The 276,943-nt window shown below is 37.7% G+C and overlaps 6 protein-coding genes across 13 annotated transcripts; all 6 read left to right on the top strand.

The window, feature by feature from the left end:
- Positions 1–1,312: 1,312 nt before the first annotated feature.
- Positions 1,313–34,257, top strand: STAM (signal transducing adaptor molecule). The gene is made up of 14 exons (XM_058805302.1): positions 1,313–1,435; positions 11,733–11,817; positions 18,306–18,381; positions 18,467–18,562; positions 19,092–19,238; positions 19,510–19,600; positions 20,618–20,810; positions 21,135–21,229; positions 22,483–22,571; positions 24,181–24,268; positions 26,792–26,846; positions 27,187–27,340; positions 27,854–28,029; positions 29,201–34,257. The coding sequence occupies exons 1-14, from the start codon at positions 1,396–1,398 to the stop codon at positions 29,448–29,450; spliced, it is 1,635 nt and encodes a 544-aa protein (XP_058661285.1). The 5' UTR covers positions 1,313–1,395; the 3' UTR covers positions 29,451–34,257.
- A 20,741-nt stretch (positions 34,258–54,998) lies between these two features.
- On the top strand, positions 54,999–97,564 carry LOC131567483 (macrophage mannose receptor 1-like). Its single transcript, XM_058819130.1, has 26 exons — positions 54,999–55,217; positions 56,711–56,884; positions 60,675–60,836; positions 63,877–63,990; positions 66,368–66,514; positions 70,920–71,102; positions 74,142–74,299; positions 77,291–77,404; positions 78,726–78,841; positions 80,170–80,318; positions 81,707–81,906; positions 82,491–82,615; positions 83,727–83,814; positions 84,736–84,880; positions 86,066–86,107; positions 86,225–86,388; positions 87,296–87,363; positions 88,328–88,428; positions 88,936–89,078; positions 89,788–89,902; positions 91,813–91,982; positions 94,003–94,105; positions 95,013–95,242; positions 96,032–96,197; positions 96,564–96,716; positions 97,462–97,564. The coding sequence occupies exons 1-26, from the start codon at positions 55,136–55,138 to the stop codon at positions 97,464–97,466; spliced, it is 3,417 nt and encodes a 1,138-aa protein (XP_058675113.1). The 5' UTR covers positions 54,999–55,135; the 3' UTR covers positions 97,467–97,564.
- Positions 97,565–107,783: 10,219 nt separating this feature from the next.
- Positions 107,784–139,438, top strand: LOC131567413 (macrophage mannose receptor 1-like). The gene is made up of 30 exons (XM_058819021.1): positions 107,784–107,915; positions 109,666–110,064; positions 111,295–111,468; positions 112,754–112,918; positions 113,246–113,362; positions 113,600–113,743; positions 115,116–115,298; positions 115,493–115,647; positions 116,437–116,550; positions 117,239–117,354; positions 118,181–118,329; positions 118,755–118,957; positions 119,329–119,450; positions 120,206–120,293; positions 121,000–121,144; positions 121,601–121,636; positions 121,725–121,894; positions 122,751–122,818; positions 124,433–124,533; positions 125,786–125,928; positions 126,861–126,975; positions 128,242–128,390; positions 129,891–129,993; positions 130,797–131,029; positions 132,463–132,628; positions 133,605–133,757; positions 134,002–134,118; positions 134,831–134,998; positions 136,919–136,960; positions 137,360–139,438. Exons 1-30 carry the CDS (start codon positions 107,855–107,857, stop codon positions 137,599–137,601), a joined length of 4,341 nt encoding a protein of 1,446 aa, XP_058675004.1. The 5' UTR covers positions 107,784–107,854; the 3' UTR covers positions 137,602–139,438.
- Positions 139,439–150,783: 11,345 nt separating this feature from the next.
- LOC131567452 (macrophage mannose receptor 1-like) lies at positions 150,784–183,550 on the top strand. 2 transcript variants are annotated; one of them, XM_058819079.1, is made up of 29 exons: positions 150,784–150,950; positions 152,731–153,132; positions 154,261–154,434; positions 155,906–156,064; positions 157,001–157,114; positions 157,584–157,718; positions 159,433–159,590; positions 160,249–160,362; positions 160,692–160,807; positions 161,109–161,257; positions 164,109–164,308; positions 165,930–166,057; positions 166,672–166,759; positions 167,745–167,889; positions 168,975–169,010; positions 169,129–169,304; positions 169,823–169,890; positions 171,856–171,956; positions 172,915–173,051; positions 174,090–174,204; positions 174,708–174,904; positions 176,107–176,197; positions 177,531–177,763; positions 178,581–178,746; positions 179,824–179,976; positions 180,413–180,529; positions 180,746–180,907; positions 182,060–182,092; positions 182,727–183,550. In XM_058819079.1, exons 1-29 carry the CDS (start codon positions 150,893–150,895, stop codon positions 182,894–182,896), a joined length of 4,095 nt encoding a protein of 1,364 aa, XP_058675062.1. In that variant the 5' UTR covers positions 150,784–150,892; the 3' UTR covers positions 182,897–183,550. The 2 variants fall into 2 exon arrangements, with proteins under 2 accessions (XP_058675062.1, XP_058675071.1); XM_058819088.1 differs by lacking the exon at positions 182,060–182,092.
- Positions 183,551–185,813: 2,263 nt separating this feature from the next.
- On the top strand, positions 185,814–218,880 carry LOC131567466 (macrophage mannose receptor 1-like). Of its 3 annotated transcripts, XM_058819109.1 has the most exons (30): positions 185,814–185,971; positions 187,163–187,336; positions 188,488–188,649; positions 189,582–189,695; positions 190,799–190,945; positions 192,098–192,280; positions 193,152–193,306; positions 194,474–194,587; positions 195,464–195,579; positions 196,503–196,651; positions 197,531–197,730; positions 199,000–199,127; positions 199,588–199,675; positions 200,180–200,324; positions 202,597–202,632; positions 202,726–202,889; positions 203,335–203,402; positions 204,185–204,285; positions 204,601–204,740; positions 205,901–206,015; positions 206,668–206,849; positions 207,491–207,593; positions 208,826–209,055; positions 211,015–211,180; positions 212,542–212,688; positions 213,761–213,877; positions 214,701–214,868; positions 216,696–216,725; positions 217,132–217,268; positions 217,722–218,880. In XM_058819109.1, the coding sequence occupies exons 1-30, from the start codon at positions 185,911–185,913 to the stop codon at positions 217,734–217,736; spliced, it is 3,855 nt and encodes a 1,284-aa protein (XP_058675092.1). In that variant the 5' UTR covers positions 185,814–185,910; the 3' UTR covers positions 217,737–218,880. The 3 variants fall into 3 exon arrangements, with proteins under 3 accessions (XP_058675092.1, XP_058675084.1, XP_058675100.1); XM_058819101.1 differs by having other exon boundaries at positions 217,132–218,880; XM_058819117.1 differs by lacking the exon at positions 194,474–194,587 and having other exon boundaries at positions 217,132–218,880.
- A 931-nt stretch (positions 218,881–219,811) lies between these two features.
- On the top strand, positions 219,812–251,855 carry LOC131567423 (macrophage mannose receptor 1-like). Of its 5 annotated transcripts, XM_058819066.1 has the most exons (31): positions 219,850–219,915; positions 222,175–222,289; positions 222,393–222,570; positions 223,743–223,916; positions 224,901–225,059; positions 225,877–225,990; positions 227,129–227,275; positions 228,225–228,407; positions 228,958–229,115; positions 229,529–229,639; positions 230,727–230,842; positions 231,298–231,446; positions 232,308–232,507; positions 232,813–232,940; positions 233,558–233,645; positions 234,242–234,383; positions 236,497–236,535; positions 236,632–236,795; positions 237,847–237,914; positions 238,325–238,425; positions 239,161–239,303; positions 240,418–240,523; positions 241,300–241,496; positions 243,094–243,196; positions 243,855–244,087; positions 245,230–245,395; positions 246,746–246,898; positions 248,344–248,460; positions 248,721–248,888; positions 249,971–250,006; positions 250,389–251,855. In XM_058819066.1, exons 3-31 carry the CDS (start codon positions 222,540–222,542, stop codon positions 250,586–250,588), a joined length of 3,894 nt encoding a protein of 1,297 aa, XP_058675049.1. In that variant the 5' UTR covers positions 219,850–219,915; positions 222,175–222,289; positions 222,393–222,539; the 3' UTR covers positions 250,589–251,855. The 5 variants fall into 5 exon arrangements, with proteins under 5 accessions (XP_058675032.1, XP_058675024.1, XP_058675015.1 ...); XM_058819049.1 differs by having other exon boundaries at positions 219,812–219,915; positions 222,175–222,570; positions 228,234–228,407; XM_058819041.1 differs by having other exon boundaries at positions 219,812–219,915; positions 222,175–222,570; positions 228,228–228,407.
- Positions 251,856–276,943: the final 25,088 nt, after the last annotated feature.

Raw genomic sequence — 276,943 nt, 5'->3', positions numbered from 1 at the left:
ATGAGAAAGGAGGGGATAAAACAGGCTCAAAGAGCATCTGCCATATGTCTTTTGTGAACATAATGGAGGATGATGAATGGGGAGGAGGTAAAGCACCCTCTGAGGATATCTAGTCATTGAATTGAGGTAGAATCCAAAGAAAACATGCAATTCCTTACAAGCAGCCAGTTCTACACAGTAGATCAGTGCTGACCTGCATTAGCTGCTGAAAACAGTTTCTGTGGATAGGTAAAGAAACAGAACTAGAGGTCTGGGAAAAAAACCCAGTAAAATAACAAAGTACCCAGTGACTGTAAATCCTTGCGGGAAGAGGCTTGGTGTGCAGTTTTCATTTGATGTGTCAGAAGTCTGCCTAATGCACGCAATCACATTCATTATTGAGCATGGTTAGTGCTATTGATTGATTCTAGTGTTTCTGCCCTCCAAACAGCTTTTTCATTTCTTGTTTGCACGCCTGTGATATGCCCCTATTACTCTGTGTCTGACTCTTTCCCCAAGTGTATACATGAGCCTAGTTTTACTTAATTTGCAGTCTAACTAGTTCAGAGTAATCGAACAGTACTAAAAGGCCTTAAGGTTAATGACTTGGAGTTTTATGTGACAGCAAGAATAGGCAGAACGTGTCTTATCCTATGAGTCATTTTGTTAACGTGCGACACACCCCACTGAAGCCAGCAACAGAGGCTTACAAAAATGGAGCACCAAGATAGGCAAGCAGAGGCCACGGGATATTCCAGGCCCTGTGACCAGCTGATAGCAGCTGCTCTCCATGGGATGTGACCGCAGAGAACGGGTCAGGCTCCCGAGCGATGCTCTGAGAGATGCTGGCATAACCACCAGCCTGCCCTTCGCCGTCAGGCTAACCATGTCACAAACAACACGGCATTACCAATGAAAAGATTCAGTCAGACCAACGTATAGAGAAGCTCCAAAAATCCTCCATAGAAAGCAGATGTGGCTGGATACAAAACCAGCCTCCCGAGCAGGGGGGAGGACAGAGCTACATATAACTAAACAATATAAACCTTCGCCTAGGGCAGCCGTGCCGGACTGGGGTGGTAAGCGGGCCGGGCCCGGGTGTCGCTGCCGGGCCCGGGTGTCACTGCTGGGCCCGGGTGTCGCTGCCGGGCCCGGGTGTCACTACCGGGCCCGTGTGTGGCTGCCAGGCCCGGTGTCACTACTGGGCCCGGGCGTCGCTGCCGGGCCCCGCGGGAGGCGGCGGGCCCAGCCCCGGTTCCCGGCGTGCTGCGCGGGAGGCGGCGCCCGGCCCTGGGAGGAGGTGGCGGCGGTGCTGCCCGGGGCGGGAGGAGGAGCCGCCGCCACCACCACCGAGGGCTGCTCTCTCTCTCTCGCCGCCGCCGCGCCGCCGGAGGGGCGGCCGCCCCCCGCCCCGCCATGCCGCTTTTCGCCACCAACCCCTTCGACCAGGATGTGGGTGAGTGGCTCCCGCGGCCCGGCCTCCCCCGAGGTAACCCCGCGGGCGGCCGGCCGGCCCTCCGAGCCGCTCTGGCTCCATCCCCCGCGGGCGGCCGGCCCGCTGTCCCGGCCCTGCGCTGGGCTCGCTGGCGCCCGGCCGGGCAGCGGGAGCAGCGGCGGCGGGCGCGGTGCGGCGGGAGCGGCCGGGCCGGGCCGGGCTGGGGCCGCGTCCCGGCGGGGGCCGGCCGGGGACGGCGCCGGGGCCCTGTGGCCTTGCGGGCCGCGGGGCTGAGCGCGGGGATGCTCCTGGGGGACGGGCCGGCCTGCTCAGCACGAGAAACGCTGCAGCACAGCAAAACAAGTAGTGCGAAAGGTCCGCGCTGGAGTGTTTTTGAAAGAGTGAACAGTAAAAAGCACCGTCTGCAGTTGCTCCACAGACAGGCATGAGAAAATCATTAAAGCGTTTTGTATTTAGTTCTCTAAAGGGGATTCCTGTGGGAGCTTTCTCTTTTCCTTTAAAGTAAAGCTTGACGTGCTGAGCTCAGGTGTTTTCCCCACCTTGCTTGTTCCAAGGCCAGACTAGATGGAGAGGAAATATCTTGCTTTTACTTGACAAAAATTGTACTTAATGCTCATGTGTCGAAACTGAAGATAAAATAACATATAGATAGTTAATAATTAGTTTTGTGTGTTTTATTTGAGATTGTGTAATATGGTTTGGTTTTGGCCTGCTGCTGACATCTCTTTTGCTTTGAGCCATAAAGGCTTTGTCTAGGGAATCTCGTAATATAAAGGGACCTTTTCTCCTGCGTGGATAAGTACACCCCTTGGTTATTGTCCTACAGAAGTGCAACATTGTATAAGTCTCTTGAAACTCATTTCTTTGATAGTGTTAAACTGGCTTTAACTTTCAACTACAGATACATTGTTTCTAAATGTTTATCAGACTTCTGACGTTTAGGCTCCGATTCAATTCTTCCAGCTCTTCAAAGAAATACCAAGTCAAAACCGTTTGAAAAGTGTGTAACCTTTCAGGAGAAAAGATTAGTGCCCAAACAAAGTACTGAGACATAAAGTCTACATGTATGTTATCAGCAATTCTTAGTTTATTGCATCAAAAATAAGCATAGCTTGGTCTTCTAATTTTGAACTTTTAAGCTGAAGACTGTGCTCCAATTAACGATTTTGTTGGTAGCAAACTTGACTGGCTTATTTTGGAAAGCAGTAAATAATTCTTCTTAGTTGTTCTGCTATCTTCTAGTGTAATTTGGCAGCTGAAAGTGAGGAAGAGATTGTACTGCTTGCCAGTTTTCCATGGACTATTAGAGAATTGTTTGAACTAATAAGATTAAAAAGTGATAGGCTCACGTTCTGGTGGGTGTTCACTTTTTTTCCTCCTATTGCCTCTGGCTGGCAGGGGAGCTCAGACTGCTTGAAGGGGTCTCTGGAGCTCAGCTCACTGGATGTGCTCCTCAGCACTGCCAGTCTCAAGGCAGGGCAGTAGCACCCATCAGTCGCTTCAGTGGCTCACTTGCTCTTTTCCAGGTGCAGAAGATGCCAATCCCCTACCTACTGTGCTTGCCTAATATGATCAACAGTGAAGAATTTTCAAAATTCACTGTTATTCTGTAAACTGTATTAGGAGATAGAAATAACCACTCAGTACCAAATCCTTCTAGGAAAAGCAGAGAATGGGCAATGAGCTGATTTTCATGGGTAGACAGCCTCTTTCTTTTGGCCCCTTTCATGGTGTCCTGAGGGAGACTGAAGGAGCAGCAGGTTGTCCAGTTGGTGACAGCCTACTTTCAGGAGCCTGCTGCCTTTATCCATCACTTAACTGGATTTGTGCCAGGGAGATGGGAATGATGAAGTCTCCCGGAAAGTGTCCCTGGGCTCTTCTTTTCTGGGGTCCTTTGGGAATTTGCTATTATCTGGATGAATTTTTTGGCAGGCTTCATAAGACAGCATCAGCTGTAGAGTAAGCTATCATGTTCTCAGGAAACTTCCAAAAGTTGTCAAGACATAGTGCTATTTTTAATTTGTTTCCTGTGAGTGAAAGTTGAGTGCTCTGCTTTTGTTCTTAACCAGCAAGAAAGTTGTCTTTTTAAATCAGATTCCTGAAGCAGAAAGGCAGTCAGCAGCTAGTCTTAATTTCATATGAATTTGGACATTGGTGTAGTTGATAGTATTGCAATAGCTGTGCATTCTTGTGTACTGAACAGCTGATCAGCACTGTGGAGTAGTTGGAAATTATCTTGGAATGATTTAGGATAATGGATTGCAGGGAACATATCTGGAACTAAATTGTTTTCCATCATTTTGATGAGCATAAGTGTGTCATACATTCAGGACAAATTTTTCAGTTTGTCTGGCCAGCTAGCAACATTTGGCTAATCCTGTTAGTATGCTGCTGCAGTGGAACCTGGTCATCCATAATAGTTTACCATTTGTGCCAACTGGTTTTTTTTTTGGTGTAGCTGGCTAAAGAATGTTGTTTAAGATTGCTATTAAATTAATAATACTAAAGAATACCCAGAAATTTGAGAAGGTTAACCATTGTCATCTTCAAGAGTTCAAATCTCTGGATGAAGCCCAAATACTTTTCATTTTCTGAAGTTTCTTTTTTACCATATTTAAGAATATTTCAGCAGGAAAGGATGCTAATCAGTGGTGACACTCAAGTTTTCACACTTAAGTTGGGGAACCTTTGATGATGTGCCCAAGTAAGAAATGTAATAATGGAATTTAAAAAAAAGAAAAAGAAACGCCAAGAACTGGGCCTGTTGAGAGTATAATTAAGAAACTCTAATCTTCCATTTAAGGAGTTAGAATTGAAAGTGTTCTTATTAGGTTTGTGGGTTTTCTGTTTCTGCTGTATTTTTCAATCTTAATAATAAAATTATTCCCAGTGAGATGTTCCTGAGAAAGGCAGATTCATCTGTAAGTTTGACTCAGGTAAAATAATGGTGACATTTGCTTTAAGAACCAAAAGACTGTCTACTAATCTGTCATGACAGGCTTATTAGTAATCTAGTGGTGCTTAGGCTAGGTTTGATGAAGAACTTACTGCTAAAACAGGTCTCAAGTGTCATTTAGATATTATCTCAAGAATAAAATCTGTAACTCAGGTTCTGGTATAAGGTGTCATAGAAATCACACATGATATTTAGGAGAAGCTGTTAAAAAACATGGTGGATTAGGTTGTTTTTCTTTTTTCCTTACACACAGTAAAGGATGAAGGTATTTGCGCTTGCTCTGGATGTTACTCTGGATGGTTTGAAGCAGCACAGGATTGAGAAGAAATTCAGGCTTGTTATTTACAGTAATAGGAAATTAGGCAGGTGGTTTAGTAAGATAGTAGAACTTGATGTGACTTGTAATCATTTTCCCCATGTTTTATTAACTCTAGCAGTTGTTGATAATTTTATACTATCGACTCTTCAAATATTTAATAATATGCTTGAATTACATATGATCACCTATAGTTTCATGCTTTTAGAATGTAAGAAATGGTTTGACCATGATTCCCATGGTGCAATTTCTTGAAATAAAATCCTCTTGCTATTTAAGCTCATTGTTTTTTAGATTTATGCCCTTGCTTAGTCAACATTTTCAAAGCATCCAATTACATGTCTCTCTGAGCTGAATGTTTTTGTTGGGCCAGGTTTGCCAAAAAAGGGGAAATTGTCATAGATGAGTTTCTTGACCCCAGATCATTATGGAGACTGCAGACTGTGAGTTAACATCTGGCTGCAAAGAAAGATGACTTCCAGAGATTGGTTCAGCTTGTCATGAGACTGACACTTTTTTCCTGAGTTGCCCTACTGTTTTTCTCAGCTTTGTTTTACAAAGGACATTAACTGTGGGCTAACAGAGAGACCGAGTAGAAAATGTGTGGAAAATGAGCTATATCCCCCCCCCTTTTCTAGTAATTTATAAATATTTATGAAAACCAGGAATTTCTTACTTAAAGATACCTTTGGTGATAGGTCCTCAGTGAAAAATGGCAATGCTGACAGGGTAAGACTTAAGTAATTACCCCTTCAGTGCATCAGCCAACAAAAAAAAATCTTTTCCAGTGTCAATTAGCAGGTTGTCAGTTCAGGTGGGCATAGGATGTTCCATAGTGAAAGATTGTACTTTTCTGGTAATTCTCTTTCTTTCCTCCCAGGAAAGAACTGTCACTTAAGTGGTTCTCCTTTCAGCTATGACAGTGTGTATTATAATACCAAAATTTAAAAGAATCAAAGTAGGTCTTCAACATGTAAAATCTGTTCCTCTAACTGATAAAAATAACACTGCATACCTGATGTGGAAAATTAAGTGTCTTGCTGATCTTCCTTCTGAAATGCTTCTTGTTCTGTGCCTTGGCTTGTGGGCTTCTGCAAGTATATCCTGGCACCTTTTCTTCACATGACATGCCTGTGATACACCTTGTTTACAGACTATTCATCCCTCTGATGTATCTGTAATGTGCTCACCTTCCTGTTGTGTTGTAATATTTGTGGGTGAAAGGCAGTGTGAGTTCTGTGGATTTGTTAGGGTTTGTGTGAGAGATCTAAACATCTAAATTATTTTTGCTCAGCTAGTCTTAAAATTTCAGCCTTTTTCAACCAGGTTGGGAGTCCTTTTGTCAACATTCTGCTCAGTTCATTGAGCTGAGGGATGTTCGTTTTTGCTGGGCCACTGTAAGCACGGTGAGATCCTGCACAGTTTTCTGAAGGAATGGGCTGAGGTGGCGTCAGTCACTGCTGCTGGCTTTGCCTTGGATCAGCTGCAGGGCTTTCACCTCCTACAACTGACCCCAGAAGGACTTGGGAGCACTGCACATGTACAGTGAAACTGCAGAAGTTGGTTAATAGCTTTATCAAAGTTAATGGTACATGGAATTCATGTTTCTCTCTATGGTGTCATTGCCTGTTAGGAGTATTTTCAATCTTGGCCAAATGAAATCTGGTTGGACATATTCTTCTTGTGCAATTCTGAGCACGTTAGTGAAATGCAAAGTGGTTAATATTCAAGTGGTGGCTTTTGTAGAATGGCCCAACAAATCTATTTGTTCTTTTTATTTGACTGACAAAAAGAACAAAACTTAAGTGCATTTAACTTCAGGGATGTGGAGCCAAAGTTCTCAGCAAGTGCCTGCAAAAAGAGAAATTTGCAGTTACTTTTAGTCTTTAAGGGCTATTTAAACTATATTGCTTTGAAATTTTAGTGTTTGCAATTTCATAAGGGAGGGGAAATTCTTTATTTAGCCATGTGAAGAAAAGAAAACTTTGAGCAGAAGAGGAGAGAAGGCTTAGGGGAGTGTTGAATTTTTCATTAAATCTGTGTTATTTATTATGATATAAGAGATTTTTGAGGATTTTTTTATCATGCTAGAAAGTGGTTGTAATGTGTTTGTGAGTTGAAGACTTTCTTTAGCTATTCTTTTGAAGACTTTCTGTAGCCATTTGTCTCTTTGTAATTGAACTTACAACTTCAGTATTTCATTTTGATGATGTCCAACTGTGAAAATGATGCTAGATTCATGAATAGAATAATAGCAAATAATAAGTAGGATGGTTGAAAACCTTATATTGGTAGAATTTTCTGGCAGTTTTTACTGCTACTTGTTTTAACTTCTTCAAATAATGTACATTTTAAGTGTTGGGTTTGAAGGTATTTTGATCTAGCTTTGTTATTTCTTGAAATTCTAGTAGTTTTAACATCTTTGAAATGTCATTGCAGAAAAATAGCTCAGTTCTTAGACTGGAGTTTTTCTTTCAAAATAAAGTTCAGTAAAAACTGAAGCTTGGGAAGCTCAAGCCTGCCAAGAACTCCCTCTGAAAATGATGTTAGCAATGGACTGTCACTAAGTTTTCTGCCCTTAGAAATGCATCATGTGGTTCACTGCAGTATCCAAACAGTCATGAGTGTATTTACTCTTGCAAATTTCTGTTAAGGCAGTAAAATGCTATTGTTAAGATGCAGAACTAAGGCAGTGACTAGCACATATTTCCATGGCAAATCTGCAGCAATATTTATATTCCTTTAACCAGCACCTAAAGCATCAATCACTAAATCTGGCAATAGATTTTTTTCAACGTGCACTACCTTTCTTCTGGCTAATAGTATTTGTAAATCTGATGATAAATTTCTTTTAGGACAGGCATGTATTTTAATATGTAATATTTATTTTTATTTCTGAGTAAAGGTTTTTTTTTTTCTTCTGTCCTAAAATAATCAACTGCAATTGTGTTTTGAATGTAATAGAGAACTTCAAATAGAATCAGAATGCAAATAATTTTTGCTTTGCCTATAATTTATAAATAATGCATAAAACTAGAGGAGCAAACAGAATTTTATCAATGCTCCAAGCATTCAGGTTTGTGTAAATGAGAGGCAATTGGGGCCTCAACACACTTAATGAACCTTAGGACACAAGGAGAGGCAGGGTGATTTAGGTATCCCAAAAGAGCCATGCAATAGCCTGTGTACTTTCAACCAATGCATAAGAAATTAAACTCGTATATTTAGATCTTTTTGGCCTGGCTTCTCATTCAATAGGTCTAACTTTGTCTTCTGGATTTTAGGTACAGTATTTCAGGGAGAGTCTATGGCATTTGTAATGAGGAATGATGTTTTCCTTAGAAGCCAGGTGCTATTCAGTGCCATGAAAAAAAGATACAATATATGTTTGGAAGAATTATTTCAGCATGTAGGTGCTTTATTTAAAGGACATTATATGCTACAAATTATTGAGAAGCTAAAGATACAAACACAGCTGAGATTTCCATCAAATCAGGTGCGTTTTTGCTTCAGAATGTTTTATTTGTTCTGTGTGTGATTTATGACAATGTTTGTGTGGTTGGAGCACCAATTCTGACTCAGGAGTTACGAAGCTGCAAATTGTTGGTCACTGAAAGGTGTGTTGGCAGGAAAGTACAATTAATGCTTACCTTGTTCTCTTTTTCCTAGGTGTCTGGTGTAGGTATAATATCTATTTTAGAGACTGAATGTTGGGCAAGTTGGAACTGGTTTGGCCCAGTATGGCTCGTGTTCAGAATGCAGAAGTGTAAGGAGAGAGTCCCAGTGATTCCAAGGTCTGCGCCTTGCAAAGTGGCCAAAAAGTTATAGGAGTTTTTTGTCTCTTTTGTGTTTGTTTTAGGAACTAAACAAATTGTTGAAATAATTTAGAAAGATATTCTTATATTGTGCCTGATCATTGTTGTTTTTGCCAAAGAACCAATAGATCCAATTATTGTTTTCATCTGAAATTCTGGCTCTTATGAATATGTGTGTGTGTCTTATGGAATTACTGGTAAGAGAAGAATATTAAATAACTCCTGAAAAAATAAAAGTGAGCAGTAAAGACAAGTAATGAAAAAAAAAAAAAAACAACAAGGAGAAAACAGTTTAAAAAATTTAAAACTATTATTTTACTAACTACTATTAATAGTAATTAGGATTAATAATAACTATTAGTTACTACAAATTATCCTGATGCATTATATGATTATACAGTCTTGCACTGCTTAAAGTTACTATTGTAGGCCTTGCTTGTGCTCTGAAAACAATGCCTTGAATTTGAGTGGTGCAGCCTCATGGAAGAGAGCTGTGATGTAGTCCTTTTCCCTTTGTGTTTGGCATAGCATTAGTAAGAGGCCTTTTTTGTGGACAGTCAGCTCAGACAGTGTGCTGCTAACATTCTCAGTATGTTCTTAACTTTTAACTTCCCTTGTTTGAGACAGAATTTAAATAGAACTCTAGAGGCAATTTTTTTCTCTTGTCTTACCATTAATTTTATTTTCTGATTGATTTATTGGATGCTTGTTACTACAGAGGACTGAAAGTATACAGTGACACTTGGTTTCAGGCTGAAATTTACTAAGAAACTATCTAGTGTTTGTTGGTGGAGGAAATATCCTAGGGGAAGGCATTACAAGCAAATGACACTTTTTATATAGGACTAACTTTGACTGCCAAGAAAGAACATGGTCATAGCAAAAACCTTGTAATTGTACTCATGGATAGATTTGCAAAATATTCTCACTGAGAATTAAAATAAAGGCTATAATCGGTGTGGTTAATGTGGATCAGGGATTTCATCAATCACTATCTTATTTGGAGTTTTAGCCAAAGTATTTAAATTAGCATAAAACACAGTTTGCTGTTATATTAAAGCATTGAACATGTATTAGTTTACTCCTTGGTTTGTAGAAGACATAACTGATTGCTGTGTCATTTCTCTTTGCTGACATGGTGAGGAAAGAAGAATCGATTGTTGTCAAAAATACAGAAATACGTCTGTTATGTAAAACAACGTAAAAGACCAAGGTTCCAGTTCCATTGGATTGCTCATGTCTCTGCTAAAGGATGTGCCAACTGAAGTGCAGCGTTAGGCAAGAGTGACCAGTGTGGGTTGTGAGCTCCTTGTGCGGGCTCGGAGCCTGGCGGGAGCTGAGGGCTTTGGACAGAACTGTGCAGGCACTCTTTGACTGGAGCTGGTCCAACTCCAGTAGAGCAGGCAATGAACAGAAGCAGTGGAGTCCTGGAAGTAAACTGCCTCCATGTGGTCTGCTTTGTGTGTCTCTGGACTGTGCTTATCAGCTGCTTTCAGTCTGAGGAACACAGTGTAGGAAACTCTGGCTCTGTGTTTCAAAAAAGCAGTTCTGGTGCTGCAGAGTTGAGGCTGTCTTTGGAGCAGAACAGCTGCTGTGTGCATAGACTGCAATTTCAGAAGGCTGCATTGGTCTGTGATGCTTCATGCCAGGCATTGAGTTCAAGTGTCTTACCTGAAAATCACAAATCTCTATGACTGTTAGTCATAAGCATGAATTGGAACAAGAACAGACTGAAAGGAAAATGAAGTGATTGGTTGATCAGCTGGTATATCTTAGTGCTAGATGTTAGCATGATGTCTACCCATCATTTTTGATATTTCTGTTGCTTATGAATGCTTTTTCTAATGAAACAAGTTTTCTGATAGGGTTTACAGAGAAGAGGTAAAGTCCCTCTACTTTATCTGAGAGAACATTCAGAATAGTAATTAACTTCCATTTAGGATTTCCCTATACTGTTTTGCTCTTTACTTGCATCAGGCCATAGAGCTGATGTGTTATCATTTCAGTTGAATATATGTCAGTGTTGAATTTTTCCTCAGAAATACTTTGGGAGCACATAACTGTAGAGCAGGACATAGAAACATTCATAAGAAAAGTCATCAACTTCAATATGAATAATCATTGTAATTTTTGGAGATTAGGTGTTTTCTTTGTCTTGCAATTTTGCCAGTGCTAATGTAGATAATGAATCTTTCCTGCCAGAGAAGTTTTTTATAGGAAATCTTTGGTTCTTTTCATAAAACTATGTTGCCCAAGACATTCCCTGAAGGATGGTATTTACTGCTGAGGCTTGTGTTTTGAAGATGAAGCTGTAAATATTAGATGAAGAGCAGTGATGGGAAACAAAGTTTCTGTATTATTCTATGCCCATTCTCCTACTTTTTGGTTAGTAATTAAAAATGCAGGTGCATTCATTTATTCTCTCCAGTCCTGAGCTGATGTATCAGTGTTTAGATAATCTTCTATTGAGCTGCAGTGTAAGGCTCAGTTATCCTTACTGTAACTAAGCTTTTGTGGGGGACAAATAGGGAGGGAGTCTATTTTTTTCTTCTGACATTGAATCTATTTCTTCTCTACATCCTCTCTCTATTTCTTTAGTGTTTACCAGAGACCCTTGTCCTATAAAAAAAATTTGGAAGGAAGAGTCACAGTGGCTTCTTTGAAATTAACTTTGGTTTAGCAGTCTTTGTAGCTGAAAAGAAACAGTGAAATATATCATCCAAAGCAGAAGTAAGAATGGGAATATAGAAGTTTAGTGATTATGATGACTTTTTAAATCCTTCTTGTTGAGATGTAATACAAGGAAATGCAAGACACAGCACTTTGGTGTCTGAGAAGGTGATAAATTCAGTTGTATCTGACTCTGTAAAGAGTGAACCAATGCTTTGGATATTCATATCTAATAAACTTTATAGTTCAAATGGAAAAAAAAATCTGTTGATAGCTATACTGCTTGTGTCATGTTTTGTGTGCATTTTTATGATGTGGTAAAACAACCCCAAAATATATTTGCTTATTAATTAAAATTAATGGTCACAAGTGAACATTAGAAAATCAAAAAGTATTAAATATGACACTGCTAATATATGAGTTTTAGTAAGTATAGGGATTTTTTCATGCATTTAGAAATATACAAAGAGGTAATATATCAACATCTTTGTTAACAATTAAATATTTTTTTAAATTTGTATTTTGATTTTTATTTATCAGAGAAAGCAACCAGTGAGATGAACACTGCAGAGGACTGGGGCCTCATCTTAGACATCTGTGATAAAGTTGGACAGTCACGCACAGGGTAAGTAACTTCAGGAATTTCCTCCCCAAATGTTTTTAATTCTGTTACTTCAGTCTCATACCCAGGTGAGAGAAGTGAATTTTTTGTTATCTTTTACAAATTTCTACAAAAGCTGAATTTAGCTTAAATTGATTACAAGTAAAAGGAAAATGTATGGGGTTTCTGCTGAAATATTTTGCAATCCTTACCTTGGAGATACTGGCTGATGCGTTAAAATTAGGACTTGTGTACAGCAGCTTTTCACCAGTGTAGCAGATAAAATAAATTGATATGTTTTAGCAGTGTCACTGTAAACCCAGGAAGCTTCATGAGGCATTTTTCTTACGGAATCATAATCTAAGTTGGAAGTGACCTCCAGAGGACATCTAGTCCAACCCCCCCAGCTTCAAACAGGTCTAATTAGATCAGGTTGCTCAGGACTGTGTCGAGTCTTGAATGCTTCCAAGGTCAAAGGTTCTGCAACTTCTCTGGGCAACATGTTTCAGTATTTAACTAGTTCTACTTACTAAGTAAGGAAATAAAAAATTCTGCAATCTGTTTGCAATTTTTTCTGTTCTGACTTGTCTGTTGCATCTTGTCCTGTGACTGTGCAGCTCTAAGAATCTGGCTGCATCTTCTGTGTATACTCTGATTAATTGCTTGTTGAAAGCAGTAAGCCCCACTTTTTGGCTTCTCTTCTCAAAGCTGAAAGCACCTCTCTCATCTTTTCCTTGTATGTGACTGTCCCTGACTGTCCTGGCAGCTATCTATTGGACTTAGGGCAGTGTGTAAATACCCTTCTTGCTCTGGGGAGCACCAAAGTGGACAAAATGCTCCAGATGCAATCTTACAAGTGCAGAATGGAGGGAAAGGGTCACCTTCCTGACCTTATTGGTTGTGCTGACCTGTAGTTCAAGCCAGGATGTGGTTGGTTGTCTTAGCTGCCAGGCTGCACTGCTGACACCTCTCACCCAATAGGACCTGCAGATAATTTCCTGCTTTTCATGTGGTCAGCTCCTGGCTTCATTAAAATGCAATAGCTTATCCTTGTTCTTACTGAACTTCCAGTGTGCCCATTTCTCCAGCCTGTCCAGGTTCCTCTGAGCATTAGCCATGGCGTCAGCGTACTGATATGTTCCCCTTCAGCTTGCTCTGGTCAGTAAGTTACAGAGAGCACTGTTGATCCCAGCAGAAATCCCTGAAGGATACTGCCTGCTAGCTGGAATTTGCACTACAGGTGACAGCTCTTTGAGCTTAGGAGACCAGTTTTCCACTCACCTTTACCCAGCCCGTATTTCACTTGCTATGTGATAAGGACACTACAAAGACTTCAGCTGCATGTCAAATATTTGCTGCAATCAAGGTATAAAGCATCTGCTGCCCTCCATTGTTCTCACCATCAGACCACCAGTGTCTTTGTCACAGAAAACAACAAGACTTTGTGTTTCTTCTCCTTGTTTTCAGAAGCTATTCTCTGTCAGCAGGGCTTTGGAAAACGTACATTTTAGAGATGTGATACTAAATTAAACACATCTTAATATGGGCTGCTAAAGTCATGTTTGATTATTTACTGAGCTCTATCATAGAATTTATGCATGAACTTACTTTTTGGACAAGAAAAGATAAAGTATGAAGTATAAAAGTATAATAACTAGCAACTAAAAATACAGTTTAAAGACATAATTTCAGAGTATTTATAGTGCTTTCAGTCAGTGTAGTATTAGGACTTGGAAATGTTTTAAATACACCTTTTTGAAGCATTTCTTGTAAAAATTTAGGAATGGAACAATCTAAAGAAGAAAGTTTTGCCACTGATGCTGTGGAAGGCTTCTCTGAGAATGACTTGGATTGCCTTGTAGAACTGCTAGAAACAGTATGAGATGCCAGACAGCAAAGTCCCACCTGGGACTTTTGTTCCTAAGGACAGGTTTGCAAATAATCTTATTCCTTGGGATAAGAGATGGTCTCTGGAGGAGTACACAAAAATAGCACAGCATATTGAGGTTTCTGTGCTGTTGTGTATAACTGTAGTGAAGATAGCAGCTGGCAAGTTGTTAATAATGTTTCGTATTAGTCTTTATATGTAAAACTGCTTTTCTATTCCTTGAGCAGGTTGATGCCAAGCTTGTAACAGTAACTATATTATTGAATGTTTCAGTATTCTATTTACTCACTGAAAGCCTTTCCACAGATGAAATTTAGTCTCACAGCAACATAGCCTGAACAGTGCTGAAATGTATGTAGCTGCAACAGACAGCAGTACACATAAAGCTAGAGATCTTCAGGTAATTTGCAGATAAATTTCTGTTAGGATTTCTGAAGTTTGTTTGTGTTTTGGTCTTTTTGTTTTGTGTATTTGTATTTTAATCTTTTTCCTAATAAAATTGTTTTATAAAAGAAAAGTGGGACTTAAACCTTTGTAGTATTTATCCTGCTTGTAATAGGCTGCCAACTGACTTGTTGCTTAAATTCAGATTCTGTTAAAACTTGCTGAGAGTGGGTTTTCTTTGTTTTTATGGATTATGTTGTGCAGTAGCAAGGTAAAGCAAGACAATGTTTCCCATTAAGAAGCTTAAATGAGATATGCTTAGCTGTTTGAAATTCTCCTGCAGTTTAGGGTCCTCTGACAAGGATGCAAGTCTTCTTAACTGGGATTGGCTTCAATTTTTTAACCAATTCTGCTCCAGTACAAGCTGTTTGTTACTGTTCTTGGAAGAAGTTTAGATTACAAAAATCTCTCCTTTGTGGATTTTGTTTGTACTAGTCTACAAGCTCCCTTGCATCCTACAGCATTCTAGATGTGGATTGCCTTACACCTGAAGCCACAGGAGCCTAGAAAAACACTTATTCATTAAGTAGCACTTCTGGTATAGCACATTGTCTGCAAACTTGTTGGTATCCAGATTAATTGTTGGAAACCTGTTATGCTACAAAGGTATTGCATTTTCTCATAAGATAAATTAGTTACAGTTCCATAGCATAATTGCTACTGTTATTTTTTATGTTGTAATACTCTCGGTACCGAGAATTGCAAATTGCTGAAAATGTTGTCTTGCTTCCTTTAATCCAAACAACTAAAATAGATTTTTAGCAAGTTAGAATTCCATTGAATCCCTCTCTTTGTGAATTTTAAAATCAGAGATGCTATTAGAATTTTTATAGAAAACACAGGAAAGACAGAAAATATGTCAATATTTTAAACAATATGAGTTGTTTACAATAGCCTATATGAAATACTACTCCAGGTAGTACAGAATTAACATTTTCTGCATGCTTCACATATCAGGTTCTTAGATAATCTAAAATTTGTCTAATATTGAGACAACACTTTTTTTTAATCTCTGAATTTCCATTAGGAGCTCATACAGCTCAGCAGTTGCACATCACATTGTTTGCATCCTGTTTTTTGCCAATATTAGCTCAATGAGCAAGTTGCCTTTTCAGCATAGAAACATGATTAAAACAAAGATTTTACTGTTAGAGACAATCCTTTCTGCCTCCTGGTTTTCTACAGCATTCTTTAAAACTTGTTTATTTTAAATTTTTTTAAAATTTTAATCACATGGAGTGATTGTTGAGGCTGTACTTTGCAGGGCCCTTTGGGGGTCCCTTCCAACTCAGGATGTTTTATGATTATATATTTGACTGGCATTTTAAATCTGACTACAGGAAAGGTATAGATTTTTGCATAGTGTTGCTTTTCTAAAATGAAAATGTTTACAAAACTGAATCTATAGTTTTTTCATCTTAGAATAAAATAACATAAAAAAATTTGGATGGTTCTTTAAACAGAATAAAAGGAAAAATTAATGGACAGGAATTGTATATTTTAGCAAAGATGCCCCCCCTTATTCAGTAAATTTCAGTGCTAGCCAGTTCCTTATTCCAATCAGGTTTGCATTTGGCTTTGAGACACTTGTACTGTTTATTTCATTAGACATATCAGTCTACAGTGAAACTTTCACAACTTCAGTTTTTTTCAAGAAAGGTTACTTTTAAAAAAAAAGAAAAGATGGCTGAAAAAAAGTAGTCAGTGGCTGTGAGGCTGCAGCAAGTGTTGAGAAAATAGAAAAGTTCATTGCAGTGCTCTCTGTTGGGGGTGGGTATTGGTAAATTGTCATTGAGGAATGGTTTGTCCATATTGCTGCTTGCCTAACTTTATCTTGATTCCTTAAGGATTAATCACTGCCTCAGCAACTCAGTGTTCTGGTTAGCTGTTTCTTCTTTGGTTGTTTTTGTGCTTGTTCATGCAAGAGAGAGCAGCAAACTTGCTTACTTGGTAGTTTTCCAATGTGTCTTCCATTTTCCCCCCTCACATTACACAATCTCAGTAGCATTTGCATTGTAATTGCAATGTATGTCTCACAGGCTGACCAGGAAGCTTAATGACCAGCCTGTTTCTAAAGGAGCTAGGAGGAAAGCTGAGTCCCACAGAGTTACCTTAGACTGTAAATGAACAATAAATTCCTGAACATGTCTGAAATGTTTTGTGCAGAGTAGTATTTTATATTGCAAATGCTGCTAATTGTGTCCTCGTTAAATAAAATATAATCAGATTTTTTTTCTACTTTCTAAAACTAAACCTGAAATTCATTATTTTCTATATGAATTGGTTTATGATACCATATGATGCCACATATGATACATAACTTCTATTATATCTTGCCATATTTTCACCCTACTTATTTGTTATTACTACTTATGGTGGTGCCTCTGAAATTATCATCATTGGAGTGGAGCTCTGGCCAAATATTTGTATAGTACAATTTGGAGAGATGCCTAATAAGTAGACAGAATTCTACACTCATAGAATGCATGCTTCCCTCTGGTTTCTGCATAGTGCTTCTCATAATTTATGCACTAAATTGTATGATGAATTAATTAGAAGTAAAAATAAGAATTGCAGGCCTGTCTAGAATAGGTCTTCTTACTCTGTGTGACTAAAGATTGGTACACCTGGGTTATTTTCCTATCTACATGTAATCAAAATTTTTCTTATTTTAAACATTTGAGTATTTAAAAACATTTAACACTCAAGCATTGATAATTTCTTTTAAATATATAAACAAATAGATTGTACTTGAGACATGTGGATTATCAATTGTCTTTGAGGCTTTCTTATTACTTTTAATAAGACTTTGGATTCCTTTGTAAAAAACATCATAGGCTAATGATACTGTTCCTGAACTGCTAAGCTCTTGATCTTGCACCCTGCCTTTAAAAATACTGGCTTCACAATGGCCAAGCACCTTTTTTGAGCTAGCAATCATATCAAATTGTTAATCCTACTCATAAACTAATGGTTACAGAAAGCAGTTATTTCTAACAATTTTAGCTTGTATTCTTTCTCAACTAAAGTGAACGTATGAGAAGTCTTGGAAAATTAATAGATAAAAGGTAGTACTTGCCTTAAAGCCTTCATCTGTAATAATTGGTATATGAAGGTATACACTGAATGATATGTACTTGTGCTGTGTGATAGCACTTTCTATAATTAGTGCCACTAAATATGAGGTGGACATTTCTGTAAAATGTAGACACTGCCAAATATAGTATAGACAGGCAGTGGTGTAACTTATACCTGAGTTTCATGTTAGTTTTTGGATATCAGTTCAACAGAAAAATACTTTTGCTTCCAAAGACAACCATGCTATAAATGTGTAAACTCCATAAGTGTGTAAAATCTCTTAGTGTAAATTTACCTTCTCTTTTCCTCCTTCTCTACTTACCCTCTTCCAGGGTTATCTTTCCAGGGCTATTTAACACATAATGATTGTATGCCCTTGAAAAATTCCTACCTCAGCCTGGCTCAGCTTTCCACTACTTTATAGATGGAACAAAGTATCAGAAAGTCAAATACATTTTAATATGCTAAACTTTCTGAAGTCTTCTTTCAAATTCTTTGTTGAAGTTGCTTTTCATGTTATTTCTATCTACCACAACATAAGATTTGAATTCTGTATTTAATTTCTTTGAAACTTTGATGTAGATGGTCTAAGAGGTTTTTTTTGAGAAGTTATTTGTTCATTACATAGCTTCTTTATAAATGTTTTTCTGTAGATTAAAAGAGACTCTGAGGAATGTGGTGGTAATTCAAAATAAAAGGGTGTTGGTAAACCGGTATGTAAGGAAATGTTCTTACATACGTATGTGAAATATAGAGGAGTAGGTGCATGGACTGCAGAGAATTCCAGTTCTCTAATTGTAAGGGATTTTATGCATTTCTGGAGTATTTACAGTAATTCGCTCTAAGTATAAGAAGTAATAGAAATTACTGAGAGGTTTAGATAATTAAGAGAGATACAAATCCTACAGATAGAAACGGCTAGAACAGTTTATGCTGTTTAATTTATTTTTAAATGTTCTTGTTTTAAATTATAAGCTACTAAATAATTTACTCACGGTGTTCAGGAGCTCTTGCTATCTGTTAACATTGTCAGCATGGTCACGTGTGCAGAAGGAAATGTTCATTCCATTCCATATTTTTAAAGCTGGATTGTGTTTTTCAGACCTAAGGACTGCCTCCGCTCTGTAATGAAGAGAGTGAACCATAAAGATCCGCACGTCGCTATGCAAGCATTAACAGTAGGTTCTTCTTAATGTAGTTAATTTTCTTCCTGAAAAGTTATATTGCAAAAAAATATCTAAGTTTTAATCTTTCTTTCATTAGCTTCTAGGAGCATGTGTATCAAACTGTGGCAAAATCTTTCATTTAGAAGTCTGTTCAAGAGATTTTGCCAGTGAAGTAAGCAATGTGTTGAATAAGGTAATGTATTGCATTGACTTTTATGTTTCACCTGTAAGGGAAATTAAATAGAGAATTGGGGCAATCTGAAAGTGGAATGGAATCTACTTTTAGAGGACTGGAAACAGGGGGGAGGGGAAGGAGAGAAGATTGTTGTAAAGACTGTGGCTCTCAGAACTTCCTGAATGCCACTTCATACTAGTTAACATAGGTATTCTGTCTGGGGGAGTTGTGGTGTGTGAATTTGTAAATAAGCTACTATATTTTCACTTTAAATAACATCAGTAAAACATTAAACACCAATATGATGAAATGGAGATAAAACAGAAGGTTCTATGTAATCCTATTTTACTTTATTTTGGGCCTGGCACATACTGTACTGGCACAAACACAATGCTGATGTATTATTCTCCCTTTCTAATAAAGACTGAGTGCTAAACTTGACTGCAAAGTAAGGTATCTATATGTTTTATATTGACAGTAACATGCAATTACTTGAAATTTAGATCAGATTCTTACATCATTTAACTAGTTTCTACTGTCCATGCAGGGTCATCCAAAAGTTTGTGAAAAGCTGAAAGCCCTTATGGTGGAATGGACTGATGAATTCAAGAATGACCCACAGCTTAGTTTAATATCTGCTATGATTAAAAATCTTAAGGAGCAAGGAGTTACTTTCCCAGCTATTGGTTCACAGGTATATTAGATTTTTGTGGTTGTTGTCAAAGTGTTTCACAAATTCTTTTTATCCTTAACTCTGTATTTTACAGTTTGTAGTCTTGAATTCTAGAATGTTTGGCAAATAAAATGAAAGCTACCTTGTCTTAATAAAGCTTTTCTTTGAGGAGTGAAATGCTCTAAATTATTTTAGATTTTTATGTAGCAGATGAATACAAAGCAAAATGGTGAACTTAATGCACTGTCAGTTTTTTCTTGGATTAATTTTTACATCTTTTACTTTTGGCTAGGCTGCTGAACAGGCAAAAGCAAGTCCAGCTCTAGTTGCCAAAGATCCTGGTACTGTAGCCACCAAAAAGGAAGAGGAGGATTTAGCTAAAGGTGAGTACATTTATTTGCTGACATGATGCATATTGATTTATTTGTTATTTAAATGAATTTGTTATTTATTTGTTATTTAAATGAACAGTAGTCAATCTGTATGCGTTACTAATGGTTTCCTCAGTAGTCAACCCACCAAAAGTCTACTTTTAAAGAGATCTGTGTCTCAAAAGTCTATCTGCATGAGTTTCATAATGTTTGTGTCCACACTGCCCCTTCTTAAATATGATCAATTTTTTCCTGCAAACTTGAACTGAGTTTAATGTGAGTGAAACTTTTCTGCTCAGTCAAGTTCAATTGAAAATGACCCAGAAATGTGAAATAATTCAAGGAATGATAGGGAAGAATATAAAGGAAGGGGCAAATTTTTGCTTGTTTAAGCAAAAGTCATGTTGTTAATTATGAGTTAAGGAGGGACTTTACAGTGAAGGTCACCAAGCACTAGCACAATTTCCCAAGGATGTGATGGTGCCTTTATTCTTGGAGATATTAAAAAGTTGTCGTTGGCAGTCAGCTGTAGTGACCCTGCACGAACAGGGGATTGGACCAGATGACTTCCATAGGTGCCTTCCAACCTCAGCCAATCTGTGTAAGTCTGATTCTGTGAATCCAGGCTACGGGCTTCTGTCTAACAGAGAACCAGTGTGCACTGGAACAGATGTATCTTTTTAATGTTTCAGGCAATCTGGAAAAGTTCAACATGGTGTAAGATGTAAAATAAGAATGTAAATATTTTACATCGGTTCAAGGTTGTAACAATAATATCATACTTTGTGGAGTTATTGTATTTGTTCTCAAATGCTATTTATTCATCCTGTCCATTTTGGAAGCCTCAGTAAATCCACAGGCAGAATTCTGCTCTCTTTGTTATTTACCATTAATTCTAAGAGAAAGACACAAAGTCATTAAAATGCAACAGGAATAGAATTAGACTAAAAGTTTTCACAGAATTAAATTTTCATATCCATCAACCCATTTCTATAGGGAATTTTCATTTGAGTAACTCTTCTTTTGTAGCTATTGAGCTGTCACTAAAAGAACAAAGGCAACAGCAGACAGCACTTTCCAGTTTGTATCCAAGCACCTCAAGCCTTTTAACAAACCACAAACATGAGGGCCGAAAGGTTCGTGCAATCTACGATTTTGAGGCTGCTGAAGATAATGAATTAACTTTTAAAGCTGGAGAACTTATAACTATACTTGATGACAGGTAAGTAATATAGAAAGCCTACTAGAATTATGTTAAACTGTAAAAATTAATTAGAAGTAATTATATCTTATATGTAGAAGCATACCTTGAAATACAATGAATGGAAATTATTTTTGTATTAATACTTTATTTTGTTATCTTCTCAATTTTTTACAAATAAATGTATTTGCATAAAATTTCCTGTGTAAAGATTTCTGCATATATGCAAGTTATATTCATGTGCTAGTAATATAAAAACCTTTACTGTGCAATTCCTAGGAAAGTTCCATATGAATATGGGATTTCTGATGTATGATGGCTTTACTTTTTTTTTTTGATCTTTAGTGATCCAAATTGGTGGAAAGGAGAAACTCATCAGGGTATAGGATTGTTTCCATCTAATTTTGTAACAGCTGATCTTTCTGCTGAGCCTGAAATGAGTAAGTAACATTACATTTTATATATATATATATATATATATATATATATATATATATATATATATATATATATATATATATATATGATATATGATATATATGTTTAAGTCTGCCATGGCTTATGGGTGATTTCCTTCCCCTTATGGCAGAGTTCAGTTGCAAGTGAATGTGGTCATTGAAGTAAAACTGAGGAGCCCTTGCTATGCTATCACAAACAACAGTCAGACCAAGGCTGCCCAAACTGTCTCCTGCTGAAAAATGCTGCTGTCTGCTGCTGCTTTGTCAGCAGCTTCTTTGAGACTCATGAAATCACTCCATTGACACCTAAACAAATGTGAGCAACAGCACCTTTTTTTCCAAATGGCCTTTTTGTGCAGTTGCAATGGTGCATATCTAATTGAGATGTACCTGAAGGCCCCATGGCAGATAGGACTTGGAGACAGATTACCAGTGTTCAAATAGTTCAAGAAACCTACCTACTGTAGGTATGTACCTGTGCATAGTGGACAGAGGGATTTTCTCCATGCAGCTTATTTATATCCATCCAATCTACTTTAAATATTTAATAAAAATAATAAATATGAGATAAGACTTCAAGATTATAGAATTGGTTTCTGTAAATCTCATGGGTTTACAAGATTAATCTTCTGTGCTCGCAATTTGAGGGTGCTAGAAGGATGAGCAAGTCAGCAGAATTACATGCTGTACCAGTCATTTGTGCTATGCTAAGACTATCTAATAAGAGTAATATTTAGCTTTTTTGCTAAATATAGAGCTTTTTTGTGCTAGTCTCCACTACAGAGGAGTGAGATGCTTTGCATATAGGATTTGGTGAAGAAGGAGTAGAGAATCTTGAGACCTTTCAGTTGTGGACTTGGCTTTGGAGAAAAGAAGGCTCAGTTTGTCATAGATGATTTTATCAGTTTAATCTTAAACTTGACTTGGTAGCCCTGTTGTTTCCAGTCAATCTTTGAGTCTTTTATCCTGATGACCTTTTAATATGTTATGTATAGGGAGACTATGATAAAGCCATTTACTTGCTAAAACACATTTCTGCTGAGCTTGTGTGAACTGATCTATTTTTTTAAATAATGTGATTTACAGATAAGAAAATTATTTAGGTCTGTGGCTTTCAAATGTCAATAGTAGACATTTCAAATGCAAGGAACCTATAACCTATACTAGTTGTATAATATTTATGTCATTGTTTATTTTTTCTTTTGTAAAATTAAGTCTGGCTGTTTATCTTACAGTGAAAGCGGAGAAGAAAACAGTGCAGTTCAGTGATGAAGTTCAAGTAGAGACAATAGAACCTGAGCCAGAACCAGTTTATATTGATGAAGTAAGCATGGCAAAAATCCTGATTGGTATAAAATGCGCTGCTGGGACATTTAAATATGTGATGTTTAACCCTTTCATCTCATACTTCAAAAATATGATAAAAAGAGCATGGAAAGAGAGTTTTCATTAAAGTAATAAATAAAATCTTCAGTATTCCCTTTTGTTTAAGAGTCTTGAAATTTTTAGGAATTTCTGAAAATGAATTTGGAACTGCATTCCATTTAAGGCCCTACTTGAGGGTTGTACATCTGTTTACCTCCAAGCTAGAATCTTAGTGCTGAGTAGTACATCTACTTTCAAATTTTGTTTAAAATACTTCAGGATATCATAGAGATACTCATCTTGACTGCTCATTTAGATTTATTTCCAGTGTAACCACCACTGTCTACCCTCAGACTGAAAGATCTCTTTCTGTCCCTGAAAAGTCTAAAATTCTGTTCCTGTCCCTGAAAAGTCTAAAATTCTGTTCAGATTTAGTAAGATAGTTACAATCTCACCACAGTGATCCTGTAGGGTTTCTAGGAACATTCAGTCCAGGAAATTTCCCCCTCCCCCTTTTTTTTTTTACATCAACCTGGGTTCTGTCATTGTTTTTTTGAAATGAGAAATCAGTTACTGCCTTCCTGAAGTCCTGTTGAAATCCCACCTCAAAAACTCTTCTTCCCAGGAGATACTAGTTTGTAACCTGCTGAAATAGATTATCTGAGGCCTGCCTTGAGCTTTCAGCCTTCCAGCTTTGTTTTTCTATGAGTCCATTGTTGATTTTTCAGTGTCTTCTTTTGTTTTTGAATTGGCCACAGTATAATTTTTAAGGAAGTAGTTAATTTGACTTTTCCCAAACTTTCTATGGTTTAAGGAGGACAAAGCATGGTTTTCCTTTATACAACCTATATAACACAATGTGAAAAAGGCTATTTATTTGATAGTGCTCAGCTAATAAATGATTTAAAAAATTTACATGTTATGTTTTTGGTACTTTAACCAATATAGTTCAGTCCAAGACATATTTTTCAAAGACTTTATGCCTGTTTGTTTTCTAACCTTTGATGTTTTTATTACAAAATGGTTGCACTTAAACTCTTTACTTAAGCTTAACTTATTCTGAAGTAAATCCTGAGATGCCTCCAAGGATCATCTTAAAACAACACTTCGTTACATTGACATGGTAATGACATGGCTCATATACTGAATAGACCTCATGCACTTAAAATTTCTTTTCAGTGAATTTAAAGTACTTTCTCAATGTATTCTGTCAAAACATTCCCACCAATCCCACTAGGTGGTGGTATTGCATATGTAATATCTAGGCTGGAAAAATAGGAACTGCTCAGAAGATAATATATGTTTAAAAGGACTTCTAGGAATAAAGGAGTATTCTGCACATTCCACTTGTTACCACCATTTTTTCTCATTTAGCATTTTCTTATTCAAGCAACTTCATTCCTGTAAAGTAGCATGTATAATTTGCAATTTCTTAAAGTTAGTCTAGTTGATTCTGACGTGCCAAGAGATCAAAATGGCTGTTGTGAACAGCTGCTTTAATTTACTATCCGGAAAGTGCTAATTCCCTTGCTGCCACATTTGCCCTGATAATACAATTTGTGTTGCAGGATAAAATGGACCAACTCTTGCAGATGTTACAAAGTGCTGATCCATCTGATGACCAGCCAGACCTCCCAGAACTGCTTCATCTTGAGGGTAACAAAAAAGAATGAATTTTTTCATTGTTGTTTTCATCACTGGTAATTTTCTGTATCAATGCAGATTGAAACTAAGCTGAAACTACTTCAGTTTCGTGTGCATGTGAGAAGCATGCCTAAGAAAAGTGCCTGAGCCATAATTATCTTCTCACTTCTTGTTTCCCACATCCACGAGACCAAAGTCAAAAATATTAACTTAAAACAAATCTACTTTTCTCTACTGTTTCCTAAATTATTTTCCCTTTTCGAGACACATAAATACTTGGTCATATTCATTCATAATTTTTTCCTTCACAGGGTAGCACACCATGAGTGGCAAAAGTTGTGTCAGGAAGATTCCATGAGAGGAAGCAGAAATACTAGAGAGATTTAGAATAGACTCGTGGGTGTCCCACATGCTTTTCACTTGCATGTGTATTTCTGGAGGAGTTGCATATTAACAAATAACTCATAGAGTGCTACAAATTTTCCTACTCTTTGAGTCATTGTTTAGACTAACTCTTCACAGAGACATTATAGATCATTTTACCTAGGCTGATACATGCACCAAAAATTTTAAAATAGAATTTGGAAAAGGAAGAAAAGAAACTTCCCAATTACGAGACAGAACATAGGCTTAAAGTGACAATTCAGATGACACCAGACTTTGTCATGAAAATGGCAGTTTCTACATCTATCTAGAAGTTAGATAGATTAATTAGGTTTGTAAGCTTTTAGGTATCTCCCATCTTTCCACACTCATCTGGTTCATCATGTCTGTAAATGAATGCTGTTTCAGAAACTCACATCAGCAACATGTCTACACATATTCTAGTTCCACTGAAACTAAAGAGAGGTAAAAAGAAACATGACTGGTTTTATTCTTTCAAGTCCCAAACATAGCTATAGAGGCTGTTGTCTAAGAAGCAGATTGCCTGTATCTGATCCAGGACAGAGGCAGAGAAATTAAAGGTATGCTTGTCAACCTGCCTACAGATATGGCTTACCTTAGGAGTTGCTTCAAAATGCATTGTGAGATCATTAAAGCAATGCTGAATTTTATATTGAACCATGGGACTGCTCCTGGAATCTGAAGGCAGTAGTGTGGTCAGATGATTACTCCCCAGCAACCTGCAGCAGCACGTCAGACTTAGGGCTACATATAGTTCTACAATGCTAATTCAAGATTACTTGCTCTACACTTAAGTAGGCTTTGGTGAACTACTGGTTTTGGCATAGGTTCTGAAAATTTTGCTGTAGATGTGTTTTGAGTTCTTGGTTTCTACCAGTGGTGGCAGATGCTGATTAAAGACATTTGTGACTGGACATGTGGATGGCAGAGGAAAATGAAGTGGTTTTCTATCAAATGTTGATCAGCATCTGCCACCACTGGTAGGAACCAAGGACTCAAAACATATCTATAGCAAAAATTTGACAGAAAAATCACTTGATTTTCTTCTGCCATCCACATGTCCAGTCACAATTGTCTTTGAACTGGAGAGCTCATTCTAATGTGTTCAGGAGCCCAGAGTTTGTAGTTGGCAGCAGAGCAGTCATCATGTTAACAGACATCTAAGCAATCCTTGTGATGCCTTTTGTCACACTTTGTGCTATACATAAAAGCAGACAGAACTTTGACAGCTTTTATATCTTTGCCCGACATTTCTGCCAATGTATTTCTGATCCCAGGTTCAAAGAAGCCGATGGGTACCTTGCATACAACTCCTCTTTCACCTGGAGTTGCCTTCAAGGAACTCAGTAATGATGTCCTTGCACTTGTCATGGCTCAGATGTTTTCAGGACCTTCTGCATGTCTAATATCGTAAATTATCCTTTCAGCTTCTGTGTCTGTTTATTTGACATTTGACAAACTCTGCCTTTCTGCTAATTAGCCATGGTTTGCTTGGCAGGTAGATGAGCCCCATGTCCTTGTGCTGAAAGGAGGCATGGGGTGTGCATTTTTGTTTATTTTAATGCTTTTTAATTCTGATTCTGGTAAGATTTTGTGTTGTTTTTTGCACATCACTGGTTTGAAAGAGCCCCTTCCCCCAGTTAGAATTCTAGTGTGTCTAATGTGCTATTAGTGTCTTTAGATGTGCAGATAATTGAATCATTGCAACCAGTTTTCTCCTTCATTGTTTACATAGTCTTCTTGTAGCAAAATTAGATGAGCACACGATCTAGGTTCCAGTGCCAAATCTTCTTCCTTTAAAAAGACATTTCAATTCATGTGGACCTTTTATGCAAAATAGTTTCAGTTTTATACTTCCTGGATGTTAAATGTGTTTTGTTTAATTTTATTTTTATTTTAAAAATATAATTTTAAAATTGTACCAGTACTGAAAAATTTAGCTGGGTATCATTCTTGAATTGTTCATGATGCTACCTCTGTTATTAAAATTTTTTTGACATACAGATTGTAGTAATGAACTAAAACAAAATTGGACTTGCATCTATTTCTATTTAATTTTTTATTGCTTTCTGACTTTGCAGTATGGAAACATTTATTACTCTGATATATTTTAATGTGTTTCTATTCTAGCAATGTGCCACCAGATGGGACCTCTCATAGATGAAAAATTGGAGGATATAGACAGGTAAAAAGAAATGTCATGTGCTTTGATCGAAATTAAAATTTATTCTTAGAAACCAGAATTATTACTTGATAATATTGTAATCTCTATGAATACTGGCAAAGAAAATATGTGTATTTATTAGTAGTTTCTCTGAGAAGAGGTCTGAAGATTTTTTTCCCATAGTCACATAACAATTTATAGTGTTATACCATTTGACTTTCTGTCACTTGTCAAGCACCAGTTCACGATAAAAAAAGTTACTTAACACACCTAATGAAATTACTCTATGTTGTCTGTCCTATAATAAAGTTATCTAAATTGTAAAATGAACTGTATTATAACTGTAATATATATTTTCTAGGAAACATTCTGAACTGTCAGAACTCAATGTAAAAGCAATGGAGGCTCTTTCTTTGTATAACAAATTGATGAATGAGGACCCAATGTATTCCATGTATGCAAAACTACAAAACCAGCAGTATTACATGCAGTCATCTGGTGTTTCTGGCTCTCAGGTATGGATGTAGCCTTTGATAGCCATTGACCTTATCAAGTTCACACCGACTGAGCAGTGTTTTCTCTTAGTGTTTTTGCACAGTATGTAAAAAAATAAAAAGTGTTTGTTTTCAGCTACAAGCTTTGGATGCTCTTCTTTTGTGGGTTCTAATGCATTCAGTGCTTTTTTCTGTTCAACTCACTTTGATGAAGGAAAAAGCCCATCCTGGGCTTTAAGTTGCATAAAATTAAAAAATAAAACTGCCAGGGCTTTGCATAGTGGGTCAAAGAAAAGAAGCAACCAAAGGAGTACAATTTCTCCCTATCTACTCATAGATAATTCAACATGAAAATGATGCTATGAAACAATCACCATTTTTAACTGCAGTAATTTAAATGCTAAATGCTCTTCAGTGATATTTAAAAAAAAAAAAGGAAACGAAAAGATTTGAGAAGTCTAAGTTCTAAAGTCAGATATTGAATAGCAAATTTTCGTTATTTTATTTCTAATACTGCTTTATTTAACTTCCTAGGTTTATCCAGGGCAAACTCAAGGTAATGCGTATTTGGTGGCAGGGAGTGCACAGATGGGCCCCATTCAAGGTTACAATCTTCCTCCAGAGCAGCTCCCTTCTCTCAGCCAAGGCACAGTTACTCCATCTGCCAGCTCAGTAATTGCTGGTCAGCCTGCACAGACGTCTTACACAAAGTAATTTAAAATATTTTTCTATTCGAGTTTAAATAAATTTAAACAGAGACTGTTTTTTAAATTACAGGAATATAAACACAACTGAATGATACTTTAGTGCAATCATATCCAGAGTGCTTTTTATTGGTGTCATGTATTTGGTAAAAATTCCTTTTTTACCTTATTCCTTAAGTTTTTTTTTTACCTTTATTCCTTAAGGTTTTATTGTTTTTTTTTTTTTTAATTTATATAGTTTTAAATTTTCTGTATACAAAATATGTAATTTATATAGCTCTATGCTTTTTTATATAAAACAGAGAAAATTATACAGACATTAATTAGTCAAATTAGTAGTAACTTTTAGTACAGTTTTAATGATGAAGATTATATGCTGCTCTGGCTGGCTTTGCATAATTTCTGGGTGAAAATTCTACTGCTCATTTGTCAAATATCTTACTACAGAAGAATGGGGAGAATTCTGCTCATATTGGGAAAGAAGTGAATGGGCAATGAATACTGACTAAAGCTTATACAGCTTGCCCAAATAAGGAAACTAAAAGAGACATTTTACATTGGCTGGATGGTGAAAGATGCAAAGTTTTGGTTCAGTTACCTATATTGTGGAAAGATTTGTGGGTTTTTGCTAATTGGTTTTTGTTAGTTTGGGTTTTCTGGTTTTGTTTACTCTCTATGGAGAGTAATTTTATTCTAAAAAGTTGGGAGACACATCAATATGAGTTATTAAAGTATTTGTTAGTCTTTGTCCCCAGAGGTACTTATTTGGGATAGCAAAGCATACAATGATAAAGTGAGTTTCTGCATATTCATCTGACTTGTTTTGCTATTTAAAACAATTTGTTGGGTTTTGGTTTTTTCATGAACAGAATGGAAGATAGATGGTATTCCATTTGCACCTTGAAATAAATCAGAAGTACAGACATGGTCTAATTTTAAATCCATAGGGAGTGTCTACTGTATGTTTAAATCTGAGGAGTGTGTTTGAGTTTTAATGGGAATACTCATTGGCTACAGTTTTAAATATGCAACGTGTCCAGAGTTAGAAGATTTTTGTGTGTATAAATAAAACAACTGAAGAAGCAATAAAGTTTTGCTGTTCTGTTGGTAAATGGTTTGTTAATTCTACTTTAAATATGTTTTCTCTCATTTTTGTTGTTGTTTGTTTTTTTTTCAGTGCAATGGTTGGTTCTGTTGCTGGGAGTACCTTCTCTAACCAGCCTTCAGTGTATAGTCCACCACCTGGTACTGTTGATGTTGCTGCTTATCAGAATGCTGGAACTAATATGTCCCAGGTGCCAAACTATAACTTAGCATCTACATCTCTGCCACAGACAGCAGGCAGTCAGCAAGCACCTCCACAACAACCACAGCCTCCACCACCTCAACAAGCACAGCACAGTTACTCACAGAAGGCTCTGCTATAGAATCCAGGACTTGTGATTCCTAATCTTCTTTAACCTCTGCTAAAGGCGGTTGGCGATTCTATGAGTTCCTTCATTTAATCTCTTAAACTTTGTTTATCCTCAGCTTAATAAGAATCTCTCTTGGTGAACAAGTTCAATTTGCACTGACTTTTTAGGATTTTTTTTTAATTTTGCGGAAGAACTGATATATTTAGGAAATTTAATTCCTTTTAAAATGCCTAAAATTGGTACAAGATTATTTATGTATGGTTAAATTGGCTAGTTTGTGAAAACTCAACCATTGCAAACTGTTGTGGCATATATGTTATGTACATATAGTGTGTGATTGCAGTAGTGCCCATTTCATATAACTATGGTGGTCATGTGAATATATTTAACACAATGTTTAAAAATAATTTGCTTTACTATTTTATTTTAATCATGAACTGACAACCATATTTCATAGTTTTGTCTAGTTTTAAGACAGATGCAATGTCTTTTTCCAGTGCAGGAAAAACAGTAATTCTGCATATCATGGTTACAATTACAAGCTAAAGTCTATATATGAATTTGTAAACTTATCTAAGTTTCACTATTTCTTAAATTGAACACAAGTGTATCATGACTATTAGATAGCTTATCTACCAAAGTAAACTTGTTAACTAGTAAATAATTTGGGGGGATAACAGCAAATTATGATTCTGCTTCGGACAAAATTACTAACTTAAAACTGCTATTCAGAGGCTGCTAAACGTGTCATGGGACCATGAAACAGAACAGCATTTTATCATGAGAAGCATGTAATTTATTTTTGAGTTGTTTTTTAAAATGAGAACCAGAACTGTATTCTATGTGTGTTGGTAGAGATTACACCAAAGAAAGACAGAGGAATTGATTTGAAAGAGAAACAATGGAGTTTTAAACTGGAACACACAACGTGAATTACACTATTTTATTCAAGTCTTCTTAATTAGAACACGGAGAATTATGGACATGTAAATCACTTTGCTGAACAAACCTTCAGGGCTTCATTATATCTCTTGTGGCCTTGCTTAACAATTTGTTCTGTTTACTGTTCTAACACAAACACTTCTGCCTTAAATGTCTGTTTCAATTGCCAGTTGTACCATTTGAGTTTATTAACCCTTCTATAATTTGAATAGTTCATGAGGCATCTCATCTAAATCCACTTTTAGGTTACTTTAAATTCTCTTCTGCAGCAACATGCATTAGCCTGTTTTAAATCCATGTGTTCCTCAGTAATTTAGCCACATGGCTTTGCAAAGCATGGTATTTTCTTTCTGTAGATGAGGTGCTGCAAAAGAAATGTGGTAATGGAAGGCAGCATTTCAGGTGTGCTTGAGCACAGTTTCTTGTACAAAGACTGTTGTTACTTTGTGTTTGTATTCCATCTTGTAATGCATCCTTTTTCATCTTTTCCAGCAGCTCTAATTTCCACTAATTTCAATGCCAGATCTGGTTTTAGTCCTGTGTGTATGTCAGAAGTTGTTTGTTATGTGTACTATATTTTAGTGTGATGCTTCTGGAATTAAATGTTGCAATTGTACATTGTACTATAAAATGAGCTCTGTTATCCCATTTACTCCTGCATCTATTCACAGTTACCTAACATGCCTTTGTTTCACTATTTTAATTGACGTCAGTGTTTTGCCAGATACTTTCTGATGACTGCTTTGCATAACTTCTAATTGGGGTGGTTACAAAACATGCCCATGGTTGATCTATTCCAGTTGGAGATGTTCTAGCCAGCTGCTTGATCTAATGCTAGAATTTTCACATATTTGTTTTCTCTAAAATTTTTAACCATCCTTGCAAACTGTCATTAATTATTTCAGTACTTGGTGTCATCACAAAAGGCTGTGAAATTTGAAAGGAAATACTAAAGAAAAAAGTAATAATCTGACGTACTGTGTCATGGATGACTTTTTATGGATTGAAGAAGTGATGTATTTAGAAAGAACTTGTAGTATAATTTAGATAGTGTTCTCTGTGTGCATTAGGTATCTTGTTCCAAAATCAGATAGTCAATGTATAGAAATGTATAATTTATACACAAAAGTGAAAATAATGTTTTTATTCCATTGTTCTTAGTCCCTGATTCAAGGAGAAGCTTGAAGCATCAAGATAGTCTTTTTGATATTAACAGTTGTATTCTTAGGTTTTCATATGTTGTGTCACATGTTCCCTAGTAAGGGTATGTGGAACTTCCATACAGAAAAGACCCAGAAAAAATACATTTTGTTTATAATTTGTCATTGTTTTTAAAACTTTTGAAGTTTTTCCTTGATTTACAAAAATGCTGGATCCTGGTTTCTCATTTGAACATTGAACCATTATGTGCATCACAGTTTTTCTGCTCTCCAATTTGCTTATTTTGGTCATTCATCCACTTTTATGAAAATTAAAATCACCTTTCATGCTCATAATGACAAAAAAATCCACTTGCTAAAATTCAGTGCCCCTTTAAATTCAATATAATGAAAGTTGTGAAAAAAAGATAGATATTTTCTATTTTCCTTCATACTTTAATAAAAGTCACTGCTGTAAGGTATCTCCTGTAGCAGGCTGGGAATTTTAGTTGACTTTGAATCAGAGTTCATTGTCTATAACTGGTGGAGGAGGTCACTAAAATTTTAGGTTCTGAGTCTTAGTGTTTCTGTTGCTACGTACATTTTCCATTTCACATGCAATTTTTGGATTAAATTGAATTTGGAGCTGTATTACTTCATGTTGATTTTTTAAATCAGAAAATGTCTTTCTGCTTGGTTGTGCCCTGTATGCTTGATACTCTGAAGTGATGCCTTCTACTTTGCTAGATGCTGTCACTGCATGAATTCCTGCAGTCATCCTCTCATATTCTCTCTTACAGCTCAGAAATGAACTTCAGCTCACCTCCTCTCTGCTGGTTTGTTATCATGAGCCTGGAGATGCCATTACTGGTGCTTCTCTGCCATGATTTATTCTCAGATTCCTTGTTCATGCATTGTTTTGACCAAGTTCACTTCTGTTCTACCTTATTATGGTGTTGAACACTGAAATGTTAGTGAGCCGGGAAAGCACACGTACAGCTACTGTGTGGAAAAGCTTTTTAACAATTAAATAAAGTGTCAGAATGTAAACTGTTTGAAAGTAAGGAATCGTTGGAAATGTTATTCATGTTCCAATAGAGGACCTGATTTTTGAATGTCTTGTTTCTTTACATGTAAATTGTCAGTTTAAGGCTAAAATGTCTTCCAGATAGTTTGTATAACCCTTTTTACTTAACCCTTTCATTAAGGAATACAAAAATGCTAATTAACTTCAGAAGGGGCATTTCAGTGTCTTGGTTGGCATGAATTGGAGCAAACTCTGGAAACTGCCTTCTGTGCATTTCACTTCTATGAGCAAAATTTTTTAGCCATGTGTATCATCTCAATTTATGTGGGCACAACAAAGGTGTCAAGATTTACTGTAAAACCTCCCAAGAAAAATACTGGGGTACTATGTTAAAATTTTCTGTATTGACATCATGGCAGTGTGTTCCAGAGTGTGCAGTCACAATATATTTGCCCAGCTCTGTTTAGTAACTGGTGCTGTGTAGATGTGTCTGTAATGCCATTTGCCAAAGCACATAGTAGTAAAAAAGGAGCAAAATGTAAGAATTCCTGCATGTTTCAACAGGTGTGGAGCAGCATACTGCCCTCATGTCACAGTATTTATGTCAAAATACTGTTCATGAATTTTGAGGCAGGGAGAACTAAATAAATCTGCGCTTCAGAAAATTCTGTCAGATTGCAAATGGTTACATGAATGAGATGGATTTGCTTTTAGTGGCATATACATATTTTGCTGATCAACTCTAGGCTGCTACTATAGTTCTCTGATTTCCTCTAGATGGCAGGAGCATCAGATTTACACTGGAGAACTGCTTAATACCTCATTCTCCAATTTTTTTAGTATTTTCTCTAATATCACTTTATTTTTCACTCATATTTCAAAGATATCTGTGCAGTCTTTATATACAAAGGTCTTGTCTTATTCCTTCTCTGCTGGGGTTCACAGAATGAAAAAGGCGTCTCTAGTTAGAGCAGCTACACTGGCACTTTGAATTACACAACTGCACCTTCCTTTGGAGAACATGTATGTATCTGTTTTGAAGAACAAGGAAGCATAATTTTTCTAGTTAAGAACTGGAAGAGTTATTTTTAAAGATAAAGGTAGAATAAAAGTTACAAAAACCTTCATTGCCAACAGCAGGCAGAATCATTTTTTACTCTGTTATTCAACCTTAGTAAAGCTGATCAACTCCACACTACAGCTGCTCCTTTCTCATTCTCAGCTGCAGTGAAGAATATTGACTTTCATACATACACTGTCCAACACCATAGGAAAACATGGAGAAAGCCTTGACATTTGAACTTTTGCTTCAGTATGTAAAAAACACTACGTACATTTTTGAAGCCTTGTTTCTTAAATTAGGATGGTTGTGTTTAAAAACATTCCATTTGCTACTATGTAAATTGCAGATCTGAAATTCCCTTTTCATGCTGCTTCCTTGGCAGAAAGGTGGTAGCAGTTTTTGTTCTATCCTGCATGTTCTTCTGGAATCCAAATATTTTTTGTCTATGTCATGAAAAATAAAAACCTGCTGCAGTCTGCTTTGGTTTTAATAAAGTGTACACAGTAGCAAAGTGCATTTTGTTTGGCTTTGTTTGTTTTGATGCTCCCTTTGATGTTGGCATATGTATATATTTAGATATACTGCACTGTTGTACAAGAATTGTTTTAGTAAATAACACTATTTGTAAAAACTGTTAATTGTTTTTTGGTATGAATGCAAAATATTAAAGTTGGAGTATTTAGTTCATTATGTTGCAAAGTCAATTTATAAATTTTATAGAAGAATATTCTGGCAAGGACTTCTTTTGCTGGAAAGACTTAGAGATACAATAAGCAAGGTCTGGTAGAAGTACTTACATTTTCAGTTTTTAGATGGGTTGGAGGTGGGGGTTTTGTTTGTTCTGGTCAGGGAGGATTTGTAGGTTTTTTGTTCTTGTTTAATGCTTACACATAAATTACATTATCTTTTTAAACACGTTCTCTCATTGATTTCCTTCAGCTAACTCAGATAATGCAATGTATATCTTATTTCAAGTATGCTGCATGTCCTCTGTCTGTTGGTAAATACAGCATCAGTGTTTTAAAAGGATTTTAAAGAACAAATGGAAACAATTGTGTCTGTACTATGATGTATATATTTGGTTACAGATGAATAAGTTGATTCTATGGTAGCTTGACAGTTCATTCCATTTCTGTGACAGCAACACAAAGTAGTGTAGAACCTGGTGTTTTGATCAATGTGCAATGTCTTGAAGATCAGGCTAAAATCTGGTTAATGAATCTTAAAGTGCTGTTAGAATTGAAGCTTAATAGAATTGACAGCTGTATGCTGTGTTCTTACAACAGTGATAAGCATAAATCTCTTGCTTAAATTGATGTAGACACCATGCATGGGACTTTGGGAGCAGTGAGCAGCAGTATCAGTTTGCCTGTTAGGGCCACTTCCTAAAGATGTGAGCCAAACCCCTTAGAAGAAGAGGTTATGTGGATTGTGGGTTAGTTCAGCAGGATAATTTGTGTCTTTCAAGAGAATGTCTATTCAGTTGACAGAATTAAAAGTTCTGTAGATTGTGTAGAAATGAAATTTGTTCTGTTTTGGATCAGGGAGAGGCAATTAATGTTGAGTATGCTTTACTGCCTATCTCTTTTAGATAAGCATATCTGTTGAGATGCCTATGATAAAAATAAATTTTGAGAGTTTGTTTCATAGTATTTAAAGTTTATTGTAAAATCTGTTGCCATGAACCTGGGCAAGAGATAATATAAGCATGAACTCTGTATTTAAGAAGCTAGAACCAACTCTTAAACTTTTGAAGAACTGGTTCATCTATAATCTCTTCAGAGCACTCACTTCATATCATATTTATGAAGCTGGAGACTTTAATGAATTGTCTTATTACTCTAACTAGTTTTTGAAATCTTATTCTACTGTGTTGCAGGATAAAGATTTTTCTCTCTCACAATATTTTTAAATTTAAATTTCCAGATTATTTTGAGTCAAGTCTGTTTTTGTTGATACTGATTGTGATCTATGTTTTAAGTGAGAAATGAGAATTAAGCCATTATGAGGGAACCTTTGGGAGAACTTCCACTGATTAAGGCTGATTTGTGCTTTTTAAAATTCACATCAACCCTGGGAGTGTACATGGGCAAAACATACTAATGCAGATAATCACATAGGGCTAAAAAAGACAAATGCATTTTTAGCATACAATCTTCTGATAGAATATATATGGAATGTGGTGATTTTGTCACCTAATATTTTGCTTTGACTTTGCTTAACTCTGTTCAGCATAGGTTTGAGTCCTTCTGCATGCAGCTTTGATTGCTAACAAACAGTGCAGCTTGGTGCCTACGCCCATGTTCCCATGCTGGTGACATCCCCTGCCTCAGCAGCTGTGCTTTGGAGCCCTGTAGAGGAGGAGAACCCAGCAGCAAGGTGGAGGGTGCTTGGCAGAGCCTGTTGTCATTGGGACACTGCTCAGTACCCCAACCTGGCTGGTCAGTGTCTCTGTCTATCACTTTCTGGCTACAGGAAGCATTCATATCAAGGAATGGAAGCCTTCAATATACACATACCTGGATCACTCACAGTTTTGAAGCTTGATTTACTAAGGACACTGCTACTGAAATCACACTGGAATCTATTTCTGGGCCGTTGTCATGGCTCACCTCTGTTGACTCAGGTATTTGCGGATTATGCAGATGTGTTTTATTTTGCAGTCTGTGTGTCAGACTGTCCCAAATTACTGTGGTTTTTAAAGGAGTGTGAACATTTAGTTCCCTTGGTTTTAATGGCTTTTAGACTTGTGAAAATTTCCCTAAATTAGTTTTTTCTTTGCCTTGTGAAACACTGTCATAGCTGATGCTGAAGAGTGGTTAGGCAAATCCTTCAGCAAAAATCATATGGCCTGAGGATTTATAGGTAATGCAATGATTTTCATAAAAAAAGGGAAGTCTCCAGAGAACAGCAGAGAAGTCATGGTTCTCTGAACCTGAATTTGAACACCGGATCAGGAGCAAGCATTTCACTGAAATGTGCTATTTAAACTTACAGGTAAGTTGGTTGGGTTCTTTTTCAGAGAAATCATGGGTAGTGTCTAAAAAACTTGTTAGGGGTGTGTTTGTTCAGAGAAGTCCCTTTCCTTCTGGTGGGGTGAGGCAAAACAATTAGTGAAGAATTTTTTGTTTTGTCCACAATCTAACATTTTAGCCAATTTCTTGCAGCTTCTCTGGAGTCGTGATTTATATTATCTGATGGTCTGGCTAACGACACTCCACTATATCCACTGGGATATTGCATTAGGAATTTTTAAACCTCTTCCTGCTCACTTAAGTATAAAGTATGTGATTTTAATTTAGTAGTTTATTTTAGTAAGCTTGTTCTCTCAAAACAGACATGCTTTCTACTCTTGAGCACTTCTTATCTTCAGGATAATCAAGGCCTTCTGCAAATGTTAGCTGTTCCTTCCAAGGTTTCAGAGTCCCACTGATCACTTCAGGGGGCAGCTGTGTCCTAATTGCTCAGACCAGTTCCTGATTGCCTCCTCCAAAAACTAGACTCCTTGGATTTGTCCATCCATGGGGCTCTATTTGACACCAGATTTATTCCAAAGCTTTCTTTATTCAAGACAGACAGTAGGTAGCATGAAACAATTTTGTGTATCTGTGAACAATAGAGTTGAGCAGCATTCAGTGGACTCCTGTAGTGCAGTAGCAATGCAGAAAGTCCAAATCCCAGCTCTCCTCTATATATATATTCAATCAGTTTCATGTAGTCTATGTATTTCCTAATGGTTATCACCTTTCATATGCTTTCCATACTTGATCCTTACAGCAAGCATGCCCAGAAATACTAATGGTTAATCATAAATGTAATTAATTTCATATATACACATACATACAATCTCTCTGGATATTTCTAGTCTGCAGATTGTCCTTCCACATAATGCAGAAGTCTTAGGGAGCCCTTTACCTTGTTTTCCGAAAGGCAGACAGTCCTGATCTTTAACCTCTGAAGTAGTGTCCCTCATCACTGGTTCAGTCACACAATTGCTGGAACTGGGCTTTGTATTTTTCATGTTTCTGCAATATCCCTTTGACCTATGGGGTATTCTTTTCACAGCACCTTGCCATTAACTTGGGATCATTGCTTTCTTACTTTATTTTCTCTTCATCAGTGATGCAGTTTCATCAAGGGAATTGGCCAGATTTCAACCCAGGAAAGAAGCACCTCTGTTCTTGGGAATCAAAGTTTGGTTCCAAGTTGTTTAATGGTGCATGCTGACAGTTCCATCCTACTTGCTAATTTTATTCATTGCAGGATTCAGAAACAAAAATACTGTGGTATGTGTGGCAAGTTCATCATAAAATTTTATGAGTACTTTGCCATACACTGTGTGTTCCTTTCAAGATTCACAAAATCATAGAATGGTCTGGGTGGAAAGGGACCTTAAGGATTATCTAGTTCCAAACATCCTGTCATGGACAGAGACATCTTCCACTTTCTCAGAACCATGTTCAGCCTGGCCTTGAACACTTTCAGGGATGGGGCATTCTCAACTTCCATGGACGTGTTCTTAACTGTTGTTAAGAACTGTTATTGCATTGCAATTCAGTTTCACATGTAGGCAGCAGTCACGTAAAACCAGTGTTGATCTCCTACATGTTCAATTTCATTTTTATAATGTTCTATGCTGCATTAAGGAATATGATCTCCTGGCTCATCACTGCCAGACCAGTTTTTATCAGCAACACTACTGCATGTTCCATAACAGTAAATCCTGTAGGCTTAAAAATTTTTCCTATCAACAAAGCCAGAAAAAAGTCTCCCTTTCATGATTCCTTCTTAAACTCTGGGGTCCTTCAGGACAGCTATAGCATTTACATATTCACAGAATATTTAAGCCTGCCTTGTACTCAGAGTTTACTAGAATATCAAAAATTGTCTCTATTTTCTTTTTCCCACTGGTGTTACAAAGTCCTTTGGAAAACAAAGGACTCAGCCCCTGAGGTACAATCATCTTGGGTTAATTTCTATTAAAATAATAATCTGTTTTGCATAAGATCAGTATCTGCAGCACAAGACTGAAGAGATTGTATTTCATTTGAGAAAGTTGGTAAGAAAGGATCTTTGTCTTCTTTGGTAGGAGAATGCTGTATTCAGTATTGATACAGATGTCACCTTTTGGCATATGCTTTGCATGGACAGTAATGTTCCCCTCACTGATTTTTCAATCTTTCAGTGACTGTGACTCACAGTGCAAAACTGTAAGGGCTGTTGTGCTGTTAAGTGGATCTTGACTACAGATTCAATCTCTCATAATTACCCAGAAATACTTTGTCTGAATTTCTCAGCTGAACTCGATTTGACAGGCTATCCATAGCTTGTTACAGGTTTTTTAAGTCTTTTCTTTTCTTTGTAAATATTTGTTTGTCTTGCAGAAAGGAACAGAAGAGGCAGCTGTTGAAGGTAACTCTAGCAAAACATGGAATGTAGTAGTCAATATTTTTGGGTAATGTTCTACTTTGGAATGACAAGCAAGAGACCATCATGAAATGGTTTTAGTTCCTATTCTTACAGATTTGCTGCAAATGTGGCTTCACTTTGAGCATGACAAGTGGGGCAGGGTATCTAGGAACTAAGAAAGGTGGAAAAGTTGAAAAGAAGCAAGAGAGAACTTGAGGTGAATAATGCAATTAGGAGAGACAAAGAACGATAATGACTTTGTGTAAATAAATGAGTCTTTAGCAATAAAGCTTGGTTTGTAGGAGGACACATGCTTTGTACAGAGAGGATTCATCCACAGAAACCCTCAATTTCTGTAAAACAAGCAGTATTCAAAGTCTTTAGTATTTAAAGTGTCAAAAGTAAATCAGGCCTCTGAGGGAAATCAAAGTTCTGATTGGTATGTTTTATAATTTCAAGAGATTTACAGAAGTTTTCTATGTTGAGTGCATTAGTTAAACATCTCACCCAGAAGAATTATTAAAACAAACAAAATTTAAGGATGTTTAGGACAAGCTGTTTTGGACCATGTTTTGACTCCAATGGCATGCAATATCTCGAGCACTTAATGTTCACCTTCAGTTGTTTATATTTGCACTGAGTAGCTTGTAGAGAGAATCAGATTTTATGATTTATGAAGCTCTTCAGCTTTCTTCCCTCCCTATACCTATGTTTTCTGTTTGCTACTTGGGTCTCAGCTTTAAAAGTGTAAAGGAAGCTCAGGATGTATATGTGGAGCATGGTTTACTATATCCTGCTTTGCTGCCTGTGTGACATTTGCTGATTTGGTTTCCTGTGAAAACTGATGGATCAGCTCACTTCTGGTCATAGATAACAGGCAGGAAGAGCTGCCAGCACTCCTAAGAAGAATAGTCCATTAAAATCCTGCATGCAGAACAGAGCTGAAGTGAGTATTTTTACTTTAGCAACAAAAAGCAAATGTCATGTTTGATACTGCAGAAGGAAGCCGTTCTCAGAAAATACAGATATTTTGTGTTGTTCATGATTTCAAACCCATTACTCTACAGAAAGCTTAGATAAGGTGGCAGTGTCAGAATGAAACACCGAGAGGATGAAGCTGTTGTCTCGTGGCTGTCTGGGCTGCTTGGCAGGCTGCCACAGTGGGGCTGCCTGAGCAGCTGCACACTGCACTGGGGCAACAACAAATGGCACAGTTGCTGCAGTGCCTTCAGAAACAGATTCTGAGATTCTCTGGTACTGGACTGAATGCTGTAGATATTTAATTTCTGGTGGAGGTAAACTAGCTTATGCAGTTTACCTCCACCAGAGGTTTAAATGCAGATGGCATAGTTGGCTACTAGTCAGTGAAAATTTGGTTTGTTTTATTTAGGAGCTCTCACAGTGCCTGAAATAACAGAATTAATTTGAAATATTTAAAAGTTTCTTAAATGAAATAGTGGAGATGGAAAACTGTAGAAAAGGTATTGACAAAATAAGTCTCAAAAGTGGCAAATGTCCTATCAAGAAACTATTCTTAACCTACCAGAGTAATGATTTTAATTTGATTTTTTTCTTATTTAACTGCCATTTAATCAGTCTTGCAATTTCACATTCAGGATTAAACTATCATCTAGGTTTCATATTTTCAAGGTTATTATACCTAACTCCCAGTGAAATGAGGCATCAAAATAAATTTGCCACAACTGTTGCTGATCTCTTGCTATTAGCCAAGGCACCAGGAAAGGCAGACACCAAATCCAAACTGTCTGTTTGGGATTCTTTCTATGGAAATACCAACAGAAATTGGAGTCTAGCCCACCCATGGACAGCCTGTATCTGTATGAAAACAAGAGATCATGCTCTCCTGGTCACAGAACTGCTGCTATTTGGTCAAGGAGGAGGTACAGGACTATTTTGTAGGAGAGATGGGGAGATTGTATGAGGCTCCTCACCCCTCTAGTGCTGTCAATATCCCCCATGTGTGAGGGCTGGTCTCCACTGCTGGTGCAAAAGAGAATATAATAATCACAGAAAATACTGTGAAAGTATTGTATCCTGAATAGTTTTATTGGACAGGACATTTTCCAAGTAGGATCCAGGTGCTGCTGCCTTCTGTTTTGGTCTTTGATGTGGTTTTCAGACCCACCTGGCTCCCTGCTCTTCTGAAGGAAGCTTTCATGATTGTATCCATGATTGTATTCATGATTTAATCACTCCATCTCCAAGTAAGTTTTATATGATGGAACCATCTCACCCAGGAGTCACCATCATCCTGCAAGTATTTACAGACCTTCACAGGACACTACACCAGCATGCCTTAAACTGGAGAGATGAGGTATGTGGTGACTGCCATGTACCATGAACATGCAGGAAAATGGAATCTGAGTCCCTTACTCAGGTGCTTCTGGCCTGAGGCATTTCAGTACTGGCTCATCCAGCACTTTTCAGGTGGCAGGTTTTTCAGGGTGGTGTAGTGCTTACATGTATGTAACATATTTTATTAACTGTAACATTTTTTCTTAACTTTGGAGCTTAAAACAAATTCAAGGAAAGACTGGTGAATTTCACAGAAATTGTTATCTACAGACTTAGTCTCACCCCTTCTATGTTACCAAAACTTCATAAGAGAAAGAGAGCAACTTTAAATTCTGTTTTCTCTTTATCTAGTCCTACTAAGCCTTGTGCAGGAGACACTACATCAAGAAGAAGTGCTAAACTCTTGATCTCTTGGAGCCACACTGCCCTGAAGTTCAGTTACAGAGGAGTAGATGGAGGAAAAAGTGACAAGGTTCATTATTGCAACTCCAGCAGGCTCCTGAGATCCAGGGTAGGATTAAGCCCCCAAATATGCTTTACACCATCCCAGCTTGGTGTTTCAGCATGTGCCTTCTCCCAGCAGCAGCACAGCTCCTCCTCAGCTCCAGCAGCTCTCCTCCCTCCACCAGAGCAGGTGGTGCCAGCCTCCCTCCCTCCAGCCCTGTCTCACAGGTCACCCTCCTTCACACACAGCTCTTTAGGCTGCAATCCACAGGTTTTTACATGGCCTTTATTTCACTGAAAGTGGGCGGGGGAGAACAGTTTTGAGATTCTCATCCACTTTTTGGCTCATAAATTTCATTATATTGAGTACTCAATATACATTTCACCCCAGAAGCTTCTCTAGTAAGGGGAAGGAGGTAGTAACTGTGTCACTTGAAGGATGAGTTAAGCATGGGATTGTGAGGCTGGGTGCCTGGACTGGGCTTTATGCTCAGCTGTGGGTGCTCATGGGGCTGGTGCTGTTCCTGGGTGATGCTGCAGTGACAGGACTCGTGCTCAGGTGTGAAATGTCTGTGGGAGGCAGCCCTGGCTCTGCACTCACCTGATGCAGATGCTGAGCTCTAGAGATCACCCTGCTTGTGAAGCCAGCATGACAATCAATCTCCAGAGAAATCTGATGAGCTGCATCTGAGTGCCTAAACAATATTGGACTAAACAAAGTGACATTATTTGGTGACTAAACAATGTCAAATAAAAAGCATGATTGTCAATCTTAGCCATAGAAGAGACAAACCCAGCACATTTATGAGCAAAGCAGAAGGTGAGCTGTAGTGGGACAGGGGCGACCTCATGATATTGGGGCTGGCCTAAGGGGAAATCACTGAGGCATGGAAATTCTATTCTCTTCTGCAGGAGATATTGCCAAAATAAAAACCCTAAACCCTGTTGTTGAAATTACAATGAAATATAAACATGATCTCTGAAATAAAATTTAATTTCCCCTCCTACTATGCTGAATCTTCAATAATGTGTACTCAGTGACTGTTTAGTTTATGTAATAATTCATAATATTTCAATCTTTGCTAACTTTCTGAGAAAAAAATTAATTCTGCAAAAAATTATAAAATGCAGACATTGTAAAGAATTCTTGAATCAGACATCTTTGAACATTAAATCATATACAAAACTGCAGTTCTCAGTGCCTTTACTGAAATTAGGTGAATTTCCATTAAAAAATGTGATATTCTGACTATGGGTATCATGGGTAACATTTCATAAGTTTAGGACTAGCAGCAATGTGTAAAATGATCTGACTGACATTAGGGATGGTATAATCTGTTTTTAAAATACATGCTTTTTAAAATTCATATTATTGTTTAATTTCATAGTTCTTTGGAAATTGCACTGAAACCTGTTTCCTTTCTTTTAAGTCAGGTGTGTGGTATTATGAGTATTCAGGCTGGCATGGACTTACTGGCATACTGATCATGGTTGTAGACTATTATTTATAGTATGGGATATTAAACCATTGCTCAACAACAGCTCAACAGAAGATTTGCCAAAAGAATGATTCAAATATCTCCTGGTATTCTCTTAATACTTACAGGGATGCCTGAGTATTCCTATTCTAGTGAGACAGGATCAAATCTGTAGTTAAGGAGTGTGGCTTATAGTTTCATCCAAAATTTGATAATTTGAAGTTGAAAAGCCCAAGCAAACAAAGCCCTAAGAAACTCTCCTCTCTGCAAAGAAAGCCCAGACTCTCCACCTGATGATCCTTAATCCCCTCCCTCTCAGATGTTTCATGTTAAATGCTTTCTCCTACTGCTTTATTTCTCTAATGAAGGTTCTTGAAGGACCTCTGTGCTCATGTCATGGCTCTATTTTAAGTTGATAATGACAGTGGGTATGAAGACAGTTGTTTCTGAATTAAACTGAATTTTCTTTGGCATATTTTCTTTGTGATATGGCAAATAGAAAATACAAATCAGCTCTGGATATTTTCCTATCATCTGATACTTTTTCCTATCATGTATCATCTTTTACCATTCATTTCTAAAATATCTATTCCTCTTCATGCTTTAGAAAACACTGTTTCATACATTTACTGCAACACTTCTCCTTTTAAGTCATCTTTTAACCATGGTAAATAACTGGAAATGAACATACAACTCAAGGCAGTAACTGTTACAAGTAGGTTATGGCATTATTTTAATTTCAAGTGTGTCCTGCTCTACTCCCACTGAGTTCCAAATTTTAGATATTAGAAATATTTTTTCCCTGGAAGAGTGGTTAGACATTGGTATAATTGGCCAAGGATGTGATGGACCCTTCCACTGTTTCTGGAAGAATTCAAGAGATGTCTGGATTTGGAGATTTGGTTTAGGAGAGATTGTAGTGGTGTTACTTTGATGGCTGGACTTGATTATCTTTAAGATCTCTTCCAAACTTGATTTGGAATGATTCTCTGTGATTATTATGCCTTGGAGAAATCTTATAGACCACTGGTGCACTCACAAAGTTATGACCAGGATTAAAGATATGTTTTCATTTTGTTTAGAGAAGTAGTCTTATCAGAAGGCTTATTGTACCTGGATAAAAAAGACGTGGCAGTCCAGTATTTGTTTCTTGTGTAGGTAACAGAGTCATGGGTCCCACTATTCTAACATGTAGAACACTGTAATTAAAGAAAAATTCCCAAAGTGATAGTTAAGAGTGACTTATTACTACAGAATTAGAAAGAAAGTGGAATAGGCTGTGAAAGTGAACAAATGTTTCTACAGTAGAATTCCCTTTCTGCCTTCTGGCTGTAGGGGATTTGTAGTATGGATTTCATGTAATTAAAAAAAGGAAGACATGTAGGGTTTCACAATAAAGGCTTGAGGTGTTGTCTTGAGGAAAAAAAAATTAAAAAGTCATTCTGATTTAATATTTATTCTTTTGTACTACTCAGCACAATGATGTATTATTCCTGTTCAGGAATACAGGCTCAGGCTCAAGTTAGGTAAGACCATGCATAAAAGTTTGACATCTAAATTGGTCCTCTATTTATTGCTCCTTCTTTGCTCCATCCACTGATAGCAAAGGAAGGTTAGGGTGACTGTACTCAGTTTTAGGACATGTAAAAGCTGAATATGTATGTGTATTTTCTTTTTTTTTCTTTTGTTTTTTCTTTTGGTGGGATTTGAAGTGATTATAGATGAATTTGATTTCTTGGCAGTGTATTACTGCATTATTTTTCCTTTTTTTTTTTTTTTTTTTTCTCACCAGTGGTCACAATTTGTTGTTAAGATAATGGTATTGTAAAACCAGTGCTGGACTGGATCCTACTTGTTTTGTTCATTGTTCCCATTAGCTGTGTTGTGGGCTTGCAGAAGTCAACAAGATGAGCTTAAGCCTTGCAAAACAAGAAATTAGATGTAAAAGTTCTCAAAGTGTTAATAACTCTTCCTTCTACTAGCTGCTGTATGGAGGAAATGTGTCTGATTCAGCTTTAGCTACAATTGAAATAAACTGTGGTGTCTGTTGATCCACACCCAGCATTCACAGGTTTGTGTCCTGGCTCTGTTAGCTTATACACAACACTCTAAGAGCTAAACAATTTTGCCTCAGCTTGGTAGATACATTTAGTTTGACTGTCATTAAAAATTCTTTGAGAACATTTAAGACTTCTGTCCATTTTCTGTGATTTTCCTCTTAGGTTTTAACTCCTTTTGATCCTTAAAGATTCTGTTTTAAATGAAAAACAAAATCTCTCTCTCCTAAATACTAATTAGAATGTGCAGAATAGTAAAGTTTTTGAAACCATGTTAATAAATAATGTTTCAATCTGTGTCTGTTGTAGTTTTACCCCAGCTGGCAGCTCAACCCCCCACAGCTGCTCACTCCCTCTCCTGCAGCAGGATGGGGGAGAGAACAGAAGGGTGAAAGTGAGAAAACTCGTAGGCTGAGATAAAGATATTTTAATAGGGAAAGCAAAAGACTACATGAACAAAACAACAAAAAAAGGAATTTTTTTCCACTACATTCCAGGGGCAGACAGGTGTCCAGCTACTTCCCAAGGAAATCCGGGTCTGGGATGGCAGACACAACTCTAAATGTCCCCCCTTGTGGCAGGTTTGATGTTGGTTAGTCACTAATGCACTTCTTGTTGTGACAGGATTAGGAGAAAGGTAAAGCAGGCTCAAAACTTTAAAAGGATATAAAGAAAATGTTATTAAAAGTAACTAAAAGAAAGGAAAATAATAAAAACAAACCCCTCAGAATATTTTTCCCCCTACAACCTTTTCTTTCCTATTGACAATGTAAAGAAACGAAACCTAAAATTTCCAGTCAGTTTACCACTTCTAAAATAGTCTTTTTTCAGCTCACTTAGGGAGAGAAGTTCCTCCTGTTAAGGTTATGGACACTTCTCCACAAGAGGAAAGAAAACAATTCTCTTGTAACTCTCTATTTTGTCACGAATAACAGCCACCCAAGGAACCCTATTATTGTAAAATCCTTCCCATTTCCACAAGCTTTCCCACAACTTATCAATAAACTATGTCAACTTATAAAGTATTATTTTAAAGATAACTCATTTAAAAGTAAAAATTATCATTATCTATTTCTTTTTAGAAAGAAATATTCATCCCTAAAACCAAAAGTCTTCTTCTTCTCCTAAAAACAGAAAACTACTCTTCTCTCTTTCTCTATTCAAACTTCTCATAAAATCACAATTTGAACACTTTAATCTCCCCATATCATACATTATAAGAAAAAAGTCTTTTCTCCAGAACTTACAAAAAAATTTCAACCCCAAAATCTAGATATCTCCTCATTCCCTCCCATCTAAGACTTAACTTCTTCCTCACTAACCTCAATACCTTCATATTATTCCTTTACATACTTACATCTTATTCCTTTCACTCAAAAAAAAATTAAAACACTAAAAATATTAACATCACACCTAAAGCCTACCTAACCCACCAATAATTTTAACAAAAAGCTATAACTAGACTATATCAAAATCAACCTCATAATTCATCTTTAGTTTTCTACACAAACTACAAAAGTCTCTAATCTCAACCACACTAAAAAAAGGACCTGATGACAAAGGGCACTTCACAACCACAACCTGACCCTACTCTGACCAAGACTCCACAACCTCCCCATCTTCTTACCCAACAACTACTAAGACCCAACCCACAACAAAACAAAACCAATAAAAGGAACTGATGAACAACCTGAAATGAAAAAAAGGAACCCAACCCACAACAAAACCATCCAACCCAACATAACCAAAGCAAAAAAGTCAAAACCGAAACCTACCACATCCTCACCAACCAAAAAAAAAAAAAAAGAAAATCCCCGAAGTTTTTAATCTTTAACATGTATATTTCACAAAAACATATCCAACTTCTCAATAATTCAACAAACTATCAATTACACAAAAAATTTTGCATCACTTCTCTAAATTTCCTCCCATTCCAAACTATAACACCCCTTCTTCCTCCCCAGCTTTTATGGCTGAGCATGACATCCTAGAGTGTGGAATATCTCTTTGGTCCACTGGGATCAACTGTCCTGGCTGTATCCTCTCCCACCTTCTGCCCACCTAAGCCTGCTCACTGATGGGGTGGCATGAGAAGCAGAAAATGCCTTCAGGCTGTGCAAAACTGTTCAGTAACAACTAAAACATCCCTGTGTTATCAGCCCTGTTTTGGTCATAAACCCAAAACATATCACCATCTGAGCTGCTGCAAAGAAAATTAACTCCATCCCAGCCAAAACCAGTATAGTATCTAATTTTAATTATCTTCTTACAATAGTAAAATCTTCTAGAAAGCTCTCTCTCCCAAATCATTCAGTAGGGTGAGAATGTTGTTTAAATACTCTAAGATGACTAATGAAATACAAAAATGGTTTTAGCTTTCCATTGCAGGTAACCCACTGCAGCACCCATGCAAATATTAGTAATGTGTAGGTAACTATTGAATACTATCTAAGAAATACAGGTTCCCACAGGAAACATCAAAAAACATCTTGGATGCAAATATAAAAGCATGCATAGTAATCCACTTGATTTCCTTCCACACATACAATTATTCCACACATATTATCTTTCAAATCTGGATATGATTTCATTTAGCACTGAACTTTTCATTTTCCAGTCTGCTATAAAAGTCAAGGGCCACTGTGGCTTCAGGATTTCAATGTATTTTGCCAGGAAGAATGACCTGGAGCTGGAAGTGGATGTGCCACAAGAAGAAAGGGTCTGACCTACCTCTGAGGAATTCAAGCCTTTCTGTTCTGCGTGAATGTCAGCTGGCTTCCTACCCACAGCAAAGATGAGAACATATGTCTATCTAGGACATGTACCCTGCCATTAGTTATTTACCAGATTGAGCTTTTGGTAACTTTTTGCCTTCAAATCACTACAGCCTGAGACTTTGCTGAGTACTTTTGTCTCAGAAGAGAGAAAATCTTTCCCTTTGACTACCTTAGATCAGGATGATGATCAGAATACATGATTCAGGATGAAAGAGGGAGCCAGATCCAGATATAGTCACTGATGTGTGTGCTGCAGATGAGGCACAGAGGCCACGTGGATAAGCTCATCAAGACCTGTACTGCCCTAAACAGGGGCTATGTGTAGCACATGTATGCACACACATAGACATGTAGGTGTGTATCACACATGTCTGTGTCAAAATGGTTTTGAACTGGTAATATCTCCAGTATAGATATCCAGTGAGTGTAAGGGACAATGAGAAAAAGGCAGTTTTAAGATCAGGAAGGGAGGCTGCAATGCTTCACTTGGAAGTAGTTCTTCTGAAGTCTCATTTTGGTTGGGAGACACCTTGGGAGATCATCTAGAATGACCTCCTCTCTAAAGAAGGGCTGACTCAGATCAGGTTGCTCAGTATCTTGTCCAGCTCAGTTTTGAGAAGCTCCAAGAATAACCTAAAACAGTTTCTTCTGTCACTTAGAGGAATAGCTCATTCCTCACAAAGCCACTGACATCCAAAGAGGTATCACTTCTCATTTAATTACTTCCCCTTTTCTGCCTATTTGTGCAACACATTTATTCATTTAAGTTACATGCAGCCTTTGTTGCACGTAATCATCATACAATCAGTCTTACATAACCATGCAAAGACTTTGGTGGAAGTTTTATTTTTTTACATTGGGACTGAACTTCACGCAGCATCTCTCTTCTCTGTTTATCTTGAGCCAAAAGAATACCACAAATACCCAAACTTTCAGTGACTGTCTTAGAAATAGCAGTGTTCTGTTAGGGGAGCAGCACTTTTCTGAATCTTCTGACTTGTTCCTTTTAACACTAGATGTTTTCCTGGGCTTTTGGGTTTTGCAAGTAATTAGGGAAAATAAATATCTCCCATACACTACAGCAAGAGATAAAGTTTCCCACATGACAATTCATCAACACAACAATACAGAACATTGCTGATTATGGCTGAAATATTTCCCACCTCCTGTCTCTGGGCCAGGCTGTTCCTGACCTTTTTGTGGTTCTACAGATGTTGAGAGGAATTATGAAGCACTTCCTCTTTACTCCCCTGATGTAGCCCCCAAGAGGACCCAGCACAGCTGAAGTGCCTGGCTGGAATCCTTTCCAATGTTAGCAGGAGTTTCACTGACTTCAAATGAGCTTGTTTTTCATCTCCATTGTTTCCTCTTCTCTTATAACAGTGTCAAAGTACGTTTTTACTTTGCTCTGCCTTTTTCCATACTAATCTCATATTGGTGTTTCCCTGGATGTGCTGTACTTTCCCACCCAGAACTTCCATCAAGGAGGATTTGGATGATTTTTAAATACTTATCAGAGTGTCCAAGTGCATGACAATACAGGGGTACAGCCTGCTGCACAACAGGCTTTATACACATTGTAGGTTTGATACCTTACAGGATCATAGAATCATAGAATTTTTAAGGTTGGAAAAGACCTCTAAGATCATTGAGTCCAACCATTAATCCAGCTCTTCCTAAGCCTACCAATAAATCATGTCTCTAAAGCACCACATCTCCACATTTTTAAACACTTCCAGGGATGGTTATTCCACCATTTCCCTGGGCAGCCTGTTGCAGTGCTTGACCAATCTTTCAGCAAATAAATTTTTCCTGATACCCAGTCTAAACCTCCCCTGGTGCAATTTCAGGCCATTTCCTCTTGTCCTGTCACTTGTCACCTGGGAGAGAGACCAATCCCCACTTCACTAAGCCTTTTTTTCAGGGAGCTGTAGATGGAAGGTGCTCCCTGAGCCTCATGTATGCCCCATCAAAATACCCAGTAAATCCCATGTGTTACAAAAGCCTCTCTATGCAAAACAACGTAGGAATGCTGTTTTCAGTCCATTTGGGACTGTACATTGATGGTGATCTCAAAGAAATAGCATGCTGCTCTGTATCCAGCACAGCAAGAAATCACCAAGGCTGACTGTGCCCTAAAGGCACCTTTTCAGGAAGATAATTTAATTCCAGGCAGGTGCTTGGCTTGTGAAACTCAGCTAGCAGGCAAGGTTTTGCCTTTCCCGCACTGATTCACGAGCAGGATTTGAGTTCTGTTAACAGCAGATAGTGCCATCACTGTCGGTAGAACAAACAAACAAACAAACAAACAAATCGGGTGAAGTTTATTTATTGGGCTTCAGAGAATGTCTCTTAGGGTCCTTAAAGCCCCCGGTCCCCTCCTCGGCAGCCGCGCCCGCTCCCGCTGGCGCCCGGGGGAGGAGTGCTGGGCACGGGGGCGCAGCGCAGATCCCGGCGTCCCAAAGTAGGTCTCTGCTCCTTCTGCAGCCCTCTCTGAGCAGCAGCCCGGCATTTCGAGCAGGGGTTTTCCTTGAGACTTGACTTTCTTCCCCTTATCGTTCTCCTTTCCTCCTCCCAACGAGCGGGACTGGCCAATTTTCTTGGAAGACAAACCACTGACCCAGATGCAACGCTGTCAGAGTCGCAAAGGGGATAAAAGAACAAAAACAAACGCCGCACACAACGGCAACAACAATAAAAGCAGCGCCCCTCGCAGCTATCACCGCTTTATCACCTGCACATGCCTGGAAGAAGGCTCTTTCCTCCGCTAAGGGAAAAAAATCAGCTTAGGAAAGCAAAGTTTGAACAGCGAATTCCTGTTATTTCAAACCGCCCCATGTGACAGGATATTTCCTTATCATTTGGAGCCCAGAGTTTTCCCGATCCACCGGGACGCGCTGCGCTCCCAGCCCGGGGCTCGGCCATGGCTCCGTCCCCGCTCCTGCTGCTGCTGCTGCTCGGCCTGCTGCCCCGGGCTGCTCCGCGGCTGGGTAAGTGCCCCGGGCTGTGCCGAAAAACGAGGGGTCACACGGAGCCGAACCCGCTCTGGGGCTGCGGGGGGCGTGCGGAGGAGCCGCGGGTGCAGGTGAAGCCCACGAACATTTAAAGCCTCTCTGCGGCTGATGGAGGGATGGAGGCGGACCCCCCTCGGGACCCCTTCCTCGCCCGCACCCAGAGGTGCCCGGCGGGCAGAGCTGCCTGGCAGGGCGGCCTTTTGGGTGCCCGTGGCGCTGGGGACGCCGAACAGGGCTGTCACTGGCGCTGCCTCGGTTTCCCCACCGCTCCGATGAGTCCCTGATTGATTTGACACCATCCCCAGCTTTCCCTCGCAGCCCTGCTCACCACAGAGGTTTGTGGAACTGCCCGGTACTGGGGCTCTGCCTGTCCTCCAGCCCTCTTGGACGGGCCCTGCCTTTCACAGGTAGCTTTCAAGGGGGAAATGTTAGGGTAGCTGAGGTACTGGGATGGATAAAGGTGTGACAACAGGGGGAAGTTGTGTTGCTTGGTGATACCTGAAGTTTGTGCCCAGTTACTCTGAGATTTGCCATGATTTCCAGCTCACAGCTACGTTTCAGTGAAAGTTTTGCACTTGCACTTTCTGGAAACCTTTTAGCATCCTTTGCTCTCTGGGTTGAGATTTAGCAATGCAAATCTTTGTAACACTGCCTTGTAACCTTTCTTTGTGTAACTAGCAGCAATCAGTTTTGGCCATCTGGCAGACAAGAAGAGCCTGTGTAGGGGAAACAGTCACCCTACCTGCATCTGCCTCCTTGCTCTTTCCTCTTTTGCTTCTGTTTCTGGGTCTGTTCTTCTGATGCTCTCCATTAGAGTTTAACAGTGGTAGCACTTCACTGGCTGCTCAAATTACTTCCTTATTTATGCTCATATAATCTGTGATGGTTTGGAAATGCTGCAGAGTGTGAAGTCAGTTTGGCATTCTGGAATCTCTACCATGAAAATGATACTGTCCAGTGAGATTCTGCAGTACTTGGCACAATTCTTAAATACAACTTGGGGCCAGAGATAGATGGGCAAATAGTCACAGTGGGTGATTAAAGAAAAATGAAAGTCTGTGAGAAAAATTCTTTGGGACCTACTTGGGACATTTGAGTTAAAAGATACTAGATCTCCTTGAATGGCTGCTTGTGCACTGGTAGTGGTGAAGTTGTTTCCTAAGCCTGGCAGGTTCTTATGCATTTTAAAGACCTTCCTTCCAGGGGTAAGTTTCAAAATACGACTTACTGTTAGAAATAGGTTTAATTCAAAGTACTAACATTGTGATACTCATGAGCACACTGTGGTGGACCCTAAACTCTTCCACCCACAGTTCATCTGTGGTGAAGAACAGCACCTGTTACAGAGCTCTGTAACAAATGTTGCTGCAGAGCAGTGAAACACAGCTAATGGTGCTATGTGTGATTCTGCTCAGCCCATTTCCCAGATACAGCTCATCATGTTGGCAAGAGTTGTGTCAAGTGTTTACAGAGAGGACTTGGCAGGGCAGAGGAAGTGCTGCACAAATACCTGGCCTGTTTCTTCTAGACAATCTAATTACTCACACAGATACTGTTATATGGGAATCCCCTTTGGTGAGCAGGATGGCAGAATAAACAGAAATAAAGCTGCAAACTTGAGCAATACAACACTAAGTTACGAGTCTGCTCAATGGCCATGGATTAGAGAGGAGCAACATTGGGGGAAAGGAAATCCTGCAATTACAGCCTCAGCCACAGTTGCTCCAGCATCCTGCTCCCTCTTGTTCTGTTCTCCTGTTTTGGTGTCAGCTCATTTTCATTGCCTCCTTGGCTGAGCTGGCCTTTTAGCTGCTTGCATATGCACTGCTGCCTGCATTGGGAATATGCCCTTGTGTAAGCAGTGAGTTGGGTTTACACACTTCTAATGCTTTGTAAAGGCACCATTGGAATAGTAGAGAGCCTCAGTTTTGTGCCCCTCTCCATCCCCACTGGCCGGACTGCTTTGTTCAGCTTTTAAACTTCATTTTTGAAGCCAAAACTCTGTACCTTCTCATGCTTGGATGCAATAATCGAGGATTTTGACTTAGGGATACTTTTTTCATGTGAAACAGCACCTTCTCTTTAACACCACAAGAACCAGAAAATAAGGGCTGTTATTTTAGGCTACAGATACAATTTTAGCAGTTTGAAAAATCAGGTAGTGTTTTCTATACATGTGAAATTGTTTGACATCTCTTTTATCCAGAAACTTTGAACAAGATTTCAGGAAAAGGAGAGTTGCAAGCACTGCATATATCAGTTTACAATAACATTGTGCTAAATGCTAGTAGAAAAGCAGAATAAAAAGAAGTTGTCACCAGGAGTGATAATTATACATTTCCTTGTATTGTCTGTGAGTAAAACAGTTTGGCAAAAGACAACAATTTCTGCCTCCAGTGCTCATCAGTTTTACATTATTTCCCAGTGAGTTGGAAGCCAAAGGACAAGAGAAGGAAGCTGAACTATAGATGAAATACGTCTAGGTCAGCTCTTTCTCTGAGAGAGAGGTTATTTGTTCCCAGATTGTTCTTCTGCAGAATGATCATTTCCACATTAGAGCCTCAACAGAAAAGGGAAGACTCTCTGTGGTTAACCTGTTTTCTCCTTAACTATTTCTCCATTATAGAATTTATTTAGTTTGGCAATCATACACTAAAATAAATAGCATTTAAATCAGCTTCCATCCCCAGAGTCACATAAATTAATATTTCTCCTTCCTATCTCATAGCCAGTTAAAATATAGCTTTAAAATGTTGTGCATCCTGTTACCTTATATGAAAGAGCATGATAAAGTTACTGTGCCAAAAGGTATCTCAGGTGGATCAGAGAGGAGAAATTTTCAGTCTTTCAGCAAGACTGGCTCAGAAATGTTACACTCATAGCACATCCACATGCAAAAGATGCTAAAACCTTTCAAGTGGTTACAATTTTGAAACCAACCTTGAATACGTGAAAATGCATGCTGTGAAGCACTGTTTACTGAGAGGGAGAAATACCCTGGGAAGCTATGAAGAGCTTTGCATATTTTCATAAGTCATCAAGAGGCATAACTGGTGATGGCAAATCTATTGCTGTTGGTATTTCAGTCATAATGGAGAGATGCAAGAAAGAAGTCACTGATGACTGAATTAAAAAATAAATATGTTCTACAAGAAGCTTGACTATAAAGCTTAAAAACATGTCCTTCTCCTCAGTTAATACCTTAAAGATTTTAGCAGGGCTTTTGGGAGCAGAGCTCCCCGCTGTGAGGAAACAGAGCCTGAAGAACTCGGTGGCTGTTGTCGTCTCCCTAAGCCTGGGAGCCAGTGCTGCTGGAGAGCTCAGTGTCAGGATCTGCTCTCTACAGTGTCCATGTATCCTCATTTCAGTAATTCCCTGGGTGCAGCTTGGATTAACACCGTGAGTGTGTTTTCTCTCTTCAGTTTAACCCATGCTTTAAACCTGCAGGAGACACTTGGTCTACACCTCTGCTGCCTTGTGCTTTTGTGTGTAGATGCTTTCACTGACACAAACCAGTTGAAATGTCCTCACATCTGAGCTAGTTGCACCATACAGCCACTTCAACAGGTGTAAGTGTAGTCCACACCTTCTTTTGCTGAACAGATAATGAGATTTGCACATCAAGAGAGGTGTCCAGATTCATATTTCATTTAGATAGCAGATAAGGATATCTCAAACCAAATCATTGCAGTGTTTGTTTTTTTTTCACAGATACTAGCATCTTCTTAATATATAATGAAGATCACAAGCGCTGTGTACTGGCTCAAAGTTCTAATTCAGTGACTACTGCTCCTTGTGTTCAAGAAAATGAGGCACAAAAATTCAGGTGGGTCTCAGATCACCAGCTCATGAGCATAGCATTCAAATTGTGCTTGGGAGTGCCTTCGAAGAAAGACTGGGTTCCCATCACCCTGTACCCTTGTGACAAGGCTAGTGAACTTCAGCGATGGGAATGCAGAAATGAGACTCTCTTTGCAATCCAAGGGGAAGATTTGTTTTTCAACTATGGAAACAAACAGGAAAGGAATATTATGCTGTACAAGGGATCTGGTTTGTGGAGTAGGTGGAAGGTCTACGGAACCACAGACGATCTGTGTTCTCGAGGCTATGAAGGTAAAGTTCTGTAAATTAATTTCTGTATTTCAAACTCGTTTTTATGTGTAGATAATTAAAACATTTTATATGTGGAGAGGAATTTTCTTAATCTTATTAATGATCAGTGAGTGTGAATTCAGGTGAAATAAGCAATACTTGAGTGGGTGTGCCTTTCATTTTTTGAGTACTTCAGTTTGGTTTTTGTCAAATTAGCCAAAGTGCTGATAGATGATTAACCATGCATGGTAGTGATTCATTTGGAGAGAACAAAAAATTCTATGGTTATTCAAAACATGTATAACTATTACACAGCAGTTGATGATAACTTTTACTATTTACTATATGTGTACAGAAAGACATAGTGTGAGTGTTTAGTCTGTTGGTTATATTTTTTCTTTAGGATGTAAATATTAACTGACAGTAAGATATTATTTCACTCTTGATATGTTAATTTCCAGTATTGCAGATGTTTTCCTAGGTGTTTGAAGGGAGTCTCAGAGTTGATGCTAAAATGTTAGACAAAGAAATGAGATATTTTAAATTGTTAAATTTGAATAAGATATTTTAAATAGTTAAATTTTAAAAAGTTACGTATAATGCCTCTCTATATATATGTTCATCTCCATATATATATTCATGATAAGTATCTGGAAATATATTTGACTTCCCATTTAGTATTTTATGATAAGCAGAAATGGTCACAGAGGGAGGTATGGGTGCAGTTTCTGTGGTTTACACTTTGACTGATTACAGTACTAGTCCTTGGCCAGAAGCCAGAGCCGAAGAACCCTAGCAAAGCAAATTATGTGAAAGAAGGCAGGGAGGAGATGTAATGATATCCTGCTATTCCTTCCTCCTCTGTTTTCTAGCAGCTCTGTGAGACAGTGACCCTGGTATGTCACCTGTCCAAAAATCCTTGTCAGGTCCAGTTCCCCTGTATGTCCTTCCATCAATGAATGTACATGACAAGTGCACACACAGAAAGCTGCTTTAGTTACTCTCATAAGTTGCATTGAGTCAGGTTTCTGATAAAAGAAAAAGTATTTTTACATGCAAATATAAAATTTATTTGGGCATAATATATTGGAGTCACTCCATGGCATGGACCTTTCAAGTTTACATGGACATGCTCTTTCATGTCCAAAATGATCAGTAGTTGCCTGGGTTATTGACAGAACATTCAACAGTCTTTTGCACTTTAAAAAATGGCATAAGTGTGTGTGTTTTGTACTTTTGATTGTTATGCATGGGAAATTTAGCATAGGAATGTACTTGTCTTAGCTCAGTTGTGGTCTGTTGTCTCCCTTAGCAACAAAAATTTATCTCACTATGAACATGGGTATCAGCTTTGGCCTGGAGTAAAATGAGCAATGTTTCAGTTCTAGTACAGTTGTATACTGAGCTAGCAAGCTTTCCTTGCTACAATATTTTAATAGGATCATAAAGACTAACTCCTATATATCTCATGCTTATTAATTTTTATGCATTTTTGAATTGTTGTGTCTCCTTAGATACCTACACTGTGAAAGGAAATGACAATGGAGCCCCTTGTGTGTTTCCTTTTAAGTTTGGTGGTAAATGGTATGCTGACTGCACAAATGCTGGCAGATCAGATGGCTGGTTCTGGTGTGGAACCACCTCGGACTATGATGTTGACAGGAAGTATGGATTTTGCCCAATGAAATGTAAGATTTTACATTCACGGTTCTGCTGTGCTCTTACTCAGCTGCCTGGAAATATGCCCATAATAACATGCGCCTTATGGTTTGAAATGTCTCTGTTTAGCCTGCTTTCCTTTTAACATCAACATAAATATCCAAATATAGAACCCAGCATAAAAAACATTGCCCAATTATTTTTGGGTGAAAGTATTTTAATCGTATTCTGGAATCTCTATGTACACAATTTACTTAAATAGAAAGTAAATTAGATGCTTACAGTAGCATAAGTAGTATATATAAAAGGTCAAAAAGTAGAAATCTATGAAGTGGAACTGAAAGCAAGAATACAATTTAATTGAAAATTAAAATTATTTTCGAGAATGAGTTGCCTTTTAGACATGGAGGAACTTCCTTGAACTCTTTAGTACATCCCAGTGTTTCCCAAATCTGTGTACTGTATTTTATTTCTGTCTTTTAACTCAATTAGAAGTATTTGTATTCTAATTTCCCTGGTTTGCATATACTTGGTGTTTAAAATGCAGTATTATCAAAGTGCAGAACTTTATTTAGAAATGTTGATCTTACTTTAAGTAAATGGGAGTAATTTATGCCTGCATGCATTTGAATTCTTTTAAATTTTAATGAATTTTCTCTGGACCTCTGTAAAATATGTACTAAACATTTTGTCTGCAAGCTGCTTCTTCTGTCATGCTGAGAAGGGTAGCACTTTCCCCTCCTTTCTTCTTTATTATTGTGTTTTGCTGTAAAGCTCCAGCTGACTGCAAGCAGAGATAAGGAGAAAAATATGCCTTTCCTTTGATGTGAAGAAAACTGTTTGGGTTGATCTTAACTGATTTGATGACAAAATACTGGTGTCCTTTCCTGATTTCCATGAATGTTGCATTCAGTATTTCAGAAAATAAAAACTGCACCTTTTTTTTCTTCAATGTCAATATCATTTTCAGGACAATAAAAACATGCTGGGAATATCAATCCCATTAATAAAGCACATGCAAATCTGACTTAAGAATACTCCCTGCTTAGTATTATTTGAGTACAACAAATAGGAGGCATCATTAAAATTTTGTTTAATTCTTTGGCATAATTCAAGGAAATCCATTCAGATGGCAGTGATTGTTTTTGGATAAAGCTGCTTTATGCTGACTGCCTGCATGTTTCCTTCCTGATTCTTCAGTACTAGCTATGAAATATTCAGGTTTGGGTCATATATTTTCATGAGAGACAGGCCATAGTAGCAGAAGTTTTAGTCATCCCTATGAAAGAGAAATGAATGAGATATGAGAGTGTGATAAGGTTATAAACTTCAGCAACACCTTTAAAAATAGGATGTTTAAGTTTGTGTGTGTTAAAGTTTATTTACTAAGAATAAAGTGTTGTTTCCTAAACTGTCTTCCTAAATGGACCAAGGGTGCCAACATGAAAATATGTGATGCAAACTCTTGCAGCTGCTCTTACTGGGACCAGGACCTTCAGGGAAATGTCTGCGGCTGACCCAGTCACTTCTCACTGTGACCAAAACCACCTCAGGTGTTCCCCAAAATGAAGAGGGCATGAGGCCGTGTCTGTGACAATTATAATCAATAGAGGTGGAGAAATTTTATCAGTGGAGGTGCCATAATTGTGATCGTGACCCTTTATTTGGTGATTTAGAAAGAGATGCTGGGACAGTAACAGCAGAAGTTTAACCCCAGCTAAAGGAACGGAGCAGGAATAGAGCAAACAATTTTTAGTAGGCTAGGAAATTCTGCTTCTTTATAGGTTACACCATCTCTTTTTGAACTGTATGCTGTTCTTGAAAGCAGGTGTTGGGAAGAAAAGTTGCACAGTGTAAGCCCATCAGGAGAGTGACTCAACGTGTACCTATAGCTCTATTCCAGTGGGAAAAGGTCCATTGAGGCCTCTCTTGATGGATGAAGGATTCAGAAACTCTTCTGAAAGGTTTTTTATGCATTAAGCAATGCATAAAAATGCAAGAGACTAGGACAGGAACAAAACCTGCAGAAAAGAAATTCATGCTGAATTGATCTGTTTAGGGATAGAGTTCAGATTTTTATTAATTTTCTACTTATGTACTGAGGACAGATGTGATTTAACATTAATTTAGCTTTTTTTACATTTTAGGCACTAAAATATATTATTCCAGGAAAATGTTTTATCTTGTTTCTCTGGGGGAACTAAGCTTTAAACAATAGCCTACAAATTTCCAAAATCCTGCTCTGCAATCCTGCATTTGAACTCTCAAAACTCAGGCATCTTAAAAGCAAATATTCCAAGACTTAGAAATGAGTTTGATTTTTATGAAAGGCCAAAAATCTATAAGACAGCACCATATGGAAGTCAGCTATAAATTATGAGACAGGGGAACTGAGGTGGAAGGTTGGATAAATGCCCAAGACTTGTTTACCTCTTCTCTGTAATAATTACACAAGATTTATAAACCCCTTACTCTCAAGTCAGAGCCAGTTTTCTTTACTGAATTATAGATTTTACTATTTTTACAATATTAATTTCATCCCAGGCTTGTGCACAGGGATTTATGGTCTTTTAGAACACAGTGTAGCAAAGAAGTTTTGATTCTGACAGTTATAAAATATTTTGGACAGAAGTTGATTTGTGGATAATGATAATCACATGAAAGTTACCATTTTTAATGAAATGCCATTATTACAGTAGGTTATATTTTATTTCTTTTAAAAATAAAGATAATGTGAAAAGAATCACTTTATATTACCTATAGACAATCAGATTTAATACAGGAAAAAGTGGAACTGGTTAAGTGACCTCCTGGTATTTAACATGTATCATGCTTTGTTTTGAGTTTTGTTTATTGTCCCATTTCCCTCTACTTGCAGACTGAAGTATTCTGAGCACTCTGAATTTAGATAAGACCTCTTTCTCTCAGTTCTTCAGATTGCAACTTGAGAAGCTGATAAAGGCTTCAGGAATTCAGGTTTTTTTCCTTGTTGGCAGACATGCACTGATCTCTGCTGTGTTCTGCTTGAGTCATGCAACTTTATTCCCTTTATGTGATATTTAGCTCAGTGCTGGGACTCACGTAGGTTCCAATTTTGGCAGATCGAGATCACACTGTTTTCTGTTGCTTGTTTGTGGAGGAACAATTGAGATGAGGCGGGAGAGACCGCAGCAGTGTAAAGAGTGTGGTACCTTCTGGGGCAGCTTCTCCTGTTGGGTGCTTTTGGGTGATGCTCTCACTGGCACTGCCTGAAAGTGCCAATTCAGGTATTCAAGGAGCTCATTCAGGCTGTGTGGCAGAGGAGAAAGTCATGCCATGTCAGACACATGCTTAAGGAATCAGGAATTGCAGGGGAATGTGAGATGGATACTGATGATGTCAGCTTTGCATTCAGCACTTGGGTCTGATTACCACAATCACAGTAAGAAAAATCTATAGCCACTTTACATAGTGACCCAAATTGGTAAAAAAATTGGGGTTTATCTCGGAAAAAAGGTCAGCTTGATATACACCTTAGCTAGCACCAGCCTGAAAGTTTTTAGTCTTTTCCCCCACATTCACAAATCAACTCTTTTAGCATGTTTTTATCCACCTAAACAGCAGATTCTTTTCTACCAGAGAAAACATTGACCTTGTTTCATACCCTATCTACTGTCCTGGATCCACTATGACATTAGAGAACCTCAGGATTTCTTTCAAACCATTTGTCTATAGCAGTGTTTGGGCATTTTTCGTCTTTTGCTATGCAATTTTTTTTGGGTATATTTTATCTGGCTCTGCCTTTATGATGAGTTACAGCATTTTTGTTTCTCCCTGTAGTTACTAGTAATGATTTGTGGAACACAGACCCTTTAACAAATGTCCAGTACCAGATAAACTCTGAGACAGCTCTGAAGTGGCATCAGGCAAGAAAAAGCTGTCAGCAGCAGAAGGCAGAGTTATTGAGCATCACAGAGTTACATGAACAAACATACCTGACAGGTAGGTTAATATTATCCATTTTTTCCTTAAAAAAGTGTATTACTGCAACAGTGACACTAATATGGCATGTTCCATCTTGAAGATTATATTTGTTCAATTCTGGTAATTAGTAAATTGAAATAATTATATTGAGTGATTCATCTGGAAATATAGGAGAGATAATATTTACTTTACCATTATTAAATATTGCCATAAAATAATAGTGGCATAAAAAATTACAACAATTAAATAATGTCAGCTACAAAGAACGAATGTTGGAATGTAGAAAAATGCAAAGCAGTTCGTAAACTGAAGATGTAGATACCAAGATTGCATGCTTCTTTCTTTCTTCTTGTAGTGTATATTAGTCAGCAGTTTTGCCTATTTCACTAAAGCTATTGCATCTTCAGTATATCCTAATATATGAAAAGAAAAAGAAATAATAAACAAAAGGACTCATAAATATTCTCTTTTAATTTTAATCTTCACACTTCTCCTATGAGAAAAATCTTAAATTCTAAATTTTAAATTATACTTGAATATATTTACATTCTACATTGAGAAAATCCTCTTTATTACCTTCTCAGCCTGTGTACAAACATGAAATAGTTCACTGATTCATCTAGTAAATAGATTAGAAAATATTTTGAATATGGTACATCAGTTGAAATATAAAATATTTTATACCATAACCTATATGTTGTGCTCTCTAAATTTCTAGAATAAGAGGATTAGAGAATGGTTTGGGTAGAAAGGTGAACATCTAAAGATCATCTAGTCCAACCTCTCTGCCGTGGTATGGGACATCATGGATTCCACTAGGTTGCTCAAAGTCCCATGTAACCTGACCCTGAACACTTTCAATGATGAGGATTACAATTTCTCAGGGCAACCTGTTCCATCAACTTTATAAAAATGCCTTCATTATATCCAATCTAAATCTGCCCTCTTTAACTTTTAAACTATTACCCCTTGTCCTGCCACTACAAGCCCGGGTAAAAAGTCTTCCTCCAAATTTATAGAAGTCCTTTGCATTTATTGAAAAGCCATGATAAGGTCTCTGCAGAACCTTCTCCTCTGCAGGCTGAACAACTCCAGCTCTCTCAGCCTTTCTTCACAGGAGGGGTGTTTCAGCCCTCTGATGAATTTTCCTGCCTCCTCTGGACTGGCTCCATGCCTTTCTTGTACTGGGGACCCCACAGCTGAGCACAGCACTCCGAGTGGATCCCCAGAGAAGGGTGAGGGTCAGAATCCCTTCCCTGCCCTGCTGCCCACGCTGCTTTGGAGGCAGCCCAGGACACGTTTGGCTTTCTGGGCTGTGAGTGCACATGGCCTGGTCATGTCCAGCTTTTCATCCATGAAGTCCTTCTCTGCCATGCTGCTCTCAGTCCATTCATCCCCTAGTCCATACTGATATTGTGAATTTCCATGACCCAGGGACAAGACCTGGTGCTTGGTCTTGTTGAACTTCAATGGGCCCACTCCTCCGGCCTGTCAGAGGCCTCTGGCTGCCATTGCTTCCCTCCATGAGCCAAAGACACCTCTCAGCTGGCTGTCATCTGCCAACTTGCTGAGGGTACACCTAGTCCCACTGCTATGTGAGTGACGTAGATATTGATAATATTGGTCCCAATACAGACCTCAGAGGGACTCCACTTGTTACTGGTTTCCATTTGGATTCTAAGCCATTGGCTGTAGCTCTTTAGATGCAGACATGCAGCCAATTCATTATCCATCTAATAGTCCTTCAATCAAATCCATATTTCTCCAGTTTAGAGGATGAGAAATGCATTTTTAATGCTATGAACAATTTGTTCTGTCTAAACTTCCATTTTCAATTTAAAGATTTGGTCAAAACATGGATTGTTTTTTAAATGACTGAGAAAATTACTGTTGAAATTAGTGTTCAAGGGAGCAAACTGGTGCTGGCATAGTTAGTTATTAGTTGATGTGTTTTAATTGCAAACTGATAGATATGGCTGCTAAATTTATGTGAAGATCAGTTTTTCATTATACAGATACCCTGGCAGTACTAGGATTTCCTGTCATGCTCAGTTCTCAGTTCTCCCAACCACAAATTGTTTGTCCAGGAGAAGTAATAGAGCATGTTAATGTGTTGATGCAAAACCAGGTCTGAGATTCCAATTCTTTCCAGTCAACTACCTCTCCTTTTAAGTTTGCCATGCTTCAAGTGCTGCCCATCGCTGTGGTGTCAAAGGCAGCTACAAATTGCAACATCTTGGAAAGATGCCATCAGTAGAAGCAGAAACAAATGATACACATTGCACAATGATTTTCTGTGAACTATGCAGAAACACACTTAAATTTAAAAAATCAGCAGGCATCCAGCTGCTCTTCGCAGCCTTATACTGAGGGCAGAGATAGACAATTGATTAGTACTGATTATGAATAATGTTCAGCAGGGCCATACATAAGCATGATATTTCTAAGTGCTTTTCAGAGCTAGAGGAATAAATTTGAACTGATTCTTTTCAAAACCTTAACATTGGCTAACTGACTTAACATTGTCAAAAGAACTGAAATTGATCAGTCTGAAAAACACACAAGATACGCTGTTAAAAAGATGGTGCTGGCAATGATTGCATTTTAATGTATTTTGATAAATGACAACAGGTTTTTAGACTGTGAAACTCAAACTTGTTGATTTTATGGAAGAGAAAATACACACTGGGAAACTTTATTTTCGTTTTAGAAAACTGATTTTTGGTTTTGTGACCTTTCCTGCAAGTTTATTCATTTAATATTTTATAGTTCCAAAAAACACGAGTTTCATGTTTTTTATCAATGGTAGCAGAGTAATTTTGTTTTCTGTTGTAATAAAATTCTCCCAATCTAAATATGTCAAAACTCAAAAACTAAACCGATGTAGGATGACCTGTTTATCAGGTTTTGCATAACCACCTTAACTTGAATGTTAAAAATTGTTAAAACTTGTACTAGGAAAAAAGAGAAGGCTTAACAAGAGTTCAGCTCTCGAGTTTTGATGAGTGTTTTCTCTTGCTGTGGACTTCCAGTGTCTCTCTGTGTCTCTGTTACCCAGGTCTGACTCGCACACTGAGTTCAGCTCTCTGGTTTGGCCTCAACAGTTTGAATTTCAACAGTGGATGGCAATGGGTTGGTGGTGCTCCTTTCCGGTACTTAAACTGGGTTCCAGGTAAGTTTAAATGCTTTGCTACCCAGTTCAAAAGGCAAAAACTTGGTCATTGTGTAGCAAATATCTTTTCTAGCACTCTATTCTCCTGCAATTATTGGACTTGTTTTGATGCTGAAAGATTCTGGTTGTGATTATAAACACTATGAGTAATGGCCCTTATTCTAGGGATATGGCCCAGGCTTAATTTATTATTCATAAGGGAAATGGTAGGCTAAAAATCCATAGGAAAGTTTTAAGTCATTTGTTGACACTTCATTTGCTTATTTTCCTGATTTATTTTATTTTTGAATGCAGAAGAAACCAAGTGCTGTAGAAACCTTAATTTGTGAAATTAGGATGATCAATGGTGAGGCGGTTATGTTTGTTTACTCCTTTTCTTCAAATTCCTTTCCAGTTTGTTTTTGTTCAATTTTTTTTTTTTATTTGCTTCAAGAATAGCTTTTCATTTTCATTTAGGATTAACCTACTCTCAACAGTAACACATATCAAGCTGAACATTTGAGGCTAGACTATTTTCACAGAAGCCCAGCTACTCCACAGCTGTAGCTGCAGTGTTGAGCTCTGGTGCCATCATCAGAAAGTTTCTGTGCCATCTGTGCACGTGGTGAAGGGCTGCATCTCTGGTTGACTATTCAGAGTGCCTATGTAATAGCGTTTTTTTGCAGGACCCTTGCCTTGTTCCTTTGCACCGGCTATTCAGGGATCTTTTGGAGACTAATTTAAAGTAGGTGTCTGAAGTTCTGCAGTGTAAATGCTCTTTATCTTCACTGAGCATGTAATCATCAGTAACTAAAAGTGCATGCTCAAGTATACCACCCTGGGCCTTCCTTGGGTAGATAAGGCCAAAAGCACATTTTAGGTGGACAAACTTCTTGAGCAGGCAAGCTCTGAAGAGTGAATTGAACTACTTTACAAATAGCTCTCCAGTGGAGTGAGCACACAGGCAAAGAGATGAACTGCAAGTGGCTGTGGAGGTATTTACAGGTCTGTCATCTGAGTGCACTGATGAGAATCCGCATGTAAGGAGGACGGGGGAAACAGAGTTGTGAGATGGAGCCAAAGCAGCAAGAGGGGCTGTTCATGGTTGTTAAAACTGCAGACAACTCTCAGTTGTACTGTAAAGAATGAAATAGTTAAAATGGGGTTTGATGTAACAGAAATGGACTCCATTTATCCTTAACTCCTTACAGTCCCTAATTTCATTCAAAGGTAATACTCTACTCTTATGTCCATATAACATATCTTATATTTGTGCTATCTCCTTCATGACTTTATGTTGGCTCTGCCTCCCTGTCTCATCCCCATTACACTGAATACTTAAGAACTTTTTCTTAAGTATTTTCACTAACACATTTTAAGGGAATTTGTGGAAACTTCAGATTTTTCTATCGCACTAGCCCTAAAGTAATAGACAAAAAATTGAACTGTTATCAGTGTTTAAACAAAACTAATTTTGCTTAGACATTTTGAGGATCTAGCTGCTGATAGCTGTACTTCTTTATGCAATAAAACATTTTAAAATTGTATTTTTGAAGTAAGCATATTTATTTCTCCTATGGGAAGAAGATAGAACATGACTGTGAATATAAGACTATATTTAATCTAAAGTAATGAAGTCATAATGAAATAAGAAAATTTCAGTGAAAGATCTTGGACTTTAAAAGTATTGTTTGGTTGTGTTTATTCTGTGTAGCACCAATGCTTGTTATGCAGAATAGCGGCGTATGGTCAGAAATTAAAGAAAAAACAAGCTAAGTTTAATAACAATATGTCAGATCTTGAAAAGTTCACCTGGTTCATTGCTGAAATTTATTTTGTTCTACAGCTTCTACTTTTCTTCTAGGTGTTTTTGTTAGTATCAATGCTAACCAACTATACCAAAAATATATCAATATCCTGATATTGTCATGTTGTTTAGACAAATGAAGTTCACATCAGCAAAATAATTGCTTATTATTTTTCTTATACTGAGTACAGAATTCGGCTAACTTATGGAACAGTTTTTTTTTACCTGAAGACAGTCCTCTGGAGCTTAGACATTCTCTATCTAGAAAAGGAAAAAAATCCCGAAGAAAATAAACATATACACTGTAACACCTTCTACCAGGACTTTGAACATTTAAAAGGCTGTTAAATTATGAATTTGCAACTTGTGGCTGCTGTGGACAAATTTTCTCTTAAGGGAATGAACTTCCCCCTTCAGGCTAAAGGACTGCCATGTACCACAATGGTCTGTGTGTTAATGCGTTTTATGGTTGAAGTATGGACCAGAAGGGAATGTGAGAGTTGGGAGGATAACCATGTTGTGCTTATACTCTGTTGTTGATGGGAATTGTGGGGGTAGTTTTTTGTTTTGTTTGTTTGTTTTGTTTTTAAGGTCATCCTTCTCCAGAACCTGGGAAAATCTGTGGTGCATTGAATCCTGGCAAGGGTGCTAAGTGGGAGAACTGGGAATGTGATAAGAAACTTGGCTATATTTGTAAACGAGGAAATGCCACTCTAGAATCTTTCATTATTCCTAGAGGTAGGTTTGGTAATAAACCCTCAACAAATTCTTTGTGACCAATGTTTTCTACCTGCAACTGGAATAGATGTTATTGCATGTAGTAAAATCGAGCAAAGGACTCTGTAGACTGTGGTTTGACCAAGATTACCTCTAAAAGTAAACAGTGTGTACTTCCTTTTTGTTCTGGTCTCCCTGTTTCCTGTGTAATAATCTTCAATCGTCTTGAGAACTCCACAATTTTGCAATCTTGAACTCTTTTCCAAAACCAAGCAGAACTGATTCTGATGATAATAAAAAATGAATTCAATGTTTTTAAAATAATGTAATTGTCTGAAAACTCATGTACACAATGAAAATAATCCACTTCTTCCTGGAATTTTCACTACTTATGGGTTGGTGCAAGTCAGTAGTGGAGTAGAAGACTGTTTTTAAATTCTTTCGAATTAGATATTTTTAATGTATCTACATGTCTTATAAATATAGAGAACTTTATATAGAAATATAAAAATATTCATTTGTATACATATAAAAGCATATACAATTCTTTAAGAAATTATTTAAAATATGTATTTATATACACTTTTTCAGAAGAAATGTAACGCTGAAACTTACCTCACGTACTTAAGAAAGACAGAAGAGTGATAGGACTTATTTTGACCTCTTTCCTCATTTTCTCTCTGTGTACTATAAATATCTTTAACTTACTCCTTTGTTTCATCACTCCTTCTTTCTGTTCTTTCCAAGTTCCTTTCTTTTTCCAGGTCATATCTCTATCTCTTAAATCCACTGATATTATTTTGTATAGGTTTTGGAAGCAGAAGGCTGAACTGGAATTACATTTCCAGTTCATTTATTAATATGCATCACTACTTGCAAAAAAGATGGTTTGGAAAATCAGTGTTTGATATTTGGCTTAAAGAACAGTTAATGTTTTTTAATATTTTTTTTGCTTTTGCCAATATGGAATCAGTCCTGTTAAAAACACTTAGGACAGAGAATTCTGCCTCATTATTTTTTGCTTTGTTGCAAAGAGAAAAAACCACAAGAATTAGTTGGTGTCTCACTAATTAGATATTGAAATACATATTAATTCATTAATTCAATTGATGATTTGGTATTGAAATCAAGTACATTCATTACTTTAGCAGAGAAAGACTTCAATGCATGTTAAAATTGTTTCCTAATTTAAGATGTAAAGTTTCGTTAGTATTTGTATACAGGTGATACCCAAATAGTTTCATTTATAGAGGTTGTTTTAGGTTGTTTAACTGGCTACTGCACACCTTTTCAGGTTTCATACACCAGTTCTGAAACACTGATGCCTGTAAATATAATACCAGTTTAAGACTGGCTGCTATTTTATTTATATTTATATTCAGGGGTTTTGTTTTGGAGGGAGATGTGTGTCTAATGGTCATTACTCTCTTTTGCATTCAGCTTTTGTTCCTAACCCCCACCTCCACCCTTCAGTTTACCAGCAATTTGAAGGAGGAGAAAAATGTTTTCAATTAAACATAAATTGCTGAGTAAACATTATGACAGATAAACCAGAGATCAGCAATAGTTCAATTAATACAATATTTTCCAAAATGTCCCATGGGGGGAAGTAATAAAAGGAGTAAGTATGGAATCATGCAAGGTGCCCTCAGCTTCTAAAGGTGTAAAGGAAAACTCATGGCAGATTATGTTTTCCTGAGTTAAGAAATAAATTAATTGCAAATTTATACATGCACTTAGTTGTTCACTTGACATTAAACACAAAGAAAAGCCTTTGAAATTTTAACCCTGGAAGTTATAATTGTCATCTCTAACAAGGCAGTATGGGGGACAGAGGAACGTTTACAACAGAATTTAATCATGCTTGTGTTTAAAACAAAGTCGGGAAAAATCTTTACAGAATATTTGTTTTCATTACAGATGGATTTTCATAAAGCAAACACCTGCAGGATTGTTTTGGTTTTGTTTTTTTGCTTCTTGTAACAAAATATTTTTTCCAGCAGGGGGCCACATCATGTTGTGCATCAAAGTGTCTTCAGGCCGCAGAGCGTTTGTTCTGTAACCCAGCAAAGTATATTAATAGAAATGTATTTATTTCAAATTCAAAATGCTGAAAGGAAAGGCTGTCTATTTATCAATCACTCCACAAAGTGACTGCCAACATAGATTTCGTCCCAAGCCAACAAATTGTGGTGATCCTAAAGCACTGTTCACAAATGTTTCTTTAAATATTTCGTTAGAAGAAATAAATGCTCCTACTGTTATTGCTGAGATGCTGTGCATCTGTCTTATCAGACCACATAGGATGGGTTTAAGAGAAAAATTTGAATTTCAGAATCATGAGACTGACTTTAGCTAGTGCTTTCAGCCTTTTAGACACACAAATCAAGCACTGTGAGAGTTCTCAGAGTTCAGAAAGTCAAGCTTACAAGAAAGTCAGCTTCACAAGAGTATTTGCTCTATATTTGAGGAATAACTATTGTACAGTTGCAGGCCAATACATTTATCAGCTTGATATTTGGAATAATATTGTTTGAATGTTAATGTAATATTATCTTTTACCTTTTATTCATGATCATTTGCATTGCTTCTTTTGTTTAAGTGAAATGATGTCCAGGGAGCAGTACTTGTTTCCATTAGGATGAAAAAGTGAACTGGATGGCTTTGAGTTGTCTAGTAGTCTCTTTAAAAGTAGAATGGGGAAGTACAGAGTTAATTTTTGCTGAGTAGCTGAAATGAAGAACTGAAGAGTTTCTTGTACTAAGAAATCCCCAGCAATGTAATTCAATAAGACTTACACCACAGAAACTGGACCATGAATATTTTTTTTCTTTTTTGTGGCCTGCAACAAGTTCCCTCTTGTTACTGGATCTACAAACAAAAGTTTTGCTGTTCTGCCATAGCTGCTTTAGTGTTTAGTGGGTGATATTGTCGCAGTCTGCATCCAACTGAAAAAGAGATGCTCATGGACTCACTGAGACATAAATACCTTTGTGACTCTCTCTGGCTATGTCTGACCTGCTGATTTCTGTTCTATGCAGTGTTTGTGGTTTGCAGGAGGGTATGTTGAGTGTTCTCTGATTTATGGCAAAGCAAAGTTCAATGCATATGCTCACAGCTGAGACCTGATATAAAATGGATTAGGCGGCTGTCTGAAGCATCAGACAAATTTCTACAACAGCATTTGTCACCTCTGTGCTCGCTCATTTCTCCCAACATCACCACCTACATTCAATTTGTTTTCCTGGGGTTCCCCCACCCTCTATTTCACCCTTTCCTCTCCTTTGGCAGACTTGAGAACTTTCTGACCAAGCATTTCCCCTTGTCCTGGGGAAAAAAGTAGTTTTACTCGAACTTTGTGAGAACATGCTGGCACATTTTAGTTGCAGGTCTGAAAGAGCAGGTACTGTTTATAACAGAAATGTGTGCTTGTGTGTTATGACACTAAGTATCTATTAATCATCAGTATCATCCAGCTGAAACAGGATATGTGCCTGCAACAAGGGCTTGATGGGTCATGAATTTGGGTGCCTATTTAAACATTTCTACAGGATACATCACACTGTTAAACAAACACATTGCTCCTTCTTCTGATATATATCAAGTTTTTTTGCCAGCAGAATTTCTGAAAACCTGCTGTCCTTGTTCTACTCTATATATTGGTGTTTGCTAAACCCATCTGCTGATTATAAATAAAGAGCTGCAAGAATAATAATTTGTTTCTACAACAGCAATACTCTGTTTGTTACATGTTCAGGTGGCACTCCTTCTGAGTTTGAATTGTTTGCTGAGCAGTAATGTGTTTGTTGGCAATACCCTGGTGCTCTTCTACTGAGCTTCTGAAAGCAAGTTTTAAGCATAAATTGTTTACTTTGACAGCGTAATTTTCTCAGATAAGCTTCTGAAAAGGATTCTTAAATGCAGTAGTCTTATTTGGATTCTCTTAGGATTATGTATAATCAGTTATTTCTTTCAGTAGTCTAGCAGATGGGCTCATCCATAAAGTGCCTAAGATTTTTGAAAAATAATTACTCTCAATATGTATTGTAATGTCAGGTTCTTAACAGATGAGCATGGGGGTTAAAGAGAAGTGCTGACATCAGTGTAGAAAAAATATAAAGCACCGTTCTGCAGACCTTACATTTTAGTATGCATATATGCATTCATAGAAAAGACAAAACTGTCTTTAATTGTCTTTTCTCAAATTGCAAGCACTTGTTTGCAACTGTAGTATTCTTTAAGTGTGTAAGTTTCAACTTTCAAATATTCATGCAGATTTTTAACACTGTATATATTTTTCAAGTCTGCAGTTCTTTGTGAAGAAAATATATAATGAATTTTTTTTGTTAAATATTTTCTGATCTGATGTTTAGTCTTTAGTTGAGAACATAATTCTGAAACTCTTCACGGCAATTTTTCTTTTCAGAGACTAATGTGCCTATTAGGTGTCCTCACCAATGGATGTCATATGCTGGTCACTGTTACATAATTCATAGGGACCCCAAAATATGGAAAGATGCCTTAACATCTTGCAGGAAAGAGGATGGAGATCTGGCAAGCATCCATAATGTTGAAGAATACAGCTTTGTTATTTCTCAGCTTGGGTACCGTGAGTACTTTTTCACAATAACATGTATCTATATATACTGAGTAAAGAAGGTGTTTTGAATATGTGTTAATTGTTAATAAAATGAGGAGACTGTTTAAAAATACTAATTGTCCTGATCACAGGGTGCAGAAGGAGTTAAATTTTATATTTAAAAAATCAGAGGATAGGATATACACAGAATAGGATATAATAATATCCTATAATTGTCCTGACTACAGAGTACAAAAGGACTTCAGTTTTAATCTAAAAAATCAGAGAAAACAAGAACACAGAATAGGAGCACAAAACCAAACAAGATTTACTACTACAAAAAAGCTGTGGTCAGTGATGCAAATTGCATTATCTTCAAACTGCTGTTTCTTAGGGTCTGCTTCTCCTTCCTTTCTCCTTCTATATAGGTTAAAGCAATTTAAAACTTTTTCATAAGATAAAAGGATTTTACAATCAATGTTCAAAAATAAATGGGGGGGAAGTGAGGCCTGCTGGTCCAAGACAGTTTGGGAAGATCTGTGTCCTTATTAACACTGCCACTCCTTAATCTTTCAAGTCATGCTGGTTGTGTTTCTCCTGAAACACAAGTCCATCTGTCCCAGTACATGGATTCAGATCCATATCTGAATACAAATCAAATGTGTCCCATATCAAATACGGTATTTATGTGCTTGGTTTGTGAGCACATATTTGAGCTGTTGCAAGGCAAGTCAGTCTGCAGGTGCAAGATGTGTTCATTAGGAGAATGCAGCCATGCTGACTCTGAGGCAATTTCATGGTTGCTATTGCTTTGCATGAACCTGCTCTTGCACAAAGGAACACTTTACTGCTTTTGGATACAAGAAGCAGGTTCACACCTACATGTGCTTCTTGGCAGTGTCTGATCCTACGTGTGCTTTCAGTGCCAGGTAAAGATGAGTTAGTTTATCCTTCATTCAAAGTGTAGCCATCTGCTTTGAGCTGCAGCATAGCAACAGTCCTGGAGTGGAAATCCCAAAGCAGCTGATATGATTTACTTTTGTATCTTAGCTACCCTTATGACAACTTGTGCTTATCTTCACATTCCTGAAAGAGTGACTTGGTCTCTCATGAAACTTTTACTCTTTTAAAAGATATTCTTAGGAAAGGTGGGACCTCTTGATGAGATATCAGGGCATTTGATAGAAGTTAGATTCTAAAGAAAACTAGTTGTATTTTCACGTTACATATACAAAGTAGGTTATTTCATAGTTTGATACCTCCTCCAAAGACCTTTCCTGAACTGACTGCTATTCTGTTTCTGTAAAACTGAGTGTTTTTGAAAGGCAAATAATCATGAAGGAAACCAGGCTTCTCACAAATGACACACTAGCAGCAACAGACTATTTTGAAAGTGTTCTTTTCAGAGGAGTAAAATTGTAACAACTAGAGAAGCCTTTTACGACAATTTATGACTGTGTCAGATTACCCTTGTTCACCACTGAGAGAACACCATGTATTGCAATGCCTAGAAAAATCTTGTCTGCATCAGAGCACTGCTGTACAGAAAGAACAAAAGTCTATCTTTGTGCCAAACAATTCACAGTCCCATGATAAAACAAAGGAAGAAGGGGTACAGTGAGGTGAATATTGTCATGGTAGCTGAGCTTTTGTTGGCATCACCCACAAAGGAGAACTTTAGAGAGGAACATGAAGAATAAAGAAGTGCATTCTGGATGTTTACACGGAAGTCCAGCATGTGACATGGCACAAGTGTGGCCCAGAGCATGACTGAGAATGGGAAGCAGCTTTACAAACTGCTGGAAAAAAACCTCTCTTGGTATTTAGTCATACAGCTGTAGAGATGATTGCAAAAAAGAAGTGAGGAAAAAGATGTTATGTAGGAAGAGACTCCGTAGATTTACATGGCTTATTTAGATGGCTTTGATGTAGTTATTTTGTTGAAGAATGTTGTGTATTGCTCATATTACATGGTGTGAGCCCACCACTGTAGGAGCCCTGAGCATGGACAATGCCTCTGCTGTGCTAAATGCTCAGTGAACACAGACAGAAAGATTTTAAGAGGTAACTGAACAAAAATAAATTAAAGATCATGGATGGCAGTGAGCAAGGAGGGAATGAGAGCATGATGGGCAGTAGAATTGGATCAGCTTTCAATGTGTTAGCAGAAGCATTTCCACAAGGATACTGAACCATAATTTTGGGAGATTCCTGAACACAAAATTTGGTCTGCAAGAAAGGGTAAAGGAGTGTGTCTGAAAATGGAGCCTGAGAATTTGAAGTCTTAGGGGTGGAGAGATGGTAAGAAATTATGGATGGGCTATGAGGTCTGATCACACTTAGGTGTAATAATTAAAGGAGGGAAGGAGAAAGGGAAGAGAACTGACTCTCTCTGTCATTCAAGTGACTGGCTGGGAGGGTGATATTTGCAGTATCTCAGTGGGCCAGAATGGGAAACCTCTCAGAAATAGATAGTGTGAAGTAAATTCCTTGGCCAATCCTGCAGTTTCCTTCAAGCCAAAAGCCAACAGCTGACTCCTTTAACTTTAAAGTGAAAAAAAATCCAACAACCACATTAATTCCACTTTACTCTGAAATTAAATAAAATATAGGAACACATATAATGGAAAAACTTGCAAGTACTCTGGTTTTCAGCTCTAAAAGTCATCACTGGGTGTTTTAGCATTAGAAAATAGGACATTTCTTTCTTCACTATACTAAAAGTAGGAGGAAAAGGGGAGCTAATATCTTATTTAGGTGTTTATTCATATCTTGTTAAAATAGTTTTGAATCAGAAAAAAACATGAACCTTGTTGTGTTGCAAAATAATTCAGAAAAGGAGTATTTTGGTTGTTTTCTGTGCAATTGAACACCCTTATTTTATTGCCACTTTGGTGACTGGCCTGTCCTGATGACTGGAGTGGGTATATGAAAATCAGTCTGACCTCTATGAGTCTGAGAACCCTAATTTCCTGGCTGCCTTTTCAACTTCCTGAGAATAATTTTTTTTCTTTTCCACAAAGAAGAGATTTCACATTATGTGACAGGATTGTTAATTGTATGTTTCAGAGCCATCTGATGAGCTGTGGATCGGGTTGAATGACCTCAAGGTTCAGATGTATTTTGAATGGAGTGATGGAACACCTGTCACCTACACTAGGTGGCTTCATGGAGAACCCACCCACGCAAACAACAGGCAAGAGGACTGTGTTGTTATGAAGGGAAAGGTAAAGTCACATAGCTATTGAATAAATTGTCTTAAGATTTCCTTTATATTTTGAGTTTTTTCTATGCAAGAGTAAATAAAAACAATTTTAAAAATGGGGATATTATTGCTTGAAGAAGCCGATTTTGGAGTCAGAAATTAATTTTTTGAGAAAGGGTCTCTGTTTGAGTTTTCCAGAAAATTTCACAGTCGTCCCTGAGAAGCAGAAAAGTAGTGGCAACTGCCCCTCAAGATCCATAGTTGTGAATTTCAGTTTGTGAATGTGGACTTTTTTTTAAAAGAATCTTATAAGTACACCAGGAAGCAGACAAACATGTAAATGTGTTTCTTCAGGAAGCTAAAAAGACACTTTGGATATGTTTGGCTTTTTTTATGTTTTGACTGAATATGGGATTCACCTTAAAAAATTGCACTAGCAAATTTTTATTGTTGCTAGAGAGAAGTAATCTCTTCAGAGGAAAATAAAAATCTTAATTTTATTTTTCTAGGCAAAGTTATAAATCTTGGATCTAGGTGGTTTAATTGCTATGCTGTAGCTACACTGCCCATGAAGAGCTGTGAGAAAAGTAGTAAAGTACTTAGCAGTGGCATTAGTGAAAGCCTTTCCTGAAGTGACTCTATACCTACAATTTAAAGGCTGCTTTGAAAGGGCTGTCTGCTGGAATCTAGCAATGATCAGTGACCTAGGAGTATTACAGGAACAGAGATAATTCTGGGCATAAAAGTCAGTCTGTGTTGATGCTGTATTTTTCCTTTTTATGAGTTAAAAATATTAAACTTACCACTTCCTTTAGAGTTTGCCTATTTTATTAGGAGGGAAAAAAGCATGTACACATACCAAAGGTATTTTCTTATTTTGCAAAATTAACAATGCATAACTATAAGTTGACCTTCTCTGTTTGCTGATATTTACCTACCTAAGTATATTTATGTTTCCATTGCTGATGTTTTTTGGGTTGATCAGTCCTTGGTGGAAGCCATGTGAATCTATGACTTATTTTTATGGAGCAAAGCCTTGCCCTGTCTGTAACATCACCTTTTTCAAGGAGGTGTTTGGGTTTAGTTAATGAGAAAGTAAGAGAACGGAGATATAGTCACAAAAGGCAGCTCATAAGACATGGTAAGAAGTAGCTAGAAATTACTGCATGAATTTCCCACTGAAAACATAGTTATGGAAAGGCAGCAAGCGATCTTGCTGCAACTAGACACCTGTCACAGCATAGGTTGCAGCATATGTCACAGTTGAGATGGCCACGACACACAGACTATCACATACAACATCAGAAGCTTCAACCCACAGGGTAACATCACACCTTATCAGAAGGCTTCAAGCATCTGCCCGTACAGAGTAACATCAGACCACATCAGAAGGCCTCAAGCATCTGCTCTTCTTGTTCTTTAGCCCTTTTATACCCTCATGTTCATGCAGTGCACCTGGGTGCCCTCTGTTCCCTTTGGTGGTTGGCAGTGCCCCTGGGCACTCCCTGTGCCACTGCTGTCAGTGCTGCTCACAGCTGTGCCCACTGGGGATGGGGCTCAGTGCCCTGGGCACTGCCTGTGCCACTGCTGTCAGTGCTGCTCACAGCTGTGCCCACTGGGGATGGGGCTCAGTGCCCTGGGCACTCCCTGTGCCATTGCTGTCAGTGCTGCTCACAGCTGTGCCCACTGGGGATGGGGCTCAGTGCCCTGGGCACTGCCTGTGCCATTGCTGTCAGTGCTGCTCACAGCTGTGCCCACTGGGGATGGGGCTCAGTGCCCTGGGCACTGCCTGTGCCACTGCTGTCAGTGCTGCTCACAGCTGTGCCCACTGGGGATGGGGCTCAGTGCCCTGGGCACTCCCTGTGCCATTGCTGTCAGTGCTGCTCACAGCTGTGCCCCTGGGGATGGGGCTCCACTGCAGCCCCACTCCCAGTTCCCACAAACTCTGTGCCTACAGAGACCCACAGCTTCAGGGCAGGTTCTCCTGTGTTGAGGAAGTCTGAAGGTTTTGCAAAGCTAATTTCTGCCAGACTAGGAAGGTCAGGGATTTAGGTGATTATTTTGAAGGGTCTGCCTACCTTATTAGAAAGACATGGTAGGGAATGATGTGACAGCCACCAATGGACTTTCCTTGCAGTAAGCACAGGACAGACACAAGCACCAGGTGACATCCAAGGCTTTCTTGTTGTAAGCAGAAGTGTTGAGCTTTGGGAAAGTTTTTGCTGGAAGCAGGGTTTTTGAGTGTCTTGAGAACTTGGAATATTGTGGCACAAGTGTCTGTGTATTAACATGATGATTATTTTACATTTTTGGTGGAGAGGGGGGTTTGAAAGAATAAAACAAATTAAAAAACAAAAAAAAGAAATTGCCACCAACTGCTATGAAATTACAGTTGTAAAGGTGTAGTCTTAAGGTACAGGTGAATGTTGCACAAGTTTCCCTTTGTCTCCTAATATCTTAGTTCATCTGTTCAGCCAAAATGTACATAAAATATTTTGGGAACATGGTGTCATGTTCCTTACTTTCAGTACAACTCCCATTGAATGTCATTGTTTCTTCTGAGACCCCGCAGTATGAGGAATAAAAATATTAATTCTAACTTTGACAAAGAACTTTTCGCATCTTCAAAGTTTTGTGTAAGTATTAACTAAGGAATGCAGTCTTCTGGTGTTGTTTTTTTGCTGTTAGAGCTGAATTTCTCTAGGGATAGCTGATATCTCCCTTTCCTCCAACATAACTATTAAATCAGCAGTCTTTATAAAGATGGTATATTGCAGTCACTCTCAAGGGATTGCTTTTCAGAAGGGCAGATAATCAAAGAAAGTCTAAGTCAATGGTAAATCATCTCCAAAAGAACTGAGATAGGAATAAGATGTTGCAATTAAGTATTGAACTTAGGTGAAGGATTTTCTCCATTGAAAGCTAGCAAAAAATAATTAAATACTTAGAAGCATAAACCAGCTTTTTTTGAAGATTAAAGCCCAGTTGACTGAGGTTCTGTTTGTATGTTCAGGACGGATTTTGGGCAGACCATTCTTGTGAAAAGAAAATTGGCTACATCTGTAAAAGGAAACCTATGTCAGATGCTCCTACAGAAGAGGAAACTACTGACATGGGCTGCCAGAGAGTAAGTGAAGAAAAGCTGTCTGATCTGAATAGGCTGCTAAGAATGATAAAAAAGAGAAACTGTCACCTAGGTGGCAGAAAACCCATGAAAAATATGTTCTGTTTCATCATAATCAGAAGAGCTTGCCTTCTCATTTCTATGGCAGAATGACTAAATATGACTAAATCTAATATATGACTGTCATTTTGCTCTTAATACTCACTTCCTTTTTGCAGAACTTAAACCAAATCTCAAACCTGTTATCCCTGCAGTAGACCATTTATCCTTGATTGGCATTCAAGCTTCTCTAAAGAGTTTGCCTGTGCCATCAGCTGCATTTCAGCTCTGGCTACATTTTTCTACATAATTGTCCATAGCAGGAAGCGTATCCCTGTCCCAATACTGTTCTCAGGGCTTTGCTGTGGACTCTGGCAGTTCTCTCTACTTTGAATAACTTATTACCACTAAATAAAATTAATCTATTGTGGTTCTTCTGAATTGTCAGCAGATCTATTTTTTACTTGCTTGCTTTCTAATGACATAACACCCAGTAATTACAAAAAAACTACTGAAATTTATTATGTCATAGGAAATCTTATTGAGTATTTGTTTTCCTTGAAGAAATTGCCTTTTCTTCCAAGTCTGCTTTACACAACTTCAGAAAAAGTCTTTGATGATTATTCCCAGTATTTTTAAAGAGTACCTGGAATCCTTACAAGTGTTGGAGGAAATAAAGAGTTCCTCATACTTATGGATGTTACCATTGCCTACAGAACGAAGTGGATGCTTGTAGAGAGAAAAATTGAAAAAAATCTCTCAAAATTGTGAAATTAAAAACCATCAGAAGAATTTTTTTGTGAACTGTGGTTGATCACATCATCCTTCTCTGAGAGCATGTTCCTCAGTAAATGATATTTGAATGACAAAACTTTGGGAGTGAGTTTTAATGTTAGCTAAGAATTAACAAACTTGTTTGAGGTGTCATTCCCTTTCTGAAAATTCAAGCTGAAGTTCGCTTTTCAAGACTGTCCTTGTGATTTCATAATGCCTATGTGCTGGTTATAATCCTGTTCTGAGCACAAAAGGTGCACAGCAAAGCCTCTCATCCCTTTGTGAGTGGAATTCATTGATTGAAAATTAATTAGATATGAAAAATTGTTTTATAAAGCAAAATTCTAAGAAACTCTGATCCTGTCTGCTTCCACTCTGACTTTTTCAGTTACATTGTTCCTTTGACTAGTGGTTAGGTAATGGTGGTATAAATCAGTTCTCTGTTTTGTTGGTTCCCTTTCCCTTTCCTTTTCCCTTTCCCTTTGTGATCACTTCATATTTATTTTGACAGGGCTGGAAAAGACATGGTTTTTATTGTTACTTCATTGGAAACACATTTTTAACATTTCCTCAAGCAAATCAAACCTGTGGAAGGTATCAAGCTTTTTTAGCAACAGTTGAAGACAGGTATGTAAGTGTCTAATTGTCTGAGGGGGTCACATGAGGATTCAACTTCTAGCATCACCTGCATATCAGAATAAATATTGATTGGACAAACATCTACTTCAGAGGACAGCTATCTGTCAATACAGAACTTCTCACAGTTTTTACCTGTAAATTCAAATCCAAGAATCTGGTTTACAATGAAAGCAGGTCATGGCTGTGAAATCAGTATGATATAGATGGTTTTGTCAAACAAAAAGTAGAATTTTATCTTCTACTTCTTAATCGTGGTGGCTTACTTGAGTAAGGAGTACAGAATCAAATTTTGAGTATTAAATGAAGAGATATGGCTCTGAATTCGTTACAAAAGGTAGTACAAATGAGCAAGAGGATATAATTTTCAGCTATCTGGACTTTTAATTGAGGTACTTCCTAAAAATTAAGTGAGAAACCAAATGATGTAAAGCGCTTGGTACCTGAAAATCTGTCGCAATGCAGCCAAGGTTCAGTGAGTGCAGAATTTCTGGAGAAGTGGTGCACATTAGTTTATGTGAAATATAGGAAAAATAACAAGTTTAAGAAACAAAATATTTTTATTGCAGATGACTTGTTGCTTTACACAATCTCTTATTTGTTTCTATATAATCAAAATGGGTATATTCTACTGTGAAAGCCCCAGCTGTCACAAATGGTAGCTCTATAAACACAGCACTGCAGCTGCCATAAAAATGTTTTAACATTAATGTGGCCTTCTGACTACACCTTGTTAGGAGGAGACTTTTTTTATTTGCTCTGATTGCTTAAGAGCTGTTTGTTTAACCACCATAGTGAACGATGACAGGCTTTACCTCTACATAGGTTTCTTTGCTAAATATAACTTGTCTTGCCCAATCACTGGATCTAATTTACAGTGTTCCTTAGTTTTATGATTTAGTATCATACTACTTTAGCCTCTACTTTTTGTAACTTCAGTAATGTTGAGATTCCTTTTTCAGTTTTGGATTTGTCTGAAACAAGAAGTAATAAAATACAAGAGTACTAGAAACTCACTGAATAAATGGTATAAAACATAAGGCATGTCAGGTTTCTTCTTTACCATCAATTTCCTGTCAGTCCAAGATTAGGCCGTCTTATTCACTGAGAGATCTGTGAAAAAGCAAAATACTCTGATATCAAAGCTCATAAAATATCTATTATTTAATGGTTTTGTTATATTCTTTGCTAAAGAAAATCCTTTCAAGCTTTGCTTTCCAGAAGGTGCAGCTCCAATTCTGAGATAATAACAAACCTTTTGCAACTTTTAAAAAAGAAATTTAACAGTATTAATTTATTGATGGATTTCTTTTTAACAGATATGAACAAGCCTATCTGACCAGCCTGGTTGGGCTGAAAACAGAAAGATACTTTTGGATTGGACTTTCAGATGTAGAAGAAAAGGGAACGTTCAAGTGGTCTAATGGCGAATCTGTCTTATTTACACACTGGAATTCTGAAATGCCTGGTAGGTATGACTCTGTGCTCTTTAATTGGTCCAAGGCCCAAAATAAGTCAATCACTGCTTGAAGATTTTTCCTTAACTGTCTCTTGATGACATAATGGCCAATGGCTTTCAAATGCATCAGGCTGCTCTCCCCAAGAACCCAGCATGGCTGGAAAGTTCCTTCCTTGCGCTGAAATGAGTTTTTAGTATAAGTTTGGGAAGAAACTTTTCATTGAGATCAAGTTCCTGATTTACAGCTGTTCTGGGAAGTCTGTGCGTGTATGGCTCTGGAGGAGCAATCTCTGCAGGCCCAGTGACCCTCCTTGCAAGTCCTGCCTGTTCGGCCATATCTCATTTCACACTTGTTCACTGCACGTTCTGAGTGTGTGGGATATCAGCATACATCAAGCATCTCTGAGCCCTAGAGAAAATGGGATTGTAAGGCCAAAGAGGGCCAAAATATAACAATGGGAGGTCATTTAATCTGACACGATCACATCAGAAAGGGAATGGTTATTGGTTCAGTGTTCTGGAATGTTGCATATGCCTTTCAGGAAGTCCTCTGATTCTGTTTAATTTCAGTACCTAATCTAATTGCTGATTTGAATGTGTCAGATGAAGTGGCAAGGCTATGTAGGCTTATATATACCTAGTTAGTTCTTGAAAATTTTAAGTCAAAATAGAAAAAAATTGAGAAACTAGCTCTAACCACATTCAGTTTTAGGGAAGAATTTCTTGGATCTAAGGTTATGATCTAGCTAGAGTCAGCCACTGCAGGTGATTTGGTGTTAAGCATAATTCAGTATTTCAGCATGGATGAACTACAGATTTTTTTGCCTTTTTTTTGTCTTCATGAATTAAAATCATACAATCACAGAATGGTATCTAGTCCCCACCTACTGCCATAGACACCTTTCACTAGACCAGGTTGCTCAAATTCAAGTCCAATCTGAACTTGATATCTTTCATGAATGGGGCATACAACTTCTCCAGGGAACCTGTTGCACTTGCTCACTACTTTCATAATAAAAATAATTCATTCCTTATGCCCAATCTGAATCTACCTTCTTTAATTTTAGAATTATTGTCTCTTCTTCTGTCACTATAAAATCTGGTAAAAAGTCTTTCTTCACCTTATAAGCACTCTTTAGGTATTGAATAGTCAAGGTAATGTTTCCCTGGAGTCTTCTGTTCTCCAGGCTGAACAGCCCCACCCCTAAGCCTCTCTTTGTAGGAGAGATGTTCCAGCCTTCTGATCACTTTTGTGGTCCTCCCGGGGACCTGCTCTAAGATTAGAAATATTTTTGACTCTGTAAAATGACTTTATTTTTACCAGGATAGAATATGAAATTTTCTAACTTCTTATAACACCCTAAATGGCACTTTCGTGCATTCCTGTTTACAATCAGGAAGAAAGCCAGGCTGTGTTGCCATGAGGACTGGAATAGCAGGTGGATTATGGGATGTAATAAAATGTGAAGAAAAGGCAAAGTTCATATGCAAAGTGTGGGCAGAAGGAGTGACACTTCCACCTGTTCCCACAACAACTCCTATTCCCCGGTGCCCAGAAGGCTGGGACTCAAGCAATCGTATTAGCTTCTGTTTCAAAGTAAGTATGTTGGCTATTTCTGCATTAAGGTAGTTTCTGTTTGCTTCACCTACATGTGATTAGCTCAGTTTGCCAGAGTATAGTGCTAATAATGCCAAGGTTCCAGGTTTGATCCCATTATGGGCCAATCACTTGGGAGCTGGACTTGATAATCCCTGTGGGTCTCATACAACTCAGAATATTCTGCGATCCCAATAAAAATTGGCATATGTGTGTCCTATTGTTTCATACTCTTTTTTCCAGATTATATGTAGAAGTCTTCTTCCTTTCTACTGAAATGTTCATGGTTTTTTTTATTCTGTTAAAGACTAATCTACAGGTTTTGACCTTCTGTTCTTAAATTCCAGTTCTGGTAAGTTTGTGGTCTGGTGTTTTCTTGCAGTAGACACTCTTATCAGCAATGCAGTGTGCTAACTTGACTTAAAAAGCTCATTCCAAGCCTGTGTTTCACAGAGAGCACTCGTACTCAAAGTTTCTGTAACCCCCCACAGAAGATAATTGTAAATCAACTGCTTTTGATTTGATTCCTTGATCTTGAGCTCTATGTGGTCTGTTTTTTTCTGATGTGACAATGGTCTCTGCAGCCTTTTTCCAGAGCAGAGCACAAGAAGACGTGGCTGGAATCGCAGACGTTTTGCCGCTCCATCGGGGGGGACCTGGCCTCCATTAACGGCAAGGAGGAGCAGTTTGTGATCTGGCGCTCCATCGCGTGAGTGTCCATGGGGACAGCGCCTCACTCGCCCCTGCCACCCCTGGCGCTTCCTGAAACAGTTCTCCTTAGCTGTTGTGGGGTTTGCTTCTGTGTGAGCCAGTCTGCAGTCCCTGTCCGTGTCAAACGCACAGCAAAAGCGTAGGGCTGATAAACAGTTGTATGACTAGCAGCAATAACCTCAAAAGGTAGTGCTGAAATGGCATTGGCCAGATGTCTAGTTAAGGCAGCTCTTATCATCTGAAGTAAAGCTATTTACTGTGGAGTTGTTGATATTATAAAACCACTACAGATGCCAGTTATTTTCATGTAAGTAAACGAATATCCAGTTTAATAATTCTGGATAATATCTTGATTTTTGGTCACTTTTATGAACTCATAAAAAAGCAGAGGCAACTTCAGTTTAATTTTTTTTTTTTTTTTTTTACATAAGGAAGGGTAAATAAGGTTAGTAAGTCCCTGAACTGCAAAAAAACAGGTGTGAGATTTCTAAATAAGATGAAAAGCTAACACTTGCAATACGACCAGAGCAAATCAGGCTCAAGGATCTTGTACATCTCTGGCTAACCAAGAAGCAAGACTGAAGTATCAAGGCCCTGCATAATGCTAGGACGATACTAAAATACCAGTTGTGTATTTACAGTAAGGAAGAAGTCGTAGATGCATCTTTGCCACAAATTAACTGAATATGTTCAGATTAATCAATAAAGTGTGTCTGCTTGCAGGCAAGGATTAGTTTAAGTTGATAGTTTTAAAATGTGATTCAACTGCAGAAAGTAACTCTCTGTTTGAAAGCTGTAAGTGCCTTTACAGAGAAAATGAGGAGTTGAGAAACGGAGCAACAGTAGCCAGTGAACCATTACACAAAGGCATTAAGCCACTTTATTTACAGGAGTTGTATCTGGTAATTTTCTTGATCTGTATTTTAGTCTGACTTAATGCTTAATGATAACAGCTAGAAGCAGCTGCATTTTAATTTATTTCCACCTTGGTTTTTATTTTTTTTTTAACAGCATTATGTTATCCTTAGAGAACTCTTAACTGTAGTAAATGGTAGATTGTTAAAAATATTGTGATGCCCTTACTAGTATTGGTACTTTTTTTTTTTTAGAAACAATGGCTATTACCACCAGAATTTCTGGATAGGTTTATATTACTTGAATCCTGATGATGGCTTTGCTTGGAGTGATGGATCTCCAGTGAGTAATTTAAATTTCCACAGCTGTTATTTTGCATTCCCTGTGCTTCTTATTTATGTGTAGTGTATGTGTTTCTGTGTATTTTTTTATGCTTTATCATAACCCTCTGTATTGTGCACTCTTTAAGAAAGCTAATGAATAGCAATTTGATGGCTTGATATTTTTGGCTAAAACATACTGATTTTTGATAAGAAGATACATTCATTTCCTTGAATCAACAAGGAAACTAAATACATGCAGACTAAAAGGATATTCTTATGAATGCATGGATTTTTTGTGTAAAATAGTCTTTCTTTAGTTGTTATTTTCTTTGCTCATTATCTGCAATGGCTTACATGCTATGGAGATGAAGACACTTTTTTAATGCCAGTTTGACTTACTGCACTTTAAACTAAGGTATAAAACTGTAGAAATGAAAGTGATTTTGGAGATGTAGGTGTACTTGATACAAGGTTGGTCAAGATATATTGATGGGGATTGTCAGTACAGAAACCTGGAACTGGATTTTATATAGGAAAATTAGAATAGAAGTAATACTTCTTTTGAGGCAAATGCCAACATTTTTATTGCATCCTAATAGCATCCTATTCTACTCATATTGTATTTTTAACTAGTTTAATATCAAGACGTAGCATGCCCCAACATTGTTATTAAATGTATTTTAAAGAATTTAGGTCCCATTAAAAATGTTTATATTCTTCCAAGTATGTACGAAAACAACTGTTACCTAAACTGCAATCCATTTGCCGTCTGAAAAGTTTGAAGTGTCAGCATTTGCACAGGAGGATCCTTGTTTCATCCTCAGTTTTTAACCTGACAATAGGAACAATTTGTAGGTCTGTGCTTTGATGCTGTCTCCTCCCTCTCTCCCTTACTTTATTTCCATATAACAGAATCTTCACAAAACTTCTTCTGTCATAGGTGAGGTATGAAAACTGGGGCTTTGGAGAACCAAATAATTATCAAGGAGTTGAACTTTGTACAGAGATCAGTGGTGAATCCAGCATGCTTTGGAATGACAGGCACTGTGATTATATGTATGGATGGATTTGTCAAATAAGAAAAGGTATTGCTCACTCCTGCGTATTAGTGTAATAAGATGTTCTTGGTTGACTTTTTCTTGTAAAAAACAAAAATTTTCAAAACCTCTTTATAATAATAGTTCCCTCCTCCACTTGCTTTAGGTGCTGTTTTGTTTGATAAGAGTGTGTAGTTTGAGGATGGAGCCTGGTTTCAAGATCCTTTATTTCTATATTCACATGTTGATTACTTGCTAAATTCTCATGAAATATGTGTTTGGATGCTTTTTATTTACTGAAGATATCAAGACAATATATATAATTTAGGGAGCACTTGAGTTTCACTAGCAGTGCATGTATTTGCATTTGAGCTTTTTAGAAATTGCAGCACATTTAAGTGATTTACTACATTCTTATAATGGGACAGAGAGCAGCAAAATAAAGATGTTACATTATATTATTGACAATAAATATCAGCTCTGCCTTTTATTGGTAAGATAATTTCTTAGGCATAGATTTTCTTAATAAACGTCATTACTACTGAGATTTTAGTAAAAAACTAATTGGTAAGCCTAAACAGACAGAGGTTTTCTGTATAATAAATTCATTTCCTGGGACACTAACGATGACGTCCAAGATCCCATCTCCATGATGCCATAGCAAAAAAAAAAGGGAATTTTTCCAGTGAGATTTTATCTGGGGAGATTTGTAAGATTAAGGTAGAAGTTACTCTCAACCAGAGAAAGGTGGAAAGAACCTCACCCTGTAGTAGTTAGGGCACTCCATCAGATGATAACTCAGCCTGCATTCCTGCTGCCTCTGGTTTAAGTCAGAATTCAAGTATTTGTGGCCAGGGGAAGAGAGAGAGATGGACATCCGGAACAATTGTCTCAATAGAGTTAATGCTTTGGGACATAGGGTTTACTGCTTTCAAAGAGTAAAAAATTACTTGATTCAAGTAAAGTTCAAGGTACTTATAATACTTTGCATGTAAGGAATATCCTCAGGGAACAAGACTACATATTTAAAATTGAATATTATATAAAAAATGAGAGGTTTAGATTATTTAGTTCCTTTTGCATTTTGTTTATTGTTAAATAAACAAAATTTATGTTAAATCCATTGCTAACTGCGAATATCAATATCAGTATTAAGACATGCCTGTCAGACACAGTAAATTGCTTCTCTTCAGACAGAAGGTATACAATCATAATAAATATTTTTTGTCACAGGGGCAAGTGTGAAGCCTGAACCAACAGAATCTCCTACACTGGGTAAGTGTTACTGCTATTGCTCTTTGTGTGTGTTTGCGTTCTAAAGCACTAAAATTTTACTAAGGAGGACTCTTGCATCTCAGGAGCAGAATAGTTAGCTTGGCAATTCTCTTACAGAATTCAAGACCACTGAGGATGGATGGATCATACATGAAGACAAACAGTACTATTTCAGCACAGAGACTGTCCCTATGGAGGAGGGTCGTGAGTTCTGCAAGAAGAACTTTGGAGACCTTTCTGTCATCGAGAGTGAAAGTGAAAGGAAGTTCCTCTGGCGATATGTAAGAAAAATCATTAATACTATGGAATAAAGCATCCAAAACAAGTGAGCATGGGCACAGATCCCTTTCACCATGGTGTTCTCCCTACAAGTTTTGATAGCGAAGTTGCGGTTACACTAAGCCAGATTGGTATGAAAAATAAACTAATGGTAACTTTTAAGGGATCTGTGGCTTCATTTTAGCAAAAAGTATTACACTGATGAGTTATGATTGTGTAGGATATCTTAAGTACTGTGGATCAAAGTATCAGCTGACTTACATGCAACACTCAGAACATTGGATTTAGATCTTACCTGTTTAGCTAAGCTATAGTCTACCTAGTGTCTTTTTGGTCCTCAAGTTTGCTCCTTTTCCTCCTTCTTCTGAGAATATAATTATGGAGAGAGAAGAAACTGGAACATAGATTATGCCATGAGAAAGAGCTTTGAAATCCTATTTCCTATATAATTGTTTGTTTTTTATGCTGGCTGAGGTCAACTTATTTTTAATCAGCAATGTGCTTAAAAGTTATATTTGAACTGCATAGAACATTTCCTGAGCTGGCTGAAGAGTGACAGTGAGAGGACACAAGGACATGTATCAATTTATATCCAAAATGTAGGAAGGGGCTTGTCTTTGCAAGAAATTAGTCAGATAATGTCTGCTGCAGAGACTGTGCGATAGGTGCTGATTTCAGTGGCTTCCAAGTAAAATGTGAGAAGTGTTGATACAGTGACCACACCTTTTGGCCAATGGTGAAGTTTGACTGTGGGCTGTCAGCTGGGAGCTGCTTTAACTTAAATGTTGTGGCTAGAGAATATATCCAGTTCATATCCTCTGTCAGTTAGAGGTATTTTACTCATCAGTAGCATAATAGGTTTATATGACAATAGAGGGCATTTGTACAATTTTAATTTTTGCATTCTAGATGTTGAAAAATGGCAAAGAGGATGCATATTTCATTGGTTTACAACTGAGTATTGACCAGCGTACGAGGTAGGACATACCCAGTTTTGAGTCATAATTTAAAAATTATTGTATTCTCAAGTGGTTTAATTACATCTCAATTTAGCTCTAGATATCCAGAAGAAATGCTGCATGTTTCCTAAATAGAATGTGCTCAAAGCTGGACAAAAAATTACACAGCAGCTAATGTATTTTGAATTTTTATTCAGGAAATCTACTTTCCTTTATTATGCGATTTACACTGAAAATATACGTAGATGTTCTAGCTGTAAATATATAAGACTTTTTGTGGGTAAAAATGCTCTTTTACCCCATCCTTAACTGTTGAGAATGGTTCCTAATAAAGGAACAAATGTAACCTATTTTCTTTTTCTAGAACAATGATAGCTGTTGCACTGTGAGGTCAGGCAGGTTTTCTTCAAGCCTCTCTGAATGCCAGCATGCACCACCATATTGATTTTGACATGTGATGTTTATTTAGGCCTGGATTCAGTTCAGTCTGTGTTTGAGGTGCCTGGATAGATGGCTAGTAGTTCTCAGTTCTCCTTATAGTCCACAATAACAATGAGGGACCTCCAGAGGACAATTAGGAAGTTAGGTGAGCCTCTGAAAATGAGGTGTTTCTGCCTTGTGGTTTCATAGGGATCCTAAGATGAATATACTTTTAAGTACCTTGTGCATGGGTCTGAAGGATGAATGTGGGCACATCTGTCACTTGCAGACCACTAGAAAGATGTATCCTAATAATTTTCCTGGTTATAATTTTGTTTTTCATTGCCTAATCTACATGGATGTTCATCTTTTCCAATGTTTGTATTTTATGTTGTATGTCTTTGAGCAGAGTAAGTTTAATGCAACTAGTAAAGAGGCAAAAAAAACTCTGTACATTTTACTATGAGCACCTATATTAAGCATATTAAAAAGTTACTTTTTTAACACGGAAGAAGTTCTATTTTATGTTAAAGAAGCATTTTGTTGGATTGTTTTTCTTAAGCTGGATGGATGGCACTCCAGTGAATTATTTGGCATGGGCACCACATGAACCTAACTTTGCAAATAATGATGAAAACTGTGTTGTTATGTATAAGAATTTAGGTGAGTTTTGTATGTTTTTTCAGGAATTTCATTATTTGTGTGTTTGCGTCACAACTTTTTTCTTCTTTGAAGCATCCTTTCTTCCTGTTTTTTTTTTTTGTTCCTCTTTTACAAAAAGTTATTTAAGTAGACCATAGTATTACTTACAGGACTTAATAATTTCATACTCTTGTGCTTACCTGAAGCCTAACAAGGGGAAGCTCTGATAGAGGTCTGTGGCCAGAGGTCTATGGTTGTGATTGCTGGTTTATATTTTTTATTAAAATTGACCTAATGTGTCACTGCGAAATTTCTAGTACCTGGTTCAACAAAGCTTTTAACTTTATGTAATTGCAGCTAAAAAGTGACATATTTTTCCTAGACACTGATATTGAATGATAATAAACTGAGAGACAGCTTTGATCTTATTTTCACCTAAAAGCACTGTATGTGAGAATGAGTGAAACAGATTTCATTAACCAACTTGAGATGTGGTGTCATACAGTTCTCCATTTATCTTACACCCAGGGTTTTGGAATGATATAAACTGTGGCTATCCAAATCCCTACATATGTGAGAGGCACAACAGTTCCATTAATTCAACTGTTCCTCCAACAACAATTCCAAGTCCAAGAGGATGTCGTCCAACCTGGCTTTCTTTTCGTAACAAGGTACCATAACAAACACAGTCTATGCTGGATGTTTGGCAAAGCATTAAATAGAAAACAAAGGAATGTTTTAATAAGAATCATACTGTTTCTTATTAAAACAGACTGTTGTTATTTTTATGCGGAGAGCTATGACACATGCACGCTTTTCTTTGTTTGCCTATCCATTTTTTTTGGAAGAAGAGTTTTTTTCTGGTGCTTCTAATGAAGCAAGTTCAGTTGCAGTTGATGAAACATAATTCTCTAGTCAGCTCTTCAAGTGTTTTGATGCACATTTAGTCAGAATTCCTGAAGGACTGATGCCTTGATCTTGGTGTTTTTTAACCAAACTGTAATCCTTTTTACTGACTACATTTTGTCTTCCTTAGCTTTACTAACATGATATGTGTTGTAGAATAAAATTAATAATCAGGCAGACTAAGATCAGTCATGCATAACTTAGCAGTGTTAGCTGTCTATTGCAAAGTCAGGATTTGCTTAATTTCTAGGGATTTCAGATCAGATCTAGTTGCTGAGGAAAATGCTTTAGTGAGACTTCTAATTTTATATTGAACTAGGACCAACACAAAAGCTCATTGAAAGTTGAAGGTATTTTTTCAGATAAATGCATTATTTTACTGCCTTTTTTCATCCTGCTCTGTTTAAAACAGTGATTATCAATTGAGGGATTTTGGAGTGAAGATAATATATAGAGAATTTGTTCATATTTTAGTGTTACAAAATATTTGGATCTACAGAAGAGGAGCGTGTTACTTGGCATGCTGCACGAACAGCTTGCATGAATTTAGGAGGAAACCTGGCCTCGATCCCTAATGAACAAGTGCAAGGTACTGTGCACAGTTTTGTAGCAGCTAGATGAGACGACATTTAATCCTTACAGGCTGGCTGGGGTTTTGTCTGAATATGAACAGATTTGAATAATAATTGCATATTTGATTTTTTTGTTCCAAAACATATAATTTTTAGAAATCTATAATGAAATCTTCACTTGAATCTACCAAATTTTAGTGTTGGCTCAGAGAGATATATATGTGTGTACTGTCCTGGCTGCCAAAGTAGTGTTTTTTTCTGCTTGCGTATGATGCCAGCTGGACCCTGCAATTTCCAACCAAACAATGTGTTTTCACTAGGTGGCATTAACTTGCTGCACGGCTTTCCTTTTAAATCAAGTAGAACACCTTTGGGATGAGAACCTGTCTGTGGGCATCTTGAAACAGGCTGAGTTCTCACACCCATACCCAGAGCTCTCCCCACAGAAGTGCCTCTCTTTTCTCTGGAGGAAATTGTTGCAATGAACCAAGAGCTGCATCCGTGCCTCAGGGAGATGAGAGGGGGAAAGCTACCCCATGCTTGAATAAACAAGGCGCACGCCCTAGCTAAATACAGGGGAAGACCTTGATAGATGTTAGACTGACTTTGATAGATAGACCCTTTTTTAGGCATACTGTTCTATCCTACATGTGAATGTGATGAAAAAAAATGCTGCAAAATATACTGTCTGTGAACTCAAGAGAGCACATTGAAAGCTTAACCATTTTAAAAGAATGCATTGAAATATGAGCAATTAAATAGTTTTAATTTAAACTGCTGATAAGAACTTAGCACTAATTATGTTTTCTACGTGTGAAGAGCTGAAGAATCAAAATTTCCTTTTTCAAACAGTTATATTCTTATTTTACATAATTTCTGCAGTGGTTAATTCATGCACAGGGTTTGAATTCTAGGTAAAAGATAAATGAGGTATGCATTAGCAAAAAACTATTCTCATTGCAGGAAGTGCAGGCATAAAGGCCTGAGTTCCTGTTACAGTTTTTGGCAGAACAGTAATGCTAATATTTGGCAAAAAATCTGCAGGTTTGATTCCTGGAGGAATAAACTGCATACATTTAAAAATGCTGAAGGAAGGTGAATGATTAATAGAGCAGGCAGAAATTATTCTCTTCTTTTTCAGAGGAAAAAACATTCATAACCATGACTGCAGTGGTTGGCAAAAGCTGTGGTATATTAATTTTATCACCACATTCAATGCATCATGGATTAGCAGATTGAATATAATTCATAATGTTCATGATGGATGGATATCAGCTGACCTAGCCTGCTCTGTTTGTGAGTTTGCCACTTTAGCTAAGACACATCAGCACCCACCTGGACTGTGCAAAGCAGTGATAATTGATTTGCTTGTGTTCAATAGTTCTGTTAAGTCTCATTTGGAGCATGTTTCTTGTGCATTTTGCCCCCTGCCAAGGCAGTGCAGGCTGTTGCCCAGCTGTCCAGGGAGGGAAGGAACACTTTGGTGGCTCTGGAGCAGCACGGCTTATGCAGATACGCAAATGGCAGGAGCTCGGTGGTGCTGTCGTGTCACTGGGGGGCAACATCTCTTGTGGGATTATCAAAAATTGTGTGTGATCCCCACAGCTGTTAATGTCTTGAACTAGGATTCAAAAGTGTCTTGGGACATTACAAAAACAATTTCAGTCATGTTTTTGGGGTTCATTCCAGTACCAGCTTATATGCTTAGGTGAAGTATTTTGCCCAAAGCCACAGTTATACATCTACTTACCCATTCATCAGCTCAGCATTCATCTCCTTTTCATCTCACCTGCTTGTGTTATCAGCACTGGAGTGCTCTGTATTTCAGAAAAAGTATTTAATATCACCAATCTCAGTGAGGCCAAATGTTACAACTGTTCTATATTGAAATTATTCCTCTTTTTCTTTGCATTTTGTTTTATTCTAGCTTTCCTTACCTTCCATTTAAAAGATTTTGCCACTGAGACATGGATTGGATTAAATGATATAAATCATGAAATGAGGTTCCTCTGGACAGATGGAACAGGGGTTTACTTTACAAACTGGGCCAAAGGCTTCCCGTCGGGCCATATGAGTTTATATGCGTACAGCGGCCAGGTAAACAGCAATCACAAATTGTTCACTGAAATTTGATTTTATAGAATCATTTAGGCTGGAAAAGGCTTCTAAGATTATTCAGTTCAGCCATTAATATAGCACTGCCAAGGCCACCATACTAAACCATGACCCCAAGTGCGGCATCTACATATCTTTTAAATACCTCGAGGGATGGTGACTTAAACACTTTTCCCTGGGCAGCCTTTTCCAATGCCTGAAAACTCTTTTGGTGATGAAACTCCTCCTCATATCCAATCCTGTTGTGTCAACTTTGGGCCATTTCCTCTTGTCCTGTCACTTGTTATCCAAGGGAAAAGAGATCAGTACCCACCTTGCCTAGGATTGAATTCATGCATTTGTGGGGATTTTAGGTATGTCACTTCTTGACTTACTACTTTCATATTTGTATACATATTGGATGTAAATGCAGGTAGAGTGAAGCTTTTGAGCCCCTGTGCAGTTGCTGTATCAGCTGGTGAAAGGATCCATGGAGTGCTCATACACAGACTTGTTTCAGTTTCCAGTTCGTGAGGACTTCACAGCTTTTGTGTACAGCCTGTGTTCTCTCATGGGCTGTGTAAAGAGAGCAGGGGTTCTCCTGCCCTGTGGCATTTCCCCAAAAGCACAACAGTGGGAACATCCTCCCAGTCCTCTGGTGACAGCTGTGCCTGAACTTGGCAGGATTCCCAGCTGGCATGTAGTTCACAAGGGGCATTCACAAACATTCCCCTGACACAGGTGTCTTACAGCAAAGAGGCAAGTTCTGCTGGTCAGTTACAGAAAGAACACAAGTCTATAAAAAGACAGACATTCAATTTTTACAAGGGAAAACCCCCCAAACCACCAGAAAATAACTTTCTCTATTTCTCTGTCAAACAAACTGATCTGATAGGTCACAGAGTTCCTTTCTCTCTGATCATGTGTATGTACTCCAGAACTACAGCCCTTTATAGTGTTAACTCTATTTCTCCTGAATTATGTTTTTAGTATAGAAATTTGATTTTTATGTATAATATCCTTTTCTGTGTCTTTGAAAGGAGCACCTGTGAGTTTCTTATCTCTAAAGGAGGAAAAAAATTAGGTAGAATTTGGAGTACTAAAGGAAAATATTTCAAAAATGCTACTTCTGAAAAAAAATATAGGTTTGTCTCTTTTTTATGTGAAGTAATCGGATTTTATTAAGTCTTATGTGACAACTTTTAAAGTCCCTTTTTCATAAATTTTATATTTGTTTTTAATTCTACTTGATCCTACCAAAAATTATTATCATAGTTAGTAAAAATTAGTATGAAATTGTTCAATTGGAAATATTTAAATCCAAATGGTTTTCACCCAAAAAAATGAAGTAATTATCTGAACATCTTCTCAGATGGAACAGAAAAAACCCTAAACAAGTAAACAGTAAAATAAATATAGGTGTTTCATTGCACAGAGCCACTTGTAACCCTGCAGGCTTTTGCAGTAATCACTGTTTATTTAATATGTGCTAATCTAATTTCTAGCTATTGTGTCCATGTCAGAGAAGTTGAAATGTCACAGCAAGGCTGGAACTGACAGAACAGTGTCAGTCTGCCTTTGGGCAGGAGCTGTTCTAACTTTGCTGTGTGTACTATTACAGCCTGAAACAATAAATTGTTGCATTGCACTTTAAGGGTTCTGTTTTATTTCTGGGGCAAAGTTATCCAGTCTTTTCTGCAATGATTGATCTGATTTCTCTTTAAATTGCCTGTGACTCCTCTCCATGCTGTATGCCTAGGGATTGAGAATACTAAAATTGCTCTGGTCCTCTTACTCACCCCAGTGTTGTGCAATAGAAAGTACCAAAGAAATTTGTGAAGTGTAAGAGGAATAGAACTTCCACATCACTTGTGTAACTTAAAGCTTGTGCTCTTAAATGTTACAAAGATATGAGACTAAAATGACAACATTACTTGTGTCCAAAGATGCAAATGGGAGTCAAAAGTTTCATATTTGCTTATTCTAGCTATTTTTAATTGGTGTTGTATATCTTTGCCTCGAGGCTGATTGTGTTGCCATGAAAAACAAATCTGTTAAGGAAGCAGGGAAGTGGGCTGATCAGAGTTGTGATAACAGCAGAGGATATATATGCCAAATTAATGCAGGTAAATCTCTTTTTAGTTAAAACCAAACCATTTTCTTCTTCTTCTTTTTTTTTTTTTTTTTTTTTTTTTTTTTTTTTTCCCACCAGGAAATTGCTTAAATATGTGGATTTAAACATGATTTTGCTTCCAATAAAGATAAATGCATGAATTGTTCTTGAGGCAGGAAGAAAAGGGTCAAATAGTCACATGTGTCAAAAGTCCAGTTAGTCACTGGTCTCATCTGACCCTTCCCAGCAAATGCTGTGTTGCTATTTTCCTGAGCTGGAATTTGTATCTGCATCTTTGTGTCTAGTATGACCCTTGATATGACATTTGTTCCATACTATTTAAATTTTCTGAGTACAATGGCTTTCAAAACATGTTATGGAAAATGCTGGTTTGTACATGTAGCATAAACTGTCTGGAGTGAGACTGTAACCTGTCTGCACTGAACTTGAGCAAAATTGCCTCCAAAAGAGAGATTAAAAATATTTAAATCCATCTTCTGTTTAAATATCTGCATAATTTTAAGGACTGGTCTGTTGTGACCATTTTATTTCTAGGAAAAAAATCTTTGGAAACCAAACAGCTTCTGCAAACCATTTCATTTTATGAAAAAAGATTTTATGAAAAAATTCACGACCTAATCTTAAGTAATTTCAGTAATACTATTCTTGATGATTACACAAAATGTTCCTTTACTCTTTATCAGAAGTTGCTTTAAGCAGCTCTTTTCCTTTCTACAGCTTTGTAATTGAATTTTACTACTATTGCTGGCTTAAAACATAGTGCATCTTACCCATGCTGATAATAAACCAGGGAATATGAAATAAGGAAGACTTTTGTTTTGTTCTGTATGCAACCACAGTGAAATCATACCCCCCTTTTGAACAAGTATATGGGTCTTTTCTCATCCTTTATTTTACAGATGCTGAATTTCTGCCTTCTACAACTTCATCCCCATTCAACATTATCCGTTATGGGAATAGTAGCTACTGGTTCATCCACACCAAAATGACATGGGGAGATGCACGGAAAAACTGCAAACAAAATCAGTTTGACCTTTCCAGTGTCTTAGACCCCTACAGTCATTCCTTCCTGTGGCTGAATATATTAAAGTATGGGGTGCCTGTGTGGATTGGCCTTAACAGTAATGTGGTAAGAACATTAAACTGATTGAATATGATGCTGCTTTTCTCGTGGACATGTCAGGAACTGAAAAGTCTTATAATTTCTCTTTATTTTAGCTTATTTGCTTGCATCTTGGACCTAAATACTTTGTGCTGTCAGAGGAATCTATCCTCTGTTAATCTGATTAAATTGTATATATTGCATGTGCTTTTCACACTTTTTCTATGATATTCCACTCTGTGCACTTCCAAATAAGGCATTTTAGTCTAGCATCTTGGAATATCTCTTTATATATTTCAGGTATAAGTGTGATAGAAACTCCTAATATTTTAGAATTAACAGAAGAAAACATCTATTTTAATAACAATACCTAATTTTGAGATGTATAAGAAAGTGCTATTACTGTAAATATTTTAACATTTTTGAGGATATTTAGCAAAATAATTAATTAGTTTACTTAGTTTAATTGTATTTGTCTCCCCTTTCTCAGTTGTTTGGTATTTTAATACTTTCTGCAATTTAAATAAGATATCTTTTTCTTCTTGGCACAGACACTTGTCCCACACACTCCATTTGGCTGAGCAAATGAAAAAAAACCCCAAATATATTAACTTAGCACACCACTTCCCAAAAATCAAAAGATGCCTCTAGCATTAATTACCTCTAACATTGTCACAACAAAAATTTCAAAGTGTCAACCATTTGTATTTGTTAGTGGTTTCTAAGAAAAGCCTCAATCCTTTTAGGACAAAGTACTATGTAGACGGAGTAGATTGATAGAGTTTAATCATTCCAGCTGATGGTTTTTTTCCTTAGACCAACGGACATTATGAATGGATTGATAACTGGAGAATGAAGTACACGAAATGGGCTGAAGGGGAGCCAAAGCTAAAACTAGGCTGTGTCTATCTTGACATTACTGGAGTCTGGAAGACAGGATTCTGCAATGAAAGTTACTTCTCGGTTTGCAAAAAATCTGATGGTAAGAGCTTGAAATCTGACCATTGCAATTTAACAAACATCTCATTAGAGATCTTGGGGTTTGTTTCCAGAGCTAAATAGATTAAATCATTAGAATTTACTTAGGTTGAATTGGGCCACTTTAAAGTTAGGGCAAACACATAGTAAGAAAGAGCTAGTGTGACTGTGAATAGCTATCACTTTATATCAAGTGTTAGTTATTGCTTTATTTCAAGAGTGTTAGACAAATTTTGTAAAGCTAAGACTTACACTACTCTGCTATTTATTCTCCTATTGAATAAACTTGCAGTGTCAAAACCTGCAAAAATCAGAAGGCATTGAAGTAAGGAAGTAGTAACATGGTATTTTTTAAACTATTTTTAATCAGTTCAAGCTCCCACTGAGCCCCCTCAGCTTCCAGGAAAGTGTCCTGAGTCAGAAGGACACAGATCTTGGATCCCTTTCCGAGCCCATTGCTACTACATTGAATCTTCATCTTCTAGAAACTGGGCCCAGGCATCTTTAGAATGCCTTCGACTAGGTGAGTATCCTACTTTTCCTAAAGCAAGTATCAAAAGTATCAAGTAACAAAACCTACTTGTTTTCCTCGCTGTAGAAAGCTGAACATGTGAGATGTGTTTTTGTGAGTTCAAGGATGATCCAAGTGTTGGACAAGACAGTTGCATCCAAATATTACCTTAATTGGAGAGATAATGGAAAACCTATGGCCCGCACTGCCTTGTGCATGTGGGACCAGGCTTGAGAGGAGCTGTGTGGCCTGGAGTGAGGATCATGAAAATAGAAACCTTGTGCTTTGACCCTGATAGGAGATAAACAGCTTCATTCACAGCAGTCGCTAAAGCTTAATGGAATTTTTATCTTTTGAATTCTTGATCTAATTTCTCCCTTGATTATTGCAGTTTTATACCACTGGAGTGAAAACTGTTTAGTTTGGATAATATATGAGTAAACTAGCACTGTTGTGCAGCTTCATTCTCTCAACTTCCTTCTTTGGGAAACAGATGAATATTGATTATGATGGACTTCATATGTCTGCAGCATTGTTGTTTATGGAATTGGTGGCAATGTGACATAGGTGTCTGGTCTCCCATCAGATTATGCAGAGATCTCGCTCACTCTAACACCAGCAGAATTTATTATAGCTGTATCTTCACTGGAAGTATATATTGTCATGTGCTCAATAAGAATCTACCAGTGAAATCCATGGCAAATGTAGATGCCTGGTACTGGGTGAGAAGATTCCCTCTCTCTTTTCTGATACTCAGGTTGAAGCATTTTGTTGAAGCAGTTTGTTGACAGGGCAATGAGAACGTTTTCCCCTGTGAAACATCTCTAAGAGACTTTTCTCTCCCTGTGTCTTCCAGGTGCCTCTTTGGTCTCAGTTGAAGACTCAGCTGAAGCCAACTTTCTGACCTATAACCTTGAACCACTTGAAGGCAAAACATCAACGTTTTGGACAGGAATGTACAGAAATGTGGATGGTACTTTCTCTACTTTTAATGTCTTTTTTTAGTGAATAATTACTGCAAGCTTTTTGACATGAGTGTTGAAAATTTCACATAATAATTCTGTAATAAGGAAGATAAAGCCAGACAGAATAGGAAGGAGGCTGCTTTAATTAAATCCTATATTTGATGATTACTGCTTTCACATTAATGCAATTAAAATTCAATTAGATAGATATTTCTATTCTTATGATAGACTTTAATGTACAGTACTGTTCAGGTAAAAAATACCAGTATAACTCTCAGTGGCAGGGTTGCAAAATAGTTCAGGTGACTTCAGGTGGGATTTTCTTGAGTTTTGGAAGATTATTTTTGCAATTGTCTACCCAAGCACTTGAATGACAAACTTCTTAGGGATAAGACAACTTTTCAATTACATTGCTTGAATCTTAACCAGGAATAGTGAAAATTATTGATAAAGGAAGAATTCGAGGGTAGTCATTTATATGCATGACACATAGAGGAAAGCTGAGGTTTACTCATGCGGTCAGTTGACACAAAAAGGGTTTCTTGAAGTGCCTCTAGAGCAGTGTAGAGCAGCACACTTCACACAGTGATCATAAACACAACAATTCTTCAGCTCTTCATTATTGCTCTAGGTAGTGATTATAGCAATTTCAGCATAACTGCATAACTAAATTTCATACCTTTATTTGTGTATCCAGGATGTATTCAGTTGCCATGTCCTTACAGAAAGGGTGTCAAGAATTTTTAAGAAAAAACAAAAAAAAAAAAAGGCAAAACATATAGAATCTTACAAAAATCAAAATACAATTTTCATGCTGAGTCTAAGAATTTGCTTGAGTACAACTGACAGTCACAAGGAGTACATTTATTCTAAATAAATAGCACTATTAAAAGAAAGAAAGAAAAACGGAACCGGAAGGAAGAAGCAGAAAGTCCCAAGCATAGCTGAGCAAGAGTGATCACAAGATTTTGGAAGGAGATCTATAAAAAGGAAGATTGTCTGTGTAAAGCTTGTGGAAAGGAGTAGAAACTGGAAAACAAATGAAATAAAATTGGACCTAGAGAGACTTCAGTGTGGGATTTGAAAAAAGTAACACAAAACCTTCCTACAAATTACTGAAGTAAAGAGTATTCTGGTGAAGTTATATTTTAACTTCACTTATTCCTATAAATGGAATAAATAATTGACACTGGACCATTGCTGTCACTTGTGGGAGATTATTCTTGGAACTATCTTGTCTTTGCACCACCATAAGCCAGATTTGTCTGCCATTTTCCAAATACTGATATTACATCATTTACATAAAAACTCAGGGACAACATGTGTCAAAAGTAAATAGCTTAGTGGTCCGTCTCCAAAAGTGGTGACAAGTAAATTTCTCAGAAAGGCAATAAATATGGAGCATGTGAAAGTATGGAAATTAAGATGATCTTTTTTTTTCCCCCTATTCAATGTTTTTTTCAATTAGGGCTATGGTTGTGGCTAGACGGCAGTGCAGTGAATTTTGTCAACTGGAATGTAGGAGAACCTTCTTCTCAGCAAAATGAGCACTGTGTTGAAATGTATGCAGACTCTGGGTATTGGAATAATTTCTATTGCTCTTCCTACAAAGGATATATTTGTAAAAAGCCAAAAAGTAAGTGCTGCATTTATGAATTTGTTTTATATATGGAATATGCTCTCTGTAAGCTTGTGGCTGTTACACACAATGCATTTCATCTGGATGTTCTGAGTTTTTGTAAATGACAAAGGATGCACATTTCCATGACAACAAAAATATAGAATGACTCTTCAGAAAGTAGTTCTGCACAGTAGTCAAGTCCCTTAAGAATTGTTTTTAGAAGACAGTGTTCATATCTCAGCTGTACCTGGTGTATGCACTTGACGAGTTTGTGCGTTTTCTATCAACAGTTGTTGAGAAATCACAATGTGAGGATCATGCCTTGTGTACAAAAATCTGTCTCAAAAATATGCAAACATACTCCTCAGGGTATCCCCTCTGCTCTGCCCATTGTCTATTTCCCTCTGCAAGTCTTATGTGCACGTGTTTTCTGAGTATGATGTAGTGTTTCTATTAATTGAGTATTTGTGAAGTGTGACTTATTTAACAGCTTGGGATCTTTTGTCTCTGTGTCCTCCTGCTGTGAAAAGATGAATGAATGAAAAGCAAAGCAAAAACATAGTTTGAATGTGCTAAACTGAAGGCATCCTGAAATAACTGAATGTGCAAATTTGATAGTAGGGACATCTAGTATATGTGTATTCCTAAAAGTCATCATCATAATTTCTTTCAGCATACATTGCAATACCAAAATCTCTTACTTATGCTTCCTAAGAAGGTTGAAATGTGTAGCTGCAATACACTGACTTCCTCTAAAATACTGGAAATGGGAGAAATTCTGCTGTCCTTTCTGTAAATTTGTTCTCATGCAAAATTATTCTTACTTACTCAAATGCTTGTAACGATGACTGTGTCTTTTACAGGAAGCACTGCAACGTCTCAGTAAATCCACCCTTTCAGAATCCATTTCTCAATCATTTTGTATTGTCATTGACAAAAATTCATAGACATGGGTACCAAGTGTTAAAATAAATCCCCACTGCTCCTTTTTGACCATTCAGTTCAATTATTTGTGCTACTACTGGCATTCACCTGTTTTGATGCTGACCAAAGAGCTGAAAGCTCTCAAATGAAAGCATGTTACTTGTTTCTACAATTAGCTTTAGTCCAGTCTAGTCTACTAATCTGGAATGCCACAGATTCAACCTAATTCCAGTGTCAATGCAAGGATTATATATTCACTCACTCTAAAACAGGACACAATCTAGTCCTACATTGTTATAGAAATGCAGCTTTTCTTGGCATAGTTTTTCAGAACTGTGACAATGCTCCATGTGCAGAATTTAAACAGTTATAGCTACAGAAAAATAAATGGAGCATTAGAAGCATGATTTTACCAAATTGCACTGGGTATTGCCAGCTGTGTTTGTTGTTTTCTGAAGAGACTGAAAGAAAAACATGATGGAAGTTTTCCATCATGTAGATGATGAAATAGATGTTGTTTTCTGTTTCATTTCATGTAGAATAGATGTTGCTTTCTGTTTCATATGTTGAGCTAATTTTTATCACAGTAATTTGAGAGTTCTGTAGCAGGTCTATTCCACAAAGCATCTAACTATTTCTTAAGTGAGGAGATGCTCAGTCTGGAGAAGACAAGACTCTAGGGAGACCTTAGAGCACCTAAAGGGGGCTCACGAGACAGCTGGAGAGGGACTTTTTATAAGGGCGACTTCTTATAAGGGCTAGTGACCATCCAAGGATAGAAATTCACAACCTCCCTGGGCAGCCTGTGCCAGTGCTCAGTCACCCTCACAGTGAAAAAGTGTTTCCTGATATTTAGAGGGAGCATCTTTGTGTTGCACAGTGGTGGTGCCCACACCCTCTCTTCTGTCACTGGGCAGCACTATGGAAAAGATATAAGTGGGGACAGGAAAAATAATTTAAATTCCTGAGCTCACCTTTTTCAGAATGAAACATGATGCATTGATTTAAGATTTAATAATTAACTGATTTGATATCCACCTGGCAAAATAAATATCTTCATCTTAAATGATGGCTTATTTACCCAGCAAGCTAGATTTCATGACCTGATGTTAAAATTTAAATGAGCTATAAACCTTTTAGTTCAGATGTGATACCTGCTAGGGCACTGTGAATTTCATGAGTGACTTCAAATGTCTATAGAGGTAAGCCATCAATGTCTATTGGAAAACCTAATTTATTACATTTTCTATGTTTATATAAGAGGTACTGGAAGAATTTTTATTTACATTGAGGATTATGTTTGACCATGTCTATCCTCAAGATACTGTATAGATTTTCTTTTGGTTTCATTCTGATGTCTGGATCAGTCTTCATGGGGCTTTTTGATATTCTTTTTTTGCTAGTTTTTCTAAATAGCTATCTATGAGACCAGAATACACTACAGCACTGTGTTATGTCTTAGGTGTATATAATTTTGAATGAAATAAATCCAAATGTTTTCAGTATTTAGTGGTTTGTATTACCATATATTTATCTGAGCATGATTTTCAGTATGCTCCAAGATATAAAAATAAATAATGTAGAAATAAATACTAATACAAAAATATAATTATTTTTTTAATATTTTCAAGTTCCAGCAACTGAAATGCCACCGGCATCTGAAATGCCACCAGCTGAACTACCTACAATGGGTAAGAATATTGTCTTTCAAGTAGAAAAAACTAGTCCCACATAAGATCATAAACCAAAAATATTTTGTATTATGTCTCTTAAATTTTCTGTTATATGGAAGTACTGTACCTGTTTCCTAGGATGACACTGTTTTCTAGTAATACACAATATAGTCTATTTGGGTGCATCTCCAAATGCAGATTTAACAAAATAATAGTTTGTGATATGGCATGCAATATTAGTGATTTAAAAGCAAGTTATTTTATGTTGCTGCCTCTTCTTCTCATTACATCAAAACAAATTAACCCCTTTTTCTCAGAAGATCATGCATTCTAAAGAACTTGCTTCCAGTAATCAGATAAAGACTTCTGTAGCATTCTCTTGATTTCTTCCTATTTATTTTCAGCAATGACAAAAGATGAGAAGGCTTCTACCCTAAACCACAGCAAAACAGGAGTTATAGTTATTGTTGGTATCATCATCCTAGTTGGAAGTGGCCTTGCAGGATATCTCTTCTACAAAAGAAGAAAGAATTGTTTGCCGGCAAATGACAGCTTTGAGAATAATTTGTATTTTAATGGTGATGCAGTTCCTGGAACTAGTGACACAAAGGATCTTGTGACCAACATAGAGCAGAATGAACATGCAACACTGTAATGTAACAAAAGGAAATGTAATGTAATATGTAATATAAAATGTAATGTAATAAAATGTGCCTTGTTTTATTAAAATTATGCAATTAGAATGAAGCCAAAGGTATTTTCTCATTTGCAATTACTGTACTAGTCTGTTTCTGTGTGTGAGTAATGTCATATACTGCATTAATTTTATTTTGTAGCCATTATATAAAGTGAAAGATTTCAGATCTCAGGATTTGGTGATCACACTGGTGAATGAGGTTCTTAAGAAAAGTGTGGTTCTTAAATGGAACAGTAGAAATGGATAAAATAAAGAAAGCAAAATCGAAGAGCACCTTGAATAACACACACAAGATTTGAGGTTTCTTCATCAGATTTGTTTCAAACCATGCTATTGAACTCAAAGCTATTCATTAAGCATCTTCTAATTTTACCATCTTTCAAGTATTCCCATGGATTTAAGTACAGGCATAGTCACTAGAGAATAAGACTGTATTTGGGCACATTTCCCCTTTGAACCACATGGGCAGAAAGACCTTTGTGATATTTCAGTTCCACAAGTTTGTATAACACAGAAAACCAAGATTGTAGTACTTGCAGTTCATATATTCCAGGATTTTATCAGGTGAAATCTGGGGGCAGACATCTGAAGTGGAAAATTGTGGTTGATAGTAGCTGCCAGTTTTGGCTGGCCACAAGTGGGTTTGTGGGTGAGGGGTGATGAAGGTCATGGCAAAACTTCCTTCTTACCAGGCAGCAGTTCCTGGGGAGAGGGAGGAAGATTGCCTGTGCATGTTCTGGAGGTTTCTAGGAGCAGAAGGTTTCTGCAGAGCTGTTACGGTGATCACATGTTGGTACTGCTCTCTACAGCTTCTCAATAAGCAGTGTAGCTTTGTGGGAAGTGTGCTGCAAGTAAAGAACAATTTAGCTTTACCAATATAATAGTTACTACTGATTTTATTTGCTTTCTAAAATGGTTAAATCGGCGATTATTTATGGACATCTTCTATTCCCCAAGGAGTTTATATTCCTAATTTTTGTAGATCCTGTAAAATGTAAATCATGCATGATTCCTCACTTGCTTACAAAGATTTGCAAGAATTGATTTCATGGTTTCAGATTTTGCTCTGTGAAATAAAAATAACTATGTTTGATTTTTAAAATAGGTTTTTATTTTATAGCCTCATCTAAATAAGACACTGTAACATGATAAAGTGAAAAAGTAGATGTTACCACAGGGGTAACATCATAATTCCAGAAGAAGTTGTTAACAAGTATTATATTAACCATATTTTCCTGAATCTGTCCCAGGATTAAATATGCTTAAAGACAAAACAAAAACGTGAGTTGAGGGATTTAGTAAAAGTCTTAAATTGCATACATATGTAGGTAAGATGGAAAAATTTGTCCAGGAACTCCTTTTCTCTGGCTCTGCTCTCTTTCTCCCAGCTGTTTCCTTGCACTGTTCCTACTGCTGTTTCCATTTTTAATATACAATTGTTTAAGCATGTTTTTTCAAGGATCAGCACCTCTAATGGTTTTTTATGCCATCTGATGTGGCTCCTGACTGATTAATGATACTAAGGGCCATGTTGTTTCAGTTATAGGGAGGAGTGGTGCCAGGCAGAAATTTATGTGAAACAGACAGTGAAAGACCAAGGGAGCCTGACTCAAATCCCAGCCTCACTGTGCTGGCTGTTGAGCAAACAGCAAACAGGTGCAGTCCAACCTAAAAGAAGCTTAGTCCTCTTCTGGGCCCTGCACAGTCTTAAAATGGTGTGTGTACACTGAGTCATTCTTCCAGATAACCTTTATTGCCATGCACATGTGCAAAGGTATGGTTGCAAAGAAGACAAAAATAGAGGGGATACCTCATTTCTGGTTCTTTGCCATACTTATAAAGTACATCACTGAAAGGTGTCAAGGAGGGAATCTAGCCATTGGAGCCTGAATAATTCTGAGCTCATTCATTCATTCATTTTTCCTGAAATCCAGCGTCATCTCTGAGTTGAGGAGAATTAAAAATGCCATGCACGTTAATAGCTGGCGGTAGATGTAGGTGCTTCTGTGTCAGTTCTGCTCTCCTGTCCAAACAGGTATAGAAAAATAGAGAATGTTCCAAATAAGAAGCCCTACTTTGAAGGTGGAGCTACTTAGCCTGCTTATTTTATAAAGAGTATAAGTTAAAAAGACGTAAGATTTTCAGAAGAGGAGGAAATTTAAACTGCATGGCTTACAGTATTTCCTATTTAAAGACAATGGAATTGAAGCAAATTTCCCATTAAAGAGATTGATACAGAAACAGTAGCATTTACAGCACAGGAAATCCTTACAGTTCCATGTCATAAGCAGAAAGTGAGCACTGATGCTTTATACACAAACTATAACAGAAAGTTTTGAATAGAAGATAGAGAAACAAACAAACTTGAACATTTTAAACAGTATCTAATTAATATAAGATCAAATGAAAAGCTTTTACTTAGGAACATTGATAAGTAAAATATGCTTCTCTGTTTGACTGGAAAAAAGAAATGTGTCTTACTGGAAATGAATCATGTTCATATGGACACACCCTAATTTTATATTTTACATATTCTGATCCTTCACCAAATCTTTCAAGCAATTTCTACTACTGACTGCTATTCATATTGGGGCTGGTCAGGTGCCTTAGAATCAAATTGTTGCTCTTGTGATCTCTTACCTTGTCTCCCAAGTAGATGACACTACGTAGGGGAGGTCTCAGGCTGTATTTTGCATACACACACAGACACACGCACACACACACACACACACACACACACACATATATATATATATTCACAGAGGAATTGGGTTCTTGTTTTTCTGAAACATACTTGCTGTAAAAACAAGGAAAATAATTCCTTGAAAAACAAGATGATGAATAGTATGAACAAGGGAATATGAACAGAAAAGCAAATAAATGTTTTGACAGATCCCTAAGAGTTTATATCTATAACCCTCTGATGCTGCCAAGATTTCTTACATTTTATCAGGTGGTTTAGGAAAATGAAAGGAAAAAAAGTTATTCATTATGTAACATGAGAACAGAAAAATAGAAAGGTTGTTCCCTTTTTCTTTTAGGCTAGAATGTTCCTACTGAGGTTTAGAGTGATTTTTTTGAAAAAAATAAATGTGTATAACTGGGAAACTGTGATTGTCCTATGTGTGGGGATTCTGGACTGAAATCTTATATCAACTTATCACAGGCTAAATGATCACAAAATTACTTTCATATTTTAATATAAGTGGATTTTTAAAAAATGAATGTAGTGAAGCATCCAGTTGAATCCAGTTGGCCTCACTCATCCATTTCTGTGAGCACCTGAGGAATGACTTGATGGCAATATTCAATAGTGTATAAGGTTTTGTCTCTTCACATTGCTGTGTTTCTTGGTACACTTGTGTTTAATTCTCATTTCCCCTTTTCTCTGAAAAAGTTTGGACTTTAGAAGAAAGGTGGTGAATCCGCACAGTGTGAGTGTAACTTCCTGCCTGGGAGCAGAGGCTGCCAGAGGAACAATGCTGACTCGACACAAACCCCAGCAGCTTTTGTTCCTCGCCACTTTTAAAGCGTCAGGCTGTGCCTTGCCAAATGGCAGATCCTGGAGCACATCTTCCCAGCCCTCTGGTTTGCTTTCCCACTTTGTGGGCTGTGATGCAATCTGCTCAAACACACAAACACTGAGGTAAAGCTGACTTCAGTATGTTTTACACTTGTTCAGCCTCTCTCAACAGATTAGCAGTACCAGTCCCTCACCAACCTCTGATCCTTGTTCAGAACAGAACCAGCTTCCTTTTTCCTGTTGTAATTATCCTTGTTACACCCTGGTAGATTTGGATATTCTGAGATGTTTTATACAGCAGAACCACAAGACATATTTGTCTTGCTCCTGAACAAGGAAGGAAGGAAAATTGGAAAATTGAGGTTGCATGTTCAAACACTCTGCTTGACTGCAGCCATCCTTACGTATGCATCATAACTTAAGGAGTAGTTGGATTCTGCTGCTTTGTGGAGCTGCCGTCATTTCTTCCTCTTTGCTCAGGTGTCTGTATCCTTTTCAGGCACCCTTCTTCGCATGGCTTTGTTCTAACTGCGTCTGCTGGCCTCGAGGTCCCACCATTCTCCTCACTGTTGTGGCTTTGTTGTACTCCAATTCCCTGCATACATTATCAGACCCAGTTGTTCATCTACATCTGAGTCAGAGTAACAGCAGCAAAGTCCCACAACTCCATGTGGGTGTCCAGGGTTTTCACTACCTGCAACAGAAGCAATTTTGCTGCAGATGCAATATTGGGGAAGGAATGCCATACCAGCCTCTCCTGGAGGTATGGGAAATGAAATTTTTCAAAGTCCATGTGCAAAAACTGATGCAAAACTTCCACCAAAGTCCCTTTTCTTGTCCCTGTGCTCTAAGATTTTTGAGCTCTTTAGACTATCATGGAGAAAGCTTTATCAAACATCAGAATTTGGTCAGAATGCCTGTAGGGGGTATACTTTATGGGGTGCAAACTTTCACAAACTAGTGGCACTAAAAATGAGGCCAGATTCCTCATCAGTTTAGGTTTCCTCACTAGCAATAACTGAAAATCCAGTATTTCCCAGTTACAGGTTCTTTTCTTCCTAGAACTGTGTATTTTCTTTCCCAATTTTTTTCAGCTGTTGCTGTCAGTTGGGTAGTAATTCCTGCATATAGTCAAGAATGGAGCAAAAGAAAGAATAGGTGTCCTGAAGAACACAGATCTCACTTTCTATAGCTTTTTTTTTTTTTTTTTTTTCTGTGGAATTTCAGGCATGGAAAATTCTGTTTCTCTCTGACTCCAAGGTCATAGTTACTTCATTTGCATGGTGTCCCAGCAGATTTTTCACAATACTGCAGTGCACTCTGGTTTTTTTTTCATCATATATTCATACAGACAAATCTTTCTGTTCTTTTTTACTTCTTTTATTTATTTCTGCAAATGAGACAGTAATCTCACCTTTTGTTAAAAATAATTATTCTGAGATATAAGGTACGTCTTAAAAAATCCACACTAAAATCTTACCTGTTAGATCTTATACTTCCATGGCAGACATATACATTAGAAAAACTAGCTTAGGAAGCAAAGTTTGCTCAATTATGTATTATTTCAAAATTACTCATGTGACATGAGACAGTTCCTTATTTGAAGCTCAGAACTTCCCTCTATCTGTTGGGTCTTAAAAAGGGTTTGTTAATCCACTTCAGTGCAGTGGGGTTTTCTTGCAAGGCACTGATTTGGTCTTTTAGCATCAATACGAGGTGAAGGGAAGAAAGGAGGAAAATATTTGCCATGTCTCTCTACTTGTCCCTGATTTTTCTTCTCTCCATTAGTACATCTCTTCAAATGTCTGGTAAGTCTTTGTCCTCTGCTTAGTGTGGAGGTTTTCAAGTTCTTTAGCATGCATTCAATTATCTCCCTTAGTGGGCAGTGAATTTAGATCTAGTCACAGCATATGATTTAAAAATGTTATGTTCAGCTTGAAGTTTAGTAATATCTGCATAGGCATTCTCTTTCCTTAACCCAGGTTTCAATGAGGTGTATGAGTGAAAGGAATATGCCAACAGATGTGGCCATAACTTCGGCAGTGCTGATTCTTGAGACAGCAGACAAAATCTGATTTCACTTTACTCCATCGGAGGCTAGAAGGGTTCAGTACAGAGCAGTGAACTCAGCATGCACAGAACTACTGGCTGATGTGTGCTTTGAGTTTTTTGGCAGCTCATATGGACCATAGCATACTGATCAGTGCATATTGAAAACTCGTTTCCAAGCTGGGAGCTTTAGGAAGGACCTCAAAATCTCCCATCCATTAGATCTTGCACCCTCCTACTGCTGAGATGAAAAAGAAATGACACTGTGTCTTTTCCATGGCAAGTTCCCAGCTAGAGAACTCTGGAAGTCGAGTGCTATTGCTTGAATGGCAGCAGGGACCACCCAATGCACCAATGATCTAATCCACCACAGGCAATTTCTTTGGGGCTTTTGGGTGAGACCAAGCCAGCTCTAACCCATCCTCTGCTAACCTGCCCAAGCACCACTGCAGCCAGAGAGCTCTGTCAGGGAAAATATTACCTGGCTTGCTCTGGTCCATAGCCTTTCAGAGCAACAATACCAAGGCTGTTCAACCATTCCCTGTCAGCTTTGGGGTGGGGGGGTTATGAAGGCACAGTTAAATACTCTGGCCTTGGCAAGAACCCTTGGGTAAAAGTCGATGGCACCGCCGAGTGAGTTGGGTGATGTTGCCTGTCACCTAGAAGGGAGAAAAGGGATGCAAGCTGAGATGCAAAAAGAGTGAAGATTTTCAGGAGGCTTTTTGTTGAAGCTGATCTTAAGAAACAAAACCCTGATGTTCAGTGTCTCACATTTCTATTTACAAATGTAGTTATTAATAGCACTTAGGATACTGGCGTAGTTTAGCTGTTCTTAGAACTGATGATGCTGCAAGTTGTGGCTTCCCTCCTGAGAAACTTATAAATAAAACTTTGGGAAGAAATGAATTTTTGCACAGCTGCTAAAAATTTCCAAGATAATTAACCAAAAATGAAAAATACACCATTTTCTTGGTGAGCTGACAACTACAGTGTTTTTCTGGGCCAAATATATTTTTTTTTAAATTTTGAGTATGTAAATGATTTTTAATAGCTCTAAAGCAAAAAAGTACTCTTATTTGCAGAATTTAGGCCCATTTAAATATGATTTTGTGTAACTTTGAAGAAATTATAAAATGTAGTGAAGGTCATTTTTGACATACATTTTGAGACCACTGTGGTTTCAGGAGGGCTATGAAGAAGAGCAATTTCTCTTGAAAGAGCTCTATTTTCAGTTCTTGTGTTTTTTCATTTTAAGAATATTTTCATAATTGTCCTTCATACCAATGATTAACTTCCCTTGATTTTTCTCTCTATGAGCTACATATGCTATTTCGGGTTTTTTGTTTGGTTGGTTGGTTTGGTTGTTTTTTTTTTTTTGGTTTTTTTTTTGGTTTTGGTGTTTGGATCGTTTTGGTTTTTTTGGGTAGCAGACTGTCATATAGCAACTAATAGCCTTTATCTCCTAAGAAACGTCTCCTCAAATGTTTGCATTACGATTTTATTTTATAGGTAGGGAAATATTTTCAATCTATAATGAAGATAACAAGCTGTGTGCCCAAGCTCAGAACTCCAGCTCAGTCATCACCACCACTTGTGATGAGCATGATGAGTTTCAGAAGTTCAGGTGGGTCTCCCCCACGCAGCTGCTGAGCATGGCGCTCAAGCTGTGCCTGGGAGTGCTCGCCAAGGACGACGAGGCTGCCATCACCTTGGAATCCTGCAACAGGACAAACCAGCTCCAGTGGTGGGAGTGCAGAAATGAGACACTTGCAACCCATGGCAAGGATTTATTTCTCAACTATGGCAAGGGGAAGGGGAAGAAAATGAGGCTGTCCAAAGTATCCAGCAAAGGGAGCAGGTGGAAAATCCATGGAAGTGCAGACAGCGTGTGCTCTCAGCGCTATGAGGGTGAGTACTGAAATTCCATCTCTATTTCTTGGTAACTTGACTGCCCCTTCCTACAAAGCCTGGACAGGCAGCAACCATTTTCTTAGGGTGACATCAGCAGAGGAGCTATTTATAAATAGGATGTAGAAATGAAAGGTGAATATATCTGTATGATTTTCAACAAATATAGCTGTATACATTTCTGCATAACTTAAAAAATGCAATTCTTTCAAATGATAGAATAAAATTACAAAGGCCCATGATGCAAACATAAAGAAGAATAGCAATTCTGTTTGTACAACAATAGCAAAAGGAAACCTATGACTGTTTTAAAATATATCTGAGCAACTTGTAGAAGATATGATTGTGTTATATGTAGTTTTTGTTGTTGCTTTTATTTGGTTTGACCACCCATAATCTGTAAGTGAATTTCTAGTTTAGATGGATGGAATTCACTATTAACATTATCTACCTAGTGTTTCCCAGGCCTAGTAAAAAAAACAAAACTAGAAGAAACAAAAGGAAAAATGCTGCATAATGGTTTAGGATGCAATGTTTTATTACGCTGAAAAAAGACCCCTAGAGAGTAAGATCTTTTCCTACAATTTTATGGCTCTTGGGCTATGTATTGGGGGCATTCAGGATCAAGTAATCAATGTCCTTTTTGTTGTGACACTGGTATGCTGGGAATTTAAATAACAATAGAATAAATTCTTGTTGTACACTACAGCTGTTGCACTGGAATGACATTCTTCATAATTTTGTACGGACAGCAGCAAATTAGAGTGGAGAATGATGGGTCACTTCCTAGCAAAGTCCTTGCAAATTTAAGATACAGCTTCCTCTCATGAGGACTAACAAAATTGTTGTGATATCTCCTTTCCAAGTTTTTTCAACAATGAAGAGGAAAAAAAAAAAGAATAAATATATATATATTATCTAAGGACAGAAGTATGTATGTCATGGGAAAAGCTGAGTCACAGGGACCTCTGACACAATAGTCCAGAAAGCAATGGCATGACAAAGTTATACAGAAATTAGTTTGAGGCCCAATTAAGTGTTTGAGAGTCTAAGTTCTGAATATTTTGCCATAGCCATACTTGACTGGCACAACCTTTAGAGGCTCAGGGTAACAAAGCACTGGTGTGTTGAGCCCTGCATGACTCAGTTTGTCCATGGAAAACTGGCTATGAGTGTCACTGTGGTGAACATCTGATGCCAGCTGACTGTGAGTACTGCTTTTCTCCATAGACATCTATACCCTGGGAGGAAATGCCTTTGGTGCACCCTGTGTGTTCCCTTTTAAGCACCAGGGGAAGTGGTATGCCGAATGCATCCCTCAGAGGGACGACGCAGACTCTCTCTGGTGTGCAACTTCTGCAGATTTTGATAAAGACCAGTTGTTTGGAAACTGCCCACTTAAAGGTAATTTATTTATGAAAATCTCCAGAAAGCTGTTAAGCAAAAGTGTCACGCACTGTCATGGTCAAGATGCTCTTGGATGTGGAAGAAGCGTTGGACAGTGAGCTGAATTCTGGCTTGCCCAGTTCCCTGGTGAGCTGTGCCACAAGGACATGAGGCATCTGCTCTGCACTCCCACTGTCCTACAGTGTCCCCCAAAACTGGTGCTTACAGGGAGTGCTCTCAGGGTGGTGACTGGGACTGATGGATAAAGGAAGAGGAAAACCCTAGGACTGGGTTTCAAGGCAAAAGGAAGTGCGGTGGAATGAGGAAGGTGAGATTTATCAGGAGTCTGTGGTGTATTATAGGATGGAGGAGAGACAGGAGGGCTTTAGTGAAGGGAAGGGTGCAGGACACGCTGAAGGCAGTGATCTTCTCCTGCCTTCAGCGCTTCCATACACAAATTCCCTGCCCCTTCTTCCTCACTTCACATGTAATTGAGTGGAAATGGCAATTTTTGTTATATTGAGTGGTCTGGAAGAGCATAAGAGGGATCTGAAGGTAAGAAATGGGTGTGGAGACCAAAACTTCTGTATGGTGAAGAGAGAAATTCTTGTAGAGGTAGATGTCGACAGAAGGAGACCAGGACATCAATTAGATCATCACAGGCCTAATTTTATTGATCAATACAGCAGGTTAAATACAGTTCATAATGAGCTTCATACATATTGCAAAAGTTGAGCTCAGGATTGGTTAATTACATATCAGCAACTACGCCTACTTCTGCATTCTTATGGTTATACTTTTGATACTTTCTACATATTCCCAGGAAGAATCTCTCTTCTCTATCCTCATGTTGCGGCAAGGGCATTCTGTCCTTGCCTGTCATTGGTCACCGACTGCTGACTTCTCCTTTCAGCTTACTGACTGCTGACTTCCCGCTCTCAGCTTGACCAGCGGCATTATGTCAGCATGGCCTTTCTCAGCTAACCAACTATTAATAATACTCTCCACAGGTAGAATTTATCAGTGAGTGGGTTAATGTGGACTGAAATGTGAAAGAAGTAGATGAGTAGATAAATAACAAGGAACAGGGTCAATGTAGAAAACTTAGGTTTGTAAGGATAAATAATTCCTTATGTGATTGAAATATTTTTAACACTGAATGGACAAAATATATATATGTGAGGCAAAAGCTACTTAAAAAGTATCAACTCACAGTTATATAGTTTTAGTCTTCATCAAAGATTTATTTTCTGGGTTAGTAAACATGATTATCTTGTCAAGTTGTTGGTACCTTTTTTTATAGACACCACCCACAATAACTTTTGGAAAACAAATCCTGTGACAGAAACACGCTATCAGATAAACTCAGAGTCACTTTTGACATGGCACCAAGCAAGAAAAAGCTGCCAGCAGCAGGATGCAGAATTATTGAGCATCACAGACCTTCGTGAAGAAATGTATTTATTAGGTAAGGTAAAAATACCCTATAATAATAATAATAATAATAATAATAATAATAATAATAATAATAATAATAGTAAATGCACTGCTTAAAATGTAAGTCAGATCCAAGGCTTTAACATGGATACTTATATTTATCCCATAAAATATGTCCCAGTGACATTCTTATAAGAGTTGTCTTTCTCACAAAACCCTGTATTAAAATAATGGAAATAATCTAACTTGCACTAAAAAAAAATATTACTCATGCTTTAAAATATTATTTCCAGTTTTACTGAATAACTTTAAAAAACAGAGTCATTTAAAAACCTGACTATTTGTTTTGGCCATTTAGGACTCACTAGTGACCTGGGCATCAATGCAAAGCTCTGGATTGGTCTCTATGGTGCACTTGACAGTGGCTGGAAGTGGACTGGTGGAAGTCCTTTCAGATACCTCAACTGGGCCCCAGGTAAGTGCACTTTTCTTAAATGATGATCAACATCTGGGCCAAAATTTCCTCCCCTTCTCTCTCCTCCTCTCCCCTCCTCATCACAGTGATGCTCCCTTGTCACACCTCTTGGGATTTTTCACTCTAAAGAATAATACCCCTGTGGCTTTACAGCTGCAAAGGTCTTGCACATTCCCTCCTGTGAAGAGGTGAAAAGTTTCACTGTTAACAGAGGGATTCTGTTGCTTTTTTGAAAAGGAAATCCCTCTGTGGAATCTGGAAAAATATGTGGGACCTTCCAAGGTAGGAATGGCAAATGGGAAAACCAGCTGTGTGATCGGAAACTGGGATATATCTGCCAAAAGAGAAACACCTCCTTGGATTCTTTCACCATTGCCTCAGGTACACTGTCAAAAGCTAAGGCTGCTTTTACAGTCAGTGAGAAATATTGGGAGGATGTCACACATGAAAAGGCAACATATTATCAAAACAAAAGGCTTACACTTGTTATCTGGGTCAAATATTGAGATGATTTTTTAATTTTCTGGCTCATTTTAAAGATGAGCCAGAAAATTAAAATCTGGCTCATGTTGTTCTAAATGTTGTTCATCATCTGGAAAAGAGCCCAGGTACTGAAAAGGGCAATTAGGAGTTTAGCCATGTTTTCCAGACCATGAAATATTGATAAATATCCTCTGCTCTGATATATACTCTAAACCTATGTCCTGCTAAAAGATGTGAGCCAGAGTTCATGTTCCCCTGCTCTCTGCGACACTTTTTTGTTCTATTCTGAAAGGAAAAAATCAGACTATGCATCAGGAACCTTTCCCCTGCTGAGCTCTCTTTTTACTTGAGGCAGACTAGGTCTTAGCTATGTGAAGAAATGGGTGTGCAGTTGCTTAACTGGGAATTCCCAGTGTGTAAGTGACTTCACAGTACCTCCCTCCCCTTATATATATGAGTATCTGAGATTATGCAGCTCATATCCTATTCTTTCTGGCTGTATCCAGGCAGATCACTTGGAAAGGTTTCTGACCCTGCTAACCATCAAACCATGTCTGGATGTTGCTCAGGGGAATGCAATTTGCCCAGGTCCAAACCATGTCCAGGGAGCATCAGACAAAGCAGGACCACCCACCAATTCTGGGCACACATCCCCCACACATCCTCCCCTCTTCAGTTTGCTCTGTAGGTGCAGAGCATGGGAACTTTCCAAGCAATGGAAGATGGGCTGGCCATACTGAATTCATGCCAGGAAATCAGTGTTGAACAAAGTGTGTGGCATTTCTGTGCAGCTGGAATGCCTGCTATAACATTTCTGGTATAATGTGGCTGTGTCTGGACTCTCTGATATATGGTTTGGGCTGTGTAGGAGCTCCAACCAGCTCCTGAGCACCTGCTATGTCTATAAAAAAATTATAAAAAGCTACAAAATTCACCAAGATATAGTCCCTGAGTAGAAAAAGAGGCTCTTTTATATAGAACTTGGCTCTATTCAGAGCCTCACTGAGAGGGATTTCATGTGGAGTTGTGCCCTGTACATTTGCATGCCAAATTACTCAGTATTTACTTAATCCTGTAAAACAGTTTTTTGGGAGCTCCAAGCACAAATAGGAGGGAAAAATTTGTTTGTTAATCTTTGTACCCTCAGACCTTGGCTTCTCTTTCAGTATGTGCTCCAATATTTCAAATTCATATTGGCACAGGTAATTTTATTTTTGATGTGAATAAAACACTGAATATAATGTCTCATTAATAACATAATTGTTTTTAGGTGATTCAAAGCATTTTAAATGCCCCAGGGAATGGGTGGCCTATGCAGGTCATTGTTACAGAATTTATAGAACACCAAAAATATGGAAAGAAGCCCAGTCTTCCTGTAGAAAAGAGGATGGAGAGCTGGCAAGCATTCATAATATTGAAGAGTACAGTTTTACAGTGTCACAGCTCGGGTACAGTGAGTATTCCTGAAGATCACTTTCTTTTTTTTTTTTTTTAAATTTCGGATTATGCTGTTGCTATTATTCATTTAATCATTATAATCATGGCCTTATTTTTTTTTTCTTAAGTTCTTCAGTCAAAAGTGGGCGTGAGATGTAATTATTCCATTATAAGATATATCCATACCTACAATTAATTTTGTGTTCCCAGAGTCAGATGATGAACTCTGGATTGGTCTAAATGACTTCAGGATTCAAATGTACTTTGAATGGAGTGATGGCACACCTGTGACTTACACCAAATGGCACCACGGAGAGCCAACCCACACCTGGAATAAGGCAGACTGCGTCCTTATGAAGGGACAGGTAAAAATCCCTTCCCCAGTCTCATACTTTCTTCTGGCCTTCTTCTGGCCTAAAATGAAAACATTCATGATTAAAAAAAAAAATAAAATCTTAAACTGGTTTAATTTAGGATATCTTACTGTGGAGGGATATTCAAGCAAGACCAGGTCTAGGAAGCTGTGTGATGCACCAGAAGCAGTGCAATGCCTGGAGACTTTGTCTTCTCTGATGCAATTCCCATCTGAAATTGGTTGAAATCGCTCATCCTCCACATGCAACGTGACTGATCATAAACAAATAGATCCTTGGAGCATGGACTTTCTCATTTTTTCTCTACAACTACTCAAATATATGATTTTAGAGTTACTTTGGAGGCACAAACCCAGATTTTATTTTGTTTTCTACTCATTATAAAAAGAAAAGGGTAATGTTGTGGAGAAAGACTTCATAAGGCATTTTTTCATATTTTCGGTTTGGTTTATCAAGCACTTACTTGCCATAGTCATCTATTATGGTTATATGACCATAATAGATGCTATGCTGGTGAGAATAGAGAGGAACCTAATGTTTCTTTCCTGCTTTCATTAGTCCCTGAATCTTTAATGGATACATTCTCACATCTCTAGGGAAATGTGGCCCTTACTATATGTATTTGGGAGTTTTGGAGAAAAAAACAAGGCAAGGAAGAGAGCTGAAGCCGTGTCAATCATAGGAAGACAGAAGAGTTCTTTCTGAGGATGGATATTCTTGTTGGACCTGAATTGTCTCAAGCTTTCACTTCTCTTTGTGGTTTCTTCTTACAATACTTAGGATGGATCCTGGGCTGACAGTGCTTGTGATGTGAAATTTGGCTACATCTGTAAAAGGAAACCCTTGGCTGAAGAACCAGGGGAAGCTGAAGTTACTTACCCAGGCTGCCCAAAAGTAAGTGTAAAAGGTGATTGTTTATTATTTTCACTCCCATGATAATAACTACGACAGAAGTAAATTATTTTGACTGTTCTTGGTGGAGCCTAGAAAGCTGTTAATTTCATAGGCATTGATACTTCTTAGACCAATAGGGAAACTTTTGCTTTTTAAAATAAAATGTAGATTGACTTATTTTTTGTATTTCCTTATGAGTGTATTTAAACTCAGCTCTCTCCTCCTGCAGAACTGATCACTGCCCCCATAAAAGCCACTCTCTGCAGAGCAATCTTTTCAGGGTGTAACACACATGTCAAGGGCTGCATGCCTCCTCAGTTCCATCAGTCTGCCAAAGGAATCAGGAATATTTGAGCTGACTGTTTTGCAGGCTGTAAGCTCTTGTGACAGCTACTAATGCAATGGGGAGGCAGAGCAAGCTTTACACAGGGAGCTGCAAAGTGGCTGTGGCTGCCAGCCCCAAGGCATAACCATGGCTCACTGTTTGCAAAGACCCTTGGTGTGTGCTGTATCCAGGGACAAGACATGGAGTTATTGTCCCAAAGGCTATGTTTGATTATCCTCTTGGTTCCTTTCATGGCCTTTGGGATTAGTTATGACTCGGGTGTGGTACTAGTGTGGCTTTTGGAAGTGCTCAAAGCCGTGGAATCTGACAGCCTCTCTGCACATCTCTGTTCTACAATGACAGGGCTGGATGAAGCATGGCTTTTACTGCTACTCCTTGGTGCAGCTGCCAACAACATTTTCAGGTGCAAAAAAAGTTTGTGAAGAAAACAAAGGTTACCTAGCTACTGTAAGAGACAGGTATGGAAACATAATTCTTGTCCTGTAACATGTGTAACCAGGATGGAAGAATTAAATAGAAATTTCTTCTTACGTAGAAGGTATTCATAATGTCTGTTTAGTGTAACACCTCTCTTTTCCAGGAAAATTTAAGGTAGAGCTGATCAAGTATTACATAATACATCAGGGTCTTTAGGGTCATCAATACAAACATTCAGGCTATTGCTACTACACTTACACTGTTGTTGCCTATGGGAATTAAAAAATTGAGTCACCTGCACAACAACCCCAGACTGACAGGTTGTTTTCAAACTTTTTGAATTAAAATAGACAGATAAACATGGAACTATTTATTTCTCTTGGGTTCAAGCTTTTCAGCCTTTTATTTATTTCTTTGCAACAGCCAGATCTGGAAGAATTTTAGAATAAAAATAGATTTTTTCTCCCCACAGTAACAAGATTTAAAGATCTAGAACTTATCATACAGCTCAGTAAAATACTGTAGCTCTTATTTGTACAGAATGAGAAATATATGCATTACCTTAAGTATTATTTGTCTTGTGTTCATTGCACAGTATAAAAGGTAAATAGAATCATCTTAAATTCTAGATATAGTTTACATTGGAAAATATAAGGGAAAAATTATTTTGTATGATAATTAGAACTATAAAATGAAGACAATTACCCTTGCTTCATTTCGTATATATTGATAAGTCACCTTAAATTTACCAGATTTGCTACCATGTACTGTTTGAACATCCAACGTCCAACAACATCCCCTCTGCTGTTTTCAATGAATAAATTCTAATAAAATGTGATACAACAGTTTGGTGCTTACTCTTTGCAGATATGAACAAGCTTTTCTGACCTCCATAATTGGATTCAAACCAGAAAAATACTTCTGGATTGGTCTTTCAGATGTGGAAGAACAGGGGACATTCAAGTGGGATAATGGAGATCCCGTCAGCTTCACTCACTGGAATGTGGGAATGCCTGGTAAGTGCCATAGGGGCCATTGAGGTCCTGCTCTGGGGAATGACAAGGTGAGGGTTTGAAAGCTAAAAAGTGGTTTAGAAACTCTCTGTCATAAAGCAGCAGAAAGGGTAATGCTGCTTTCTATTTATGCTAAAGAGACAGATCAGGGATTGTGGTAACTCTTGCTAGAAGATCACTTGGGACTGCATGTCTGTTGGTATCATTAGGTTTTTTGTTGTTTGATGGGTATTTTTAAGTAACTCCTAGCATAACATAAAATAAAGTTACATTACAAAAATCTTTTAATGATTAATAGGAAGGAATATGAGCTTTTGTGAGCTACTGGTATCCAAACACAGCGGGAACAGGTTACTCTTAAATAAGCAGCAGATATTTTGAGAAGATGTAGTAATCAATAAGATTTAACAACTTTATGTCTCATGAAGGAGAGGGGACAGGCTGCGTGGCCATGGCAACAGGACGTTCAGCTGGATTATGGGATATTTTGAACTGTGAAGAGACAAACACATTTCTCTGCAAGCAGCTGGTGGAGGGAATCACTCCACCTCCTCCTCCTCCAACAACATCCCCTCTCCTGTTTTGCCCAGAGGGATGGCAGTCTGTTTCTAAGAGCAGCTTCTGCTTCAAAGTAGGTATTCCATTTCTGAATGCAAGTGTTTGCCATTTCAATAAGAATATATTTTGTTCATGCATGGAAGGTAGATTTTACCCTGCCTATTTGACAGTCTGTGGTAACATGTCTCCAGCCATCCCCAAGAGGTATGGCTGGGAAATGTTGGAAAACGTTGTATGGGTATGAAGTTTGAAATCACAGGAACTCTGCGATGACAGGAAAAGCAATAATCAAATTTGATAGACAACCATAGGTCGAATGGTTGAACAATTAAATAGTCAGTAATAGAATGAGACCAGAAAATCAGAAGCAAGACAGAAGACCATATTTGTGTTTTTAAATATCTGTAATATCCAATACAGTATTTAATTGCCCGCTTTCTATAGATTTTTCACGGAGGAAGGGAAAAAATGCAAACGTGGTTTGAAGCAAGAGATTTTTGCAGAACTATTGGAGGAGATCTTGCATGCATCCACAGTGAAGAAGAACAAAACCTGATAGCTAGACTGTAAGTATCTGCAAAGTCCATCATTTAAGTAGAAGAAGAAAAAAAATTTAAAAATGCCGCTCTTAAAGACATGAAGGATTTCTGATGATCAGTTTCTGCTTTACAAAGATGGTGTAAATGGTGGCAGGAAAAAAATGGGTAAAAAGAGGTGAGTGAAAAAGTTTTCTTGACACACCTCTGGGAAGCTGGTGCTATGCACTAAAGTTGCTTAAAAACATAGACAAAATTGAAAGAAGAATCATCAAAATTGATTTTAACTGAAGTTAATTCAAAGAGATAAAACAGATTATCTTATCTCATTTGTAGCTGATCAGTAGATAAAATACTCTTGATTAAAAGAATGTTTTGTGCTGGTTTCCTACCTTAAGTAAGGGGGGAAATTGGAAGACTAAGAAAAGCCTGACCTATTGATATGCTTGTATACATGTTTAAATCAAATCCATGAGTGCAGGCAGGTCTGAATTTGAATGCCTAAGCTACTTAGTGGAACCAAGACCTTTAAATATATTTTCTTTTATCTCAGTTTTTGTGCACTCATGGCTTTTGTGATCTTTCCCATAAAGTTCTGTGTTTCACTGCTTCCTGGCACATGTAGTGCCAGGCTGTTTTTCCCCCCATGACAATTGAATTATTACTTTATATGATTGTCTCAAATTATCCTTAGAGTATCATGTTTGCTGACAATAATATAAAGCTGTACATTACCCTTCTCTGTTTCATGGTGTGTCTGATTCTCTCTATTTGTAATCATTCAGAGACAGAGGTTATATTCACTATTCTTACTGGATGGGTTTAAGTGCCTTGGACTCTGACAGTGGATTTACATGGAGTGATGGCTCACCAGTGAGTAAATAATTTGTTATTCTAGCTTTTTGACTCTTTCTTTTTTGTCTCTCTTGGTAGAAAGCTCTCATAATTCCTATATAAAATACAGGTAACCTTAAGTCTTTAGCACCTGATTCCTTTGTAGGAATTAGTGTAAAATCTTCTAATAGTTCATAGTTGTAGATAAAAGTACAGCATTTACGGTAATGAAAGGTGATGGAGTCTAGCTCCTGTTTCAAGCAAGTCTGATTGGTCTAATCTCTATATTCCCATTCATCATTTGCTGTAATAAATAATTTTGTACATCTACACCAGCTCAGCTTTGCTGCCCTCTTTGGCTGAAGTGAATCAAGATCTGCCAGGCTCAAGGCCATGGCAGCACCAATGGATTGTCTTGGGTTGGAACCAATGGATTGTCTTGGGTTGGAACATCTGAGCAGGACAAACAACCCAGAAATCAGAGCACAGGTTCCTTTTTAGAGCTTGACAGGAGAACATCAACTCTCCTGGTAACAAATGGGACAAGAACTTATGATTTACTAACATGGCTTATAAACACATAGATTAATGATTGTTCTATTCAAGTGTCATGCACTTCTCCTTAAAAGGTCTGGCATTACAAAATAAGATGAACCATGATATCAAATGAAGTACATTCTTCTTTAACAGAATGATTGTATCCTCTTAAAAAGAAAATACTAACAAAGCTTTGTTTTCCCTACAGGTAAATTTTGAAAAATGGTCACATGGAGAACCAAACAATTATGATGGGAATGAAAAATGTGGTGTGTTTACTGGCTATCTCAATATGAACTGGAACGATTTATTTTGTGAACACATGCTGGACTTTGCTTGCCAAATTAAAAAAGGTAAGATAACTTAGTCTCTTTAGCAACTTTTAGAGGTAGATGAGAACATCCTTCCCAGGTCAGATCACACTGTCTACATGTGTTAGAGACAGCTGTGCCATCAATCACAATAAAACAGTTTATATATAAAATTTCAGTATAGGCAGTTGAAAAGTATTGATTAATCCATGAAATATACTGGCAGGTTTGGAAGGTATATAGAGTATGTTGGGGAAGAGAAACACAACAGCCTAAAGTTGGGCAGTTTCTGTAAGCTTAACTTATGATGAGCTCTAACATGTTGTTTGCTGAATGTAGCCCTTTTTTTTCAGATATTCTGAGAAATTCTGTGACAAAAATAAGCATATACTGAGTAATCCTTAGGATTATTTGTAATTAAAATGCTGATTACTGAATAAATATAATTGAGAGAGAGCTGAGAAACATAATATACTAAAATATTGATTTATATTGCAGGAACCTCACCGAAACCAGAGCCTAATTCCACATTCAGTAAGTCTTGTGCATCCAATGAAAACAATTTAATTAACATGTAATGAAGTTAATTTCTATTACAGGTAATTTATGTTTTCATTTGCAGATTATGAATATGCTGTCGGTGAAGATGACTGGATAATGTACAAACACAAGGAATACTACTTCAGCAAAGAAGCAAAGTCTATGGAAAGAGCCAGAGACTTTTGCAAGAAGAATGGTGGTGACCTTGTTGTTATTGAGAGTGAAACTGAAAAAAATTTTCTTTGGAAATATGTAAGAAACATGTTTGTTTGAAAAATGCACCATTTTCGGGGAACTGAGGCACATTTTTTTCATCTGGTTTGGGAAATATTAGAAAGTTGTCCCCATCATAAAAAAAAAAAATCAGTCCACCTTTCATCCTTTCATTGGCTTGTCTACTTAAAAGCTTTATTATAATAGGTATTTTAATAACTTGCTATACATAGACAAATTCTCAGGGTGCAACTTTCAAAGACTTTGCTCTGTTTAACTGAAAGCTGCAATTACTAATTATGTTTTTTTTTTTTTAACTCATTCTTTTCACAGAATTCAATAACAGCTCTTTGTCAAAGTAGATCTCATATTGGCAGCAAAAGGTTTGAGTTAGGATATTGTCTTATAGCAAAGGAATGGCCTGGTGATGATATACTGCTTTGGAATAAAATAAAATCAAATTTTATTACATTTTTTCCTCCACATAACTAAGTACAAACCCCCATGATTAACTGGGAGCCTTTCAGCAAATTCTCACAATGTTTCCTAAAATTCTCAAAAATATTGCTATAAGCCTGCTTAAGAGGTCATTCTTGCCTTCTTAACGTAGCCTTTTCTCTCCATTTCTTTTTAAGAGAATTTGCACCTTTTTTTCTGGTTGTTGGTTTGTTTTTTTTTTTTCTGTTAGGTTTTTTTTTAAATTTCCCCTAGTTATATACTGAAAATTAGCGGAAAATTTTGCATTTTGCAGTTTGGGCACATAATTCCAGCAAATCCCTGCACATTACATACTATGCAATTGAGCAACAGAAACTACAGCATTTTTGGAACTTTTTAAAAATTTCATTTGAAATTTGTTTTATTACAGCTAAATAAATTTGTTTGTTTGTTTTAGATTTTCTATAAAGACTGGGGGAACAACTTCTACATTGGCTTAAGTGTGAGCCTTGACAGAACATTCCGGTAAGTAAAAACAAATTAATTTTGTCAGACTCATAATATATTCACATTTAACAAGGTTGGCTCTAGGAGACAATTGAAATCCAATGACTAACACAACCTGTAGACAGGTTTATGTCCTCACATAAGGTTTTCAAATGGGATTCTGCTCCTCAGCAAAGCACTTCATGCAGCATATTTCCACTATCAATTTTTACCTCTTTTTGTTCTTTACCCTGCTTTCATGTTCTGAGGCCAAGTTGTTGTATCACGGTAAGTGAGGCGTCATCCTCTTTTATTTGGTTGGAGGTCTTCAGCATATTTCAGACAGTACTTGTAGGCATTACTTTACATTGAAATGATCAAAGAAAAAAAACCCTAGAAACCTGCAGTGAGAAGCACCAAAGTAGTTTTTAGAGGTGAAATATCAATCCTGGAGAGCTCTTGTTTGGTTTTTCAGATGGTTTTACTCTCAGAGTTCAGGGCAGGACAGCTTCAGGTGACATGGAGTCGCTACTCCTCTACAAACGCTTTTGGAAACAAAGTGCGCTGGAATTATCTTAAACGTCCCCTGGAGCCTTGGATGTGTTGCAGACATGTCTCCTGTGGCATTCTTCTCTTCCACTGCAACTTTTTCTAGTGCATTATTCTGGGATTCAAAGCTTGGTCAGATGAGTCTCAGCCTCTTCATTTTAGTCTTTCTTCTGTTGTCACAGGTTGTCTTTGTTGGCAAACCACAGAGACTCTTTAGTCTCAGCTCCTGGAGATTCTGCTTTCTACATCACATTCACTGCTCAGATGATGGTTGTTTTCCCAGTCCTCCCTTGTTCCCTCACTAGTTTCATTCTCTTCCCGGTCGGATGAAGGTGCCACTGTTTGCTGTGTATTCTTTCTCCTGGTTTTTCTAATTTGACTCAGGAGGTTTGCAAGCAGCTAGGCATCCAGGTGGACTCCTAATCTGTAATTTACTTCCAAAAGCATGCAAGTACTTACTCAGTCTCCAAAATTGGAAAAACATTGAATTGTCCAGGAGGTGTTACTGCCTGAAGATTGTCAGTCTTGTCTGATTCATCATTTGACTTCCAGCACACTGATGCCTTTTCACTTTTTTCTTGGCCGCTTTTTGAAAATAAACTTGTGAATCATCAAACTAAGAATCAATTGATGCATAATTGGAAAAAAGAGCAAATAGGTAAATAACATTAAAGATTTCCTATGCTTAACAAAATGCTTCCAGGGGACTCCCAGTATATGGTTCAAGACCCTTTCTTACCCTACAAGAATTTATATTATTGCTTTTCACCCAGGAAAATAAGCTCAAGTGTCTGTTTCTGTGCTCCAGAGAAATCCAGGTCAAGTCCTTGACTTGTGCATTTCCAGCACTCTATCAGTGTTTAGAGACCAAGACAAGTTGGGACCACCAGTGAAGATGATTTGTTCAGACCTGGTCTGAGTCAACACTGTAGGCAGTTGATATGAAAATATTGGAAGGTCTTGGTTTCCTTTTAACAGAGAAAAACATGTGTTTTTAAGCTATGATACACAAAACTTACAATACAAAACTCAAATGTATCCTTTGCAAAGAAATATTGACTAATTCAACTTAGAATTATAATTCCCTCAAATTACTTCTTTCAGGTGGATGGATGGAACATCAGTGAACTATGTTGCCTGGGCTCCAAATGAACCCAACTTTGCAAATAATGATGAAAACTGTGTGGTCATGTATACCCATACAGGTGGGTGCTGTAACAACATTCAATCTGCAGAATGTGCCTTAGGCCTGGGAGGGCTGTGTGGGCAGGGCTGGGTGGGTTATCATACTGAGCAGGCTGATGTTTCATAATGTTCAAAAAGCAAAGGAAAATGAATTGTAGTCTCTTCATTATATAGATACTTTAAAAAAAATGGAACTCTATGTAGTTAACACCTGCAATTTTGTAAGAAAATTTCTAAGTGAATAAATCAGGTAAGTATAAGACAATTGGCAGATAGAGTCAGTATTTTTTCTCCTCTTACCTCTGTCCATTTTATGCCCACCTCCCCAGGATATTAACTATCTGCTTTCATTTGTGCAGTTCCTAAAAAATGAGGGTTTGGCCATGGCTTGGATTATTATTTTTAAGCAATGTTATACAAGATTTTAATTAAAAGAAAATTTAATATTCTTTAATATCTATTAATACAGAGAACTGGAAGCAATTGTGTTTATACTAGCCAAGAACTTAGTCCTTTTTTTTGGATCAGTAAATCTCTTCTACTTTTAAACATTTCTGGTCTCAAAATCTATAGCTGAGGTGATTTTCCAAGGTTCTCTTAGAGGTGAATGGAAGGATATGGACACTTTTGGGGAGTAAATATTATGTCCTGTTTTGGAAACCTTCTTTCAGATATGATGAGTCATATCCTTAACTTTTCTGAATTAAAATGGCAATATCTCCATTAAACATTAGGGGTGGAAAATTCTGCTGTAGGTAGTTACTTGTAAACGTCTGCAGCCAATGAAACATATCTAATTTTCTTATTCATTCCTGATCTGTAAAATGGGGATGATGATGTTAATGTTATCATCTTAAACCTCACTCCAATAGGCAGAAAATATACCAGAAAACTCTAGGAGTGTGAGAAGCTCAGGTAGGAAAGTACCCTGGACTGAGTGCCTTATATATAGACAGAGCGATTCCAGAGACTTTACAGATCTCAAAGGATTTAAGCATTTGACCTAAAACTCCCCTCTGTTAATGCAATGGTTTTGAAATATTGAAATATCTCTGTTTCTAGACAAATTATTTATATTCTAAATTTTGCTGGAAACGTGAATATTTTGAAGAAACAGACATACAACAAGTTATTGTTCCTAGGGGAGAGAAACACAAATGCTGCAACCAGTTTTGCTTCCTACAATAGATTTTCTTTAGGAAAGGACACTTTTAATTTCAGTCTTGTTTGCATTTTTTGTTTTGTTTTGTTCTAATTCTAATTTTCTTTCAGGTACATGGAATGATATCAACTGTGGCAGTGTTGAGTTATTCATCTGTGAAAGGCTTAACAACACTGTTCGTCCAACTGTTGCTCCCACCTCACCACCACCAAAGGGTGGGTGTACGGAAGACTGGCTCCTCTTTGATAACAAGGTGCAGTATGAAATGCCAATATATGGTATTCTTAACAGAGCAGAATGAAAAAAATCTTTGAATCAATTTTTCAATTTTAGCAGGGTTTTTAGTTATCACAAATTTGGTTGAGCAAAAATATTTCAGCTTGATAGAGATCCTTTGTTTGAGATCACTGGCTGTTGTCTTCCTTTCCCTTCTCTCTCCCAGTCCTGAGGAAAGGTCACAAATGCAGTGTCTTCCATTTCATGCTGCTATCTCAAGCTAAAATCTCTCTCTGGTCCTCTTCTCCTGGAAGAGGGGCTTCATGGTCTTTTTCCCTGGACTCTTCACTAAGTATTTATACACCACTTCTGCCCACCTTCCATTTTCCACAATTTTCCACAAACTAACTGCTTGACTTTTCAGTTGCATGCTTTAGGTAGCACATTTGGGTTGCACGACTCTGACAAAGCAGTCTAATGACTTAAACCTCATAAGATCATATTACAAGAAATGATAAATTCATGGTTTTCTTTACAATGTCAGAATAATTTTCTTTCTGTGATTTTCGTGTGAGAACCAAATCCTGTTTAACAAATAGGACAACAGAAGATGAGATACTTTGCTTCAATAACACATCTTATCCTTTTTCTTTTCTGAAGTCTTCTTCAACATTCTTCTCATGGTCACATGCCAGAATTATGCTCAGAAGGTTTAATGCAATTTCTGCTGAGATCTGACATATCCCTTCTTTTAGATATATGCCAAAATATTGGGTTTTATACTCATTTTCTAGTACAGGTCTTCTCTGTCATTTAAACCTAAAGACACGCTAGAAAGTACTGCTAAATCAGCTAACCTCCCCTTTTACATAAAATATCCAGTTTATTTTGTTTGCTACAAACAGAGATGTTTTCATCAGAAATTAAAACAGCATCTAGATTCAGATTTGGCACACTTCTCTTTTTCAGTGTTTTAAAGTCTTTGGCTTTAATGAAAATGAGACATTGACATGGCATGCTGCACGAAACAACTGCATTGATCTTGGAGGAAATCTGGCTACTATATCAAAAAAGGAAGAGCAAGGTATAATGTACCAATGTTTTGACAATGATGACACTTCATTAATTTCTGATAAAAAGATTTAAAAATATGTTAGAGCTTCTGCCATATATGCAGTTATTTATTCCATATCAACACAAATTTATGCTGAATGAGAAATTGCACCTTTGGAAAAATGCTTGCACAGGTTTTAGTGTCTTGATTAAATCCTAAAGTCATAGTTTGGAGGTTAATATAGGACATACTCCTGAAATATTATTTTTTTTTAATTAGAGTCTTGTCATGTAATTAAATGTCCCCCCCTTTTTTTTAAAGAAACTAGCTGATCCTTGAGGTGACATCCATCTCTGGCGGAACGTCACCTCATAGATTCCACCTCTGGTAGAATCTATGGTTCTATGATTCTATGCCCAAATGGCACAGAAAAGGAGTAATATCCAAACCCAAATCACTGGGCACGTAGCTGCTGAGCAGATGCTGTGGGTGCCAGTGGAGGACACATCCTCAGGCAGCAGAGGGCTCCAGTGCTGGAGTCCCAGCCTCCCACTGTTCCCCTTTTCTGCTGCACCTCAGCACCTGCTGCTCTTGCTGCTCAGCATGTTGCAAATGTTTTAAGAGGCCTCATGTTTGCTTGGGAGATGTGCTGCCTCAGGTCCTGAGGGATGCACGTGGATCTCCTACCTCACTCCATCAGTGCTAGTGTTTTAAATGTCTTTTTTTGTAGCAGAGGGAGGAGATTATTTCAGTGGAAAGACAGTCTTGGTAGGAATTAAGGAGAGCAGCATCTGGTATTCCACAAATTCATACATACTTGGTAAATACATACTTGGTTACTAAGTAAGGTTTATTTTGTGTTATACCTGTTTAGAAATTAAGTTATTACATTCAGGATAAAAAAGAATTAACCAAAGAAGGAGAGGGAGTGCACACTCAGTGGACTCAATTTCTATGTGCCAAGGCTTAGTATACTCATGTTAATTTCTGTAATATATTAGAACATTTTCCATGCTTCCTCAGATGAGGAACAACATAGAAGAGTGTACAAATAAATTCCTGTTTCATTAAAAATTTGCCGATCCTTGAATTTGTATACACTTTTTTCCAATTTTAACTTCATATGATTGATGTTAAATATCCATTAATATATAAATTTTATTTTTGTCATGAGATTGACACCTTATAATTAAGAAAAAACTCATCATCCTGGTTTCAGGCACTCCAAAGTGTGTAGCACTGGGGAAGAGTGCATCCAGTTTCCTTCCTTATACCATTTTTCTTTTTTCCCTTCAGCTTTCCTTATGTCCCTCTTAAAAAATGCTGCAACTGATGCTTGGATTGGGCTGAACGACATAAATCAGGAGCACACATACTTGTGGACAGATGGAAGCCCAGTAGACTATACAAACTGGGCCAAAGGTTCCCGAAGTTATTATAGCATGGTAAGCATCAATTTCTGTTTGTCACTTAAACATTACAGCTTTGGTAGATGAGCAAAATGTATACAGCTACAACTGTATATCTGTCTTTTCCTTTATGAAGATTTTTACTTGTCTCATTGCTTTTTAAAAGCAGAGTATCAGTGTAGAAGATGTATATACACACTTTTTTTCAGCTTCTGTATTTGTCCTGGCTCTGTATGAGCCCAGACAGAGGTTTGGAAGAATTGTGCAAAACTCAGACATGTGAGCAATTTCCCTCATTTACCATGATTCATCGGGATATTCAAATTAACTGTATAATTTTGGGATGCAGTTAGTGTTATTTAGATTTGATGAAAATACTCAGATAATTACATGCATTGACATTTCTTGGCACTGGGTCTGTCAAGATAAATGCATTGAATGAAATACTCAAAAGAGGGAGTCTGGGTTTTCCTTTCTAATTTTTATCTTCCCCTAATCTTCATTTTGAAAAAATCCTTTCTCTATGCATTGAAACTTCTGGCATCTCTATACCTTTTGTGTGTAATTATAAGACAAAACATAGTGTTACTCAGTAATTGTGAAATAGCCAAGGTAAAATACTGCCCAATACTATTGTTTCTATACCCCTGTGCTAGCTCTACCAAGTTTCTTTCTTTTCATTAAGAATATTGCTTCACTTTCAGTTAAAATGGAAAAAGGTTCTTGAGGTCCAGCTATCACCAGGCTAGAGCTGGGTTTTGGAGTCTCCAGGGCTTCCCCATCTCACACATGCCTGTGCTTCCTGCAGAAGGCTGTGACCATTCCCCTCCAGAAATCACTGGACAGACAACTTCTGCCTCTTGCAGACAAGACCTGGGCTTGTGCCAGAAGGGGGTTTGGAGGTAGCACAAGCTTAAACTGAGGCAAGGGGGGGACAGCTACTGCCTCCTCCTGCAGGAGGCCAAGCCAAATCTTCTCATGCTGTGGGAGGAGAGGAGGAGGGTAAAGGGTCTGAAGTGCAGCAGAAAGGGTGTGGGAGTTTCTTCAACAAAAGGAGAAACTGCCTCTACATTACTGCACTGTGATGACCACTTTGCTTCCTAGTCCTGAACTGGGGCAGAAGGAGGAATTCAGCCCTCCAGGTAAGCTTCAGTGATGAGGAGTAATTCCCCACAACTTCCAGGAAAGCAGCAGCAGACCTGTGGGCCAGCCCCAGCACACACATGGAACCCACGCAGGCACACACATTCAGGGCCACGCACAGAGCCATGTACATCCAGGAGGCCCAGACACATCCTCCTGCCTCTGTGCTCTGCTTTGCAACTCCCTCCATCATCCAAGGGCAGACTTGCCTGGGGCTGAGTTGCATAGGCTTATTGCCATACAATGTGTCTGACCATTGGTTTATGAGTTTTATGAACTTCATATTATTCCTCTGTATGTGCTTGTATGTGATGCATGAGTCTGTGTATCCAGAAACAGGAATGCTTCCTACCTACCCACATTTTTTTCTTGTTAATCTCACTTGTCTTGGAGGATGATTGTGTCTTTTTGATGAAGAACCCTATTGAACAGGCAGGGAAATGGAAGGATGAAGGGTGTAAAGCAAGCAAAAGTTACATCTGCCAAAAAAGTTCTGGTAAGTTTTCTTTCACACTTTCTAATAGACCTGATTTATTGTGGTAATTTCAAACTGATGCTAAAAGTGACTTTCCTGTAATTCTGCCCTAACCTAATTGAAATTAATGACAGTATCACATGCATTATGGGCCGTTTTAACAAGATGATCACACATTTTATTTCTTTGGAGAAAATCTCTTAATTTTTTTCTATTTCAAAAACTAGACCAGCAAATAACAACATCAACAACAACAACAAAATAGAACTATGTATCATCATGTAGTTTACTACTTTTAGCAATCAAAGGTGGCTGAGTGAATTGTCTTTACATCTTCAAAACTGGAATTTTTAATGGTATACTAAAAACACTGCAAGTTCTTTATTTTTTTAAAACTGCCCTGCTTGATTTCCTTTACATTCTTTCTCAGACAATTTCAGCAGCAGCAGTCACATCCCTCTGCTTGCTCATGCTGTGTTTATCATACCCTGTTCCTTGTAAGAAATACAACAAATGCCAATATATAATGGAAAAATTGAAGGAATTGTTCCCTTTAATGCCCTGCATGTGGTACAATATGATTTAGGTAGGTCTGTGCTTAAAAGGTGTATTTCTGGGCATGATGATAGTGGTAAAAAGTGATTCTGACAAGTATTAGAAAACTTTGTCACAGTTCATGAACATGTGGCTTTCATCACTGCAGGGATTTTTGGATATATTTTAATTTGTTATTGCAGTTTCACTTAATTCCAGTATACTAGATCTTCTCTCAGGGTTATGAGTCTGAGCCAATACAGATTTTTGGGTTCTTTTGCTTGTTACAGACCCCAAACTGCCGCACTCGCAACCCACAGATCCAGCGTTTGGCTTTAACAATTATGGTGATGACCGCTACGAAGTCATCAACTACAAAATGAGCTGGGAAAAAGCAGAGAAGAACTGCAGGGACCAGTCTGCAGAACTGGCCAGTATCCTGGATCCTTATGCTGAATCTTTCCTGTGGTTACAAATACTAAAGCATGGGGAGCCTGTATGGATTGGCCTTAACAGCAACATAGTGAGTCCAACCCAATTGCTTGTGACAGTCATAGCATTGCCTTAGATGAACTATTGGTCAGATCCATGGATGTGTGACAGGAATCAAAATCTTGCAGAGGTTCCTGACTTCCCTCCACTTGAGGGGTGTTACACATCTAGATGTTTGTCCATTGTGTAAACAAGAACTGCCACAGCCCACACTTCAAAGACCTGAGTGGCTTCAGTGATAAAAGCAGCAATGAAGCTCTCACTTCCTCTTCCATGGTCTACCACATGTTCCTGTGGTGGAGCAGTGCTTTCTGAAGGTACACTGTGGAGCACACCAAAGGAAAAAATGGGATAAAAATAGTTCTTTCTTTGTGAGTTCAAGTTTTTGTTTCAATTCACAGCCCAGCAGTACAAGAGTTCATGCTGGGCAATAGTGGAAAGAGCAGGGCTCTGGCAATGAGGACTCCTTAGGCTGGCTTTTGGAGCTGCAGCTTGTGCCTTGTGTAAAACTGCCAACAAACTCAGCTAAGAGTGGAAAGATCTGAAATGGAAAGCATCAACAGAGGCATGTAAAAAAAGAACACAGATAAATAAAGTGTAGCTAGATATTTTTGGAATTGAAGCTGAGCAGAAATCATGTGGAGAGAGGTAGAGCAAGAGCATGGTGGGACACAGGTCTGAGATAGGGCACAGGTGCTGCACCTTAGTGAGAGCACTGGGGAACTGGGATTAGTCAGGAATCTGGAATGAAACGTGGCCAAGGGTCTCAAAGCAGACAGGTAAGGAAATGGCACAAAGAACACGATGGTAGGAAGGATCTAGGATGCACAGGATGGGGTAGCAGAAGCCATGGGTGTGACTAATGTCAGTTATCCTCCTCAAACACTGGTGAAATCCACTGACAAAATACATGCTTAGCTCATTTCTGGTAGCTGGCCCATGCAAGACCCACAAACTGACCACAAGCCCTGTTAATATGGGTGGCAGAGTTCTGTGGTTCAGCCCCAAGGAAAGCCTCATTAGTTTTCTCTCTTCAGTGAAACCTCAGATTTTCCTCTTTGCTTTCTAAATACCTAGAGAAGCCTGTGTTAGAGGAATAGTTTCTCTGCAATCTGTATTTGATCTGTATGTATATGTGGACTCATTTGAAGAAATCTTCATCTATATATTCACATTTATTACCTCAAGACCCTTTGCCCACTTAGGGCATGAGACAAATGGTGAGAATTGAATAATGTAGGCTGCATGCTAAACATCTGTAGGACCACAGATGTGGCTCACCTACCACCTGCTGTGGAGAGTGGGAGTATGGAACAGTTTCTTATATATTCATTACATAATCTTGTGCAAGAAACCACGATTCTCATTTTTTTCCCAACTTTTGCATGCATTCAAGTGCAATCTTAATGTTCTTCCAATCTAATTCTTGTATGTGACATAATCATAATTTTGATTTGCTTTTAGACTGGTGGCCAATATGTATGGTCAGATAGAAGGAGGAGCAGGTATCTTAACTGGGGCAGTGGAGAACCAAATAAAAACAAGGCCTGTGTCTATTTAGATGTGGATGGTTTTTGGAAGACAGCATCTTGCAATGAAACATTTCCATCCCTCTGTAAGCAATCCAGTGGTAAGTTCTGAATTGGACAAATGTGTTTTGGGAGGTTGGAATTTGAGTTAATGTCTTTATTTGGATTTAGATTCTCCACATATGCAAAGGTTGTAATAAACAGTGTATGCCTTGTGATAAACTCTTACTTTTTTAAGGAGTAGATCCAGTCTGATCCAGTCTGTCTTGTGTGATTTCCAGACACATCATTTCACAGACCAGCCAACAAATGCACATCATAAAAACAGCTGCAATATTTCATGCCACATGCCATAGTGCATCCATGGTTTGTCAAGAACTACAGAATCAATCAACTTTAGCCTAACTATAAATATATTAACGATATACTTTCACATTTTAAAGTATCTTTTGAAATATTGTGAGTTAAGAAACTTCTGCCAGCGTAGGATCCAAATGAATTAGTTTGTTGTTTCTGCCCAAATACATCAGTGCTCAAATATTGCATGTAATTTTCAAACATGTTACAAATTATATATGAAAATAATAATTTCTGCATCATAATTCACAACAAATTTTATTCTAATTTAAGCTCTGTTTTGGCTTTAATCAGGTGATGCAATAGGCTATAAATTCTGCTTTTATGTTGATTAGGCTGTATGATGCACAAGGGCATGAATAGACAACTTCTCTGACTTTTCTAGAAACTGGCTAGACACAAGCCACAGAGTTGTGTTGAGATCCCTTATGTATGCTGACTCATTCCTCATTCTGTTTCACAAATTTTAGGTAAAAATTGGAGTGTTGAAGACAATTGCAATTATGTTAGCCTCCTTTAGCAGACTGGAGAACCAGCTCCAACCAGGATAGTTTATTACTAGTTTGTCAAGCTTAATTCAGTATTTTATAATGAGTTGAATCTATGGGATATTCCTTTTCCTGGAATAAATGTCATATTTGTAGGGCTGATGTGTGGTCCAGGAGTAAATATTTCCCTTAGGTTTTAAAACTCCACTGAACCTGTGTTTCTTCCTAACAGAGTTAATCCCTAGCGAGCCACCTCAGCTTCCTGGGAAGTGCCCTGAACCGAAGCGTGGTAGATCCTGGATTCCCTTCCGTGGGCACTGTTACTATGTTCACACCACTTCTGAGGAAAGTTGGCCTGATGCTTCCATGATGTGTATTCAGATGGGTACGTGCTCTTTTTTAATAAGGATATTTTACAGTTTGTATGTTTGTTTTTTTAATCCAGAACCAAATTATAATACTTAATGTGTGCATCAATTATAAGCTGCAACTAGTTTAAATTTATTATCAAGCATTTTTACTATATGGCAATGCTGATCATGAAGCATGTAATGATTTTTTACTGAGATAATTAATTTATAATGAAAAATCTCACTGAAATTGTATGTAATCTTTAATTGAATTTTTAGGTGCCTCTCTGGTTTCCATAGAAGATTCGGCTGAAATGAATTTTCTCTTACTTTACTTGTCTCCAATTGCAAGTGACTTCAGAAAGTTTTGGATAGGATTGTTCAAAAATATTGATGGTAATTATTTCACAATGCATACTGAGATGAAAATACTGAGTAAACAGAGGGAATACTGAGCACTACTAACACACTGGGAGGGAGGTGCAGCTGCAGGAGAGGGACAGAGGAAGTGGCACTGAGGCAGCTGGATATACCAGGATGTGCTGCCACAAAAACCTGTGCAGAGGCAGGGAAGATAGCTATTATTCCTAATTGATGAGAGACGCATGACAGTCAGCAGATGAGATGATTAAAGAGAGAGCTAATTCAATTTGCAAAGATAATTAATTAATCCTGCTCTAATAAAGTAGTTATTTGCAGATCTTGAATATGCACATAAAGAAACTCTCCTGAGCATTCTGTATGCTGGCACTGCTGATACTGGCTTTACAGGTGCTCTGCTTTCCTTAAGGTTCCCAGGCACAGTCTGGGGTGCAGGCTCCAGCTAAAGGTCCCTGGGAAGCTGGACAGGTCGTCCATACATCAGTGACAGCTGTGAACACTAATGAAGTAAATTTTGTGAGCATTTGCATTTGGTACACTCCCACCTGAAAAGTGCTGGGTGTTAAAAGAGTGAGAAATAAGTGCTTTAGAGTGAGAAATAGGTGCTCTGTGATACCAATTTAATAAATTAAAAAATCCCAAATCTGATCTGATCTGTCATTGTGAGCAGTAGACTAGGAGTTATTCTCCACTTCATTCACTCACTAGGTACTACATTTGATTTTAGGAGAATGGATATGGATGGACAGAAGTGCAGTAGAATATGTCAACTGGGAGAAAGGAGAGCCTACAGTACTTTTTGATGAACACTGTGTTGACATGGATGTCTTAAGTGGAACCTGGAGGACCTATTACTGCTCTGTTGACCAGAATTTTATTTGCAAAATCCCCAAAAGTAAGTTTTGAATTTCTGTGCTTTGAGTTATTTACAAAGAAGTGGTTGATGCACATCAGGCCGTCAGTGTTTAGGCAGTGAGTACACTTCATGCATTGATGCTGATGCATGTGCATCTAAATGAAAGACAAGAGTAGTTTCTGTTTAAAATGGTGAGAAATAATGTTGGAGAATAATCTGAGTCACTGTTCCCTCCCCTCAGTTTAAAAGCATTGACTTCTGGGCATTTACTGGGCCCTGGGGTAGGGAAGGACAAGTAATCTGCTGAGAATGCAGAGAAGATTCATGGATATTATGGTTAGAGTGCAAGGAGCAGTAGATGATGAGTAGATGATTAAACTAGAGAGTGCTGAGAAGAAAAGCAGATACTCTCCTGATGGGTAAGCTGAGGGGAAGCAGTGCAAAGTCACTGAGCTCCTGCAGAGAGAAGGTGGGTGCTGCTGGTGGGGACAGTGCTACCATGGGGAATTGTGCTGGGATCTGCTGGATGAGCAAGAAGAAAGCATCAGAGGGTGGGCAGTGGGGCCCAATTCCTTTCTCTGCTGACAGGGGCACAGTGAGACATGTCAGGACAATCAAACAGCGTGGTATGCTTCATTGTAATGGGTACTTGTGGCCCTGTGGTGTTTTAGATGACAGCTGATAAGGCATCTGGGTGTCACAGGCTGGGGCGAGTACTTCCCCAGCAGTACTGCATAAAATGTGGAGGATGTAAATCTGCACACATGCAGCTGTCGTGGTCAATGTTTGCACACAACAGCTGGGAGACAGTGTGGAATAGGTCACATTTGCTACTGGCAAGCAGATCCACCACACAAATGTAATTCTGCCTATGGATCTTCACATGTTGGTGGGTTGGCAATGGAGTCATCCATGAACTTCTTAGGGCCCAGCCAGTCAGATCAACAGGCAATTAACTGAATCATACCCTCCAAGCAATGGAGGGAGGAAAAGGAATCTGCCTAAAAATACAGCTAAAGTGCTGAGTACAACTGTGCTTTTCATTTTTGCTAATGTTAAAACTGGAATTCTTTAGTGTGAAGTGTTAAGCCTTACACTGTGGAAAAGTAAAAACTTTGAACACAATCTACCTTACATAAAAAGTGGTCAAAGCAATGAATGACGACAGTTAGTATTGAGGTTTTCTTCTCTTACAAATATTTTTAGTGAGTATATTTCATGGATTCAGCATCATTTGTCAAAACACATTTTCATATATTTTTTCATGTGCACATACTTTGTTCAGCTCTGGGGCCCCCAGCACAAGAAAAACTCAACTAGATTATTTTTAAACCATTTGAAATAACCTACTTTTAAAATAGCCTACTCAGCTTGGTACAGTGAAGGACTTTGAAGATGATCTGAGGGTTGGAGCATCTCCCATATGATCAGAGGCTGGGGGAGCGGGGGTTGTTTAGTCTGGAGTGGAGAAGAGTCCAGGAAAACTCTTTATAGGTACATAAATTATAGCACTTTCCAGTTCCTAATGGGGGCCCACAAGAGAGCTGGAGAGGGACTTTTTCAAGAGCGTGTAGTGACAAGACAAGGGACTTTAAAATAAAAATGAGTATGTTCACATTGCATATTAGGAGGAAATTCTTTAATCTGAAGGTGATGAGCAACTGGGACAGGTTGTCCAGAGAAGTTCTGGATACCCAGCCCTGGAAAGGTTGGGTAGGGGTTGGTGAGAAACTTGGTGTCTGGAAGGTGTCCCTGTCCAGGGCAGGGGCTTGGAACTCAATGATCTTTAAAGCTCTTTCCAACCCAAACCATTCTATGATTCTGTGATTATTTAAAAGAAAAAATTTTAAAATTTTAACTTTGTGTTATGAACAAAAAGCAAAAATTATGTATGCCGAATTTATTTCATTGAACTCTTGCTTTCAAACTGTATAATATACATATTTCTTAATTTTGAAGTTGCTGAAGTTGAGCCAACCCATGATTCATCTGGCAATAATGGTAAGTTTCTTTCTTTTGACCCAAATAAACAGAAATTTCAATAGGTTTATAGGCATTCATTATTTATAAATGGAATTTCCTCCAGAAATTTTCATTTAAATACCCATTTAACTGTTATGATTATTTTATTTTAAATCTGTTTAAAATCAGAGCACTTCTCTCAAACTGGATGTCTTCTTTGTTTCCTGACAAGTTGTATATGTAGTACAACATAACGTTCCTTAGAAGAGATTGAGCCAAATTTTGCATTATTTAGATGGAACATGCATCAATTTTAACTGCTATTATGATTGTTCAGGACTTTTGTTTTAACTCAGTTTCTTACTTAGAGAGATATTTATTGTATGCAACAGCACTCTCTGGGCATCTGTAGCAATTGTTGTGTTTTGTCTTCTACAGCATCCAGAAACGAAGCTCCTGCTGCTTCATCATCCAGTGGTTTAGGTGGGATGATTTTTGTACTGGTCTTCCTTCTGCTGGCTGGCACTGGCCTCACATTGTATTGTTTCTATAAAAGAAGACGTGATCGACAAATGTTTGCAGCTGGGTTTGACAATGCCATATACCGTGGTGACATTGGAACTCATGAATCAAATTGTCTTGTGACCAATATTGAAGAAAATGAGCAGGCAACAATTTAATAGGTGGGGTAATCTTGGGCTTGATTTTGAAAAGAATTAAAGTGTTGGCATACATAAGAATCCTTAAGGAAAAGGAAAGCAATTTTCTCCTGTGTAAATTCTATTTAATTTTGCATGGGGTGCTTCTTGCTTTCTCTACTAGCAGGAACAAGCAAACTTGCCAGCCAGACACAGAGATCTGCTCACAAACTTTAGTACCTGGGAGGGTTGCTGAGCTTTCACACAGACCTGGAGCTCTGTTGTGTCAGCCAACACCCAGGCAGCTCCAGCCACCACGCACATCCAGCATCATCTGTAGGCACAAGAACTGTGTTCATATATTCAGTTGTGCGAATATAGTCCTTAGCATGTTCCAAAAAGTTTATCCAGACCTGTAGGTACCCTGAAAGTGTCCTGTTGATGTCCAGCACAGACTGGCAGAATTGCACAGGTAGGACAGGATGTCCAAGCTCACCCCTAGCAGATCCCTGTTTGAAGCAAGACCAGGTCCTAGCCTCAGCCAGGCAACTGCTCCAGAGCTGTGGGTCCATGTCTTCTCTTTGCTACTGAGGCACCACAGAAACTCTTTGTGTTGCCCATAATATCAGAATTAACACAATTTCCTCCTCTGTTTATGACTGATGAAAGCACAGTGTAAATTGTATTTCTTCTGCTGTAGTTCTGTAACATATGCATTGAAAAACAACTGTGATGAGAGGTGGGAATGTATTGTGAATATAGTTGTTTATCATAAACAGTCAAGTAGTTTAAACAGTCAAGTAGGGATCCCAAAGGATGCTGCAAAAGGGCAGGAAGGAAAGAGAAATTATACTTAATTCACACCTGAACATTGGCATAAAAAGTATTCTTGATATCTCCAATGCCAATGTAGATTTCATAAATTTTCAGGCCATTTTGTCAACGCCTAATGAAACTTACCTTTAGAAAGTATTTTCTAATTTCTAACCAAATTCACCCTGTGCAAGTCTGTTTTAAACCTTTGAGTCTCATTCTAGACTTCCATCATGATGGAGCTTATGGCATTGCATCTTATACTGGTCTACTGGTATAATTCTCAGGCTTCATAAACCTTAAAATAGGCTTGCATACAGGTGTTTTTAATTTTCCCCTTCCGAGCATCTTTCATGCCAAATGCAAACAACCAAATGGCTCAAAGCTCTTAGTGCAGTGGATGGCCTTATTTAATTTGATAGTTTTTGATATTTTAATCTTTTTACAGGTTTTAATTGTGTTTAAGTTAAAATATTTTGTGTGTGTATGAAAAATATGTAAATAAGTTTTTATTCTGCGTTGGTTCACTAAATGGGAATTAAAAGGCTGATTCTAAGTAAAAGTGTGTGTCTCTTCTTAAACAGAAAAATTTATTGTGACAGTGTTCACAGGGGTTCTTGGATGAGGGGAGAGACGAGAATGTTGACTCCATGTTCAGAAGGCTTGATTTATTATTTTATGATATATATATTACATTATAACTATGCTAAAAAGAAGTAGCAGGAAAGGTTTCCTCTTATGGCTAGCTAAGAATAGAAAAGAAAAGAATGATAACAAAAGGCAGCTCTCTCAGTCTCTGTCCAAGACAGCTCAGTCCTTGATTCGCCATTAATTATAAACATCCAAGATGGGCCAATCACAGGTGGACCTGTTGCATTCCACAGCAGCAGATAATCATTGTTTACATTTTGCTGCTGAAAATTCTCAGCTTCAGCAGGAAAAATCCTAAGCAAGGATTTTCACAAAAATATGTCTGCAACAATTTATCATAACAGAAAAAAAGAGAAAGGAGGGATGGAGCTCTTAAATTTTTATGCACAAATGAGCATCCACTTTTCCTAGTCTACCATGGTCTTAAATGTTCCTTACCAATCTGTGAAACTGTCTCATTGCTTCTTTATCTGTAACATTTGAAGGTTTTACTTGTCTAATAAAAGTGTTGTAATTTAAGCTGGTCTGCACTAGTAGTTTCTGAGACGGATTTTATATGTTGATAGCCCTTTCATATCTCCTCTCAATATTTGCTGATAGCAACTCTGGCTCTTCCTTCTGCATTTCACTGACTGCATCTTCCAGGTCTCTCATCCCTTCTGCTGTTCCCTTCTGGACTCCATGCTGTGGTATGTAGGTCCTTCTGATAGTGCCCTGCACCAGTAGATAAGATATTTCAGCTGAGATCCTTGCAGCACTGAGCAGATTAAAAAGATTTAATCTATCCTAGTAACACCTTTGATTAAGGAGCCTTTTGTCTGGCTTGTCTGAATTGGTTCCACAGGATGCATAATTTTGGATAAAGTGGCTACCAGAAAACAATAGGCCAAACCCAGGAAATATGCCTAATGAGAATTTAATTAGTGAAAGTTTCCAAGGACTCATAAGCCTTAGCAGTCCTGTTGCATTTGTGAGAATTGAACCCAGAGTTCACCAGGTCTGTACAGAGTTTCTAGTGCCCATGAGCATCAGCAGAGAGAGGATTCTGTATACTGGATATACAGAATTATATAGAGGATTCTGACCATACTGGAGACAGAAGTGGCTGGTGCCTGGTGTTGAAAAGTAAGACTCTCTAAGGAAGTTTGCAGACATCTCCTGAGAATTATCTGGAGTGCCAGTATGGCTTTTTGAAACTGAGTGTATAGCTGGGATTAGTTTCAGAATATTGGTCCAACCAATATTGATCATTGCCTGTGAACTCTGTGAGTGAATAAGTGAATTTGCTATGTGAATATTTACCTGCTTGTTATTAGAGGAGCTTATTCTATTCATAATAACAGCTTGTTAGAGAAAAACCCAAACAAACAGAACAACTTGTTTTAAGAAACCCAGTTTATGATCTGCATTTCTTCCCTATCAGTGAAGCAGGAATTTACAAGTTTAGTTTTCCATACATCCTAATTTGATGGATTTTCTTCTCAAATTTCATGGTTACTTGTAGATTTTTTTATTACAAATTATTCTCCTGCAGCTAGATTCCTGAAAGAAAGCTGTCAAGAATGCTCATCAGGCAAGACAGGTCCAGTACAGTTTACAGACTACTTGTATGGAGGTGGGAAAGAGGTACTCATCAAATGCTTGGACACAGAATTTAGTGGTAAAAGCAATCTTTCCACCAGGCCAAGGAACCTTTGCTGTTACACTGCTGTAAACAGAAATGTGGGAAACACAATTTGTCAACTTGTCCTCCTTCCACATGGATTCTGGATTTGGTCTTACATGCAACAAAATATCATTTGCAAAATGCCTCTCCAAAGATGTTGGCACCGACTTTCTCAGTTGCTTGCCCTTGTTTTCTCTACATGAGGATGGTACTTTAGAGAGAATGTCCTGCCTTTTTTCACCTATTTTCATTATTTCCCTAGCCTATAACATGGATGAAAAAGTAATTGTTTCTCTACTTGAACTTACTATAATGTAAGAAGTAGTAACTGCCTCTAAGGAAGGAAAAAGCTGTGGAAAAATTCACCATTGTAACTTTCTCTAAGGTCAGACAGTGATAGAGCCATGGTAGACACATATACAAGGAAGAATGGAGCATCCTTCTCCTCCAAAAAAATACCAGTTTACAGAGAAAATTTGCTAATATCAGTTTCAGTGCCTATTAGATTCAGGCCCCTGGCTAAACATGAGTCTAAAAAGAAACTGTTGAACTACAAGTCTTTACTTTTGTAATTTATTTTCTGAAACTAGGGGACTGAAAAAGGAAGTGAAGAGTAATTTGGAGCAAAAGGTAAGGAAGTTCTACAAATACAAAGAGAATAGATAGATAGATGTGAAATGAGCTAGTGCCTTCAGGCCAGATTCCAGTGGGCAAGAGGCAGATTTTCCGGGGTCAATGGGAAAGGTGCAAAGTGCTCCATAAGCAGAACGTTGTCCCGGTGTCACTGCATCCGGACAGAGGAAGAGTTAGTGTTCATTTTGTCCCTTCACAGCTGCGTCCTTATCTAACATATCCAGCTTTCTGGGCACAAGTTTTTGCTGTGCACAACTATTCACTATCTGTTGTATAATCTTTTGAAGGAGTTGGTTAGTGTTTTAAGGATGTGGTTAGAGGTTCTGATTCCTCTGAGGAAATATTTGCTCTCATATCTGGAGAAAGCACACAGTGCAACCATTATGCTGGCTTTTAACCCAGACTATAGATCTAGACATCTAGATGAAATCCATCTCACCTACTCTAAGAAATGACTGACATAATTTTATGTTGATAGTTGATAATCAGGACTATATGTGGAGGACTTGCAGTTGTTTTGTTGCCCACCAGAAGAGGCAAATTATGACAAAGAGGCTCTAGACATATGAGGGAATAATATCAGGAACTGGAGGAAAAAAAATTGTGCAGTGCGAAACATTGACTGAGGCTGGTAAGAGGATGGCAAACAAAAATACAATGCAAAGTGTCCAAACGAAGGAGATTGAAGGGAAAGGTTGAACTAGAAATGAAGGAGTTTGAATTGAGCCAGAAGTGCTGACCATTCCTAGGAGAGACAGGCGAGGCTGAGCATGGCAAAGCAGAGATCTGGGAAATGCAGATCCTGCAGGGAAAAGTGCAGGAGGATGAGACTTCTGGTTGTGGGGAAGGAATAGAGGGTTGAACATACTTTGCATATGAGAATTAAGAAAAAAAGCTGATGTACCTAAAGTGAACTATTGCCTCAGGAACACTGTTCAGACCAGGAAAGAGAGTGTGTGTGTGAGCATGGGGAAAGGCTGGAGAGTGTAAGATCTTTGTATTTTTGTTCCTATTTGCCTGGCTATTCTTGTGTTCTTTGGAAAGGCCACAGCTGGGTATCAGAGCCAGGGCATTTCTGGCTCCTGATGTCTTTCACAGGGCAGACCCATCTAGAAAAATGAGGTGATGGTTTCTTTCTTGAGAGTGGTGAGTGTGCAAAGGATGTGGCTGATGCTTCAGAGCATCAGGCTAGAGTGCAGAGGTCGGGAGGGAACCTGGGGTTTTCCTAAGAGGAACAGAAAGTGGACCTGTGGGGAAGCCTCCGGGGCAGTGGAAAGGAAGAGGTTTTTGTTAGAGTGCTACAGAGGAACTGTGTGGGTTGTTTTGCAACCCAAGAAGCCACTGAGAGAAAGCTTACAGCAAGCACTTTCTCTGCAAAGTTACTGTGAAAAGTGGAGACGTTTGTTTTTAAACATCTTGTTAGAGAACAAACACCCCCTGCTGCTCGTTGCCTCTGCCACAAGTTCAGTTTGGAGAAAAGGTGCTAATATTTCAACCTGCTGGATCTGTCCCCCTTGGCGTTCACGCTCAGTGGGTGCTGAGAAACGAGAACAAAAGTCAAAAGAAAAGGTATATTAGCCTGTAATTAGTGATGGGAGTGAGGGGGGTGAATAATCTGTCAAATGGGATAGTAAAAATGAGGCTCGATTACACATCTCCCATCTGCCCAAGGATTTCTCCTCCACTCCACATGTTTTAGAGAGACAATGTTTTATTTTTTTAAATCCTAGGCAGTGGGAATAGTACAGAACAGAACTTTTCTCCTAATAATAGTGCTTTTCATTTCAGAGCTACCACACAGAGATGGTCATGCTTGTCAGGCTGCTTTTGAAAGTAAGCTTCTGTCCAAGGCACCGCTTGCTTTGTACATGGACTTAATCATACATTTAAAAGTGTACAAAATTTAGGGTCTATTCAGAGTTAAATCCATTTCCAACAAAATTTTAACAGGAAGTGGGAAATTAGAAATGTGCAACCTCCTTATATTGCAAAGATAACAAAAGCCTGGAAGAGACCATTTATCTTCTTGACTGTTTATTTGCCAAAGCAGGTTCATTTACTTCATATAACAGTGAAACTGTTATTCTTAGTTGGATTAAAAATGAAAAGGAATTGATTATGCCACAAAGAAATGCCTACATTATAATTACTGTACTGAATATATGAAATTCAATGATATAGAACCTAGCATAGTGACACAAATTGGGAAGGTCTTTTAAACAAATGAGGAAGCAAGATAAAAAGGAAGGAAATCCTAAAATTTTGTTTGAAAGCCATTTGCATTCACTTAAAGAATCACAAGAGAAAACCACAACCTATGAATTTTCTTCCTTTAATAATTTTCCATTGCTTCTTTTGTGCTTTTATAATTTGATCAAAACTGCATTGGCTACTATAACAATTTCAATTACAGAAGTTGAGTACTTTTTTATAACTCCAACTTTTCATAACTTGCTTTTCCCTCAATTATTCACATGGTGTTTGATAGTTCAGACAACTAAAATGCCATTCAGAGTGAATTTCATAAATGTTTTCTGCCTCTTCTCACATTTAGTGTGTTCAACATAACATGACATTCTACTCTTGTTCTCATGCCAACACACCTTCACTTATAATTTTTCAACTGATGACTTGTAAAAGGAACATATCTGAAGAACAATACACTTCTCTAAATGGCCTAGAGGTAGACTATTATGATTTAGTCCAGAGGAATAAAATGTGGATTCACTCCTTTCCATGAAGAGCAATGGTAGCTCTGTATGTGTATTTTTCACTACTACTTTCATTAAAAGAAATTTTCTCTGATTAGTCTTTCCTTACTTTGGAATCTTCAATTTTGCATTTAGTTTCTCAAGTCAGTTACTGTATATTCTTTATGAAGTTCACTCTGTATTTTAGTTTTTGTATGTTTCCTGCTGCCACTCTGTGCCCCACTATTTGGACTCTATCAGGAAGTGTGCATGCCCAGAAACTGCAGGACTGGACGTCTTCTAAACAGCAGTGAAAATAGTCTTCATATGTTTCCATATGTAATAATGCCTGAAATGAAAAGCCACATTCATGCTGGTGTGACTATTAAGTACAATTACTGATAAAGAATAAAAATGAAAGAAATTTGGAAAAGCCATCCTATTTTGTGAATTAGTCTGTAGACTACATGACCTAAAGGTCCTCTATCATTGGTAATGCTTTAGGAAAAGTCCTGAAATTGCTGGAATAGGGATGGAGATGGCAGTGAAAGAAAGGAATTCCTTACTCTATTTTTTATCATATTATCATGATTTTTACTGTGTTCAGGGGAAGCTGTCTGTCTGCTCTTCATTAGTGAGTGAGTGATTTTGCTGTAGCTCTGAAATGCCCATGGGATCAGCCATGGACATTCCAGCGTCTCCAGAGGCACAGCAGGTGCAAGGACAGCACACGAGGATCTCTGGCCACTTTCTTGCCCTTTGATTATGCCACAAAGAAGTGGCTACATTATAATACTGGTCAGCCTGGGCACAAGGCTTTGGCTGCAGACAGGAGTGAGGTGATCCCAGGCTAGTTTGGGTCAATGTCTCTGGCATGTGGACCCCAAGCAGCTTCCCTGACATTCTGCTGCACTTTAGAGATGCAGCATCTTTCATTTACCACTGAGTGGAGTCCTTAACAAGACTACAGATGTGCAAGTCTGGATTCCCCTGTTGCTGTGTGACATTTTGCTCAGAGCAGCTTGGCAGTGAAGCTGTGCCTGGCATCACAGCCAGATTGCTCAGGGCATGGGTGCGTGCTATGCTTGTCATCAGGGTACACAAATAGAGGGTTATCTTTTCCAACACTGTCAAATAGTTTCTTTCAAGTATTAAATCCAGATTTTTGTTTTGTTTGTTTAACAACTGAGAGAAATGCTTATAAAACAATATTAGTATCAAAATTTGTGTTTCTTTACTCAATATAGTTCACTGACCTTTCTTTGGACAATGTCTTATGTCAGATACTCACCCTGAGTCTCTGTCTGTGTTTACTACATTAACCCACTTGGAAAGCTGTGTTGATGCTCCCATATATTCAAACCCCATTGTCAAGTAGATGAGTGCTTCCAGTAGGTTGTAAAAGTTGCATCCCATATCAAGGTCCAAACCAGATGGAAGCTTTCAAGAAATTGGGGTCCAAATTCTTTAAGAAATTAATTTTATTGCAAGTGTGAAATTAAACCACAACAATACAACAATCCAAAGAACACAATTGTGAAAAGAAAGTAAGGAAATAGGATCTAAAAGCAGCTATTTTCCTCATCCTCATATTTCTGAGTGGTTGTAGGTACCTGTTTGTCATTCTGCAGTCACTTATATTGTCTCCTAGTATCAGATTATCTTCCAAGACTTCTATCTGCCTCTCAGTACTTTGCTTCCTGTCAGTACCTTAACCCCTGCAATTGCCTGTTTTCCTCTATCTCTTCATGAAGAGATTGATGTGCAGGGTCCCTCAATGAGTGCCCACTACCTACTGGTCTCTGTAAAAGCAAATTGCCATGGAGGAGCACACATGGATCCAGTCTCTTCCTTCATATCACTCCTGTTTGTATGAATAGACAGAGGAAGCAGAGGAAAGCACAGAAGATGCTTCACCTGGTGTGGGCAGAAAAGTTGGTGATGATGGGAGCATCCTTTCTCAGAGATACTCAAAATGTGAAGTTCAGCAAGGCAATTGAAAAAATGACAATTATAATTCCTAAAAAACAGCATTGGGCCAATCTGTTGTTGTGCTGCAACTATCAAGTTCTTACCTTGTACTTTACTTTATATTTCTATAAAAACAAACATTATATAAATCTTCAGTATACGGACACACACCTACTGGAATGTGTTACTTCCATGTCACATTAACTGTATTGTAAAACAATGTGTCATGTCATATCATTAAGCTTCAAAATACCTTATTTTCAGTTTAGAAGGGATTTTAAAGATGCTTGGATAAATGTGCTCTCTATGGTTCTGAATGCCACTGAAAGTGTGAATGCCATTTTTTTTTTTCAAATGCTAAAGCACACAATACAAGGCATGATGTAATTTAAAGCTTAAAGGTCTTCAAATTTTGTATATCATGTGAATAGAAACCTATAATCATATACATACTAGAAATAGGGAATTGAAAAGGTCCTGCCCAAAAGCAGTGTCAGCTAAAACTGACCAGCTGCTGAAACATCCAGCACCTCTTTTAAAATTTCCAACAGCAACCATGATTTCACCTCTTTCTGGGGCAGCCTTGTCCCAGGAATTATTAGTACTTCTGTACTGATAATGTTGGAGTGTTTTGCTGTGTTGCTGGCTCCTCAGCACAGCTGGGCTAGAGTGGCCCAAATAATCTCTTGGCTGCTCCAGAGCAGGCTGGCATCAGCTGTGTTCAACCTGCTTCATGGGAATGGTCCCTGGGATGCTGGACATGCCAAAGTGCACCTAGAAACCCCTTTGGGGAAGTGTTCACTGTCATGGGTGATGGACACATGCCTGCACTCATTTACAGAATAGACAGCCCTGCAATTGCCTTTTCCTGAGTCCTATTTAATTTAAATTAATTAAGGGTGCCTAGTTACCAGGTGGGTTTAAACCATGAAACAAAGCTTAAATAATTTATTAAATACACTTTCCCATTATTTGAGCTGTTAACATGTAGAATGGCACCAAATCTTTCCATAAAACCCTTGTCAGTACACCTGCCAACTCAACATAAGCTACTAATTGCTGTTCTTTTTTAGGACTATGATTCCTTATTATCTAGTCATCATCTCATGATTAGCAAATAGTACTTCTTTTTCTATTACTTTTTCAGGAATTCAAGTTAGTCTGCCTATGTTATAATTCTTTGGTGTTTTGATTCATTTAAACCTTGCCTAGATTCCCCCAGTGTCTACTGAGAATTGCCAATTTCTCTAAGTATTACAGCTTGTCTCTAAGAGTTAAAAATAATCAAATTCAAAAACCAAAAAATGGGGTTGCCTTGCAGTCCAAACATCACATCATGTTTTCATCTTTAATCTATCCTGTTGTTTTACACAGAGTTGGGCACAATTTGTGAAAACTAAACAATGCTTCTGGTATAGGAAATGGTCTTGCAAATATTTCCTTATCTTCCCTTGTTTACAGGCCTCCTAATGAAGTGTCTGACAAAACGCTATGGAAATGAAGAGCAGGTTTTAAACATTGCATGCTATGTTTTGGTAGGAAGCATTAAGCTCATGAGTGCAGCAACACTGCCTCATGTGAAATGAGGAGAAAAATGTATTCTGCACTGAAGCTTTCCAGAACAGGCTTAAGTGTGATAGACTGTGATGCTGCCAAGTAAAAGTGTGAGATTATTGAAAATGTGGGCAAGAGCTCCAACTCATTTTAAATGCACATTGGCTTCATAATATGGAAAATCAGCTAAATTAAGGGTACATGCAGTGATCTGAACAGCATCCAAAAAAACCCTACTTTGATGGATGATGTGCCTACTTTGACAAATATTCAGAGAAAATTGGTGACTGAAAAAATCCTGGCATTGGCTGCAAATAATGTGGCCTTGGATAGTCCTTTAGTTGGAAGCTGGCTCTGACTTGAGTTTGAAGCTTTGACTAAGGTTCACCAGCTTTCTAGATTCAGATCATTCCAGCAGTTTTTAATGCAGTGTACCGTGACATCAAGTCTTGTATCTGAAGGACTGAAAATATTTTTCTAGATGCCATATAGGCTTCACAGCACGATAATTTTGTGCAGATGCAAAAACTAGAGGACTTATGTGGAAGGGAAGAGCACCTGATAGGTGGCACAAGGACAGAGCTGGGAACAGATGAATTTTTTTTTTCCCACGTGCTCAAAATCAGGGAACTTTGGGTAGTGCTCTGGTCTGATAAAGTATATTTTAAGGTGGTTACACATGATGGCTTTAAGGTGCTAGCAGGGGCTGCAGTTTACTGATTGTCCTGTTCACAATAGTCAAGGTGTTGTGGAGTACCAGCAATGGGTAAAGGAAGCTGAATCTTATTCCTCCAAGATTCCTGAATGTGGTGCTGGGTTAAACTCAGGTAAGATAATTCCCCACCCCTTTTTTGTGTCCATACAGCAAGGAGTAGGTGAGAGAAGAGAGAGAGAAGAGTAAGGAGTGGCTGCTCTCACTGGATGCCCATGGCTGGTGGCTGGGCTAGCACATGCCTGGCCTCAGTGCCCTGCTGCACGAGTAGCTTGCATTGTCAGCACTAACAAAGCAAACAAAACTTGTCCTGAAAATGGGATCTGAACTGTAAATCCCATCCATGACCATCACCTTGCAGCTCTTTACCACTCAGTTGATTGTCTTCCTAAATGTGGACTAATTTAGGGGAAGGATAGGTGCCTTTCTCTCCAAAACAGGCAATTCTGCACAAATGGTGTGGCCAACATAGTGGGCCCAGGGTAAGGAAGGTGATAGTTTCAGCATTAGACAGTCCTGAGAAGTAGGTAAACTGAACTGATGACTGAGCCATAGGCAAATCTATTGAAGTGAACGGAGACGACCATCTGATTGATGCATTGAACTCCAATTTATTGATCTATCAGCCACTTTATATAACAGTGTTAATTAACTTCATGCATATTGCAAAATCCAAGCTCACGATAGGTTAACAGAGAAAGCTCTAACCACTCCTTTTGTTTTACAGTACCTATGATTGTTTACTAAAAACAGAACTAGCATTCCCACTGTGATATGAAAGGTTCCCAAAACTTCCACATCTGTTCCCAGGGAGCTATCTTTTCCCAGAGAGCCCAGGGACAGACTGTCTGAGAACCTTATTGTTATAAAGTGATGCTTGAGAGGGCCTAATTGTTTATAGAATCAAGCCTGGGAAATGCTTTACAACTACCTTTTACTTTTCCCTCTGCTGTATGCCTTTATGGCCTCTTTCTTTAAGCCATGCTAGAACCAAACTCTCCACACAAATCACTGTTTGCTCCTACAGAGCAGGAAGGAAGTGACATTCAAATGACAAAAGGAAGTAAAAAAGAAGAAAATGCACTGCAGTGATATGACAGTGCTCAGACTATGCCTGGAAGAGCTGTGAGAGATTTAGATGCCCTTTATAACAAGGAAATCTGGAAACTACTTCAGATTAAAGCCAGCCTTTACAGCTATTTACAGAAGTCCTTTAGATATTTTATTTGAACTAGTGTGTACAACCTACCAGGGTAAAAAAAAAAACAAACCCTAGAAAACCACAAAACCTAAACCCTACATATCTTTTAATAGTTCTGCAGTTAAGAGATTCCTTTGGTAACAGTCCATGTGAATGTCTGCTCCCTCTCTGCTATCTCCTTCTGTGCTGTTAATTATGAAATTTCCTTCCTCTTTCAGAAAAGAGGCTTGATACAATTGTATTTGGAAGGTTTGTGAGGAGGGGAAGAAGTCCAGTGTCTTCTTTTCCAGTGGTTGCAAAGAAACTTCAGTCACTCCCCCCAGCAGAGACTGACAGAGAGGTCAGGCCATGAATCTGTATTGGGCATTAGACATTTTTCAGATATGGAATTTTTCACACACCCTTGTTACCCATCTTTAAAATAATGTTCTGAACCTTACCAATCTACAAGCAGTGGGGTAAGAAAATGTTTTAAATGCACTTTCCTGCCAACATTCCTCCTTCAGCATGTTTTTCTAAGATATTCAAGTCAAATTTGGTATTTAAATTTGGTAGAGAATTCTAGAAAAATAAAAGGATTTAAAAATCTAGGAAAAAATGTCACAGAGTCATAGAATACCTTCAGTTGGAAAGAACTCATATGGATCATCAAGGACAATTCCATGTTCATCACAGGACACCCTAACACTAAACTATATGAATAAAAGTACTGCCCAGATGCTCCTTGAAGTGCTTGCCAATGGAAAAATGGTATAGACTTTTTTTTTTTTAATAAGAAAGGAAACAGTGATAAAGCAAAGGAAGAAAACAAAGACTAATTATAGAGATAATATAAAGAACAGGCATTTTCCTGTTATTTTTATAACTACATACTGCTAACCAGGAAATGTTACTCGACTAATTATTTGTTCTTCTGCTATCTATTATTTAAACAATGGTCCAAAAATGCATGCTGATTATTTCCAATGATTGCTGAGCTCAGTTAACAAGAAGTGGTTAAAGGGTGGTACAAAAGGTTGATGGGTGTATCTGCAAACCAGCATTCAGATGTAAGGTTTAAAAGCTAAGGCTGAATTTCTGTCTTTAGTATTTAGTTGTTGATTTGACCCCAGGAGTTCCACACGTCTCCTCAGCAGAGACAGTGGGAATGCAGTGACATAAAAACTTTGGACCACCTGCTTTCCCAAAGAAGAATGGTTTGCCCCCAGTGAGATGCCATTCTTTCTTGAGGGTAAAATTTGTGCCACGTAGTCTTGTCTTTTAGAAATGTGGCATGTGACAGAATGTTTCCTTATTTAGCTCTGGGAGTTTTTACCCAACCGTCCAGCCTGCAAAACCAAGGAGGACCAGCCACTGTCCTCTCCTCAGCAGGACTTTACCACCTGCAACTCTCCGCATCCAGGTTTTGCTGAAGGGAAGGGAAGGAAACAGCATTTCCAATTATGTTCTCTGGGCTCTTGCTTGTTCTCTCTCTTGTTGACATTTCTTTGCAGCTGCCGGGTAAGTGCCTCCTGCTTGCTTCCTGTGGAGGTTGTCGTGAAAGTGCTTCCACTCCTCTGGCTTTTCTGGGTGGTTGTGGCTCTGTGGTACTGCCAATATGTACATTGTTAGTGCGGGGATGGGGAGCCTCTTAATGGCAGGCAACAGGCAGGGGAACAAGCTCACGGGAAAAAAAGTAATGGTTAGAGAAGGAACCAGACACTCAATCCTTAATGGTTTTATTAATATATAGTGGCACTATAATTTCAATAACCCCAGAAGATCAGACCAAAGAAAATACATGTTTAAATGCTGTTTTAAAAAAAATGATTTAATTCTTTACTACTGTTTTTTGAGCTGTTGGTGTCTGGGTAATGTTTTGCAAAATCAGGCAGGGAAAATCTTCAGGAATGGTGAAATGCAGAAATATTGGTAGGCTATTAAGATATTCACAGATGATGGCTGTAAAGGGGGTTTTATTCATTATTTTGAACAGACTCATTGAATTTACTGGCATTGATAAAGTGGATGGAAAATTTTTTTTTAAATAAAATCAGATTAAGTTTAGGAAAACTCTTGTGGAATTGCTAGCCCCTTAGTTGCACTTCTCTTGCAGGTATTCTGCAAATCTGAATGTTTAAGGTTAAATCCTTTCAGCTTTCTAACTCCTGAGGATTGGCATAGATTGTCTCAGAGTATATGGTATTTTTTTAATCACCACAGTCCCCCTGCAGGCCAGAAGAATTATTTTCAGTGTCCTGGCTATTATCAATTACATTGATTTCAATTTTTTTGCAAGCTTTTTAAAGAAATGTCTTTACTTCTTAAATAGATTTTTAATAAATATGACACCCACTGCTCAAGACATGTATCATTGGTTATGAATCCCACAAGTTTTGGCAGGAAATACAACCAGATGGGTCACAAAGTACAAGACAAGGCAGCAGAGCAAATTCACAGGCACGGTTCACAACTGCTGCTGATAAACTCATTGCAGGACTGAAATTAGCTCCCCTGCTTCTACCTTACCTTGCAGCCCAGCACTTCAGGCTTGTTCAGATAAACTGCCTGGAGAGCTGGGGACCCAATTTCTGGTGCAGGTGCACCTTCTAACTTCCACCAGCCTTTAGACCCTGGCAAGTGCCAGATGCTGCTACTCCCCAGTCTTTGCTACTTTCTCAGACTGACTGGCCTCCCAAAGTCATTCCTAGTTTTATAGTCCATGGCTCAAGTAGGGGATGGCAGATCCTGTAGTCAGCAAGGCTGAGGAGTCCAGAGTGACCCCTGAGAAGCCCAGACGCGTTCACTCACATTTATATGATGAAAAGGAAAGGTGGATTTGGGGGAGGGGAGGCAAATGGCTCAGCAAAGATTTGCTGTGTGCCCACCAGGAGACCTGTAAGATCTGGAAGGGTGAGAAAAGCTCATAAAGGTCAGAAGTCCACCAGGCCATGAATCTGAGGACAGGTTGGATGGAACAAGGCAATGGTAATGGCAGTGTGGCTGAGGGAATTCACTGATGTAAAACCATCCAGCAAGCTGTGCTCAGCTGCTGCTGCTGCCCCCCACTGATCCACAGCATGGTGCTGTACAACCATCACATACATTTTCTATTGTCTATTTTATTTTTAATCAGTAGAATTGATGTTGCTCTGGACCCTGTCGAAAAATAGAATGTTTTTATCTGACATGAACGCAATGACTTCTTGTTCATGTGAATGGGAAGCAGAATAATATCACATATCCACTATACATATATATTCTATAATAACTATTTGCTATATGTTCTTTTGTTTTACAGACATTAAAACATTTTTAGTGTATAATAAAGTCAACAGGCTCTGTCTTGAGGCATCTATCGCACAGTCAGTTAGAACTGCCACTTGCAATCAAGACAACAAATCACAAAAATTCAGGTGGATCACAGATCATCAGCTTATGAGTGTGAAACTTAAACTGTGCCTGGGGGTGCCATTGAAGAAGGATCAGACCATGGTCACTCTGTATCCCTGTAATCCAAAAAGTGAGCTCCAGTGGTGGGAATGCAGAAATGAAAGCATCCTTGCAATCCAAGGAGAGGATTTATTTTTCAGTCCTGGCAATGAAGAGCATGATAACGTTTTGTTAAAGAAGGAACTAAGTGCAAAGAATAAATGGAATATCTATGGGGCCATGGATATTTTATGTTCCCAAGGATATGAAGGTACAAAAAATTTGATTCTTTCCTCCTTTGCATTAATTACTTTGTGAGTGTTAGAATAGTTAAGATCTTTGGCTCTGACTATTCTGACTCCTTCACTGACCACCAGAATTTTAGAAAATCCATGCATTGAGGTACTTAACTTTGAATTTAATGTAATATTTATGTCCAAGCATGTATTATATACACACACTTTTTTAGTCTATGCATTATAGTACATTGGTATTTCGAGTACTGTATTACATGTACCTTCTATATATTCTATAAACACATATTATTAGTGAATGTGTATATACATACTTACTCTCATACTATGTATAACATTCTATACTATGTATAAGTATTCTCTAAATTCGCTATTGCTCACCATAATGTGTCACTAAATTATTAACAGAGCACAGAAACACTGATAAGTTTCTTATACAGTCACAGGGATATGAAATTTACATCCCCATGAATGAAGGACAATATGTGTGTGCTGAGTAAGGTCTGAAAGTTCTGATTTAAGCAGAGGAAGCATGAGCAGATGAGGATGCTCATGGAGTAATTACAGTCACTAGTGCAATTACCTTTTCTGATTTGCTGAAGTCTGATTGTACTGAATGGCTTTCCCACATCTAGAATGAATTCTCTAAAAGGCCCTCACAGCTTATTTGAGTACTGAACTCTTAGCTTTGCATGTGGCAAGCTGCTTCACTGTATGAGGTACTTAGAATAGTCACTGGAATAAAAACACAGACAGATAGTCTAATATATGTTTACTTTTTTCCCAGGAATCAAGACTTATAAATATTAGCTCCTGCTCTTGCACATGTTATATAAAACCTAACATTGTTTGAAATAGAAATTATCTTAGGGTAGAGCTGTGGATCCTTATTAAGATTGTAAAAGAGTCTTGGTCAGAAATTTAATTATAGACCTCATCTATGATACATTATTTTATATCAGAATAGCATTGTTCTAAAACATATGTCAGCAGCTGAAGTCTGAAAAAGTGCTGGGTTTTTTATGATTATGGGACAGGAACCATGGAAAGCACATTGAGATGCAATTCTGCCCCAGACCTTACTTTTTCCCTAGTTTATGTACATTGGTTACTTTTCATACTCATGTTATATTTTGTCTCCCCAGAGACCTTCACGCTGCTGGGCAACGCTTTTGGGGCGCCGTGTGTTTTCCCTTTCGTGTACCGTCAGCAGTGGTGGGCGGCGTGCACGGCCGCGGGCCGCGCTGACGGCCGGCTCTGGTGCGCCACCACCGCCAACTATGACACGGACCAGCGATACGGCCTCTGCCCCTCCACAGGTGAGGCACTGCTCCTCCCTGGAGCCCTCAGTGGGCCTTTGGCAAACCTGCACGGGCAGAATATGATTATCTTTATAATAACAACTCAAAACTCACAAGGATGTGGTTTAGTATATGATGCGTTGCCGCGGGCTGCAGCTCATGTGAAGAAATGACGTGTTGCACAAAGATGGGAAGAGAGTGATTGAAGAGTAAATCAGCATTCAGTTCCCACTTGCTGTGGGGGTGTTGCTGAGCAGCACAATAATTCTGAGCTCCTTACTGCTTCCCAGCCAGGATGTGTGCTGTCACTGTTGTACAGCCCTTCTCTGAGGATTCCTGTTTGTGATGGATGTGGGCACAAAAATGAGCACTGTAGAAAGATTGATGTTGAAGTTAATGTTTCAATTTGCATGACTCTCATGTGAACGTATTTTTTTGCTAAAGTAGAATGTGTCCTTTTAACCATGCTTTTAAGCCCTGCTCATATTGTCCCTTTCCACCCCCTTGATAGCTGCCTGGCATTTCTCTGCAATTTCAATCACTTTCTTTGATTTCTGTGGTCACTTGCCCCTCTATCTCCCTTTATGGCCTGGAGAGCTTTGCATTCATGACATTGAAATCTCCACCTGACGCATCTCATCTTTCCTCTATATTTCTCCCCATGGCTCCTGTTCAGTATCATCATTTTTTATCAGAATGCCCCTTTACTCCATTTGATTTAAAGTGGACTTTCAGTGTGGCACACATCCCTAGTCAGCTGTGCTTTCCAGGTTCCTGCAAAGACACCTCACACACTGAGCCCTGAAAGTGTGACATAGGGTCATTGAATAATTTCAGAGTTTTTGAAAGGTACTCCCAGCTAGTTCTTTTTCTAAAATTCATCTTCATACTGAGTTTTGGGAACCATCAACTACCTGATAAAATTTTGTGTTGTGCTTGATTAAGAATGTTAATATCTTCAACAAATCAAAGATGCAAAGGTAATCAGAGGAGGGGCACAGTGCTGCTCAGCACCTTTGCTGTGTGACAGCCACATCCAGAGGCTCTTTGAATGGGAATGGGAGTTATCTATGAAATTTTTTGATGCTAAATTCAGGTCTATAGCTAGTACTTACAGCTCTCAGTGGGAGCTGCTGTCCAGAGAGGGAAGGAAAAGTTGCACAAATATTTCAAAATGTTCTCCTGGGACTTCTCCCACACAATGTATTGACACTCCATGCAATGTATTTTCCTGTGCAATCACTTTCCTTGTGGTAAATCCTGACTTGTCTCTCTTCATGGAACAGGAGGCAGCTACCTTTACCTGTCAGCTTACTGGCCTTAATTTTGTCCTTCTCCATCTGCTCATAACATTTTCAGTGGTCTTGAAAGGGCAGCCCAGGTAAAATTTAAGGAGATGAATGAGAACCTGCTACACAGAACAAGAACCTGCAACTCAGTTTTCTTTTTGCAAGTTACTATACCTCTGCTGTTATTATTCTTTCTACAGATCAAGACAGCACGTGGACTACAGATCTATCAACAAATGTTCACTACCAAATAAATTTTGACTCAGCTCTCACATGGCACCAAGCCAGGAAGAGCTGTCAGCAGCAAAACGCAGAATTACTGAGTATCACAGACATTCATGAACAAACATACCTTAAAGGTAAGGCAGTAAAGCAAACCCTGGGTTACATTCAGGATCTGTCCAGGCCATCAGAATAGCTAAGGATTATTTAAAATTATTTTGGCCATTGCCTTTGGACCTAAATATGTGTGGCCAAGAAAACAAAATATTTTAGAATTTGCAAGTTCATATCAAAATTGCTGCCAAATTTACATAGAATTCAAAGTATTCCAGCATCCCGCAAGTGTAACAGTTTAACATCATATTTACAAATCTTACAAATTTTATTTATATATATATATATATATATATATGTATGTATATATATATATATATATATATATATTAATGGAGGAAAAAATCCTGAAAAGTAAATTAAAGACTTAGTTTTGATCAAAAGGAAACTTCAAAAAAAAAAAAAAAAAGAAAGAAAAAAAGGTTAATCTTTATACTAAAAGAAGGACTTGCTTTGTTTCAAATGCCGTTTTGACAGCTCTTTTTTCATTCGCTTGGCAAACTGAAAAATATCAGTTATTTACAGATATCAAATTGCAGTCTTATGTATCCACATCTAGAGGAAGAAATTATATGGAAGAAATATTTATTGTTGGTTTTAAGGATTAATTTACCTTCTAACAAATTTTTGTTATTGTTTATATTTATACTCTACCAATAATTCTACTTCAATGTACAGAATTTAGCCGATTCTGCAGAAACAATTTTGTTTTGGATATACTCTGTGGATATAATCTGTTCATTTTGCATTAGTTGAAAGAACAAAGCTGAGAGTTTCTGTTTGTTTGCTTTCTTACAGTATTCAAACTTTGGCATCTTTCAATATAGTAGGTTCTATAGTATGGACAGATATTTACAATTCACTATTTAGGAATACAACTCTTCCTAGAGATGTTGTTAGTGACCATTGCTAGTACAAAAGGGATTTAAAAAATAATTCCTCTTATTTTTGTAACTTAGAATTAACAGAAGGTACAGATTCTGCACTGTGGATTGGACTCAACAGACTGGACTTGAGTAGTGGATGGGAGTGGATTGGAGGCAGCCCTTTCCAGTACTTAAACTGGGCTCCAGGTAGATGTGACTTTGTTTGATTTTGTATTTCCAAAGAGAAAAGATACATACTTCAAATACTGCTGTAAACTTTATTAGCAGATATTTATGCTATAAGTATTTTAGCTATTATTGCTTTAGCTTTAGAAAAATCTCTTTTTCTATAGCAATATAAGACAGAAACCTTCAACGTATTGCAAAAATATTTTAGCTGTGAAAGCAACACTGCCTGTCCCAAAATTATTCAGTCTTCCATTTCTTGACTAACAACTAAAGTATGAGTTTAGAGGTTTGTGTCCTCCTACCTAACCTACACACATTTCATACAGACATTTCCACTACTGGAAACACACCTTAGCTCTTACCAAAGCTGGGAAAGACATGACCTCCATCATTTCATGCAGGAGTGGTCTTTCAGGTGCATTTTAGACCTTAGAGCTCTGTTTTTCATTCAGAAAAATTCATTTTTTTCTCTGTACTTTTCCCAAAGGAAGTCCATCTCCAGAATCTGGAAAGCTCTGTGCAGTTTTGAATCCTGAAACAAAAGCTAAATGGCAAAATTGGGAATGTGATCAGAAACTTGGTTATATTTGTAAGAAAAGGAATTTTACTTTGGTTCCTTCAGGTATGTTGATACATATTGATAATTAAAGTAGAAGCTGTTTTCTGAATCACTAAACATATTGACAAAGATGAACAGAAGAATTTTATTAGAAATAGAACTATTTCTTGTTTTTCTGGTTTGCTTTTTACAACGATTACAACCTTTCTAGTCTGATCTCCAGTTCCACAACACACACACTGAAACAGACAAAAGCAAAGAATTTCCAACGAGCCATTCCTGTCTGTGTTTCAGGGGCCAGGTCTCCCCTTTATGTCCACAGACTACTGACCATCAAAAGGGAGAACAACTCAAAAATTATTTTTCAGAAGTGGGACATTAGTAAATATAAGCCCAAGAAAAAAAGATGCATAACTTAGTGCAGTTCTAAGTCATTCTCCATGACCTGTGGTCAGCCAGCATCCAGATAAGCAAGTTCCGAGTTCACTGCAGAAGTGGTGGAAGATCGAGACAGTGGAAGATCAACACATTGAAGTGAGAAAAGATATTTTAAGTGTATGAAGATTTCCCTGTTGGTGTGACACTATATATTTATCTAGCTATAAATTTATCTTGATGGCTTTTACTCTATCAATTTACTCAATCCTTTAAAAATTCATAAACCTTCTATGTTAGCTGCAGATAATGTCTGATTTCTTCTATCTGACAAATAAGCACTAGGTGATACAGAAATTAATAAAATTAAAGAATTACAAAAATATTTGATTAATACATTACAAAATTAATATATTTGTTGCAGACATTTGACTAAACTTAGAATTTGTATTAAAAAGCTTTCCTTCTCCAAGCTAAAAATTGCCTGGTTTAGAGAATCACATTTGTATCTACTGTATTTTGTGTTTATCATCTCCTAATGATGAGAATTTCAAAAGAAAATTCTTAGTTTAAGACTTTCGCACAGATGAGGTGGAAATATTTTCAGAGTCATGTCCCTTGCACAGCAACTGGAGCTGTAAAGCCTTGGTACATGTTCCTAGGTGACCCTGGGCCTGTCACCTGCCCAGCTGGATGGGTGCCCTATGTGGATCACTGCTATAAGATCTTCAGGGACAGCAAAGGATGGGAAGGAGCTTTGGCCTCTTGTCAGAAGGAAGGGAGTCACTTGGCCAGCATCCAAAGCCCTGAGGAGCACAGCTTTATGGTGTCTCAGCTTGGGTACAGTGAGTGTTTCCAGGGGGTCTCTTGCCTTTGCCTGCATAGAAAACAACTCAGCTGAATTGGTAGTTCCTGCTGAATTCTGCATGTTGTCAAAACTATTGTTTTATTTATTGCCAAACTAATTGATGTAGGTCTGGGGGCGGGGCTTAGGGGCTTTCTATTTTTTTTTCATTTTGCTGAAAGAAGCTTAAAACATTCATGCTCCAAGCTACATAAAATCAGTATTCTAAAATTTGACCAGTGCAATGGAACTGAAAAATAACTATTCAGACTTCTATCCTACCATCGTGGCATATCAGCATTAGGCTGATAATTCACACCCACTGTTATTGGGAGGAAGAGCAAAATTTTTTCACTCAGTGCAAGAATTTCCTTACAGCCTAATTTTCCAAAGCATACAGTCCTAATTTTTTATATCAATATGAAATTAATAATTTATAAAATTATCATAGAACATGATTCATAAATTTGTGAAAGGACCTATGTCCAAAGCCTAATGGTTGTTACTGGGAAAAGGACGGAGTGCCAAAAGAGTTCTTATCTCTGTTTCCATCTTCAGAGCCAACAGACAAGCTGTGGACTGGGCTGAATGACCGTAAGGTTCAAATGTATTTTGAGTGGAGTGATGGTACCCCAGTGACATACACAAAATGGCACCTGGGAGAGCCATCCACTACAAACAACAGGCCAGAAGACTGTGTCCTGATCAAGGGCCAGGTGATATTTCTCAGTACATAATGTGCTTCCATACTGAAAAGAAATACTTAATAAAAGAATAACATGCTCTGCTATTTCAGCAAAGGGATAAGGCCAGAAGAGATGCAGGGATTGAATTGAATGAGATTGAGAATGAGATTGAATGTGGCCTTTAAAAACACCAAAAGCATTACTGCATCACTAGTGAAATTTTCTCTTTAAGTACTTCTGACAGTCACAAATGAAATTATTATTATTAGGGCTACAAACCAGGTCTCTGAAGGTATTTTGAGAACATTACCTCCTTTTCCTCTGGTGGTAATGATGGTATATGGGGATCTCTGATTCTTGTTGGCTTCTCTTTGCTTGCTTCTTTGCCTGCATAACTGCTTGTGCAGGACCCAGCACAACAGATCAGGGAGCAGCTCCATGCACCCTCCTCCCTTCTTATCCCTGCCAGCTGAGGCTATACTGCTATAGACCAGTCCACTATTTCGCAGATTTGGTGAGCAGATTTGGTTTTGATATCATGTAGGAAAATTAGATAAGGAAAAATATTCAATTTAAAAATAAAGGAGAAAGACAAAAAATAATTTTCATTATTAAGAAAGACATTATTTTTCTCCTTTAGATTATTCATCTTTATCTTCTTTTTATTTCAAACTTTTTCCTGACACAGAATGGCTATTGGGCAGACCATGTATGTGAGAAGAAGGCTGGTTACATTTGTAAAAGAAAAGCTACATCACAAACAGCTGGAGAAAAAGAAAGTAGCCTTGCAGGTTGCAAAAAAGTATGTGAGAATGAAACATCAATTTCTCAGATGAAATAGGTACATTGAGAATCCAGTAGAATTATTTTAATTATTTGTATTATTTACATGGGAGGGTTTTTTGTTTTATTTTATTATTAATTTTCTCCCTCTCTCTCAGTTACTCTAAATTTTAAAAAACCATTTACAGAAATCACTTAGGAGGAATCTGTCATTTCACTGCAAAAAGTTTCTCATTCATAATATTCATGATCATTGTGCTTCATTAACTTTTAAATGTCATATTTCACTTAATACATGATACCCCAATTATTTAAAATTTGTATGAAAATCCTAATATCATGTTACAGGGCTGGAGAAGATATGGGACCTACTGCTATTTTATTGGACATGTTCCAGCAACATTTTCAGAAGCAAACACCACTTGTGAAGGAGAAGAAGGTTACTTAGCCACAGTTGAAAGTAGGTATGACAATGACTTTTTCTTTGCTTTTAAATAACTAAAGATTGTATCTTATGAAATATTCCTAGAAAAACTAACACAACACCATGCAGCAAAATGTTTAATTAACAGATGAGGTCTCCAGTTGAATTACAAAAAAAGTCTTGTTTTTTTTGTTGTTCATATGGGATCTGAATCCTATGTGGGGTCTTCTCCCCCAGCCTGAGGCACGGAATAAAAGAAAAAATTCCATCATCACATTAGACTGACAGGATTTGGGTAAATGCCTTTGTTTTCACTTGCATCTTGATGATGTTTTTTACAGATATGAACAAGCCTATCTGACTAGCCTTGTTGGGCTGAGGCCCGAGAAATATTTCTGGCTTGGCCTCTCTGATGTGCAGGATCAAGGCACTTTCAGCTGGGCCAATGGTGAAGCTGTCTCCTTCACACACTGGGATGCAGGGATGCCTGGTGGGTGCTGTGACCAGGGATGGTGGGTGCTCTCTGACAATGTGGCCCCTATTTAGGTTGTGTTGACATATAGTCCTCTGAATTTTATGTTTTAAACTTTTGGTATATTTTATAAGTACTTGCACTTTTCATATCCCATATTCTAATTTCAAAGGCAAAATTTCAAACTGCACTTTTATATTAGGACATCTGATATGTTTACCCATAAGATTAACTTTTGGCCCATCTTCACAGGGAGATAGAAGGAGTTACAAATGAGTCTGAAGACTATTCCACACTTGTCCCTCTAGTGAAAAAGTTAGCCTGGGAGAAGTGGTTGAAACAGAGCAACTGGAATATGGATTTTAAGTTAGAATTACAAACTCAAAGTATCAAAAATCACTGTGCCATTATTATTTTTATGTGTGATACTAAGAAAACTGCATTAATGTGTTCATACTGTGCAGAAGCACAGAAAACAAGATTTTATTAAGCCATGAGGAAATCTGCTTTTTGTGGGATATACTATGTTCCTCTCAGTGATTGTCTGAAGATTTTCTTGAAAACTTTCAGTGAGGTTATAAATATAATATAAAACCAGTAAAAAATATGAAAGACAAAGACTAGCAAAACCTTAGCAAATACCATAAGAGGAAATCCTGCCAGGGAGTCTATGCTGTCAGAAAATGATCAGAGCATGAGGAGAGCACTCAGAGGTCATGTTAAGGAATCCTCCCTCTCTGGCCATCCAAGGGCCACTCTGGAGTCACACTCACACCACCTGAGCTGGACCAAGGTCCTCCCCAGATACACCCCCACACTCACACAGCCAGACAAGGTTTCCTCAACAGCTTGAACCCGGGTTTCCCCAGATTTTTTGGTTGCTAAAATAATTCAATCACGGTGCTATAATAAAATAACAGCTTGAGCTGAGTGCTTCCAAGGAAGGACCATGAACAGAGGAAACCCTGGGCTGTTTTACAGTCTAAATGCAGCAATGTCTGGGGTCCTTGGCCCCTGCTGAGACCTTGGGTGTCCAGTCACCTGGCTGGACCTCTGATACCTGTGTCCTTTGCTATGCAAAGGGTCAGCACCAGTTCACAGCCCTTTGCCTTGGGTCCCACCAGCCAGAGCTCAATCTCAAGCTGGCACTGCAGATTGCAAACCAAAGTACCCATGGCAAATGCATTCCTCAACAATCAGGCTGGAATAGTAAAGAATAATCTGCTTCCTTTCATCTGTGTTCACTGAGAAGAAAATGGACTTTCTGTGCTGGAAAGTTTCTTTGTGAGGGTATCTTTGAAGAGTCTATTTCAAGCTGAAATATCAAGAAAATAGATTATGGAGGAAATTGATGGCATGAAGTCAGGACTAAGCATGGCTGCAGAAGTATTCAGGAACTGTTAAGATTACATGAAATAAACCCTTCTCTTTAATGTGTAAAGAGAAATTTAGCTTTAGCTTTCCTGCTAAAGCTGCCTTGACATCTAAACTTTGCTAGAAGACAAATTTGGAGCCAACATTTAAAATGGTTACAGAGAGATATGGAGAAATACAGATGAATAAGTCATTAGTAAATTAGCTGGATCTGAAATGAAGAACAAACAGTGGGAAAGATACATAAAATCACTTCTGGAAAGGGAGGTCATGCTTATAGATCTCTCAGAGCTCCACACAGTATGTGAAAGCATATGAATGAGGGAAATCTAGTTAGTGTGGTCTATCTCAATTGCCAAAAGCCTTTCAGCTAATCTAATGTAACACAGAAAAGCTCTTAAATGAATAAAAATATTGATAAAAAGTCACTGACTGGAAGGTGAATTTTTTTAATGAGAGCTATTTTTTAACTAGGGAAGCGTGTTCACCAACAGAACCCCATAATGACCTGTGCCAAAGCCCATGCTGTTCAATATATTTGCAGACTGTATGGAAAATGTGCAATAGTGAAGTGACAAGATTTGCTGATGAGAGTAAATTATTTCTGATAGTAAAGATGTGCCTATGAGAAAACTCAGGATGGTATCAGAAGAGTAAGTGACTGAGCATGATCAGTAAAACAGTAGGTGAATTTGATGCAGGCAAAGGATGCTCTTAGGAACAAACACAAGTATTAAATTGCCATAAAATGATGGATCTATAGCTGAATTTCATTTCAGCTCATGGCACCATGGTAAACAGGTCCATTAAGACATCAGGTCTGTACCCAACAGAAATTAAAAAAACAAACAAACAAACAAAAATCCCTAAATAAAATGTTAAAAATAGGAAATTAAGAAAAAACACAAATATGCCATTGAATAAGCCCATTTTGTGCGTTTAACTGCATCTTGTGTAATGTAGGCAGCTCTGTCTCCCTTTGAGAGAACAATCTAAAATTACAGCAAACATCATGGGACAAGTTTCGCCCTGAAGCTGCCTGGGTTTGCGTCCCTGCCCTCTGTATGCACCAGTGGGGCTGCTGCCATCTATGTGAAAACCACTCATGACCAAGGTAATGTTATCTCGTGTAAAACAGGCTTAACATAAAGAGAAATGAGATTCTCACTTGAAAACACAAGATTTCACTGTAAAAACTCTCACTCTACTTTCTACCCAAAGAATTAATTATGCAGGATATTCAAAATGCAAAGAAAAAAAGAATTGTAGAATTGTATATTGATCATTACCTCCTCAAACAGAAAATGCTTCTCTGCCTGTATGAAAACCACCTAAAACCTAAAATACAAGTTTTCTTTTCAAATGTTATTGCATGACAAAAAGTGAATGGTTGCTGCTGAAAGATTTTGACAGAATTAAATAATTCACACTTTAGAAAATATCCAGCTTTTTTTTTTTTTTTTTTTTTTTTTGTGGTCTTTTTCTTCCCCTAAAGGAAATAATCCAGGATGTGTAGCCATGAAAACAGGGACTGCAGCTGGATTATGGGATGTTCTTGACTGTGAGACAAAGCAAAAATATATTTGCAAACAATGGGCAAAGGGTGCAACAGTTCCACCTGTTCCAACTACTGCTCTGGTCCCCACGTGCCCTGAAGGCTGGGTATCAAACAACTATAGAAGTTCCTGTTTTAAAGTAAGTGCCTGGAGAGTTAAAGAATCAGCTTGGGCGGGGAAAAAATAAACAAGGAAAAAAAAGGAACTGACATCTTAATTTTGCAATATCTGAGATTGGAATAGAGCAAAAAACAAAACCCCCAAAATTCTTCTAAGTAAAATATCCATGACAGGGGAGAAACTAAGGAAGAAAGATAAGGTTGAAGGGAGGGAACGGAAGGGAAGGGAGGGGAGGAGGGCACAGGAAAGAAAATGAGGAAGTTTGTACTTCAGAGGTTGAAGGAACTGGAGCAGGAAATGGAAGAAGAGGAACATAAATATCAAGGCCCCAGAAAGACAAAAAGAAAAGAAAAAGAAAAAGAAAAAGAAAAAGAAAAAGAAAAAGAAAAAGAAAAAGAAAAAGAAAAAGAAAAAGAAAAAGAAAAAGAAAAAGAAAAAGAAAAAAAGAGAAAAATAGGAAACAACTCTGTATTAAAATTATTAAAAGGAAAAAAGAAAAAGAAAAAGAAAAAGAAAAAGAAAAAGAAAAAGAAAAAGAAAAAGAAAAAGAAAAAGAAAAAGAAAAAGAAAAAGAAAAAGAAAAAGAAAAAGAAAAAAAGAGAAAAATAGGAAACAACTCTGTATTAAAATTATTAAAAGGAAAATGTCAAAATTCCATATTAAACAGCAGAGGCGGCAAAGCTGGTTTGTCAGGGCTGCTCTTTATGTCTGTTGTGCAAAGATGTGTGTGCCTGAGACATGGGGCAGTTCAGGGAACAAACAGTGAAGTGTAGCATCCAGCAGCACAATGCCTAAGCTGGAGCTTGCTAAAATCAGCACATTACCCACCAAAAAATGGATAAAAAGTCACGTGAAAGGTTAATTAAACCAGTGTTTATGAAGGACATTTACTGGAGAGTTTCTCATGCAAATCTACAGAAAACTTGTGAAATACAGTCAGCTGTATCTGAGCAGGTATAAAAAGGGAGTTTGAACAAGAAATGAGTGTAATGTGCAAACAGTGATTTGGGATCATGCAAAGCTGAAATGTGCTAAGTATAAGGTGTTAATATTTTTATTGCTTTATTGAATTAATGAGTCCTTCTCCTTTTTTTTTTTTTTTTTTATTTCTTTGAAATTCATCTGGAATGCTACTTTTTTAAGCTCCTCTATCCCCAAATCATAATTTTAACTCTGGTCAAAATCTGTGCTTATTGTCTCTTAAATAAGTTAGACATCATTCTGCAAATGTAAAATGAGAGTTATAAATTACCATGAGGTCATTATTTTACTTGAATCTTCAGACTCCTCTCAGACCATTTTGCCTCAAACACAGCAACACTTCTTTCCCTTCATATGGAAGCTGGCTTAGGCTTTTCTTCAGTTAAAACAAATTAAAGGGAGTTGGGGAGCAGTATTGCCTTTTCTCCTCTAGCAATTCCTTTTTTTTTACCACTGTGCTGAGTAGGTAGTAGTACTTTACAGCTGTAGTAGAATTTTTTCAGCTGTAGTGTAAAAATTCTAGAAACCAGTGGGAAATGTTATTTCTCTTATGGACTTTTACTCAACTCATATGAAATCTCATTTATGTTTAAACAAGACTATAATTATTTTATTATTGTAACATGTATATAATATGTTTTAAATTAATTTCTCCATAGTGTTTTTGCCGATCACATACTAGAAAGAAATCATGGTTTGAAGCGCGAGACTTTTGCAGACAAATAGGAGGGGATCTAGTCACCATTAACACTAAGGAGGAGATGCCATTCCTAATTCAAGCAATGAGGTTGGTATTTGATGTGTGTTTATCTTACCAGATTCAAAAACTTTTCATATGAACTATTATGAATGATCCTAGATGAGTTCTAAAATGTATGGATTCCTCAAAAGCCAAAAGACCTGTGATATTTTGAAATTTATCTATTCAGTACTATTTTAGCCTTTTTGTGGAAAAAAAAGGAGTGATTTGTGTCCAGAAAAATGTTTAAAAATCTCCACCAGTATCAAGATTACTAGATTTCATTTAGAAACATGAAATTAGTGGTGTTTCCACAAGGATAGAAAATATGATCAATGTATCTACTTGAAGTAGGTATTTATCAACCTTTCAGTGCTCAGTACTGAAATGACTTTTTGAATCTGTGAAGGTTTTCCCTGAGTGAATAGTACATTGGGACAATACATGATCAATATTACTAATAAGTATGACAACTAAGCTATTGACACTGAACCAGAGAAATGCTACACATTTCTATGAAGAACACGTGTATGCACTTCACCGAAATAGGGAAATTTTCAGCTTCATTGCTTTTACAATGTGCTCTAGGAATTTCAACTATGTATTTCTGGGGTTTTTTGTGCTGATGTTTACTCACTGCTCTGTTCTGTACTTTCTTTTAGGGCTGCTCGCTGTCTGTTTGAAATAGTTTGGCTTGGTATATTTTCCTTGAATCCAGATGAAGGATTTGCCTGGAGTGATGGCTCTCCAGTGAGTATCTTAATTTTTCATCATATTTGTTTGCTTAAGATACTTTGGGATTTGTATATGTACTTTTTGGCTTTTTGCTGTTATCCTCATTAAAGAAACCACCAATCTTAAAACATTTACATAGCTGCTAATCTGTATTGTTATGACTAATATCGCAGCTAAACATTTGAATATATGGAAATTATCTGCATCTCAGCAGATTCTGTAGGTTTTCTGTGTAACACTCCAATTTATTTTCTCTTCCAAGAAGAGAATATTTACGCCTAAGGTCAAAACATAAAAACATAAATATCTAAAAAGTTAATGAAACAGCGAGCATGTTGCCCAGTATACTCCTGAATCCCCCAGTAAGTGATGGCACAAGGTCTTTTAGAACTGGAGCTCATGTCTGCAATTTTAATTTATGTATTTCTGGGAATTTATCCAGTCATCTCTTGAGCCTATGCAAATATCAACAACTGTGAAAAAAATTCCTGCAGGATTCTACTCTTTATTACCCTCCATTTACTACTAGTCCCTATTCTTTGGTTTTCTTTAACACAAGCAAGGACCTTTTGTCCTATCCTGTTTCTTTCCACAAAAGTTTAAGAAAGGGATGTTATCAAAAGTTCTTGGCAATAATAGGTGGGTTGTATCACATATGTCTCCCTTACCACTTGGATGTCAGTTTCTTCAGAGGTATATCCCTGAGATTTGTAGGACATGACTTCCCTCCCTAACGGCACAGTCCCGTCCTCATTAGCCACAGGGAAGGGAAAAAGTAATGCTGAATTGATGCATGACATGGTCACCGCCACCAGAGAGATGCTGGACAATGTAATTTTGAACCAGGCCAGAAGTGGAGTGAAACACTCTCCCTACATTTCCAGCTCTTTTTAGCTAAAACCAGGATCTTTGAGACAAAAGCAATTCATTTCCATTTTCCAGTTGAAAGTACAGCTACCAAAAGAGATGAAGAGAGTAACAAAGTTGATTTCTTCTACAGGTTAGGTACACAAATTGGGATGGTAGTCCAAGGAACCGAGGACGACTCCAGTTTTGTGGCTTATACAATGATGGGGGAAATTCTCTACCATGGTCTCTTTCAGTCTGTCAAGTACAACATAACTGGGTTTGCCAAATAAAACAAGGTAGATTTCTTATTTTTTGGCAAGAAGATTAAAACACTTTAATTATTAGTTTCTTTCTAAGTTAAGTTACTGGAGAAAGAGGCAAAATTTTGAAGAACTTCTTTTTCCAAACAGAGGTCAAGAGCATTAATTAACATATTATGGGCTTTTTCAATTATGAAAAATTTTCATAATTGAAAAAAATTTCTCATATTATGAGATTTTTCAATTATGACTGATAAGAATGAATTGAATGTTTCTTTACATAAAATAGGGTGTGTAAATAATCCATATGTTTGCAAGATTACAGATTTTTTTGATATTAAGTATCTTTTGCTTTTATTTTTGTAATGTTGGCGTTAAGGAGTTGTAAGGGCTAGCATTGTATTCCTTACAATACTGGTTTTTATATTAACACTAAAGCTAAAATCAAGTATGATATCTTTGTCAGATTTCATGGTACTTCAGGTTCTCCTGTAGAATTATTCAGGATTCAACTGGTTTTGGAAAAGCAATGGTTCATAGCAGTGCTATTTCTTTTTTTATCCCAACCAGAAATAACTCACAGTTATTTTATATATTTATATCATCTATATCTATACCTAGATATATATATGCACGTTCATAAAGTCGTATTTCCTTTTGCTTATAAATATTACTCAGAGAGTTTTCTTGATAGAGCTAAAATAAATCTAGTGGAGATTTTCTCCCTCTTGATGAAAATACCCCCAGGTGAATTATAGAATATCTACTTATGGATCAGTAAAGGAGCTGTATGCCACAGTTTAAAGTGTTTCAGATAAGTCTGCTGTGACTTACAGTCTTGGAAGAACAATTTTCCCTTGCCTTGCTTTGTGCAGGAATGTGATTCAGCCAAAGCCGTGGCTTTGCTGAAGCGAAGCACTGCTTATGATACAAAGTTAAAGTAAATGACCTTGCATTTTGAGCAAGGTGAAGCTGAACTGTGGGGCTAAGCCTGCTTACTAGTCAATGGCGATGGGGTGAAGAATTCTGCTTTGTTCCTCCCTCTTCTTGCAGTCAGCCATAAGCTACATCACAACACACTCTAAAGAGATGTATCATGCCTTCTATTTCTTCTTTTGCAGGAGTGTTATTAAAACCTGAACCAATTGACACATATGGTAGGTATTTGTATCTATTTTTTTAATTATAAATATTTTTTTCCTAAAATTGTTATTCTAGAAAAAGCTTTTACGTTCAACATATATAAAATTTAAGAGTACCTTATTTATCTTCCAGAATATAAAACCACTGCAGATGGATGGGTCATATATGAAGATAAGCTCTACTATATCAGCAAAGAACAGGTCTCCATGGAAAGAGCCCAAGAGTTTTGCAGGAAGAATTCTGCAGACCTAGCTGTTGTTAATAGTAACAGTGAGAGAAGGTTCCTGAAGAGAGCACTAAAAGAAAATGTAAGAATCATTATAAACAGACTGCCTAAAGTAAAAACACTTTTGATAAACTGCTTGTAGAACTATCTCAGAAGCAGAGGCATCAGCAGTTTTGTTAATGAAATATTCCCAAAAACACCCTTTGATCCCGTGGGATTTGGCCTCCCCTGCTCCACCCCAGCTGTGCTGATGCAGTTGACAGGAAGAGTGATGTGGGAAGGTACCAACTGTCTTGAAAAGCAGCTGGCCTTCGAGGGAGAATAAAAAAGGAGTACCAGTTTCTGACTCAAAATCTGCTGCTTTTCTACTCCATCCTAAGGGTCTTCAGAGCTGCAGGTCTTGGCTCTGATGTCCCCAATGAAAACGTGACTTCTGTGCCTGAGCATATGAGCACATTGCAGCAGTTAATTGCAAGCAGGTTCTTTACTATTGTGGACTTCAGTGGCTGCTTTGTGGACCTAATCAATGGTGTATCAATTTCTGCCTGTTTTGCTTCAAAGATTTCTTTTTTAAATTGAAGTAGTGTCTTTCTGATTTAGGAGAGGTATGGGGGAGAGCGAATAGGATACTTCATTGGTCTGAGAGTGAGCCTTGATAAAAAGTTCAGGTAAGTTAAGATCATTGGTGCAGCTTCTAACATGTAGAAACAAATGGAATATTTTATGAAGCTGGAGGGACTCAATATGTTCTCTTGAAAGTCTGAAGGCTGCTCCAGATACCGTGTACAAAGCAAAATGGAATAGTCCTAGAATATTCTAAAGTGCAATAGTTTCCCCAAAAAGAACATATTTTTTTCCTTGAGGAAGCACTTAGCCAAAGAAAATCTTGGCAGCTCTGCTCTCCATACACACTTTCTCAAGTTTCTTTCAGAGATTTGTCCCATAAATTGGAGTGATATTTTGCTATACTGAATTTCATACCTATGAACATGCACACATACACTTAAAACATGCCCTATATCGTAGGGTTTGGCATTCTTGTGCTTTTTATCTATATATCAGAGGGGTTCTCCAGAGTTAGGAAGACACAGGCCATGACTACAAAAGGCAATCTCTGCAAACTCCTATTCCAGGAGAAAAGTCAGCAGAAATTTACAGTACAGAAACAGTAACAAGTATTCTGAAAATACCAATGCACAAATCAACTCAAAACTAAGCTAAGAGATAGCAAAGAGCATGATACACTGCTTACCTTCCAACCTGCTAGTTAGGATGTACCTCGGAGGTGAAAAAAGTCCTTCTGAGGTTGATCTGGAAAAGGTTAGAGGAGATTTGACTTTAACCTTCCTATTTTAATGCCACTGTTGGATGTATGTAAGTCACTTACCTTGAGAAAGGCAGAAGAGGAGTGGGGAGAGAACTTGATAGTGACTGAGTTGGTAAATGGCTTTAAACTCCTGATTTAGGAGTCAAATTAGGGACATAGAGAATTCCATGGATCCAGTGATAATCTCCTTTATTTAGAACAATTGTATCAGCAGCAGCAAGACATAGATGATGCAGCTGAAATTTTTCCCACTTGAGGCTTATTGATCTAAATTCTGAAATTGTCACAGACATTTCTCCACAGAAATCCTTTTTTTCACATTTCTGTGTCTTCGGGAGCCAGAGGCCCCCGAAGAGAAGGTAAACAATTATTATCAGCTGCTGTGGAATGCAATAGGATTCACCTTGATTGGCTCATTTTCTATGTTTATAATTAAGAGCCAATCACCAGTTCAAGCCAGGGGACTGAGTCCTTGGCCACAACTTTGTTGTGGGTTCTTTTCTATCTCTTCCTAGCTTAGCTAGCTGCTCTGCAAACCTCTCTCTATATTCTTTTAGTATAATTATAATGTATTATATCATATCTTAATAAATTCAGCCTTCTGATCAAGAAACAAGATTCACCGTCTCTCTCTCACCAACTGCAACCCACACAGGTCGCGGTAATATGAAATACTGATTAAAATGTGGTGAAAAACTCCTCTTCCTCCAACAGAAATATATTAAAGTAAAAAGCAGGTAAACATTGAGGAAAAAGTTGCAACTTGGGTGCTTTAGAAAGGACAGTTTTAAAGTTGACAGAATGTCCTTTAGTTTACAGAAAATAGAACACTCTCCCCTACTCCCCCACAGAGCAGAGTAAATCCAGAGAAAAGTATTTTCATTCTTGTTTTCACCTATGAAAACAGAAAAAATGCTCAGACTGAAAAGCATAGTGTTACCTAGGAATAAAATAGTTAGTACAATAACTATTAAGATAAAAATAACTATTAAGATAAAATTTTAATATCCTTCCCTGTAGTATGTATTATGAATAACTGATTTTGATTTCTCCTATTAAATGTTGTCAAAACAATTGTAGCCATAACAGAAAATATGTTTTCTAATTTGCAACCAGAAATATTTTACAGAAATGTCTTCAAATTAGAATAATCAAGCAAAGAAAGGGCAATCTCTAATAGCCCCTCCCATTGTAGTCAGTTTCCATAAATCCTCATAGACATTCTTACTCATGAGGTGTTCATTAAGACTACTATATCACAAATGAATATATTAATTAATAACTACTTGTCTATCTTTTCTTTAAGCTGGGTGGATGGAACTCCAGTAACCTATGTGGCCTGGGCCCCTAATGAACCCAACTTTGCAAATAATGAGGAAAATTGTGTGGTTATGCTGTCAGAGCATGGTAAGTGACAATACAAAACTATTAGATTTTATTTGTCTCTGCTGGGATTATAACTAGTGCTGTCAAACATCTGCTGTCAACTGTCACCAATCTTTAGTAGCTGTTTTCTGCAATTTCTTCCCAGTGATAAACCAGCACAATGCAGTGACTTCCAGTCATGAGACCACCAGCCATGGAAGAGTCTATGCCCCTAGAATGAGGAGATTTCAGTACCACGAGTCATTTAAAGCAGAGATTTCCTTCTGGGTTTTTTCCTTTTTACAGGGCTTTTCACTACTTCTTTCAGTAAAAATTTGAATAGTCTATCTACTATGAACTTAAGAAAATATTTACAGCAGCTACAGGAAATTGAAATTGAATGTACAAGTCAATGAGGAAAGAAATATATCTAATATCCTAAGATATGTTTACAAGTACACCAGAATGGAAATTTCTTGCAAATCCTAGAGCTCCAATTCCTCTTGGGTCTATTTCTGTAACTTTAATGAGGCTAGTGGGAATTTAGTACGTATGTATTGATCTCTAAACTTATGTTTTACAAATAATCAATGCAGTATGTTTGAACATCTATTGCGCCATTAGATTGATCTGGTATTTCTTCTCTCATCAATTTCTGAACCTTATTTTTTTTTAATATGCTTACTGGTGTATTTCCCCCGTTGCCTGCAATGTGATGATGCCAGAGCTCACAAAACCCCCCATGAACAGGTATAGACACTGTGGAGAGGGCCCTGAGCAAGGAGCAGATGGGTCAAGGAGCTCAAATTAACTACAAGGGGCTACAGTACTGTTACTATTAGAGCTTACTTGAAGGTGCCAGGTTGCTTTGCCTTCAGATCAAGCTGCAGCCTGAAAAACAAAATAGAGAAAATTGTGTTCATTTTTTAAAAAGTGATAAATTATTATTACCAAATATTAAATACTATAACATCTCAAATTTTTTCTTTTTTTTTTTCAGGCTTATGGAATGACATTAACTGTGGTTCTGTCAATAAATTTGTATGTGAAAAACATAACAGTTCTATTAATTCAACATTTCCTTCTCCATTGGCTCCCGGAGGATGTCCAGAAAGTTGGATATTTTTTAACAACAAGGTATGTCAACAAACTTCTTCAGTAAATTGTGTAAAGCAGTAGAACTGAAGAGAAAATACCGAAAACCTCACATTTTTTTATGAATATAAAGTAAATCTGGAGAGTAATTCCTTAGTCAAAATGTGCAGACTGGATGGCTGGGCTTTTTTTGAGGTGACTTAGACATCTAACTTTGCAGAGAAATACAAAGTAAAAGTACGTGTATGCTGAGTACATTTCAGAGAGCATAGTTTGTGCAGGCTTAAAATACACTGTTACTGTGTATTACTGTTAAGAAAACCTCTCCTCCTCTGTTCATGTACATTATTTTGTTTAGAAATGCAAGTTTGTAATGGTCAATCTTGTAAAAAAGGTGGAAAGGTTTAGAAAGAATATATTTGAGCAATCCCTTCTGCCTGTAGGTGTTCACAAAGCTTTGAATTCGGAAAGGTGATGCCTACTACAATTGTTTTGAGGACAGTTTTGCATTCAGTCACAGTCTGGAAGTACTCATCGCTGTAAGACAAGAGTTAGTACCAATCTGAGTTGAAGCTCCATCTACCAAAGGCTATTTTGTCTACTTTATGTACACTGTGCTGTTATTGCATCCTCAAAATTCCAGGTCAATGTGCCAGAGGATATCTCACAGCCTCTGGCAGGATGAACAGTTGTAACCACAGTTATCAGAAGGGGGACAAAGCCCAGCAGAGATAATTCCCTGCAGCTGTGTCACCCAAAGCCACATTTTCTTGGTTTCAAATGATGCCTCTATTACTGCAGAAGAAGGCAGATGAAAATGTGAAAAGTGATTATGTACTTGACCTCGTTACAATCAGTTCATTTGACACCAGGCTCCCAGATTACACCTTGTACAGTGAGGAGGGATAAGAGTATGCCTGGGTCTGCCTGTCCAGACTTTCTACCCTTGAGCTCTGTCACTCATTCTAGCCCTGATTTCTTTTTCTGCAGAAAAGTACATCTTAGAGCTAATTGATGACATTCACATATAATAGTTCCAGTCTTTGCTAGTTTGAGAAAAGTGCTTGATTTTTTTCCCAGTGTTTCAAAGTATTTGCTTCCAATATAACAAGAAATCTCACGTGGCATGCTGCACAAGGTGTTTGCTTCAATTTGGGAGGAAACCTGGCTACTATACCAAATGAACAAGTGCAAGGTATGTATATGGGCTCTACTGAAAGAAAAAATCTCTATCTCTCACTAAAGAAACTGCTACACTCTCCAATATAAAATATGGGATTACCTGATGAAAATTGCTTATTAGCCAGGTCACTCCATGGTTTATTTTAACTTCAAACTCCAAGGCAATAGCTAAAATTTTTACATATAAGAAATAAAGTTTGTTTCTAGGTCTTTCAGCTGCTTTGTTTTCATGAAACTTCCAGTGTGTTCTGAGGGTGGTTCCACAGATCTCTCATACTGACAGAAATCTGTATTTCCTGTTTCTCTCACTGGCAACAGGACTTTCTGAAACCCTATGTGTGCATACACAGTGGGGAAGGGATGCTTATCTAAACATTTAATTAATGGCAGATGGGCTGTGTAGGGGAAAAGGTTATCCTTTTATTACATCCCCCCCTTTGGGCTTTTGCACATTTCCCCTCTTTTAGGCAAGTCAAGATGAGCTTTCCTTAATGAGAAATCCTTGCTTCTCTCCAGCTTTCCTCTTCTATCATTTGAAGCATGCCACAACTAATGTTTGGATTGGAATGAATGATATCAACAGAGAGTCCACATTTCTTTGGGCAGATGGAAGCACTGTTTCCTACACCAACTGGGTTAATGGTGCACCAGAAAAGCAGCAAAGCTACTTTGACTATTATGAGTTTGAAAGAGTGACAGATGATGCTCTGGAGGTACAGGAAATTTAAGTAACTTCTATACCTTGGGCAGGTAGTTGATTTTTCTAAAAGAAAATTTACAGCAGTAATAATAGGGTGCTGAAACAAGTCCTTTTTAAGCATGGGGTTTAGTAAATCATCTGATAATGATTCCAAATACACTCAAATGTTTGGAAAATGTTCTGTACAAGAGGATTTTTAGCCTTCCATTTGAGCTATTGCCAAAAAAACAGCTCTGTAAAAGAAGCGTGGAGAAACTTGTATCAGTTCCTCCCCAAACTGCATTAATGCAAACACTAAAGCTGTAACACCAAACAAAGAAAACGTATGATAAACCAAAATCAAGACTTTTGATGCTACAATAATTTGGCTGTGTGTATGTCCAACATCTGGCTAATGTTCTCCCACACTGCTTTACTCATTTCTGATGGTACAAATTGATATCTTCAGTGAAATTACTCTTTCACTGCAGAAACTCAAGCTCTTTTCCAAAGGTGGTAATTTCTGAGGAAATGATTGGCAGTTATTCACCCAAGATTTTTAACATCTGCCATCAGTCAACTTTAGCTGATGAATAAAACTTATTTAAATCAGCAAAAAGGAGAAACTTGGATGACATGCCGAAAGACTGCCATGGCCAATCTTGAAATCAGAGGAGTCATGAAGGAAATACTGGACCAAGTAAACATAAGAAAGCAAAGAGAAAATATTTTGTTGCATCTGATAATGGTGACTTGATAATGACTATAAAAAGCCAGCAAAGAGCATCTGCTTTCTGCAAGAGAGTCTGCTTCAATTAGACTAGTGTAGACTAGAGCTTTTAACAGTAATTCTTATATTGTTTTTCTCATTGATAAAAACATTTTGAAACAGATCTCCATAACTGTAAATCAGAACAGAGAAGATTTATTATAGGTACCTTAGTCTCTTATGTAGTCATTATGAGGTTCTTAATAAAACTGGTACAATGGGTTTTAATTGACTTCTTTCAGACCTTAACTGGCACCAGTGGAAGCCTGGTTCAAATTTAAGGGGCACTACTAAATACCAGGTCAAGCTGCTTGGCAGAAACGTAGGAAATTTGAACTAATTTATGCAGGTGTTCAGTGAGCTCCTCTCCCCTCTGCCATCAGGGCTGCACCAGCAGCACAGGAGCTTCAGCTCTCCCGCTCCCCACTGCCTCTTGTAATGGCTGTGCCTCTTCCCCTCCCCTTCAGACAGATTGTGTCTTCATCATGAAGTCAGATGGGAGGTGGAGAGATGATAGCTGTGACAACGAAAGAGGCTACGTGTGCCAGATGAATTCACGTGAGTTCTGTTCCACCCAGTCTCCTAAAGAGGAAGAATACCTTGGTTAAATAAGATGAATCTGTAACCTGATGAGATTCCTTCCAGCTTTGAGTCTCCTTCTGAATCTCAGGCTTTCAGACCCCCATCAGTGTTAAGGCAGTGCTATGTTTAAAGCACAAATTGTTTCACAGAAATTGCTGGAGAGGAACCACTATCTTAATCGGGAGTTTTGTGCCTAATCATGAGTAATACTAGAGAATAATAAATGAAAATGGCTTTTTTTTTTTTTTTCAGTGAAGTGTAAGAGGTTTAGGCATCCTAAATGCACTAGAAATCATATTCTTGCAGTAATCTTTCCATTCTCTTGGATGAATCTGAGCAGAGCATTTAATCCTCTCTTACAATTTCTACTGAATGCTATATGATGTCAATCAAAATGTACATCTTCTTGAATGTGCTGTTATTGTAGAAGAATATTGTTATGTTTTGAACACCAAAATGAGTAATGAATGTTGACTTTACTCATATAGAATTTTAATTGTACAAATCACAGCTGTCCAAGCATATAACGAGAGTAGAGAAGGCAAAGCACTGATAACAAAAAAAATTTGCCTCAGCTTTATTAAAGTAAAAATTATTCCCTGATCCATCATTTCAGCCTGTTCACTCTCAGCACAGCTAAGAGAAGACCCTCTTCCCGCACAACAAATATAGTTTTATGGAGGTATTTTTAATTTTCTTGATCCCAGTTCCAGCTCTTCTGAATACATTTACAATCACAAGGGTGGAAATGTACACTGCCTGACTCAAACATGCAGGCAACATTCTGGCAACCCTTACAGACAGGCCAAGAAGTTGGAGTGAACAGCAAGTGGTGGTCAATTAAAAACAGGTCTCAAAGTCTTAGGCTAGGTCTAGAGACTGCAACAGTTAATGTCTTAAATGCCTTGTCCTAAGTTCTATCCACCAGTGACGAGAAATAAATGTATACTCAGATATTCAGATTTAGTCAAATAACTTAAAGCACAAAATCTGAAATATGCAATCTAGGAGTCTTAGACTGGACCAGTCAAGTCTATAGAAAGTATACTTCAGGGCATGCAGGATTTCACTCATCTTATTACATTAACAAATTTGCTCCATGTCTTAAAAGTTATGTTTGGCATTTTTGGGGGGTTGGGGGGGTTATTTGGTTTGTTTGTTTTTATTTTGGTTTTTGATATTGTTTTGTTCATGAGCTTAAAAAAGATTTTGACTTATTGACTAGGACCTTTTGACCAATTTTTCATAGCTTGCATGCTGCAGAAGAGCAATATGTTGTAAATTCATTCATTCAGTTTTTCTTCCATAGTTCCCTCACAGCCTGAATTACCAACAACAAATCCAGCCTCTGGCTTCACTCGTTATGGTGACAGTAGCTATTCAATCATTTCATCTGAAATGCAATGGGAAGAGGCCAGAAGAAATTGCCAGAACAAATCTGCGGATCTTGCCAGCATTTCAGATGCCTACATCCACTCATTCTTGTGGATCCAGATGCTGAAATATGGAAAACCTGTATGGATTGGTCTTAACAGCAATATGGTAAGTACTGGATAGATGGGAGGTGCAGGGGCTCAGGGAATTTTCTAATAGTCCTCTGGATGACCAGTTTTGAACAGCGAAGCAATTCTATTCTGAATGGCTTCACTGTGTAAATGCCCAGAAATATAGGGGTACTGTTAGAATAAGTCAAGGACTTTCATCACCAGAGTAAAGAATCACAGAAAATGTTAGCAAGAAGCAAAAGATGAAGGTAGAAAGTTCTAGAAACAGTAACAGAAGTCAAGCTGCAGACTGAGAGTCAGAAAGTGCAGCTGTCATGAAGTGACTGTGGGCCACCCTGAAAGTCAAACACCCTGCTATACAGGAGGATACTTAGAGCTATTAATATATTAATAGAAGTTACTGTGAGTATTAGGGACATATTTTAAGATTTAAGCTGACTGTTTAGTATTTAATGTCAAGTAATCTTTATGCACAAATAGCTCTGAATTTTAATTTAAATAAAGCAGAGCAGAGAGGACAAATTCTCTGTAATTGCTTCTCTTGATGTAGTATTTACTAAATGACCTAAGATGGCCTTATCTGACTTTCTTACCCTATTGTAGAAGTTTGTTACTCCAGAAAAACCCTCCCAAAAGCAATGCAGTGTTGAACACTTTTCATATGCAGTTCTTGTGTAACTCAAATTGCCTGAGGACTTTGCTTAGAACAGTGAATGGGGTTTTAAAAAATGGTCCTTTTTTTCCAAAAAAATCAAATAGGCATACGATTATATTTACACTATATTTATGTGGCAGAACTTTTTATGTAAAAATAAAACCAACAACAACTATTACCAGAATTCCTTTGTTTTCAGACTGGTGGCTATTACAAATGGACCAATAACTGGAAAACCAGGTACACAAAATGGGCAGCTGGGGAACCAAAGGAAAACAATGCTTGTGTTTACCTTGATCTTGATGGTACTTGGAAAACAGCATCTTGCGATGAAAGCTACTTTTCAGTTTGCATGATATCAGATGGTAAGCAAAGGCATGTAACAATTTCAATGACACATTCCTAATTCTGTAAGCTTGCCTAATCCTAGAGACTTTGCTCTGGTTTGGGCTACCCCTGCAGAGGACTGTGCTTCAGGGTAGCACCCACCTCCCAGCAGAATGGGGATGTTTGCTATTGGATGATGACTGAATTTAGGCACAGGAAAGGTTCTTGTGCAAATCCGTATGGCTGCACTGTTATCATGGTAAAGCTGTTTCCATAACATGAAGCTCTATCTTCAAGGTATATCTTGCTCTTTACAAGCCATGACCATAAATTACACGAGTCTGTGTAGTATGTGCTGGGTTTGTGCACTGACTGTATGAACTTCAGCTGGGGAAGGTCACACACGAGTGTGCCTAAGCCAAAACACAGCCAAGAGCTTCACTTCCATTCACTATTGCTAGAGCTGAAACTGTAAAAGCCTTGGCAATGTGAATGCTACTTTAACTCTTTGCAGATATATGCAGAGGAATGTTTGCATCCAGATTTTGTATAATTGTGCTGTTTTCCCTCCTTTATATTTTAAGGCTGCATACATTTGGTCTACTTATGCAGTGCAAGATTCATCAAAATGAATTGGAGTTGCACCATGATCAGAAACAGAGTCTGATTTGGCAGAGGCATGCTCCATTGATGGCTTTTTTTGATCTATAAAGTAATAACATTAAGAGACCAAGCAGCCACACAACATAGGACTGTGGCATTAATGATTCATTAGCCTACAACAGCTTCTGTGCTGTGAAAATGCAAATTTGAGATTTGTATCATCCCCCAGGGTTCGCTTTCCTCACAGTACTGACAAGGCAGTTAGTTAGATATTGCAGGATGCAATTTGATTCCTTGTCCTGAGAAATGTGATTTGAGAAATAAGATGTTTAACACTTTTGACTGCTTGGCTCTCCCTGTTGTCTGGGTTGAGGGAATGTGGGAATAGTCATGAGTTGATGTCAAGACAAATAAAGCTGGGTGAGAGAAATCCTACACTAATTACACCCATGTCATAGAATCAGAGATGACTCACAATGCAATACCAATTTCATTCCATATGTCTTCTTTAGAGATAATTCCTACTGACCCTGCTGAGCTGCCTGGGGACTGTCCTGAAGGAGATGAACTCCAAGCTTGGATCCCTTTCCATGATCACTGCTACTACCTTGAAGCATCAGCTGGGAGAACCTGGGGGCTGGCCTCCCTTGAGTGTGCTCGCTTAGGTGAGAGCCTTCATTATCAACGAAAAAGATTTGTACCAATGTTTTTACAAAACTATCATAAAAATGTAAAGATATTGATTAAAAAAAAAAAAAAAAAGTTAAGATTTTTTTCTACCTACTAAGCTATTCTGAGTCTGGCACAATGAAAATAATATGACGTGAGTCACTTTGTGCAGCCTTCTGTCCTCTCAGGTCTACAGCTTCCCTGTGTGTGAGTTCCCCATTATGTCCTGGCTTGTGGGATACCATCCTGGGGGCAGCAGTGGGGGCCACAGCCTCTAACTACCTCCAGGTCATTGTCTTCTGCAAGAAGCAGTGGAGACACCAACAGAGCAGCATTAGTGCAGGAGCCACTGTTTGTACAGACTAAAAAGAGGAGGTCACTACAGTGGTTACTCATGTAGGTTATCATTATTTGCTTATTAATGCCTTTCAGGAGCTACTTTGGTTTCAGTAGAAAACACGGATGAATCTCACTTTCTGACTCGTAAAATTCAACCACTTGGAAATAAAGTAGGAGGCTTTTGGATAGGACTTTACCAGAATGTAGAAGGTATGTCTAAATTTCAATTTTTAATGGAAAAGTGCATCGCTAATATGAGAAAATTGAGGATTTCAGTATTTTACAAAAAAACCCCAACAACATGGGTTTCTCCTGAGAAGTGGCTTTACTATAGTTATCAAAAGTAAATTGCAGAGCTAAAGAATTTAGATATTAATGAAATAGATAAGTTTTAATTTTATTTTTACTCTGTGAGTTGCTCTGTAGGTCAGTGGTTGTGGCTAGATAATACTGTCCTGGACTTTGTTAACTGGGAGGAGAAAGAGTTGGATGTGGAGCATAAGTGTGTGGAAATAACTGCACCATCTGGCTACTGGGACAAAAGTGATTGCTCTGCTGAAAAAGGATTTATCTGCAAAAAACCCAAAGGTGAGTCCTCAGTGTGTCAGCCCTTAGTGATAAAGTTTTAAGATTCTGTTGTTCTGATGAAAAGTTGAAAAAAATTTATTTCAATGCTAAAGACATCTCAAGACATGGTAGGTGGTGAAAAAGTAATTGAAAATTTAGGGCTAGCATTTACTCATTTTCCAAGTAGTCTTTAATTAGAAAAAGATGCAGAACTGTAACCAAGATATAGTCATCTCCCGTCATCTCCCATGCACTCTTAATTTCTGTGCTTAAATCAGTACATGCCCATGGCAGTAAGTCAATTAATCCTTATTAAAGACTTACTAAAAACATCCAAATTACATCTCATCCTACATAGTACTAAAATAATAAGGAATCTCTAAAGTTCATCCATTGAATCATACAGAGCTCCCATATGTACTATTTCCTGCCTTAATAGGGATTGCTGTTGTTTTGTATCTATTCATTTTGCATTCTACTTTGCTTTCACTTTACATTTTGCCTTTATAAATTCTCCTCTGGGTATCAAGGGTGTTTGCAAACTAATGGAGAAGATCCAAGAGGAGAAATATTTTCATGATAATTTAGAACTCCTTAAGTCTATGTCTATAATTCTTCATTTCTGAGTGCCAAACTGGGGTTTTTTGTAGTTCTTCAACAGCAACAAAACAATGTTATAAAGGTTTTTCATTTTTCTCTGTCTTACACAGAGATGAATAGGAAGATTACTCATGTGATTCAGTAGGCGTTTTCTTGGAAAGATGTTTAGAAATAAAAAATTTTGTAGCAGCTAGACATGCAGATCTTCCCAAAATATACCATGTAAAACTAATCTCCAGAGTGATACATCACGTTCTTAGTACATTACAATTAATATTTCAGGGAAAATGTTAAAAGATGTTTTGAATTAACATTAAAAAAAATCAGTATTTTAAAATTGGTAATATAAAAACAGTACAGAGTTTCAAAAGTGGATAAAGTAATGTTAAGTAGGAAGGTGAAAGCTTAGCAATGTATTTTTGCCTCAATTTGTTGCCTTTTATAGCAGATATATATGTTACTAACACAATGATAGTAATTCAGGGGGGTTTGTTCCTGTACTATTTTTGCAAACAGTCAAACATACAGATTCTAATAGTGTGTCAAGTGATTTCTCTCTGAAATTCAATGAAGTTGAGCCAAATGGGAGTCCTAGAAAGCAAAAAGGTAAGAGCTTTCATAAGAAAACTAAGAAAAATCAAAATAGAGGAAGAACTTAAAATGAGTTTTCTGAAACTGCTCTCTTTTAGAGAACAAGCCCTGCTGAGGGTTGCACAGCTATCAGTCACTCAGGATGACCCCACAGTGCCTTTCAGATGCTCAGGAGCACTCACCTGCTCTTGGCCAGTGGGGCTGCTCAGGGCTAGCCCTGAGCTAGCAAGCTCAACAGTGACCACACTTGAGAAGAACTTTGAGAACAGCTACAGAGTGCTTTAATAGGCTGTTAGAAACTATGTAGATGTATATGAAAGTTTCTTACAAAGATATTATCGTAAATCATGTAATGAAAATATTGTAAAATTAATTTCCAATAATTAGCATCCCATACCCATCTAAGGCATACATTTTCATGCATTCTTATGAGCATCTATTGGATGCATTGTACATCACTGTACCCCAGATCCACTAAAACCACATTAGCTTTAGGAACAGAGACCTGACTACTGATCAGCAGCAATTCAGGGCTCAGATTTTCAGCCTTCAAGTTCAGGCTGGAGAGGGCATCTCCTTCATGCTCTTCATGTTGTATGCGGAAATAAAAACTACTATGGTTTCTCACAGTTATGTGGATTCATTTCAGGCAAGGAAAAGAATGAAGAGACTCGCCCACCTGTTCATGTCTCTGTTTGGCCACTCATTTTCTTGGCTGTTTTAATTGTTTTTGGAGCTGGCATGGCAGCCTATTTCTACAAAAGAAAGAGACAAAACCAGCTCTCAACAGATTCTGGCAATGAAACATTATTAAGATGATGTCTTGGTGACAGAAGAGTTGGTGAGAATGGGTACTGTGGCATTTTACTTGGAGCAGCAAGTTACTGCTGAAATTAAAGGATGTATCTGTTAAAAGTCTGTAGTGAGATCTAATGTGAGATCTAGTGTAACTTACATTAAACATTACACAAATTAAATCACTTTCCTCTTTTAGTATTAGCTGTTTTTTTTTTATCATGCATATTTTACAAAGCCAGAATTAGAGTTTGATGTTACAATTTTGTAATGGTCAAGATGTTCTCGAGTGCCTTAGCAAGGATGGTCATGCAAAAATCTTGTCAAAAAACAATTACATGTACTGAAAAAGGACTATGAAAGTCAACTAGTAAGAATGAATTCCCAATAAAGTGTGAATGCCATTTAGAACTGCCTTGCTGTTCTAAATGACATTCTGAAAAATCTCAAACATTAGAACCTGTCTGACTCTTTTGCAAACCTGAACGCATTTAACCCCACAAACTTCACGGCATCAGACCAGTATTTTTACTGTTCTTTATGGGTAAATCCTGTTACACTTATAAATTTGCTTCACATTCTTTTCTTAGAAAACTTTGGGATAGAAAACCTTGTCATGTTCAATTTCTGCTATGGAAAACACAGTTAATGTCAGCAAAGAATATTAGGACCAGGTATAAGTTGTAATCATTTTCAATTAAATGATGTGATTTTTAACTGTATTATGTTCCTTTACATGAATTAAAATATTCTTATCCTGACATTTTTTGCTTCGTTTTTGTTAATGCTTTGAAATAAATAAATAAATAAATAAATAAATTTTCTATTAGTGTAATTTTCAGCTTCAACATTCCCTGTGAATCAAGTGAGGAGACAGGGCAAGGGGGTTGCTCCTGTCAGCACAATAACTCTTTTGTCAGTAGCAAGAAGGGCTTCTCTCCTCACCACTTTGAATTCAGCTTGAATAAGCACCAACTTCCCATTTTTAAATGCAAGAAAAAGGAACTGAAAACTAAGGAATGCAGCAGATGCTTCTCTACTAGAAATCTGTAAGAGACTAAATTTTAGATGTCAGAAAAACAGTAGAAAGCACTACAAGATAGCTTTTAAGTGAGTTGTAAATGCAAACTAAATGCTTCTTGAGAAAGTGTGCTTAGCAGATATCCCGAGGAAACAACCTGGCTTCCCCAGGCTGCACAGAGTCTATTGAGCAAGCTGGAAAGCTGGGAAAAAGAAAAAAAAGAGCCAGAAAAAAACCCCCAACCAACTAATGAAATTGCTTTCCCAAGCACTGAAATCCAGTTTTCTTGGTGTAAATATAACCAAGAGTGTAGGACACTGCTGAGAAAAGATTATTGCACAATGTGTTATGCATCACGCAAGATACTGACCCCAAAAAATTTGCAGCTGGCATGAGGCTGGTTGGCCATGCCAAAGAGGGAGCTCTGAAGTACTCAATTCCTCTTTTAGCCTACCCCAGTGTCTGCATTAATCTTACCCCACCTCTGTAACCCTGAAGGAATCTTCACAAACATCCATTTATACCAGAGGGAGAAGAAAGCCCAATTTGAACTAGACCCCGGCTGGCACTTAGTGAGCAAAATGAGAGAACTGGGCAGGAATTATTTCCTCCAAGTATTTTCCCGTGGGATTTCCTTTGTCAGAGCAATTTAATTTTGTTATTTTAGATGTATCTGAAATATGGTTTCACTCAGGAAAGTCAGCTTTTATTTGTACCTCACCACATTGGTGCCTGTGGCACCATTCCGCTCTACAACTTAGAGCTACTCTCTTGCAAGACTTGCTCATGCTAAACCCTCCCTTCATGTGAACTGCAAATATAATAGTTATTATTAAATAATTCATTCCATTCCTAACTTTGCTGAAATCCAGACACTTTTTTTCAGAAAATGTTTTTCTCTCTTACTACTTTCTACAGCCAAGTCAACGTTTGTCTGGTTCTTGCAATAATTTTCCCCAACGCTCTTTTAAAAACAAAAGCAATGATAGTTGCTTCTCCTATGACATCTACTGTTCAGCTGCTATATATATATTTCACTGCTGGCTATTTCACATCTTCATTTCTTCAATTTCATTATCACAACTTTCAGTTTTGCCCATGTAAATAAGCAGAAGGACTAGCAGGACTTGTGAACATTTGCAGCAGGGCTTTGCAGCATATTTGTACAAAAACTGCCATGCCAATACAAGTCTTTAGGTGAGCACTTTGCTCACAGGTTAAAGGCATTTAGCTTGTATTTGGCTTTGTTTTGAAACAGCCTCATTAGGAATTTCTCAGATAGATAAACATATCCTTTTACTTGGTAAAGTTTTAAAGCATTCCAGGCAAAAATTTTCTTTCTGTTGCATGGAAACTTACCACTACACTACAGTGTTGAACATCACTTTTTTCAGGTCTTTGATAAGCAATTATGAACAAACCAGCCCCAAACTGGGATCAAATAAACCAACATAATAATGCTAATTTTGCCTCAAAGTGAGCAAGAGCTCATAATGCACAAAACCTGCAGTTTTTGCAAAGTTTGTTCTCTTTCTTCTACATATACATAGTCCTGTGACATATTGCAATGTATTGAACCACTGGGATTTTGTCTGTTTGTTTCTGAGATGTAAGGGTTAAAAGAGAGGGCTTTAATTGATGATATTTCACTGCTGGTTTCTTGTCCCCAGTTCTCAAGTTGCTTTTCCAGGTCTGTCTGTGTAGCACTCCAAAAACTAACTTGAATTAATGGTAGCAATGTCACAGAAGATGACAAATGTCTCCACCTCTAGTTACAAGGATGGAGACTTCACTTTTGGAAGGGACTTGCTCTTGAAAGAGAGCAGTGTTTACAGTGTGTCCTCCAGTTATTTCAAAATACCATGTGACAGGACATTTCCTTATTTAGAGTACAGAGCTTTATCCATCAACCCGTTGACACAGAGCAGGACCCATCTGCAGAGAGCAGGGTTTTTATATATTGCCAATCTTCTAATCCAACTTTTGGCAGAAGAATGGGAAGCAAGTTACATTTACAATGAGTTTCTCCAGGTTTCTAGTTTTCCTTTCCCTCATGCAATGTTCACTACAGTCATCAGGTAAGTTTCCTGTTAGTTTTGTATTAAACTAGATATGAAATGGTTTACCTTAGGCAGCTTTACAGTTTTAATGTATAGATTGATTATTTTGTATCTTTTATCAGATCGATACATGATCTAAAAAGTATATTGGGTACTCTGACAGTTCTTAATTCACATAATAAAAGAGTGGGGGGTGTATGGATGATGGAAAATTTGAGGTAATAAGAGAAGGATATTTAAACTGGAATTTCTTTCAGTGGAAATATTAAATCAGATGGCATTGTGTGGGAGGGAAATGAAAGATGAGGGAGCATGGACCACTTTGCCTTTACCTTCCTCATGACACCCACGGTGCAGTGATCAGTTGAGGGATTTACATATTGACATGATAGCTGTGTGAGTTTCTCTTTCTGCCCCACAACATGAGGCATGAGAAGGAAGAACTGGCTCCTCCCCTCCAGCCTCACCAAATTAGAACAGCTCTATTCTCAAGATATTTATCAGTCATTGGGTGTAGTTATAGAGAGAAATGGTAAAGCAGTAATGTGGAGTGAGTGAAGGAACGAGTTTTCATGAATGTGAGACTGAGAGTCTATATCAGAAATGTCACCATAAAAGAATATTCCCATTATACTGTAATAGTTTAAAAGTATGAAACATTGCTAACCTTACAGCATCTGAGTTTAGGCTGAATCTGCAAGACTCCTTCAAGTAGAGAAATGTGCAACTGAAATCTAAAATTTTCACTGGGTAAATATGGTCATGACAGTCTGGTCTGTATTTTGTCTGGTTAACCATCCTTCTCCTTTTAACAGTTAAGGAATAGATGGATAGAGTAATAAAGCAAACTTACTGAGCTGTGCAAAAAACAAAAATGCAGTGAACTTATTGTTGGTTCTATTCTTGCAGTTTTTCTCTCTTCAGGAACTACAAGGTGTCACCAACTTTTCATCATAGAATTTGACTTCCTTACAGTGTATACACATCAAACGCTAACCACAGTATTTAAACTTCTCATTTTACTAAAACATTTATTTAAAATATGTAGCCACACTAGGGAGGAAATTATAATAAAAAGAAATTTTAAAAGATTGCATAACTTCTCAATTTAGATAGACAAATATATAATAGATAGATCCATTACTAGAAATTTACAGATATGATTTTATTATTATTTTCATGTCCTTTAACACTTTTATTCCTTCCTAGTTACTTTTACATTGCGAGGAAATGCCAATGGACAGCCTTGTGTATTCCCTTTCAAATACAAAGACAAGCAGTACAATGAGTGCATAGATGCTGGCAGGTCAGATGGGCTGCTCTGGTGTGCAACAACTGCAGATTTTGATGCTGATCAACTCTATGGATTTTGCCCACTGAAAAGTAAGTCTTGCATTTTATTCATTAACTTGTCATGAAATGTTTTGAGTAGACCATCTTTTGAGCTACCAGGTTTTTATGAGCCACCAGCTGCACACCTGAATGACCTTGTTAGAGTAGCCCAAATGAAAGTCCCCTGACAGGACACTATTGCCAGTGGCCAAGAGCTCTCTCTGAAGGGAATGGAGAGCAAGAGGTGCCATTGAAGAGTGCTTCAGCCCAGAAAGGCTCTGACTCAAATCCTGTAGTGACGGTTTCCCTCAATGAACCAGAGGGGTGAAGAGGTTCTTTTGTGGGACTTAAGTGCATGGCATGAACAGCAGGAATTTAGTCATCTATATTATTATTTAGACATTCATCTTCCTTTCAAAAATTCCTATTTCTCTTCCTCCCTCAGGCATTCCCTATAGGTCAATTCTCACTTAAACTCACTTCCCTTTGATTTTCTACCTTATTCTAGTTTCCTATTGCCAGCCTACATAAAAATGCTGCTGTGAGAATTATCTTCCTCTCCCAACTTTGTCATGTCTTGCACTGAAATTATGTTTGGATCCTTCCAGTTCAGGACACAAATATTGGTCTCACCAATGCCCTTCCCAATAACACAGCAGCTTCACCAAGTTTGGTGAGTTGCTCTGCAAAGACAGCAGCTGAGCTGTAAATTTGTGTTACATGGAGTTCTTCTGTTGTTTCTCAATCTGTCAAAGGCCACTTTCTGTCATTTTTGGGAAAATTGCTTCTCTTTATGGTGAGCTAAGAGGGAGTTCCTACCCATTCCTACCCTGGAGGCATGAAGAGCCTCCAGGGTCATAGTTCACCTACATACTTTCTTTTCTCCTCTGACTTTACCCTGGAATCTCTTTATTTCATTCAATGGATATGTCTGGTTTACCTAGAATTGCATTTGCAGTATGAGAAAGTTTGAAAGCAAATATTGGGGGAAAAATTAATTCCTTTCTAAAAATATAAACATTTAAGATATTTTTTTAAATTTTAAAATACGCATTATTCTAATTTGATGCCTAGTCTTATATCTTTTTTTTTCTGATGCTTAGCATGCATCTTTAGAGATTTTGCATTATTACACACTTTATTTTCTTTTAATTGGTATATGTGAGTCCACTAGAACAAGTGCTCTCTGTCACTTCTTCCAGATGACACCGAACGATTTTGGACAGAAGATGTTTCAACGGGCATTCACTATCAGATAAACTCAGAATCAGCTCTAACATGGCACCAAGCAAGGAAAAGCTGTCAGCAGCAAAATGCAGAACTCCTAAGCATTACAGAGGCTCAGGAGCAAGCATATGTAGGAGGTAAAAGGACAGAGAACAAGACCTTAAAAAACGCTGTGATGAAGTGTTGGGCTGCCTTGTTGTGTGCCTCAGGGAACAAAGAGGGCAGGGTGTCAGGGGTGGTTGGGCAGCCACCAAAGGGAGATGGTCTGAACTGCCCTTGCACTGCCTGGGGTTTTTAATGAAGCATTGCTCACAAACCTCTTTGGCAGTGAAATGTCCCCATGGCAGCACTGAGCTCCAGATGGGAGCTCCTGCAGCTCCTGCAGTCGGTCCCAGGGAAAGGGTTTCCTCTGCTCACCTTTGGCCAAAGGCACTCAGACCTGACCAGGGCTATGGGCTGGTCCTCTAACTCACCTTTTCCCACTGTGCTTCAGGGATTATTAATATTTCCAGGAGAACATATGATGATGGTTAGATTGGACCTAATATGGGTGCATTTGCATACATAAAATCAAAATAACTCCAGTGGATTTCAGGTACAGGTATCATAACACCTCTTTGGTTATTAATAGTGTAAAGGAGGCTTTGAAAGGACTCCCATAGAGAAAAAAGCTGGAAAAAAAACCTTATTGACAAATAGATTTTTTCTTTTACTCATTAAAATCTGTTACAGAAGAATTTCAGCACAATTCCCTTATGAATATCAGGGCTTTTTTACATATCCTGTGTTCTAATAAAATCTACTGAGAAAAATAAAGTCTTATTTAAATAGTGAAATAAGATGTTGATTTGCCCTACTAAGATCTCTGGTAAATCAATATAGATTCATTTACAAATTTTACTTTTTGCAATCAATGCATCTCAGTAATGCAGAAAATACTGATCTGGGCCTGGTTTAAAATAAGAAATATGAATTTCTTACTTTACACTTAATTTCTTTTAGATGATCTTACTGTGAATAAGAATAGAGAGATACCACTGATGGATTTTTTTTTTTTTTTCTCATTTAGAGCTAACTAAAGAATTTGGTTTTGCCTTCTGGATTGGATTGAATGCTTTGGATTTCAACAGTGGATGGCAATGGGCTGGGGGCAGCCCTTTCAGATATTTAAACTGGGCTCCAGGTAAAAAATGTATCTAATTTGTAACCTTTGAGTTAATTCTGGTAAGACAACAACTAATATAAACTGCCCTACCTAACTTTATTTCAGGAAAGCCCATTCTGATAGCTCAAGATCTAGATCCCTGTTTTAAGATTAACACTTTCAAATTACAAAATTCATTGTGGATATAAGTTACAGCATATTATTCTATTCTCTTATCTAAACAGAGAGCTTGTTTATGAAAGCAGAGTGTCATTGGAGTGGTACATAACTCTACACATCAAAAATCAGAATTTTCCATAACATATTGACCATGAGTGTGAATAAGTCAGATCTTCCAAAGGTAGCAATATATTTAGCAAATAATGGCTCTGTGTTGTTTGGAGAAATTCTAAACACTATTGAGAAACTTAGGGAGGCAGCTTATAATTCCTCAACAGCTCATGACAAATTGCACTGGGCTGCTTCAGGAAGGGAAATGGGGAGGGTTTGTGGTGTGCCTCATACAGGATGAGCTCTTTTCTCTGCCTTTTTGGGGTTTTTTTTGTTCTGTGTTTGCTTTGTTCCATGAGTATTCCAAGCTGTCTCCTGATTTGGAAAAGTTTCAAGGTGTCAAAGGAAAAATTAAACTCTCCTCTAAGTTTTCAAGAGCTGTATCAGGAAATTTTCTCTGCTGCTTACAGAGGTTTGTACACACTGCAACAGAAAATAAAAAAACTATTTCAGAGGAAAGCAGAACTGTGAAACTCTTGAAATATACTGGAAGGACAATATAGCTTAAAACTTCATATTCAAAAGTTTGGCAGTTTTTGACACAAGATATATGTCCAGTTTCAGCAGTTCTTCCTGTAAGAACAAGAGTGTCAGGAAAGGAATAAGACATAAGACATTTCCCAGTATTATCCTGATAACCAAGTCAGTAGAGGGTCATTATTTCTCTCTCAGACTACTGACTAAAGGTGGCATTGTACAAACTTCAAGGCAGTTATCCTGTAGGGAAGTTCTTCTTCCTATTAGTGATTCAAGGAATCATAAAAAGTTGTGTCCACTGGTAATATGATGTTTCTGTCAATATTTTTTATTAATTTCTTGCTGTGATATTCTATTTTCTCTTTTACTTAAAGGAAGTCCCTTCCTGCTCCCTGGGAAAATCTGTGGACTGTTGAATCCCAGAAAGAATGGTAAATGGGAAAACCAGGCATGCAACCAGAGACTAGGCTACATTTGTAAAAAAGGATCCTTCAGTTCAAAGCCTGACATTATGCCTAAAGGTAGGTTAGTCAAAGAAAAAGAAAGTTTTTTATGACTTCTAGAAAGAGAAACTTGTATGCAACATTATTTTTTTAACAAAGATGTCAGAAACTTTCAAAAAACACAGCTATACATGACACACATGTATATGCTGCCTTTTTTCTCCCTTTGTGTATTAAACATTCATAGGACAATATTAGTATTTTGTTCCATCACTCTGCTTTTCATTCTTGCAAGACAGATTGTAGATGCTCCATCATGGCAGCCAGAGCCAAAAGGCCAATTTTTATAAATATGGTAGAAATATTATTCTGCTTCGTTCCAAATGAATACCTGCAGTTACTCATATATCAATGAAAAAAGTCCTCCTGTGTCTGATGTCTGCAGTTTGCAGTGCTTTGGTTTCCTATGAGCAGAGCAGCAGCAGCAGCAGCAGCCCTGACACAGACCTTGCTGCATCTGTGGGCTCCCCCAATGCACCAGCATGGCTGTGAGCATGGCCCATGTGAGAGGGGTGCGCTGGAGACTGTCACCTGGGAATGCTGTAAAATCTACTTTGAAGGAATGAGTTATACTAAACAAAGTAGAGAAATAAATTCAGAGAATCTTTATTCCAGCATTAACATTAAAAAGAAACACAGGATTCTATTTTTAAAGTGAGACCAAGGCATGTTTTTAAGAATATAAATTATAAAAAGGCCACTGAGAGGATATGCAAAGTCGCCGCTAATTTACAAGGTTTGCTGACCTGCAGTTGTCAAAGGACTGCTTCATGCTTTTCCTTACCTAAAAATAAGTCTGTTTGTGAGAAACCATAGACCAGCAGGCAGAGCCAAAGTGAGTCACCACAGTCAGCACGAGACTGAGTGGCTCTGGAGGACAAAGAGAGGAGAGGCTGGTGTCTGCTTTGTTCTCTCTTTTCTCACAGATCTTTATTTCAAATTGTATTTCTGAAACAATGTCCTCCCATTTTTAAGGAGAATTCATTGTATTTACATATTTAGCATCCTGTGTCTTAACAATATTTGCTTTTAATTTGAATGTACTTTGCATTGCCAACTACAGCTTTATGTTTATTCATATGGCTCCATTTTCGTAAAGAGTACTCAAGAGACCTCATTTTAATGTCCTCTATTTTCATCTTGTTCTGAAAATTTGTGGTCTGATTTTAGGGGAATTGAAGCCTGTTCAGTGCAGAGATGGCTGGTGGCCATATGCAGGCCACTGCTACAGCATTCACCGGGAACCCAAAACATGGGAAGATGCTCTGTCTTCATGTAAAAAGCAAGATGGAGATTTGGCAAGCATCCACAACATTGCTGAATACAGCTTTCTAGTGTCACAGCTTGGTTACAGTGAGTATATGTGTAAGCCTGTATTACATTTGCTCCATCTGTGACATAAAAGCTGAACTTCACATTAAAGTTTAATATTTCTCTGAAATATCACAAGTGAAAGACTGAATCCAGCTTACCACTCTTTTATGTTGTTGCTGTTCATAAATACAGAACTATATGTTTATTAAGGGATAATCCATGTTGTAAAGCATAAAGGAGAAGAAAACCAGAAAAGGGTGTTCTATCCAGAGACACATAAAGATCTCTAATGATTGCACTTTTGGCACCTATATTCTATGTACAAGGCTTTAGAACTGAGCTACAAACCTAGAAGATAAACTTCTTGCTGAGATTCAAACCTCTTGCTGATGCTAACCTCTTGCTATATATCCTTCTAAGAAAAAAATATCTTTTCACCTCTGATACTGCTTGGATCTGTAGTAACCAGTCCTGACACTGCAGATGTTGGCCTTGGTGAACACACCTGATGGGCCAACACCTGATGGGCCAACAAGTGCTCTAATGTCCTGGCAGGTGTCTTCATGGCATGGACTCAGTAGATCTCCTGAGAGATGGGACACCCACAGACATTCAGTGTCTTCATGCTCAGGACTAGTTTGATGCTCTGAGTCACACAAAGCTTGCAAAAATCTTCTGCCACCTGTAAAGAGCCTTATGCTCATTAAATTCAACATTTCTGAATGGAATGTGATGTTTTTTCCACAATGTATCTCTCATAGAGACCTGGGAGGAAACAGCAGTTTTATAAAAGCACAAGACCACCTCTTGTGTACCACATGCCAAATTTATTACTCCCTGCTTGTTCTGCATGTGGAAGCATTCACTGCACAGTGGAAAATAACCACACCTATTTCTTGTCATGCTTCAGAGCCAACAGAAGAGCTGTGGCTGGGTCTGAATGACCTGAAGACTCCCTTCTACTTTGAGTGGAGTGACGGGACCCCTGTGACGTTCACCAAATGGCAGCGCCGGCACCCCGCGCACACCAGCGGAGCGGAGCGCTGCGCCGCCATGGAGGGGCAGGTACAGCGAGCACTCCTCTCACAGCTCTGAAAATACTGACTGCACCCACCCAAAATCACTCATGTGCTTAGGCGGGGATCATTCCTTATGCTACCTTGAAACAGTTTTGCTCCAAAATTTGGTATCAACCAGAAGACAAGTTCAGAGGTCAGGAGACATCAGAAGGAGAGGAAGCGTTTTCCCAGTACCACCTTCTGGAATTCCTTGTCTGGTGAAAATTATGATCCAGAAATTTTACATTAAATTCTTTCCCTTGGTTTCAGCAAAGAAAAAGTTTAAGTTCTGGGAGAGGAATAGGGATGAAATAGTTTATACCCTATGTGGATACCATAGATGCTATTTGCATACCTCATATTCCAAGCAGATAGACAATTTTGTCCCTCAGTGTCATGTCACTGAGGCATGGCATTGAGACACAAAGACCTGACACTAGGACGTTTCTCAAGTTGTCATCTACCTGCCAAAAAATAATGTAAAATTCTATAATGTTTCTGACTGCTTGACTCACAAACTTAATTTTCTTGCAACACATGGTTGTTTGATACATTTATCTGCATGTGCATGCACATGTATGTGCACACAATAAGTGTCATGAATTTTGAAAGAAAAAAATTTAAAATGCTGGTATTAAATGCTTATTATTATTGAGAGAACTTTTATGTCATAGAACAATGTTAATGTTTGTCAGTATTAGGCATCAAAATAATTGATCCTAAATCAGATTTTACAGGGGAATGAGGGGAAAGTTCATCTTAAATAAACTATATTTTTAAAAGTAATCTGTCATATTCAGATTCTTTGATGGATAAAATAGTTAGATTTACTGCAACCCCAGCAGATGTGCATTAGTTTAGTTTAATTAATCTTTTTCCAGCATTGTAGTGAAATAATCTTGCTCCAAAAGCAGATCCTACCAGCACAGATGAGATGGATCTTTACAAACACTTTCATTTAAAAGTTATGCTAAGAAGTAATGTTGAGACTTCAAAATGTTAATTTCCTTCTTTCACCTGAAAACAGCATTAAATGAATTTTAAACTAGTACTTACAGGTGTGTATACTTTTTAAAATAAATCTCCATCTGGCCCTATGAAGAAAGAGAAAAACCACTAGCTGTGCTTTTGTGTGCCCTTTCTTGACATTTTTTCCTTCTCCCTGCTATTCTAGGATGGATACTGGGCAAATGATGCTTGTAATAAGCAACTTGGTTACATCTGTAAAAAGAAGCCTTCATCACAATCCTCTCAAAAAGAGAGAATCGAGGACCTGGGCTGCCAGAAAGTAAATGCCCTCTCATAAATAATAATCTGAAAAAATGTACAGGAATTAGTTTACTTGTTCTTGCTTCTTTTGGATAATGTCTTTGTATCTTATAAAAAATCTACTGTTGAGGCAACCTAGTCTCTTCCTGATAGCAGTTTACTAATACCATTTTTCATTTCTGTTCTGAAAATTTCCAAGACCATTGAGATTCATGTATGTGTAAGTGAATACTGCCTTGCCCTCCATCCCCAGATGAGCTGCCCTGTGGTTCAGAAGAGCTTTGAGTCTGTATTGGTCAGCAGAGATCTCTATAAGAGCAAAAAGTGGGGTTGTTTTATTGATATTCCTCCTTTCTGCTCTCCTTGAAAACAAGCACTTCTGGATTCCTCTTGGCTCAGAAAATCTCCTCACTCCTTGTACTTGGCAGTGACAGGGAAAGCTCTGGGGGGCTGTGCTTGTGTGTGAATTCATTTCTGTATTGCAATATTGTGGTATTTCATTATGTCTGATTGTGCAGCTCTGGAAAGCTGGAGCTGCAGGTCCCCCTGAATAAATCACAGGCTCCTTATAGACTCAGTTTGCACAATCTCAACCTTGCAGAGCACTGGAAAGCCACAGCAAATAGCATAGTCACAATTTTCTTTGAAAACTCATGTATGCAAAAATGAGATGAAAACTGAGATCTTAATGTCATCACTTAAATAAAAAGGCCTCCTGTAGGAGTGAACAGCATTAAAAAAAAAAACTTTTACTAACAGATCAGCCCAGTCTCATCTTAGTTTTAAACTCAGCTGCAGCAAATTGAGCATTTAATATTTACACACAAAAGAGCAGAGAAATTTCTACATTGAAGTATCTTTCCATTGCACATTAAAAATTTTATGTTTGTCACAGGGTTGGAAAAGATATGGTTTTCACTGTTACTTGGTGGGTTCTGCACTTTTGACATTCTCAGAAGCAAGTAAGACATGTGAACAGAGCAAAGCCTATCTAGCTACGGTGGAAAGCAGGTGGGAAAATAACTTCTTTAAAAATCAATGCTTTTAATGGAGAAACTCCCAAGAACTTTCCATTTTTTGATCCCATCAAAGTGTTTTATCAGCATTTTCAAAAAAAATTATTGTAGCAAGGCATTCAAAGATAGTCCATGCAGGAAAATTAAACCCAAACCAAACAGCTCAATGTTGTATGGCTATCACTTAATCTATTACAGCAAATTTCAAATTTCAGGGCTTCTTGAGTAATTTTCCTTTTATCTTTCAATTCATAATTAAAGCAGCTTCTGGCTTTCATGGGATTTTTGGGTTTTTTGGTTGTTTGGTTGGGTTCTTTGGGGTTTTTGGTTTGCTGGGATTTTTTTCTGTTGGAAAGTAGGTATTACAATTTTCATCTATTTATTGGTAGGTGGTTTCTCATTTTGATAGGAAAGCTTTAATAAAAATGTTATCCTAAACTACCTTCTAAGGCAAATTCTGAGCAAACGTAGGAAATCTTCCCTAGAATCTGCCCTCTCCCACAACCAGAACAGATCATCTGTAATCTACCTACATCCCTGTCAGGCCTCAGAGGCTACATGGCCCCTGAGGAACATGTCTGCCTTCAGAGGAGATGGGTAGCAAAGCTGACAGCTTGGTCCTGTCTTGGTGGTCTGCTTGAGGCACCTCAGAGATGTGGAAAGACAGTGAAAAGAGTAGAATACAACTAGAAGCCCATGGGAGCAGCAATTTGTGATGTTTCAGGTGCATTCAGCTGTAAGGAGAAATTTGTCCCTCATGAAATTCTTTTGACTGCAGTTTAAAGGCTGCCAGGGTTTTGTTTGGACTTCACTGAGGGGCTTCTGGTTTTGGGTCATGTTAACACTCCCCTGTATCACTTAGATGAATATTGCACACTAACTGTCCAGGCTGTGAATGGACACTGTTTCCCACTGCAGGAACGAGCAAACCTTTCTGATTAGTCTGACGGGGCTGAGGTCTGAAGAATATTTCTGGATTGGTCTCTCTGACACAGAAGAACGAGGGAGTTTCAGGTGGACCAACGGAGAAACTGCTCATTTCACACACTGGAACACAGCCATGCCAGGTAAGCTCTGCATGGGCTCAGCCCCTGCCACAGTCATGCAGTTGCAGCTCACACAGGTTTGTGCTCCCATTCCCCTGGCTAGAAATTAGAGTGGGCACTGTGTTTTGTGCCTGTGGCTGTGGGTGGCCAACACCACCACTGTGTCACTGTGCCTGATGCCAGTGCACCCAGCACTGTCACAGCTGAGCTGCAGCTGGTGGTGGTGTAAGTCAACCTGCCAAGGTGTGCAGAGACAGATTTTGGTAGGTTAGACTGAAAGCAATGCTGTGTTGGAGTTAACAAGGTCCATGGTATAATTATTTTTGCCATTTTTAACACCAATTAACAATAACTCATCAGCCTGAGAAAAATTATTCTGGATAGATTTTTGACCTACCCTGTGCATATGTAAGAAATGAGCAGTGAACACGAAACAAAAGCAGTTTGGCATTTCAGCAATACAGCTCAGCAGCTATCTGTGAGCTCTGGCCTTCACACAGCTAGCTATGCCTTAAAACAAACCTGCTGTACTTGACATCACCCTTTTGAAATTGAGTTACCAGGATATTGAGAACTCCAAAGTACTTGTCAGGTCATCTATTACATATGTAAATTTAATCAAGGGCCATTTTCCCTGTGATTTCCCCTGGGTTGGCAAGATAAGGAAGATTTGTTTTCTGGAGCTTCAAATCTCTGGTTTTGGTAAAGCTGTGTCTGTGGGACTCATTGGCCCATACCTGGCCTCTGACAGTTGATATTAAAAATAGTTTTATATCCAGGATATTTTTAATATTCATAATCTGCCTCTTTCATAATTTTCAATTTATAAAAGCAAAGGTCTCATTCCTTACACAACAATTAAGGCTTTGGTTTCACTCATTTCTCTTCCACATCACATAGGGAAAGAGCAAGGCTGTGTTGTCATGGGAACTGGAATTGCAGCTGGATTATGGGATGTTGTTAGCTGTGAGAAGACATCGAATTATCTTTGCAAGCAGCGGGCAGCAGGAGCTGCACCTCCCGCTCCTCCAGAGCAGGTCCCTGCGGCCGCGTGTGCCGCAGGCTGGGACAGAGCCCCGCGGGCCGACTCCTGCCTCAAGGTAAGTGTGTGCCCACTGCCCTGGGAGCCAGGACCAGGGGACAGTGCCCTGGTCACCAGGATGCTGGGGCATTGTTTGGGAATGATCTTCTCTTTGGTTTTCAAAGCAAGAAAACACAGGGGAAAAAAATCCATCAAATATAACGAAACTCAAAAACGGAAAATGATGAACACAGGGTGCTAAAATTATGCCTTCTTTCACCTAAATTCCAAGTGAGAACCTCACCTAATTTATTTGCTTCCAGGTGTTTGGAACTTCAAAAAAACCCATAGTATTTATTACATCTCAAGAGCTGGCAGTGTCATTTGCATGAGACAATGCTTCTGAGAGAAAATGTTCCCCTCTGACACCCTTCTCTCACACAGCATGTGGTACTCGTGGCAATACTTTTGGATCCGGGTTTAGTTGATGACTCTTTACAGCGAGTAAAACTTTTGAGCATTCTCCTGATTTAGCTAAAAGTGCCTTTAAAAGCTCTCCCTTTTTGCAAAGGGAAAAAGGAAAGAAAAGGCAATACAGATCAAGTAAATAAATATGCAACATTGCTCTTCCATGTCTTTACATAAGTCTGCTCTCACTTTCTTTCCTGAGAGTCTCTGCCTGTTGGGAGACCAGATCTGATTTTATTCCTGTATTTACAGGAGTCTGAGCTTCCATGTCACATGTAATTATGATTAAATTGTTTCTGCCATTTACCAAATTGCTAATTAGCATTTCTATAAAATGTCAAGCACTTAGTCCTGTTAAACATATCCTTAGTCCAAGAATGTATGTTCCTCATGGCAGAAAGTGTATTTTGTATTTGTATGCTTTCACCTCAATACAAAAACCTCTTCCACAGCTGGAGTCCACAACAACTTTCTGTATCCATTTTATCTTTTCCAGTCCAACTCACTGACTTACCCTTCCCCTTCCTTTTTTCAAAAATCTTCTGCTTTCTACTGCAAAAATGGTTGAGGTTTTTCATCTTTTTTTTGAACCTTTCAGTGGACAAAGTTCGAATTAAGTTACAGATTAGTTTTTTCTCTTCTGTACATTCTGATGCTTTTTGTTCTCCTCAGATGCCTATACTACATTTGCCTTATTTTAAAATAGCTGATGCTAAGAAAAAATATTTACACTTCACATTTTTAATGTTTAATATTAGAGGCTTGGACAGGTGTCAGGTTGTCTCACTCAAGAATAAGGGCATGCTAAAATGATGCTGATTTTAATCACATATTTTATAAGCTTCACAAATTTACTAATTTATTTTTACTTTTTCAATAGTTTTTTGTGAGAGAGGGAAACCAAAAGAAGTCTTGGTTTGAAGCTGAAGAATTCTGTAGAGAAATAGGTGGAAATCTGGTCACAATCAATACAAAAGAAGATCAAATTTTAATATGGCAATTAGCTTTGTGAGTACTTGCATACGGTTCTTTTTCATGTTCCTGCTATGTTAAATAAAAATTACTTAAAACATATTCGGAGCTGAACAAGTGAAGAAGCAAATGAAAGCAGTTGAAAATCATTCCTCACTATTCTTATAAGTTAAATAAGCATCTATTCATGCTGTACTTTTGCTAAAGCCTCTGTCTTTGACCTCATACTACAACCAAGACCTGTGCTACATCCACAGGGATGGGAACCTGAGCTGGCTCTGGGCCACATCACTTAAACTTATTTTTAAATATGAGAGTCTTAGCCCAATGCAGAGCACTATCAAAACTCTGATAGAGTGCAGGGAGTGAGCCTGGCTTTGGGCCACAGCTCCCAGTTCAGGTGTGACAGAAAGCAGGATATTTCTGTGCTTTTTAGGATTTATATCCCAGCCTCTCTTTCTATGCTTATATATCTATATTGTATGAATTATTTTAGGGACAAAGGACTGAACACTCAGGCTTTCTGGATTGGTTTGTTTCTCTTAAATCCTGATGAAGGATTTTCCTGGATTGATGGCTCCCCTGTGAGTACTTATTTGCTGGATATTAATTGACTTTCTGTCTTTTAGAAAATAGAATATATACTGAGTAGCTGCAGTGCACTGTCTTAACACAACATTGCCTGTGTTTCATCCCTGATACCATGTTATATCCCATCTTTGGTAGTCTGTGCCCTTAGACATTCACAGCCTCCCAAAATGGGCACTGCTGTGCGGCAGTACAGTGAAGTCTAGCTGCCTACTTTCAAAAAATAAGATAAATGTGACTCCTTCTGTCCATCAGTTTTTCTTTTATCAAACACATGGTTTTCTATACCATGAAATCTCTTCACCTTCTTCAGGGGGTGCTGGGGAAAGTAACCTGACCAGCATGACCTTCACAGCCCTCTCAGGTCTGTTTGAACTCCTCGTGATCCCATAAAAATGGTACTTGAGATGATGAGATACTGAAATTGTTTCACGATGGCAATCTCAATTACTTCTATTCAGCTCAATTCACACAGTAATTGATATGTATTTCTAACACAGGTAATTTATGAGAACTGGGAGGAAGATGAACCCAACAACTACAAAGAACTTGAACATTGTGTTATGTTTAATGGATCACCCCAAATGCGCTGGAACGACTTGCGCTGTGAACATTTACTTAATTGGATTTGTGAAACAAAAAAGGGTATTATTACTTTCCCATTTAATTGGAGCAATAAACACAAGCTTAAAAAGCAAATTTTATGGATTTAAAAAAATTGAAAGGAAGAAAGACACTGAGAATTGTTCATTTTAAAACCAGTTTTAGTGAAGGCAACACGTAAAGCAGGCAGAATGAATTAAACTATTTCTCTTGTCCTTGGGTGCAGGAAGTTAGTGACCCTATTACTTCATCTCTAGTTTTATCTCTTTCTAACATGGGTTCCATAAATTTGTGAAGCAAAGGTACTTATCCCCTCTCCTTTTATTATTTCTTCTATTTCTATCTGCTTTAGGCTTATCCAGAATAGCTGTAGATGCAGGACGTAGAGTTCTCTCCAAGGAAGTGAAAAAACTAGTGTGAAAAAACACACTGTGAAACAACTAATGGGAAGCAAGGGGGGATCAGTTGCTATAAGAACCAGCAACTCTGAAAACCCAATCTGATCAAAAGGGGAGGTTGGTGTAACCTTGATGGACTTCTGCATCCTCCAGCTTTGCCTGGAGAGCTGGGCCCCAGTGCCAAAACTCCCCCACCTGGTGCCAGGCTCACAAAATGGACCTGACAGATGTTGGGGTGCCCCCCAGCAGGAGAAAGAAACGGGGTCTGCATGGGCTGAAGAGATCAAGTGACAGCTGACAGTGAAAGATTTTGTTTTGCTTGCTCAGTTCTACTTCTACATCCCCGCTTCCTGGTTGTAAACTATTTGTATGCATCTCCATGGAGAAGGAGATTTTTAAAACCTTCTTGAAACAAAAAGAAAGTTGGATGCACACAGAGAACTACTAGGAGGCACAATAGGAAGGGGAAGGGATAAGCAGTTTCATAGAAACACTGAGTGTATCTAATATTTGATGACTCTGCCAACAAAACCCTTGAAGGGTGAATAAGGCACCATGGTAACATTGAAAAATTGCTTAACCAAAAAGGAAGAATCACTGTTCCCTTTTGGTAAATCAGTCACACAAGTGCACCATCCAAGCCCTGATTTGTGCAAACCAGCTCACAGCAGCACATCCTGTGCAGCCCTTTCTTGGCACTCTGAGCATGCTGCTTTGTATGGATGTGTCCCTCTGCTCTTGGTGAGATTGCTCAGAAGGAGCTCAGAAACCACGACACAAAGACTCTGGCCAGTTTATCTTGATCTTAGATGACCTTTCAAAAGCAAGAAAAAAAAATCAAGAAATTAATCTTGTAATTGTGAATCTAGATGATGTGATGACCAACATGAGAGAAAACATTCTCAGATGTGAATTCCCTCATGTGCACTCAAGACACCTATTCACAAAAGATATTCCAGCTTTCCAAAAACAATGAATGTTACAGTTATGTTAGGATTAAACAATAAAGCCAAAATTACCAGAAGTATATAAATTAATAATGAAGACATTGAGATAATTTTAGTTCTATTGTTCACTAAATATTAAGAAGAAAGTGTTTAAATGATCCCAGAATAATTTTTCTTGATTTTTCTTTTTGTTGCTTATTTCTCATCAAACTATTTCTGTCATTTCTATAATAGTGTGTTTCTGTCCATCAAACCACAGAAGAAATGTGAGAATCATTAGTTCAGAGGTACAAAATAACAGGCATTCATATGAAAGCAGAGTTTCCTTTGAGAGGCTATAGCTGGTTCTGGGAATACAGCTGATTTGCTTCCTCCTGGTTCAATTTGTAATCAGATACTTGAGTTTGATATCTATTGGCTCTCCAGGACCATTAAAAACAGACTGTCTTAGTAAAAGCCAAGTCATCAGGAAAGGAAGAATTCATTAACACACTGGAAGTTACATCTGACATTAGCAATAAACCAGCATTACATTTTCAGTACTTGTAGTCTATTACCATCTCAGTAAGCTTTGGGATTTATTATATTGAATTATTTTGTTTGGCTCCAATCCCAGTAATATTTAAAAGAAAAAAGAAATCATAGAGTATCAAGTGAAAATGCTATAACAAATTTTCAAAGTAATTTTTGTTTGTGAAACATGGATTTTTTGACACAGTACTTTTGGATATATTACTGTAACGTACACATTTTTCACTAGATAAATATTTCCAAACTATACACTAACTTTAATATGGCAGAATGTGCTCTAAATTCTTGAAAATGCATTATCTGATTCATAGTTTGCCTGATGGGTTTGACTTTTTCCCCATCTATTTTACAAAGCATATAAAACTACTTAAAGCAAATGTCTCTGATTTTCTTTTTTTTAATTTGGGATGTTGCTTATGAAAATCTTCTATTTTACAGGTACATTGATAAAGCCTGAAGCAACCTACAGGCTTGGTAGGTTTTTTCCTCTTCCACAAAAATTACTGTATAGTTTTCAGACTCTGTACAGACCAGATAGGAAAGCATTATATATGCTTTATCTTTCAGACTATCAGCTCACCAGTGACGGATGGATTATATATGAAAATAAGCAGTACTATTTCAGCAAAGAGCATGTCCATATGGAAGAAGCACGGAGAATTTGTCAGAAGAACTTTGCTGATCTTGTTGTCATTGAGAAAGAAAGCAAAAGACGATTTCTGTGGCACTATGTAAGCAGGAAGCCTATTAATTATATGTAGTTGAAGTTTGAAGCACAGCAGGTGATAAAATACAGGGAACATACTAAGTATTTAGGAAGACTGGAGTCCTGAGCTATTGTCCTACATTACATTTTTATAGAGCAATAGATTTGTTCAGCACCTGTAAAATTACTATTGTTTTTAATAGGTAGAGGAAAATGCAAATATTAAAGGTGCAGCAAAGGATAGTCCAGGCCCAGGTTGCTTATCTTTTCTAATATATGTAGTGTTCAGCACAGTGATAATTCTCTGTTGCCTGCTTGAAACCCAAGTCTCAACCTACCATATGCTTATGTGAGACTCAAATTTTAAAAAAAAGGAAAAATAAATCAAAGGTATGATTAATTGCCTTTCAGATTTTTACTTGACATTGAGGAGCAATTTAGTGCTTAACTATTAATTATTTCTATTTTAGATTTACACAAAACACAGAGGAAAATCATTTTTCATTGGCTTAGTTGTCAGCTTTGATCAGAGATTCAGGTGAGTAAAGAAAAACTGGTAATGGACAACAAATTTGGTAATTTCATATTCAGGGAGCATTTCTGTGTGCTTTCATCTTAGAAGTTAAAAACTGTTGTACAACTGACTTCTGGATAGTTTTAAGGAGATGTCTCAGATCCAAAGTATTGCATTCTTCTATGTTTAAGCAGAGAAATGCATTTTCCTTCCAAACTTGGGAGAGCAAACCCAATAAAAATTCATGGCTAAGATTCAGCTCACTTAATGCCCTACACAGTGAGAACTGCAACCCTGCACAAGTAGTGAGGAGAAGCAGCTAATTTGAAGATGTTATTTACCTGACCCACTCTTGACATCAACCTAAGGGTGAGATTCACCCTAACCAGATCTCCAATGGCTACAGAAAAAGTCTGGAAGTTTTGATAAAATATCTATGTAAGGATTAAATCAAATGATTCCCATGCGGTTCAAGTTATGTGAGCTGGAAGCTAGAAGCATGAGTAGCATCTACTCCAACAGCTTGCTGAAATTTCTGGCAGGAAACTTGTTTTAACAATGCATGTGTAGAAGGCTTTCAGGAGGACACCTTCATGGGATGTGAAGATGTCCATCCATGCCTTGAAAGTGGTAGAACTAAACAGATGAGAGGCAGCAGCAGGGCTGTGGCTACGTCCCCCCCAGGATATGTAGAGTTTTTGCCCTCTGGTCACTGCTAACACCTTGCTTAGCCCTGTGCCCAAACAGACCTTGGGAGTAACTGCTGAGATGTCTGCTGGCAGCCACTGTCCCCTTGTTTCTTCCAGATGGCTGGATGACAGCCCAGTGAATTATGTTGCCTGGGCTCCAAATGAACCCAATTTTGCAAACAATGATGAAAACTGTGTGGTAATGTCAGAAGATTTTGGTGAGTAAAATAGCAACAAGAAATATTTGGGTAAAATTTAGCATCAAAATCCAAAATGTTTGGTACGTAAATTTGAGTCTACCCCACAGAGAAGTAGTTCAACAATACCGACATTTTTTCATAACACACTCAAGTTTGAAACTGTGTCATCACTTAGAAAAGAAACATATTGTAGAGGAGGGAGGAGTGTATTTGGATAAACATGTTTCATCTGTGCTTTATGAATGCCATCTGAGCCTGACTGATGTAGTGGTTACACAAGAGTTTCTCTATTCCCCAATCTTTAAACAATTATCTGTATTCCATTTTTTTCAGGCTTATGGAAAGACATAAGTTGTGCTGTGCAAAATGCCTTTATCTGTGAAAGGCAAAATTCAACTTACTCAGGATTTGCTCCTCCTGTGATTCGACCTCTGGGAGGATGTCCTGAAACTTGGCTTTTGTTTAAAAATAAGGTACAGCAATAACTATCAGCCAAATTTAGCAAATTTGTTCTAGGTGAAGAAAACAACTATCCCTTTTATCTCATTAAATAAATTCTCTCTCTTTAAGCACCAATTTACTAAGAAGTATGCTTGTTAGCAATGCACTGCATTTTCAGTTTGGCAAATTTGTAATAAATATTAAATATTTAAAATCAAATATTAAATTTTACAATTTAATTAAGTATTAAAAAGAGGTGATTTGAATGTTTGAAATTATAATTTTTGTAAATGACCCTGTGCCTTTAGCTATAGCTACTTTTCTAGTTTCTAGATAGTTCTGCTTTTTTTTTGGCATATTTACTGCATGGAAATCCTGATCCATTATCCTTATCTGTAAATGTAACCCTGTTTTCCTGAGTAACAAAGATGAAAAAAGGAAAGGTCAGACTTTTCATAAGTAATTGGCCATCACAGCAACTCATCCTAAGCTGAGTAACACAAAAAGCAATAAACGTCAAATCAAATATAAAAGAGAAGCAAGCATTGCTTTCTGCTAAGTTAAGCAAAAAAACTTGAACATATGAACTTTAAAAGAAACCCAAAAAACAAACAGAGGAAACCCAAAAGTCAATTCCACAATGCAATCAATAGGAAAAGTTTTTATGCATTCAAAGGGCATGAAGAGGGAGGAGCCGTGTCTTCTGTCCCTTGGAAGATACACAAAAAATATTTTACACTGGTATGCAGGGAAAACACCTATTCAGAAGGGCACTTCTTCCTGACACTGTTCCACTCATGTGAGTTCTCACATGAGCTGAGGTTTTAGCACTCCATCTGTGGTATATAATTGAAAAAAACTTGACCTGAGAATTTACTACCTGCTCCAAATTAAGTTCACAATCAGGAAATAGTTTCAGTCCTTCAAAAATGTTACTTTTCAGTAATTTAATTCCTCAAAAGCTTTTGGTGGTTGTCTGCTCTTTCCCAGCAGTGACCCCACATGATTGTAAGTGCTGTGCACTGGGGTTGGCTGGGTCTCATTCCTGCTGGCTGACAGTATTTGTGTTCCAGCAGATCCCCCATCTGCAGCTCTTTGGATGCAGGGACTAGCACAGAATTAGAATCCAAATCAATGTTCTTAATATTCTTTGACACCTGAAAGTCTCTCTAATCCTTTATTCTCTCCACAGTGTTATAAAATATTTGGATCCAGAGAAGAAGAGAAACTAACTTGGCACTCAGCAAGAAGTGTTTGTAGAGAATTAGGGGGAAATTTGGCCTCTATACACAATAACCAAGTGCAAGGTATGACACCTGAGCCTTACAGCACTGTGCATGAAGCCACAGATTTCACCATCTAACGATGAGGCTGAACCTATCTCCAGACCTAAAGAACCTGTGGAGAAAGACCTGGAGGTGTTTGATCCAGAGGGAAGACTGGAGCGAGATATTATGACATTTCCCAAGCTTTGGAAAATGTCATCTGTGGAAGGAACAGAATAATCTGTTCCCCATGGTCTTGGAAGGTGGAATAAATAGTAATAGTTTATAGTCATTAAATGCTCACAGATATTCAAGTTAGACATTAAACAGACATCCATCTGAAATTACATATATGCAGTTAATGCTACCTCGGGAAAGACAATCCTTTTGAAGTCACTTCTGGCTGTGATGTCTATAATATTTCCAACATGCCTAAAAAATTTTTATCAAAAAATGTTTTTCTTTTTTCCCCTCTCTTTTTTCCCCTGAAATCAAACTGCTTCAGCTTGATTACCCATTGTAATTTTTTCTTTTACCATTCTCTCATAGCCTAATAATACTGAGGTTAGTATTTTCAATGTATTTAGAAGATGAATGGCTGTTGTTTTATTTGTAATTTGATTTACATAGAATTTGAAAAAAAGAAAACTCCTCAGGTACTTTTTATTTTATTTTTAAATCTTTTTTCTATCAGCTTTCCTCACCTTTCACCTAAAGGATGTTGCCAGTGAAACATGGATTGGGCTGAATGACATTAACAGTGAGAATACATATCTCTGGACAGATGGAAGCGTTTTTGACTATTCAAATTGGGCCCCAGGATTCCCATTCAGAGATAAATTCATGGTGGTTGACTGGAAGTATATTACAATAGAGGTAAACAGAAATAAATCAGAAAATGCATAACATAAATGACACAATGTTTGGGTGTACCAGCCTGATCTCTCTCTCAGCAAAGATCTGATCTTTAACAGCTTAAAGCAGAAGTGAACTGAAATTTCAAAGACCAAATTTTTAAAGCTTTAATCAGAAATTAATAGGCCTGTTTAGTATCTAGGCTTACTCTCCTTTGTCAAAGTCTAGAAGTGCAGAAAAGGAATCTTTACTGCTAGAATTAATTACACTTTCTATAATTATTATATTGTAGTGAAAATATGCAGTGTTACTAGTTGTGCTTTTTATTCTGGTTTATTGTTTTTCCTTGTATGATGCAAATCGAAATGAAACTCTAACAAATTCAGTACAGATTATCATTAACTCCATAGTAAAAATAACTTCAATACCTTCCAAGGAATTTTAATTAATGGACAAAAGTTCTTGGAGTAATCTGCCAATGAAAGTATATTTGCTTAAGATCCATAATAGAATACATTTAATTTCCAACAAGCAATGCATGAAAAGAACCAGAAAACTAGAAAAGAAAGCTACTAAATTTTTCTCCTCACACCTATCTCTATTATTTTGCTGGAAATTTTGCATTTTATCAGCAACAATTCTATTTTTCATTTTCCCCCCAGACTGATTGCATTGCAATGACAAGAAGGTCTGTAGATGGTGCAGTATTATGGGAAAATACTGACTGCCAGCATAATAAAAGCTACATTTGCCAGATGGACAGCGGTAAGTTTTATTTTCCACTTTTTTTTTCTTTTGTTGCAAAACATTTACTGAACAATGCAACCACTACAACTCAGAGAAGCTGACCTCGCCTGCCCTGCAGACATCCACACTTAAATCAGGTGCCTGGCACACAGACATTTTGAAGACAGGATTCACCTTCTTAATCATAAGAAAAATGCCCAAACCAGGTTCCTAGACGGTCTCTGCCTCCAAAATGCCTGTTTTCTCTATTAGCAGAAATGTGTGGCCATCTGTGCTTTACCCAGCCATCACAGAGACAGGTGGCTGAACGCAGTTATTTTGCAGATACAATACAAAAAGACAAATCCCCCAGCGACCCCCAGCTGGGGGTCAACCAAGGCCAATTAAACTGATTGGTTTGCTCATCAGTCTCTAGCAAGGCCTTCAAATCACAAAACCAGCAATACTCAGAAGGGCAAAAGTTCCAGTTTTCTTCATGGGGCCTTGGGGTGGGAGACACATCCGGAGCACAGCTACACTGCAGAGTCTGCAGGAACAAAAACAGGGAACTGCTGAGCAGCAAGGCAAAATAGAGAAAGAAGCCACAGCTGGGTCAGATGATTCACAGCTCTGTCCCATGCAAGTGCAGAAAGCTGTATGAGGATGGCACCAGCAAAAACAATTGCCAGGGCATCCTCAACAATGACCGAAAGCAAAGTTTATGTCTTCTTCTGCCCCCATCACTGCGTCTAGGCCCTTGCCTTCTACTTCTGCATATATAATTATAGGTACAAATACAGTTTCCTTTTTCACTTCATCCTGCGAGGGAAGATGTAGCAGCATGGTCTTAAAATTTGCTTAGAAAGAAATTATTTTGAGACTGAAGTGGTGTGAAGATCTTTGTCCTGTGCTCATGCCTGGAAAAAACTTCACCTGCACTGCGGTGGGGGAACACAGAGAGATTTGGGAGGAGGATCATGGTGGAACAGTATTGACATAATTTCATCTGGACAGCCTGTGTCTATAGATACACACAGCTCATGCTCTGCCTCTCTCTAATCCTTGAATGTGTTTTTACATCATAGATTAAAATAATTCCAAATTGCCATTAAAATAAATCACTTTGGTTTTATGTAGGAAAGGCTGTTACTTGATGCTTCTGTTGCCATGTTATATTCAGCTGTTACTCAAAAGTAATACTGCTATCCAGCAGCTTGTAAATGTTGACTGTTTTCTCCTCTTCCTTTCAAGTTTTTACCTCTTTCCTACAGAGCCTGAACTGTTTCACCCCACAAGTGCTCCAGATTTCAATTTTGTCCATTATGGCAACAGCAGCTATTTAATCATTCCTTCTAAAATGAATTGGGAAGAAGCAAGAAAAGCATGCAAGGAGAAATCTTCAGAGCTTGCCAGCATTTTTGATTATTACAGTAATATATTCTTGCTGCTGCAGGCAGTGCAGTATGGAGAGCCCTTATGGATTGGGCTCAACAGCAATGTGGTAAGTTTACAAATTTAATAGTTGATAAAGTTAAATACTGCTGCTATTAGCAGAAGATTTGTAGCATGAACAAATTTATAAACCTAGGAATGGTGGACAGCCTCACATTTTTTGACTTCATTGATCTTAAATCATTAAACTCCATTTTAGGCAATGGAGAGGGATGAGAAACTTTGGTGGTGATGGACTGTGTGAATCTTGGAAACTTAGGTAAAAACGTTTGGTAAACTTCCAGATGGCCATTTTTACGAGAGGTGACCCCTGCCCAAAGAGTGCAAGGTGGTCAGTAGAGCCAGTGCCTCATGATCATTGGCAGCTGTAGCTTTTCCGTTATGTTTTGGTTCAGAAGAGTTCATAGCCAAACCACACACCTTTGAACACACATTCTTTGTTATACCTGCTGGGTCCCAAAGGTTAAAATCAGTAAAAGCTATACTGCACCAGAAGTAGTGAATACTGAGATCCAGGTCCACCACTTTGTAAGGCAACACTCAAGTGACAATCACTCTTATTGGCTCTGTGACTGAGTGACAAATTGAGCTTCATCTTCTCCACTGAATATGCAGTTGCTAAATGCACTTAATTATCATGTTTCTATTTCATTGTTCTTTAATCTGGCCAAACCTCCCTGATAATAAAAATGAGCCTTTTCATCAGTAATAGTCTTCTTAACTATTCTTTGTTTTTGCTAATTGTGATTCCACAGTTGTATATAACACTGCAAAACATGTCTGAAAATCAGTATCCCTAGGGTATTATCCCTATAGGTATAATAAATATTGTGTAAAAATAGCATTTCCAGTTATATGATGCAGCGATACTCTGATAAAGCCCCTCAGAAGGCTGAAAAAATTGTCTGATAAAATGAACTTGTTGCTGAAAAGTATGTATTTCCACTATTCTAACAGTGTCATCTCTGCCTCCACCAGAAAAAATGCTCACATAAGTGATGGGTAGTCACCAACCTTAAAAGAAATCCTTCAATTTGCAAATGTCCAGAGGGCATCTCTACTCAAACCAAAATAATAGTGTTTAAGTTCACTTAATATGAAAGTTGGTTGTTTTTAGTCATAGCAACATGATTTAGAAAGCAGCTAAATTACATTTTGATCAAGCTTGAATCACCAGACAGTCCCCTGGTACTTATAAACAAGCCATCCTTGATCTTGCAGAGTCAAGCTTTGTGGTTCCTCCTTTTCCCCAGGCAGTGAGTGACCTTGCCCTGATGATGCCAAGCTCAGTATGACCTTGTGCACCTGGCATCCCTCTTGGCACAGCTAGACACTGCAGTGAGATCACATCTTATCCCCCTCTTTTTAATGGCAGCAATATATTGTCTGCGTCCTTTCGCTTTTCCTTGTAGTTCTTCTGATTCTTCATGGAAAAGAAAAAAGGGGAGGAGGAAGAAAGACTGAACAAAGACTCAAGAATTCCTCCTCAACATATTTCTCTTTTGCTTCTCACAAATTAATAATTTTCTCTGGTTCCTCATAGAGATGTCTGCGGTTTACTCCTGAACATTTCTCCTCAGAACTGCTGGAGCTTAGAGTCCTTGTGTGATAGCCAACTCTGAGACCCATTTCCACCTAAGCTTTCCACTGGTTTTGTGTTCTTGGTCTTCCTGCTTCTTCATGGTCTTCCTGCTTTTCCTGGAGATCTGACTCTTCTGGGATGGTGATTCCCCCTTACAACATTGTCTGACAAGGAACTGAGCACCCGGGGTGTATTATTTAGCCTTTGAAGCAGTTCCATGGGCTGTTCCAGCAGGGGAGCCATCCTGCTGGGTCTGGTTTTTATGTTGCTGAGTCCTGATTCAACCTGTATTTTAACAGTACTAGCACAGATACACAAGCTGAGCTGCCTGTACCACTTTGAAATGTGCTTCTGTATGAGCGCATTTAGGTGAAACAGCAGATAAGAGTTTACAAAAGTTGTGTCAAATGTCTGTTTCGATTTCAGAATTATGGATATTATCGATGGACCAATAAAAGGAAAGTAAGTTTTTCTAAGTGGGACTATAGGGAACCAAAACAGAAAATAGCCTGTGTCTATCTCGCACTCTCTGGGAGATGGAAAACAGCACATTGTGATGAGAAACATCTTCCTGTCTGCAAAAAATCTGAAGGTAAGCAATGGCAATGACTTTTGGTTTTATGGCAGAAAGCTTGCTTTATCTGCTTTGCCTGAATTACAAATTTCTAAGTATATATCAAGAATAATAAGGCTGTGTATGTACAGCCAATACATTTAATTTGCATGAAAATGTGTAATTTTGATGGAGCTGGCAGTCACCAGCCAAGATCTTGCCATTTCACTGGATTGGAGTAATAGCTGCCATGGGAAAAGGCAGACAGATCATAGAAATTGTGGGGACATCAGGCATCTCACACTGAGTCTAGAATGTAAAGTGTTTTGCTGACAGAGGTTTTATGGGATGGTCGGTAATCAGTGAATTTCATTGAGTATAAAATGAATTTAATTTCTTCAATATAAACACATCATTCCTACACTGGTTGTTACTTCATTGCTATTGGATTCCAAAAACTGGATATAGGAGAAAGAGTTGTATCTGATAAAAAAGGGTCTATTATTGGCCCCCCAAAAGTTCATACTTCATAGGGTTTGTATGGGAAGAATACTACACAGTAAAACTACAGGCAAACCTCAGGATGGCACTGGGTTTTTTGCTTTCTCATTTGTATTAGAATAACATCTGTTAGCTCTAGTGACACACACTTAATGGAAACTAAGAGTTTATTTGGGGATTTTTGGATTTGTTTTGGTTTTGTTTTGTTTTGGGTTGGGTATTTTGTGGGTTTTTTAATTGGTTAGTTGTTTTTATTTTCTTTTCTGGGCCATTCTTTGAACTTCATAGCTGTTAATTTGCAACTTTTGTTTAAAAAACATAAGTATTAAGTGACAATGTTGCCTTTTCATAATGTCATTGCTTGTAGGAAAATGAGGGGTTACTACATAAATTATCAATGAGCCTCAGATTATTCTTTGTCAGATATAAAGATGTTCAGAAATTTGAATTGTTATCTTGAGGAAGATATTAAATGGGAAATTCCTACTATATGATATTTCGTTGTAAATGGAATTTATTTGAACTTTTTGAGAATTTGGGAGTTTTCTAGGGGTGCTTTTTATGCTTTTTAATGCTTCTTTTATTTATATAAATTTGTTGATTATAACAAAACAAACTAGAACCAAAATTCTTGAACACTCAAGTATCCTTGAAACAGTCCAAGTTTGATTTAGTTAGTAACAGAGAAGAGCACAGATTCATGCTGAGCCATCCTCTCACAGCTGACCAGTCCTGATCCTCATTATCCCTCCTGACTTAGACACTGATAATTCAAGTGTTGTGTTCCAAAGAGTACTTTAAACACTTTTATGAAAAGGTGTTTCTAATGTTTGATTTCATATATGAAGAACTGCAATCCTGACTGAATGAAAGCATTTATAATATCTCATTTCTTCTAGATGTAGTTCCTTCTGACCCTCCCCAGGATATTGGACAATGTCCTGAATCTGATCACATATCTTGGATTCCTTTCCGAAGCCACTGCTATAACTTCAATGCCAATGAAATGAGCTGGGCTCAGTCTGTGACTCAGTGCATTCAATCAGGTAATTATTATTTTTACCCAAATGTAGAACTTCAATCTTGACATTAAAAAGAAGTCTTGAGAAAATCTTGAAAAGTAATAATGCAAAATCTACAAATATTAAAAATAAGGAATAAATGTCTCACTTATTCTTTACTGTTATGTGCTTTTCAATTATGCTGCATTTAAGGTGATTTCTTTGTTCTATTTTTCCGGCTGTGCTTGTTTCTTGTTATATTTCTTCATTCACAAAATCTCTCTTTTTTAGTAAAATCTTAAATTTTATGTGATTTGGAAAAAACCTGCTTCTTTCTGGCTTTATCCCTTCTTTTCCATATCTTTCTCTACACAATAGGCAAAGTAAATATCATAATAACAATCACTAATTTTTAACATGGGCTGTGTGTAAAAAGGGGTTGATCCAAAGGAGGTTTCTAGTGCTGCCAGGTAGCCACTGCTCTACCAGCAAGGCTCCCTGGCAGAGTGCAGAGCCCAGGGAGGGAAAATGCTTCCCTCCTTCTCCTTGGAGGCATCTGTTCCTGGCCAGGACCAGGAGCAGAACCTTGGCACTCCTTCACCTTTGCTGCTGACTCATCAGCTGTCTCATCCATGTGTCAGGAGGCCAGGAAAGAGAAAATAAATGGATTTTATTTCATCGCTTTTTACATCCTCCTGGCCCTCTTACGCTACCGCCACTGCCACAAAAATTAATACATCGGTTTGAACTGCAGATTTGTTTGTTGCACAGCATTTCATGCTACCTATTATTCTGTAAAACCATGAAGAACAAATAAATAATCACTCATCATTCCTATGAACAGTAATATCCAGTCACTTGAAAACATAGTGGACCTTGCCTGGTGTTTAGAAGCCATCATCTTCTCCATCTTCTCTGTGCCTGCGTGTCTTTCACTTAGAGGAGATCTCTCACTGCCTGTGCTGTTCCCCACAGCTGGACACTACCTTGTGGTCTCTATTTAAATCCTTCTTTACTCCCTACCAGTGGGAGAGGTTTTTTATTAACCTTAACCTGCCTCAAAAGCCGTAACTATGTCAGGGATATCTCCAATCATCTTCCATTGTTTCTTTTATAGGTGGTATGTTGGCTTCTGTAGAAGATCTGTATGAATCAAACTTTTTAATAGAACATGCAGATTTATATGCAAGCAAGACAAGTGGCTTCTGGATAGGAATATACAGAAATGTAAATGGTAACTATTTTAAGTTCTATAAATAATCATAAACAGACTTTATTTAATGGAAAAAATATTAATAAAATTGATAGGTTTTAAGCAACCAAATGAAGTAGAGTTCAGACCTAAGTCCTCTCAGAGGCTGTCTCCTATTCCTGGTCTCTGAGAAAGCTTTTCCTATTGGGGAAAAAGTCCTGACTGGCTCCCATCTTCTCTTGGCGGGGGAAGACCTGTGGGAGTCCAGCCAGAGCCCACAGCATCAAGATCCTCTGTGACTCTGTAGGGAGAAAATTAGGCTGCTTGCTAAAGCATGCAGTAGAAAATATGCATCTGGAAGAAAACACTGTTATCAGACTACAAGCAGTCAGAAAGGGTTTTATTTTAGATTACTTTCAGCCCATTGAAACATCAACATTTTTTTAGAGTTTATAGAAAAAAAAGTTTTCATTTAAACTAAATGTATGATTAGCATTGCAGTAAAAGCTACTTGATTTTCATTGAGTGCTGATGAACTAATAATTGAGACTTTTTTTACAAAAATTCTGAATTTAACCTTTTTTCAGTTTGAAATTTTTATATCCTGGAAAAATACAAAATAAAACTGTGGTGTTATCATAACTGATAAATCTGCAAATCATAATTTGGGAAGGCTATTATATTGTTTTTGAGACAAGAATCAAATGAGCTAAAATGCATCAAAAAAAAGCAGCCACAGATGGAATTTCTGAAGAAAGCACTATTGCTTTATAGGCTGGAGAAAGTAATATTATGTCAATATTCACTAAGGTGAAGACCTTTCCTGTGGATCTATTAGCACTGATACTAACATTTGCCACATCAGGGCAGCTGCTCTGGCAGGACAACAGTGCCTTAGACTTTGTCAACTGGGCAGAGGGGCAGCCCTCGGGGGACGAGCTGGCGTTCTGCGTGGAGCTGTCTGCAGCCACGGGCTACTGGAGTGTCCTGCCCTGCTCTTCCCAAAAGGGCTTTATTTGTAAGAAACCAAAGAGTAAGTGACCTCTTTAATATTCGCTCTTTCCATTTATGGCTTTATTTCAGTAGTAATAGCACAACATGAGTGTTGCAAAGGACTGGCACAAATGTTTCAATGTTCAGACAAAAATAATACAAGTGTATTTTTTTGTTTCCCCTATTTATGATTTCTTGCTTCATAACCTCAGATTTTCTTGCACTGTATTTTCTTACATAAATATTTCCTGGAAAAAATCCAAATTACTTTTTTGTTTTTTTGTTCTCCTCCAACATAAACACATTTTTTTCTACTGAAATTCCTATTTTCTTTCTATGGAACAAGAGTGGCATCAATAATTTGCTATCCTTCCTCTTGCTGTACTATGATACATGCTGTTCCAGCAAGAGATGGATGAAGCAATTCTATTTAAATAGGAACGGAAGTGCAATCCAGAGAGCATATAGTGACCTTTGAAAAGAGTAGAAGTGTTTTGGTTAGCTTTTTTTTTTTTTTTTTTTAATATTGTATTTCTGTATAACTGAGCACCATCTGCTTTAGTCAGGAAGTAGAAATATCAGAATATTGTGAGCCAAGCAAGCATGTGGTATTTTGGAGTTTAACTGTTAATTCTGCAGAAAAGTCCAATTTCCTGCCCTGTTTCACAACCCCAAGGTTCAGGATGTTCCTGAGGTTCAGTCCTTTCCCCCACCAAAGCAAACCTGCAGCTGGTGGGGGAAGAAGCAATCACAGCGCTGTTCAGGGCATGCTCTCTAAAGGAAAAATCTGCTTTGAGGACAATGCCTAGTTTTCTTTGCAGGCAACAGACACTACTGAATGTCAGCTCTTTGCTGCCAGACGTCAGCAAGCAGAAACTCACTATCACCACACAATTTGTTTGATGGATTTCACTGTGAGTGGCCCTGATGTACAGAGGGTATTTATTCCCTGACACCGGCTTCCCCAGCAGAACAGGTGTTTATTCAATTTCAGCCAGCTCTAGACAAATTTAACAGCTGCTTCTCCTTCGTGCTCACAAACACACAGAGCCCAATGCATTGCCCTGGCTCTGCTGCAGCTGCGTGGCTCCTGGAGCATCCCTGGGCTCCCGCTGCCCATGAGGAGAGCCGTGGCCATCGTTCAGCAGCTCCCAGCATCACACAGCATCATCCAGCAGCTCCCAGCATCACCCAGCATCATCCAGCAGCTCCCAGCATCATCCAGCATCATCCAGCAGCTCCCAGGAGCTCCCAGCATCATCCAGCATCACCCAGCATCATCCAGCATCACCCAGCATCACCCAGCATCATCCAGCAGCTCCCAGCAGGTCCCACCCAGCCGGCCGGGAAAAGCCTTGCAGACGGCGCCCTCTGTGCACAGCCGGGAAAAGCGGCACAAGAAGGCTTGAGTTTATACGTGTAATTATAGATGCAAATAAATTATGGTAAATCGAGACCTGCTGGGTCTCAAAAGAGTTGTGTGTGATACAGGAAAGCTCAACTGTCCTCAGCAGTTGATTAGGTTTTCCCAGACTCCACAAGAAACAGAGCCGGTGGAAAGGGCAAGGTTAATTAATGAGGGAGAAAAGTCCTCTTGAAACAGTCAGGAACCACTACTACTCAGCTTGGAGATGTTCTGGTTATTACAAAACAAGCAAGAAGGGGGATTTAATATGCAAAAAAATGCAGTTTTATTGAAGGGAATATGAGGTTAAAAATCTTTCATGCCTTTTCAGCTCTCCTAATTCAAAGTTTCCAAAGTGATGATGATGTGCAGGTTACCAGAGCTTTTGCTAATATCAACCTGTCAGGAAGAAAATGTGACCTTTCTAGATTTTGACTAAACATTTGTCTCTTTCTTTGACAGCTATTCTTAAAGCAGCTGGAGACGTGGAAGGTAGGATTTTTTTCCCTTCCAATTAATTTCAAAGATATGCACTTAAATTTAATACCATTTATTTAGTTATTTTAAAAATTTTATATATATATTTATATATATATGTATGTATATATCTTTTTTAATACGAGCTTTATTTACTTAGTTGACATTGAATTCTTTCCCAGCCTAATTTATCAGTATCTGCAAGACCCTTAGGAAACCCCAAAATAATCAAATTACTTGGCAAATTGATCACCCCCTCTCTGATCCTCCTTTTGGTAATATCTATGAGGAAGACTGACACAGAGAAATTATAATATATTTTCCACCTGTTAATTAAGGAAGAAATTATAGTTTTCAGTAGTCTTACACTTGTTTGTGGCTACAGCTCATTAATTTCTATGTACTTTTTATTTATTTACAGATGCCAAAAAGAACAAAGCCAGTGGTCACCTGAATATGTGGATACTACTTACTCTGGTCCTCATAATTTTGTTGGGGATGGGCTTCATTATTTATTTCTTGTTCAAGATCAAACCTGGAAGTGGAACTGGAAGAGAGGTGAGGCGGAGCAGCAGGCAGCTGGAATACACCCGTGCCCTAAGTGCAGAGGACAATGGAAGTGATGCTACCAGCAACAAAGAAAAGAATGAACACAGTGTTGTCTGATGGGATAACACAGCCAAACTAAAATGGTTAAGCTGAAAAAATATAGCTGAACAAAAGGAAACTTTAGTCTCTCTTAGATGTAACTTTCATAGCTGTAGCATGTAACTTTTACTATGAAGTAAAACTGGCAGTTATTCCTTTTGTGAAGACTAGGAACTATTGCTGTATGCTCCTCAATAAATACTCTCGTGTATTTATTGACTTAGAATTGTACAAAATGGCTAATTAAGCAAGCAAGGAAAATAACTAGTGGGAATTTGGATTTTAAAGTTATGGGTTACTTATTCAGGAATTTGTGACAGCATCACATACAGAGTCAAGACTAACACTGAGCACTTTTTGCAGAGCCAGCAGCCCTAGTTCCAGCACTTTGAGAGTACCTCACCTTACTGTTCTGAAGCATGCACACTGTTACTTAAGTGATGTTTGGAACAAACAGATATTTACATGAATTTTTTGCCCACATTGCTGCCCTTTTCTTATACCCTATACACAAATATCTTCCTTGTGATAGTATTGTAAGTGAAATGCAAATACTTGTCCTTCATTCATGGATTCAACTTGAATTTTGCAAAACAAATAAATCTTTACATACAGTCTTATTCTATGACTATGAATGTTTTTTATCAATTATGAACGTGAGACTATATCAATAAACAATCTATATATTACACAATAACATTTCAGTGTTTAATTAGCATGTGGAGATGACACATGGTTTGTTGGTCTAATGAGTCTTCTTCCTTAAAAAAGACACTGACAGGAGGAGACAGAAATGTCAACAAGGCATATGACTAAAAAAATCCATAAGTAAACAATAAAATAAAGTAGTTGCCAAATAAATTTTGAAATAATGCATTCCTGGTTTTATACCACTTGATCACTCATTTTAGGACAGCTTTGCTCACTATCCTCCATTTCTCTGATAAATGGACTGATAGCTGGGCACTGTGTCCATGATTCAGGCCAGTAAGAGAGTGGGGCACAAAACAGTGCCTTGCTAGTGAAATCTTTTAGAGATTTACTGAGATGTTTAAGTTTTCTAGGAATTCTCTGTTGTCTATGGCATTCTGAAGAAAAAAAATCTCAAGGATCTCTGGGAATTAAAAACCTTTAGAAAGTGCATAAGAACTGCAGAGGAGATGTTACATTGGATTGACAATTTATAGATATGTCAATTAAACAAAACATATTGCAGAGAATGAGGAATAAAGGCATTTTTTTACTCAAACTACTTTTAATGACAGTCGTCTTGATCTTCATTTTTAGCCCTTGTGTAAGTTAAAAAGAATACAATTTTTCTTTTTTTAATAAATATGGAACTGGATTCTGTGCTGTTTGATGGCTACTGATAAAGGCAAAGTAAATTGAAAGAATAAACAGATGAAAAAATCCAACATAATATCATTATTTAAATGTTTTATTTTTTATATTGATAACACAACTCCAAAGACTGTATTGTGTGAATGAGTTTCTTCTATCTTATTAAGTAATGCTTTGCTCTTGCAGAAAATACTGTGATATTTTTCTTCATAATAAAGCCTAGAAAAATGAGAGAAAATGTGAAGGGCAATTTCAGTTGAATTTGTTTCCTCCCTTTTTTTCAAATTACTAAGGGACTGTACATCATAGCTGTCATTCATTTCCACTTAATAAATGACTGAAGCTCACTTGTAAAATTTGAAACTATTCCTCTATTCTTGTCTCATTTATGCTTGGTACAAAGAAAGAATAAAGTACGAAAGTTCATTTATACTTTATGAATGAAATAATTTTGAAAAACAGTTTTTTTCCAAAATCACAGAAAGATTTGTAAAGATTTGGCTAATTTGTATTGGTTCTTCTAAGATAAATTCACAAGAAATAACAGCACACTAGGTCTACTAGCTGATACACTAGATAGATAAAGGCAGGTGTATGCATTTTGTCAAGTCACCGAGCAAAATTAAATTGTCCTGTGGGGGTTAATTTTTTACACTGAAATAGTCAATATTGCTCACTGCAGTAAATTAAATCATCATATCTGTTGCAGCAGTGAAGATCTTTCTGGCTAAGAAATTTGCATATATTTTCCTCTGAGTTTCTCAGGTACATATATCTGACATTTAAGATACATCCATTTAAAGTGCACTCCCTGCTTCTTTGTCTTTGAGGGTCAGAATGTTACAATTCCAGCACAGAATCAAGAAAGTTAAAAGCAATTCAGTGGAATGATCTTGAACGGTTCCAACTTTGCTACTTGCATTTGAATGGATGAAAACTTCACTTTCAGATGCTAAGTTTGAATTTTGTAATTTATAGATTTCAAAATACCACATGTGACAGGATATTTCCTTATTTAGAGCCCAGAGATTTCTCTTTCAACTAAAAATCTCCAAAACTGAGAAGGAGCCAGCACCAACTGATTCTTTAAGGACCTCTACTGCAGCAATTAATTTCATCTCATCTCTTTGTAAATAAGAAGACAGAATGAAAATCTTGACCTTTTCTACAGTTTTAGCTTTCCTCTCATTTGTTCATACTGCTTTTCAGACACTCGGTGAGTCTATTTTTTACTATCCCCTTGCAAAAGTGGATGTGAAAGTGGGCATCTTTGTTGTCTTGCTGGTTTCTCAGAATCTTTAAGATTTTCACATAGATTTACTACTCTACATTTCATATTTCTGCTAATGGGAGCTGTCCACAGAAGTTTCCACAAAACAGAAACAGAGATGCTGATTTACTTTTAAAGAGAGGAGAATATTCAAAATGGGGTAAAGCTGGGAATCAGGAGCCAGGACTGAGTCACATCTATGAATAAAGATTGCCTTTTGGGTGCAACTTATTTACTGGTTATGTTTGCTACTATAAAGTAGATGTACTCCACAGTGTGCTCTATAGTCTTTGTCTATATGTGTGTGACAGGCTGACAAAAAAATGAAAAGGATAAAGGAATTAAACAGGGTGTTGCATGTGTATCTCCTAGCCTTAGTATGAGATTGTGTGGGATGTGTTGGAACTTGTGGATTGATGTAACGTGTAGCAATGTGGCTGAGAAGAAGCCATTAAAAAAATTGGAAATATTTGAGAGTCAAGAACAGCTGTGGAAATACCATTACAGCAGTAAGAGTAAAGATAAGAGAGATACTCAAGGCTCTGAAGTTGGCCAAAGACAGATCCCAGCTCCCTTCTGAAGTAAGTATTATGATAATTTTCAAAGATGTGTTTATTTTGTCCTTCAGTTCATTAGATTTGTGGAGTGGGGTACATATCACAGCTTCCAAAAGCAGACACTGTTCCATGTGAGCTGTGACAGCACCACCCAGTGCAAACAGGGGGTCTCCCACCTGCTCTGTGAGCAGAAACCCGACCTAAAAGCAGAAACCTCACAGTTTCCAGCAAGAACTCCTATTATTAGACCCAAAAATTTGATGAGGGATTACAGCTGGTACTTAAGGGACTACACCCTGCACTTATTTACTGAGCAATAAGAGATTGAAGACTTTACAATATTTAAAACTTTTTGCCTAAATGGACAAGGAAAGGAGAAACTAAGTCTCAGCTTCAAATTTAGATTTGCAGAAGTGAAACTCTATGTATTACTGAGCTGATCAAAGTAATAAAGGGACCTTCTGGGAGAGCTCAAGAACTATTCTTTCTGTCACACCCTCTCAGAATTTCCCAGTCTTTCTTCTCTGTTCACTACCCAACACTGGCTTGCCCTAACATCCTACACTTGTCCTAAAAATTTACTTTTGTGCATGGAGGGGAATCTCACTGCCTCTTGTGAGCTATTATTTCAGTTGGACATGGCAGTGATGCTGCATCTCTGTTTCCAGGTGTGAATTTGAGGCACAGAGGGCTGAAGGGCAAAAACTTGCTCTCATGTTCTATAGGTCCTAGAATATTCCTTGTAGTGCAAATTTCAATCCCTCATGACCCAAAGCCAGTGAGAGCTGCATGCTACCTGACATTTTTAGGACAATTCAGCTGTTTGCCCAGGAAGATTTGCTTTGTGTGCCACGGCAGTGTTGCAGTTCTGGACAGCAGGGCTTACTGATCTCTATGGATTACTACAGCAGGCTGCCTGTAACCCTTTGGGAGTGTAAACTATCTTGTGTGGCACTCACAATGCACAGGCCCACATCTACAGTACCTATATAATATCTATATCTATGTCATTGTTCTTGTGACAATGCTTGTGATTTATTGTGCAAATTATGTTGACTTCTTATGATAGATGTGCTAAGAAGAGGATAGTGGATCAAGGCAAGGTAAGAAGTCACCATTACATGGTTTTTAATTCCAAAAAAATCCCCAAACCATAACAGAACATGTAAATTCCAGAAGGAGCAAGGGTCACAGAAGGCTAACTCACTAACTCTATTATGCACAATTGGGACCCTATGGAGATGTATATCACAGGAGCTAAATCTATAATGCATGAAAGTGATGGCCAACTTCCAAATTTTCAGTAAAGGTCTCTTTTGTAAGTCTTGAATGAAATGTGCATTTCAGAAGATAAAATTCCATTATTATACTCACATATTTGAAGCTGTCTTAATGTAGTTTATGTGTTCTTATTCGCCTGTATTGCATTTCCATGTATTTACTGAGCTGTACTTACTTTTCCTTCCCAGAATGAAATGTGTCTTGAAAATGCCATTTGATCCTTGTAAAAATTTGCAGCCTCCTGACATGAGTCAGAATAGAATCATAGCATAGATCAACATAGAATAAACAGCACATATTTCTCCTCACAAGCTCCCCTTACCATGTGCTCACCCTAACCAGTTATTCTGAATGTTTTCTTTTACAGACAAGGAAGTATTCTTAATATTCAATGAGGATACTAAGTCCTGTTTAATTGCTCAGAGTTCTGAGGCAGTCACAACAGCTGCTTGCAAGAAAAGCAGTGACTTACAAAAATTCAGGTGGGTCTCTGATCATCAGTTAATGAGCATGGCATTTGCACAATGCTTGGGAGTGCCCAGCAAGAGAAACCAGGCTAAAATTTCTCTGTACCCATGCAACAAGAAAAGTGAATTCCAGAAATGGGAATGCAGAAACGCAGCCTTGGCGATCCAAGGGGAAGATTTATTTCTCAGTGCTGGCAAAAAAAATGAAAATACTGTGCTGAAAACAAGATCAGAGGCAAAGGATAAATGGAAGATCTATGGTACCATGGACAATTTGTGCTCTCAAAGATACGAAGGTAAAATTTAAAGGTTATTTTTGGTGCTTTATTGAATCTACTTGTTTGCCCATCAAGATAGGGTCTTTTGTTTTCTGCCCTCCTTAGCCTAATATCAGCTTTTCCCCCTGAGGCAATGGTGGGCTAGAGAATGATTTGTTAATTTATTCAGGCCCGTATCACTCCATCCTAGAGAAAAATAGCTGCTTAGGTTCAGACAGAAGGCAGTATGTGCAAAAAGTGTGCATATGTTTTGTTCTTTATTTTTAAAGCAAATGTGGATGTAGGTCTTTTTTAAATTGTTAGTGTTAATCACTAACAATTAACAATTTAGTTCTTCCCAGTGGTGCCTAGCAATAACACAATGGGCAGAAACTGAAGCACACAAAGTTCTGCTTGAACAAGAGGAAGAACTTCTTTTACCAAGCACTGGAATAGATTGTCCAGAGATGTTGTGGAGTTTCCCTCACCAGAGATATTCAACATCCATCTGCACAGCATCCTGGGCCATGCCCTGCTTGAGCTGGGAGCTTGCACCACATGACCCTCTGTGATCCCTTCCAACCTGAACTATTTTGTGATTCTGTGACTTTACAATCAAAGCCCTTTATTTAGCTGCATTCTATTTCTACTGAGATTGTATTAGTACTATTGGATGAAAGGGAAAAATCTCTAAGTTTAATACACCAATATTAAATGTAAGGAAATAATTCCATGCATAGTACCTTCAGTTGCCCTACGAGATTTCAGATGCCAAAAACTCCCACAACATTAAGCCACATGAAGTGGAAGTTAAGGCACATGATAAAAAGATAACATTATATTTATAAAATTATATGTGAGATAAAAAATATAGATAATATTATGTTGTTATATATTATATATAATATAATTATATATCTAATAATATATGTATTATATTATATATGATATAAAAATCACAGCAGCTCTTTCATAGTTTTCTACAGCATGAAACTGCTCAATCTCTAGCTGGTACAGCTGATGATGTACCCCAGAAGCAAAGGATAAATTGTGAAACCTACCAAGAACTTCTGTGGAAGACATTGCTGGTGACAGCAGTTCCCCAAGTACGCTGCTGTAACACTTGTCGTGCTTTCTCCACGTAGTCTCATGGAGAGTACAGACACACATATTCACAAAGCTATATTAAAACTTCTCTTTTTCCCCCTCAGACATGTTTACACTATTAGGAAATTCCAATGGAGCTCCGTGTGCCTTCCCCTTCCTGTTGAGTGGAAGATGGTACACTGAGTGCACAGCTGCTGGCAGGTCAGACGGTTTGTTCTGGTGTGCAACAACGCCCAACTTCGATGAGGATCATTTGTTTGGGTTCTGTCCAGCTGCCAGTAAGTCCCACATGCTGACATAGACCCTGTAACACAGCACTGCTATGTACATGTATCAATATTGGCATCCTGTTAATAATGTTTAAGGAAAAAACCTTGCAGTGGCCTAAATTTTACCCAAAAATGTCTTTTTCATGCAATAACGTTCCTGACAGAGGTAACAAATCTACTTGCTAACAGCCTACAGTAAGGTTGAAAGTTGTCTGGGTGTGTCCATCAGTAGTTAAGATTGAGGAAAAACCAGTGTGCTTTAAATATGACTCTCTTCAGCATAGAATCACCTGAGAATTGAGATGCAATTTACAGTGATGCTTTATTGCAGTCAGGCTCAAGAGTGAGCTGAGTATTTGAGGTGTGGCCCCACCAGTGCAGAATACAGAGGGGCAATCACTGCCCTGCTGCTGCTGGCCACACTGTTGCTGATACAGGCCAAGGTGCTGTTGCCCTCCTTGGCCACCTGGGCACTCTCTGTCTCACCTTTGGCTGGTTATCAACCAGCACCCCCACGCCCATTTCCACTGGACACCTTTCCAGCTGCTCTTCCCCAAGCCTATAGCATTGTAAATGTGATTAGTCATGGCATAGTTTCACAATAAATGTTTCATTACTGCAAATGTTTGTATTTCAGTTTTATTCCAGCCAAGAATAAACTTGGGCTTGCCTATGAGCTTCTGCACAGGTTCTCAGGGTAGACAGTGGCCAAGACACAGTTTTGATTTGTTGGCCTCTTTACAATATTCTTTTTCTCCTGGAGATTATTAAATTTGAAGGGGAAAGTGCAAATAAAGGATGAAAGGCTTATCACTGATAATGTCAATGACACACCCTCTTTTCTTAACAAAAATTATGATAACTTGTGGGTCTGATCCTTAATTGCTCCAAAATGTTATTTCACAAACAAGCTTGCAGTTAAATTTTGCCATAACACATTGTCTAAAATGTTTATTACAAACCCAGGTACTAAATCACCTTTCTCTCACACAGACATTGACAGATTTTGGAGTACAGATCCTTTGACAGGAGCCTACTACCAGATTAACCACCAGTCAGCTCTCTCATGGCACCAAGCAAGGAAGAGCTGTCAGCAGCAGAATGCTGAATTATTAAGTGTCACGGAGATACATGAACAAATATATCTAAGAGGTAAACTAATAAGCAAGATTCAGTAAAAACTCTTTTGAAAGGCTTTTTTGACTGATTACAAATGTTTCAGTGCTTTAATCACATTACAGGAAATAGCTGATGTAAGAAAATTGTATCTACACTAATCAGAAATAACAAACCTACAGTACATTAAGCTTTTTATCTGTGGAACTTCAGTAAGTTGTGGAATTACTATCTGAAATTATTTATACATTTTTTTTATTAAAAATATCTAATGATTTCTAGCTAAATAAGCAAAAGTTAGATCAAGCTCAGAAAACACCAGAAAAATCCCAGAAAAGGGAATTAAAAGAAGAAACATTTTAGGAGACAGCCCTTATATGGCAATTACATTATGTGACATGTTCTATGATTTGTGCTATATTTTGTGTTAATAAATCAATATTTTTAATGTATACCTAATGAAATACTTGCTTTGAAATAGAATACAAATTTTATACAGATTATAGATTTATGCACACTGTAGAACAAAGGTCCTATATCAATTGCACCTCAAGCAAGAAAACTTATAACAGTATTAATAATAGAAATTCAGTCTTTCAATTTTCGAAGCTTATTGTTTATATGTAACTGTAGAATAGCATTAAATTCAGATAAACAAATATGTAAATTAACATTTTTCAATTCTCTAGCCTCTATCTACAGAAAAAAACCTCTGAGTTTATTACCAGGAAACATGAATTCTGTACTGAGCTTACCAACCACTAGACATACTTTTACTATCTTCTTCTAAACTTTAGAAATGCTAAGTTTTCCTAGCAAATCTCGTTAGAATTAAATTCTTTTGGTTATCTAGATTTGATTGACAGCAAGAGATCCTCTCTCTGGATTGGGCTTAACAGTCTGAATCTCAACAGTGGCTGGCAGTGGAGTGGTGGCTTTCCCTTCAGATACTTTAACTGGGCACCAGGTAGTAATCTTTTTAAACAATTTTTGGGATTATAATCTGAGAATTATGCTTTTCTTCACTAGATATAACTCACAGAATTTCAAGCAGAAGACCTCAATAACCTCATCTCTAATCAGAGGCAGATAAAATAAAACACCCTAGTTGAGCTGTATGGTACTGGGAATGCCTCCAAGCCAGTGAAATCCTCTGAGTCTCTACAACTTGCACAGGGCTATCAGACCCTGCATCCTGCAAGGACTCAGCTGCCACTGAGCATTGCTCTTGCAAAGCCTTCCTCTTCACTTCCTATGCTTTTTCACTCTTCTCCTCTCATTCAAGAGTTCATGGCATTGACAGGTTATCTTTGAAAGTCAATTATTTCCAAGGCAACAGAAAATTTTCTGGTTGCAGCAAATTCTGAATAAATTTAGGTATAGCCCAACTTTCAGCCTTCCCAAGACTCAGAGGCGTCGCCTGCTGTTGCCTGGCACAGAAGATGAAGGGAAAGCCCAGAGCTCCTGAGTCTGGTGGAAGATTTTGTACCTTCTGTTGAGCTGGTGAACTCCTCAAGCTTTGCAGGGCTGAGAGGAGAGTTCAGCTCTCAGGTCACTGAGCCCACAGCCCCAGGGCTCCTGTGGCCCCGCACAGCGGCTGCGCTCATGAGCTGATCCTCACACTTCCCATTCAATGCAGAATTAATTTGTAACTTTTGTGGGGAAAGGGGAAAAAAGTAAGTCATCACACTGTGGGCCTCTCTGAGGAGAAAACACTGACCATTCCCCAGGGATAGTGTCCTCTGGAAAAACACCCTCTGGGGGTGTTGGTGGAAAAGGCAGGCGGAGGAGAGACAGCAATTGTGAGGGAATGTCAGGAGGTTCTGCTTGCAGCAAGGAGCAAATCTGCATTCAAATTGCAAAGGGACATGCAAAAAGGACCACTGTTCTGTAATCAAATGTGTGAATTATGCAATAAGCATCAAAAGAAATATTTTGATGTGTACTTCTAAATTACATTTCATTATCTCTGGTAGAAAATAATTGCAGGAGTGAAATAATGAGCCCATAATTGACACATGAAAAGGTGATCAGTAAATTGCTCTTTTAGCTGCTGACATAAACCCTGTGCTACATAAAAATAATTTGGTTTTTATCCCACGAAGGAAGCCCTGAGCCTGAGTCTGAAAAACTCTGTGCAGTACTAAACCCCAGAAGAGAGGCTAAATGGGAAAACCAGCCCTGTGAGCTGAAACTTGGCTATATATGTAAAAAGGAAAAATCTACAAAGGATCCTTTAATTCTACCATCAGGTATGTCAAGCAAATAAAAAACCTATTGATAAAGGCATAATTTGTGTCACTACAGTTAAGTTTAATGGCCATTTAAAATAAAAAGAAAAACAAGCATTGAAATTTGGTTTTCTGCTATGATGACAGGTACAGAACATAGCATATTTTTATTTCTTTAGCAAAATATATTTAAATACTGGAAATGTTCCTGGAGCCCACTAACCACAAAAGCATTTTTTACTTTATGTTATTATTCACAATTCCAGAGGCACTGGGTTAAGCCATAGAGTTTCATGAAAGTATCATGGTCTGCATGGACATGAAAATAAAGTTAGAGGCGCTTCACCCTTCCTGTAGTGCATTCTAATGGAAACAATGAGGTTTGTCACAGAAAGCTTGGGAAAATGGCATCAGTGGGCTCAGAGCAAATTCTTGATGGCAAAAAGATAGCAATCTTTTCAGATTGGCATAAATATTTCTAAAATTTTGATCTAGAAGATGGCAGAAAGGAGCTTCCTTTGGACCACTTTTCGGCTATACTTCTTTCTGGTTTATTTAGTGGGAGTTGGCATGGAAAGCCATCTGTGCAGAGAATGACTTGTGCTGCAGTAATAATGCCTTTCCTTTATGAAATATATAAATCATAATTAGGTGGGGTATATTGTGTGGAAATGCTGCTTATGAAATTCCAAAATATTCCTCTGGCCAGTGAATATTTCACACTAGTGAAGCCCAGTAACAGCTGGCTCCAGTCTTTTCCTCTTTTGTTTAAAAGCAGTTTGCTTTCTGTAAAAGTACCATGAGCAACAGCATACAGACTAAAACATGTGTGAGGAATGAAGTACTGCTTCTTTGTTACATCCTCCTTTTCATTCTAATTTGTTAATTAGCTAAATTTCAAATGTAATTGCAGTTATTCTAGACTTCAGTTTGCACCATTTAAAAACTTGAAATATCTATTGATTTTGAGGAGCTGTAGAGTCTGTTAAATGCCCAGAAGAATGGTTGCCCTATGGAAGTCACTGTTTCATGGTTCATAGAGACCCCAAAGAATGGAGAGAAGCCCAAATTTCCTGCAATGACAGCAGTGGTGATCTGGCCAGTATCCACAACCCTGAGGAGCATGGCTTCATACTGTCTCAGCTTGGCTACAGTGAGTATTTCTACAGGGCAGTGTTGGGTGCAAACAGAGAACTACACTACTAGAAATCTTACATCTTAAATCTTTTACTTAAATTTAAGTAAAATAATTATTTCTTGCTTTTTATGAATATTTATAGGGAAAGCCACAGATATATAGGTTAGAAAAACCTGAAAGCCAAAAACTCACAAGAGGAGTCATTATGGTCTTTTCATTTTCATTTAAATTATTTTCATTTTGATTTTCATTTGTTTTTCACTGCATGAAATCACTTGAGGGAAATAACAGCTCTAGTCACTGCAGCATTTGAGTGTATTATCTGCATCAGACACGTTGTAGCTGTAGATACAGTAATGTACTGATAAAGCTGACAAATCTCATTTCCTACTGGTTTTTTAACTTCTTGAAAGAAGAATGAGAATTACATTTTAAAATATCTCCTCTGTCTTTTATAGAGAAGAATTTGCATTGCAACATTGCAATTTCAGCTCATCTCCATAAAATCTTGCTCCCATGGACTGTTTCAACTTGGGTAATAACACAAATGAATTTCTGTTCTTAGGAGCTGTGGATGAGCTGTGGATTGGCCTGAATGACCTCAAAATCCAAATGTACTTTGAGTGGAGTGATGGGACCCCTGTGACATATACCAAGTGGTTGCCTGGAGAACCAACCCATGAAGTCACTGGCCAAGAAGATTGTGTCATTATGGCAGGAAAGGTGAATCACTCCATGTGAATCATGCAGTGTAGCACTGCACTATTTGACTTTTGGCTATATTTCTAGGGAGATTTTTAATGCAACTTAATATAATTGCTAAGTTGCATAGAATCAAAGAAAGTTATCTTCATTCACTCAGACATATGGTTGTTCTAAATTAAATTTAAAATGAAATTCCATATAAATAGTAAACGTTCATATCTGATTGTGAGTGTACATTATATGCCAAGCAAACCTTAACAGTCTGGCTGTGCCACTTAGCTTAACATACCCTCACCGCCAAGCTCAAATACCTGGAATCCACTAAAAAGTACAGTATTCACATTGAAACAGTATTTTGAAAAGAATGATAATGTTTCTAAAGTAAAAAGGTTCTGCCTCACTGATCTCACCTCTTCCCAAACTGCAACTAGGATGGATACTGGGCAGACAGTGCCTGTGACAGGAAATTAGGCTACATCTGCAGGAGAGACCCACTACAAGGAGTTTCTCAAACAGCAAAGACTGATCCTGCCTGCCTGAAGGTAAGAAGAAAGCATGACTGAGAATCTGGTTAGCAAAATTTCACAAGCTCATCCTGACATTGAAATGATCTTTTTTTTTTTTCCTTTTCATTCCTAACAAGTGTTATTGCAGAGCAAATTCAGTGTGATAATTTTCACCACATTCCCATATAAGGAATAATAATAAGTCAGGCCTATTACCTCTCAGAACTTTTTGTGAAAGGGGCTAAAGCCAATTCTGTGTTTGTCTGCATATTTGTTATATTGTTCTACAACCATATGTGGTTATTGAACATGTAGTAGGGACTGGTAACAATTCTGGACTGTGCAGCATGATACACGATGATGACAAATCTCACTACCGAAGCCAAATCAAGACAATAAAGTCCTTTTTATAAGTGAACTTGTTTTGAGCAAGTTATTGTATCCTACCCCTTTTTTCCCCTTTTTCTCCCTCTTTATACTTTCCTATTTACTCCTACTCTATATTTAGTAACCTTTCCCACAAATCCATATGGGGAACAGAGCTGAGACTCGTTGTGCTCAATGGAATTAAGCAGCAGCCAAACACTGAATACAGAGTTTATTTACCTTTCTTGGGTGCAGCAAGCAAATCTTGAGATGGTATAAAAGGCAAGAGTGACTTGGAATTTAGCTGTAATTTTGAATATTTTTGTCAGTGGTTTCTATGTTACCTCTTCAGTCAGACTTTTTAGGTGACCTGATGTATTAAATCAATTAATTAGTCTACTTACTGTTCCTTTAGCCTTGAAAACATAGGAAACTTGAGTCAGCATCTCTACTATAATACAGACTGATCTTTTTTTGTTCTGAGCAAAGAATAACTTTATTCATCTCTGTGTCACTGACTTTTTTACCAGTAAAAATTTATCCATTAATTTAAAAAAAGTGAGACTCATAGGCATTAAATGTTTTCTTTCTGCACTGAATGTTTGCTAAGCTGAATTTCTAATGGTACACTGGAATTCAGATTTATACATTATCATGTTATATTAAAAATATGTTGGCTTATGTGTATTCATTGAAATTCAAGTGCTAGAACATATGTTGTTTTTAATTGCAAGTTTATTTCATGTGTTCTTGATAGGGTTGGAAAAGATATGGTTTTTACTGCTACCTGGTTGGACACACCTCTGTAACATTTTCAGAAGCAAAGAAAACCTGTGAAAGGAGCAGTGGTTATTTAACAAGTATAGCAGACAGGTATGGAAAGAGTTTCAAAATTGTATATCTTATGCAATAATATTGGAATTTTAAAAAAGAGTTGAGAACTTTTTGGGAAAAAAACAAACAAACAAAAAAAAACCCTCCAGAATATCTTTTTTCTGAAGGAAAAAAAAATGAATAAACCTAGTATGGCTTTTCTTACTAAAAAAAATTTATACCTCAATGGTTTTTCAGTACTTAACTTTAAAAGAACAGACAACAGCAACTTTGGCTCTGTAAGGAATAGTCTTTCAGTATAGCACAGCTCCACCCCCTACTGCACCTGGGACCCAGTTAAACAATATATTCCTCATTAGAGGAAATTTAATGGAGAATCTATTAATTGTAGAAGTTTGAATCTATTCAAAATTCACTGTGTGAGGTTTGGATGCTGAGGAGTGGGAGATGGAAGGAAAGCTGGGCTTAATCCCATCTGACTCCTGTCATTTCAGATATGAGCAAGCCTACCTGACCAGCCTCATTGGTCTGAGCTCTGAGAAGTATTTTTGGATTGGTCTCTCAGACATGCGAGAGCAAGGGATTTTCACTTGGGTGACTGGTGAAGGTGTTCTGTACACAAACTGGAATGCAGCAATGCCTGGTACTCTACTGATGCCAAATGATTTTTGCCTTTTTCTTTTTATAGATTCTCTGTATTCTTTACACATATATTATGCTTATTATGATATTAGAAGCTAGTCCCAGTGCCTTTCCCTATCTTTTCCCTATGCAGAAGGACAAAACATATTCCAGAGCTCCAAGCCCCAGGAGATAGAAGGCCCCCATCCTATCTTGTTTTTTCTGGGAACTAAGGCCGAAAAATAGCGCTTCAACACATATTTTCATAAACAAAGTTTAGTTTCCATCTGAGGGGGGAGGATGTTCATAAATCTATGGGCCCAGATGGGATCCACCCCAGGGTGATGAGAGCTCAGAAGGGATGCTGAGGCCTTGGAATGGGCTGCCCAGGGAAGTGGTTGATTTACCATCCCTGGATGTATTTACAAGATATGAAGATATGTAGATGTGGCACTGATGGTTTAGTGGTGAACCTGTGTTAATTGGTCAGACTCTACAATCTTACAGATCTTTTCCAACCTAAATTATGCTGTGATTTTCTATGATGCCATGAAAATATTTATTTTCTGATTTCTCATTGTTTCCATGATCAAAATCCAATTGAGCAGAAAGGATGAAACCCTTTCCAGCCTTAGCAATGTGCTGCCAAAGCCTTGCCACAAGCGGGAGAGGAAAGAGGGAGGCAAGGAGCTGTTCCTGCACTCAGAGGGAAGGGACAATGATGAAGGATTTGCTGGTTTCCTCTTTTCATGAAGCTCCTCCTCTGACTGGACACTACACTTAATATTTCAAATAGTCTCTTGTAAATTAATTACATGAGCCATAAAAATGTCGAAAGAGCCTCTTTAAAAAACATTTCAACTTTCTTTTTTATCTTCTAAAGGGAAGGAAGCTGGTTGTGTTGCCCTTAGGACTGGAAATGCAGCTGGACTATGGGACGTTCAGAACTGTGAAGTAAAGGCAAAATTTCTCTGCAAAAAATTAGCTGAAAAAGTCACTGTTCCTGCTGTTTCTGAAACAGTTTCTGACTCCAAATGCCCCTTGGGTTGGGATACAAGCAATAGCACTAATTCCTGCTTCAGGGTAAGTATTGTTTTTGCCATAATCCTACCTGGGAAACAGGACAGCAAAATAATTGCCAAATTATTGCCAAACAAATAGGCAGTCTAAACATCACAGAATGGCACAATGTAGCAAGCTTTTACACACTATTCAAATATCACTGCAGCTTTCACTCTATCAATGATAAGTAAGGGCATCCAATTACTTTTGAATCCATATTGTCATGGATAATTACAATGGAAGGTTTACTTATTTTTCTTATGCAAGACAGCCAGCAGATTTATGTTTAGCACACTGAAAACACAGTGTTCTACCTGCATCTACAGGGTTTTGTGAGAGAAGAAGACCAAAAGAAAACATGGTTTGAAGCCCGAGATTTCTGCAGAGAAATAGGAGGAGACCTGGCTGCCATTAGAAATGAAGAAGAGCAAACAGTGATAGAAAACTTAATAAAGTAAGCAAGCAAACTGTCTAATAATTGATATTTTGGAATGACAACACATGACACAGTAATAAATAATGGTACTATTGTTTTGCTCCTGAGATAATTATTTAAAAATCTATCTGGTTTTCACCGTAACAATAAGAAAAGTAAGTGAGAAAATGTCTCATATGAGTAATGTTTTCAAAGAATTTTTGGAGCTCCTAAAATGTCACAACCTGCAAACATTTTAAATTCAGATAAAAACCAGTCCAACAACAGAATTTGTTGAATGTTTCACCACAGATGCTATTCTAAGTTTGCTTAGTGAATAATTTTGAAACCAAACTTTGTCTTCTAGTACCCTGAACATTTTATTTCTGAGAAAAAACCACTATAATCACAACATCAATGCAGAAAAATAACATGCTGTGTTTTCAATACAACCATTTGCAGAGCAGGAAATTTTAAGGTGTGAACTTCATGTACTTGCCAATCGGAGTTTGCTGACCAACAATACTTTTTGTTTTAAAAATTTCTGCATTGAAATGTTCAATAAGTGTCAGAGTTATTGTCTCATGTAACTTATAAAATTGAGCAGAGCTAACAACATAAATCCTCTTCAACTTTACATTTTTTTCATACTCTAGAAAGAAATCCCCATCATTTCAGCCTTTCTGGATAGGTTTGCATTGTTTGGATCCTGATGGTGGAGTTTCCTGGAGTGATGGTTCTCCGGTGAGTGTTTCACCATGCCAGTTTCCTTCTGTGATGACATTTTTCCTGTTGAAGTTTCCATGACTTGCGTGTGTAAAAGGTGTATAAGAATTTCCAAAAATGCCTATTTTGCAACTGGGTAAGTCTGAACTATTATTCTTCATACTAGATTGGAAAAAAACAAAAGGGGCAAATAAACATTGAGATTATACTATTACAAAAGTGATAAAAGACAAAGGACAGCTTTCAGCTACAGAAATGATTATTGAAGTCACAAATTTATGAGAAAGGTCTCTCCTGATTTTTCTTAGTCTCTGGTGATAAATTGCCAGAGATTTTTCCTGCTTTTTATTTATAACTGGACTCATTTGAGTCCAGTTTTTGTGGGACTGCTACAGTCTGTTAGAAGCTGCATAAACTCAGAGCCCTTCTTTCCTCTTGCAGAGTGTTTGTAATTACTTTAGTAGCTCACATTGGCTTCACAGCCAAAGGAGGAGGAAAAGGAGTGGTTGGAAACTTTTGCTCTACTTCTCATTCCTGACAGAGGACAGATTTTCCCCTGTAGATTAAAAAAAAAAAAAAAAAAAAAAAAAACCACAGGTGTGTTTCCTCTGTAGGTGAATTATATAGATAAAACAAGATACTATTTTTATGGTGCTGCATTTCAAGATTGTGGAGCAATCAGTGAAAATCCTTCCTTGTCATGGATTAAGGAGCACTGTGAATACAGTCATAACTGGATTTGTGAAATAAAAAAAGGTAGGTTACTTTTTACTCTAAACTCACCTTATAAAGAAATTCAAGTTAAATCCATTCTATCATAACAGGAAACTCTACAAGCAACATACTGGTAGAAAGTTTTGTTTATTTCACAGGAATTTTGCACACAGAAAAGTAGGTCAAGACCTTTGGTATACAAGATTTCAGCTGTTAACAATAAATTTTTTGTTTCATTATAAAAAGTATATTCCATGATAAGCTTTACTAAAATTACACTTCTCTATGTAATTGTCTAATAATAGAAAATATGGTGAAAGCAATCTTAAGAGCTTACCATGCAGTATTCACTGCTCTGCACAAAAGCAGATTTTTGTCAAAACAGAACTTCTGACTGAGGGAGGAAGAGAGGACTACAATTCAAACTAAAAAAAAGATAAAAAGAAGAAGAAAAATATTATTTTGAATTTCCATATCCTTTGTGAAGTGAAACTTCACTCCTCTGCTCAAATGTTGGTACACAATGGCGCAGTAGCCACCTACTCTAAATTAAACAATACTACCAGCATTACAGAATCAGTCTTGTGGTAAGATGACATGTAAAGACAAGCCTGTAACAACAGGCCTGCTGTAACAAGAAGATAGTAATGAAAGCTTCAAAATTTAAGACAGTTTCACATCTTCATCACATACTAGTAGAAAAATCTCTACTTCTCTGTTTTTGTTTTTTTTTTCTTAGCTACTTTTGGGAAAATATTCAGTGAAATTAGAGAGGAATACTATGTGTTGGGCTGCATATTTTACTTCCCATAGTAACAGCAATGTTCCTCTGGTGGCTCCCTGGGCTCCTTCACACTAGTTTCAATTGCTTCTTCTCTAAAAGACATAATTTCTGTGCTGCTGAATTATTCAAAGCAATTTTCTAACCAAGGCACATAGTCTCAGCTTCTTATACCTATAAAACAATAATCATAGACCTCTATCTCAGAGAGATGTTGTGAAGATATTTTTCCTGTTAAGTTCCTTTGTGAGTTCTCACCTGCATAATCACCACGGCTAAAATTCATTAGCAAAGTGTCAATAGTAGCTGTTTACTGTTAATTAGTAGTAGCATATGAATGGCAGAAATTACAGCCTGAAGAAATTGCCATCATTAGTCAGCAGTGCAGAATGGCATGCTGAAATAGACAGATTACTTCATACTTCCAGAACAGATATATTAGGGTTTTTTTCTTTTCAATCTTGTAACAATTTTCTTTTTAAGTTTGCAACCAATCATACAATAGATTATTTTTAAAAGCTGACATATTTTTTTTTAACCCAAGCATATGTTCATACACTTAATAAAATGTAATTACACATACAGAAACACAAACTTTGCAATAAATTCCTGTGGGGGAAAAACATAGAATCACAGAATGGGGTGAGTTGGAAAGGACCTTAAAGATCATCCAGTTCCAACCCCCAACCTTTGACCAGGTTGCTCAGAGCCCCCTTCAGATGGCCTGGAGATTATAAATGTGACATTTGTTTTACACTTTTATAGCGCTTGGCCTTAAATGTTTAGAGAAACATTTCTCCAATATCACGCTCCATGTGATGTGGAAATTTTTTGTTTAAATTATTTTTCAAAAAATAGTAATGTAATTCTTGCCAAAGCAGCTACACAGAAAAAAGTTTAACTAACAAATAAATACTAATAAAAAGTTACATACAAATAATAAATATAAGTATATGTAAAAAAGCAAAAATTTGTTTAGTATTTGAATTTCTTGTTCAAATACAACACAATGTCCATAAAGAATTGTTCAAAGTCTACCAGTGTTGGAGTATTTTCTCTGTTTAGTGTTCTTTCAGAAACACATATTCATTCAGACTAACTTCAGCCATCCAATTTAAGCAATATTCAAGATATACAAGATGCACTTATCAAAAATCTACCAAGACAGAGATGTAGGCCTGTAATGCATCTTTTATTCATCAAGCATCCATTTTTAACTTTGCACCAAAGATACCATATAATTATATTTTGCATTGAATATATAAATGTGAAAAGTTCATAGACATTAAAATAATTTCCATTAATTGAACACATACTGGCTCAAAGTTTGGGAAATATTTTACATCATCTTATTTTTATCCCATTTCATTACAGGGACACCCTTGAAACCAGAACCTTTGGGCCTTTCTACCAGTAAGCTTCTATTTGTTTTCACTTACCTGAAGGTGGTGCAATGTAACACCACCAGCTTTGCGTAAACAATGCAGAGATTTCTCTTCTGTCTTGCAGCATATGAAGTCACAGAAGATGGCTGGATTGTAAAAGGAGACAAACAATATTTTTTCAGCCCAGAAAAGACGTCTATGGAGAAAGCCAGAACATTCTGCAGAAACAACCACGGAAATCTTGCTACTGTTGAAAATAATAGTGAAAGAAAATTTTTGTGGAAATACGTAAGCGGAGATTTTGTTGAGTTATACACTGCATGATTTATATACCCTTTGTACATATCCTCTGCTTGTGAAGTACGGAAGAATGTACTTGTTGCATAATATTACCACTTTTACCAAATATTACTACTACTAAAATTTTATTAGGATTAGGTTTAAAGATTCTATGAAAAAAAAAATTTATTCTACTAAATGAATCTTCACTTCAGGGAAAAAAAAACATGTAAAAGAATTTAATGTTTACTCAGATAGTATTGTCTATTTTAGTCTGAATAGAGTTCTGAGCAAATAGATAAGGAGCAATGAACCGGCAGGGTAGGTGTATTCTCAGCAAACTGTCCTTCTGGCAGGGTGGTTGCCTCTACTCTGAATATCATATACTAGAACCCAGTGTTGCACATAGATCAGGCAGGCAGCAGTGTAGCTTTGATGGTCCTGGCTGATGGTCATGCTGCTCTCCAAAACAGCTTTTCAAAGAAAGGCTGGTCCAAGTCAGACTGATCATTCCAACAACTCTTCATGGATCAGTTTTCCTGTTCCATGACTGAAGCATAGCAGGGGAATGCTGACAACTTCATAGCATGGATGGTACCTCAAACCTCTGCCATAATCCTGCTTGGTTTGCTAATACCAACACAGCCACACAATCACCTTTCTGAGCCACACTATTAGATGTTTGCTTTTATTGTGTGGGAAATGATATAACAGGAGGAGAGCTCAGACAGCTTGAGACTCAAGAATTACATAGCTGCTTACAACTAGGAAAGGATCAAAAAATCTATACTTTATGTTTTTCTCAAGTCTTCTATGACCTTTTCTTCTTAAATTGAGAACAGAACTTTGAAAGCTTTGATCCTACCAGTAATTCAGCCAAAAATGGGAATGCATCAAAAAAATAATAATAAAGCAAAACTGTAAGTTTTACAGTACCTCAGGTGAGTGTGCACAAAAAATCATTTAAAGAATATGTATTCATTTATTTTCTTCTGTAGAAAAATATTTACACTTTTTAATAATATTATAAAATTCTAATTTATTTATTTATTATGCTTAGATCTTAAAAAATGGCAAACTGAACTCATATCTCATAGGATTAATCCAGAATGCTGATGAACAGTTCAGGTAGGTAAATAAGCTTCATCAAGATCCATAAAGAGCAGTTGTAGGAGTATTGTAATGCCAAAGTTCCTTCTGGAGGAACCACTGCAAAGGAGTTAAATGCAGATTCAGAGAGTGATAATGCTTGTTGGAATGTGTGCTCTCCTTCAGTTAAACTACATTGTACAAACACAGTTCTAAATGGAAGTTTTGTATGCTATGAATATGTTGAAAATATCTGTTAAAAATAAAGGTATTTTTGTCTTTGACTTGATATGCAGAGATTTCATTATTTAAGATCTTTCAATCCTAATGGAAACTCAATTTACGGAGACACTCAGCTGTAATTTTAAAAAAATATTTTCAGTATGTTAAGGAAGATTTTTCTAAACTGTTTCATGGACATTGTCTCAGCAACCACTTCTGCTTTTCAGTTGGACGAGTGGAAGCCCAGTGCACTATGCAGCTTGGGCACAGGGTGAGCCCAACTTTGCAGAAGGTCAAGAAAATTGTGTGGTTTTAAATAAAAAAGATGGTGAGTCACACAACTATGGTATGTAAAGTAATTTTATGGCTGCTGCTGTTCCAATGTTTGTTTAAAATCTCTTGTCAATTTTCACCCATTCTTTACAAGAAATTTTGAGAAATATGCATTATAAAGAATAGTTGTTATATCCGAGGTTTCTTCAGGGGCAATATTATCCATAAAAGTGGAGTCTAAGAAATTGATTTTAATGGGAAATGCAGTGGCAATTTCATCACTGGTGTTTCAGCTGCAAAAAGAAAATGTTCAATTCAAATCAACAGCAATTATTTTTTTTAATTATTATAATTAGATAATAGTGAATTAAAAATATTTCCTAATAATAGAAAGTATTTCAACTTCTAATAATAGTTTTATAATTTATTTTTAATTATTAGATAATATTTTTAGTGATAATAGAATTGTTAGCAAAGGAATAGAACATACATAGATTTTCACATTCTGTAGTGCTTTCACTGATTCAGCATTACTTGACACTTGCATCTTTCAGTGCAACAAAGCTGTTAGGGAGGGTTTCACTGAGAGGCCACCTCGTGGCCACTTCTCGCCCAGTGACAGCAGGACCAAAGTGCCCCTGTACACAGGGACAGTGGGAGGTAGAGCTGAGCTAATGCAGGTATCCCCTATTCCCTTGCAGATTGCTTCTGAACTTCAGAAAGAAGTTCACCTTCCCACAAATTTCAATCTTATTGCGTGTCTTAATACCTAAACTTTAATTGATTTCAGGCTTGTGGAATGATGTCAACTGTGGTTTTTCCAATGGCTACATCTGTGAGAGGCACAGAAGTTTTATAAATGCAACCCTTCCTTCAGCAGTACCTTCAGCTCCTGGAGGATGTCCTGCAGGTTGGATTTTATTTAAAAATCAGGTATGACACTTTCACCTAAGAACAATGATATTACTGCTTGGGAAGATACTTAGAGATACACTTAAGGCCTTCTGTCTCTCAGATACGTTTTGTCAGTTGCATTAAAAAAGGAACCCATTGGCTAATTACTGCAAAATGGTGGCTTTACAGATATTTAATTGTTTTCTTGAGAAGTGGCCGCCTGAGGCACATTGGGAAAACTGTTACATTGTATAGATGTTTCAAAAAACTGAAGAACTGAATTCATCTGAAAGCACTGGGCATAGCACAAAATCAGTCATTTGAGATGGAACAAATCAGAAATAAGACAATTTTTTTTCTAAATAGGCTCCAATGTAATGCTTGCCTCTTCCCAAAAGAGACAAACTTGATGTGCTTAATAAGTGAGGGCTCTCTTTCCTAACACACACAGCATTATGTGTTAGGCACCCACAGGTGAGTTTATGCCAGGTTACAGTCATCAGTTATCATTTCCAAAACCTTGCAAGATAATTCTCTGACTGTGCTACTGGCATGACACAGAACAGAGGGTGAGCTGCAAACATGGAGGGCACATGAGGAACACTGGTAATTATCAGAACTTCGAGGGTGAATATGTATTGGTAATGTGATGGCTATACAGTTTTTAAGAAATTAGTCACACACTTCCAGTAATGAGAGAGCTGTATAATGACATTAATGAGAGATCTGTATAATGAAGAAGGCTGAATAGACACAAGAGTACTTTGACCACAGACACCAGGTCAAAAAGGGTTTTCAGAAAGTTCCAGCAACTCCACACCTGGGTTGGGCTTTTCCTACAGTTAGAACTTGGTCTCGTGGTGGTGTATGGTTTCTAGAAGTCTCCGAGTTAGTTAAAACATTAGATTCTCATCAGACTCCTACTGTGTTTGTAAATAGCTATTTGAATTTTGTTGTGACTTTTTCAATCCCTTGCAGAAAGACAGAGAGCAAACTTAAAATTTGTAAATGGTTTTGATTTGGCTCCAGATCCAAGTTAACTGAAAAAATATTTTGGGGGTCTGAATTAGGGTGGTTTTTACTTAAACTTGTGTAATTCATACCTAAATTCTTTGTCCTGTCACTCTAACAGTCTATACTTATTTTTCCCTAGTGTTACAGATTTTTTGGCTCTGGCTATGATTTCTGGAGTACTGGAAGAAGAGTTTGCATGAGCCTTGGAGGAGACTTGGCAAGCATTCCTAATGAACAAGTTCAAGGTATAGTGCAACAGCCCCTTAGGTAATAGAGAGCCTTTACTCTGTATACAGTAGACATTTCCTGCAAAGAAGGCAAGTGCCAGTATGTAAATTATTGCTTTTTATAATTTGTATTCAAATTATGGTTATATGCCCATGGCATTAAGTGTTTTTAGAACTGAACAATCTGTTTGGGGCATGCTAGTCATGCTAAGGATTGCTTCTTCATGTTACATGCAAAGTGTATTACATTATTTATAGGGATGAATTAAGATAAAATTAAAAATCTGGATCTGGCATTTATGAATTTAGGCATAGAGAAAAAACCAGAATGCATAGTCTGTTTGTGCCAGAAATAGAACGGGATGTGTGTCTATACCTCTGCCTAAATTCTGCAACTTGATTTTGTATAATGCCAGAGGAAGACATACTTTGACCTTGCCGGTGTTCCCTGGCTTCAATTTGCAGCTGTACATATTTCCATCAGTCAAGTGGCTCATCCTGACTGCTGAAATAAGTGAACACTTTAGATATCATGGTGGTCAGACAGGCTTTTTTTTTCTATTCCTCTTTCCAATCTTGCTTCATTGTTCCCAAATACTTGGACTCTTTGAGATTTTTCATGGGTAACAGCTTGGCATAACCTTGAAATAATGAAATCAGGTAAATTTCTGATCAAATAAAATTAAAATGTTTTTATAAGATTTTATAAAAAAACAGTTAAGTATTTATGAGTTGATGCTTTGACTGATCATGTAACACAATAATTTTCTCCTCTATTTTTATTTTTATTTTAGCTTTTCTCACGTACCATTTGAAGGATGCTTCAAATGATCTTTGGATTGGCTTGAATGATCTGCTCAGTGAACTCAACTTTGTTTGGTCTGATGGAAGAGCTGTCTCATATACAAACTGGGCTAAAGGTTCCCCAAAACTTGTAGAACCTATTTTGTATGACAGTCTGCATCCAGAAGATGGCCGAAATCGGCAACAGGTAAATATTGCTTAGTGTTTGCCACCAAGTCTAAATCTGAGGAGCAATACCACTCCCAGTAAGCAGCTCACACCACTGCAGACCTTGCCCCAGCCTTCTGCATTGGTTGGTCATCTATCTTTATTCTGGGACTGGACATAAAACCTTTCAATGTTTGAGTATTCTAGCTATTTCAGAGCATAAAATGGCATTGCTGTAATTTTGTCAAAGAATTTGCCATAATCGCAGCAATGGACAGATTGAATAATGGACTGGATATATTGAATAAAGTTAGCAAAGTTACTTTCTTTTTCATAGTAAATTGTTAATTTTTCAGAGAATATAAATGCCACATTGGAATTCTAGAAGTCAACACACAATTACTTTCATGTCTATGAAGGAGGGAGAAGAGGATGTAAGAGAAAAAGAGTTTAAGCATTTTAACTTTTTCTCATTTTAAAATTGTAATTAAATTACTAGGGGCCAATAGATGTCAACTACTTTTGAAGCCCATCAAACCCTCTCCACTGCTAGCACTTAAACTAAACCTCATAATGCTGTAATTAAAATAGCATTCTACATAACCATACCAATACTGACTGATTTGCACAGCCGCATTGTCTATCTTCTATTTATTTCTATATCTTGCTTTCCAAACTCACCCTTCACAATGTATCATTCCACTTACTGTCCATTCTCCCACCATTTTTGCATCCATGCCTTTAGAGAAGTCAGGGATCTGGGCAACCAACTTAGACTACACCTGAGCCAATTCATGTTGCCCCCCCCCATTAGCCATTGGTCAAGGCATGCAGGAAGACATAAATGACACTGCACAAACCAGAGCTCCACTGCAGCTCTAATAACGCTAGGAAATACCAAGCAGGAAAAAAAATGTGCAAAGGTACATCCTGCTTTTCCCCTTCACCTTCAAGACACTAACAGCTCCCTCCTTCAGAGGATCCTTTTCAAAGGCCCACAATTACCCCATGGCAGATTATCAGAGCAGATTGCAGCTTGTAATAAACTTGTAATAAATTTCAGCTTCTTAAGTTGATCTCATGTAGCTGAAAGAGAAATTCTAAGAATTAGAGCTGATGAGAGGTCTGCCAAGGACTGTAATCCACGTGATTTTGTCAAGAATCAGCACTATTTCTAGCTGTCTTTGCAAGTGAAATAGAAAGTACAACCTCTATTTCATCTTTATTCAAAACCTTACTGATAGTCACTCATTAGTTGGGATAGATAATGTGGAAGAAAGTTTTTGAAAATAATAATGTCTTTCAAGTATTTCTCCTGGAGAATAACTAAGTGAAAAAGCAGGCTGAGCTGAATAGTGTAAAACAGGGGAACTAGCCACGACAAGGAAGGTCAGAAAAGACAGGGAATGATGAATGAAAGGCTTTTCTAGAGTTGTAACACACCTACAACACCAGAACAAAAACAAAAAAAAAAAAAAAAAACACAAAAAAAAAAAAACCAAAAACAAAAAAAACAAAACAAAACAAAACAAAACAAAAAAAAAAACCAAAAAACCCAAACCTGAAACTACTCAATTATAGTACTCTGTTTTATAACTTCTAATAGGCATGTATATTCTTTTCCTTACTTCCAACAGTTTGACTGTGTTTCCCTGAAGAGAGGTCCTGCTGATGACACAGGAAAATGGAATAATGAGGAGTGTTATAAGTACAGAGGGTATATATGCCAGAAGAGTAGTGGTGAGTTCTGCTATGTTAATCTTGAAAATAATAACATAAAGATGAAATCAAATTTTCTTGTTTAACACACTTTATTTCAGTTTAGTTTTAGTTTGTTTCAGTTTGTTTTGGTTTTTAGATAAAGTATCTGTAAAACCTAAGGGTCCATCTTGCCTTCCAGTGTTACTTAGCAATGTTTTTGAGACAACATAGTGGAATATGGGAAAAGAAAATTATTTTATTTTTAAAAATGTAATTTAATAGATGAAGCCCAAACAATTTTAATTACATATGTTCATGATGATCTTTAGGGCATCAAAACTAGTAAGTTTAACATTATTCATAAACACCTGATAGTCATTAAGCTGCAAAGAGTATTTTAAAAGCAGACAGGACAGGTGTGTTATTTTTGTATGATGGGGTAAATTTACCTCTGCAATGTAAAATACTGTGTATTTACTGATTCAAAATTGTCAGAGGTTGAAAATACTTTTCTTTTATCGGAAGTGTTGTTTTGATGCTATATTTAATTACAAACAGCTAAGAAGATGTTCCATTCCATTCGTAATTTTATATTAGGTTTGTAAATAATGAAGATGCTACTCAATTCCACAAGTCAAATATGTGACTCCAGATTTAACTGCTCATGGGGCTCTTTTTTTTTTCCTTTTTCCTACAGATCCTGAACTTTTAAAATCACCAGAAACAGTGCTGGACTTTTCTTTTGCCCCTTCTAGTGGGATTAGCTATTCTGTTACTCGTTCCAAAATGAAGTGGGAGGAAGCACACCAAAACTGCAATAACAATGCCTCAGAACTTGCCAGCATTTTAGAGCCACATAGCCAGGCACTGTTTTTCCTACTTGCAAAGGAATATGGAGAGCCTCTGTGGATTGGTCTGAACAGCAACAGGGTAAGAACAAAGGCATTGCATACACACAGTCAGGCTGACACACAACCTGATTTTACTTCATGCTCTCATCTTGTTGCCCATTGGGATTTCTGCCAGTGTAGTGCTGAAAACAGAATGTTACATCAATGTAACAGCCATTTGCACTGGAAATCTTCAAGTAAGACTCCTACAGTAGAGATCTCCTTTAGCACAAGGAAATGTTACTGTAAAACCAGTATACAACAGTGCAGTGCATTGTTTGGAGTTGTTTAAAGTATCTCAGATATAAATTGTAAAATTTCCTACATTTTGAGTTGATTTTAATCTAAAAGTGATTCCAGGCACAATGTACATCCTGCCCTCCTGCCATGTGTTTACGTACCTCCGTCAGTGATCAGTGACAAGGTATCAAGGTATCTGTCACCTGACAAGGAACAATTTTTGTGTGTGTGTTTATGCTTGCACATTTTACTAGAGTGGTCTTATTTATGGTAGCAATAGCAAGCTACAGCTGTGAACAGAAAGTGGGGTAAATACTAGTAAAAGGAATATTGAGGCTATATCTTATGGTATATACTGACCACGGCTGTATTTTTTTTAATTTGAAAATACAATTGGCGTAACTGCTCCCATTACAAGTTAGAATATTATGGAAAAATAATCCCTTCTGTTTGTGAGATGTCTACATCAGTTGTATGACAGGAGAGGGTGAGCATTTGGATGGTAGGTGTGTTTTGACAGGCTACACTCTTCATCATGAATCACAGTCACGACAACTACAACAAAAGCAATGGTGATCAGAGCTGCTTAAGAGCACTCCCACACACACTCCCATTCTACATGCAGATGTTTGGGTGGTCATACCAACAGGATATCTTATCTGACTCCTCATTTGATGCCTTCTCTCATGCCCCCCTTTTCTCCCTTCCATTTCCCAATGCTTTAAAAAAATGCTCTGAATTAATGTTAGATATTTTTGGAGGCATTCACAATTGTGGATGACAGACACTGTACATTTTAGTCAGTGAGCATTTACAAGCTAAGAAGAAGCACTAGTAAGCAGATGATTCTACACAGGTTATGTGAGAGTCCTCTTGAGGATCCTGTTAGTAGCTGTGTCACTGTAAGCAAACGTGAAATTACCATATAGATTTTACTTCCAGACCAATGGCAAGTATCAATGGACTGACAGGTGGAGTTTAGTTTACAGCAAGTGGGCCAGTGGAGAACCAAAGCAGACATTAGCATGTGTCTACCTAGACACTGATGGCACCTGGAAGACAGCTTCTTGCGAGGAAAAATTCTTTTCTGTCTGTAAAAAATCAGATGGTGAGTAACTCCATACATGCATCTTGACTAGAGGCTGTATAGTGCAATAAGCCACTGGAAAAATACTTGTTTAATATACCAGTATACAGGAAGACAGAATTACCTAACTAATTCTAAATATTGACATGAATTCTTTCCAAAAGTTAGTTGATTCATAGTAATTACCAAAAGCCTAACCAAAGGATTGAATATTCACTTTTTTAACTATTCATCCTATTAGGAAAAGTAATTCACTTGCTATAGGTTCTGTTTTTATTAGGCATTATAGGAAATTCTGTATCCAGTTTGGGGCACCAAAGTTTGAAAAGCTTCTCAGTCAACTTGGGTTTTCAGATCACCGGGTAACAATAATTTAAAGAAAAGATTGGAGCTGGACAAAAGACTAAGACATCAAAGACTATGAGAAATCGTATTATCAATACTAAATATTTAAAAATGAGCCTTACAGGATGGAATTTAATTTTTCTATGTGTCTGATATGAGTTGGAAGGGGTAACAGGCTTAAATACAGCAAAGAAAACCTGATTTTATCAGTATAAAAGTCTTTAATAAATGCTCTGGACACATCAGCAAATCAACATCACTACAGCTTGCTAAGAACAGACAGGACTAATATCTGTCAAAAACAATATATCAGCTTCATGTCACCTGTGAGCACAAAGATGAAGTAAATAAGCCCTCGGAAAGCACAGTCTTGTATAATTTATATGGAAATAAGCATAAATATTGACATGCTACACTCAAATTTTAGCTATATTCTTGGATTTTTCAACTTCATGGAAGATCTTCAATCATAATTCACATGACAAATTATGTTCTAAGATGTTTTAATATGACAAAAAAACCTCAAAATTCATATATAATGTCTCTTTTCACTTTATGATTCTGTAAATCTCATTTGGGAGCTAAATATTCCTTAGAGGAAAGCAACAGACTGTAGTAGACTTACAGGAAGAAAAGGTAATTTGGCAGAATATATAATTTACATTCCATCTGTATTTATCTACCCATCCAAAATCTTCCTATTATATAAGTGACCATGGAATGTATTCAGGATGCAGTTTAATAAAGTCCTGCAAGCTATGTTTAGATATAACAACACTTTCATTCATAATCACCGTTTCTACTGTAAGGTTTTATAAGGTTTTGATATGGTCAAATCACATTGACAAATAAATATGAAGGAAAAAATTGTCTGAAACAGAAAGCCAGAACCATATTCAAGCTCAACTTAGAACAGGCTTAATTTCCTCTAAAATTACAAACCTAACATTAGTTTTGTCATACTAGTACAAAGGAAAAACCAAGTTATATAAAATAGCTGGACTTAACTACCTGATCTCTTACCAGTAATGGCCCCTACTGAACCCCCACAACTTCCTGGAAAATGCCCTGAATCAAGAGGACACAAATCTTGGATACCTTTCTCTGGACACTGCTATTACTTTGAGGCCACCAAGAAAAGAAGTTGGTCTCAAGCTCACGAGGAATGTGCCCAACTAGGTGAGTGTTTAGTCTTAGAAAGATTGATGATGTAATTAAATAAATAAAATAATGGATAATATTGCTAAGCAACCCTCAAATTACTGTAAAACTGCACATTTAATGCTTTTTTGGTTGCTTTTCTGAGCATGCTTTTGCACAATAAATGTAACTTTTGTCAGAGACAGCAGCATCTCATATCTCAAATATCCGGTGAAATATGAGTACCTCAAAAATATTGAATTCTTACTAGTTTTATGGAAAAAAAAATTAGATAGGGAAATAAACATTTTACAGACCCACTAAGGCACAGGCTGCAGCACTCACTTTCCCTTCCCCAAGCAAAAGGGACTCCACATGCCGTGCAGTCTGGGAGACACAAAGTCATAGGATAGTTGTGTTTGTTAGTTACAGGGCACAGGGCATTAAGTGGACCTCAGTGGCTGGACAACAAATAAAATGGAGCAGCTGCTTGCATTTCATGAACCAGTAAAACACACCCAGCCATGAAGTTGCTGCTATGGGACAGCCCCATGCTGCCCCCATGGAAAGAAGAGCAGTATCTTCATCAGGGAAGGGAAAACACACATTTCTGAGAACTGGTGCAATGCAACACATATTTCAGTGTGAGTAAGAATAAGAAACATCCTATACATTTCCAAAGGCACTTCCTCATATATCTGAAAACATTGACCTATAATTGAGTAAACAGAAAAAATAGCTTTGTAAAGTCATTTTGCTCTACAGCTGTACGGCAACAGAATTCCGAGAGTGGTTTTGTAGAAAGATAAATCACATAATTACTACAAAAAGTAAACATTACACTAATAACCAGGATGAAATGTTACAATTGGACACTGCTTCATGTTTTAAATTCCTACACTTTTGCCTGCCTGTTACCCACCAGCCAGGCCAGGAAGGTGGTCATTTCCTTGTACTCCCAACACAGCGTTGTATATTTCCAATGCCAGGGCATATGACAATTATAAATCAACTTCTGGTCATCTTTTGGACTGCAACCTCCATCTGCTGACACATCCTACCTAACCTGTTATTATCAGGCACTGCCAAAACTGCTGCCCATGAGCCACCAATGAGGGACAAAGCTGTAGTGGCAAGCATGGTAGTGACTACAAGTTTCAGCTTTCTAGCTCCACAATCAGGGCTGTGGTCAGACCTGTCCAAAAAGTATTACAGGAGAGCAATTGTGCTTCTCTAAAATAGCAAAGACTAAAAAAGACCAGAAAATTTCAGAAAATGCATATCTTTGTGCAGATTTGCATCCATACAACACACAGTCATGCTCAAAAAAGATACCATAGACTGATATAATACCCACAACAAGACCAGTGAACAATATAGAAGAGTTGGTGTCTTTTATATACTTTTGCATTTCTTTTATGTGTTTATTGACTTGAGTTCTAAAAAAATGACCCAGTGTGATGTGTTCCTTTATATTTTTTCAGGTGCTGATTTGGTATCGGTAGGAGACCATAGTGAAACAAACTTTCTGTCAGAAACCATTAAGATACTCCACGGAAAATCATTGAACTTTTGGATAGGGCTAAAGAAAAATGACAGAGGTAATATCTTTCATGCCATTACCCTATCAAATAAAATTTCATGTCATGTTAAAAAGAAATCAACTTCGTACACTTGAAAGTACATCTATATATATAAAAATAACACAAAGTTTATTTCAAATTATGCATAAATATGCTTTATATTTGAAACATTTAACTAGCTATACATGTTATAAATTTTTGTTTTCTCCTTTACAACTCATTGTATTTGTCTAGATCCATGTATATATATATAAATACATGTTAATTTTTAATATTAGGACGGTGGGTATGGACAGATAAATCTGCAATGGATTTTGTCAACTGGCAGCTGGGACAACCATCAAACCAAAGGCTTAAGGACTGTGGAGAACTATGTGCATTGTCCGGCTCCTGGAACGCCAACCTCTGTTCTTTCAAAAAAGGATATATCTGTAAAAAAGTTAAAAGTAAGTAGCATTTCTAATATGTTAAGATTAGTTTCTAACAATGTATTTTCATTGTACAACACAGAAATGTAAAATACTCTAAATCTGTGTGCAAAACCAATTGACTCTAATGGCTGCCTGAATACTGGCAAGCCCTGCATGGTTTCTGACTGCCTTCTCAGAAGGCTGCACCTCCCCTGTGTCCTCTAAAACCACCGTCAGCACTGTGCAGCCATCGCAAATACTTCAGGCCCCTGAGTTTAGGTGAAAGCTAAGCTCAAAAGCAACACTTTGTCTAATTTCAGCTGATTGTATTCTCAAACAAAATCTTGTTCTGATGAGTGCAATGCAAACTGTCTTGTAGAAATGCTGGAATTGGTGATTCCTTTCCTTACTGACCACTGATCTGATGGATTACAGGAATAGCATGGCAAACATTCTTGTGGCACTCTTTATCTACAGTATCACAGAATCATGTTTAATAAAATACTGATATCATCCTGATAGAAAAATTATCATCTGTAAGAAAATGCATTAGTTAGTTTACCAACTGAGATTAAATCAAAGTAGTACAGAACATGGACATTTTGTTTGGTTAAACTTCATATTTCTGTTCACCTTTGTATTACCTGCTAAGTTCAGGAAGAGCAACTACCATAGGAACTACATCCACATGGAATAGTTGTCTCTGACAGAAGGGGCTACAACAATAGAAAAGTCTTTTCAGCTCAGGTAAAATGCTCATGATGCATTGCTAACACTCAAGACCTCCTTTCAGGAAGTACCTTAAAATAACTAAGGATACTGTGGGGAGATTCTAAGAAATAAACATATTTGAAAACACTTTTTGAAATAACAGAAGTCTGTCTCTACATGTTGTTTTGGGTATCATGACTAAGGAAATCAGATGCTCTTAGGATGAAAGACCAAATCAACCTACTAGAGTTTTACACATGCTTAGTTCCATCCCTCTGGAAGAGTGACTGTCACCAACACATGAATTCAGGGGGAATTGTCAGAAACACAGGTACTTAGGAACTTTGAAATGCCTTTTTTTTTTTTTGTAAGCATTCAGAATAAACATTTTTTTTTCCTTTCAAAAGCTCCTGAAAAGAAAGAAATTTCAACAGAAAATACAGGTAAGCATACAGACTTTTAAGTAGAATAATAAGAGCATGCTAAAATAAAACAAGAATAGAATTACATAGTTTCACAGTATTTGTTTTGAGAGTGTTTAAAAACAAAAAATCCATAAAATTTTACTCTGTATCTCAATATAGGATATAGAAGTTATCCTGAAGTAAACATTGATTTACTTTTATGTTTATATTTTTAATATTGGGCTTTGATCAGATTCAATTCTATTTTGTTTGGTATTCATAAAAAAAAAACAAAGCACATGTTGAACTGGAAATCTACATGCACATTGATTTTTTTTTTTTTGCTTTCTTGTTACAGAATTCTCATTTATTGCTAAATTCTGAAATATTTTAACCTTTTTTCCATTGCATACCCTTACAGAAGAGAAAATGGAGAAAGTACTTTCTGCTGGCATCATTTGGCTGTTCGTTCTTTTAGCCCTTTCTATAGCTGGAGCTGGAAGTGTAATTTATTTCTGCTTGAGGAGGAAAAGACAAAACCTGCCACATATTTCAACCAGAATGAGTGGATCAGAAGCAACTGTGGATATTCAAGTAAAAAACACACATTCAGACATGTAGTCTGACCAAATGCCCATGTGATCCAACTACCAGAAACCAGGCTTTATATTTATAATCAGTGAAATCTTACCCCAGCTTTGTGTTTTCCTACCCAGACAATAGTTTCCTTTCTTCTCAAATACACATACATCTTTCAAAATTCCTTCCAAAGTGTTACAGAGTTGTTTAGACTGGGGAATGTATATGTGTTTTTCATACAAATGGGCATGGCTGAAAAGAAGGCTCCAGAGGTGTTATGGGGAAAATCTGACAGATATTTATGATATGAAAATTACTTTATTTAGCTTAGTGTAGAAATTATCCATTTTTACACACAGGCAAAACATTTCTCATTACTTTAAATTATTTTTCCCTGTGTGTTACTTCAGTGGTATCTAGACTATGATGGGAATCACAGAATTAACTAGGCTGGAAAAGACCTTTGAGATCATCAAGTCCAACCTATGAAACACTGTTCATTACATGTTTTCAGCTTCATGTTTTCAGCTTCATAGTTTATGATACTATCTTTTTATTCATGTAAAATCTGTTATGATACCTGCATCTGTGCATTAAGTACTATTTGTTTACAAAAAAAAGACAGAAAATTGTAAAAAAATTGAAGAGGCTCATTTAATCTAACCTCCAGTCTGGAGTTTTGAATTATGCCATTTCCTACTGCCTTGCACTACTCTAGTATTCTGCAAATACCTCTATTTTTTGGCAGTTCAAATTAATATTAAAGATAGAAAAAGAGATGATCTTTCCATTGGGTTTTATTTCAGTAATGATTCTTTTAGTATACAGAGCTACTCCTTTTAAAATCCAAGCATGTATAATAAACGGCTGTCTTATAGTGCTTTCTGTAATTCTTCGGTGCAGAGATATACTTTTTGAAAATACATTCCTTCTTCTTTGTTGTGATTTTGTTTGACAAGGTGCTGCCTAGACCCTTCTCAGCTTTTCTTCCATACATTCACACAGTGGCAGGGTTTGCCTCAGGGGGCAGTTTATCATTCTGCACATTTAAGACACGCATCACCCCTCCTAAAGAATGGAAACACCTTTCGCCAAGCCACAAGAGGGCATGTGGCACTAACACTGAGGGCCACATGGAGGAGCAGGACTAGAGCAGAGGAGCTTCTACCAAATGAATGTATTGGGCAACAGATTCCTTCTTTGGCCCCTCTGACAGAACTTCTCACTCACTCCACATACTTATGGTCTCTGACTGACAAAAAGATGTGGCCACACTAAAAATTTCTGCAAGGGAAGAAAATACCTGGAATAAGTGGAATAGGAATTTCTGCAGCAGGACTTCTGTGTCCATGCCTGAGCAGCTTGAGAACATATTTGAATTACCTCTACTATTTACATTTCTTCAGATATCCGTCAAGCAATAAAGGCCTCTAATTAAAAATATTATTGATAGTTACTTATAATGGAAGTTCCCCCTTCCTTTAGGAATATTTCTTTCAGATATTTTAACAAGGGCTATCTTGAAACATGGGTCACGTCTGGTAACATTTCCTCTTGAGAGTTCAATTTTCCTGAGCACTCCTTTGCTGGATGGACACACATTATTCCACACATTATTCTACATCTTTGGTTAAGCTGGTGAAGAACTCTCACCAATCACAGAAACAGAAAGATATTCACAGAATATGTGGCTTTCCTTTTTTTACTTAACCAAGTAATGTCGTACATAAAATATCTGGTTAAAAACAAACCGAACCAAACCACCAGAAAAACCCAAACAGAAAACTCCCATCCATAGGTTATTTAAAATAGAATAAAAAATTAAATAAACCAAGAGTCTATTTTACAATTTATGTCATTTGAACACTGTAAAGCCCAGAGATAACAGCCTTCAGAGACAACAGTCCCTTAGGTTACTATAATAATATAATGCTCCTTACAATAAAGAAAGTCATTGCCATTTTTGGGAGGAAATAGGAAATAGCTGTGAGAGCTTTGCACAAAACTCTGCAAATGAGAAAAACAACACCTGCTTCCCACGGAGGTGACTAGAGATAAAAGTGTTTCCTGGTATGTACTACAGATATCTGGGAATACAGGGTTCTGCTTGCCCTTTGGATGAGTTAGTAAGGCAAGCACTTTTCCTGGTCTATGTCTGCAAACAGAACGTGCTGCTGATCCTACTGTAGTTATGCCCAGCTAAGTGAATCTTATAAATTAAAGTTACCTTTCCGAAAAGAAAAGAAGGAAACATATAATCAAAAAGACTGATTTTTTTAAAGGTATTTGTAAGTTAACTATAAAAATTGGGAGTTTGTGACAGAAGTCTTCTGGTGACCAAATTCAGCAACTGGGAGCACCTGCTAATTCTGGGACCTTCAGAGAAGAAGCCTGGCACCACCACACAGGAAGCTTGGAGAGCTCAACAGTCAGGCTGCTCTGCATACCAGCTCTATCACATGAAAATATTTTGATATGTGTATATTTTTCTGTCCAGCTACTCTATAGTTGGACTGATCATCATGACTGAACAAAAACTGGACAGGATCACATGTTGCTGATCCCCCTGCAAAGTACTGAGAGACCAGAGCCTGATCCAAAATGCCTCCTACAGAAAGACAGAGAGTATTGTAGTGAGAACAGCAGTGAAACTAAATGAATACACAGTGAGCCAGTGCAGTGGTGCTCACACCTGTGGCCAGGAGCTGAGAGCCTTAGCCCTGACCAGATCTGCTCACACCTGGCAGCCACTGTCAGCATTAGCTGCTGTTTGCAGCGTGGGACAGCAGTGCCAGAGCAAGGATACATCATTCAGCCTATGGTCTCTCAAAGAACTAAACAGCCACTGGGGAAGGGACCAATGCATATGAGCACAGATTCTTCTGCATCTGTCATTTGAACCTGAGAGTGGATATGATTAAGACATTGCCTACACACCTCACACACTGCTCAGACACAGAAGAAGGCTGGTGCACTTGGTTAAACTCCACAAAACAAATAAGGCTCTCAGGCCTTACTTACCATGCTTAATCCCAAATCCCAGTGTTTCTGGTCAAGTAAGTTGTTTACATGTTTTTCTTTTCTTTCTAAAAAGTCCTGTATATTTAAAATCACTGTCCTGTCAGTTCAGTGCTGGGAATACGAAAAAAAAATTGCCTACTGTGAATGCTGCTGTTTAAACTAAATTCAGAGTGGAGAAGACACCTCAGCACTGATGTGTTTCATACTAATGTGTGTGATGTGGGATTTTTCTTCTCATTTTCATAAATAAATGGTGCCCAATTTCCCCCTGTTTTAATCATTACCACTTGCAATGACAACATAATCTTTTTCATACGTAGGCTCAGCTATCTAAGGAGCTTGAAGGTGATGGAATTCATCTCACAAAATGTAGATGTCTAAAATGCAGCCATATCTAACTGCACCACTCACCCAAGGTCAGCGCTGTGGTCGGCACAGAAGGATGGATACATTACAGTGCAATTACTTGATCTGGTCTAGAGAGTGAAGAGAACTCTAGACTCTCTCTGACACAAAGCCTAAAACAATTATCTCACAGTAAATGAGTTCTGCAGAATCCACTTATTAACTGATATCTTATGCAATTTTGTACAAAACACACGAATAGATTTTAGTTGATTATATTCATTATCAATAGCTCCAGGCTATTCAGAAAACTTCTATCAAAACAATTCCTTGTAGATTTTTTTCCCCCTGGCTTGAAAATCATTACTCTTGGAAACAAAGCATCTGTCAAACTAAAAAAATTCTGTTGATTTTATTTTCCATACTAATTCAGAATAGAGACTGAGCTGGTAGCATTTCTTAAGCAAATGTTAAGAACACAGACAGAAGCTCCTACAAAATTATAAATAAACTTCCAAGGCAAGAATCTGCCTTGGTACCTCCATAAACATTTCCTAATCTAGTGCCAGAATAGGTGAAAAATCAGTGAAGTGTGTCTGCTTATAATCTTGATACAATCTCTGTGTTTAATGCACACCAAACTGTTTCCCCAGGCAGGTACTGATGTGTTCACACCAGTGAATCCTTGGGAAGGTTAAGTTGTGCTGAGCATCAGAAATGAGGGCTCTGCCACTTCTGTCTCCACCACTGATACAGAGAGTAGAAAAACTGAGCATAAAAGTACTGCTCAGTCCCATACAGAGTGCTGCTGCTAAAAGCTCCCTCTCCTACTCTGCACAGACTGCCATAGAATCACTGCACCTGCTTTGGCTATATTCTGTTTACATTTCTCCCGTTTATTTCTTTCTGAAGCCATGATCTTGACACTAAGCTGATAATTGCTATTTACCAAGAATTGTTTAATTTTTCCTTCAGCTAAATCTGGACAGAATTTATTTTTAATTTCTGTAAGCCCCAGTTCTGCTCACAATACCATAGATAAGTCATATGGCATAGGTACATAATATCATAGATAAATCTTAACTAGCATTTAAATATCATTACCTATTAATATTTGTATATCTCAGCCACTCTACCCAACCCTGTTCTTATGCAATGTAGGAAACATTTCTGAATTATACAGCTAATGGTTTCAAATGATGCCATGTTCCACTGGCAAAAAGTGATCAGAAATGGCTCATTACTTGAACTGTATTGACAAATAATTTTCAAATTGTTTGCACAAATGCACAGACACAGGTGGGTAGAGAATGGACTGAGAGCAGCCCTACTGAGAAGGACTTGAGGGTGGTGGATAAGAAGCTGGCCATGAGCTGGCCATTTGCCCTTGCAATCCAGAAGGCCAAACACGTCCTGGGCTGTGGCAGAAGTGTAAGCAGCAGAGTGAGGGAGGTGATTCTCCCCCTCTATTCCTCTCCAGTGGGACCCCACCTGGAGTGCTGCATCCAGCTCTGGGGTCACTGGCACAGGAAGGACATGGACCTGCTGAACCAAGTCCAGAGGAGCCCCCAGGATGATGAGGGGGCTGGAACACCTCTGCTATGATGATAGGCTGAGAGAGATGGGGCTGTTCAGCCGGCAGAAGAGAAGGCTCCAGGGAGACTTAGAGCACCTTGGTTAAAGGAGGCTACAAGAGAGCTGGAGAAGGACTTTTTACAAGATCATGTAGAGATAGGACAAGGGAGAATGACTTTAAACATAAAAAGGAAAGGTTTAAATTAGATGTTAAGAAGAAATCCTTGACTAAGTGTGCTGAGACACTGAAACAGGGTGCCCAGAAAGTCATGGACCACCCCATCCCATTCTAGGATTCTATGAAATTAATTTATTGCTACATTCTTCTCCTTTTCCCCAATTTATTCTCTTTACCAAACCTTGCTATTTTCATAAATTTTGTCTCAACAAATATTTTTAAAAACATTTTCAAAGGAACACTGGTTTCTGACTTTTCACCCTCCAAAATATATCCAAGGTATCTTTTAGCAGCCAACTGCTTCCAGTTACTGCCAGTGATGATTACCACCAATAACTGGGTTATTTCCTTTCATGTCCAGTCTGAAGTTTTCCTGGCATAGCTCTGAACCATCCTCTTAACAAGCACCTCTCTTCTCCCCCTAATTTTCTTTCCCTGCTGTGATTTTAGTATTAAGTTCAAAACTGAAATGTTAGAAGGAGATCAAAGTGTTACACCACAGCTTTTCAGTACCTCTTTTTACATCAAGGAAAGTGGACTGGTGACTGCTGTTACCTAATTTGTCATATAGTTGTAAGATTCTCTAAGAGAAAATTCACTCCATTTCCCAAAGTTTCCATCTACCATATACAAGTTTAGAAGACACATTTGGAAAGATATTTAAATGTAAGGTCTTCATGTAACAATCTCAGTATGTTCGTTAATCACTTAAGAATATTTTGCAAATTTTATGGTTGAGAAAGTATTTGAAATTTGCGATATGATACAGTTTATGTTCATTTAGCACTCAAGCACAACCAAACAAGACATTTTTTTCTAACTTAACATTACTTTTGTCCACTCACTAGTGGGTTTCTGCAATTCCCAGCTGTTCCTAACTTCGTAATTTCTTTTTTATAACTTTGCTACATATTCAGAGAAAATTGTTCAACTTCATTACTTGATCCCTTTCTAATAAAAGAGAAATTGAATGGTTCACATTATTCTGGACTTTGTCTGAGTCAGGTTCCAGGTATTTCTAGGTATATTCCAGGCACAATGGAGAAATTTTTTCCTACACTGACATTCAGATGACAATTGGCACTGGCATCCCAATATTCCCTGACCTACGCACTGAGGACGGGGCTCCATCGAAGACCAGCTGACAAATAAGCTTTTATTGTTTCCTCCTGGAACTGCAAAGCAAGTGAAGAAGGATCTTCTCCATCCTGGAGTACTTCTAGACGCCTCTCATTGCTCTGGTTATTGGGCTGAGGAATGACCACTGGAGAGTGTCTTGTGAACAATGCAAGAACTCAGGTTTGGCGGGTGCCTCCAAGTCAGCCCGACACTGGCTGGCACTGCGGCCTTGTGGGGTCTCCAGGCTGGAGGATATTCACAGCCTCACTCGGTGCCAGGGGCTGGACTGTGCGATTTCTCTTACAACCCCACCCTGCGGTGATTCGGTAGCTTGGCCATCCTCTCCCTCTGCCCAGGTAGCCACGCCGGCGTCCGGTTCGGCCAAGCCTCACAAAGGAACAGCGCCCCTAAGCGAGGGGAGACTGAACCCTCTCTCTTCTCTCCTTTTCATTAAGCCCCGGGCTCCAAGTCCCGCAGCCTTCCCGACGCGGGGATCATCCCGGCGAGGGCTGCACGGCCCGCACCTCACACCCGCCTTGCCCGCTCCGCCAGCAGCGGCCCCGCTGCCCTCAAGCACTGCAAGCCTCCTCTGACGCCTGTGGGAGCTGCGGGAGCAAGCGGGGCTGTGCGGGGCTCCGAGTCCGACACGGAGCCGGGAATGGCGCTGAGGCGGATACGGGAGGGGAGGGCAGGGCAGGGGAGCGGCAGGAAGGGCAGAGGAGGTCAGGGTAGAGGAGTGGAGGGCAGCGGAGCGGAGGGCAGGGTAGAAGAAGGGAGGGGAGGGGGGCGGAAGAGAGGGTAGAGGAGAGCAGGGCAGAGGAGGGGAGAGCATGGTAGAAGGGTACAGGGTAGGGCAGGGCAGATGAGGGGAGAGCATGGCAGAGGAGGACATGGCAGGGCAGGGCAGATGAGGGGAGAGCATGGCAGAGGAGGACCTGGTAGGGCAGGGCAGATGAGGGCCGGGGCAAGGGCGCCATCTAGCGAGCGAGCCCGCGCGCTGGCCGGGCCCGGGGCGCCGGGCTCCCCCGCGCTCGTTGCCGCTGCCCGGAGCCGCAGCGCTGGCCGGGCCCGGGGCGCCGGGCTGCCCCGCGGTTGTTGCCGTGCCCGGGGCCAAGGGCAGCGGCTGAGCCTCGGCCGGAGCAGTTTTACTCGGCAGGCCCGGATCCCCGAGCTCGCGGTGCCCGCGATGTGCCCAGCACGGGCGCGCTGCCCCGTCCCGCAGGCTGGTCCCAGCGGACGCGTGAGGCCCTGGGAGGCTCGGCCTGGGCCCAGGGGAATGGGCTGCCCTGGGGATGAGAGGGAACGGCTTCAGAGCCATCGTTAATTTTTTAGCTGACGAATGAGATAATGACCTGGTCTTCTCTCTCCAGCTAATATTGTCTGTTTTTACAGCTCAGGGTTGTATGTATAATTTTTCCCTTATGTTTGACCTGTAAGTGAAGCAGAGCTAGTAAAATAATGGTAATTTTCCTCAGTTTCTCTTTTGTTTCTACCTTTTTTCCCTCCCTTCTCACAAGTCTTGTAGGACCATCACAGCAGCGTTCCAGGTAGGCATTTGTCATCATACATGACATTAGGGTCAGTTTAAACAATATTAGCAACAAGCAGAGGGGATGTGTGAGTGATTCACTGGTGGTTCTGGTTAGCAGCTTATTACATGGCAAATGAAAAACTGTGTGCCTCCATCTCCCTTACTAATAAAGGCATAATGTGTGTTTGTCTCATAGAAGCATTATCAAGATCAGGTAATTGCTTTTAAATCTTAAAATTGAAAAGTCTACAGAAATGCAAAGAACATTAGCTTGTTATCATTAGAGATACAGAACTGACAGGAATTCTCCTGGCTCAATTTCAGAAACTTGTTTACACACCAGACTTGCCCCTCTTGGGGATATAAATATGGTCACTTTTATTTCCAATGTTTTTGTCATAATGTCAGGATGAAGATATTTTGCTGACTGCATCACTTGTCTTTCTGTAAATGTCCATTTATTGTCTTTCAGTAAATGTCCATTGTGTTGTTTTTATGGGCTTTTTTTCAGACTTTAATGAGGTACATTTATTTCTTTACAGATTTCTGAGGAAGTGAAATGGAGTTGCAATTAGAAGCAATATGGCTTTGACACATCAGAGAGCATCAGTGTAATTGCAAACAGTACTTCTGGTTTTGTTGACTCTTTAAACTGTTTGCTAAGATGGTATTGACTACAACAGATTGAGAGACTTCAAATGAAGCAAGAATATTCAGTTATCTGCACAATGTTTTTTGTATGGGTGGGTAGTCATGTAGACAGCACATGTGCATGTCCATCTCTGCTTTTTGTAGCAAAAGCTCACAGCAGAAGGCTAATCCATCCTAAGAACACAAGGCCCTGTAAGTGTTGTACTGGGTGAAGGTCACTCTAACATTAATTACATCCTCCTCAGATTTGACATATGTTAAGAAAAAAAATTTAGGAAGTATCCTAAAAGTTGTTCTGAAAGAACTAGAAATTGCTGTTTGCTCTATTGCATAATCTCTTATTGAAAACATTACCAATGCCAGAGGAATAGCAAGACACAAATATTACATCAGTCTCTAAAACAAGCTCTGTGTTTCCTGAGTACTTTAAGATGGCTAATCTAATTTTCTGTAAGGTAGACTGATAGAAACAGTAATTAGGAAAGAATTGGGAGACAGCTATATTAAATTATAGAAGAGTAAATATGTGGTTTATATTGGAAGATCAGGCCTAACAACTCTACTGGAAGGATCCAATAAATATGGAGAGTATAGATCATGCCCTATTCAAAGTGTCCTAAATCACCTGGAAGAAGGAGGTAGTGATGGCGTCTACTGGTGATTCACATGTATTCACATGTATTTGTGGTGGCCAAAACTAGAGCTTGAGTATGGATACCTGCAGAAGATTTTTCCACTGCTGAGCTATGACATAATAAATTGGAAGCTAAATTTAGTGCTGTGAAAATCAAACTAAACTACAATTTTAGTGACAGCTAAAATTAGCAACTTTAGCTATGAAATGTATTTCCCTCTCTCACATGTATCCACTGGGGTGATTCCTTTAAAGTGCTTCTTTACTGTCTGAAATACTCAGCTAACTTTCCTTTGTCAGGAATTCTGACAGTTAATAGCAATATTTTATTTTGTTTTGGAAGAGAAAATGTATGTTTTTATAAGACATTGCCAGATGTACTCTATTGCAGAAAATACTCATTCAAGTTCTATGCTTGCTTATATAATGGTTTTCCAGCATTTAAAAACAAGCCTGAAATGTGACCTGTTTATTTGTATGGAATCATTCATGGAGATAGATTGTACTGACAAGCAAAAAAGACACTTTCTGTAGCACTGAAAGCTGCATATGTACTTCATCTGGGATGACTTCCAGCTCTGTTTACTAAGAGACTATATTGAGGACTTCCATACTAGTGCTTTAGTGGGAGCTCAGAACATGAGTAGAAATCCATATGTTTGGTACTCTGAAGATGTTGAGTGTTTCACTTGATCTGGTGCTCATGATGGGGCAGTTGGAACTTGATGATACTTTTATGTCCCTTCAAGCCCAAACCAGTCTATGGTTCTGTGATTCCACTGATACTTTTCCATTGGTTTAGATGCTTAGCCAGTATGTAGGGCCATGCCAGCTTGCTTGTATTCAAATACATATTTATATAAAACAAGTGATTAATAGATTCCAAGGTCAGAAAACAGCGTGATAATTGCCTTCTTTAATCAGAGACCAGATTGTATGACTTAGATCTGAGTCAATTCATGTCAAGCTATTCTTCTACCATATCTTTTGATCATTTTACAGAGATTACATATTTTTCCACTACTATCAACAACAGAAACACATTAAACTGTCTCCCTGCTTTGTTCTTGTAACATCTGCTTTGTTTCAGAAATATGCTCTTATTTCCTGCAAGATTTCCTTCATGGGCCTGTTATTCCTTCTCACTTAGATTAAAAATATCCTTTAATCTTGCTTTGTGACTAAGTAATGAACTTCCAGCACTGTGTTTATCTGTGCAGCATGCTGGAAATACTTTGTCCCTCAAATCTTAGAATGCTTGGAATGCCAGTTGCTTAACCTACAAAGACCTAGGATAGGGCAACTAATAATGCTTTTCAAGGTAGCAGCCTTCCAACCACCATCAGTTGTTCAGAGATGTGTGCCTTGTGGACACACTCATATTCATTAAAATGTGACTTGACTTTTAGTCACTTTAAAATCAAAATTTTGAAGTTTACAACAAATTATACTTTAACATATTTTTTTTTTTTTCCAGCTTTAGTGAAACCAGTTTAAATATCACTTTCAAAACTGACATAAGAGTGCTACATGTAAATGAGCCTGTAGTCATGTACAGCTGTTTCCTGAGAAATTTGTTGAAACTCACTGCTGCTGAAAATGAAATCTGGGTTTATTATGCCTAATACAAGCTGTATTTATTTGTGCTCCTGTGTGGGCTCTGCTTACTCTAGGAAAATGCTCTATGCTGCACATCGTGCAGTAACTGGCAGGACTGGAGCCCTACAGAAATATGATAGAGGAGGTGAACTGGTAGATTCAAGTCCAATAATTTGTGAACATCTAGCTGACATACTTTTATCTTTCTTTCCTTGAGAAAGTGTCTCAAGGGAATTTGATACATCTTTTGTGATGGATTTTTCATGCCAAATATCAGTCTCAACCAGTGAGTTATTTTCTGTATTTAAATTGGTTTTGGAATTGCATATATTGCACTTATGCAAATTTTGTTAGGGAAATCCATTACAGTTTTATAAATTCAGCAGATGTTTCAGTGATTTTATCTTGTGTGCATATCCCACCATTTATCATTAAAACAAACATTGTTAAAGACTGTGGTAACAAACTATGATAACTTACTTCACCAATTAATAACTTCTGGACGTAGAAATATTTTCAAATTATACAGTAGAAATCACTTATTATCTAGTTGTATATTTTAATTTTTATTAGAAGGGCTTTTCTTCCTATATTAAACATTAATCCTTTATATTAAAGTACTTTATATTAAACTACTAAAAAAGTAATCAGGAATTATTGCCAAGATTAAACAATCATTATGCAAAGTTACAGGTGCAGTACTTGGAATGTTCAGTAATTTTACTGTTTCATCTCTAGTTTATGTTTGTAGTAGATAAGTTATGGATAATTGAAAGTGCCATCTTTTTAAGCAAAAATTTTAAATCCAGTTCTCTAAACTGTGATGAATCAGAAAAAAAGTAAACATACAAATGACATAGTTGTAAAGGATAAACTTCTCTTGTGGTCTGTTTCCCTGTTCAAAAGGACAAGAATTTAAGTCTGAGCAGGATCTCCAGTATGGTACTTGACTGCTGCATAGGGAGTAAGAGACAATCTGGAAAGAAGGGAAATTTGCACAGTCTGTTAGTTTTCTTTGATGTTTTCTACTAATCTGGATTTTTATGGCAATGTTGCAAATCACATAGCCGACAAATGCACTGTGGAATCACAACCAGTTAGAGTTCATGAATATTCATCAGACGAATTGCCATATTAAGAAAGAGAGCTTGGTAGGTTTTAGTGATAGTGTTGCAGCTGTCTTCCATATTTGTACAATAATATGTAATCAAACTAATGAATTCTTTGTCTTGATAATAATTTTTATTATGCTGTTGTGATCCTTAATGTTTCATGTATGATCCTCTGTGATACACAATTTAAGAGCTCCATTCTTATCAAATTAAATGGATTCTTTACTAAACTAACCACTTATGGAGGTGTTTTACACATCACTTTAAGATTCTCATCCTTGGGCAGTATGCTGGGTAAGTTCCCAATCTGAGTTATAGCTAAGGCTAGAAATTGAAATTTAAAACTCTTACTTGATAGGAATATTTAAATAAAACATCATGGAATGTGGCCAAGTGTACAAATCTTCGGTTCAGTTTCCTGCAGTTGAATAAGGCCGGATTCCTCTTCGAGCTACTGGAGTTGTGTGCTGTTACAGTGTGGTTTATGTTGTAGCCACTGTAAGACATCAGACCTAAAAGCAGAAATGGCCATTTTCTTGATGAATGGAACCTTAAAAATTTCATCAGTGATCACCCCACTGCATCCCAAACAGAAAAGTATTTTCTCAGTCAACAGCCAAATCAACAGTATTTTCTTGTACAGATGGACTGTAAAGGAAGCTATCAGCTAATACATATTATATATATATATAGATCTTGCCTGCTTATACAGGCAAGGACTGTGCTTTAGGCAGGCTGACAGGACACAGGCTGCCTTGGGGCATACACTCAGAGTTACCACCTTCAAGCAGTGTTACCTCGTAGTGGTAGCGTGCCCCCTGTACTAGTGTGTAGTACTGCCACACCTGGGCACATCCCCGTGACAAGGAACATCTGCCCTCGTGTGCAGCTGTAAGAGCCTGAATGAGAGATGTGGGACTCCAGGCAGCTCTTCAAAATGCAGTTTATTACATCCAAGATGTTACAGCTGTGCAGGGTCATAGGCAACAGAGCCTGTGCCTACAGCTCTGTCAGCTCCAGCTGCAGGCAGGCCTGGAGACCCTTTGGTTTTGGTTACAATGTATTATATACTTTTCTTTGCCGAGCATCTTAATACAGAAGAACCAATCTATACCTTAACTTTTACCTACAGCCTATCATAACTACTATAATTACTATATTCATGTTACTATATTCCAATCAATGTTAGTACATTACAGTTTAAGCTAGAAGTTTTTCAGTTTTCTTGCAGTGGAAAATTCTGAGACCTCTTTTCTGGTTGCAACATTTGCTGACTTGTTTGCCTGTGCTATCTTTCTGCTTGGTAAAAACATCTTCTTGTTTGAGGTGGGTTTATCCTTTGTTCTAAGTCATAAAACCCCCTTCTAACTAACTTACCCTTTGCCTCCTTGGTTATCCAGTAAGACTGGGTCAGCAATTCTTTTCTTCTATATCAAAACTTGCTTTCATCTCTATTCCTTCATCGGACTCTACATTCAAAAATCTTTCTGCTAAGCATACATATCTCTGAGACTTTCTTGTTCTTGTCAAACTTTCATCCTTCTCAACATGCAGCACTGCTTCTGCAGCTGCCAGTGTTAGTGCCTGTCAGTTCAACTATCCTACCTCTTGTAAACACCACCTGAATCATGCTGACAAATTAAGACAATAGTACCTGAGTCTCCAAAGGAAGTTAGTATATTTATCTAGTCTTCCCTCACTCTGGGTCCCTCCACAGCAGCTCTTTGCTGAACTATGTGATTAGTGGAAGTGGTGTAGTGGATCTATTCCCCTAGCAGCCAACAGAATCAGCCAGGACTGACTAGGTAGGATGTGTCTGTATATATGTCCAGCACTTCCTAGTTTAGGCAGTTTCTGTTTAGGTACAGGCTTAGAGATTTTGGAGAGTATTAGACTAGTCTTAATCAAAGAAGTTTTGTTGGGTGCTTGGTGCAATGGGTAACAGCTCTAAACTCCCTTGGGTGGTGACTCCCTTATTTGTGGAGCATTCTTCAAGCCTTTATCAGCATGACATGCTGTTTCACTATCTGACAAATAAACACTCTCAATAAATTATTCCAGTATAGCATGCTACTGGTGTGGTAAGAGCACCTGAAAGCAGCCACTACAAAAATGAAGACAATGTTTCACATGAATCACTACTTAGACTGTTTAATTTCTTTTTAGACTAATGGTGTTTTCAATTGACTTGTCTGTTGAAAATTGACTGTATTGCTAAAAAAGCCAGAAGAAAAGCAGACTGTATCCTGTCTTTATACAGAACTAGCTGAAATCTGAAGGACTATAACATAAAAGGAAAATTATATCTTTGCAAACAGCTTTAAAGTAAGCAGTTTAACTTAATAGTTTCAATATGGGGACATGATATTTTCTTAAGTGCAACAAGGATTCCATTTAGCTTGCCATTTAACAATGACAAGTTAAACATGAGTCAGCAGTGCCCTGGCAGCCAGGAGGGCCAGCCCTGTCCTGGGATGCATCAGGCACAGCTCCATTCTCAGGAGTGGCTCCCAGAGAATGAGCCCCAAGACACAAAGAAAATGCTTAGAAACAAGATTTCTTGTGGAATTCAAGATGCATCATTCATGTGCAAATCTGGTAAATTCAAGCAACGTTTATTTGTAGTTTGAGTAAATTCCTGTAAAATGCTTAACTAGTCACCAGGTGACTCCATAGAGCTTACTCCCATGTCAGCAGCAAGAGGTATCTCCTTGTAACTTCAGGTTGCAATGCATATGCTGTGAGACAGGACTCTTGGAAAGAAAGGTAGGTGTTTTCCTGCCCTCACCTTCACTGGCCATAAACTTTAGTGGCCATCATGGTATACTTATCTACCTCCTCCCCATCTGTGCACAAATTTTTCTTTTGATTTTTAGAGCCAGGCACCTTGCAGAACATGTGGGAGAACAGTGAAAACTGCTACAGATTACTGACTTTATGCATTGATACCAATGTTAAGATGACCTACAAAACAGTATGATTCTAGGAGCTGTGTTATAATAAAGTGATAAACTAAATCAAATACTTGTTATTAGTACTGGCTTCGAAATACAGGGAAAAAAAGGATTCTGCTAAAAAGCCCAACATAAGTACATTCAATTTTAGCTATGAGGAGTGTAGTATCCTACTCGCATCTTGAGTATTTTTTGAAATGGGAAGCACATAGCGTTTGAATGGATACAAAGGAAAGCAAAATTATTTAGTGATAGAACAACTCTCTTATGAGAGAGAAACTAGAAGAAAAATACCTAAATCTGGACTGGAAAAAGCTGATGAGAGATATTGGTAATGATTACAAAATCAGGAAGGTTGTGAATAAAATGGATACAGAACTGTTATTGATTGAATTTTATAGTATGCTAAAAATTTAGTAAGGAAAATTTAAGAGGAAATTGACTTTAAAGGGATGAAAGAAAATCCTATTTTACTCACAAGGTGGGGAATTTCAAAAATATTTTAGTACAGGATCTTATGAAGGCAGTGGCAAGATGGATTACCTAAATGTGTGGAAAATGTTTATGAGCATTTATGAAAGGCAGCAATCATGGGTGAGCTCTCTAACAGCTCATTCTAATGACTGCATGTGCTGTGTGAGAGGGGAATGGACCCCAAACAGTGTTTGGCTTGCATGCACTGTCTAAATAGCATTTGCTGTTGCTGTAATATAATGCTGAGCAGAGTAAAGCAATGCTTAAGGCCAGTAGAGTTTTTCTTAGCCCTTATGGTCCTCTGCTCTGGCTTAATCCTTTAATAAGGAATTTCACTTTCCATGCTTCTCTTCCATGCCTTGGAGCTTGTGTTTATTCCAGTCAAAAAGTAATTTAAAATTCTGCAAATACTTATTAAACAGAACAAAATGGACAAAAGCCATGGACTTTTGCAAGGTTCTCAACAAAACCATGGATGTTTCAGAAAATGCACAGGAAGAAAAAAACATGCCTCATAATTTGTGAATATGGCTAAATTACTGATGTGCCTAAGCTAAGGTTTATGCTCTAAAAATAAAAATGTTTCATTTTTAGGATATTGTTAAGAATTTGTGGCAATCATCACATAATTGTCTATGCATTTTATTAGCTAAATGCATGAGTAGTTGGATGTGTACCCATTTGGGGATGTGTTTTCAAAGCTATGTTATGTCACAGTGTGACTGGGCTACCCTGCTGTGCAAGTCACATCTTTGCAGATAATAGGTTTATTATTGTTGGGAGTATGGTATGGAAAGTAGCACTTTCTTCTGAAATGTACAGATGGATGGATTGATTTAAAAAAAAAATTAAGAAAGAGAAATGTTGGAACAAACTGTACTGTAGACTGTTCATAGACTGTTCATGTTGGATTTTCTGTTCTTACTGCCTCCTCATTTATAACATTCATTGAGAGATGACATTTAAAAAGACATTAACATTAATGTCATGAATATTGAAGCATGTTTAATTGAGTCAAAATATATCTTGAAGTAAGTCAATCTACTTTGCAAAAGTAGATTGGGAATATATTTCTTCATTGTATCATATATCATCTGTGATAATAATTTATATACTGTGACAATTTTGAGTGATACTGTAAAATTCTAATTACTCTACTGCCAAATAAACTTCATTTCGAGTTAGAGAAATAAACAAAAGCAATCTGGCATATGCACTTAAACATGTACCTCTAAAACTAATCATTCACTGGCTTAGTATGAAATGAAGACACGTGGAAACTGTTCCATGCAGCAGAGGGCAGCAGTAGTAAAATGGTGCAGTATGCCTACTTTTATAATCTTTTATACAGTGTAGCACAAGTAGTAAAAAAAACCTGCTAAAAGAAAACTGAATTAATCTTATATTTCTGTCTTCTTGATGATGGTGATGTCAGCATTTATTGTCTTTAATAGGAGAAAATTATTTTCATACATAGTTTCTAACTTCTGGGCTTGAATTACTGTGGTTTTCATGTCACAAAAAGATTCCTGAACTTTCTACCCTGTAAAATTTGTATTTTTCTTTGAAAAAATCATATGATATCTGTTTCTCAACTAGCAAATGGAGGGGTTTTTTTCCTGAAATCATAAATTGCTTCTTCTACAGATGCATTTTATTAGGGATTGCTTCATTACATTCTAGTGGCCAACATCCTGTTATACTGCCTCACAATCAGTGAATTCTTTTTCATGAATATAAAAATATTGGAAAGCCTTTATAAATTAAACAAGTATCAGATGCAACGAAGATGTTTCTGTACAATGGCTTTGGATCTTTTCTTTGGATTCATTTTTAAAAGCATGGTTTATGGTTTTCATAGCATTTCTTTTTGTTTATTTCATGTCTATAGCTGAGTTCTATGTCTGCAGCTTTCCTGCATGTAGGTACTAGTAAAATGCTTTTTCTAGCCCTTGTTTTGCATAAAACTTGCAGGAATCTTGGATATTTTTGCTCTTCTGTCAGATATAGTTAGAAGTGGTTAAATTGTAAATAACTTACTGGGGTGAAAGGAGTGAGGGAATTCATACAGGGACAGGGAGGGATTTAACTGGCAAAATGTAATTAATAGTACAGATGTCTACAGCAAAGAAAATCTCTCAAGGCTCTTTTAACTGTCAAGGATGTTATAATTACAGAGGCTACAGTGCAATTCCTCTCTTTCAAAAGCTTGGTGTGGAATAGGCCTGACAAACTGCCTCCTAAAATGCCTCAGTCTCCAATGACTGTACAGGGATCCTAGGGTGGTCCAGATACTTCCATATATTGCAAATTTAGATTAGACCAACCTTAACTACACAGATCTTGTGGGCTGTAGCCTCCCTTATTCAGGAGATGACACTGAAAAAGAAAAAAAAACCCTCCTTTTTTAAATGAGGGGGGAAAATGAAAATAAAAGAAAAATATAAATAATTAAGAATACACTCAATTATGAATAATAAACGTTGCAAAATGTTTTCTCTTTTTAAAAAAACATGGATGAAAGACAATTAGTTGTTTCCATGCATATGTTAAAATGCTTTTTGGAGCTATGCTTTTACAGAAAATATTCAGATTAGACACCAAAGACTTGCAGGAAGGTTAAGGGTGTCAGCTTTACTGTAAAGTTTGTAGATTTTTAAAGAATGGATTCATTGACAAAAAGCTAGAAATTTGCATTCTGAAAGATTTAATTCAGCTTTATCAATATGTTCAAGAAGAGATAACATAAAGGAGCATGCCAGAGGGAAACAGGGTGGCATCTATTGTTCCCTCTGTCATGCACGTGTATTTTCCTTTTTCAATGACAGTAAAGGGAGCCTTTGGCAGATGTATATCTCAGATTCCTTGCTGCAGTAAGAGAGCAAACTGAAGTTAATGCACACAAAGAAAAGTGTGAAGTTAGCCAATATACCAGTGTCATTTATTGACTTTAATTGGCAACATTTATTTGCAGAAGAGTTCCATGTCCCTCAAAAGCAGGCATAGAAACAGTGCAGTGAGTCATCACTCAGAGGATGGGGAGGAAGCCCAGTACACTGGATCTATCCATCTATCTGAAAGTGCATACAGACTCACACTGCTCTTTTTCTTCACTTTGTCACTGGTTTATGAGGAGACTTAGTTATCTTCTCTTACATAAAATTTCCTCTGATTCTTCTTTTGAAGGTTTCTGCAGAAAAAAACCCATTTTAAAAAGAAATAAAATTCTGGGCAAAAAATCCCCCAGCTCTCCTCGTAGGGAGTTAATTTTGAAAATTACTTCAATGCCCTAATGCTCTGCATACTAATCCACTTAGGCTTTCTTTTTCTAGCTTATGAGTGCCAGCCATTGACTTGTTCTACTTGGGTGCTTTAAACCTCATGCTGGGCTGCAGATTGTATATTGTTAAATGTAAGAAAGGTTATCCAATTGTTAATAATTACTCACTTTAAATTCATCTGAATAAAATGTGAAAATTAAGATTACAGTTTATAATTATGGTTTTTCAAATTCCTGGGGTGGGGGTGTGTGTATATTTAAGAAAGGCAGTGGGGAAAGGGCGATAAGAATAAACTTTATTCTTGCATACTTCAAAATCTATTTCCAAGTGTGTGGAAGGTAGTGTGGGAACAAGAACCACAGCAAAATCAGAGCTGCAGGAGGCTTGGTTAGTGTAATTCTGAACAGGTAAGTTGCTTCTAGCAGACCCTCAGCTCCAGGAAAGTTTCTGCTTTCAGTATTCACAAGCTGCTCACATTGAGCCCTTCAGTATAAATCCGTAGCACACATGAGAGCTTGCTGGCGGCTAAATCAGAGTACAAGCACTTGCTTAGAAAAGGGTTAGCACGGACTGCACTTCAAGACTACGTGAATTCTTCGTCTTTTTCATTTTTTTTTTCTTGTCCTTATCTATAAAGACATGAGGAGCAAAGAAGATAAATTTTATTTCTGTACTTTTGGAAGAATTTGTTCAGCAGAAGGAAAGCCTTGAAAAATCTTCACAGAGTATTGGTACCAAACAGTCACTGTGCTGCAGATTGCTGTTTTGCTTTTTAAGGCGTAACTTACACTTACTTGTGTGGATTTCTAACTCCTGCTCTTTTTACCTCATTTTAATCAATTTGTTAGCTTTAAGTTGAGCTTATCTTTAGCATAATGCTTTGAAGATAGCAGGACTTTCTAAAATTATAGTTGCGTAGACCCACCAAAATATATGCAGCCTAATTCAAATTAAAGGCTACAGTAATCGATGGAGGTGGATTGGCCACTGAACTAACAGTTGATACCTACAGATGCCTACAACAATTCTTTTCTAGGAGCTAGGGATACAAAGAATTCTATGGCCAACACTGAGCAGAATGAACAGCGTGTCCTCTTATAATAAAAAAGCAATTGTTCCTTGTGATGGTGTTCACAGGGGTTTTCAGACTGGGGAAGTGACAAGGATCTGACTCCATGTTTCAGAAGGCTGTGATTGGTTATTAATTACAAACATCTAAGATGCACAGATCCACCTGTTGCATTCCACAGCAGCAGATAATCAATGTTTACATTTTGTTCCTGAGGCGTCTCAGCTTCTCAGGAGGAAAAATCCTAAGGAAAGGATTTTTCATAAAAGATGTCTGTGACAGTTCCTAAATTGGATAGAACAATTCTACAAGGATATGTGGTGTGTTTAACTCAAACTGTATTTGCAAAGTTAAAATAATAGTTGATTTTGTATTTTCTTATAGGTTAGAGAAAATTAAGCATTTACTTTAAAATCCAATGGTTGCATATGTGCATTTATGGTAATAATGTAATAATGGTATTCATATACTGGTATGGTTATGTAGAGAGAAACAATTATTTTAAAAGTGAAAAAGTTTCTTTCATTAAGTACAAACATTTCTTATCATGAACTCCCTTCTCATACTCTTGTTACCAAGCCTTTGAACAATGAATATACCAGGTTATAGGGGAGAGATAGTGGTTTGTCAGTAGTTTTAATAAAGGTAGAAGTAAGGTCACTGTCATGCAGTGAAATTTGTATTTAGCTGATTTTTTTTCTATCAATACAGGTTCTTTCATTGTTCTTCCATTCTAGGATTTTCCTTTTTTTTGTCCTTTTCACCTTTTTTGCTTCACCATCTGTTACTTGAAACCGATCTAATCAGTCACATATTCTGTAAACTCTTCTTACTGTTGGTACCACTTACACTCTTCCTGAATTTAAGACAAAGAGATGGAAAGAAACTGTCTTCTTTCATTCTGACTTGTATCCATACTTAAGAAACTTACACATTTTTCTTTTATTGGGGGTAGACTAGAAGACCTTGAGAAAAAGTCATCTCTCAGACAACAGGCTTTTCCCTGAAATTACTCTTCTGTATTGTGAGAATTTCTTTAGAACTGAACACTGAGTCATAGTTTAAAAAACAAGTGAGTAATCGCTTGTTATTTCAATTTCTCTAATAGTGAAAATTATTTAGAAACATTTTATGAATATTTATGTAACAAAAAAAATGCACAGGTACATAAGGAATATTTGAGTGGTTTTCCAGCATAAGTTGATGAGTATCAGCAGAAAAGGAAAAAAACCAGTATGCTGAGGTCAGAAGTCAATGGCTAAAAAAATGCAACATTCAATATATGTCAGTTTCCTACAAGGTGAACAGTTTCATTTTCAAAAGGTTGGTTTTCAATTTTGAACTCTATTCTTTTCATTGAAATATTAGTGTTCTATACTATAATACTGCACAATATTTCATTTGGGATATTGAAATTAATAGTTCAACATACCTCATAGGACTGTAAATGCTTTGCATCAGGTAACACACTCTTAGTAAGATCAACTCAGTTTTTGAGCCCAGTTTCTTTGGAAACGTAAAGGAACAAAAGAAATAAGCAATATACATAAACAGTCTGATAATACTGCAGAACAAAACCATACAATAGGCAGTGAAAAGCTTAGAAACTGATTTCTGCATCACTTTAGTATAACAGGAGGTAAGATAACTGAAACTGACTTGGTGCTGTACTTTAATGTTCAGATACCTTCATGAAAGTCAGGTTTCTAATGTTCCTAAGAACAATAAATACAAGTACATTTTTTTACCTATGTGTTCCTTAAGTAAAAAATTAGCAACATTATATTCATATTTATGAAACCTCCTTTTTTTCATACGCAAGATACTAATATCTCCTTTTCTAAGTTCTTGATAAGAATTGCTATCACTGAACAGTCTTGATGGTTATACCTACATCCAAATGTATTTTGGGTTTCTTTTTTCTGTTCTGTTTTAAACACAGCCAGATAGAGCAATAGAGAGATTGTGTGAGGGAGAAGTCTGTAGTCAGATGGAGGCGATTAATCATTTTTAGGTCACAATTTCCATATAAATAAACACTTTTGTTTAATTTCAAAACAATTTTTCAGGACAGTAATATTTTAGGACAATAAATGTCACCTTAAGTCTGTAAGGTATCAGAGGCACCTGTGTGAGAAGGCATCTCTGGGGTTATATTTCTTAAAAGGTAAGAGTATTTGCTGGCCTAGAGTGTATAGTAATCTATAACTTCTTTCTTGCTATTCTATGTTAATGTAAATAGATTTCCAATTTGTCTTGGAAAACTTTCTGCTAACAAGGGAATTTTGTAATCCTGAACTAAAACAAGATTTGTTTCAGATATGTATATATATATATATATATATATATATATATATATATGGAGATATATATATATATGTATGCTAATACATGTAACTCAGATAACTTCAGTAATATTAATTTATTTTAATTCATTAGCAACCTAAATATATGTGATATTGCTAAGATTGGCATGTGATGTCAAAAAAAGCTTAATCGACTGTGGTAATTTTAAAGTACTGACATTTTTTATTTCAGCACCCTGGCATTGCATTGGCAAAGATACTTTATGTATTGAAATTCTACACAAATTACATGCAAAATGTAGTTCTTTCATGTGTCAATATACTGCCTATGGCTGTAATTATACAATGTGCACATATCACATTAATAATGTAGAGGAAAGTGGCGGTGCCAGAAGATTCTCTTCTGTTTGCCATAATTGCTGCCATTAGTAAAAAGGAAAAAAATGCATTTGCTTATTCCATCAAAACAAGTTACACAGTATTGAAGGAATAAGAGTTGTATAGCTGCATTACCCGGTATGATGTGAAGTTCAGCAGGGGTCTTGCTAAAATTATGCCTACATCCTCTCCCATTCTACTGTAAAAATAAAATAAAGCCACTTGTCATGTTGGTAGGGCTCGTGGAAATGCCCTTGTCATCTCAGAGTGAGTCCTTAATAGAGTTTTCCTATTCCTACACAATTTATTCACCCATCATTTCAAACCCAGTAAATTACAGAGTGCAGTTATCCATGGCATTTGTGAATGGGCGACTTCCTTTTGTTTCCACAGCAGGTGTGAAGGTGGGAGAAACCAGATAAGCTGCAGTTAGTCTCACTGGTTCACTTAAAATTAAAACTAACTAACTAAACCCCTGGAATTAGAGAGGCCTTGCTGCATGTCCTATGTCTCGTTATGCCATTTCTAAATTGTCTTCATTCCTTTTCACTAAGACCATAAGTTGCTGCTGTATGAGCTTTCTAAATCATAAAAGATTGTATATGTGGGTGGAAGAAAATTTATATGCAGTTGTCTGGCATCATGAATCTGGTAATGAAATCAAGTTTTGAGAAGTTCACATTTTTGTCACATTTCTTTTTATCTTATTTCTCTTTTTACTTTTTTTTTCCTGGGTCATACACCTAGGCCTGTCAGCAATTAGTTGCTTTCTTGCAAGTACCCCAGCATGGTAATTGTTCAAACTAATTTAAAAATATGGATTTTTTTCCTGAAAATTTTTGATTCAGATGTAAGTAAGTGTAAAATGGAATAATATTTTTTTTAATTGTTTATTTAATCAGAAAATTCCTCCTACCTTTGGTTTTGCTGTAGAGAGTCAGTTAGAATGTCTGTTGTCATGTTAGAATGCTAATGTACTTCACTCTGAGTTACCCCAGTTCTCCAGTTCTTCTCAAGGTTTTCTTCCATGCATATTATCATTCTACAGTAAATGGAGAGTCTCTGGCTTATGAGTATTGTTCAGGGAGTTTTTTCCACTTTATCAAAATTGTCCAAAAAGCACACAGTAAAATCTGAGTCAAAATATTCGTTTCATAACACATGAATTACAATATTAGTGATAGGTGCTTTGGGAGGTTTTAAGGTATTAAACTGTATAAATGATTTTTTTCCTGCATATCAGCAAATTTCTAATGGGCATCTAACTAGACAGCTCTGCAATTGTTGTGGTTCCATTTGATTGATTGGCACAGCTTTGGGATGGGTGAGTAGTGGGGGAATAATGCTGCTGCACAAGGGTTTGGACAAAAGACTTAGCAACTGATGCCAGCAATTACTTCAGAAGCAGCAATCCAAGTGCTGTGTAGACATAATAGTTCTTTAAGGACAGTGGCATGACTGTGAAAACACAGTGTCAAGGGTAAAAGCAGAGGGTGAGCCTTGAGTCACTGTCAGTGATTTTGCCACCACTGAGAAGCTCATTTCCAAGCCAGGAGAGGTTTGCAACACTTAGTCATAAAAAAAGAAGTGAATTCCCCTTTGAGATCAGCCATTGCAGCCTGTACCAATTATTATCTGTTGCTTTGTAATGTACTGAATGTTTTCTTTTTTTTACCATTGCTCTGTAATATAAATATTAAAGTAAGTTGTAGCCAGTATTATCATGCAAATCTCTTAGAAGCCTTCCATAGTTATGAATCATCAAATGTGTTTTTAAATGTTAGCTTTTCTCAGTAAACTGAAACAACTCACCCTCTGTTTGTACACTTTAATTAGATGGAATGAATTCTTAGTTTCAGTTTGTAATTATACACAAAATATCAAATTATATACAGATAATCTTATTCTATGTTTGTTTGGAGATTAAGCAATCCCCAAAATTAAATGCTGGAAGTTATTCCCCCATTATCTGAGGAATTATTTTTATTAGTGGAACAAATCTGGACATGGTTAGCTTTGTTTGACAGAACAAATTATATGAAAGCCAGAGGAAATGCATATTATCATGTGTTTCTGCTTTTCAGTCATTCTTATAAAAATATTTATATGAAAAATTTCTGTAATCCTTGTTTTTATAAAGTGGTATATTTAGAAATGTTGGTTAGATAAATATCTTTGGTAATTTATGAAATAAAATAAAAGACTATTTAAAAGTTGGACTGATTTTTAAAATACTCATCATCACACAAGAATCTGTACATGTAATTGTACTTTGTGTTTATGAGAACATTTGTTTACATTTTGTATTTCCCTCAAGCTGGCATTGTCAGTTGAATTCTTCTATAGTCAGCATCAGTTGTCAGTTCTCAGTCTTGCTAAAACAAGGCTGTTCCCTTTGAGCTTACCACCTTGTAGGAGACATTACAGACATTTTAGAACCCTGGATATTTTATTAATGTAGCTTTAAAGAGAATTATAATGTTTCTATTACTACAGGCTTGCTGCTTCCCAGGATTTGTTGGGCCAGCTGGGATGGTAGTCCTCCATAGCAGCACGGAAAGTTTGGGAGGTGGGAGAATGATATGACTGGTGTGCTGCTGGTCTCTGTAGAAATCTGTCACTTGTGACGGTTTTCACTAACTTCCAGTGCAGTAATATTGTAATAGTGTGGTGATGTAAATGTCAACTTTGTAACAGTGTCCCTCTGGAAAATCTGAGTGGGTGGATGACCATTTTTTTCACCACAGGCTGAGCTATCCCAGCTTTTTCAGTCGGTGGAAATGTGACATAGGATAAGTGGGGATGAAAGAGGCTGTTCTGTATGGGCAGTGTTTTGCAAAGAGAAAATATCATTTTTCTATGGATGTGCTTGAAAAGATTTCTATTTCTATTGTGTTCTCATATTTTTTAAAATTAGTAATATTTTATTGAAAAAACAAAATTAAGGTTTGTTGTAGCATTGATCAAATAATTTAGTAACACAGGGAACAGTTATGAGTGCTTGCATATATTATCCATCATAAAGAAATACATACTTTAGTGGGTTTTATACATCTTGTACTTCTAAAATAGACTGCTTACATAAAAAGATAACTACTAGAAAATGTGAAATAAATTCAGTAATGCAATGCTTAGAACTTGGAAGTACAAGAAGAACGTGTACTAATTCCTATCCACCTCCATTGTTACCTTAAGGGCAGCTCTCTCCATAGCAACTGAAAACTTTTCAAGGCAGCAATAAACTAATCCTCTCCAGCTTCCAGAGCACCATCAAGGAATTTTAAAAACATTGGACTTCCAGCAGCTAAATACTTCTGAGGATTCAGAAGGCCACAAAGCTAGATACTCGAGCATTCTTTTTCCTTTCAGAAGGTAAGAAAATAACATTTAGAAATAAATGCTCATAATATCCTCATAACAATGATACATATTCCTAACACTAAAATATATCTAAACACCAAAAGATTTCCTAATATCTAAAAACATATTAACTTTTTTTGGACTAAATGTCCGTTTGAATTCAGCAGTTCTTTTTCAATTTTAAATACTTTGTTACAAAGTTTCCTTTAAAATAAGATGTGTATCATATTGCAGTTCAAAGGAGATGAACGTATATGTGGCTGTTTAACACGTACTTTACTATCTGAATATGTATGTCACTGACAGCATCTGCCCATCAATAAAATCAAAACTTCTGAGGTAAACAGAAGTGAAACTATTTTATATTTCTTGTGCTTTGATATCGAGATAGATTACTGTGAAAGCAGAAGGAGTGGTTTATTAGGAAGGATTGTGAAGAAGAGAGATTTATAGTACAAAATGTCTTTTGCACCTAAAGTTAACAAGTTAAGCTTGTTTGTCTTGTTTATTCAGAGTTCTTTGAGTGAAATTATAACCTCAGCTTTGTAATACTTCTGTCTGAGTAGTGATCACTAATTTTTAAGTACATCCTGTTCCTTCTTTCTTTGTGAAGTATAGCTGGAGTTTACTGATGTTGGTAAAGTGTTTTGACAATATAACCTGCTTTATATTATTGCTATGTAACGTAATTACTGCACATTCATAATAGTATTAGACTAGCAATATTTATTTACAGCTATTTTTGTTACTAAAAACCTGTTTTCATGATGAAATGAAAGCAAAAGCCATGGTATTTTTCTATTCTTACTG

Source organism: Ammospiza caudacuta, chromosome 1 (assembly GCF_027887145.1).
Source record: "Ammospiza caudacuta isolate bAmmCau1 chromosome 1, bAmmCau1.pri, whole genome shotgun sequence".
Classification (NCBI taxonomy): domain Eukaryota; kingdom Metazoa; phylum Chordata; class Aves; order Passeriformes; family Passerellidae; genus Ammospiza; species Ammospiza caudacuta.
Note: the sequence above shows the minus strand (reverse complement) of the source record. Positions and strands in the feature narration are given on the sequence as shown.

Excerpts from the sequence above, each read along its gene's own strand:
- STAM (XM_058805302.1), top strand. The coding sequence starts at position 1,396 with ATGCCGCTTTTCGCCACCAACCCCTTCGACCAGGATGTGG. Across the intron at positions 11,818-18,305 it reads GTTGGACAGTCACGCACAGG|ACCTAAGGACTGCCTCCGCT; the intron begins GTAAGTAACTTC and ends TGTGTTTTTCAG. Across the intron at positions 19,239-19,509 it reads TCCCAGCTATTGGTTCACAG|GCTGCTGAACAGGCAAAAGC; the intron begins GTATATTAGATT and ends ACTTTTGGCTAG.
- LOC131567483 (XM_058819130.1), top strand. The coding sequence starts at position 55,136 with ATGCTGTACAAGGGATCTGGTTTGTGGAGTAGGTGGAAGGTCTACGGA. Across the intron at positions 56,885-60,674 it reads TGGATTTTGCCCAATGAAAT|TTACTAGTAATGATTTGTGG; the intron begins GTAAGATTTTAC and ends TTCTCCCTGTAG. Across the intron at positions 74,300-77,290 it reads GTGTTGTTATGAAGGGAAAG|GACGGATTTTGGGCAGACCA; the intron begins GTAAAGTCACAT and ends TTGTATGTTCAG.
- LOC131567413 (XM_058819021.1), top strand. The coding sequence starts at position 107,855 with ATGTCTCTCTACTTGTCCCTGATTTTTCTTCTCTCCATTAGTACATCT. Across the intron at positions 120,294-120,999 it reads CATGGAGTGATGGCTCACCA|GTAAATTTTGAAAAATGGTC; the intron begins GTGAGTAAATAA and ends TTTTCCCTACAG. Across the intron at positions 132,629-133,604 it reads CCTCTGTAAGCAATCCAGTG|AGTTAATCCCTAGCGAGCCA; the intron begins GTAAGTTCTGAA and ends TCTTCCTAACAG.
- LOC131567452 (XM_058819079.1), top strand. The coding sequence starts at position 150,893 with ATGTTCTCTGGGCTCTTGCTTGTTCTCTCTCTTGTTGACATTTCTTTG. Across the intron at positions 157,719-159,432 it reads TTTTACTTTGGTTCCTTCAG|AGCCAACAGACAAGCTGTGG; the intron begins GTATGTTGATAC and ends TTCCATCTTCAG. Across the intron at positions 176,198-177,530 it reads CGTGTGCCAGATGAATTCAC|TTCCCTCACAGCCTGAATTA; the intron begins GTGAGTTCTGTT and ends TTTCTTCCATAG.
- LOC131567466 (XM_058819101.1), top strand. The coding sequence starts at position 185,911 with ATGAGTTTCTCCAGGTTTCTAGTTTTCCTTTCCCTCATGCAATGTTCA. Across the intron at positions 188,650-189,581 it reads GGAGCAAGCATATGTAGGAG|AGCTAACTAAAGAATTTGGT; the intron begins GTAAAAGGACAG and ends TTTCTCATTTAG. Across the intron at positions 207,594-208,825 it reads CATTTGCCAGATGGACAGCG|AGCCTGAACTGTTTCACCCC; the intron begins GTAAGTTTTATT and ends TCTTTCCTACAG.
- LOC131567423 (XM_058819032.1), top strand. The coding sequence starts at position 219,846 with ATGAAAATCTTGACCTTTTCTACAGTTTTAGCTTTCCTCTCATTTGTT. Across the intron at positions 236,536-236,631 it reads ACCTTTGGGCCTTTCTACCA|CATATGAAGTCACAGAAGAT; the intron begins GTAAGCTTCTAT and ends TCTGTCTTGCAG. Across the intron at positions 240,524-241,299 it reads TCCTAATGAACAAGTTCAAG|CTTTTCTCACGTACCATTTG; the intron begins GTATAGTGCAAC and ends TTTTTATTTTAG.